Genomic DNA, 288,358 nt, shown 5'->3' with positions numbered 1-288,358 from the left:
AAAGCTAGTATGCTGCATCAGTAAAGTGACAGTGCTAATTAGTTTGCACTACTGTGCCACCTAAGCTAGAAATATGTTAAATTATATTTTCACTAAATATCTCAAATTTCTTAAACTAGCAGCATTCACACTTAAAGCCTTATTTTGACTGCTCAACTGTCTTAAAGCTGCAGAAAACTATACTTTAGCATGAAAAGCAGTAGGGTATAGATTGAAAAATAAAAAAAATATTTTTCTCATCCTATTTTACATTTTCTAGATTTTTTAAATTACTCTGCTAATGCACTGTTTCCTTGGCAAATCTGTTTGGCCTAAATATGAATGGAAATCTCTAAATGCAAACGTAAACAATGTATTTAAAGTTATGCTATTATTTCATGCCATATTTTTGAAAGACTGGCAAATTACTTTATCTACTAATTTTATAAATAACTAGACATTAAGCCTGTTACAATAACGGGCGCTAGAACAGTAGTGCATAAACATTAGTAAAAACAGTCTATATTAAATGGCAAGGGACCTTGTATGTGGCTGTAATATGCATCACTGTATTGTGTGGCTTTAATTTTCTCTCGCAGTAATACTGGTTTGTATTTCCGTAAAATGCCTGTAATCTTCTCTGACAGTAATACAGTGGAACCTCGGTTCACGACCATAATTCGTTCCAAAACTCTGGTCGTAACCTGATTTGGTCGTGAACCGAAGTAATTTCCCCCATAGGATTGTATGTAAATACAATTAATCCATTCCAGATCGTACAAACTGTATGTAAATATATATTTTTTTAAAGTTTTAAGCACAAATATAGCTAATTATACCACTGAATGCACAGCGCAATAGTAAACTAAATGTAAAAACATTGAATAACGCTGAGAAAACCTTGAACAACAGAGAAAGGTAACACTGCAAGAGTTCACGCTATAGTGCTACGAACCGCTCGCTAAAAACACTCTTTTTTAAGCACAGGGAAAAAAATGAACATTTGAAAAATCCGTAATTTAATAAACAACCAAGAAAAGTAACATTGCAGCAATGCACGCGCGCATCTATGTGTATGTGTCTGTCTGTCTCGCTGGCCTGTGTGTGTGTGTGTCTGTGTCTCGCGCGCGCGCCATGTGTGTGTCTGTCTCTCTCTCTCGTGCGCCTGTGTGTGTGTGTCTCTCTCGCGTGTCTGTGTGTCTCTCTCACGCGTGCCTGTGTATGTGTCTGTCTCTCGCATGCCTGTGTGTGTGTGTCTCTCTTTCTCACGCACGCGCCTGTGTGTGTCTCTCTGCACAGGAAATGCACAGGAAGAGACTGGACACGTGCTGTGTGGCCCCACGCATGCGCACTTCACCAGAAGACACACACACGGACACCTGGACGCACACGGGGTTTTATTAAAGAGGATATAAACATCTAAAAGTATAAGTTGTGACATTAAAATATAATTGAAATATTAAAATCAAAGTGCTTCTTAAAGTATGGCTTTGTGAAGCACCCCCAACACACATTCATTCTCCCTTAGGGCCCCTGGTGACTGAAATCCCTGTTTATGTTAAATTTAAGGGAGGATTCCACCTGTTACATAAATGAATTTCAAGGGTGGGTCGATTAAATATACTAGGCTGTTAAATTTTATATTCCATCCACTTATATATCTCTTATCTACCACATTTAGTAGGGATATTAAACTCCAAAACATTTAGAAAACATTTAGTTTAAAGAATCAGAAACATGAGTGTTTCCTCAAAATTCTGAACCTAATTTCCGATTACACTAACTAAGAATTTGCAGATTTACTTTTAAACTTGTTTTTGCATATTATGCAGAGCACTGGAGGTTTCCTCTAGTTTTTTAATGTTCTATTCTTATTTAGCTGACTGATTTTTAAATGTGGAGAGGTGGGTTATCAAATGTACAGTATACATTCTCTTTTCTGCTATTAGGATTCCTTTCTCTATTTCCATTCTCACTCTCTGTCTCACAGTTGCTCGTTTGCTTTTCTCACCATAATGGAAAGCAGTAGCACAACAAATGTGTAGAGGGAGACTTGTGACTCGCTTGTGGATTCTGTTGGTTTCTGTTTGTTTTTAAGCCCTTCAGTCTCATTTCAACCTGTTAAAATGGAATATAGTAGAAATTAATTTGAATGATGGTTTGGGATAATCTTTATTAAATCTAGACATGCAACACCAAATGCACTAGATTTTAGCTTACATATGTGCACTTATCTCCCATTATAGCTGATGCTAAGAGCTGACCCATTGGTGCGAGGGCTACAAACAACAAATATTTATCACTGCAAGGCTAGTCTATAGGAAGAAAAAATACATTGTCCAGAATTGGTCAGTACAGGACCCTGTTGAGTCTGAATATTCAATATATTGTTTCTCTACAAAAATAGAAGATTAGAAAATTTTCTCTGCTTAAAATAAAATATCTTTGGTTAGAGTATTCCTTTAAGTTTTTTTTTTAATTAAATTATTTTCTTTGCCATTCACATTGCATAGACATGTATATTAGACTGATTCGTTAATGGCCCTATGTGAGTATGGGGGGTGTGTGTGTTACTTGTGCCCTGCACTGGACTGGTACCTTATCCAAGAGCATGTTGCTCCCTTACACCCATTGGTGATGCCCATTACATCTATAACCCTGAAATGGATTAAGTGTGTTTGTGTTATGTTTAACCTTATCTATATTTCTCTGTACTATATGTATAGTACATAATGCAATTTTTATTATAGCTGTAAGGTTGTTGCAGTGCTCCGAGTCTGACCCAGTGAAGTGTGCTATACAGATAGATTGATAGATAAATCTTTATTGTCATTGTCACTTTTACAAAAGAACAACAAAATTGAAGGTGCTGTCGACTCAGTGTAGGGCATAATAGTTAAAAAAGAAGAAAAGGAATAGTAATAAAAGTACATTACAAATATATACAAAGTACACTTGTCATATATACATATTGCACTGGTTAAATGTACAAATTGCACTGGTTGACTTAAGGTCTATATTGCACATTTAGAGAATCATATGGAGCAGTCTTTTTCAGGGCCATGATTGCTTTTGGATAAAAACTGTTTTTAAGGTGGTTTGTCCTGGTTTTCATTGCTCGGTATCTTTTGCCTGATGGCAAAAGCTGGAAGAGGCAATAACCGGGATATGATGAATCCTGTGAAATGTCTATTGCTTTTTTGCGGCATCGGGAGTAGATTTGTTCCAGAGTAGGGAGGGTACAACCAGTTGTTCTCTCCGCTGTCCGGACGACCCTGTGGAGCGATTTCCTTTCTGAGAAAGTGCAGCTGCTGTACCACACACACAGTCCGTACGTGAGCACACTCTCGATGGAACAGTGATAAAAGGCAAGGGTGCATACCTATAAATATCTGGGAGTGCAGCTGGATGACAAATTGGACTGGACTGCCAATACTGATGCTCTATGTAAGAAAGCTCAGAGCAGAATATACTTTCTGAGAAGGTTGGCATCCTTCAACATCTGCAGTAAGATGCTGCAGATGTTCTACCAGACGGTTGTGGCGAGTGCCCTCTTCTACGCGGTGGTGTGCTGGGGTGGCAGCATAAAGATGAAAGACGCCTCACGCCTGGACAAACTTGTTAAGAAGGCAGGCTCCATTGTAGGATTAAATTAGGACAGTTTAACATTTGTGGCAGAGCGACGAGCATTAAGCAAACTCCTGTCAATCATGAATAATCTACTGCATCCACTTAACAGTGTCATCTCCAGACAGAGATGTAGCTTCAGTGACAGACTTTTGTCACTGTCCTGTTCCACTGACAGGCTAAAGAGATCGTTCCCCCCCCACACTATGCGACTCTTCAATTCCACCCGGGGGAGTAAATGCGAACATTAATTTTATTTTAATTCTTTTCATTTTTATTACTATTTAATTTAATATTGTTTCTTTGTATCAGTATACTGCTGCTGGATTATGTGAATTTCCCCTTGGGATTAATAAAGTATCTATCTATCTATCTATCTATCTATCTATCTATTTTTGGGGAGATGGTTCTTTCTGAGGATTCTCTGAAAATACAGTCTCTGTTGCGCCTTTTTCAGCAGCTCCTTGGAGTTTCCGCTCTAAGTTAGGTCATCCTCCTGCTTAATGCCTGAAATCTGAACACTGGTACCCTCTCCACACAGGCCCCACCAATGATGAGTGGCTGGATGTCAGTTTTGCTTTTCCTAAAGTCAATAACAAGCTCCTTCATTTTTGTGGTGTTGAGGAGCAGGTTATTGACTCTGCACCACTCTGACAGCTATACAAAATGAAAAGGAAATGAATTATGTAATGCATACACATCAGTTCTAATACAGATTTTAGTAATAGCAATTGTAATCAAAGGGAAAAGGAAAAACCCCAAATGTAATATACCACATCTCTGAGGAATAAAATACAAAATATGTTGTGTAAATGGGTTGATACACTCACTGGCTGTTTTATTAGGCATACTTGTTCAACTGTGTTTCAGAAATTGCTGATCTACTGGTATTTTCAAGCTAAATCCTTTTTAAGGTTTACAGAGAATGGTCTGAAAAAGGAAAATATCCAGTGAGCTGCAGTTGACTGTGTGAAAATGCCTTGTTGATGCCAGAGGTCAGAGGAGAATGGCCGGACTGGTTCAAGCTGATAGAAAGGCAACAGTAACTCCAATAAACCTCTCATTAGAACCGAGGTATGCAGAAGAGCATCTCTGAACACACAACACGTCATACCTTGAAGCAAATGTGCTACAGCATCAGGAGCCCACACCGGTTGCCACTCCTGTGAGCTAACAACAGCCAACTGAGGCTACAAATTTGTACAGGCTCATCAAAATTGGGCAATGGAAAATTTGAAAAATGTTGAATGGTTTGATGAGTCTCAATGGTCTGCTGAGACATTCGGATGGTACAATTAGAATTTGGTGTCAACAACATGAAAGCATTGATTCACCCTGCCTTGCATTAATGATTCAGGCTGGTGGTGGTAGTGGTGTAATAGTGTAGGGGATATTTTCTTGGCACGCTTTTGGGTCCCTTAGTACCAATTCAGCATCATTAAATGCCAGAGCTTACGTGAGCATTGTTGCTGACCGTGTCTATCCCTTTATGAACGCAGTGTACCCATCTTCTGATGGAGACTTCCAGCAGGATAATGTTCTATTTCACAAAGCTGAAATCATCTCAAACTGGTTTCTTGAACATGACAGTGAGTTCACTCAAATGGCCTCCACAGTCACCATATCTCAGTCCAGTAGAGCACCTTTGGGATGTGGTGGAATGGGCAAATCTCCAGCAACTTAGTGATGCTATCATGTCAATATGGACCAAAATCCCTGAGAAATGCTTCCAGCAACTTGCTGACTCTATGCCATGATCAATTATGACAGTTCTGAAGGCAAAAAGGGGGGTCCAATCCAGTATTAGCAAGGTGTACCTAATAAAGTGGCCGGGGAATGTATATATTTTTATTTGTCCCTGGGGTAAATTAAAACTTTACAGAAGCCCAATATAATAAACAACAAGCCCCACCAAACACACATAAAAAAATAATATCAAGGAATATCCAGTTGATAAGTGCAGTGTCGGAGTAAAAAAATGTTTATGCAAATAAGTGCCTATTGTTCTTGAAGTAAAGGACTTTGATTTCGACCCCAGTGTGCTGGGATTTTCTTTATCCCACACTTTCTAGGGTGAACATTCACACGTTGTAAAAGTTCAACTCTTGACAGAATAGTTTGAGTGTTAACTTAGCCACTTTTATAGGATGGACTGGAACAAATGGCACATCAGTGCATGAATACAGAATAAAAAGGAGTGATATAGAAAATACATCTACTGTTTCTTTCATTATTTTGAGAGCTAATGTAACCTGCTTTAGCTGTTCAGTAAGACTATATTATCTACTCCCTCTTTTCATTTAGCTTGATACCACATTGTTTACCTTGCCCCATATAATCTCCTTCCAGTAGTCACATGCACAAAATATTTTGTGTTGGGCCCTTACTGCCCACCATTTGGACTTTTTTGTTTATCTTAAGGAACATACTTGTGAAGATAAGACATAAGGAAATGGGTTGCCCAAATGTATATTACAGTTTATTCGCATACAGCACCAATTTAAGTTACTGAGGTGATGTAGGTGTTGCATGTCCTTGGCAGCCTCCATGTCATGCTTTGTTTTTTGTCCTGTGTCAATTGAGCATATCCTTAATTGGCCAAAAAAATGTAATCCTCCTTATGATCAGGTGTTATGTTTACATGTGTAACTGTTCACATTAATGTTACTGAGCACTAGAAATTATACCTCCTTTGAAAATTCAGCCTTGGCATTTAGAGTACAATGCTAATATTTAGCCTCTCTACCACAATGGTTGTTTGATTAAAACCAAACAAAAAAAAAAGGTATGATAATTGACAAAATTAGCATCTTCTACATTGCTATTTGGTCTATACATAACTTTGTGTGGGCTTATTTTCCTGAACTACTTTGCGTTGTTAGAACTGCAGTAAGATTTACCTGCTATTTTAATCTTACCATTTTACCATCAGTGGTTAATTTCATTTCATTAAAAGCTTTATTGTACAGAATATTTGAAAAGTAACCTGACTTAAAATCTCTGATTTCTCTTGTTCAGGGACATTTCTCAAGTTAAAAAAAACAAGTACAGAATTGTTAATCTTGATGATCTGTTCCTTTATGCAACAAAGGGCTACTTTTTTATTTTATGTATTGAACTCCTTACCACTGTTTGCTTTCCCTATAACCTTAATTATTTATTTTTCATGCGGTAGCTCAGATTTTATTTTTTTTTTCTTATTTTAGAATTGCCAGTGTATTGCATAAACATTTAGATGTGTATAAACCTACAGATGTTGCAAGGATTACTCAAGCTCTCTTGCTACTTCATTGTCAAAATCCAGAACTGTTTACCAAGCTGAAGAGAACTCTACTTAGGTAATTATAAACTATTAAATCCTTTTTTCCCCCACTCTTTTGTTAGATTTATTTATTAATTCCTAATTTATATTCCTAGGAAGATTGTCGGTCTTCAGGATTATGTTGGCATGGAGTCATAGTTCAATTCATTTCTTGCTGTGATTATCCTGCCACTTTATGATGTTGTTATTGCTAAAGGTTTTATTTTTCATAATCCATCCATCTATTATCCAACCCGCTGAATCCGAACACAGGGTCACGGGGGTCTGCTGGAGCCAATCCCAGCCAACACAGGGCAGGAACCAATCCCGGGCAGGACACACACAAACACACCCACGGGCCAATTTAGAATCGCCAATCCACCTAACCTGCATGTTTTTGGACTGTGGGAAGAAACCGGAGCGCCCGGAGGAAAGCCACGCAGACACAGGGAGAACATGCAAACTCCACGCAGGGAGGATCCGGGAAGCGAACCCGGGTCTCCTAACTGCGAGGCAGCAGCGCTAACACTGCGCCACCGTGCCGCCCTATTTTTCATAATCTGAAATTATTCTGTTTTACACTGTTATACACACCCTTTATCTTGGGCAGGATTTCTCTGATTGTTAACTTACTGTACATACTGTATTGTAAATGTAGTACATAACTTAATATATTTTGAGATGTTTGTTAAGTTGCATTCTCATAAAATACAAATGATTTAATATAAATACCACATTGACTCTTTTCTCTTTCATTTTTAATCCACCAACAACAATATACAGTATAACCAAATCAGCATTTTACCAAAAGAGTTCTTTTAAAAGAGCAACAGATAAATCAACATTTAATACAATAATGGCAAAACCCAGCCCTTAGTTTTCAAGCCTGGTAAAACCCATTGTCAGTGAGCAAAATTCTGGGCTTGTAATTGTATAATGCTGTGTTGCTATGAACATGACCCTGCACAGAACATATGCTTTAATTGCAAACCACTAACAAAGTACTAGATGAGTTTTAAATAAGCAAGGCAACCTATTGGCAATGTTTTATACAGGTGTGCCAGGCTTTGTTATTTCACAAAGTCAATGTGAAATATGTCTGGGGTAAAAATGAAACCAATTTCTTTGCCCACTTCCTTTTGAACAACGTTTATAATAAGCGATTAACCTATTTCTGTAGTACTTTTAGCAGCACAGAGCTAACCACAGAAAGAATACTATTGCTGCTATATAAATTGAAGTTGAACCAAGAGAAGGTTTTGGAGCAAAGGTGGAAATTTGAATTTTTGGAGAACATCTGTGCCAGTCTCAAGTAATGATGTGAATAATTAGTGATCTATTTGGTATTATGAATTGGTTGTAAGGATGTGTGTGTGTGATTAAATAAACTTAATTACAATTATTTGGGTGTTTTTTCTTGTCCAGAGAATGGTTATAAATTACATTTTTACCTTGCAATGTTAAACCTTACTTAAGCAAGACGCTGCACAATAAATCCTTTAAAAGGCAGTTCTTCCCTAAAAGTACCCGTCTTCTGTTTTAAGCTTCAATGTATCTGAGCAATAAGTTCTAATAAATAAATAAGGATTACTTTCTGAATTGTGCATCAATGTAAGTTTAGCATTTTCAATCTTTATATTCTCTTTGCTGTTATATTTTGCTAGGGCTTTCTTATATCTGTTGGAGTGACTCAAATTGTCTTTCCGAAGATAAATCATTATGAGGTTATTTGCTTTGCAAAAACAATAATAAATAAATAATAAAATAATTTTCACAAATTTTTAATTTGCCTGCTATATTATACTAACTGTGTAAGCCGGTCCTAGAAACTATTGAAATCGTCAGAAAAAAAATTGAAATGTAGAGATGTCAGATAATTGAAAGGAACTACTCTGGGCATCTCTCTCGTAGGAGGTTTAATTTTGCCGATGTGCTCGCATCATTTGTGCATTAGCGGCTAAGCGACTGTCTTTCTTCAGAGGTTTCATTTTGCCAACGTGCTCGCTTGTGTATCCTCAGAGGTGGAGCCCTTACCCCAACTCCACCTCTCAATTCAGGGATGGACAGTCACACACGCTTCCATGCGTAGATGTTTATATATAAGATTGGTTAGAGGCTTAGATGTTTAACTTTGATTTAAAATGGAAAAAGAAAGGTGTAGTAATACATAAGAAACCACAATTACAAAGTTGGGGGTAAAATGAAAAATCTGGAATGACACAGATGAAACCAATATGTCATTCCTAGATCCTGATGCAAGTATGAAGTCCTTATTAGGTGGTCCAAATATAATCATCCACTAGAGCTTGACTAGTACCAGGATCAAGGTAGTTTGTATTATGGACTGGTTGAAGTTGGGGATAAACAAAATAGCAACATAAAGTTACAATAAAGCTTTTATAGTTTAAATTAACTACATTTTTACTAAATAAATGTACATATAAGGTTTCTTTATTTTTTTTAATTACAGCTACCTGAAAGCCAGCTTTTTGCCCTATGAGGTGACTATATTAACCCGTGTACTGTCGATGTTTCCGTCTCAACGGTTGGATATGGAAGTGATTTCCCGTGTCAGAGCTGTAATGCCTCAGTGTACCCTGAGTGACTTAAATAGCTTTTCAGGAGCCATTGCCAAGTGGGTGAGGCACGATCCTTCATACCAGCATGCTACTTCCAGTGTTTATGTGAATTTACTTCAGTCATTGAACAAGACTGGCATGGAGCGTCTCCAGAAAGCTGACAACTTGGACATGCTTTTAGATGAACTAAAACATTCACTTGGAGAATGGTTTGAAGAAATACTCCTGCAAGAAACGATGGCTACTTTGGAGAGGCTAATAGATGGAGTAAATTGTAATAACACATCTGATCTGGCTCTTTTCCTGACAAGGACTAACCAGCTGTGCCTTCCTCTGTTAGACAAAATTGCTAACATTACTGTTGAACATATTGACAAGGTAGGGCTGAAAAAGTTTTATCAACTAGTGACCTGTATTAGTTGTGACAGATATCTGAATGGAGTATCTTTAAATATACTACTTTTGTTTTAAATATCAAGCGCAAAGCAGTGGTAACTTGCCATTTTATGGAAATTTACTATTTGTGAACAAGCTGAAAGGGGGTGTCAGTCCACCAGTGTGTTCACACTTTCATAAGTATTCTTTTTTGGCAAAATTGTAATTGTTGGACCATATTTGAACATGTTAAGAGTACATTGTCATTTACAACTCTTTCTAGCGTTGGAAATAAGTATGCAGGAATTAAAATTTGTTAGCGTCAATCAAAATGGCTCAGCTGAAAAAATGCAAGTGCACATAAAGCTGTTTTAGTGGGAAATATTTTAAAATTATTTGCTTTTTATGTAAAGAACTAGCTGTGTTGCCCAACTTCGCACAGGAAAATTTATACGACAGTGGCCTCAGTTATTGTGCTGTCGGTATGATTATTTATTTATTTCTTTTTTATGCCACTGGCTAATATTAGTGGCAGGCAGTAGTGGTTAAGAGTTTGGACCTATGACTTTAATCCTTGAGGTTGTGAGTTCAAATCGGGCCACTAACACTGTGTGACCATGAAAAGTCACTTCACCTGCCTGTGCTGCATTTGATAAAACAAAACACATTTAACGAATTGTATCTCAGATGCTATACGATGCCTTGGATAAATGTGTCAGTCAAATAATAAGTACAAAAAAATAATATTAGGTTACTACAGCTGCTCATTCTTGAATATGTTGTACACAATTACCCATTCATGAAACATTTCTGCATTAGATTAATTCCTGCTTCTCTTAGTGACTTAGCTTTTGTTGATGGTCATCGCTAAACACAATTTTACAGCAAAGAGAGTTCACTTGAGTTAAAATGGGTAATCAGTAGGAATAATATAAATATGAGTATATATTATTGGATGGTTTTCATTTGTTTACATTGTTTACTTCAGTATGGCACTTGTGGTTTATACCATGCTTGCTAATCTTTGTATCTTCTTTGAGCTTTGCTGAAATTTCTCCTTCCAGTTCATTCTGTACTATATAGTGTATGTGATCACGTTTCCTTTTTTTCCTCTCCAGGACATTGACTCATCATTAGTTGTCTGTCCACCCTAGTGGTTACTGCTGCTGTTCGGCTTGCCAGTTGCTTATGCTCTGTCCTTAGTTCGCAAAAAGCATGCTCTTAGTGTCGCATCAAGCTTGTAAATTGGCATAATATTAATAAATATCAAGAAATAAAAAAATGTATTGACAAATAAAAATTTGGACGTGAGCATCAGTAGACTTTGTGCCCTAGCAGCCAAGTTACCCAAACTGTTCTGTAACATTTCAGTAATTTTTTACTGCTCTTATCTTTCTGATCAGAAAATAGGTCATTATGATAGCAATAGACAAGAAGAATTCATAATTGCAGAATTACGGTATTTGAGGATTCCTCTAGAGTGCCTCTTTTTCTTGCACAATTTGACTCAAAAACTACTTGGCACATCGGCACATAACAGGCTTAGGTTTCAAGTTTGATATTTTTCCGTCCAACCGTTTTAGCTCTAGACCATCCTCAAGAAACTATGAGACACAGACAGACGCACACCCATCATCAAGGTATTAATGTTTTCGGCATCGGGGGACCCTAAATTTTCCAAATCTGTTGAAAACCAGAGGTCAAAATTTTTGACAAATCTAAAGCTTTTGCTCGTCCTCCATAGGCGATCTTCGATGATCGAGAGGATCTTCTCTGGTGATACTCTGTCAAGCCTCTGATGCAGCCATCTTCAGCTCCTGCTTGTTTTAGGGAGTTTGTCCCATTAATGGATAGATCAAGGAAAAATGTGTCTTTGTCCCAAACATTATTGAGGTCACTGTGTGTGTGTGTGTGTGTATATATTGTGAACATTGCCCCTGATACAGACTGGCAGACACGCTAAAATCACCCAAAACACGTTTATTTTTCATTTCTTTACAAAAGTCCATGCTCACCAGCCCCAATACCCCACAGTCCAGGTCAACACAATGCCTTCTCTTTCTTTGTTTCTTCAGACCGCCTCCTGCCTTCTCCAGACCTTGTCCTATCTTCCGCCCGACTCTTGTCTCTTCTGCAGGGAGGCGACCCCTTTAAATAAGCACCCGGATGTACTCCAGGTGTGTTCCCGGCAATCTCCCACCGACACGCCCCAGTGTGGCGGAAGTTCCGGCTGTCTCTCTGGAAGCACTCCGGGTGTCCCTATTTTCTCTTCCCCCCAGCACTTCCTGGTGTGGCGGAAGTGCTGAGGTCTAGGGTCTTCCTGGTATTGAGGTCCCCTGGTGGTAACCCCGGGTCCCTACAGCGTCGAGTTTCCCAGCTCTTTACCTGAGGCCTCCAGGGCAGTCGCCCCTTCGAGGTCTGGAGGAGGCACAAGCCCTCCTCCTGTCTTCTCAGGCGTCCCGGCTGGGTACCACCTCCATATATATATATATATATATATATATATATATATATATATATATATATATATATATATATATATATATATATATATATATATATATATATATACACAATGAGTACGGAAAGTATTCAGACCCCCTTCAATTTTTCACTCTTTGTTATATTGCAGCCATTTGCTAAAATCATTTAAATTAATTTTTTCCTCATTAATGTACACACAGCACCCCATATTGACAGACAAAAAAAAGATTTTTTGAAATTGTTGCAAATTTATTAAAAAAGAAAAACTGAAATATCACATGGTCCTAAGTATTCAGACCCTTTGCTCATTATTTAGTAGAAGCACCCTTTTGAGCTAATACAGCCATGAGTCTTCTTGGGAAAGATGCAAGTTTTTCACACTTGGATTTGGAATTAAGGCCAAAAAGTTCTATCTTGGAGTTTGCTAAAAGACACCTGAAGGACTCTGAGATGGTGAGAAATAAGATTCTCTGGTTTGATGAGACCAAGATAGAACTTTTTGGCCTTAATTCTAAGCGGTATATGTGGAGACAACCAGGCACTGCTCATCACTTGTCCAATACAGTCCCCACAGTGAAGCATGGCGGTGGGAGCATAATGCTGTGGGGGTGTTTTTCAGCTGCAGGGACAGGACGACTGGTTGCAATCGAGGGAAAGATGAATGCTTAATAATAATAATTTATTAATTTAATAAGAATAATTTAAATGATTTTAGCAAATGGCTGCAATATAACAAAGAGTGAAAAATTGAAGGGGGTCTGAATACTTTCCATACCCACTGTGTGTGTATATATATATATATATATATATATATATATATACAGTATATATATATATATATATATATATATATATATATATATATATATACAGTATACAGTGGTGTGAAAAACTATTTGCCCTATTCATCATTTCGTATTCTTTTGCATGTTTGTCACACAAAATGTTTCTGATCATCAAGCACATTTAACCATTAGTCAAATATAACACAAGTAAACACAAAATGCAGTTTTTAAATGATGGTTTTTATTATTTAGGGAGAAAAAAAAATCCAAACCTACATGGCCCTGTGTGAAAAAGTAATTGCCCCTGTTTGTTTATATATATATATATATATATATATATATATATATATATATATATCCATCCATCCATCCATCCTCTTCCGCTTATCCAGGTCGGGTCGCGGGGTAGCAGCTTAAGCAGAGAGCCCAGACTTCCCTCTCCCGGCCACTTCTTCCAGCTCTTCGGGAGAATCCCAAAGGCGTTCCCAGGCCAGCCGGAGACATAGTCCCTCCAGCGTGTCCTGGGTCTTCCCGGGCCTCCTCCCGGTTGGGCGTGCCGGAACACCTCACCAGGGAGGCGTCCAGGAGGCATCCTGATCAGATGCCGAGCCACCTCATCTGACTCCTCTCGATGCGGAGGAGCAGCGGCTCTACTCTGAGCCCCTCCCGGATGACTGAGCTTCTCACCCTATCTTTAAGGGAAAGCCCAGACACCCTGCGGAGGAAACTCATTTCAGCGCTTGTATTCGCGATCTGTTCTTTCGGTCACTACCCATAGCTCATGACCATAGGTGAGGGTAGGAGCGTAGATCGACTGGTAAATTGAGAGCTTTGCCTTACGGCTCAGCTCCTTTTCACCACGACAGACCATGCAGAGCCGCATCACTGCGGATGCCGCACCGATCCGCCTGTCATCTCACGCTCCATTCTTCCCTCACTCGTGAACAAGACCCGAGATACTTGAACTCCTCCACTTGGGGCAGGATCTCTCCCCAACCCTGAGAGGGCACTCCACCCTTTTCGGCTGAGGACCATGTCTCGGATTTGGAGGTGCTGATTCTCATCCCAGCCGCTTCACACTCAGCTGCGAACCGATCCAGAGAGCTGAAGATCACGGCCTGATGAAGCAAACAGGACAACATCATCTGCAAAAGCAGTGACCCAATCCTGAGTCCACCAAACCGACCCCTTCAACACCCTGGCTGCGCTTAGAAATTCTGTCCATAAAAGTTATGAACAGAATCGGTGACAAAGGGCAGCCCTGGCGAGTCCAACTCTCACTGGAAGCGGGCTCGACTTACTGCGGCAATGCGGACCAAGCTCTGACACGGTTGTACAGAGACCGAACAGCTCTTATCAGGGGTCCGGTACCCCATACTCCCGAGCACCCCCACAGGATTCCCGAGGGACACGGTCGAATGCCTTTTCCAAGTCCACAAAACACATGTAGACTGGTGGGCAAACTCCCATGCACCCTCAGGACTCTGCTAAGGGTGAAGAGCTGGTCCACTGTTCAGCGACCAGGGCCGAAAACCACACTGTTCCTCCTGAATCCGAGGTTCACTATCCGGCGGACCCTCCTCTCCAGAACCCCGAATAGACTTTTCCAGGGAGGCTGAGGAGTGTGATCCCTCTATAGTTGGAACCCACCCTCCGGTCCCCCTTGTTAAAGAGGGGGACCACCACCCCGTCTGCCAATCCAGAGGCACTGTCCCGATGTCCATGCGATGTTGCAGAGGCGTGTCATCCAAGACAGTCCTACAACATCCAGAGCCTTAAGGAACTCCGGGCGTATCTCATCCACCCCGGGGCCCTGCCACCAAGGAGTTTTTGACCACCTCGGTGACTTCAGTCCCAGAGATGGGAGAGCCCACCTCAGAGTCCCCAGGCTCTGCTTCCTCATGGAAGGCATGTTAGTGGGATTGAGGAGGTCTTGAAGTACTCCCCCACCGACCCACAACGCGTCAGTGAGGTCAGCAGCACCATCCCCACCATATACGGTGTTGACACTGCACTGCTTCCCCTCCTGAGGCGCGGACGGTGGACCAGAATCTCCTGAAGCCGTCCGAAAGTCGTTCTCCATGGCCTCTCCAAACTCCTCCCATGCCCGAGTTTTGCCTCAGCAACAACGAAGCCGCTTCGCTTGGCCTGCGGTACCTATCAGCTGCCTCCAGAGACCCACAGGACAAAAAGTCCTATAGGACTCCTTCTTCAGCTTGACGGCATCCCTCACGCGGTGTCCACCAGCGGGTTGGGGATTGCCGCCCGACAGGCACCGACCACCTTGCGGCCACAGCTCCGGTCAGCCGCCTCAACAATAGAGGCACGGAACATGGCCCATTCGGACTCAATGTCCCCCCCTCCCTCGGGGCGTGGTTGAAGTTCTGCGGCGGTGGGAGTTGAAGCTACTTCTGCCAGGGGCCTCTGCCAGCCGTTCCCAGCAGACCCTCACAACACGTTTGGGCCTACCAGGTCTGACCGGCATCTTCCCCACCATCGAAGCCAACTCACCACCAGGTGGTGATCAGTTGACAGCTCGCCCCTCTCTTCACCCGAGTGTCCAAGACATATGGCGCAAGTCCGGCGACACAACCACAAAGTCGATCATCGACCTGAGGCCTAGGGTGTCCTGGTGCCAAGTGCACATATGAACACCCTTATGCTTGAACATGGTGTTCGTTATGGACAATCCGTGGCGAGCACAGAAGTCCAATAACAAAACACCGCTCGGGTTCAGATCGGGGCCATTCCTCCCAATCACGCCCTTCCAGGTCTCACTGTCATTGCCCACGTGAGCATTGAAGTCTCCCAGCAAAGCGAGGGAATCCCAGAAGGTATGCCCTCTAGCACCCCTCAGAGACTCCAAAAGGGTGGATACTCCAAACTGCTGTTCGCGCATGCGCACAAACAACAGTCAGGACCCTTCCCCACCCGAAGGAGGAGGCCACCCTCTCGTCCACGGGGTAAACCCCAATGCACAGGCTCCAAGTGGGGGCAATAAGTATGCCCACACCTGCTCGGCCCTCTCACGGGGCAACTCCAGAGTGGTAGAGAGTCCAGCCCCTCTCAAGGAGATTGGTTCCAGAGTCCAAGCTGTGTGTCAGGTGAGTCCGACTATATCTAGCGGAACCTCTCACCTCGCGCACTAGCTCAGGCTCCTTCCCTTCAGAGGTGACATTCCACGTCCCAAGAGCCAGTTTCTGTAGCCGAGGATCAGACCGCCAAGGTCCCGCCTCCGCCACCACCCAACTCACACTGCACCCAACCTCCTTGGCCCCTCCCATAGGTGGTGAGCCCATGGGAGGAGGACCCACGTTACCTCTTGGGCTGTGCCCGGCCGAGCCCATGGGTGCAGGCCCGGCCACCAGGCGCTCGCCATCGAGCCCCACCTCCAGGCCTGGCTCCAGAGGGGCCCGGTGACCAGCGTCGGGCAAGGGAAAACGTCGTCCAAGTTTTATTCTTCATTGGAGGTTTGGAACCGTCTTTGTCTCATCCCTCACCTAGGACCAGTTTGCCTTGGGTGGCCCTACCAGGGGCATAAAGCCCCGGACAACATAGCTCCTAGGATCATTGGGACACGCAAACCCTCCACCACGATAAGGTGACGGCTCAAGGAGGGCATATATATATATATATATATATATATATATATATATATATATATATATACACACACACACTGTTAGGTCCATAAATATTTGACAACTTTTTTCTAATTTTGGTTCTGTACATTACCACAATGAATTTTAAATGAAACAACTCAGATGCAGTTGAAGTGCAGACTTTCAGCTTTAATTCAGTGGGTTGAACAAAAAGATTGCATAAAAATGTGAGGCAACTAAAGCATTTTTTGAACACAATCCCTGTATTTCAGGTGCTCAAAAGTAATTGGACAAATTAAATAACTGGAAATAAAATGTTCATTTCTAATACTTGGTTGAAAACCCCTTTGCTGGTAATGACAGCCTGAAGTCTTGAACTCAAGGACATCACCAGATGCTGGGTTTCCTTCTTTTTAATGCTCTGCCAGGCCTTTACCGCAGCAGCTTTCAGTTGCTGTTTGTTTGTGGGCCTTTCTGTCCGAAGTTTAGTCTTCAACAAGTGAAATGCATGCTCAATTGGGTTAAGATCAGGTGACTGACTTGGCCATTTAAGAATTTTCCACTTCTTTGCTTTAATAAACTCCTGGGTTGCTTTGGCTGTATGTTTTGGGTCATTGTCCATCTGTATCATGAAATGCCGCCCAATCAATTTGACTGCATTTAGCTGGGTTTGAGCAGACAGTATGTCTTTGAACACCTCAGAATTCATTTGGCTGCTTCTGTCCTGTGTCACATCATCAATAAACACTAGTGTCCCAGTGCCACTGGCAGCCATGCACGCCCAAGCCATCACACTGCCTGACTCCACCTTGTTTTACAGATGATGTGGTATGCTTTGGATAATGAGCTGTTCCACGCATTCTTCATACTTTTTTCTTGCCATCATTCTGTTAGAGGTTGATCTTGGTTTCATCTCTCCAAAGAATGATTTTCCAGAACTGTGCTGGCTTTTTTAGATGTTCTTTAGCAAAGTCCATTCTAGCCTTTCTATTCTTGAGGCTTATGAGTGGCTTGCACCTTGCAGTGCACCCTCTGTATTTACTTTCATGCAGTCTCCTCTTTATGGTAGACTTGGATATCGATACGCCGACCCCTGGAGTGTTGTTCACTTGGTTGGCTGTTGTGAAGGGGTTTCTCTTCACCATGGAAATGATTCTGCGATCTTCCATCACTGTTGTCTTCCGTGGACATCCAGGTCTTTTTGCGTTGCTGAGTTCACCAGTGCTTGCTTTCTTTCTCAGGATGTACCAAACTGTAGATTTTGCCACTCGTAATATTGTAGCAATTTCTCGGATAGGTTTTTTCTGTTTTCGCAGCTTAAGGATGGCTTCTTTCACCTGCATGGAGATCTCCTTTGACCGCATGTTGTCTGTTCACAGCAAAATCTTCCACATGCAAGCACCACACCTCAAATCAATTCCAGGCCTTTTATCTGCTTAATTGATAATGACGTAAAGACAGACTTGGCCACACCTGCCCATGAAATAGCCTTTGAGTCAATTGTCCAATTACTTTGGAGCCCCTGAAATGAAGGGATTGTGTTAAAAAAAATGCTTTAGTTGCCTCACATTTTTATGCAGTCATTTTGTTCAACCCACTGAATTAAAGCTGAAAGTCTGCACTTCAACTGCATCTGAGTTGTTTCATTTAAAATTCATTGTGGTAATGTACAGAACCAAAATTAGAAAAAAGTTGTCTCTGTCCAAATATTTATGGACCTAACTGTATATATATATATATATATATATATATATATATATATATATATATATATATATATATGTATATGTACAGTGGTGTGAAAAACTATTTGCCCCCTTCCTGATTTCTTATTCTTTTGCATGTTTGTCACACAAAATGTTTCTGATCATCAAACACATTTAACCATCAGTCAAATATAACACAAGTAAACACAAAATGCAGTTTTTAAATGATGGTTTTTATTATTTTTGGAGAAAAAAAATCCAAACCTATTGGCCCTGTGTGAAAAAGTAATTGCCCCCTTGTTAAAAAATAACCTAACTGTGGTGTATCACACCTGAGTTCAATTTCCGTAGCCACCCCAGGCCTGATTACTGCCACACCTGTTTCAATCAAGAAATCACTTAAATAGAGCTGCCTGACACAGAGAAGTAGACCAAAAGCACCTCAAAAGCTAGACATCATGCCAAGATCCAAAGAAATTCAGGAACAAATGAGAACAGAAGTAATTGAGATCTATCAGTCTGGTAAAGGTTATAAAGCCATTTCTAAAGCTTTGGGACTCCAGCGAACCACAGTGAGAGCCATTATCCACAAATGGCAAAAACATGGAACAGTGGTGAACCTTCCCAGGATTGGCCGGCCGACCAAAATTACCCCAAGAGCGCAGAGACGACTCATCCGAGAGGTCACAAAAGACCCCAGGACAACGTCTAAAGAACCGCAGGCCTCACTTGCTTCAATTAAGGTCAGTGTTCACGACTCCACCATAAGAAAGAGATTGGGCAAAAACGGCCTGCATGGCAGATTTCCAAGACGCAAACCACTGTTAAGCAAAAGAACATTAGGGCTCATCTCAATTTTGCTAAGAAACATCTCAATGATTGCCAAGACTTTTGGGAAAATACTTTGTGGACTGATGAGACAAAAGTTGAACTTTTTGGAAGGCAAATGTCCTGTTACATCTGGCGTAAAAGGAACACAGCATTTCAGAAAAGAACATCATACCAACAGTAAAATATGGTGGTGGTAGTGTGATGGTCTGGGGTTGTTTTGCTGCTTCAGGACCTGGAAGGCTTGCTGTGATAGATGGAACCATGAATTCTACTGTCTACCAAAAAATCCTGAAGGAGAATGTCTGGCCATCTATTCGTCAACTCAAGCTGAAGCGATCTTGGGTGCTGCAACAGGACAATGACCCAAAACATACCAGCAAATCCACCTCTGAATGGCTGAAGAAAAATAAAATGAAGACTTTGGAGTGGCCTAGTCAAAGTCCTGACCTGAATCCAATTGAGATGCTATGGCATGACCTTAAAAAGGCGGTTCATGCTAGAAAACCCTCAAATAAAACTGAATTACAACAATTCTGCAGAGATGAGTGGGCCAAAATTCCTCCAGAGCTGTAAAGACTCATTGCAAGTTATCGCAAACGCTTGATTGCAGTTATTGCTGCTAAGGGTGGCCCAACCAGTTATTAGGTTCAGGGGCAATTACTTTTCACACAGGGCCATGTAGGTTTGGATTTTTTCTCCCTAAATAATAAAAACCATCATTTAAAAACTGCATTTTGTGTTTACTTGTGTTATATTTGACTAATGGTTAAATGTGTTTGATGATCAGAAACATTTTGTGTGACAAACATGCAAAAGAATAAGAAATCAGGAAGGGGGCAAATAGTTTTTCACACCACTGTGTATATGTATATATATATATATATATATATATATATATATATATATATATATATATATATATATATATATATATATATATATATATATATAAAGTAAAAACAAACAGTGGCAAAAGTTCATGCTCTGTTAGTTCATTTTCTGACATTTCCAATTTCAACAAAAATAATGTAACTTAATTTAAGAATTCTCACACCTGTGTGTCGGTCACTTACTTTGCCTGGAAATAATCTTTGTCAACTTCATTACACAGAACTTCTACGACTGTGTAGCGCTTAAGGCTTTCCTCTATGTATAATTTACTTTTGCCTTTCCTCCAGCATGTCAATTGTTATACATATTGTACACATATTTTCAAACACTCCATGCCATTGTTTTGAGCCATCCAGTTGTAAATTTGCTAAATTGTTTTAATTTATTTTTCTATTCTAAGATCTAAGTTTGATTCAACTGTAGATTTAAACAAGGTATTATCTCATTTTACTTGAGTTTGTCTTAATTACTGAGAATGTAAACTAAGGAAATAACTTAAAACCAATCATTGGTCCAACTGTATTTATATGGAAAATATTAATCTGTTCTTCTGAGTTTTATAGTTGAACTTGGATAAAATTGAAAGCTAAATAAATATTAATCAATTGTTGTGCTGACCAAAACTTGTTAGTTTTACAACACAGTTGAATTGTACAGAATAAAAGTGAAAATTCCTGATAAAGTCGATAAACCAAATCAAGGAAATATACAAGTTAATTGATATTATAACTGTGATAATGTCTACTATTGACAAAAGTAATTTACTACTGAGGATCGTTATTATACAGTTCAAAGTGGATGCTTAGACATTTTTAATAATACATGCTATGGTACTTACTGTATACTATATAGAGTTACTGAACTGCATAATGATGAATTATAATTACATTATCTGCTTCCTTGAACATGTTTATTGCCGTTTCTCTTTCTGCCAACAGTTTCCTATTTAGAGATGATTTTAAAGTTGTATCTTTAATTATTTTTTATTAGGTTCATTATACAGCAACTTATGCAACAATATTACCATTTGCTGTTCTAAACTATGATCCACCTCAGGGTGCAGAATTTTTTGATGCTTGTATCCAGCACTTCAGGCCACATTTAGGTATGTCTTTTTTGTCCTTTTTGGTCAAAGTATAGTATGTGCTAAATTCAGGCATGGTTATGCCCTAAATTGTACACAATCCATGACAGACCTAATTGCTTTTGGTAGATGGGACCACATAATGTGTTTTTTGCTGTATAAGTTTGTATACTATGAGTTATTTTTGTAAATGTGAACGTGTCAGTCTGTTTTCTAAACCAAGACTTGTTTATAGACTTTCTACAGCTCAGAAATGGTGCTGTCCAACTATTGCATTCATTATTTTAATCTGCTTTATTTTATATAGAATGGTACTAAATCACAAGATTTAAAGCACCAATTTACCAAAATTAAAAATTTCTGAACCTTTATCTTGAGAAAGTTCAAAACTTGAATAATATCTACTGTGGAACTTCTTCATCATGCTAGTGGCTACATCCTAAAATGTGTATTTTATTTGGTGTACTTTGAGTGTTGAACAAACCTTGGGGATAAAGTACCAGGATAAGAATTAATTAAAAAAAAATTATAAATTTGAACATTTATTTGCGTAATGTTAATATATTAACCCAGTGTAATGTTAATTTATTAACCTGTACTAATGTGCAAAGGTTTACTGAACGACTTGATTTGCACAGATGAAATTTCACATTTTGGGTGAACTATAATTGAAGATAATTGAATTTGAAAATAATGTTTTCAAAATATTTTTATTATACACTTAACTCTAATTTTGCTTCAGCGCTTTTATACTTCTTGAATATCCTATTTCTGTTCTTTTTTGACTTCTTTAGTCTCCACTCATATTTGAGTTGGATCTTCTAATGTAGACATAGCTTGTGTGTTGTTGCTACAACTAGTGTGTCACAATATGCACATATAATCCTTCTTGCAGTTACTTTAACTAACAAAAATGCATTCATCTTGGTTTTTCTGAATACTGGTATTCTGCTTATATCTGTACAAAAATGCAAATATAGTATTGTACAAGTGTTATACTGTTACTTTCTGTTGTATACTGCATAATGGAAATTATCATTAGAAAGTGAGAAATAATGTGGAAAACCTTACCCTTAGCCTTATAGGAATACTCCACCCAAAAATATTTTTTTTAATGTTATTTACCCCATATAGTCTTCAGTGATGGCTGAGAAAGGTTTTTAGTCAGAATAGAATGAAAAAACTTGTAATAGAGTTAGTTCTGTACAAGGGTAAAGAATGTGAAAAATGTCCATGGGGAAAAAAAATCTCAAGTTCCTTTTGGTGCATAATGCACTTAGTTATCCAGTCATATGCACAGCATGTTTAAAACAAATGCTTTTTTGCTACAGTAAGATTCTATTAAATATTTGCTTCTGCAGTAATCAGCGCACATCATAAACATAAAACTAAAGCCTTATGGAATTTACTTTTTTATGAAGACCTGCCTCTCCCTCTCATTCATTAGTCGAGTACTGTCTTCAGTTAGAAAAGTCAATTCTATGTGGCTTTCATGTTTATGATGTACACTGATCATTCCTTTTTTTATTTAAGTTTTTATTTAATAATATTTTAGCAAAAAGCATGCGTTTTGTATGTTTTGACTATATTAATTGATAACTGACGTGTATTATGCTCCATGAGTAATGTGAACTTTAGTTGTTTTTTTTCATTTTTCCATAGCAGTTTTAAAAATGTTTGCTGTTGTACAGCATTGGTCACTGTTGGGTTGCATTATGTCTTAAACTTGTTTGTCTCCATTCCGCATAAAAACACGAGTAAAAAATTTTCTCAGTCATAACTACAAAGTACTTTGGGTAAGTAACATGTAAATGGATGGTGTGTTTCTTTAATATTATTTTATTTACTTGTGTGACAATTAAACTCTTATATATATAAATCGTATCTAGTTTACAATAAGAATTATTAAATGACTATTTTCATTTTCTCTCTGTCTCATAGGCTCCTTTGATCCTCACTTGTTGGTCCTTTTGGCTTATGCATTGGCTGTTGCAGACATCTTTCCTGAGGATTTAATAAGAGCAATTTTTAATGTGGATTTCTTAGCTAAATTAGATGCACAACTGGATAGTATGTGAAGATATTTTTATATAATAATTCATTTTTTATAGTATGCTTTAATATGTTGTGGCAAACAAGAGTATTTCACATGTTCCCAATAATAAATGAATATGCTATTTTTTTATTTTTATAATATGAAGCAACAATGTTTACATTTTTTAAATTTGGAATATTTTTAAGAAGTATTGGTCAAAAAAACCAATAACTGCAATTTAAATAATCACTAGCAGTGATATGTAATGTATTCTAATATTAGTCACAACACAAGAGTTTAAATCTTTAACATAGAATATATTAATATGCATTTCCAGTCATAGTTAAACCATGGTCCAGTTATGTTTGTTCTGAATACCTTATGAGGTATTTTTTTCTGCTTGACTGACTGCTCAGTTTTAGTCCTGTATGTAGTGTGGGAAGCAGCCCGGACACAGACAGACGGACATCATTTTAAAGTCCAACACACGTTTATTTACAAGTATTTAAAGTGCACAATTTCTCTCTCCTTCCAGACCTCGTCCTCTTCCACCCAACTCCATCCCCGAATGAAGGGAGGCGGCCCCTTTTATGTCCCCCCCGCATGTGCTCCAGGTGTGCTCCGGCAATCTTCCACCGACACGCCCCAGTGTGGCGGAAGTGCCGGCTGTATCCCCGGAAGCACTCCGGGTGTCCCTGCTCCTCTTCCCCCAGCCCTTCCTGGTGTGGCAGAAGTGCTGAGGTCCAGGGCTCTCCAGGCATTGGGGTGCCCCCTGGCGGTGACCATGAGCCCCTACAGGGTTGAGCTTCAAAGCTCTGCACCCGTGGCCCCCAAAGCAACCAGGACGGTCGCCCCTTCACGGTCTGGAGGACCACCCCCAGCCGCGTGCCACAGTAGGCATACAGCACCTGCTGGGTGTTATGATGACCAATCTTTAATCCAAGGTTGGATTGTGTGTTTCCTTGAAATTTGTGTTTTTTCTCATACCAATTTCTGTTTTATTTGTACTGCACACTTCAGCTGTAGTTTAGTTTGAATCTAGGGTTTAGTCACTGTATGTCAGAAGTTTGCATGTTTTTAAAGGAATACTTCATATATATATATATATATATCTATATCTATATATCTCTCTCTCTCTCTCTCTCTCTCTCTCTCTATATATATATATATATATATATATATGTATATATATGTATATATATATATATATATATATATATATATATATATATATATATATATATATATATATATATATATATATATGGTATATTTTATCTGTTACTTACCTTGTGTTGTTTGTAGTGATGGCCTCGAAAAAGATTTTAACGTTTTCATGGATGTCAGGATTAACAAAGTAACTGACAGGGTGAACTTCAGTTGAAACTCACACTGAATAGCAGCAAACCATGTCAGAATATTCATTAATTCATTACATGTGTTGCTTAATCTACAGGTTAGGTATCCAATTGTATATATTCACAATGTTTATAACACATTTGTTTTGTTCAAAATATTGTTAATGAAGCCATTTCTGGAAAATCATCTTGGGCAAAACAATGAAGTATATTTGCATGAGAATGAGCCTTTTATTTGAAGAGTGATGGATCTGTGAAGCAGCAACACTAATCACTGCATTACCATGCTATTGTGGATGCAAAATTACTTACGCAATATGTGCTTTATTTTCTTAAAATGGCTTTGAAAAAGCAGGTCATTTTGTAATGAAAAAGAACAGCTTTGACTGATAATTAACATAGGTGCATGGCAGGACAAAATAGAATTCAAAAGGCTTTGTGAAATGTGCTGCGTTTTAGAAACATTTTTACCAATGTAAGTAAGTTTATTTGTAGATGGGCAAAACATAAATGCAGATAATAGTAAAGTTATTTAAACAAGGAGCTTAAAAAGTAGTCACATTATAGCGTGCTTAAATGGGGAAAAAATAGTCCACATCACTTGAAGTTGTTTTTCCATTCTAAGATCGTTTTCATACCATAAGTAAGTAGAGAGGCAAAAAAAAAAAAGTAAACATTTGTTTCAAATATCATATTGTACAGCACATTTTTGCTAGTGTCTGTTTTTGATAGACAATAATGTTAATGTATGCAACAGGAAGAACAGACAATATTAAATCAAATACTGTACACAGTCCTTCATCTTGAGTCAGAAAGCTGTTACAGGTTGTATATTTTCCTATGCATGTGTCTGTGATTCCACTGTGCTTTCTTTCTCTCTATTGCAGCATTTGTATAAATGCTTACAGCAAATTACTTAATATTGAAGCCATGTACAAAAAAGTGAAAGAAGCACTGTCAAACAAAGTTTGTAGCAACAGGAAGCTAGCTTATCTTCCATGGGGCTAGGAGAGAGTTGTGCAAATAAATAGTAAAGAGAATAAAAGCAGAGAGTGGTAGCCTGGATGTAAGGATGCAATATTCTTTCAGGACACTAGAAAGAAGTAACCTAACAGATGTCACAAGTGCCTTACACTAACCTGGGAGGCAGAAATGTGAAGCCACAGAAGGTTGGAAAGTGGAAGGAATGCCACCCCCAACAGCTGCTAGGGGCACCTTCTTGGCTAAATATACATATTGTTAAATAAACCAGTTCCGTAAAATGCTTTTATGAACTAAAGCAGAAAGAGCCCAAAACGCAAGCATTTGAATGGAAGAATCACATATTTGAGATGTTTCAAAAAGCAAAAGGTCAGTACACCTCTGTGGTTTCACAAACCACTTTTAAATAATTCCAGAATACTGTACTCCAGTTGTAGATGAGACAATACAATATAATAAAGTTTATTTTTGTATAGCCCAAAATCACACAGGAAGTGCCGCAATGGGCTTTAACAGGCCCTGCCTTTTGACAGCCCCCCAGCCTTGACTCTCTGAGAAGACAAGGAAAAACTCCCAATAAAAACCTTGTAGGGAAAAATGGAAGAAACCTCGGGAAAGGCAGTTCAAAGAGAGACCCCTTTCCAGGTAGGTTGGGCGTGCAGTGGGTGTCAAAAGTAGGGGGTCAATACAATACAATACATAGAACAGAACAATTACTTAATACAGCATAATAATAAAAATTTTAGAAGTACGGTTTAACATTAGATGATATGACATAATTAGGTTTGGAAATTTTTAGAGTCCTGGAGACCTCATCAATCTAGCTGCCTCCCCATTTGGCCATGCCACGGCTGAAACGTTGTTCCGATGAAAGGACCCTCTTTCCCATGATTCCTGTGATCCTCCATCAGGGATGACTTTACCATAGGCAGGCAAACAACTTGGCAGGTGGGCCGTAGCACCAATTGCCACATTTGGGTACCGAGAAAAGAAACAGAATAGGTGAGGGTTAGTATTCAAATATAATTATCATGTTACTTATGTTTTAGTGCTAATGACTAACAACAGAGATGCAGTCTGTACAGTTAATCAGCAGCTCTAGTCAGGATATGCTAAACTGAAGTAGTGAGTCTTCAGCCGGGATTTAAAGGCTGAGACTGAAGGGGCATCTCTTATGGAAGCGGGAAGACCACTCCACAGTTTAGGGGCCCGGTAACTAAAAGCTCGACCTCCCACTGTTATTTTATCAATCCTTAGAATCCTAAGCAGACCAGCATCTTGAGATCTTAATGTGCGCTCAGGTTTGTAAGTCATGATAAGTTCAGACAAGTAAGCCAGACCTTGGCCATTTAATGCTTTATATGTTAAAAGGAGGATTTTGAAATCTGCCCTAAACTTAACTGGGAGCCAGTGTAAAGATTTAAGAATTGGAGTTATGTGTTCATATTTTCTTGTTCTTGTAATAATTCTTACAGCCGCATTTTGGATTAACTGGAGGCTGTATAGAGAACAGTTTGAACAGCCAGTGAACACCGCATTGCAGTAGTCAATCCTACTAGAGATAAATGCATGAATTAATTTCTCACAATCCATATAAATGAATATAAATGTATCCATGGGAAGCAGGTCTACAGTTTAATGTTTGTTACCGTTTGAGCATGTTCTATTTTGGTTAACAAATGTGTTTTCTAGAACTGGTTTATTTAACAATATTTTAGTAAAAATACATGCATTTTAGATGCTGTGAGGAGATGCCTGGATGACTTGACATGTAGACTATGTGACACAAATAACATGAGATTTTTTTTCATGGACATTTTTGATATTGTTTCCTGTTGTCCTGGGTTATTCACCATAGATAATGATTCTAATAAATACATTATTTTTCTCGGCCATCACTATAAACTACATGAAGTAATTAACATATAAAAAAAATGTGTGCGCAGGCAGGATGGCAAACCTCTATCAGCAAGTTCAGCCTGCCTCTGCCTCCCCTGCCCCAGGTACTTTAAGTTGTAAGAGGTAAGTTAAATGATATTACTAAATGTAACAGTATAAAATGCAAACAAGGAGAATAAAGGATTATCAGAATATGAATGAAGTACCCTTTTGGCGTGTAAGCTGTTTTATGTTAAACCTTCGGAGGTTTTACAGGTCATGGAATGAGGAAGAACTAATATTTCAAGTAACGCTTTGCTGTAGCAAGTTATATTTGGTATAGTTTTTGACTAATAGTACTGCATATGGCATGTTTTCAGTTCACAGTACATATTTGTTAATTCAGCTCAACAAAGCTTGCCAATCCTATCCTTTCACTTCCTCTAAAATAACATCAAGTTGAATTTTGAATGTACCTAGTGTCCTGTTGTCCACCAAACTACTTGGTAACTTATTCCATGTGTTTATAGTTCTCTGAGTGAAGAGAACTGCATAATATTTATTCAAAATATACCCTTAACATGTTTCCAACTGTATCCCCATGTTCTTGCTGATCTCAATCCACTGTATTAATTCCTTTGCTAACTTTAGACACTTCAATCATGTCACCTCTTAATCTCCATTTGCTTAAATTTCAAAGGTGCAACTCCTCCAATTTTTCTTCATACCTTATACCATGCAGCCCAGGAGCCAACCTAGTCACTCTCCTCTAGACTCTTTCTAGTGCTGCTATGTTTTTTGTAGACTGGAGACCAAAACTAAACACAGTACTCCAGGTGAGGCTTCACCAGTGTGCTGTAAAGCTTAAGTATAACATCCTTTTGTTTGTAGTCTACACAGCATGCCATATAACTGAACTTTCACTTAGCCTTCTTAATGAACACTACCTGGAAGTTGATAGTGATAATAAGTCCACTGTGACTCCTAGGTCCTTCACATAAGGGGCACTTTAAAGATTCAAACCTCCTATTGTGTATTCAGATCTAACATTTTTACTTCCCACGTGTAACAAATCTGCCCAAGACTGTATGCCTATACTATATGCTAAATTATATGGAATTTAATGTTCATGTTGCCAGCAGCTAGGCCTTGATTATGTGATTCACAAATCACCAGCAACAATTTGCATTTCTCTTATTATAGTTCTTCCAGATGCATTGAACATGAGAATCAGATTGAGATTGATGGAATTAAACCGGGCTGTTTGTTTAGAATGCCCAGAGTTTCAGATCCCTTGGTTCCATGATAAATATTGTCAACACCTGCTAAAGAAAGGTGAGTTACTATACACAGTTTTCAGAGGAAAGTGTTTGAACATGATAGGAGAAATCACAGTGTTGAAAGGAAATGTTAAATTTGTATGAGAAAGTCTGACATTTCCAGAAGTTTTTTTTCCATTATTCCATTTACAAATATAATATGCTTTCTTTGAATTGTATTTCGGCTATTCTGAATTATAAAAACTAGTGCACTGTAAGGAGTCCTTTGTATGTATGCCAAGTTAAAACTACACCTACTCCTATAAGTCAATTTTTTGCTTGTACAAAAATGGTTGAGACGTCACTGGTTTAAATGTCCGTCACAACTCTACATGTGTTGTTCTGGTGCGTAATGTGTCACCATTTGAAAGAAATGAGATATTGTGTGTGTGTGTTTGAGTGGATGAGTGTGCACTACATGGTTCATTCAGCACATCATCTGTGGCTAATCTCTGATTTATGTCTGATGCTCTAGGAATGTTCTTTGCTACGCTGTGACTGTAAAAGAATTCAGAAAATCATTTTATTATTGCCTGAATGAACTGCACCACTATCATAGAATCTACCTTCCGATTTTGGATATACAATTTAGTAATTACTTTTTCTATATGATCTCTTCAATGAAGACTCCATCTAAATCTGGCAATGGTGTTTTTTTATGCTGTGGGGGCATTGATTATGAGAAGTATAAAAATAACTTGATATCAGAGTTGGAAAATGACAAAGAGAAAACCAGGGGTCAGGTAGAGATCAGTAATGCACTCAACAGAGAAGGTGAACTTCCTGTTGCAGCTTGCTCAAATTATTCCACTCTTCTTCAAAACTATTTTTTGAATACCTGAGGAAAAATAAAGCAAAATTAAGTCTATCCTGTGAGTGTGCAGGTACCCCAAGGAAAGTTCACCATATGCAGTAAGATATGTGCCAACATCTAGTCTCAGCCTCTCTTTCAGACTTATTTTGGTATTGTACTTTAGTTTTTAATGTTATCAGGCAATATCAGTCTCATATTTTTGTTCTAAAGATTTCAGTTCAACCTCAAATATTATTTTTCAGATGTTTATCTTACCAACTGATTTTTTTTTTTCATTTCTCTATATGGCAGTGAACATAGTTTTACTTGTGTCCAGGTGACATCCCCAAGATTCATTAATCCTTGTTCCCTAACTTAAATTATTCCTATACCTGATCCACCAGGAGCAATTTAATTTATGGGTTATCAAGGCAACAAGAGATGTAGTAAACCTCGGAGTGAATGCTAATTGCAAAATTAAGAGACAAATTACTAATTATTCTTGATTTATTAATTATTTATTGAGCTGTTCGTCTTCATCTGGAAGTCCAATGGAGAATGTTTTGGTTTCTTTCTATGTGTATACTCCAAATGTGTTAACATTTTCTGTTATCTGTGTGTTTTTGTGTCCATTTCCTCTGGCTGCTGAATGCTCTGCTTATGACCGCTTGGTAAATTCTTTGTCAGGTTACCCATATGATTTTTGGTAATGTTTGTCATTTCAGCTTATGATACTTATTGGAATTACTTTTTTTTCAGTAAAATTGTGATTACAAAAAATATGCAGTATTTTACAAATTTCCACATCCACAAGGTTCTAATCATAAAGGTTTATGCTTAACGCATCACTCAGGTATTTTCATGTAGATTTTGAAAATGTGATTCCATGATTTAATTGAGTTGGGTATATTTTGGAAAAGAAAAAAATCTTTACATCTGAAAATGGAAACTAGGTAAACCTTCATTCTGAATGTTGTTTCAGGTCTGAACCCATAAAAGGTCTTTTTCCTTTAGGAACTCTGCTTTCTTGGATTATAAGACGTGTAAGACTTGCCTAGCGTGAATAAGTGCAGCCATTCACAGTAGCATATAGGAGATGAGACAGAGCAGTTGGATATATTGAGAAGCAGAATATCTTTTTCCATGTGACAGCCAGTGATGAAAATTGAAGTTGTCTTTTTCAGGTCCAAGCTGAACAAAAAGAGTTATTTATTAATTATGTCTATTTTCTGAACCTTTTCCTCCAGTTCAAACCAATAACTTACTCAAGGCATGAGAAACCTTGGACAGACTGCAGATTTTATTAGTTATTATTACGTGTATATTTATTGGATGGTTTTATCCAAAGTAAAGTAGCTTGCATAAATTAGGTGCTTAGAAACAACTATGAAGTAATTTATTGAATAAGTTCGACTTGATTGCAATGTTATTTTCTTGAAGAAAAAAATAAAAAAAAAATTAACCCAAGCAAGCTTGCTGAGTGCTAAGTATTGGTCTTGTGTCATTCCTTCAGTGCATGTAAGCTTTTTCAATACATTAAATATTGAAGTATTATTGACACATCAAACGCAGTATTTGGAAATACAATCAAACAGTTTACCGTTTCATTCATGGTTTCTCCTTTGTGGCGTCCCCCATTGTGCATTTCTTTCTTTATTTTATAGTTTGGCTATCTGTATTTCTGCCCAGATTTTTGACATCCCCATATAAGTTGCCGTAGTTGATAGAACTTTTGCTTGTTTGCTGTTTGTAGACCATATATATTCTTTACATTTTTTCAGTTGCATCTTTTTCTCAGTTAAAGTGCCCTTTACTGACAATTATATTAAATTTTGTTTGCCTTTATTAAGAGTGGCATGGCAAATCTTCTTCATGACGGTATTGAAATGTAGCTTGACATATACTGTACAGTATGTAAACAAGTGTTCTCCAGCAGTATGAAAGATTGCTAGTGCCTTCAATCAAAATGTTACGACTTTTTCTTTCACAGGTAACGGATCTATACGTCCGCAACAGCAACATATTCACAAAATGCTTGGAGAGATTTTAGGAGGAATTAACAAATCAAAAGCTGGTGTAATTACACCATATTTTTATCCAATTGGTAAGTTGAAGGAAATTGCATTTTCCTCAAAGGATAACTGCACCACATTCTAGCTCTGTGACTAAGAACAATCTCCATCTCTAGTAGTACTTTGTGGTCTAACATTTGTTTGCTTTTAGTGCATTGTGATTTATAAAAAAAATTTTGTCAGCTTGTGCACTATTATTAAAATTATCTATCCATCCATCCATTGTCCAACCTGCTGAATCCGAATAGGGTCACGGGGGTCTGCTGGAGCCAATCCCAGCCAACACAGGGCACAAGGCAGGAACCAATCCTGGGCAGGGTGCCAACCCACCGCAGGACACACACAAACACACCCACACACCAAGCACACACTAGGGTCAATTTAGAATCACCAATCCACCTAACCTGCATGTCTTTGGATTGTGGGAGGAAACCGGAGCGCCCGGAGTAAACCCACGCAGACACAGGATAACATGCAAACTCCACACAGGGAGGACCCGGGAAGCGAACCCGGGTCTCCTAACTGCGAGGCAGCAGCGCTACCACTGCACCACCGCCCTTATTAAAATTATAGTTTTTTTTTACAGTTGTGGATTTGTCATCCAACTTTGAAATAGTTTTGTTACATATATCGGTTACCTCTTATCTGCCCCAATAACTACACTGAATACCCCCAACTCGTCTAAGATGCCAATCATTAGCTAACAGTGAGCGAGTGACTATGAAGTCAGATAGCCATAATGAAAACAATTTATAAACTACCATAAGAAGAGCAAAGCTAATAGAACTTAAAATGAAAAAAAATAGTTTTCTACTCAGTGATATAGAGGGAAAACAGGATGATCCTTGCAGAATGATCATTTTAACACATAGCACATGAATTTATACTTTTTGCTGTTTCAGTGTTGAATCAGATGAAGAAAAGGCATTGAGTGCTGGTAAAAGCACAGTGGAAAAAAAAATAAAACAATAAATTGGGGTCTAGCATTTTGTACATACTGTGTGTTACTATTAATTAAAGGTAAGTTGATTGACCTCCCAAACATTTTTCTTTGACATTGTGGTGTTTCATGTATGTCATCCCATACTATCATGTCTTCTTTGGCTTTTATTTTCCGCTCAATCTCTACCAGAGTGCAACTTTCATGCATTTTATACTCCTATTGGCACCACCAGCCACTGCTTTCATCAAAACAATTGCAATATTTTTCCACATTTCAGCAAGTAGTTGAAAAGAGACATTCATCTTCAGATGACCCGTTTTTTTCTGTGTAGCCCTGCCAGGGTTGGACTATGCAGAAGGGCTTATAGAAAGATTTAAGTTTGTGTGACACTTGGAATTTGGCTTCAGGCACCATATTATTCCAAAAGGTTTCACCATTATCAGCTACATATTTTTTTTCCAAACAGTAAAACATGTTTTAAAAGTGACTAATATTATTGAAACCTATTTGTCACCCGTTGCATGGCTGCACTCGGGTCCTAATCTGGACCATGAGTTTGTTTGTCATGTGCTGGGTGCGACAATGCACTGTATCAGCGCATGCTCCTAACCTCTATCTCCATGTTTGTAACTGATGGGTTAATGAAACATTTCTAACATCTTTTATTAATCTTCTGGCATTCTGTTTAGCTGAACATTCCTATCTTCATCGGTGAAGTGTAATAAAACCTAAAATGAGGTTTTGAACTTTTTGTTTTTAGTGGATCAATTAATAATTCTACTTATTACAAACAAAGTAAATAGGAATACAAGCTTGTATTATTTATTTTTTGTTTATTTATTTTATAGATTTTGAGTTTATTCTTGACAAAAAGCAAGAGGCAATCCCATATGTAGACCAGAGTAATATGTTACCATCTGAGCTTGGAAAGTTGCTCTGGGGAAAGGAAGCCGAACTTAAAGATAGTATAGAACTTCCGCCAGGAAGTCAGAGGTGAGTTTTGATTCCTTATTTACTGTTGAAAAAGTTTAAGCCATTGATATGCAACAAAAAAATAATTAAAAAAACTAATAGTGTAAGTGTGAGTACTTTAGTTATTTACCATTAGATATGGGTAGGAATTTATAATAGTAATTTAACTGTGCCCTATTAGATAGTGTCCAGTTTCAAACTTATACAATACTGATCACAAGTTTTAGAACACCTCAGTGTTTTCAGTTTTTATGGAAATGCACACAGTTTAATATCTTAATGATTCATGAAATCAAGGCATACAACAAATAAACAATGACAAAGAAAAAATAAACCATGATATCATTAAGTGTACAAAATTTGATTCAGAATTTTCATTTATCAAAGTAGCCACCTTTTGCTGATATGACAGCCAAACTGCGGAAACCCTTTCGATTCAGAATGCCAATCACTCTGTGTAAGTCACCAACTCTGCCTCCAGCAAAAGAACCCCAGGCCATCACACTTCCTCCTCTATGTTTGACAGTTGGTGTCACACACCGAGGAACCATCCTTTCACCACCGTGATGGCGTACAAACGCCCTGCGTGATGAACTGAAGATTTCCAATTTTGATTCATCAGTCCTTAAGACTTTCTTTCAGTCTGCAGTAGTCCACAGCCGGTATTTCAAGGCCCTATTGTGTCCTTTAAAGAATGGCTTTTTTACTGCCACTCCCTCTGTCAAATTTGCAACACAAATTTGCCTCCTCACAGTAGAAACTGAGACTTACTTACTGTGCTTGAAGCTGTTGTGCTGTGAGGTGCCTATTATGCAAGTAGATGACCCTCAGAAACTTGTCTTCTGATTAGGTTGTGACTTTGGGTATTCCAGATCTCTTCCCATCAGAGTTTCTTCCAGTTTCCAGTTGCCTTTGGATTCTATAGGTCACCATACTTCCTGACATTTTGATTTTTTTTTTTGTAATTTCTCTAAATGAAAGGCCTACAAATGTAAGGGTAATTGTGCTCTGTCTCATTTCATTAGTTAATTGTCATTTTCTTGCTGTTATCACTGGAATTTACAACTTTCTACAGTGTAATGTTGTCCAAGTAGTACTTCAGATGGTGTAGTAACACAGTCTATTCCAACTCTGCTTTAAGGCGGACAGAGGGTTTGTAAGTAATCAACAGAAGTTGGTATACCTGTGCAAATTGTTTGCTTCAACTTTCAAGGCTTCATTTACTTTAATTGTCACAGTAAATTTGTAGGTTGTAAACTATTAGTTGCTCCCTGAGGAAGGCCCATTTTTAATATTCTAAAATGTCCTTGTTTTCAGTTTTTGCTAACCTAAACTTTAAATTTAAACCTGTGGCAGTTTACTGCTTACCTTTTCACCATTTTAGGTCATTCATTTCATTTGAACTGCTTACATTTGAAGAAAAACTGGAAGAACTGAGGTATTCTAAAACATTTGACCAGAAGTGTATGTATTTTTGCATACCTGTGATTTGTTTTTGTGTTTTCCTTTTTAGAGTTGCTGTAGAATTTCTTGATTCCAAATCGTTTTGTAAAAATTCTAATCATATTAAGGGAGAAACTGCAATGCGGAAGAGACACTTGGAGATTCTAGGTTATCGTGTTGTTCAGGTATATGCATTTGTGATCTTTATTTATTAGGTTAATAATTGTTAGTAGTTTGCTATTTGCATGTATTTTTGTTTTATATGCTAAAATATGTGTGTCAGTATCAGATGGTGTATTAAAATAAAAATATATGGCATAATTGTGCTACTGGATTGATTTTTAGCTGAATTGTAACAGTGATATGTAAAGTATACAGAATATAGAGGATAAAGAAAAATAACAGGTCCTAACACTAACCATGAAATCTTAGAAGAGTCTATCAGGTGCTTGACTCTCACAGTCAGGGGTACAGCACAAAACTGTGGATCATATACATAAGCAGTCTCTGTGGGCCCCTTCCTCTCAAAAGCTAATTTTTCATTCCAGGCTTCAAAGGCGACCCCGCAGTAAGCCCTGGGTAATCATTACACAACATTTGATGCCGATGCTCACAGTTTACCTTTGTTCAGTCAGTGTTTGTACATACCTACTGTAACTAACCCCAATGAGTACATAAAGGGTGCAATGCTGAAACAAAGCCAGAATAAGCTTGCCAAAAGATAGCAAAAGCAGAATCCAATACAGGTTTTAAATCGAAAGTAGCAAAAAAAAAGAATATTCGAAAAGATGGAGTTTTCAGATTTTCAAAATTATTCAGATTAGTTGGTTATCTGAACCATGTCCCCAGGCCTGTTCTTATAAGGGGGAAAAAACAGCTCAGAGTAGTACACACTGACGCATGTTGAATACCTGTTGAATTGCATGACCATGTTTGCTACCTGGTTTCACAGACTTCTTTGATTGCATGCCAAACTAAACAACCTGAAGAACAAAGTCCTTGATGAGAAGATTCCAAAAAAATAAAAAGTGGACCTCACAATCAACTGTAGAAGAACTTCCAGCCTCCATCTCCTTAATGTTATATTTGAATTTCTTTACACTGTGTTAATCATGGTTTGTACTGTTTACCATCCTTGTGGTGATGTTAGTGAAAGACGCAATATAAAATGTATGTTATAGTTATGCAAAAAAATAAAATAAAATCTCTGTCTCTGTTTTCTACTGCTGACGTAAGTCAGTACAAATGATTTTATTCTTTTAAACATATAATTAGAAATGAATTAAGTGTTTGGTAATCTTTTGTTTTAGATGATATCTGTCAGCTCTATTTGATAAAAATTAATTATGTTTTGGTTTCAATAGATTCCTCATTTTGAATGGAACTCGATGGAACTTTCAACAAGTCATGCTTGGAAAGAATATTTAAGGAAGAAGATTTTTGTGGAATCTGTTTCATGATGTAAATTTTAAAGAAATTTATTTCTCAATAAAACTTTTTTTGAAATACTTGATTTTGTTATTTATTTCACAAGCATGTAGTTCGTTTTCATACTGTATGTTAAGATTGTGTCTCTTTGACCATTTGTATTAGCAGATTCCGGTATCATACATTCATTGTGAATTATGAAATGTAATGTCAGAGTGGGCTGCTCAACCTTGACTTTATTAAACAGTAATTGTTACGTTTTGATTGTCATACTTCAGTATGCTTCTGTATTAGGTGCTACATTGACTGGCTAATGTTACACAGGATAACAACCTGCATTAAAAGATGGCTAATCAAGATGTATGAATGTCTTCCTGCTGCCGTGAATGCAATTTCTTAGTTGCATTTTGTGTTAAATTGTGCCAAAGTAATATATCACTGAAACCTTTTGACTGCTGATCAAAAGGTGTTTAGTCTCCAACAACAAATTAAGTGCACATAAAACCTTATAAAAATATCTCCTTTTAAGATTATGCACATCTTGAGCACCTACTGGTGAACTTGAAATGGACTTTACTTTTCCAGTAAATTGTCTCTGTTTTCTGTTCTTCTTGTGTTTATTATAGAGTGTTTTTTCATTTTTTTAACTACAGCATTTTTATACTTTTTGTGTTTAGATCCATGCAATATGTTTAATTTTTACAGTCTAGTTTTCTTTAAAGCATTGAAATCTTACAAGTTATATTCCCACTAAAAAGCTTTTATGTTTAATGAAGTTGTTTCAACAACATAAAGTTGATGAGAGATTTTTCTATCCTTTTTGTTGATTCAGATACTTACCAACTGCATATTATTAACAGCAAGGAATGGCAAAAATGAAACTGATAAGTTAACTGTAAGCTAATGTTTTAATTAAAAAAGTTTATTTAAAAAGTAATATTAAATCATACAATAGAGTTGACCATTAACACTAAAATATTTTGGTAAGTCTTAATCAGGTTAAGGCTAATTTAGCACTCTGTACTAGTACACTGTGTAAAATGACATTTCCTATGAAAAGTAATTTGTAGATATTAGTGAACCAACAGTCCCAGGTATGAGAAGCTTAAGCTTTTAATGTTTTCCGTGTCATTTTAGAAATAACTTACTAAAAATTTTTTATAGACATTACTAATACATTGTTCATTGTCTGAAATTTCAGTGTTTTGAGGTTCTTTTTTTAATGCAATCAGTATATTTTGTTTTACAGTTTGGTGAGTTTGAAGATGTTGAGTCGTGTTGACAGACAGGAGGCGCCAGCTGCGTAACGGATCTCCCTTAGCATCCCACTCCATTCTTTCTTATCTTCTTCATACCTGGAGGTTGAAAAAATACATTTAGCAGCATCTCTACATTTATCAATTTGCTCTCCCATTCAGAGGCAACTTTAGTTCAACATTGGAATGTGTGAATTTTCCCTAGGTGTTATGGGAGCATTCTAGAAAACAATAACTCCACAGATTAAAAAAAAAGGAGTATAATCACTCAGTTACTCATTCTGTCATTGTTTTATATCTTGCGTACCTTGCTTGATAGAAGAATAGAAAGAAATTGTTAATGTTTAGTAGGCTACCTATAGCAGGACATTAACAGATTAAGAAAACATGGACTTAGTGGGTGTTACTGCAGGCAGTATTGGTATTGGCATTGGTGTTTCATAAATCTGTTGCATCCTTACTAGTAGTTATTTACTCTATGGAGCCTGTTACAGATCTAAATAAATAAAAGTTCTTTCTGGAACCTTCATGTGGGATGGGTCTTTTGGGAAGCAAAAATGGTTTCCCTATGGCATCGCTCTGAAGATCCACTCTGGCACCTCTATTTTCATAAACCGGGACTGGTGCTTAAATAGCAAGGCCAAGTGGGGTAGTAACCCTGTCTCTTTGTTGCCATATGTTCTTTCTTTAATCATTAATTCCTTTTGTGTTTTTTTCCCAGACTTAGCAATTATTTTGATATAACTTAGAATACCTATATATGGTAGTGAATTTAACTGCTCTATTACCAAATTATGTATATACTGTATATATATATGCTGTTTATATTTAAGTAGTGTGACAGAGCTGCTTTAGAAGATTGCAGAAAGAGTTTCAGGAATGGATAACGTTAAAGAAATTGCTAAACAGCTTGTAATTAACAGTATAGTAGATATTCATACTTACTTCCAAACATCATTAACCTCTGATGGTGCAAATTCTTTGTTTTCAAGCTGAATCATCGCAAAACCTCCGATAGCATAGAGGCAGTCAGCATTACTGATGAGGTTAATGGAGCTTCTCTCTTGGGGAAATTCAGTTGCAGCCTCCCACCTGTTGCAAACAATCAAGAAGAGGGATCCATTTTTAAAACGTCAGGTAATACTAAATAATCCCTGCTCAGTAAAATATTCAATTAAACCTTATTTTACCGGTTAAGTTACTCCTCAAATGATTTTCAGAATTTGATATCAGTTCAAAAGCTTGATATTGACAGTGGTTTGTAAGCTAACTTGCATTTAAACCATATACTTGAATATTCATTGCATCTAAATTAATTTTTTCTGGGAAAAGAAAGTCATGTATTAATTTAACGATAAAGGTAAAAATCAAAGTCAGCTTCTTACTTGTTAGTGGCAAAGTTGTATGCTTCAGAAGCAGCTGTCAAGCCATCTTCATTGACACCTCCAATCACAATGATTTTACCCTTGTGCACAGCTGCTCCAAACATGGCCCGGCTCGATTTCATTGGAGCCAGCTCCTTCCACTCAGACTTCTTAGGGTTGTAGACAAACATCTTATTGAGAGTTGTTCTAGGAGAAAGTGCAGTTTTAAGTTTTACTTGAGTGTTACTGGAGCCAATAAGAAATTGCTTTAAAGTTATACAACATTTTAAAATTTTCCTTTCACTTGTATATATAATGTAGACAATATTATATTAATAAATGATGCATTTTGCAGATGATTAGCAGTACAAATGTACTGCTTCAGGGCACTGATTCGAGTCCTAGGTTGGTTGCTGTCCCTGTGGATTTTCCTTGTTCTCCATGTGTCTTTATCAGTCTTTACTGAGTACTTGGTGGTCCTCCCATATCCGGAAGATTTGTTTGAGATTAAATGGCAGCTCTAAATTGCCCCAGTCTGGGTCTTTGGCTCTATGATGGACCTGCATACTCTGTTCTTGCCTTATTGTGCATGTTGCCAAGATAGACTCTGATTCCACAATTTTCATTTGTAGTCATGGCCGTGAAAAAGTTTTAATTGAAGATCCATCTCACCTCTCCTCTCAAGTGACCTGTCTTCAATCGAAAAATTCAATCCTACGCAAATGTGTTACCTCTGCATGACTGATGTCATTTTTAAGAAGTATGTATTTAACAAAACTTTAGCACATTGTGTACATATGATTGGTGGACTTGACATGTGCGTTTTTTTTTTCTTTCATGGACATTTTTACAGCACTTGCTGCGATTCTGGGTTGGTTATCATAAATGCCCTTTCTATTTGAAAATGTATCTCCATTCTACATGAAATCATGAGATTGAAAATTTTTCTTGGCCATAAATGGAAACTACATGGTAAATGGCATCCATCCATCCATTATCCAACCTGCTATATCCTAACTACAGGGTCACGGGGGGTCTGCTGGAGCCAATCCCAGCCAACACAGGGCGCAAGGCAGGAAACAAACCCCGGGCAGGGCACCACCAGGTAAATAACATATAAAGTTTCATTTTTGAGTATAGTATTCCTTTAACTAATTTAACTGTCTGTTGGTGCTAACTGTATTGTTCACAGGATTGTCACCTGTTTCATTTTTTGAGTGAAGTAAGCAGCCTGTGCCTGATAAAGTGTCACAGCTGTGCCCCTCCTTAAGACTGTACTCTTGTTTGCACCTGTGTCTTTGTAGCACCAGGCATGGTTTACTTTTAAGACCATAAAATCAGAGTCAGCCTGAAGAAGCTGCATGTAATCCTGTAAACTGAAATGCTAGGAAGGAGTGATTGGTACTAATATAGGGAACCTTTAAAATGAACAGCTGACAGTGCTAAGTGAAGTTGGGTACAAAGCAAAAATAGTTTAACAAGACAGTTAAACGTCAGCCTAGCACAGCTTTTGATTTACTGTAACCATGAAAATTCTGTCACTCATTCACTCTTATGTAGGAAGACCTTAACAGACATGGCTTTGGGTCTTTATAACACTTACAAAGCATCGGTCAAGTGTTTCTTCATCTCTGCAATGACCTACTTACAGAACTTCACTTTGGAGTGGTCTGAGGGGGCTTAACTGAGACACATTTCTCTTGATATTCCATATTTAGTAGAAGACCTGTGAACCCTTCATATTAACAAGATGTTTTACCAGCATGTCAATACGTAATGCTTCACAGAGATGAATAACCAGTCTACTGATGTTTTATAAGAGTAGTGAAGACCAGAAGAAACCTTCGTTAAGGTCTTGAGTAAATGAGTAATAGATCCATTTTGGCAGTCCCTAAACTAAAGTTTTACCAATCCATGGTCATTGAGTGAAATGCTCTCTCCAGTCGTATACTGTACTGTTTAAAATTATGAAAGGAATTAGTATAATTGACAACATAACGTTATGTATTTTAAAATAAATTCTACAAAAAGAACAGGGGGACACAGTTGTACACTTGACAAGGGCAGATCTTGCAAAAATGTTAGAACTTATAAAGAACCATAAACACAAGAAATCAATTACCAAGCAGTATAGTGGAGAGCAGGACTTTATCTCGACTTGGTTTTTTGGACAATCTAGGTGAGTAGGGCAGACAAACTCATTGGGCTCACTGGCCTGTTCTCGTCACACATGTTCTAATGTTTAATGTATGCCAAAAACTGCACATTTGAATATTTTATCAGAGAAATATATCTATATTACTTTGTTATTCATATACTGTATACAGTACATATACATTCAGATGGTATTACATTTAAAAATGATACATTTATATAATTTTATATAGATGTATACCAATACAGAAATTGTTATGAATATTTAGTTTTATTATTTTTCACAGGTTAAATTCAATTTGCACATTTCCCTAGAAACCTCAGATGGAAAATGGTGAGTACTGATTATTGGTGGAAATATCTTGTGTTTCCATCCATCCATCCATTTTTTTTTTCATTTCTCTTAAGTGCTTGTCCTTGTGAGGTGCATAGTAGAAACATACATATTGTACATACACACCCAGTTTCATTAATTACATATTAAATATGAATTACATATGCAATATAAATCATCCTGGACTCTTCTAACTTACTTACTTGTCATCTGTTTTTCCTCCTATGGAATACACCAAGTTATTGTGCGAGACCACTGCATGGCCGTGCACTTTTAAAGGTAACTTCTTTCCCTCACTCCATTTCATTGCCCTGAAGTGAGAATAGGCAAATGTTAGAGAGTCTAATAGGAGAGAATGTCACAGTCTTGTGATTTTAAATAAAAAACACACATACGGTATATATATATATATATATATATATATACACCGTATGTGTTTTTTATTTATATATATATAATTTTATTATACATGTATACTGTACACTGCCTTCCATAATGTTTAGGACAAAAACACATTTTTCCTTGGTTTACCCCTCTGCCCCACAACTTAAAGTTACAAATCAAATGATTCAGATGTGATTAAAGTACACATTGCAGACTTTCATTTTAGGGTATTTGCAGCAAATATTTTGGTCACACCATACAGTATATAAATGACAGCCCTTTTTTCTACATGGTCTCCTCAATGTTATTATTAAACATTATGGAGGGCTCTGTATATGTTTATAACTGTATTTGAGATGTATGTATAAGTGCTTCATGATAGTGGTGATTATAAAAGGCTGAATATAAAACAGCAGTTGATTAATTACATGGATTAAATGGTATTTATATATGAATCAGGTTTTTGAGTGCTCTATTGTAATATTAGTCAAGAAGAGAAAGAAAAGGTGCCCTTTGTGTTATATCAAAAATACAAAGAAATGAACTACAAAGCAAATAATAAGTCAACATGTAATGTGAGTAGGGTTGGGTATAACATAACAGAATTACGCTTAACAGCATAATAGCATGCAGGTTAAGAGAATTACATACAGTACAAAAATAAACAGGTTTTACTTTAGAGCAAAGTGCCAAAGTTGACTTACTCTGAGTCGAAGCACAATACTGAATCCAGTGATTCTTCAGTCTCCAAGTCTTTTCCACCAATGACAAAAATATTGTTTTCACTCTCAGCCATCCCAAAGAGACATCTTGGGGAGGGCAGTGGGGGCAAGGCAATCCACTCATTAGATACGTTGTCAAGCTGCGGCATTGTAAAGAGCAGAGAGTCAGCCAACAGATGCATGTAGCAGTATGATTTAAAAATCAAGACAACTACACTATACCTTAATAATGGATAAGACAGCCCCACTGTTTCCTATCATTTCATTTTACAACCACCTGATGGATGTTTAAATTACTGATTATGTGTTGTACTGGCAATTCCAAGGGATTAGGAATCTATTTAATGCAAAAGAGACTGTGTAAAATGCTTATGTTTAACTGGCTGAAAAGTGTATTCCAGTTATTCAGATAGATCCTGACTAGAGCCTGCCAGAACTCACACAGAGACAAAGGAACCAACACTGGGAGTCATGAACCATGAAAAGTATTTGCAAAAGGGGGGGTGGGTTGGTCCACTTGTAAGATGTACAATCAAATGTCAAGATGATATTTCACATTTTATGATATATGCATTGTACAGTATGCATCTCAAAATGAATAAAAAAAAAAAAGGTCAAAATTATAATCAGTGCTCAAATTTAGTAGTGTTTCTAAAATTTCCCAAAAATATTTCTCAATACACTCAACAAACTTATTCAGTTGGGAAAGAACTTCTCCGTCCTCAATGTACTGTATATAGGCACACATCTAATCATAAAGCCTTCTCTAAATCAATGTTGATTTGAAAAACTGCTGAATGAAAAGTATTGTGATGACCCAGCTCTATGTATCATTTTTGACTCCTTGAGTGTAATAAACTATCATCTGATTGCTGCAACACTACTGTATGGCCTCTTTTGCACCTAGCATTAACTTGAATTATCCGATCATGATACTTGACAGCATTAAACACCAGATGTAAGCGTACTTGTGGTCAGATCACGTTCAAACATGGTCAGAAAGTAACTGCATTTAGAAGCTGATTTGAATTTTGTCTGGGGAAAGTGACATCATAGACACAATTTGAACACTGCTGCCATATATTAACGTCATTTGTAAATCTAATCAATATTGGTATAATGTTGACATTTTAGATGTTTTACATGGGGGAAAGTGGAGAAGCAATACTATGTTTAAATAAATAAAATAAGGTTATGTATTTTAAAAAATTCTTTTTAAAAGTGGTGGCAGAGACTGGCAACTTTTTGCATATTGGTTAAAAAAACTCAAAAATTAATTTTGCTGTATTCTGTACATGTGACAATACAACTACTACTCCTATTATTGCTACTGATCCAGCTAAATTAGATACAAGGCGCATATTAAAGTCAGGTGTAAAAGGGGCCTAACCTAAACAGTAGACCTCAGCCATGGTATACTCGGGAGTCCTGTTGAGGGATGGAGTAGTGTAGGAGAAGCAGAAGAAGACCACATTGGTGTCCAGAACCCTATTTTGCTCTATTTAGTATAAAATAATTAGTAGGTTTGTGGCACTTTACTTTGTTTTATAGTAACATAGCTCCCTCATATGCTTGTTTTCCTCTTTATTTTCATTTGCTCGGTATTTTTGTTTCTACAAAGGAAATGTGTTGATAATGCAAAGTATCTATATGTACATTATGGAGGAATATTTTGGCATTGTGGTGCAATGGTAGTGCGGCTGCCTTGCAACAAAGAGACCCGGGTTCACGTCCTGGGTCCTTCCTGTGTGGAGTGTGCATGTTCTCCCAGTGTCTGTGTTGGGTTTTCTTCCGGGTGCTCCAGTTATCTCTTATAGTTCATACACATGTAGGTTAGGTGAATTGGCATTGCTAAACTGGCCCATGTGTGTGTGCATATCTATCTATCTATCTATCTATCTATCTATCTATCTATCTATCTATCTATCTATCTATCTATCTATCTATCTATCTATCTATCTATCTATTATATTGTACCTTTCATATGTATCTATCTATCTATCATATAAAGCCCTTCACATATCTATCTATCTATCTATCTATCTATCTATCTGTTATATTGCCTTTCATGTCTGTCTGTCTGTCTGTCTGTCTGTCTGTGTATGTGTGTGTGTTCACTCTTCCCTTGTGACCATTCTTAGTTTGAAGATGGATAAATGTTTTGTGAAGTGTGACTAAAAATAAATACAAACACAATGATAGGCAAGTACAAATAATTAAATGCTTCATGAAATATATTTTTGTTGCTTATTTCTTTACACATTTATTTAATTATTTCTTTTTTAATTTATTTCAGTGATTCTGCATGCAACATGAAATGTAACTTGAAATGAAAACTGCCATTTTTACCCATTGGAGTCGAGCGGGTGGGCTCTAGATAGGGCGAGTCATTGGTAAAGTGACCACCAAGGGCCACATTTACAGCAGATACTTCAGATGCAGACTCCTGATGATGAATTCAGAGCTTCTTGAATTGAACTAGCTGCTTCACTCAGTAATTCTGGGCAACTTTTTTGTGAACTTCAATTCATCATAGACATGCACAGTCACAACTCAGACATATCACCAGTCAAAAAAGAGTAATCACTAGAGCCCTTCTGCTCAACTTTGAAGGATAAAAATGGCAGTTTTCATTTCATTGCATATTTAATATTGAGTGCAGTCTCACTGAAGTAATGAAGAAATGTTTAAACTGATAAATAAGGAAATAAGCAAAAAACATTGCGTGACACATTTAATTAAATTAATTTATGCTCACATGTTATTGTTATTGCGGTGGACTGGCGCCCTGCCCAGGGTTTGTTTCCTGCCTTGTGCTCTGTGTTGGCTGGGATTGGCTCCAGCAGACCCCCGTTACCCTGTGGTTAGGATATAGCGGGTTGGATAATGGATGGATGGATGTTATTGTTATTTTATTTATCTTCTGTCACATTTCACAAAGCATGTACTTACTTGCGTATTTATTCATTTAATTTTGCTAAAAATATTCTTCCGTAGCAGATGACCAATGATGTAGAATCCTCAAAAATCTTAAGGTTTTAATGTAAAGAAAATGTAGTATAGAGTAATTTCTTCTTAGGTAACCTAAAATATAGCAGTATGCGCAATTTATAACAGTAAACAATTTGTAACAATAAAAGGGCAAAGTTGGCCTGGACAAGGGCTCCCCACATTTTTGTGATCCATGGTCAGAGTGCATCTTTGTTTTCCAATGTAATTAAAGTTAACCTGCCAGTGGGCAGTAGAAACTATTAATGATTTTAGTGGTCCAAAAGTAGTTTTTAAAGGAATGCCAGTGGTAAAGTTGAAGTGAATTCAATTTCTCAGTTTTGGTGGCTGACACTGCACAGTCTCTGAATGAAATCATACTTCCCTTTTAAGAAGACATGATAAACAGGTCTATAGCTTGAGAAGAGTTACAGTGAGGTACAGTGGTCTAGGGACACTTCACAGGCACAACTTGATCCTGTAAGTGATTTCAGTGTTAGATTACAGGCCACCATTTAAAAGTAGACCAGTTAGCCTGGAGTTGGTGAGGGAGAGAGAACAGAGGCTACAAAAATTAACAGGGGAGAGGAATCTCATATGGACTGGCTTACAGTTTGCCACAGGGTTTTCACAGCAAGCCGTCTCTTAATAAACGTGTAATTCTGGCCGATCAGGGAAGGCCACATTTCTCTTATGCCGAGTGTGAATTTATTGATTGTTTATAACAGTTTTTGATTTCATCATTTGCTGTTTGTGTTAGTCTGCAGGAAATGACTCTCTGCAAATATTGTGGGGACAGCAACCCCTGATCTGAATGGCTGCAGGTTTGGGAGTTAATAGGTGTCTGTCAATAAACTTTGTACTTGATCATTTATTACATTTCCTTTACTGGCACAAAACTGCAGCTATTGCTTCCATCGTGATTAGGTTCACCCACTCAGAATATGAAAACAGCATTTTATATTGAGTTCACTGTTAGATCAAATTATTAGCTGCTTAGGGCGGTGAGGTGGTTAGTGCCATTGCCTCACAGCTATAAGAAGAATATTCAAATTGGCAGCCTTGTCACTGTCTTTGTTGAGACTGCACATTGTTCTTGTATTTATGTAGTTTGGGTACTCTGGTTTACACCCATATGCCAAAAAGCGTACAGACAGCTCTAAACTGTCTTGGCTTGAGAAAGTATATGAATATTTCCTGCTATTGCTTGATGTCTCATCAAAGGTTGATTCCTGTCTGACACCTGATGTTGCCTGGAATAGGCTTCAGCTGTCTATGACCTCCTTCTGGAAACGCTGAGTCAGAAAATTAAATGAATATGTCTAACTATGAATGAAATAATGAATTAATGACAAAAGTTAAAGCTTTTCCCTCTCAACTCTCTAGAATAAAGAAGTTATTTCCCAGTTTGGCCACTGCCTGTGTGGTGTTTTCATGTTCTCGCTTTGTCCATGTCAGTTTTTATGGACTGTGTCGCTTCCTCTTCCATTATAAATCATATCGGCATGGTTTTTATAAGTGACTCCATGTCGGCCCATTATGAGGAAGCACGGTCTGTAGTGGACTGACCTCATAAGGGTGGTTTATGCCTTTTTTCTTGTAACTCGTACTGTCCACCCTAGTGTACAGAAGTGTGCTCTAATTGCTAGTGTGGATGTTTGTGCCTCTGCAGGAGGAATGTTTTGCTATCTATCTATCTGTCTATCTACTATATAGTGCCTTTTCTATCTATCTATCTATCTATCTATCTATCTATCTATCTATCTATCTATCTATCATATAGTGCTTTTCATCTATCTATCTACTATATAGTGTGTTTTCTATCTATCTATCTGTCTATCTATCTATCTATATCTATTTATCTGCTGTTAAGGAGTATATTTACCTTGAAGATTTATATGACCCTCTGCAAACCAATATAACCCACAGTACCTACAGTTAGTTGTTTTAAGTTACCTTTGATATTCTGCCTTATAACCCAAATAGAATTCAGTTTTTATTTACCTGGAAAAAATAGGATTGCAGTGGATGCTCTGTGTTTTCGTCATCGACAAACAAGCCACCAATTACATAAATCTGTTTCTGTTGGCTGATCATGCTAACGTGGTTCCTAGGAATCTGTTCTGCCGCAGATATAAGGTAACATTCATTCTGATCAGGATCGTAGGCCACAGCTGCTGTGTCGCTAATCATCACCACAAAGTCTTTCACGAACATGCCATGTCTAGGAATGTCATTCAGGTAGCCGGGCAGTAGGTCTTCCTCTCCCACATCGCCATTGACTACATTTTCGCCTGATTCATCTTTCTTACTTCTGGTCTCAGGGAGCTTTCCAGCGAAGGCTTCCTTAATGACTTGGACTTTCTTCCCAAGCTCGGGATTGGCCTTGATGATATCATCTTTCTCCACATACTCTTTGAAGTAATTTTCCGGTAGGAGTCGGAATCGGATACAGTCGAAAATCTCGTCCAGGCTCTTGACCCTGTTCTGCTTGTCCAATCTTGCCCATTTCATTACTGCTTCAAACACCACTTCCTCTTTCTCGACATTCAGGCTGTCGCTGGCAATCACAGCAATAAGTTCATGGGAGGCCAGCTGGAGAAAGTCCTCTTCTTTTGATATCGTTTCAAAGCGGTCTGAAATGTAACTCCGAGCGGCCACAGCCAGCCGTGGACAATTTAATAGTAGTCCTAGTCGGAAAATGGCCAGGCAGTTGTTGACGTCCAATCTTTTCTGCAAGTAACTCACACACACTGTGAAAACGGACGGGATCTGAAAACGACTCGCCACGGCAAAGACATCCTGCACGTTTTCGTCAGTGAGGTCAATTTCAGCTGAATAGAGGTATTTCACAATGGCTTCCATTATTTTGGCATCAACATTGTCGAGAACAACTTCCTTCTTGCTTTCTTTACCTTCCTCAGAGAAGAAGAGCTCCCTGAAGTAAGGGCTGCAGGCAGCCATGATGAGCCGGTGGCAAGGCAAGCTTTTGTCTCCCACCTTCAGTATACAGTCAATAAATTTGTTTTCATTGAGCAGTTCCTTCAGACCATCTTGGAGAAGGGTGCTCTGGTAGAGACGCAGCTCTTCATCCATTTCATTTTTTGGGTCCATTCTGTGAGACAAAGGGAAGCTTATGCTAGTCCGTGAAGGCCGTAGTTGTTCTCGGCACGTAGGTCTGACTGGAAAAAGACAGATCAGCATGCAGTGCCCTGACTGAAGACCTTGCAATTTAATCCCACCACTCTAAATATAGTTACTCGTCCTACCCTGCTGGAATTCAGGTTAGCCAATTTGGAAAGTAGCTTCACATCAGCAGCTGTCATGGAGTGAAAGAAGCAACTGCGGGATGAAGGGAAAGACATGCAGCTAACGACCCAAAAATGTTGTAGCACACAGAGTACAGGAAACTTCCACCATAGCTGATATTCTAATCTTTTTGCTTGACTCATGTGAACAAAACTGTGTGTGACTTGATCTGATCTTCTCAATCAAAATTTACTTTAGATGAACAGAAATGGCAAAACAACTGAATGCCAAACCTGTGATCATTTGACACACCTTGCCAACTCTGTTATACAAAACAGACATCTTGTCCACATCATCATTTTTTTAACTATTGTTAAAAGTTCATGGTCAGTAACATATTTTAGTCGTGATGGAAACCAAAACAGCACGTACCCACATATACAAGAGCACTTGTCCACACTAGGTCAGTTTTCTTAAATTAGCCTAACTTGTAAGTCTTTCGGAAGCTGGTGAGACTGTGCAGACTCCACTTAAGTGAAATTTGATTGGGTTTTCAAGTCTTAGGAAACCAGAATGTTGCTTGTGCTAACATTTATGTGAAATTATTGGGTCCAAAGCTGTTTCTACCACCTGATTAAGTCCTACTTAATTGTCACATAGCCTTTGTCAGTCATTTAAAGGCAGTCAGTCTTAGCATTTGTACGTATCTTAGACTAAAAGAGAGACGTAATTCCTTGCCATTTTCTATTTTCCATTAAGGAATTAATTGTATGTGTAAGTTTTAGGATGGGGAGCAAAATCAAGTTATTTACTTACACTCCACAAGCCACTTTATTAGGTACACCTTGCTGGTACTGGGATGGACCTTTTTGCCTTCAGAACTACCATAATTCTTCATGGCATCGATTCAACAAGGTCCTGGTAACATTCCTCAGGGATTCTGGTCCATAAACATTTCTGGGGGGACACTGAAAAGAGTTTAAACCTCCTTAGCGTTAGACCTGAGCATCACTTGGTTAACTGTTTAGACACATCTTGTGTAAGCGTTAGACCTGAGAATTACTCGTGTTGTAAAAGTTCCAACAGCATTAGTGCCGAGTGTTACTCAGCTAACGACCTAGACATGTCTTGTGTAAGCGACAGACCTGAGTGTTACGCAGACAATGGTGCTGACACGTGTTCTCCTTGCCTCATAATGGCGTCTCGTGTAAGAAATGCTTTTCAGCAGCCCAGGTGTTGACTGTGATAATAGCAGGGATGATGAAGTGAATCTGTCCTCAGGCAGTGAAATCGAAAGTCATTCTGATGAATCCGAAAATGACGCTCGTATTAATCGCACCTGTGTAGTGTGCTGTTCAAAAGCTGATCAGTCTGGAAAGAAAATTGGCAAGGAATCAGGCTACTATTGTCCTGACTGTGACGTTGGATTGTGTATTTCACTGTGCTTCAAGATATACCACACAAACAACACATTTTGACAGTATATACAGTATTAGCATTATTTTTATTATTCATTATTATTGTTATTTGTATCATTATTATATTTTTTACACTTCTGACGTTGTACTTTCAGTGTTTTGCATGTTTTACAGAAGATCAGATTTCATAATTATGTAATTTTTCAAGCAAAAAATACAATGCTTTTTACATGTTTTTTCAAGAAAAAAGGAGGTTAAGTAAGATGGGAGGGTCAATGGTCATTTACAGCATTAGCATACTCTGTTTTTTTCTTGTAATCAAATTGTTTTTAAAACAATCAAATAGAGGAAGTGGAAAGTTACAGTTCATTTCAGATCCAGTAGATAAAAGAGCAACACCCACCTGCTCCACTGCCCTATACCACCTCAGGAGAAATCCAGTAATAATCAAAGGAGGAGCAACAGTGTCAGAGCAGGCATGAGGAAGGACAGCAGCTGGGTGGGCTGTAAACCAGCCAGTAAATTGGATTTTGGGGGGTGGGAGAGTGGGATGGGGTGGGGTGGTAAGTTTTAAAGGGTGAAGAGAACCTCTAGTCATTGATTGCTAGCCACCTGAAAAACTGACAGCCATTTTCACCATAATAAAAGAACAAGTGTCTGTCCGGTTGTTATGTCTCTGCTATCCAACAGATGGTGCATCACAAACATTAGCACTGCTTTTACGAATCCTGTACCAAAAGGTATGTAACAGAGGCATAGCAATCAGACAGACACACTGCACTATTAACATTAAGGTCTACGTTAATGATTAAGATTTTCATCCTGTGTTAGATGGGTAGCACAGCTAGTCCTGGTATAACTGGATGAGGTACTAATCCAAAATGTTTACAGTAGAGGTAAAGGAGGACCAGGTTACGGAAAGATGACTTGCAGAAATTAGGAAAAAAGAGACCTGGGTGGTGGTTTAGGGTGAGAGGCCGCTCATAGTGGCCAAGGAGAAAAGCTTCTGCTCTGTATATTGAGGAAGAGCAGAGGGGATGCAGGAGAAGAATGATATGAAGAGGGAAAGTGATGTCAAGTGAGAATTGGGGAAAAAGTCAGAGATAAAGGACCAAATGGAGGAAAGTGGCAGCAGGAGTGGGTGAACGTTCTGTGCCCTCCATAATGTGTGGGACAGAGACATTTTTTTCTGATTTACCCTTCTGCTCCACAGTTTAAAATCAGACGTAATTAAAGTGCACATTGCAGACTTTCATTTCAGGGTATATGCGTACATTTTGGTCACACAATTCAGGCAGTTCCTTTGCATCTCCACACTTTGCTCTCGCCATCACTCTGGTCAGGTTCATCTTTGTCTGGTCTGTCTACAAGACCTTTTCCCAGAATTCTACAGGCTCTTTTACGTCCTTTTTCACAAACTGTAATCTGGCCATCCTGTTTTTGTGGTTGGCATCTTGCAGTGTGGCCTCTGTCCATGTCGTCTGCTGATAGTCGTCTCTGACACACATACAAAAAGACTGTGTATGATCTGTCAGACGGGCATTGGGGTTTTTTTCTTGGCCATAGTGAGGATTCTTCTGTCATCAGCACTGAAGGTCTTCCTTGGCCTACCAGTCCCTTTGTGATTACTGAGCTCACCAGTGTGTTCTTTCTTCTTCATGATATTCCAGGTAGTTGATTTCAGTCATCGTAACGTTTTACTAATCTCTCAAATCTATTTATTGTTGTTTTTCAGCCTCATAATGGCTTCTTTGACTTTCATTGGCAAAGTGCTTGTCTTTATGTTGAACAATGACAATTAAAGACTCCAAAGGGTAGAAACAACCTTAGGTATCTTATGAAGCAATGAAACCCACCTGAGGAATCACAAACACCTGAAACCCACCTGAGGAATCACAAACACCTGTGACATCAGTTGTCCCAAACATTATGGTGACCTGAAATGAGAGGACCATGTAGAAAAAGTGTTGTCATTTTACAGGGGGTGACTGAAATGTATGTAAGTCCCCTTCAATGAAACTTTAATCACAATGTCTAAATTGTTTGGTTTGAAAAGTTAAACTGTAGAGCAGAGGGGAAAATCAAGGAAAAATGTGCCTTTGTTCCAAACGTTATAGAGGGCACTGCATTAGCGCTTGTTGTGCGTTTTGAAGCTGTCTGCTCTGCAGCGTCCGAGATCCTCCATGTGAACAGACTGTCCTGGATGGTTTGGGTCTTTAAGGATGGCCCTTGATTTATTCCGGCAACTATGGATGAACAAACTCTCTAGAGAAGGTAAATGAGACCCCGTCAGTCAGTCGTTATAATTCTCCCTAAGGCCTTCTACTTCAGTGTGGTATTCCTGAACCACCCCGTGATGCCTCTGGTAAGAAAACTCTACACTAATCCCCAGTAGGAAGGCACTGACATAGTGACACACAAATTTAAATTGTTATATAAAATACCTGCAGTTCATTACTGGTGGATTTTCATACTCCATTTAGTTTAGTTGCTTTATTGCCGTGTGTCACAAGGATAATGTTGTATCAAGCAATCGCAGACAAGGAGCACAAGAGAGACATTTTACATTCTGGATTTATTTACATTCATTGCTCTACCAGTTATATTTAACTCTAGGTAATTTGCAGTTTCTATTAAAGTCATTTGCCTTGAATTGTGGAGCAGTGGCAGCTGCTAAAACAGCAGCTGAAAACATCGAGTCCATTTGTCTGATGCCACAGCTGGCTGTGCCACTGCCTCTTTGCTAACACAAATTACAAATAAATTCATTCTCAAGCCAATTTAATCGCAGTTGAGAGTCGCAGGGGACTGGGGTGGTGGTTTGGGTGCTGAATGGCGGCAGCAGGCACAAGGCAGAAACTCAGTGTGAACAAGGACCCCTCAGTAATATGTACTGTATAACAAATGTCTAATGGGTCTTAAAAAAAATAACACATTATAGACCAGGGGTCCGCAACCTTTCAGCGGTGTCATGCCAAACCTATGTTACAATGTAACTCGACGTGATGTTTTCTTGGAAGAAATAAAAGGATAGGACTGGTGAGCTTTGTTGGGCTGAATGGCCTGTTCTCGTCTAGAGTGTTCTAATGTTATTACGTGTGCCAACATAATTGTGTCATGTATAGTATCAAAATTAGTCCGGTTATAATGCGCCTCAAAAGTATATACTTTTGAAGCCCATTATAACCAGATCTTATATTATTGGTCATTCAATATTTTAAAATACATAGGATCAAATGTGAAAAGAATGTTTTGTCAAATTTTCATTTTCAACACATTTATTAAAAATTGTGTTACAAATTGTAAATTACAATTTTTTTCAATACAAAATACATAGTTTGAATAAGAAAAAATGATCAAGAATTCTAATATGATTAATCATTCTTAATTATTAATCAGAGTTATTAATCAATTAATGCGAAACAATTGTATAACTACATTCAGTGGCTTTATTTTTGGTTCCAAGTGTCTGACTAAAATAAGTAGTTTGATTCTTAAAGCCAGAAACGTCCCTTTTTACAGCTTCACTTTTCTCATCAGAGTTTTTAAACGTGGACTGATGTTTAGTTTGATAATGTCTTTGTACAACTGACGTACTTTCACAGCATAACACACACACAGCACGATTCTTTTGTTGTACAAATCCATATTCATTCGTCCAAGAGTCTTGGAAAAGAGCGAACATCAAGTTTTGGTCTTTTATGAGACATTTTAAGGCATTATATTATTTAATAATAACAGGATTGATTTAACGTACCACAGCCTGCACTGAAAGCACGATTTCCATGTACATGTGAGTCGCATACGTAAAATGTAGGTGAGGGCAAACGCTGTAATTAAAGTATAATTTTTATATTTCACTTCAATCAGAGTGCCATTGAAAATAGTTCCGCATGCCACGCTTGGCACTCGTGCCGTAGGTTGCCAACCTCTGTTATAGACTTAAACTTTAAAAAGCAGTTATATTCAAAACCAGTGACAACTAATCAACTGATCCACAGACAGTTTATTCTTCATATAAAATTCTAATTTTTACAGAAACTATTTCACTATGTACAAGGTAAAATAATGAAATCTCCTTTATATTTCTTACATTCCAGTAAAACAACCTCTGTTTTTTTTTACAGCACCTTTTACTCCTCTCTATTCACAGAGCAATTTAGATTACAAAACTGGTCGGAATCATAATTTAATACAAAATATACTATTATAGTATCCATTTAGACACAATCATTTTATTTCTACACCGGCAGCGAGCCGACAACATTTTTAGCTCACAACTTCCCAAAGTCCCTGAAGCGTAAAGCCATCTTTCAGTTTTTCAATTGCTAGGCCGAGTTCTTCACAGAAGATGGGCTCACGATCTTGTTGCTAAAAAGAAAGAAAGAAAAAAAAAATGAAGGCAGAAGTTTAATTTGCGGACCGTAATAACAGATATGAGAAAAGTACAGGGACACTTGTAGAGGAGGTGCAAACTTCAGTAAATATCTGCAAAGGAGTTAAGAAAGCTAAGCTCTCCTTATTTTACTACTTGTATTGGGAGTATAAAGGAATACTCCACCCATAAAATATATCTTTATATGTTACCATATATACTCGCGGATAAGTCGGGACTTGATTTTACCGTATAATTTCTAGTATTTTATAATGTTGGTCGTATTAGTTGAATGCAGAAAACTCACGCTATTGATCCAAGAGATTATGATATGCTAATGGCCACCTGAGAGAGTAACCACGGAGCACACTGCCTTCTTTTCTACGTATCGTGCCTACGTGACCACACGGTAGTACACAAACTATTCCAAAGCAGCGTTTGCATTGTTTTGTGCATCTCACACCCTCATACACCTTTATCATAAGAGTATCCCTTATCTACGATGGAGCGTTCAATCAGAAGAAAATATGAAGCTGGTTTTAAATTAAACGTTGTTGAAGTAGTGAAAGAAATTGGTAACTGCACTGCTGCAACAAAATTCAATGCGTCTGAGAAACTGGTGTGAGATTGGAGGAGGCAAGAAGATGTAAGAAGAAATAATCTAAGTGTCGTATTTTTGAACAGGCGTATAAGTCAGGGTCTGATTTTATGATCGATTTTTCAGGTTTCAAGAGCCGACTTATACGCGAGTATATACGGTACTTACCCTATGTGGTTTGTAGTGTTGGCCAAGAAAAATCTGAATTGAAGACCAGCTTATCCCCATCATTCACTGGTCAGGAACCCTGTCTTCAATTCAAAAGCTTGCTTTTGTGTGAGCATATTTCCTCTGCCTGCACTGCCCTGACTTTCCAGATATATTTGTTTAACAATATTTTAGCAAAAATCTGTTTTTCCCTTTGTGAGGATGGTTTGACGTGTGGATTACATGTCACTTAGTAATATGAGATTTTCTTGATGTACCTCTTTTTTAATCTTACTTGTTGTGGTCCAGCGTTCATCTCCACAGGCGTCTATTCTTTCAGAATGTTTGTTATCTCTATTCTCCTTGACAACATGAGATTAAAATTTTTTAATAATAATAATGCATTTTATTTAATAGGCATCTTTCTTAGTACTCAAAGTCACCTTACAATGAATTAAACAACAGTAATAAAGATAACACAAGTAGTAATAAACATGTTTGGTATGTCAGTTTGAAGATAAGTTTTGAGGGGAGTTTTAAACTGAGTTATTGAGTCTGGCTGATGGATATGAGAGGGAGGAGAATTCCAGAGTTGAGGAGCACTATGAGGGAACGTTCAAACTTCCAAAGAACAGAGTTTGATGAGTGATACAGAAAGTAAAGCTGCAAATAAGGATCTGAGAGGGAGTGTAAGTCTGTAGGAGATCAGTGAGATAGGGAGGAGCGAGGTTGTGGAGAGCTTTAAATACGTTAATAGCAGTATTTTGTATTGTATTCATATGCAATGGAAAAACCTAGAAACTGCCAATTTGTTCAAAATTGTTTTTTTTGTTGTTGTTGGAGTTACTAGGTTGTTTCTGATGTTATAAGGTAGTGGTGATGACCAAATATGTCTTCATTCCGGTCACAGCACAATAGAAGAAGCTTGTATGTACACAGTATTTTACATAGTGCAAGAGAAATACCTAGTAACTCCACTGACCAATGAGGAAAGACCGCCAACCAATGAAAACGTCGGATTACAATCGCGTGATTTAAATGGCAGGTGTGGTTGATTTGTCAAAAAATCAATATTGTGTACGTGAAGCTCAGGAAAAATTAAATCTACAGATCATTAATTATAGGAACAACATAATTCTCTCAATTTGCCGAAAGCTTGAAAGATGTGACATCCAAGGTTTTTCCATAGTTGGTGGGCAATGAAGTTGGGAGTGAATCAGTGCAAGGTGTAATTATCCAACAGCAGAATTTTGTATAAGTTGTAAGTGATGGATAAGATTTTTGAGGGATGCCAAATAGAATAGCAATACAGTAATCTATACATGAGGTGACTCGGGCATTAACCAATACTTCAGTACTGTGTGTCGTAAGAGCAGGACGAAGTCTAGAAATGTTTTGGAGATGGAAGAAGGCAGTCCGAGAAACATTACTTATACGGGACGAAAAAGAGAGGGTATTGTCTAGAATGACACCCAGGCTCTTAACCAGATGTTTGTGATAGTGTTCTTAATTAAAATGGAAGAACAGTCAACCATAGCGAGTGCAGATTTAGAACCAATGAGTAGCACCTCACCTGTATTGCTATTTAATTGGAGAAATGGATTTATCCATAACTTTATGTCTTAGAGACAGGGCATAAGAGTAATTGGAGGGTAAACAGAAGTGGATTTAGTGGATAGATAAAAGCTGTGTGTCATCAGTATAGCAATGAAATTTAGTATCATGGTGTCAGACATAAATCGTTTGCAACGAGTGCAGAATGCAGCTGCTAGAATCCTAACTAGGAAAAGAAAATCCGAGCACATCTCTCCAGTTTTAATGTCACTACACTGGTTACCTGTGTCATTCAGGATTGACTTTAAAATTCTGCTTATGGTTTATAAAGCCTTAAATAATCTCGCCCCATCGTATATATCGGAATGTCTGACACCTTATATTCCAAATCGTAACCTCAGATCCTCAAATGAGTGTCTCCTTAGAATTCCAAGAACAAAACTTAAAAGAAGTGGTGAGGCAGGCGGCCTTCTGCTGCTATGCACCTAAAATCTGGAATAGCCTGCCAATAGAAATTCGCCAGGCTGATACGGTAGAGCACTTTAAAACACTGCTAAAAACTCATTACTTTAACATGGCCTTTTTATAACTTCAGTTTAACTTAATCCTGATACTCTGTATGTTCAATTTCCTCATAATAACTATTCATGGTGGCTCTAAAATCCGTACTGACCCCTACTCCCCTTGGGATTAATAAAGTATCTATCTATCTATCTACTCTCTCTTCTGTTTCTTTTTCCGGCCTGTGCCACCTTCACCTACTCAAAGCTTCATGATGCTCCAACAATGATGGATGGATCAAAAGCCAGAAGTCTACGTGACCATCATGATCATCATCAAGTCCTTCCGTGAGAACCCTAAATCCAAAGAGGACTGTTTCATTTATGTAAGGGGACTAGGCGGTCTCATGGTCTGGAATCCCTACAGATTTTATTTTATCTCCAGCCGTCTGGAGTTTTTGTTTTTTCTGTCCCCCCTGGCCATTGAACCTTACTCTTATTCGATGTTAATTAATGTTGATTTATTTTGTTTTCTTATTGGGTCTTTTATTTTTCTATTCTTTATTTTGTAAAGCACTTTGAGCTACTGTTTGTATGAAAATGTGCTATATAAATAAATGTTGTTGTTGTCGAAAGATATTACCTGTTGGGAAGATGTAGATGGGAAAAAGAAGCGGCCCCAAAACAGAACCCTGTGGACCTCCATGATTAACAACTGCATTCTCTGACTTAAAGCCCTTTGCTTGAACAAACTGCCTCCTGTCAGGGAGGTAATGAGAAAACCAATGATGGACAAGGCCACAGACTCCAAAACTAGCTAGACGTTTTAAAAGTATGTGATGGATAGGGTGTCAAATACGGAACTAAGATCAAGAAGAACAAGAATTGATAAGAGTCCCATAATGTCAGCTGCCTGGAGAAGAGAACTTGTGATTTTGACCAGGGAAGTTTCTGTGCTGTGTTTAGGATGAAAGACAGATTGAAACTGTTCAAAAAGGTTTTTTCTTGGCCATCACTACAAACTACATGTAGTAAGTAACATATATAAAAAAATATTCCTTTAATAAGATACACATATCAGATTCTTTGAAAGGAGAGAAACCCACATTGAGTATATGAGAAGAAGGAAGAGTACACATCTGCAATTTGTGGTGCATGGCAAATAGACATCCAATATGAGTGCAGCACAATGAGTGTGTGCCAGATATTTCAGTGTGTGACAAGTACACCTCAAGTATGTGTGCAGCAAGTAAAGTGAGTCACATATATAGAACATATGTACAAGTAGGTGTACAGCATGAAGTGTGCATGCCAGGCACTTGCAGTGCATAATAAACACACAGTAAGCATGTGTGGAGCACAAGGAGTGACCCTGGGGACACATGAAACTCATTTCAAAGTCAAATTTAAATATGTCATTATAAATGTGCTCTCACCATTACAGCAATTTTGCCCCAGAGAATTTTGTATTTGTCCCCGTATTCCTGTCACTTTCTGAATCGTTGCTGGAAGTCATGACTAAGATCTCCTTTGACGTTATTCTGGTTGGCCGTAATGTCAAAAAATCAAATTCTTTTCCCCTCAATCCTGACTTTTGCCAAAAGATGATGAAATGAGGATCAGTTTCTGGCCTCTGAACTTCATTTAACAAACTATCTTTGCATAAATTTTGCAAACATAAGATCCATGCAAAGATGTTTATAGGCACAGTTGCTTGACATGACCTCTAAGAGATTTCCAGTTCACCGACGATTTCATGGATGGTTAATCGTCAATCATTTTGACTTTGACCTTATCTTTCACATTCCTGACTATTATTTCCATTACGTGACGTCTTGAATGTAGCTCACCTCTGATTTTTGCCCATCATGGAAATGATTTTCTTTTCCATGAAAAATGAGAGACTTACTCAAGGAATCATCGCCTAAGACAATTCTCAACCTTCGAAGGATTTTTGTTCCATTTTTACAATTTTTCACACATTTTCTGCTTGGGAATCACAAAACTTACGAGCATATATATTGCTCCCTTTTCTAACCCCGTATCTATTTCTCTCTCAGCCTTGGGGTGTATCTTACACCCGCTTAGCTAGCTAACTACTAACTAACTACTTTAAGGATTTAGTTTGGGTTTTTTTGTAGAATTTGCTTATACATATTCCGGTTGATTTTGCGACTTCTCTCATCGCGCCGAGAATCATAGTTCGCTTGCAGGAGCAATATATTTGCGCTAATCCGAGACAGAGGCTGAGGGGAGGGGGAAGTCGGTCTACCTCTGTGTTTTGGAGTGTAACTTGCCTCTGCTTAGCTAGCAATAGCTTTTTAAAGTTTGTCCTGTTGCACTACTACGTGGGCGGAGCCGCGGGGAAGGGCTAGTACTGTATATAACAATAAGAGCAAGAGAAACATCTGCCTTGGAACCTTTCTGAACACTTTTAAAAGGTATGGGGAAGTGGCTTGTTCTTGGAATAGGTCGATAATTTGGCTTTGACACACCTGCTTACAGCGCACTGCCTCTGTATAGCAGCACATAATAAAACAATATTAAACTGTCCTATCTGTGTGGAGCCTGTGGAGTGCACATCAGATACTACAGTCCACATCAAGTGTGACTGGTGCTTGGAGATTTGTTTGGTTATGTAGTATAATAACAAAATTTTACCTTATTGCCATCAGCGAAATAAGCCTGCAAGAAAGAATTTTCAGAATTAAAAAATGGCTACCAGCACAACCCACAAGAACTCATACCAAAACATGTTAAAAGTATTCCACGAAACTGACTTGCATCTGGGATGCAGAGAAAATAAAAAGAAAAACATGCAAATGTTATAAGGACAGTGACCAGGCCTAGGATAGAATAGGGTGCTAACCACTGAACCACCATGTAACCCTTTGTTAACTTCTTCTTCTTTCGGCTTCTCCCATTAGGGGTTCCCACAGCAGATCATCTTCTCCCATATCTTCCTGTCCTTGCCATCTTGTTCTGTTACACCCATCACCTTCATGTCCTCTCTTACCACATCCATTAACCTTCTCTTAGGCCTTCCTCTTTTCCTCTTACCTGACAGCTCCACCCTTACCATTCTTTTCCCAATATACCCAGCATCTCTCCTCTGCACATGTCCAACCCAACGCAATCTCGCCTCTCGGACTTTAACAATCAGTGTTCATTTTTAAATGCACATTAAATATCACACTGCAATGTGAACTGAACTTAACTGAATTGAAGGCAAAGAAACATTTATTGGATTGTCGATTACAGTACCTGTAAAATTTTTCACATTTTATTGTTGTACAACATTGTGTCACAGTCGATTTAATTTAGCTTTTTTGACACTGACCAGCAGAAAAAGACTCTTTAATGTCAAAGTGAACGCTAGTCTCAAACAGGGAGACACGTCTGGGGACAACCTGTTAAAATGTGTGTAGTGATTAGTGGCGAAATCCTGCACTGCAGAGGCTCCACCCACAGGCCTTCTTCCTAAAACACCTGCCTAATCCCAACCCCATTCCTCCAGTCTGTGCATTTTAAACAGCCACCGGGAATACAGGAAGAAAGCTGAAGACACTGGAAAAAAAAGACTTGATACTAAATTTGCTGTTACCCATTGTGGAGCTCAGTAGCACGAGGTAACTGAAGCTTTGCACGTTATAATGAATACTGCGACAGTGGAGACAGACAGACAGACACACACACACACACACACACAAACACAGACCACCGCAGCTACACATGTTTTAGGAGTACCTCTGTCTGCTGTGAATCTTTCTGTCATTTTAACTATTTGATCACTATAGGACATAACAACAGCAAATAGAGTTTACATGGGCTTTGTTGGCTATGGATATACAGTACGTGTTAAAACACTGAGGCTATATTCTGGCAGAGCATGTTTGCGTTTCTAATTAGTCGATAATATTAACTCACTTTAGTTATTCATTTACACTTGCAGATCTCAGAAGGTGGATGCAGCCTTGTCTGTGCTTTCCTGGTGTCATTAGGCAGATTTGTTGATTCAGGTGTTTTGGTCTTTATATGAAAAACATTTATATGTTACTTATATAAAAGCCAGATCGAATGTTATTTACCTTGATTTACTTACTTGTAGACTGCACAGAGCTTCTTCTATTTGATCGACACACGCACGCTGACAAAGTACATGTGTAATGAAGTGACTGCTGCTGCTGTTGTTACGGTTCTGCCTTTGTCCAGACACAGCTCCATAAGCTTTATGACCTTAGTCTCAGAAAGTCTTTCTCCCGTGGGGCGACTGGGATCCTGAATAAGATCAAACACAGCTGTGTAGGGTGCAACAGCAGTCAGTATGGTGGCCTAACCTACACTCCAAGCAACTCCATGAAAAGGAGATTGTAAACCACAAGACAGTTTCCAAGTCACTGACTATCCCTTGGAGTCCAGTTAAATCAGTCTTTAAAAAATGGAAGGAATAGGCCAGAGCTGTAAATCTGCCTGAAGCAGGCTGTCCACAAAAACCTGAGTGATCGTGCAGGAAGAAGGCCGGTGAGGGAGGCCAGCAAGCGACTGCTGAGAACCCTGAACGAGTGACTCTACATACAGACCCAAGGCTGTCAGGGTGTCGTCTATTAAACACTTACGTAAAGGGGGTGAATACTTACGCAATCCATTATTTTTTTCCTTTTATATTTGAAATGAATTTAAAGGCCACTTTGGTTTCACTTTGACATTAAAGAGTTTCAAAAAGGCCAAATTAAAATTTACTGCGATGCAATGCTGTATAAATTAAAAACACACAAACTTCCAAGGGGTTGAAAACTTTTTATAAGCACTGTAAATATGGGAAAAAAAAAAAAACACAACGTGCCCTCATTCTAAATAATTATGACTTAATTAACATTTAATAAATAACTGACTAGACTTTTGCTATACGAATTGGTTGTATCTAAAAATAACCACTTTGTAAATGTCAGTACAGCTTAGAGAAATTAAAAATAGGCTATTTCATTGTAGCATCAGCTCACAAAAACACACGCCATCAATGACTCAGTATGACTTGACAGTGACGTGCGCACATCAAGGCACGGATCACGTCTAATTACAGAAGGTACAGAAAGACTCGCTTCAAATCAGGGTTTATTTCTGGAGCAATTGTTAAACGCTTTGCTTTTTTTTTTTTTTGACACTGAAAAGACTGGCTGCCCTTCAGCAGAGGCAGAGATATTTTGGACGCGCTCGATACTCACCACAAAGGCATCAGTCTGCTCATCCGGCTCAATTTCCACATCGTCCTGAGCTTGCTCCACAGTAAGCTCTTCAAGTGGTTGAGGCTGAGAGGAAAGACAAGACTGTGACACCATTCTGTTCCCTGACTGAACTTGTTTATGTTGTTGGCAAGCAAAACAACAAATGTAGATAAACCTAACACACGGGGGCAGACATAATGACAGAAACAGCATATGATGAAGGAATTCAACTTTCAAGTAGCTACATCACAGATACAAATGTGGCTACCTAGGTGAGTCATACAGAGTGTATTGCCATCTACCAGCTATGTGTCAGCTATAAAAAGAGGTCTGACAATTACCGCTTCGATATTCACGTTTGTGGAACTACATGGAATATAATGAAATAAAAAGGAAAAACATTCTGACAGAAAACTAGCAGAGTACCACAGAGGCCACACAGTCAGTGCCCATACTGCAGGCATGTTGGTCACAAAATTGTATAAATATTTAGTGCGCGAAGGGAAACAAAATAATGACAACATATACCAAAATAAGAATGAGCTACATCAGCAAAGATAAATTGCTGACCCACTGGGGCCAGATGGGTTCTCCACAGATTAGTTGCTAAATGCCACACATAACATTTGTGACACAGTAGCGGAAAAAACTGTATGCCATGAGGTTTACAAAGCTGGAATTTATGGCACAGTTGTCATTAAGAAACCTCTTGTATTCAAGGCAAAGCCAGTATAAGGCATACAAAACCAGGACCCCTGAACAGCATCCCATTTTCTATATTCAGCTGGGTTACATCTGGAGCTGCTAAACATGTAGGGGGAATCGGTAGTGGTTTAGGCAGCCATGATTTATGGGAGTTATTTGGGTCCCATGACTGCCCTGCAGAGTTGTATAATGGACAGGGAATGCAGCGGCATTTATAGAAGCAGGTGAACGCTACGGTACAAATGCTGCTCCCTCATGATGTTCCTCTATCTTGTATTTTAAGAGTATGTTCATGAACTCCAGGATGAGCTCAAACTCCTTCCATTGTCTTCCCAATCACTTGATCTAAATATCACTGAACATGTGGGGGAAGATCTAGAGCGCAGAATACAATGTAGAATTCCACCTCCTTCCCCACCTTAAAGTAATGAGGACATTTTTCTTGAAGAATGGTTCAATATTTAACTATAGATAGCTCTGGATTAGCGTGATGGCCGTCCTAGATAGACTGAAGATACTCTGATGGAAAAAGGGTGGCCCTACTCCGAATTCATTTTTTTCTATTAATACAATATTAGGTGTTCCTGGGCTGGCGTCCTGCCCGGGGGTTTGTTTCCTGCCTTGTGCCTCGTGTTGGCTGGGATTGGCTCCAGCAGATCCCCGTGACCCTGTAGTTAGGATATAGCGGGTTGGAGGATGATGGATAGGTGTTCCTGTTAGTTTACACTTTACCTGTAGGGATACAATATCTAATACTGTGGAACCTTGTGTCATGAACGTCTCGGAACACGTACAAATCGGGTTACGACCAAAAAAAGTTTGCCAAACTTTTGCATCTGTTCATGACCACACACTCGGGTGACGAACAAGCCAGTTTCCCTTCCGGTTCGTACGCACAGATGATTTCTGCACGTGTTCAGTCTCTCCCCGTACAGTACATTGTTCTCAGTCAGACGTGCATCGTGCAGAGGGACTTTACCTCAAAACCGTAATCTCCTCTCCACCCAGCTTCCTGCTCACTTCCTTCATGCCAGAACTCAACTCATGCAAGGTTAGTTTTCTTGGTTGTTTATGGATAGTTTTTGTATAAATTAAGGATTTTTCAAATGTTCAATTTTTTTCCCTGTGCTTATTAAAACTCATTAAAAAAAAGTGTTTACAGCGAGCGGTTCATAAGGCTGTAGCGTGAACTCTTGCAATGTTAGTTTTCTCTAACATTGTTCAAGGTTTTCTCAGTGTTATTCAATGTTTTTACATTTAGTTTACTATTACACTGTGCATTCTATGGTATAATGAACTATTTTTGTGCTTAAAAAAATATTTAAAATAATATATTTACATACAGTTCGTATGGTCTGGAGCGGATTAATTGTATTTATATACAATCCTATGGGGGAAATTACTTTGGGTTACGAACGAGTTTGAGTTTTGGAACGAATTTCGGTTGTGACCCGAGGTTCCACTGTATATGTGTGTACATACAGTGTGTGTGTGTGTGTGTGTATATATATATATATATATATATATATATATATATATGTGTATATATATATATATATATATATATATATATATATATATATATATATATATATTTTTTAAATCATTAACAGTGGTATCACTTTGCTTCATTTTTTACTTTATCAGTGGCAAAATGCTGATTTTAACAGACCAGATCATCCTATCCTCAGCATCTTCTTCCAAAACTTTCTGGAGAATTTATTGATGCTAACAAGTCAGTCAAGAGATACAATCCCATGTAACATTTCATGAATCTGCCCCCTCAGTCTTCTTCTAGTTGGCAGTGCCTGGTACAGTTGCAGTAGGCAGTGCCAACTGAACCGGCTCCTGCCGATACAGAAGAGCATCTGCTGGGCTCTTTACCCTGTCAGAGTGTGAGCCTAGAAACTCAGCAAGGGAATCTCATTTCAGCCACTTGTACTTGAGGGCTCATTCTTTAGGTTTCTACCCAGAGCTCGTGAACAGAAGAGGGGATGGGGACTGGTAGACTGTCTGGTAAATCAAACGCTTTGCCCAAGGATGCAACTACTGCTTAGCACAACAAATCAATTTAGGTGTTACTCATAAACTTAACTTGTACAGAAAACCAAGAGAGAGCCAATTAAGGCACAGGGAGGACATGAAAACTTCACATAGACAGGGCCCAGACTGATAAGGGGTAACCCACTGGTGCAAAGGTTATCACATATCCTAAACAAAAAAAACAGCATATTACCAGTAGGCATACAAATAATATATAACAGAATTTATTTCATAGAGCCGTCTTATTCTGTGCACACTGCACCCACACACACACACACACACACACACACACACACACACACACACACACACACACACACACACACACACACACACACACACACACACACACACACACACAGGCGCTCCAGGCTCACGAAAGAGACACACGCACACACGAAAGAGAGAGAGAGAGAGAGAGCGAGTGAGCAAGCGAGAGAGGGAAGGCTGGATGCAGAAGGTAGAAAAGGCTCGTTTTTGTTTTTAGTTCTGTTTACAGCGATCGTTTCATAGCATGCATTGTGGCAATGTTACTTTTCTTGGTGGTTTATTAAATTACAGATTTTTCAAATGTTCATTTTTTTCCCTGTGCTTAAAACTCATTAAAAAAAAAAAAAAAGTGTGTTTAGCGAGCGGTTCCTAGCACTATAGCGCAAACTATTGCAGTGTTAGTTTTCTCTGTTATTCAAGGTTTTCTTAGTATTATTCAATGTTTTTATATTTAGTTTACTATTACGCTGTGCAATCTAGGGTTTAATTAACTATATTTGTGCTTAAAAACTAAAACAATATATATTTACATACAGTTTGTACGGTCTGGAACAGATTAATTGTATTTACATATGGTGGAAATTGCTTCGGTTCACAACCAAATCGGTTTACGACCAGAGTTTTGGAACGAATTATGGTCGTGAACCGAGGTTCCACTGTATGTAGATGACACCACACTTTTGGCAGAAGGTGACCTACAGCAACTGTTATAGGCTGTACTAAATACAGGAAAGCAGTATGGTATTGGGATTAAACCTGAAGAAAACAGAAGTAATGTTAGTATCAAAAATGGCCTAATATGTGCATCATACTAGATGGAGAAAAGCTGGAAGAAGATCATTAATACAAATATTTAGGGATTTGGATATACAGTAATGGCAGTCAAGGCAAGAATTGGCAGGGCAAAGGATGCTTTCTGGAAACTAAAGTACCTGATGAGAGGAGACCTATATTTGAGCCTCTAAAAGAGAATCCTTAAATGTTACATATTCTCAGTTCTACACTATAACAGTGAAAATTGGACTTTGGACAGGGAAGCAATATGCAGGATGAATGTGTTCGAGCAATAGCTGATGCTGAAAATAAGCTGGGCATAGAAAGTAAACTAATGAAGAAGTCCTAAGGAGAATAAATACAGTGAAGCATCCCCTGAAGGACACAGCAATAGCTGAGAGGAAGTATATAGGACACGTAATGCATGGGTCAGGAGGAAAACTGCTGGTGATGATTTTAGAGGGAAGAACAGATGGAATTAGAGGAAGAGAAAGACCAAGAAGAACCTGAATGGAAGACACAATTAACCTCCTTAGCGTTAGCCCCGAGTGTCACTCGGACTTTAAAAACAGTGCTAAAAGCATTAGTCCCGAGGGTCTCTTGGGCAGTGGTATAGACACGTCTCCCGTAAGCGTTAATGCCCAAGCGTTATTTGGGCCATGGTATAGGTGTGTCTTGAGTAAGACCCAAGGATTAATCAAGCTATTAAAATGTGTAAGCAGATGGCTGGGGATCCTACCCAGCCGGGACGCCAACAGGGACCGGGAGAGGGACAATACCTCTCCTGGACCACGAGAGGGCAGCCGCCCTGCTCTGCATCGGGGCCACGGGATCAGAGCTCAGAAGTTCAACCCAGTTGGGGCCTGTGGCCACCGCCAGGGGACACCCGGAGGACTATGGAGCCCTGGACTGCAGCAATTCCACCACAACCAGAAGTGCTGCCGGAAGAAATTCCAAGTATGCCCGGAGTGCTTCCAAGAACCAGGAAGTGCCACCAGAAGATCATGGCGAAGCACCTGGAGATCATCCGTGGCATTATAAAAGGGGCCGCCTCATTCCATTAGAAGAGCCGGAGTCGGGAGGAAGATGAGAGGAGGAGTGAGGGCGACAGAGAAGAAGAAAGGGAAAGGAGAGGACTTTGTGCTGATTTGTGCAGTGTTTGGAGCTGTGTACAGGAGGCAGCAATAAACGTGTTGCGTTTTGGGACATCTGGTGTATGTTTGTCTGTGTTCGGGGCTGAACCTCCTCAAATGCCAACAGCATTACTGGCGAGCGCTACTCGGGCAATGGTACAAGTGGGTCTTGCACAAGCGTCAGGCCTGAGCATTACCTGAGCAACAGTGTAGACACACCTTCTCTTAACCTCATAATGGCGTCTCGTAAGAAATGCCTTGACGTAAATCTGTTTTCAGGCAGTGAAACTGAAATGGGCTGTGAAACCAAAAGTGATACTCAACATCACTCACACATGAGCAGTGTGCTCTTCATATTATTATTATTATACTTTCTACACTTCTTACTTTGCATTTGTACTTTTAGTGTTTTGCACGTTTTACAGTAGATAGATGAGACCTAATAAAAATGTTGTTGTTTTTCAAGCCATAAAATGCAATGCTTTTTAGATGTTTTTTGAGAATAAAAAAAGTAATGCTTAAGAAGGTTCAGGAATTACGGCCAAATCAAGAGGGCTAGCAGAGAACCGCCGATCTTGGCGAGTCACATCTGTCAACCTTCTGATAGAGGGCGACACTAAATATCAATAAATACTGCGCTGTAGAAATGCTTTCCAGGTACGACAAGTTTGGACAGAATCCAGGCCCTATTCTATATAAGATGAGACCCTACAGACGAGCCTCTTTTCCATTTGCAAGGTCCAAAACGTGTGCTTCCCGTTTCCTGGTGGCTGCTCTGCATGTGTTGTTCCTCCAAGTGAGTGCTTATTGGTTGTCTGTTCTCTTACACACACAGCACAGCCTGACCCTACAGCTTCAAACAGAATCAAACCTGTTGTGGTTTTTTGGGGGGTGGCGAGTCACAGACTGGTCTACCCGAGTTGCTAGGGATATCAAACTACACGACTGGCCGCGGCTGCTTCCAGCTCATTAAGATTGTGTAAATGAAGTTTGCAACCGAAAACTGCTGTCGTGTCACAGGGCCAGTCAAACCGCTTGGAGTAGGAGGTTTGCATGTGTCTTGGATATTGACATGGCTGTTTTCGGCTCTCTGTCATGTGATCAGTTCCCCTGAGACGCTTCCCTAAATTCAGCAGCAAAATTAAAAATAAGAGATGCCTAACCTTTTCTTCCATTTCATAATCCACTCCAAAAATGGGGCTGGCCGAGTAAACTCTGTGCAGGGAGTTAATTTCTTTCACGGCATCCTGTAGCTTTTCAACGGGGTCTATTTTGAAGCCAAGTACATAGCCCCCACTCTGGAAATGAAAAATCAGGAAAGGACATTAGGTGCATTAAAAATAAACGTGTCACCGATAATAAACACTGCACGTGACATCTGGGCTGTGATTTTGTGATTTACCTGTTGTGAACTTTCAATTACTAGAGCGAGGCCAAACTTGGAATCCCGGATTTTGATTGATCGCTTCAAAAAAAAAAATAAATAAAAAAACTGTTAGATTGTTAATTTTAAACTTTTAGTACTTTTCAACAAATTTATTCATGTATTTATTTAATTTTACAGGGTTGCAGGGTTCCATTTTTCTTTTCTTTGTAATTAGAACATTTATTAGATCCTTTACTTGTCATTTGCAAGCATACAGAGATATACCCTGGGCATTTGAATCTTTGTGCAGTTCTCTCCATAAAAAATTAAACACTAATAAACACGACAACATAACAAATAATAAAAAATAACAATAAATGATCGACAATATAAAAAGCAACCTCTGTATATCATCTCCATTTTCTGTTAACATCTACACCAGCATTGATGGTATATTTACAAGGCATATATGTATAAAGCATTAACGTATAATAAGAGAGAAATGCATACCAAAAAAAAGGAAATATGACTTAATTAGAAATTGAGCTTTTAAGTTACTGAAGAAATACGTTAGGGGAGGATATCTGTCCTCAGCCATTAATCTGGAAACGGCTTGCAAAAAGCTACTATATAGCGCCCTCCATAATGTCTGAGACAAAGACACATTTTTCCTTGATTTACCCCATTGCTCCACAATTACAAATCAAGAAATTCAAACGTGATTAAAATGCACACTGCAGACCTTTATTTATTTGTACATTTACGTGCATTTCAGTCATGCCATGTAGAAATGACAACACTTTTTCTACAAGGTGCCCTCTGTCCAGGGCACCATAATGTTTGGGACACAGCAATGGCAGGCTGTTAAAGTCATCATATCTAGGACTTTGTCACCTACCCCATGCATGCAATGACTTCTTGAGGTCTGTGATTCATAGACTTCAGCAGGTGCTGAGGGTCTTCTCTGGTGATGCTCTGCCAAGCCTCTAATGCAGCCATCTTCAGCTCTTTTAAATGCCATCCAGTGAGTCTGGAGGAATTTATTGGAACTCGTATGTTTCTCTGCAACTAAGAATTCATTGTGCCACGGCTGTCAGCAGTTCCCTCATCAATTGAGAGAAGTGTGCCAGGACCTGTGGTAGCCATAAATGCCCAAGCCATAACACCCCCAGCTCCATGTTTAAAGGATTAGGTGGTCTGCTTTGGATCTTAGGCAGTTCCTTTGCATCTCCACACTTTGCTCTTGCCATCACTCTGATCAGGTTCATCTTTGTCTTGTCTGTCCACAAGACCCTTTCCCAGAATTCTGCAGGGTCTTTGAAGTCCTTTTTCACAAACTGTAATCTGGCCATCCTGTTTTTGTGGTTGGCATCTTGCAGTGTGGCCTCTGTTCATGTCGTCTCTGACACACATACAAAAAGACTGTGTATGATCTGTCAGACAGGCATTGGGGTTTTTTTCTTGGCCATAGTGAGGATTCTTCTGTCATCCTGTTTTTATGGTCTGCACCTTGCAGGGTGGCCTCTGTGTTTCTGTTCATGAAGTCTTCAGGTGATAGTCGTCTCTGACACGTCCACATTTCCCCCCTAAAGACTGTTTCTGATCTGTCAGACAGGCGCTGGGGGCTTTTCCTTTCCCATAGTGAGGATTCTTCTGTCATCAGCAGTGGAGATCTTCCTTGGTTTACCAGTCCCTTTGTGATTACTAAGCTCACCAGTGTGTTTTTTCTTCTTCATGATATTCCAGACAGTTGATTTCGGTCATCCTAATGTTTTACTGATGTCCCTGATGGTTTACCTCTTGTTCTGAGCCTCACAATGGATTCTTTGACTTTCATTGGCACAGCTCTTGTCCTCATGTTGATCAATGGCAACTGCAGACTCCAAAGTTTAAAAGCCAAGCCGAGATGTCGTATGAAGACATGAAACCCACCTGAGAAAATCACAAACACCTGTGACACCAATCGTCCCAAACATTATTGTGCCTTCAAATGGGGGCCATGGGTTAAAAGCGTTGTCATTTCTAAATGGTATGACCAAAATGTATGCAAATGTCCTTAAATGTAAGTCTGCGATGTGCACTTTACTCATGTTTGATTTGTCATTTTAAACTGTGGGGCAGAGGGGTAAATCAAGGAAAAATGTGTCTTTGTCCCAAACATTATGAAGGCCCCAGTAAAGTATTTGCTGTGAGCTTTGATGCTGTCTGGTCTGCACCACCTGAGATCCTCCATGTGAACCGACTGTCCTGGCTGGTTTGGGTCTTCAAAGATGGCCCTAGATTTATTCCAGCAACAATGGATGAATAAAGTCTCTAGGAAAGGTACCGTAAGCGAGACCCTGTTATTATCTTAGTACTTCTAATAATCCTCTGTGGGGTCTTCCTCTCCTTCAGTGTGGTATTCCCAAACCTCACTGGGATGCCGCTGGTGAGTACAGGCGCCACTAATCCCCTATAGGCCTGAGTAAGAGTTTGTCAGTTTAGGCCGGTTGTCTTCAGCAACGTGATAAAATAAAGACCCTGCCGGGCCTTCTTGCCCCCCACCCCTCACCTTAACATATTTGAGCGTGTATGTATGTTTTATTTATAGAAACACACAGGATAGAAACACTTACAATCTGAAGATAGGGTATGCTGACATTAAAGCTGTCGTTCATGTTTGCATGCCAGACGATGCGTACATTTGTAATAAAAAATGTACCCAAATTGCCCTGTAAGAAAAAAGTACACATTGCTCTTTGTACAAGTGAATAAAAAAAAAACAAAAAAAAAACTATAATACTGAGCACGTCTGCAAATGGGTAACAAAAGCTTCTGCAGAACAAGTGAAACAGGGAATAGGCAAATAAAACACTCATATTCTTGAAAGATCTCTCTTCTTATTTAGCAGTATGATATTTTACTTTACAGATCTGCAAGTTAGATGGAGAACTGCTGGCTCCTTAATGTTATATGCCACCTGTCACTTTGTTAGTAGAGTATTATTTGCACAATTCCTATTGCACTGCCATTATTGTATTCACCAGCTTGTGACTGCATTATTTGTATAGTATTTGTTATTTGTATAGTGTGTACTTAAATGTTTCTGTATAATTTGGTATAATTCTTGGCTAATGGTGCTTAAATTTCTGTTCTCTCTGGATCAATATCTATCTATCTATTATATAGTGCCTTTCAACTATCCATCTATCTGTATCTAGTGTGGTGGACAGCCAGGGTCCTTGCCCGGCTGGGAGGCCTGTATAATGGAAGGGCCGCAGGCGAGAGTGTCTTTGGGTCTTTATCTCCCCATAGAGGATTGAGGACAGCCCCCCTGGGTTCCTGCAGGATGTGCTGGGAGCTGGAGTTTGCTACAGCCCTGTTGAGTTCTGTGGGTGCCACCAGTGGGTGCTGCAGAGCCTACACAGCCTTATTACATTGGGCTTCTGCCACACACAGAATTGATGCCAGAAGAAGATCACCAGACACCTGGAGCACTTCCGGGTACCCTATAAAAGGTGCCAACCGCCAGAGTCAGGAGGTGGAGGGCAAAGCTTGCTGAGGAGGAGTGAAGGCAAACAGAGAGAAAGAAAAGAAAGAGAAGAAGTAAGGACAGTGCTCATCTGTGCGATTTGGTTCTTGTACTGTGCTGTGCAGTGCAGTGGGGAGCAAAGGAAAAGCGCTTCCCCACGTAAAATAAACGTGTGATGTGTGGCAAGACTGGGCTCTCCGTCAGTTGTGTCCGGGTTTGGGGAGCTGTACACCCCTTGGTGGTCCACACTATCTATCTGCATATTATTGTTAATAAGGAACAGTAAAAAAAAAAACATGGAATGCAGCTGTTCAAGACTAAAATAAGCAATTACAGGTGGGGAACAAGTGAAACAATGAAAATGAAGCATTAAAATGTCACTTGAACAGGAAAGGCTTCAACAGAAATAACTGACCTCTTATTAGGAATTAGGATTGGAAATAAAACCTGCCACCACTGTGTCCCAGACTCGCATTGCTCTCCAAACCAGTCTTATTGAATGCAACTGAGAAAGCAAATTTAACATTTTCTTGTGTAAAAATGACTAAATAAAAACCTTGAACCTATAAATGAATAGATTGGTATATATGGTGGTAGGAGGAGGCCCCTAAGGTAACCTTCCATAACCAGAATAAATGCCAACAAGGCCAAAACTTATAAAAATGGTGTTTTTTGTGTTAATCAACAAATGAACACAAAATAAGAGTGAAAGCAGAGAGGAGGATGAAAACCACCACCCAGTAGGTTTTCTGGACTCTCAACATGGTTGCCGTTTACTAGTAGGGAGGCTTTCCCACCTTTAAAATAAGACAACACTCCACTTATCATCTCTCTCTATTTTATGACCCAGGCCTCTTCTTCCTGCTAGATAAGCCTTCACTCCCAAAACTCAGACTCTCCTTATAAACTTTGGTCATAGCCTACTTGCTTTTAGGGTCACTCGCACAATGTTGAGGACTAATTGCTACTTTTCATAATCCAACTAGTGGCCTTTGGTGGGAGGCCGCTTTTAACTATAATGGGCCACTCAAGTCAATATTTAATTCAATTCCGTTTTCATTTTGTATAGCACTTTACATTGTGTGAACGCACAGAGTGCTACGACAAGTCCTCATAAAATTTAATTATAAACTTTACTAATTGCGTAATGAGTGCATAAAGACATTATCCATTCCCACCTTCTGTAGCCCCATGCAGTTGTCACCATCACTCTGTGCCACAATTGTTACTGATAGTGGCGTTACAAAAACAATGAATTTCTGCATAGACCACCCTGGGTCCCCCCCATAAGCCTCAGGCCCAGGAGGCGTGTTCCAATGACCCCCAAACCCCACCGAACCATTGAACTACTAACCTTATGAGGAAAGTGCAAAGCAAAAAAGCGTCCATCACCTCCTAATTAGCCCTACAGGCCTCTGAAAGCCTAAAAATTAAATTTTTAACCTAAAGTGTGTTATAAATCATTCGTTATTGGGTTTACAAGAAAACACAGTCATTGTATGAATGTTTCCTTCTATTTTAGCCTGATTTACTCCTGAAATAACACGCTTCTAACTAACTAGAGCTGATGTGTTGGTCTGTGGCACAGAAGTGTAAATGGTATTGTACTTCGTTTAACTCTGTTCAAAAATGAAAAAAAAACAGTGTTTCCTGCTTATTAAGTTGGAGTTACACAGAACAACAAAAATGCCACAAAGAAAGAAACTTTGACCGAAAGTGTCACAGTTATTGAAGTGGGCATCAAGAGCACAACAGCGAGTGAATTTGTGACTTCTGCTATCTCACTCAGAAGTGAGAACTCTGGGTGATACTGGGCAGACGTATGAGGTGCTGTGGATTTTGTTTGCCGATTGGGTATCCGTGCATCACGACAGTTCATCTATTTAAGGTATTCCTATCCTAAGTCCGGACTGTCAACACCTTGAGGGCTGTAGTGGTTGCAGGTTTTCATTTTGGTGAACTTCGTAATTATCAGCCAATTACTGCAGCTAATGGAAGAGACCACCACTAGACTCAGAATGTTTATTTGTTTCACTTGTTCTTATAAAACAGCTAAACAGAAATCAGACTGGAATGTGAGAGGCAAACGGGGGACAGACGGACGGACGGACGGACAAACACACTCACCCCAGGCTGGGAACAGAACCCAGACTCCTAAGGCCGCAACACAGCACTGCTGTAAAGTGTACCATCATGTTACCTGCTTTCATATTTTATTATCATGTTTGTAACTTTGCTTTCAATTAAAAATGGCAGGTCTTTAAATGTGTATAATATATATACTTTTTTTTTTGCACAGCTATAAACTTATCGATGGCAACTGCATTATATCAAATTAAACTGAAATGTGTAATCTCTTAAAAGCATACCTGATCACTGGATAAATTCCACACTCCATTAATTTTATCATAAACTTGCTCCTGAGGAAGCAGTCGTAGTTGTTTGTTCTGAATCAGAGCGCCTCTTAATTTTAGGTCTCTGTACATTTTTGATGTTTCATAGGCTCTATAAAAGAATAATAGCAAAGAACACTCAAGAATTATTTTTCTACAGATTGTTCATCCTTCCACCGATACATTTACAAATACAACTTCCCACACACACACAGTATAACCACCATAATAAAAGGACAAATGTCTGTATGCCTCTGTATCTGTGCGTCCGTTTGGTCGCTATGTCCCATTATATGCCACTTGCTATGGGATTTGTAAAAGCACTGTTAATGTTTCTGATGCACCAACTGTTGGAATGACAAATGGAATGCATTTTCTTACTACAATTGCTTGTGATGTACCATCTGTTGGAATGTCAAAGGCAATACATTGATCACAACATGCAATCCAATAGATGGTGCACTACAAACGTTAAAGCTGAGGTCTACAATGATTACTTAGATTTCAGTCTCTTTATGTGAAAACAGCAGTGTCAGATGGGGGGGTGTTAGGGCAGGATCGTAAACGCGACTGAGAGAATGAAACTGAATAATAAAAAAAAAACAAAAACAAACAAAGCTAACCTTTACAAGTATCATACATTTACACCAGCTGTTACAGACTGAAATCAAATGTATGTTTTTATTCTAAAATAGTACGAATAAAAGCAGCTCACTTCTCAAAACGGACTCGTCCGGGATCGAACCCGTGAAGTTTCGATTACCAGTCAACAGTTGATACCGTTGCGCCACCGAAGCAGTCGTAGTAAATGCGCGTCAATGTCGCACCCTAACGCGTGTTGTTTTTCTGCAGTTATATTTTTGAATAAAAGCGCACTTGTTCTGTTATATTTGTACCTTTTGTGAAAGTGTTTCTTTGATATTTGGACTTCAGGCTTTACACATTATAAACTTCATGTCTACATTTTGTCAATTATTACTAAAACATGAAAAATGTTTCTTTTTTAACGATGTGTTTACATAGATCGCTGTAGATACAGAACATACATGAAATGCATGTGTTCCAAATAACGATACAGTATTTATAAAAGGTGTGATTTTGCTTGACTTCTCATGCTATACAACTCCAAGCAACTGACACGCGCCGGTGGGGGATGTAATAGCAGGCTGCTTGCTGCTTATCAACACATTTAAAGGACAAAAGACGCTGATGGAGAGATGAGAAGTGATTTAAGGTGGGACGGATCTACAAGTTTTTTCGTAGGCTCTGGTAATTTTAGTGTTAAACGTTTGAAGCGCTGCACGAGATGCAGATCACGTGTGTGACACACATACATACACACACACACACACATACACACACATACACACACACACACACACACACACACAGTTGTGCTTGAAAGTTTGTGAACCCTTTAGAATTTTCTATATTTCTGCATAAATATGACCTGAAACATCATCAGAGTTTCACTCAAGTCCTAAAAGTAGATAAAGAGAAACCAGTCACATCTGATTGTCATCCCATTGATTGAAAACACCGGACTCTAATTTCACCTTCAAACTAACTGCTAATCCTAGAGGTTCACATACTTTTGCCACTCACAAATATGTAATATTCGATCATTTTCCTTAATAAATAAATGACCAAGTATAATATTTGTGTCTCATTTGTTTAACTGGTTTCTCCTTATCTACTTTTAGGACTTGAGTGAAAATCTGATTATGTTTTAGGTCACATTTATGCAGAAATATAGAAAATTCTAAAGGGTTCACAAACTTTCAAGCACAACTGTACCTGCATAGACACACAAATACACACTATCATTCAAACGTTTTAGAACACCTCAGTTTTTCAAGTTTTTCTTCAAATACAATCAGTTTAAATGCAATGAATGAAATAAAGAAGTGAAAAGGTAAGCAGTGAACTGCCAGAGGTTTAAAGTTAAAGTTTAGGTCTGCAAACTTGAAAAAAGGAAATTTCAGAATATTACAAAGTGGCCTTCTTCATGGCTTTGGACAGCAATTTTTGAAGCATAGTTTAAGGTTAACTCAGAAAACTAAAAGTTTAATTCAAATTTCAATTGTTTTACACTGCACTGTAAAGATCCTTAGGTTCTTTTCAGTTTAAGCAAAAGAAGACCTGACTGAAGTGTTTAAAATTATGAGTAGAATTAGTCCAGTGGATCGAGACTGTTATTTTAAAACTAGCTCATCCAGAACACAGGGACACAGTTGGAAACTTGTTCAGGGTAAATTTGCACCAACATTCTTCACCCCGAGAACTATAAACACATGGAATAAGTGACCAAGTAGTGTGGTAGACAGCAGGAATTTCTAAACTCGACTTGAGGTTATTTTTCAAGAATCAATTAGACAGGACTGGCGAGCTCTGCTGGGCTGAATGGCCTGCTCTCTTCCAGACTGTTCTAATGTTTTAATGTCATGTATACAGAATATGGTGAAATTCTTAAATGCATACACTAATCAACACACAACACCTCTTACGTTACTGCAGTGCAAATATTTTATGCTACTATTTAAAAAGCTTACAAAAACAGAATGAAAACATATGCATGGACACAAATTTCAATTTGTTTGCAGTGTTCTAATTTATAAATGCCTAATAACAGGTAACACTAAACATACAGTACATTTCCATCCATCCATTTTCTAACCGGATGAATCCGAACACAGGGTCACGGGGGTCTGCTGGAGCCAATCCCAGCCAACACAGGGCACAAGGCAGGAACCAATCCTGGGCAGGGTGCCAACCCACCGCAGGACACACACAAACACACCCACACACCAAGCACACACTAGGGCCAATTTAGAATCGCCAATCCACCTAACCTGCATGTCTTTGGATTGTGGGAGGAAACCGAGCCCGGAGGAAACCCACGCAGACACGGGGAGAACATGCAAACTCCACGCAGGGAGGACCCGGGAAGCGAACCCTGGTCTCCTAACTGCGAGGCAGCAGCGCTACCACTGCGCCACCGTGCCGCCCCAGTACATTTCATTTATAAAAATATTATATTGTGGAATATTATATCATGAAGCCTGAATCACAGTATGAAACTGTAGCATGGGCGAAGTGTATTGCCTCATGCATAATAAATATACAGTATTTCCCTTGTATTAATTACCTGTGCACTGCTATAACTGAAGTGAACAGCCGAGGACTTCCAGGAACCACATTGGTGAATATGAACTCAAATCTTGTGTTGTTGCATTTGGTCAGGATATACAGCGCCTCAGTCTGCCCTCGGAGTTTCTGCAACAGAGTAAATACAACATAAAGGATGCAACATTGTCAACCACCAAACTTTTTGAAACAGTAGAATTGATCGGATAGTCAGTCAGTATAGAACCTTATAAGAATGCACCACTTCAAAGTTCAGTGGACTGATATCGCTGGGTTGCAGGGAGGCCCGGTGACTGCACAGTCACTTAGCTACACTGCTTACAGTCACAGATGACATCTCATTATCTTTCTTGGCTTTTTCCAATGTTGTCAATCTGAATTAGTAAAATATAGTTCCCTGTGTAAATCTGTTCACTTACGTGAATACATACAGTCCTTCATTTTGGATCTGCAGTGAGAAAATCAAGGACTTTCAGTAATGCTAGCAATAGCCTGGTCTCACTTGATTTTCATTGATATTTACTTTTTTGTATATTGGTGAAATGAGCTTTGGTTTTTGTTTGTTTATTTATTTATTTATTTTTTCTGTATTGTTTATATATTTATGATAATTAATTTGCAGTTATCTTTATCGTTCATACAGCTTTTCTTTTTGGGGCAATTGATTTATGGATGATTGATGGTTCCTGTTCCTATATCATAGGTATTGTCAATGGGTTGTTGGCGGTTAATTGTCACAGGGTATAATTTACTTATTTAGTAACTACAGGGGGATAAAATTGATGAGCCACAGCATGAAGTTATGGGAAAGGGTAGTGGAAGCTAGGTTAAGAAGTGAGGTGATGATTAGTGAGCAGCAGGATGGTTTCATGCCAAGAAAGAGCTCCACAGATGTGATGCTTGCTCTGAGGGTGTTGATGGAGAAGTAGAGAGAAGGCCAGAAGGAGTTACATTGCGTCTTTGTGGATCTGGAGAAAGCAAATGACAGGGTGAGGAGAGAGGAGCTGTGGTATTGTATGAGGAAGCTGGGAGTGGCAGAGAAGTACGTAAGAGTTGTACAGGATATCTATGAGGGAAGTGTGACAGTGGTGAGGTCTGCGGTGAGAGTGACAGATGCATTCAAGGTGGAGGTGGGATTACATCAGGGTCTGGAGGTTTTTTTCAGGGTCTGGGCTCAGCCAGTTGGTTCCAGTGAAGGGTACAGCACAGAAAGACATTGAAGGTAATTAAAGCTTCCAACTTTATGGCGACAGCTTGTTGAAGGCTCTATTTTTGTCTTGTGGACAAAGACAGGTCCATAAAGAAATTGAGGAACTCATGTGGCCTGCACAGTGCCCTGACCACAACCCTACTGAACGCCTTTGAGATAAATTGTGAGCCAGGTCTACTCATCCAACTTTAGCACCTGACTTTTTTGAATGAACACAAATTTCCACAGGCACAAAAAAATCTTGTGGAAAACCTTCAGAGTGGAGACAAAGCCGAAAAAAGGGGGGTGGGGGGCAATTCCAAATTAATGCCCATGGTTTTGGAATGGGATATCCAAGAAGCTCAACCTGATGGTCAGGTGTCCACAGATATAGTGTAATTTCATTGCATGAACGTGAAACATATATATTGGCTTGGAAGTGCGAGTGATACGTGATTAACTGCTGTACCACCAGAATAATAACGATAAACCCTACACACTTCTTGCAGCGTGATGAACAACTGGCTGATGTTCTTCTCATCTTCCAATAGACTGGAAAAAAGTTTGTGTGAAGAGGAAGGGATAGCATAACCCTCTAGCAACAACTTACACACAGTAGAAATACAAAACAAAGGAAAACTTTAAATCTCCAGAGTTGTCAAAGAAGACGGAGAGTTACTCCATTAAGAGGAAAAACAGCTGAAAATGACGAAGTGGCAGGAAACAGCGCTACTGTCAAGCTCAAGCATTGTGGGTTCAGCAGAGAGGGTGTACAGTTTTTCCTGGCTGGGACACCTCTACAGTGGAATGACCTGGGGAGAGAGCTTAGGTATAGGTAGGTAGGTAGGTAGGTAGGTAGAAGTGCCTCAGACTCCAACAGGGCTTCATGGGAGTTGAGTTTGGCACCGCCAGGGGACAATGCAGTTACTGCTGAGCTCTTTGTTGCAGCACAATAGTAATTTCTATTTTAATTCTATTTTTAATTTATTATTTGTACGTCATGTTGTTACACTGTGGACCCTGAGCTTCGCAATTTCGTCTATCTGTATACTTGTATATGGTTGAGATGACAATAAAGTTCACTTTGACTTTGACACCCAGAATTACTGCCAGAAGGTCACAAGACACCTGCAGCCCCTTCCGGGTGCCCCATAAAAGAAGCCAGCTGCCACGACTCCAGGAGCCAGAGTTGGGAGGGAGGGAGACGAAGCTTGCCAGGAGGAGTGGAGGTGAACTGAGAGAGAGAGAGAGAGGAAAAGGAGTGTTTTGTGCTATGTTTTGGTGCCGAAAACTGGGCTGTGTAGGATGGAAACAGGGCAAGGTGTTTCCCACAAGGAAAAAGAAAAAAAATAAAATAAATGTGTGCTGAACTTGTGTCCTGCGTCTGTCTGTGTCAGGTTTGGGTGGCAGGTGCACCCTCTGCAGGCCACAATAGCAAAGAAGAAAATAAGCAGACAAGTTGTTTGAGAGTGGTGGTCCTCACCTGAAAAGAGATTAATTGGTTAAAGACAAAACTTCCAAGCAACATTTACACTGCAGCCTGATCGTTTCAAGACTATACAGTGGAGCAATTAAAACAGACAACCAAATACGCTCACTGAGAAGTAAAAGTCAAAATTCAATGTTAGTGTTGCTCAGAAGTGGGTGTGTGGGTCTGTGTTTTACCTTGGGAAAAAAGTACAAAGAAAAAAGATTTTTCTTATTGTTAACTGTGTATCTGTTCCTACCATTTCATTAGTAATTTATTTATTTTTTATTATTAGATATTTGGACCATGTTAAACTTTGATGGTTTTGCTCGTATGTGTAACTTGTCAGGAAACCTGAAAATATTAAACTGGGAACAAGGTTCTAAAAGTTGACATGGCTAATACCAGTTGTCACTTCTTCTGCAGTAATCAAGAAATCTGACTGAATTCTTTCATATCATATGAAACATACTGTATGGCCCTGCCAATAAGGCCAAGAGTTTAACCTCATGCTGTAACATTGTGGGGTCAACCCAGCCCAATGTAAGGAGGTCCCTGTGATACAGTGGGTCTGTGGCATGTGCATTTTAGATGAATGAATAAATAAATACATACACTTGTGTATTGTTGGGACTCGGGTCCTCCCTGCATGGAGTTTGCATGTTCTCCCCGTGCCTGTGTGGGTTTCCTCCCACAGTCCAAAGACATGCAGGTTAGGTGCATTGGCAATCCTAAATTGTCCCTAGTGTGTGCTTGGTGTGTCTGTGCCCTGCGGTGGGCTGGCACCCTGCTCGGGGTTTGTTTCCTGCCTTGCACCCTGTGTTGGCTTGGATTGGCTCCAGCAGACCCCCCGTGACCCTTTAGTTAGGATATAGCGGGTTGGATAATGGATGGCTGGATGGATTTTTGGGACTTGGGTGGCATGGCAGAGCAGCTCCAGAGACAGATGTGGGAGCGGGTGATCAGATATTCATGTGCACGTGAGGAATTGATCTGTTTCCGTCATTAGCACTACTGCCGAGTCCCACAGAGGAGAAAAAGAAAAGAACAAGATTAAAGGAGAGCGAAATTAAAGAAGGGCAGGAATGTGAAGGAGCCAGTGCGGTATGAGAGGCGAAGAGGGAGGACGAGAAAGTGAGTCCTGTAAGAGAAGCATATGGCCAGACGCTCAAGGCGGGGTGGCAGAGGGGCCCACAAAGGCCCAACAGACTGTGGCTTGGAAATAAAGAGGAGCAAAGCTTGACAAGGCACCTTACAAATGCTGAGGAGCGATTTAACGGTGGTCTGTGTCCATTGGTGGACGTCCCCTCATGCAGAGTGATCCGGAAAGAGTAAGCTGAGGAGATGTTGGTTTTTAGAGAGGAACACTGAGGCTCGGATTGTGTTTTAAAGGAAGGATATTTTTGCCGTTGATATTTAACCTCCTTTGAAAGGATCATTTATTGTTTGAACTTTTTAACTTCCACTTTTTTCGATTATTAACTGGACTGCACCACACTTTGAACACTGTTTGTTTTTGTAAATAAAAACACTAACACTTTACACCACTTCTTGCAGACTGTGTGTGTCCTCGTCATCAGTTTTGTTATTTCCGGCTCTGGGTTCAAGCTGCCAGGGACCGTGGAGCCAACCCGGACCATCACAGTCTCTCGGTAGAAACAAGACAGTCCAAAGGCATTAGCTTCTTGTGGCCAAGAGTTTTAATTCCAAACCATGGACTCACTCATTAATCCGATTTGCTATGGCATTATGTGCATTAGTTCTGCAAATAAATGATGCATTTACATTACAGTACATACAAATTGCACTTTATCTCGCTCAACTGGAAGCATCCCAGCCCACCACTTTTAAGTCAGTGGGTAACTGATGTCCTATACTATTTGAAATTGGAAAAAAATCTAATTCTCACTCACAGAATCTGTTCAAAACTTTTTAAAAATATGGCAGGATCTAATCAATAACATTTTACAACAAGCTTCTATATCAGGGTAAAGGATGCTCTTCCTTCCTTGCTGTTTTTAAAGAGTAGCTCTGTTGGGTGGCTCCCCCCCTCTTTCTTTTGGGTGGGGGGTTGAAGTTCAGTTTATTAAGTTTGACTTGATTTTATGGCTTGTTATTGCTTTTAATTAAAATCAATTAAAAAAAATACACTTTGACTGTGCCCCCAACTTTTTTTTAACATTCAGTCATTGTCCAACCCGCTATATCCTAACACAGGGTCATGGGGGTCTGCTGGAGCCAATCCCAGCCAGCACAGGGCACAAGGCAGGAGCAAATCCCGGGCAGGGCGCCAGCCCACCGCAGGACACACACACACCCCCCCAAGTAGGAGTAAATGCACCTTACTACTGTGAAAGGAGCTACGTAACAAAAGATTGTAACAACTACTTACTGAATTAGCAGTCCTCGTGGTGATGTTTATTATACAGTTGTAGCCGACAGCTAAAAAAAAAATAAATAAAAAAAATAAATAAATAAATACCTTATTAGTTCAAAATGTTGCCATACTTAGGAAGTTTTCAGACTCCTACATTCACACTTTTATTCTGTTGTAGAATTTATTGTAAACTAGATGTGTAAGATGGTCTGAAGTCTAAGTAATCCTCACCATTACTGTTTGCAGTGCACCATCTCTTGGAATGCATTTTGTAACGCATGTAGTAGTAAAATAAACTGCATGTGTCATTTTAACAGACGGCGCATCACAAACACTTGTAGAAACAACAAATGTGACTAACGACCCAGTAAAATCAGGGAGAAACTGAACATTACTGTGAAAACGATGGCGGCACGGTGGCGTAGTGGTAGCGCAGCTGCCTTGCAGTAGAGACCTGGGTTCACTTCCCGGGTCCTCCCTGCGTGGATTTCCTCCGGGTACTCTGGTTTCCTCCCACAGTCCAAAGACATGCAGGTTAGGTTTCTAAATTGTTCCTAGTGTGGGTGAGTGTGCCCCGTGGTGGGCTGGCGCCCTGCCCGGAGTTTGTTCCTGCCTTGCGCCCTGTGTGTTAGGAATAGCGGGTTGGAAAATGACTGACTGACTGTGTAACTGAAATGCAAATATGCCATGACAAAATGGCTGCAGCGTTTTAACACGTTGTGTATCCATAGGCCACAATGCTCATCTAAACTTGACTTGCTGTTGTTATGTCATATAGTGATGAGAGAAGGATATTGTAGCAGACAGAGGCACTTCTCAAATGTGTCGAGCCCAGTCACTGCGGTGGTCTACGTGTGTGCATCTGTCTCCATTGTCACAGCTACCATTGCAACATGCAAAGTAATTATTAAGCTTTAGTCACCTTGTGTTACTGAGCTCCTGAATAACTGAGCTTTTTATTTTCTCTTAGTGTCAAGTCTTTTCAGTATCTTCTTCCCTCTCTCTGAAACCCCAGTGGTGGTTTAAAATGCATGGACTGAAGGAATTGTGGGAAGGCATTTTAGGAAGAAGCCCTGTGGTTGGAACCATTGTAGTACAGGATTTTGCCGCTAATCAATACACACTTTTTAACGGGTTCTCTCCAGACGTGTCTTCTTGCTGAAGAATCATGTCTGGCCCAGTGGACCTAAGATGTGGCTGATCAGTGGTTCACAGTATAAACCTGTTACACGGTGTCACAGTGGCTCATCCTTCACTGTATTTATCAAAATTTCAGCAAAGATGAGTGAACCTGTTGCAATAGTAGTGGAGTGACAGTACTTTACGCTGCCACACTGAAGATCTATTTTACCTTTCCAGAACACAAGAATACAGACTCGACAAGTTAGATATGCCAGTAGCAGCTCATGGGTGGCAGAACGACCTGTGGTGGCCATGGCATGATACCGCTACAATACTTACAAAGGTTGACTCTTGGCAAAGCCAAAGAATGCCAGATGATTCTCAGATTAGTCACAAGCAGCCTGCCTGCAAATAAAAAGACATTTTATTAACAGCATGTTAAAAATAATTCCAGAACAGGGAATCCAGTAATTTCTGTACCCCTTCAATTCACTGTAAGGTCACAGTGAGCCAAAGACTCTCTTGCTATAACTGGGAGTGTGGGAAGAGTCACAACGGGCACACTTCTGCTCATTCGTCATTAGCCAGGCCACATATCCCTTGGGCTCTTTTTTCATAAATATCCTTCTAGTTACCCAGACAGATATTGAATTATTGGGACACTTTTCTGAATACTCTGGCATTTTAGTTAAAAAGATGACTGTATAGACCAAAGGGCAGAGTGGCGGCAGAACATTTTGCATTACTTCCTCATTGTTTCTGATGATTTGGCTCAGAGTATGTCTGTGATGGACCTGCCCAACCTTCCACATCCCCTACAAGTCTACACGTACTTACAGTCAACCCCTTAATGACCAGAATTGGGCTAAGCGGGTATAAGAAATGAATGTATGTTTTGGATAGACAAAAAAGGGTTTAGTTGTCCCAAATTAGGACTTTACAGAGAGAGAGAGGTTAGGAGCACGTGCTGATAACAGCGCATTGCCGCACTCACCACATGACAAACCAGCTCAGAATCCAGATTAGGACCCGAAGCTCAACAATAATTATATAACATTAATCTGCATTAAGTCACTATGTCCCAATGGAAGACCATCCATCACTTTTCTACTGCTTATTTGTTCCGGGCTGCAGGGGGGGCAGTCTGAGCAAAGATGCCCAGACGTCCCTTTTTCCTGACGCCTTCTCCCGGGCCAACTGAGACATAAAATCTCTCCAGAGTGTCTTGGGTCTGCCTTGGGCTGTCCTCTTGGTTGGACAGGCTTGAAAACATCTTACCAAGGAGATATCCTGATCAGATGCCTGAACCACATCGACTTTCTCCTTTCGCTGTGGAGGAGCTCGGCTTTGTGCTCCTCCCCAAATGTTTGCTCTTCTCACCCTGTCTCTAAGGCTAAGCCCAGGCACCTTGTGAAGGAAGCTCATTTCTGCCTCTTGTATTCGTGATCTAATTCTTCCGGCCATTACCCAAAGCCCATAGGTGAGGGTAGGGATCCAGATTGACCAGTAAATCAAGAGCTTTGCCTTTTCGGCTCAGATCCTCCTTCACCACGATGACTGGTACAACATCTGCATGACTGCGCAATTCCACATCCCAAGACTCAGTTTCAGTATCCTGGGACCAGTCTGCCAAAGCACTTGCCTTCGATTGTCACAGTGTCACCTGAAGACACTGAATATTATACAGACACACAATATTAACAAAATAAGCAAAGAAAAAATAGTAGATGTAAAGATTCCTCTTAAAATATCAGCAGGAAGATCATTTACCTCGGTCACCATTATTTCCTTTAGTATCTTCAATGGAATCTAGACAATCAATTAGGACTTCTCCTGGGCGTGTTTTCATTTGCCTGAAAATATTAAAAAAAGATATGCAAAATTAATTAAATAAAAAAACCAATTCTGTTCATTTCCATAAAGGCAAATCAATCATTTACTTACAAAGGATTTATTAACAATTTAGACTTTCTCATTTTTTTTTCTGATGTTGCTGTCTGATACAAATTACTCAAATGATGACATTGTTTATACAAAAAGAAAAAATGAATGAAATCGACAATTGATGGTAAACACAATCAAACAAGTGCAGTCATCCATCCATCCATTTTCCAACCCGTTGAATCCGAACACAGGGTCACGGGGGTCTGCTGGAGCCAATCCCAGCCAACACAGGGCGCAAGGCAGGAACCAATCCCAGGCAGGGCGCCAAACCACCGCAGGCAAGTGCAGTCAATGAAACAAAATCCACACAACTATTAGAGTGCCCTCCATAATTTTCCTTCATTCACCCCTTTGCTCCACAGTTTAAAATTACAAATCAAAATTAGAAAACAATGAAAACAAAAATAAAAATAGATAAGAAAGAATAAGCAGGTTTAGTTTTTCACAGACCCTGGGCACTTTTGCCAATCTACCCTGTTGATCGGTACATTTCATTGTCAATAAAATAAGTGCAACAGCTTGTCCTAGCTGACCTCAGACCCCATAAGCACTTGGAATTTTTTACTTTCAGCGTGTGGTGCTGAATGAATTTCTATATTTATATGTTGGTCTCAGTCACAATTAAATCTAAAATGCCAACATTTATGAACAGTCTGAAATTCTGTAAAGGAGTATCTGTACCTTCATTATAAAAGTGTCTTACGCCATTGAAAGTACAGCACGACTGTAAAATCGCACACAATTTCAAACGTTGCATTGCAGGTTATCCAATTGTGTAAAGCCGCCACCATCGCATGTTTCACTATCACTAGAACTAAAATCCACAATACTGTCACTAGCAACTTGCAGAAGAACTGGCACCATTAAAGCTGGGCAAATCGCTTTCTGTTCGGCTCTCCTACTGCAGTAAATGCTTTACAAACAGCCGCCCAACCGGCACTCCCTGCAGTTCGGTGCAGACGCGCAAAGTCGGGGATAAGCCAGCGCGATGCGTGCAACTGGCGGAGGATGAGCCGGCGCGATGCGTGCGCAGGGATAACGATAACCGGGTTAAAAAGGACTGGATCAGTCAGTACATCGGGAGGGTTTCTTTGAAAAAACAAATGTCACACATCTTGATTAATTTCGCTATCCCATGCAACCCTGGATAGCTCGTGCAGAAGTCTGGTAGTCGATTCAATTAACGACTTTACAGCATGCTCTCCCTGTATGCAAGTGCGCTTGCTTCTAGAGTCCAAAGACGTGTCTTAAAGTTGACTGGCAGAGGTAAATTCACCATAATATGGGGGGCGGGGTTTGGGACCGCAGCTACCTCGATGGATTCCAGCGACCCACCGCCCTGGCAATAAGACCAGTTGCGCTTAAAATATTACAGTTTAAAATACTTCCATCTTTATATAACACCTTATGAGTGGTAAACAATTATTATTCTTCGGAACGTTAGGCTACAGGGCAAAATAACACAGCACTAAACTTAATTTTTATTCGGTCTAGACCGACATGCTGTTTAGGCGTTATAGTCTTATACATCAATTGTTTAGGCAAACGAGGAAAGGCATTACAAAAAAGTGGAACGTCACTTATTTACTTACTGAGGTGAGATATCAAATCTGACATCCCTATCTTCCCACAGAGCATCCAGCACATTCGCCATTGTCAAAGAATTAGCTGCCTCCTTCTTTCACGGATTACTCGGGCCTTGACTGGTGTCAGCGCGTCACCGTGGCAACAGAAGAACGGCACGCGGCTGAGGTCAAAATGCACAAAAGCGCGCACAGAGCCGCGGCCCCGCACAGTCCCAGCAGTCAGTCCAACGCCAACAGTTTCAAAGACGTATTTACAAGGATCTGATTTCTTTCAGAATAAAAGCTTAAAATCCTCACAGTAACAAATGAAAAAAAAAATCATCATTTTAGGAACTTTATTATTTTTGTAAATCTAGGAAATGACTGGTAACTAAAAGCAAGTTATATAGTAAGGTACGGTGCTTGTGCGGATTTGGAAAATGGATGAAAAAAAGCGTTCCTTTATGGTGTAAAGGGTTAAAAACTGAACCTACTATAGTATTATTATACTTATTGGATGAAGTTTTATAGTAACCTTCTACAACCCACTTGATCCATTTTAAATCCAGTTCCCTCATTTATAAAGTGTGTGTACGCAAAAAAGAGGCCCGAAGTGTGCGTACGCAGCTACCCACGCAAACATTGTGGTTTATAAAAGAAAACTTGTCGGTGGACCTGCGTATATTTAGGCTACAGTAACACTGAGCCAGGTGTACTCAACATTTTGGAGAAGCATGGAAATGGGAAGACACCCTTGATCAAGTATGGGAACGCAGCCAAACCAACAAAAAGATCACGAAGCATGAGGCAGGTACACATACATAAAACATAACATTTTTGGCAACATAAAAAGTACATTTACAGCAGCGTCCTAATGTAATCGGGGCACTTTAATACACTCATTGCAATTAGGGAAACGACCGAGAATGAAGCTATTTTTGTTAACCGTAAGCTGTTCATTCGGTTAATGCACAATTCATCTGTGATACCTAAGAAACGTTGTGACCCCGTGGCCTGGGTCAGCCTTGATTCATTTATTTTGAAGTACTGTAGTTTGGGTTGGCTTGTTGGTAAAGCAACTGGCTGAACCCTCAATTTTTCATATGGCCTATATTACTCACTGTAACAACAATCACGTCATTACACGTGCCAAGTGACACTGGTGCCTTACGCCTTTCCATGACCCCCTCAGCACTGAATGGTGGCGCTATAATGCCACGCATGATCTCGTGCTCTCAGTTGTATAGTTCAGTCTTAAACTCTTGAATTGAGGAGGTGGGGTCTTGACGCATCAGGAGCGAGACTGCTCTACCAGCCAATGAAGTTCTGCAGCACCGTACTTGCATATGTATGAGGATGATTAGCATTCTCCATATATGGATGTTTCAGGGTGGTGTTTTTAGGTGCGGTCACGTATGTGTATTTGCAAGGTGCTGTGATTTATAAAGGGCAAATTGTGTAAAAATATGAGTGCGTCAGGTTTTCTAAATCTTTTTTTATTTATGTCAATTTCCTTTTTTGTGTGCGTATATTTTCACGCTCGAATTCATTCAAAATTGTATAAACGAGGACTTGGAATTAATCCCCTCAACCTCAAGTATAACACAGGAAAAACTCAACGGATTTCCATCGCAATGCCTACTCGCCCACACGCACACGCTAACAATTTTATATCAACAGTTAACCTGACCTATCACTTCATTGGACGTATGAAAAAAAACACACAAAAACAGACAGACACCCGGGCACATCACTGAAAAGTAGTGGCCCCGTTTATCGAGGAGGTCCTCGCTGCTGGTCGCGGGATAAGGGCGGGGACGGAGCGCAGGGTAAGATGACATAAAGACGATTTTAATTAGTTGGAAGGTGCAGATATAGTGGGTGATCTAGTCCCAAATGGCACCAATATGAAATCAGATGAAGGCAAATTATTTCACCCAACGATGATGCTTTATTTGATGATAACAGGAAGCTGATGGAGATTTTATTCAAGAATAAAGGAATAAGTAATAGCTTTACAATAAATGTACGGTACTTGAATATATGAAATAATCAGGTTAACTACACAAAAAGGTCAACTATAATGAAGTTATGTTATGACGAATAAACACTAGATAGATAGATAGATAGATAGATAGATAGATAGATAGATAGATAGATAGATATGAAAGGCACTATATTATAGATAGACAGATAGATATGAAAGGCACTATATTATAAATAGATAGATAGATAGATATGAAAGGCACTATATTATAGATAGACAGATAGATATGAAAGGCACTATATTATAAATAGATAGATAGATAGATATGAAAGGCACTATATTATAGATAAATAGATAGATATGAAAGGCACTATATTATAGATAGATAGATAGATAGATAGACAGATAGATAGATAGATATGAAAGGCACTATATTATAGATAGATAAATATGAAAGGCACTATATTATATATATATTTTTTTTATTTATTTATTAATTTTATTACAATCAATACATAGCAATCAAGTTTTTACAAAAAAAAAGAATTATGCTAAGAACAGATCGATCCCCACCCTTGAGAGAGAGAGCAAGCCAAACGGTGTAAAATTTAAGGCTTTTAAAAATACCTAAATCAACAAATTCTCTGTGCTTTATAAAATCATTTCAAAATATTACTGATTAGATCCTGCCATGTTTTGAAAAAAGTCTGCACAGATCCTCTAACTGAGTATTTGATTTTTCCAATTTTAAATAATATAACACATCAGTTTCCCACTGACTTAAAAGAGGAGAGTTTGGGTTCTTCCAGTTTATCAGAATAAGTCTGCGTGCCAACAGTGTAGTGAATGCAATCACAGTTTGTTTGTCTTTCTCCACTTTAAGACCCTCTGGAAGAACCCCAAACACAGCTGTTAATGGGTTAGGAGGGATTGTGAGTCCAAGACTGTCTGAGAGGTAATTAAAAATTTTTGTCCAGAATAATGTTAATTTGGAGCAGGCCCAGAACATGTGACCTAGTGAGGCTGGGGCTTGGTTGCAACGTTCGCAGGTTGGATCATGCCCTGGAAACATTTTGAGAGTTTTAGTCGAGACAGATGTGCTCGATATATAATTTTGAGTTGTATAATTGTATGCTTTGCGCATATGGAGCTTGAGTGAATTCTCTGCATTGCTACTTTCCACTCCTTTTCTGATATATTAATTGAGAGGTCATTTTCCCAGTGTCCTCTTGGATCTTTGAAAGGAAGGGATTGTAAAAGGATTTTATATATTGTAGAGATGGAGTCTAACTCCTTGAAATTGAGCAATAATTTTTCCAGCGTGGATGAGGGTGCAAGATGAGGAAAATCTGGAAGGTTCTGTTTAACAAAGTTCCTGATTTGAAGATAGTGAAAGAAATTTGTAGCTGGAATGTTAAATTTGGAATGTAATTGTTCATAGGATGCAAAGACGTTGTCTATATAAAGATCTCTAAGCAAGTTAATTCCAAATTTTTCCAGATATTAAAACTGCATATGTTTGTGAGGGTTGAAAGAGGTGGTTCTTTTGCAGGGTGCCACAGAAAGAAGCTTCTCCGTCTTAAAATGCTTTCTACATTGGTTCCAGATTCTAAGTGAGTGGAGCACAATTGGGTTATTAGTGTATTGCCGATAACGTGTGTTTATTGGAGCACAAAGCAAGGAATACAAAGAAGTACTGCAGGATTTTACTTCTATTGCGGTCCATGCCTGTGTATGTTCTTCTATTTGTGTCCAGGTTCTTATCGACTGTATATTTGCCCCAGTAATAAAACTGGAAGTTAGGTAGAGCCATGCCGCCTTCTGCCTTTTGTCTTTGTAGGGTCGCTCTTTTGATGCGTGGATGTTTAGAATTCCAAATAAATGAGGTTATTGTTGAATCTAATTGCTTAAAGAACGATTTATTAATGTATATTGGTATGTTTTGAAATAAAAAAAGGAGCTTAGGAAGAATATTCATCTTAACAGTGTTAATTCTTCCAGCTAGTGTGAGATGAAGGGTTGACCATCTATGCAAGTCTTGTTTAATTTTTTCCATACAGACGACGAAATTTTGTTGATAAAGAGCTTTATGTTTACTTGTGATGTTTACCCCGAGGTATTTAAACTGTTCTGCAATGATAAAAGGAAGGGTGTCTAATCTAATATTATATGCTTGCGAATTCACGGAAAGAGTACACTTTTATTCAGATTAATTCTGAGACCAGAGAGCTTTTGAAATTCTGTGAGTGCTGCTAAGACTGCAGGCACAGAATTTTCTGGGTCCGATATATACAGTACCATGTCATCTGCATATAATGAGATTTTCTGTTCCAGTCCTTCTCTGCTAATCCCCTTTATCTGATCAGTATTTCGACAATGTATTGCCAGTGGTTCAATGGCAATTGCAAACAGCAGTGGTGACAAAGGGCATCCTTGTCTTGTGCCACGTTCTAGTTTAAAGTAGTCTGAGCAAATGTTATTGATGCAAACTGAAGCTTCTGGGTTAGTATACAGTAATTTAATCCATGCACAAATGTTGGGCCAAACCCAAACTTCTCCAAAATAGTAAAAGGTATTTCCATTCAATCATGTCGAATGCTTTTCTGCATCCAATGATAATAATATTTCTGGGGTGTTTGATTTAGTTGGTGAGTATATTACATTAAACAGGCGTCGAAGATTTGAAGATAAGTGTCGGCCCCTAATAAATCCAGTTTGGTCTTGTGATATTATTGAGGGGAGCACTTTCTCCATCCTTCTAGCTATGATTTTAGAGAGTATTTTAACGTCGTTATTCAGAAGTGAAATTGGTCTGTATGATGCACATTGTAATAAGTCCTTATTTTGTTTTGGAAAGACAGTGATTAGTGCTTGGCGAAAGGTTTGTGGAAGAGATTGGTTATCTCTGGCTTCTGTAAATGTTGCTAATAGGAGGGGAGCTAGCTGAGCGGAGAATTTCTTGTAAAACTCTGCAGGGTAGCCATCAGGGCCTGCTGCTTTTCCACCTTGGAGTGACTTTATAGCATCCAGTAATTCTGATAATGACAGAGGTTTATCGAGCTCCTCCACACTAATAGCGTCAATTTGTGGTATCTGTAATTTATCCAGAAATGCATTAGATTGTATATTGTCTTCTTTAAACTCAGTAGTATATAGGGATTTATAGTAGTCTCTAAAAGTGTACATTATATTTTTGTGTTCGATGATTTTATCTCCATTCGTGTTAGTAATTACCGAGATTGCGTTGCGCACTTCTTGCTTGTGAATTTGTTGCGCTAAAAGCTTATTAGCTTTCTCTCCATGTTCATAATAATGATGTCTGGATTTGTAAATTAGTTGTTCGGTTTCTTTAGTTGTCAAGAGGTTTAATTCTGAATGTAGAGCCTGCCTCCTCTTATGTAGAGTCTCGCTTGGTAGTCTGGCATGTTCTTCATCTATTTTAGTAATTTCGCTTTTTATCTCTGCTACTTTCTTCGCTTCGGATTTATTTCTGTGGGAAAGATATGAGATAATCTGTCCTCTTAAGAAGGCCTTAAGAGTTTCCCAGAGTATTCCTGCAGAGATCTCAGGGGATGTATTTGTCTCTAGAAAGAATTCAATTTGTTTGGATATAAATTCAGTACAATTCTCGTCAGCTAATAGAAGCGGATTGAGACGCCATCTGCGGGGTGAGTGTATGGGGCTTAGTAATTTCAGCTCCAAGATCATCGGAGCATGGTCTGAAATAACAATAGCATCGTATTTACAAGATTTAATCTTAGGCAAGAAGTTATTATCTATAAAGAAGTAATCAATCCTTGAGTAGCAATGATGTACTGGTGAGTAGAAAGAATATGTTCTTGAATTTGGGTTTAAAACCTCCAGGGATCTGATAAGTTGTGATCAGTTATAAACTTTGTAATTATCTTTGCGGTGTTAGTTGCGTTCCCCTGTGGAGGAAGTCTTATCTAAAAGTGGATTTAGAACACAATTAAAGTCCCCAGCCATTATAAGTTTATGAGTGTTCAGATTGGGAATGGATGCAAATAAATTTTGTATAAATTCCTTATCATCAACATTAGGTGCATAAACATTTATCAAAATCATTTTACAGTTAGATAAGTCTCCCATGACCATCACATATCTCCCTTCAGGATCCAATACTACATCTGATGCTACAAATGGTACTGTTCTATGTATGAGAATTCCCACCCCTCTAGTTTTCTTTGTAAAACTAGAATGGAACATTTGGCCAGTCCAGTCTTTTGCAGCGGAACTGATCCTTACTTAGTAAGTGGGTTTCCTGTAAAAATACTATTTTAGCATTTAGACCTGTTAGGTGAGAAAGTACTTTCTTTCTCTTTAATTCGTGATTCAGGCCTTTAACATTCCAGCTTACGAAGTTAACTGTCCCATCATGGAGACACTGATTCTGAGTTTTTGGTGTCATATTATAGTCTTAACTGGAAGTGAAATAGTTTAGGTCTTAATTTCCTATTCCCCCAAGAGTTGTTGCCATGCAGCTTATTATTACGTTGATAGTTATAATTATAAAGATTGAGATGATAGATTAGATATAGATCAAGCCTGCTCTCTTTCTCTTCCCCTTAACCCCCACCCTCCCTTTTGCCTCCCCAGGTGAGGCTAAAACCCACTTCATGCAGTCCCAGTCCTCTGACATACCCAGAGACAGAGCACGTCCAAAGCACATCAAGCCCCCATGCAGTGGCGCTTTAAGGTTAAAAGATAGAGATATCTGTTACCAATATAGTCTTTAAAAGAGGAAAAAGAAAGAAAAGAATTTTGCACTTAATATATATATATATATATATATATACACATATACATATATATATATATATACATACATACATACATATAATCTTCATCAATTTTAGTGCATTAAGATGATATCCCCAGATAATAAACCCAGGTGATGGTGTTAAAGATGTGTCCAAAACAAGCATAACAAGTCTTAATGCAGTAATAGCAATAACAGCAAACCAAGGGTATGATATTGAACAGTCTCATTTAGGGTACACATGAAATAATTAGAAAAGAAAAAAAAAAGAGGAGGAAAACGTAATTAAGCACAATAAAACACAAACATTTAGCGCCCTAGTAATACTAAGTAATGATAAGTAATAAGTAAGTAATAATAATATAAGAATATGAGAATATATGCTGATAAAAAAAAAAGGCACTATATTATAGATAGATAGATAGATAGATAGATAGATATGAAAGGCACTATATTATAGATATATATGAAAGGCACTATATTATAGATAGATATGAAAGGCACTATATCTATACTAATAAAAGACAAAGCCCTCACTGACTGACTGACTGACTGACTGACTCATCACTAATTCTCCAACTTCCCGTGTAGGTAGAAGGCTGAAATTTGGCAGGCTCATTCCTTACAGCTTACTTACAAAAGTTGGGCAGGTTTCATTTCGAAATTCTATGTGTAATGGTCATAACTGGAAGCTATTTTTCTACATATACTGTAATGGAGTTGAGCTCGAAAGCCGTGGGGGGCGGAGTTTTGTGTGACATCATCACGCCTCCCACGTAATCACGTGAACTGACAGTCAACGCATTACGTAGAAAACCAGGAAGAGCTCCAAAAAGGGCTGAAGAAAACTTGCATTATATAATTGAGAAGGCAGCGAAACAATAAGAAGCGAGCGAGTGACATATACAACCATATTCATGAGTGCTGTTACTTCGAAACAAAGCACGGTGTAAACCTAAAGTTTAAATTAAGTTCATAGACAGGCTGCGCTGGCGTTTGTCATGCCCACGGGTAATGCGGGATACAAGTTTAATGAGAGGACACAGGATATAAACGAGAGTTTTGATCACTTTGTAACTAAGTTAAAATTGCAGGTGAAGGGCTGTGCTTATGCAAATTCCGAGACTGTCTTTGTGGGGGATTGACAGTTAAGGCGGGTGGGGGAGTCACGTCATCATCTCCCCTCCCATTCACCTCATTTCGCTCTGAGCTGAGCTCTGCAGCTAACGCAGTCTTGCGGAACCAACTTTGTGACGCTGCCACCAAATACTCACAGAAAAATCCACAAGTTAATACACACGCTGTCTCTACAGTTTCTCCACACTGAATCCTCCAGGCACTACTTACAAAAGGTTACATTGACAATCGTGTAATTTTTAAAATGTTTCCTTTTCTTAGCACGAGCACAGCTGAGAAGCTTCGATGCATGTGCTCCATAACGCGTTAAAAAATCACGCATTTAATCACACTTTGCATTACAAACAAAGGGGAGCTTTTGTCAATGCATGATTTCCTGGTACACCGATTACATTGATCAGCGCTTCCTGATTCATTTTACCCTCGCACCACCTTAGTTTGAGAAGAAGTATGACAAAATATTAACACAGAAAAACAGATCACCAATTCAAGCTTTATGAATAATCGATTCGCCATCAATAATTGTTTTGGTAAAGCCATACTCAGTGTAATCCTCCTTCCATTTTATAATTTTTCCGCCACTAGCCATGATTAAATGAACGGTAAAAAAGTAAGAGCGAAGCGAGGGTGACTTATTCAGGCAGGCAGGCGACAGCTCAATAGCTCGAATTTGGATATAAGTAGCTTCTATTTAGTCGGCAGAAATATCTTTGTTAGGAATGGAAGTTGAATTTAGTCTTTAAATTTCTATGGTAAAGAAAAAGTTATGCAATGATGACTAAATTTAACTATATAAAGTCAAAATTTTTATATATAAAGTCATTCCCGAATATATAAAGTCAAAACCTGAGTATATAAAGACGGCGTTGGAATATTTCGGAATATATAAAGTAAGCGCTGGAATATATAAAGTCAAAACTTCAATATATAAAGTCAGCGTCGGAATATATAAAGTCAGCGCTGGAATATCCATCCATTTCCCAACCCGTTGAATCCAACCACAGGGTCACTGGGATCTGCTGGAGCCAATCAAAGCCAACACTGGGCGCAAGGCAGGAACCAATCCTGGGCAGGGCACATGCATCATTTTCAAAACATTAACTGAACAGTGTTTTTTTATTTATTTTTCTGAATACATTTTTGTTAACTTAGTTCAGTTCAGAGTCATTTCAATCAATAGATTTTGACTTTCACTTTATACAGTATATGCAGGAGTGAATTTATACACTCCGATGTTGACCTTATATAATCAGGAATGACTTTATAAATTCCGACGCTGACTTTATATATTCAAGTTTTCACTTTATATATTCTGACGCCGACTTTATATATTCACAAAATCAATTTATTTGCCTGTTTGGCACCCTGTAGTATATGTGTGTTTGTATATATATGCGCTTGGCAGCGGAGAAGTAAAAAGAAAAGGAAACATTTTAATAATAACGTAACATGATTACATTGTCAATCATGTTACATTATTATTAAAATGTTTCCTTTCTTTACTCTCGCTATAGCATATATTGCTATATATATATATATATATATATATATATATATATATATATATATATATATATATATAGATATAGATATAGATATAGATATAGATATAGATATAGATATAGCTATGACAACAACACTCATATCAAAAACAATTACATTAACAATCATGTTACGTTATTATTAAAATTTTTCCTTTTCTTTTTCATAACTTCTTTAACACACTACTTCTCCGCTGCGAAGCGCGGGTATTCTGCTAGTTATAGATAAATATGAAAGGCACTATATTACAGATAGATAGACGATAGATAGATATGAAAGGCACTATATTATATATAGATAGACAGATATGAAAGGCACTATATTATAGATAGATAGATAGATAGATAGATAGATAGATAGATAGATAGATAGATAGATAGATATGAAAGGCACTATACTATAGATAGATAGGTAGATAGATATAAAATGCACTATATTATAGATAGATAGATAGATGTAAAAGGCACTATATGACAGTTAGATAGATCTATCTATCTATCTATCTATCTAAAATACTCATTTGCCTAATTCTTCACCAGCACATTAAGTGACTTGTGTCACTTGGGTAACACAGTGAGTCAGTGTTGGGCAACCTCAGGATTTTATTATATTGAGTGTTGTCCTCCATGGTGATTATTACCTGAAGGTGCTTCACAGGTGTGTGTTGACGTCTGTTCACTGTGAGCGCTGACAGGTTGAATACCTCACAGTCGGGGTCATATAATGAGTCATCCATCCTCCTTTCTATTTTTTTTAACCCACCTTGATTTATAGCCTGCCCTGGCAGTGGTGAGGATTTATCTGGCAAGCTTTTGATTTAACGGTGTGTTCTCACCATAACTGTCATCTCTGCCTTTACAGGTTCACTATCACACTTTTGCAGCCCCCTTTCGTCCAGTCCTCCTCTTTTGAACTGGATTGAGTGTTTTGGAGAGCGTTACGTTATGTAGCGTACAGTAATACAGCAGACTCTGCAATGGAGCTGCAGGCAGACTCAGTGAAATGGTCGTCTCCATATTGTGAATCAGTGGTTGGGACACATCTGAAAACCTTAGGATTACTCTGTCTTGTACTTTAGGCGTGACCCCAAAATGCTTTACAAGTTCAGTGTGCTATACTGTAGTTCTGCTCAGCAGCTCATTTGCGGTCACATAGCAGATGCTTGTATTTCAGAAGCTATGTTTGCATTTCTTGTTTTTGCCACAAGGGGGCCACACTTAACAATGTAACCTACAGATACAGTAGTGAAGATTAACACAGCGTGATATTCTCAAACCAGCTTAACTCACTTTAAGCTCTCGAGGTGGCCTGACCACATGGGGCACACGATATACACCAGTGCTGGGCAGTTCGCTAATCTGTCACCAGGCCCCTTTACACACACGATTCCAGTCTAAACTGGTCAGTAAACCTAAACGTTACATCTTTGTAGATGTAGGAGGACATTTTACACATACATGGGGTAAGAATGCAAACCCCATGTACACAACAACAAGCCATACATAGGATTTGAACTCTGAATTTTAAATTCGTGAGGGAGCATCGCTACCCACCGCACCACCCGAATAAGCACTAATCACTCATTACTGTACTGTTATGGTGGATGCAGAGAAGCTCTAATCACTCTTTACTTTATATGCAGAAAGCATTCTGACCCCTTCACTTTCCACACACTATATTGTGTGGTAGATTTAATTTTAGACGGATAGATTTGATTATTTTTGCCTCTCAATCTACACAACTAATAAAAAAAGAGAAAATGTTTTCTGAAAGGTTTGCATTTTATTCATTTATAAATGAAAATACAGAAATCTCTCATTCATATACTGTAAGTATTCAGACTTTTAATTCAGTACCCAGTAGAAGCCCCTCTGGTAGATATTTACAGCTTGGAGTCTTCTTGGTAAGCCCCTACAAGCTTTGCATACTTGGATTTCAGCAGTTTATTTCATTCTTCCTTTAGATCCTCTGAAGCTCCGTTAGGTGGGATAGAAAGCGTCCGTAAGCTGCCATCTTCAGGTCTCTCCACAGATGCCCAGTGGGGTTTAAGTCCCTCAAGGACACTCAGAGACTTGTCTCCCGAAGCCACTGCGGTGTAGCCTTGGCTGTATGCTTCAGGTCATTGTCCTGCTGGAGGGTGAACTGTCGGCCCAGTCTGAAGTGGTGTACACTCTGGAGCAGGTGTTCCTTAATGTTCTCTCTGCATTTGGCTGTGTTCATTCTTTCCTCAATTTTGACCAGTTCCCCTATCCTGAAGCTCTGTCAGAGTAACCATTGGTTTCTTGATCACCTCCTTGACGAAGGTCCTTCTTGGTTGTTTATTCAGCTGGGCCAGGTGGACAACTCTAGGAAGAGTCCTGCTGGTTCCAAACTTCTTCCATTTCACAATTATTGAGGTCCCAGTGCTCCTAGGAACACTCAAAGCTTTAGAAATGGTTTCATCCTCTTGTCCTGATCTGTGTCTCAGCACAATTTGATCCTGGAGGTCTACAGAGAGTTCCTAGGACTTCATGGTGTGTTTTTTGTCCTGACATGCAGTGTAAATTGTTGGACCTCCTATACACAAGCGTTTGCCTTGCTAAATGGTGTCCAAAAATCAATTTGCCAGTGAGGGACAAATGAAGTTCTGGACAAATCTGAAGGACACCTAAAGAAGACAGAGCACAATTTGGAGAGCCACAGCAAAGGATCTGAATACTTACAGAAATAAGTGAATTCAATTTTTGTTTTTTAATACAGATGTTTTCACTTTGTCATTAGGGTACACTTAATATAGATTAATGGCACATCACAAACATATTTAGTAATAAGATGCACTGCATTTGTCCAACAGATGGTGCATCACAAACCTTTATAGTACTACAACACACTGCATTTGTCAATCCAACAGATGGTGCATCACAAGCATTTATAGTAATACAATGCATCCATCCATCCATTTTCCAACCCATTGAATCTGAACATAGGGTCACGGGGCCTGCTGGAGCCAATCCCAGCCAATACAGGGCGCAAGGCAGGAACCAATCCTGGGCAGGGCGCCAACCCACCGCAGTAATACCATGCACTGCATTTGTCATTCCAACAGATGGTGCATCACAAACATTTGTAGTAATACAATGCATTGCATTTGCCATTCCAACAGATGGTGCATCACAAACATTTGTAGTAATAAAATGCACTGCATTTGTCAATCCAACAGATGGTGCATCACAAGCATTTATAGTAATACAATGCATCCACCCATCCATCCATTCATTTTCCAACCCATTGAATCTGAACATAGGGTCACGGGGCCTGCTGGAGCCAATCCCAGCCAACACAGGGCGCAAGGCAGGAACCAATCCTGGGCAGGGCGCCAAGCCACCGCAGTAATACCATGTACTGCATTTGTCATTCCAACAGATGGTGCATCAGAAACATTTGTAGTAATACAATGCACTGCATTTGTCATTCCAACAGATGGTGCATCACAAACATTTGTAGTAATACAATGCACTGTGTTTGTTATTCCAATAGATGCTGCATCACAAAAACATTAGCACTGCTTTTATGAATCCCAGACCAAATGGCATATAACAGAGGCATAGCAACTGGATGGGCACCCAGACACTTGTCCCTTTATTAAGGAGGATAAGCCAATTTCTTTCCATCCAGCAGTTACTCTCTGTTGACTGTATTCAGTGTTAACGTTTGCAGTGCTTTGTGTCTTTGGGGGTCTCTACTATATGCCATTTGGGATGGGATTATTAAAAGCAGTGCTAATGTATGAGATGTACCATCTGTGGGATAGAAGAGACACAGCAATCAGACACACAGACACTTGTCCCTTTATTAAGGTGGAAGTGTAAAGATAATATTCCAGTGTGGCCCCCTAGTGGCTAAGTCTTTAAAGCATGAACCTTCCTATGCAGATCCCTTCACTGGTCAGTGATCCATTTGTGTAAATAGTTGTGTAAAGAGTCATTATTGTCATGAGTACAGAGTACAATGAAATTGTCATATGGATACTGTTGAGCCAGTTAACGTGTCCACCCGGTGACAGTGATACCTGTATATTGTGGTATCTTTTTATTGAGAGATTAAAATTTGTCCACTATGGAGGTATTTTGTGTCAGTGTTCAGGCAAGGGCCAATGAACATGATTATGGCTAATGTTTCGCAAATTGTAAAGAAAGAAACAAAAGTCAAAATCACTTGGTGGCCCACATTTTGGACACTGCTTTTTGGAATGTGCTAAGGGTCTCCACGAGGGATGACGTCAGTATGCCTTCCACTATAAATATGGCAGTGACGGGCTTGTTGAGTTAAGGTGAGCAACCCAGTTAAAGCTGAAATCTGGTTTCTTAAAAATTTGCTCTTTACATGGGCAAGTAATCTTCTGGAGTTCTCCTTTGGGAAAACATCATTTAACCGAACAAAAAAGAGTTAAATCATCATCATCGGCCACCATGAATCTAAAAATAAGCATGAGGCCTGTGAGAATTTTCTTGTGCTTTATAAATGTTTAATCAAATTGGCTCTTTACTTATAGGTTTCTGCCACTGGATTGCATGCTGCCCACTCTTTTCTGCTTGGCTGTCTGACTGTGCCCTGCAAAGGACTGGCATATGGGTATGCTTCTTACCCTTTTGACCACAAGGGGGGGCATTGATCCCCAAACCCAAGACAGAATAATTCCTGACACACTTTTAGGATAAAATAAAAGATATTTATTCTTCCAAAGTACCTTTCCAATGATTCTCTCCAACAATCAACCCCAAGAAAGATACAAATCAAACCCTAACTCAATAATTCTTCCTCCTTCTGACCTCCATTGAGTGAGGCAGCGGACTCCTTTTAAGTCGGACCCGAGAATGCACTTCTGGGCCACAGAAAATGTAGGGCGGTCCTACCTTACCAGCACCCTCTCTCGATCCCCAGGGACCCTGACAGGTCTGCACTTCTGGACTCCCAAGCTCCACTGTGGGTGCCACGACTAGGTTGCCATACGAGGACCACTGCCACCCTGCATATGGGGGATGGAGCAACTTCCAGTCTCAGTCTGTCTGCTATAGGAAATTTATTTCCTTGTCCCTCCGGCCAGTTTGCTTATGTCATCAAACTGGCATCCCTTCTGGGTAATGGGATCTCCTCCTACACTTTACAACCACTAATAATCTCTCTATTATATAAAAAAATCTTTGGATGAAATGAGACTTTTTAAGAGACGAGATGAGACGTTTTTAAAAGATTTTTTCAAAACCTGTGCGACGAGTCTTTGGCCATGAGAATTTTTTAAAGTCATGCCCTCTTCTCAAACATATTTAACCACCCATACGGGACAATCAGCTCTCATTCGTGTGATTGCTTTTGACAGACACAGTTCCTGCTCTCTTAGCTCTTATAAATTTTAACATTTTCCTCACTTTAAGTTCCCAATTAAAGAAGACGTATTATGTCCAAATCTTATTGAAGAATTTCATCCTGAAGGGTTATCAAGAGAAGAAATGAGTCCACAGGCAATCCTAGCACGAGAAACAATGAAGTCAAAAGAATTAACGTGAAAAATGTCGATCGGTTACACTGCAAATTGGTTAAATGATTATCAATCGACTATGCTGAAACAGTTGGTGGAGATCGTGCGGAAGATGAAAACATCAACTTACAATATCCCTTAGAATAACTGTTAACACCGTCTGGTCTTCCTCCGCACTAATTACTGTAGAAAGAAGGATGCATCCAAGAAAGGTAATGTAGTACATCTTCAGGGGGTAACATTAGAATTCGAAAACGTTATTTTATTTAATAGAGAGAAAAAAAACGTAATTCATTCACGGGCAGCTATATGTGGCGTTTTCATGATGAAAGTCTAAACACAGAATCGAAATTCAATGCGATAATTAATCAATGAAGTTACTTTTTTTTTTTTAAATTGTCTTAACTGAAGTTTTACAGTAAAAGTGTAAGTTTAAAAAGTATTTGCATGTTAATTTCAAAGCCAAACAGAACAAAAACATATAACGCAACAAATACCTCCAACACAACATGAAACCTAATTTTCTCTCAAATGATAAAGTTTTACTATTTTTTAATATGACTAATTACTCGCTGTAATGTAAAATAGTTAGTTCTATTATGCATATGTAACAATTCCCATGAAAATAACAATCTGTTTAAATTGTACATCCGCTTCCCAATACGCGAGTGGCAAAACCGCAAAGAGGCTAGCGCATAGCACAGGCCTGGGGGTTGGCGAGCAAAGCGGGCAGGGGGCAAAGCCCCCTAGTAGTGATAATAATAATAATAATAATCATAATAATGCAGGTATTTTTACTAGAATAAAGTAAGTTTTGTGTCAGGCTACTCATTACAGTAATCCCTCGCTATATCGCGCTTCGACTTTCGTGGCTTCACTCTATCGCGGATTTTAAATGTAAGCACATCTAAATGTATATCACGGATTTTTCAGCTGGTTCGCCGCTTTCTGCGGACAATGGGTCTTTAATTTAGGTTACATGCTTCCTCAGTTTGATTGCCCAGTTGATTTCATACAAGGGACGCTATTGGCGGATGGCTTAGAAGCTACCCAATCAGAGCATGTATTACATATTAACTAAAACTCCTCAATGATATAAGATATGCTTCCCGCGTGGCGCTTGTTTCGTTTGCTTCTCTCTGTCTCTCTCACTCTCTCTGCCTGACGGAGTGGGCGTGAACAGAGGGGGCTGTTTACACAGTGGCTGTTTGCCTAGAAGATAGGACGCTCCTCTACAAAATGCCGCTTTATCGCGGTGCTTCTGTATACTTAAAAGTACGTATTGATTTTTTGATTGTTTGCTTTTCTCTCTGACATTATCTGCTCTTCACGGTGCTCCTTTGAAGATAAGATATGTTTGCATTCTTTTAATTGTGAGAAAGAACCGCCATCTCTGTCTTGTCATGGAGCACAGTTTAAACGTTTGGCTAAAGGGTGTTACTTCATGTCTAGAGGGCTCTAATAATGTTAACAGTGTGGGAGAGTTTATAAGGGCTTAAAATATATAAAAATAACTATACAAACATATGGTTTCTACTTCGCAGGTTTTCACCTATCGAGGGGGGGGGGTCTGGAACGCAACCCCCGCGATCGAGGAGGGATTACTGTACTTTAGAAAGTAATTGGAATACTTTTAACGTGTTACCCCACTGCTCTCAGATTTTGTTATGGTGTTTAGCCCTCTACATTCATCTCATCAACATAAAACGAGAGATTTCTGAAATTCTGAAATACAGAGACATTATTACAGTCAAGAGAAGGAATAATGCGACTGTCTGATAATTTGCCACTGGAAGTGCATTTTATGGACTCCTCAACACGCGGCTGCTGAAAGTGAGTGCAACGCAAATACATGTGCAGGCTGACAAAGTGCAGCGAACACGTGTAGGCCTCAGTAACCTGGTTAAGGGTTTACATGGCCACATCATCCAAGTATTCGTGGGGGAAATCGATCTTTTATATTCGGTTCTCTCTGAGGCCAATAATTCGATTTCTCTAACCAGAATAAGAATTTACATGTCATTTTAGGAATCAGGTTTCTGTGAATAATTGGGTTATTAAAGCGCAGGTAAACACGTTAAGTGAAGACAATCAAAGGTAAACATGAGTCACAGACTGGGAGATGGGTTGGGATGAAAACCTGCAGCCACGAGGGGCCTCAGGGTGAAAACTTGAAAACCGCTGTGGTAGAAGTCAGATCTGACGTAACAGAAAAAAACAAAAAAGAAAATGCACAGAGTCTTAAAAATCAATGTCATTTATTTATCAAAATTGAGGTAGAAAAACTACCATAACAAAGTACACAAAACACAACAATCAACATGTACAAAGGACAGCTTGTATACAAGTTTACAGAATTGGGGGGGCAGGCTGCGGTGGGTTTGGATTCATTTCAGTGATTTGAATGGGGGACGCTGGTCTAGGCATTCATCCATTTTGTACAAATGCACCTTGAGCACTATATAAATAAAATATATTATTATTATAATTATTATAATTATTCCTTTGGATTAACAGCACAAATCCACCAGAATATTACCTTTAAAAATGTGAACCACCTACAGGACTTATTAGAGTGTGATAATCATCAGTGTTAATAATATAATATAATATAATATAATATAATATAATATAATACTTATTTCTCCTCCACAGTAATTGTATTTCTTTAGCGGCACAGAATGAATCCCCTCGAGTTGTCGCTCTTATCCCACCTTTGTTGCTGCTGGTTACATTTCAGACTGATAAATGTAAGGAAAAAAAAAATAAAACGAGTCACCATATAGTGTGGAATTTTTTTTCCTTGTGTAGTTCTTAGAAGTAATAAAAAGGCACTGATTACTTATTAGGATGTGAATTACAAAAAAACAGGGCTTGAACCCAAAATATATTACATTATTACTTTTAAAGTAACCCCTGAGATATTTCTGTCTAGGCAGAGTGCAGTGTGAACGTTAAAAGACCCACAATGCAACTGGAAGGCGTAACACACGCCACACAGCACTAGTGAACTCCACGCAGAATCAACTTTTTTTTTTTTTTAACTAACAGAAAAAAATGGTGGTCTATGAGTCGTTCAGCGTACTTCTGTTCGTATTTTCAGGGCTGATGTTAGTTTCCTGTTGAAAGACAGAAAAAAAAAAAAGATTTAGTTTGTGAAACAGCAGGATAACAAAACTCGGCCTATCTATTTTATGAAACTGCTTGTTCTAAAAGACGGTTGTGGAGATCCAGAGGTCATTCCAGTGTGTGGAAGGGAAGGAATTAACATTGGTTGAGGTGCCAGTCTGCTGCAGGGCATGCTGATCAGGCACAGTTATAGACAAGTTCAGTTTCTTGAAGTCAAGTTATTTTTTCCCAATCATTGTATACAGTTTCCTTTGGAAAAGGGTGCTGTACTCTTAAAATTAAACTCCACTCCATAGTGATATATTTTTATATGTTACTCGCTTCCCTACGCCCCCGGCCTGTGCTACGCGCCAGCCACTTCGTGTCTCTGCCACTCGTGTTGTGAAGAGGGGGGCTGAGCGCACCCCAAGGAGAAACCCCCTCTTAAATGGTGATGCAATGACAAACACATAGAGTTTTTCTTTACCTCCTCTTTGCTCAATCTGCTGCCGGGCTGTGTGGTCTGCATCTTGTGTGGCACTTCGAACATTTAAAAGCCTGTACAGCAGCTGTCCTACTCTTTGTCTTTTATTTCCAGCCCCGGGCCTGATAAAATCTCTTGGCACAAATTCTTGTCTCGCGGAACGTGAGTTCTTGATATTTTTAAGTTTATAATTTAAAAATGGAATAAGAATCTGAAAATCTAACAACATCACATTAAAGTTTGATAAATTCTGAAAAGAATAATACCAAACATGTACATGTAGGTTTTAAAATAAGCCCGATTTAAAGCGTGACAACAAATGTGACATAAAATCGTTTAGGCTTAGGCTTTTATATTTAGAGAGTAGACGTACCCCAAGTACTTTGTGATGGGGGCTGAGAGAAATTTTTAGTCTCGTGTTTTCATGCAGAATGAAGAGAAAGATGTTTATAGCATAAGAGTAGTCAATGGTGACCAATGCTGTACCACGGCAAACAATATGAAAATTAGAAATTTCAAGTCTCATGTTACTTGTGTCACTTAATACACATCGACATTATTATCAGCGCCGGTCAAAGCCCATATTCAGCCCTAGGTGGGCAGTTATGAAAATGGCACCCCTCGATGTCCATAGGGTGGCTGGTAGGGGGACAAAAAGGTCCAGAATGCGCACCACTTGAGTTACATACAGTGAGGTCCAGAAGTATTTGGACAGTCACACAATTTTCATAATTTTGGCTCTCTATGCCACCACAATGGATCTGAATTGAAGGAATCATTACAGGTCTGAAGGTTTTCAGCATTAATTCAAAGGGTTTAACAGAAATATCACATGAGCCGTTGAGGAATGACAGCCATTTTTCTGCATAGCCCCCCCATTCCAGAGGCTCAAAAGTATTTGGACATTTGACTGACACAGTGTAACATAGTCTCATTATTTCATTAACTGTTTAAGCAGGTAGAAGGTCTGCAGTTGATTCAAAGTCTGGAATTTGCATTTGGAAGCTGTCACTGTGAACTCTCAATATGAGGTCCAAAGAACTGTCCATGCAAAGAAAAACAGGCCATCATTAGGCAGACAAAACTAAACAAACCATTTAGAGAGGCAACAGAAACACCTGGGGCCTCATGCATAACGCCGTGCGTAGAATTCGCACTATAACATGACGTGAGCACAAAAGCCGAAATGTGCTTACGTAGAGAAAAATTTAGATGCAGGAATCTGTGCGTACTCCAACTTCCACGTTCGTCCACTACGTAAATCCCGGTCAGCGTGAAAAGTAACGCACGTGCACATGCCTGCTGTCCCGCTCCAACTCCTCCCAGAATTATGCCTCTTTGAATATGCAAATCAATATAAATCGCCCTTAAGCTCAGTCTTCTGTGAAAAGACAATGGCAAAAGCATGGGGGAAAATAGAAGAATTTCAGCGAATACCAAGTGGTGGCAAAGGAAAAACATACTATTTGTTCGTTTAAACATTGGAATAAACAACAAAAGGAAGTTCACAAAGTTGCACAGTGCCGGAAATAAAAAAGAAGTCACATATCAAAGTCGCTGTGAAAAGGCGAGTTGTAGCCCACTGTCTGAGTGTCATATGAAAGCTTATTAGGGTACAGAGAAAAAAAAAATAGGCACAAAGTGGGAAAAAAGCACAAAATGTCAACTTTAATCTCGAAATTTCCACTTTAATCACGTAGTTTATTTTGTCATTAAAGTAGAACATCATAAACTTCATCTTAAAATCATTTAATTTACTAGTTTTTCAAATACCATCGTAACTAAAGTAACACGTTAAATGTTTTGTTTTGTATGTGATCTTCTATGTGCTCTGTGTGTGTGAATCACTATGTGCTTCTGGGCTTTCTTTTCCTCCGACAGGACACAGAATCCATTACATTAGTGATATTACAGCTCTCTGAATAATTAAAATACTGAGATGTATACGTGATATCATTTTCATGATGATTGGAATAAAAGCATGTTATTAAACATGGGAACACGATGGTGCAGTGATTGTTCATGTCTCACACAAGATGCTGCTGCGCCGTGTGCTACCTTCGATGAAATAATTTATTGTAGCAGGACTGTCTCTTTCAAATGTACTAACCTCCAATTCCTATCCTTCCTTTTCTTTCCCCAAATACCCAATCACCACACAATCAGCTCTGTAATAGACGTTAAGCCATCTGTAAGCTTACAACAAAGATTCTTCAAAACTTTTAAGGAACATTGAAATATCTTCATAGTACGTGTTTAATTATTCTATCCGTCTATCCTTCCAGTGTTGTGCCAGCCTCAGCAAATATACAGCATGAGGCAGGAACAATAAGTGAACATGCAAGCGCTGTGGCACCGTGTCCTCACATGTTTAATTATTAACAATACAGATTATTTAAATGAAGTTAAAGTTTTATCTGTATAATATAATCAACATAATTTGCTGCATTTCCTCTTAAAAATGATATCGTCATCATATGTAAATACGCGCTTTATAAAGTGGCGCAGGTAGTGTAATATTATAACTGTAGTGCAGGTTTACAGTAATGTGATCCTACTTATAAGTACAAACAGTTCTACAAGGAGCAATTGATTGAGTGCATTTATAGTTTTTGGGATGAAACTGTTTCTGAACTGCGAGGTCCATACAGGAAGGCTTTAAAACGTTTTGCCGTGGCTGAGACAGCGTGTCCTTGATGCTGTATACTTATAATTCTCTTTCCGATCAGCTGCTGCTGTGATTCCCCACTCAGATAAAGTGATAGAAATACTCCGAGTGGTGCAGTGAGAGTAATATGGAAAAAGATGATCCGCTGTGGCAACTCCTAACGGGAGGAGCTGAAAGAAGAAGAAGAAGTGAGAGTAACAACGCTAAAGCAGTTATGGTATTTAGAATAGTTTGACCATTATATTGTTACAGGTTAATTACAATCAGATGCATTAAGCTAATAAGCAATATGCAGTTAATTTCAGTGTATTTATAAAGCCGTGTCAGTAATGTGAATCTGAAAAAGAAAGATAAACCACACAGGAACAGTAGCACTGCTTTGATGCTGGGTGCTGCCAGTCTGCAAAACCGAGCAGAGAACTTGCGTACGACAGGGTATGAGGTACCGTAGAAATGTGCGTAGCTTTACGCCAAGTTTAAGTTTTATACATCGCGATTTGAACGTGGAAACGTTCTTATGCAACATTTCTGTGCGTACACACCGTTTATACATGAGGCCCCAGGAGTGGCCAAATCAACCATTTGGTCCATTCTTGAAAAAGAAGGAACACACAGGTGAACTTAGTAACACCTGAAGGCCTGGACAACCATGGAATACAATTGCACTGGATGATTGCAGAATTCAGTCCTTAGTGAAGATGATCCCTTTCACAACATTTAGTCAAACCAAGAAGACTCTCTGGGAGGTCGACCTGTCATTGCTAAAGTCTACAATCAAGAGAAGACTTCATGAATTAAACTATAGAGGGTTTACTACAAGGAGCAAACCACTGGTAAACTTCAAACATACAGTAGGAAGGACAGGTTAGGCTTTGCCAGAAAATATTTTAAAAAAATCAGTCCAGTTTTGGAACAGATTTCTTTGGACAAATGAAATTAAGGTCAATATATACCAGAATGATGGATAGAGAAGAATATGGAGAAGAGAAGAAACAGGTCATGATCTGATGAATACCATATCATCTGTAAAACATGTTGGAGGCCGTGTTATGGCCTGATCATGCATGGCTGCCAAAGAAAGAAGAGGGACGCCTCACACCTGGACAAACTGGTGAGGAAGGCAGGCTCTATTGTAGGCACGGAGCTGGACAGTTTGACATCTGTGGCAGAGTGACGGGCGCTGAGCAGTCTCCTGTCAATCATGGAGAATCCACTGCATCCACTGAACAGGATCATCTCCAGACAGAGGAGCAGCTTCAGCGACAGACTGCTGTCACCGTCCTGCTCCACGGACAGTCCAAGAAGATCGTTCCTCCACCACACTATGCGACTCTTCAATTCCATCCAGGGGGGTAAACGTTAATATTATACAAAGTTATTGTCTGTTATACCTGCATTTTTATCACTCTTTAATTTAATATTGTTTTTATGAGTACGCTGCTGCTGGAGTATGTGAATTTCCCCTTGGAATTAATAAAGTATCTATCTATCTATCTATCTATCTATCTATCTATCTATCTATCTATCTATCTATCTATCTATCTATCTATCTATCACATCTTAATTGCTTCATTTCAAATCTATTGTGGTGGCACACAGAGCCAAAATTGTAAAAATTATATCAATGTCCAAATACTTATGGACCTAACTGTAAATGGAGCCCCTTCGAGTCCATAGAGTGGCCGGGTGTTTAGGATTCCAGAGTGTGTGTCTCTTGAGTTACATAAACGGTGCCCCTTGGTGTCCAGAGTGCACAACACTTAATTTTTATAAAGAGGTGCCCCTCGGGTGACAGCGCCCTAGGTGACAAACTATGTTGTCTAATGGGTTGACCAGCTCTGTGTTAACCAGTCTGATGCTCTCAATCTGCCAAATGTATGCTCTTTTGCTAAAATATTATTAAAGAGTTAGTTCTGTAATTATTAGTGCACACATAAACAGGAAACCTAAAGCCTCATAAGAAGGACTTTTTGTATTGAAGACCCACCTCTCCTCTTCATTCATTGGTCAAAAGTCCTGTTCACACTAAAACGACTGGAAACGCATATGACACCTACACTGGGTGTGCACACATCAGTGGAAAGTCCTTGAAGGGATGTTAATGCTGCATACTGCAGGATTTTTTGTAGAACTGTAGCATCTGGTCAGTTATTATACCTTCTGCACTTATAGGCAGATTTCAAATTGTACAAAACACAATTTAGATGCATACAGGTAAGTAAGCCTGTGTTATCTGTCCACCATATTGGAATATGGTTTTCTTCCCTGAAGGGTGACCAATCAGGGAATGAGACGTAGTAGTAAGCAGGACCCAAGCAGGGAAGGGCACCGTAATAAGTGCAAACAAATCAGAGCGCGATTAGAGTCTGTGTTTTCAAAACTCTGCGTGTTCACCCATCCACGCTGTGATGCCGAACTGGTGTTTTCAGAAGTCTACGACACTGGAGAGTGTTTTCAAAGGTGTTCAGGGGTTAAAAAAGCAGGGGTAGTGAGGACAAAAAGTGAAAAAAGGAGACTAATGTCACTGTTTATAAATGAAAACGTAGCAGTGTGGATGCAGCCTACGTGTTTTTGAAAAACAACGATCAGTGTAGCATTTACAAAGCAAAGTACAAGAAACCTTAAGCCTGGGGTGGGAGACAGGCAATGAGGTGAAGAGAACGGCAAGACTTCTTTTGTAAACAGCTGAATGTCACAAAAATTATTTTACTATTCGAAAACTACACGGATGGTCTGTTTTACGATATGTCTCAAAACGTGGATATCAATACTCCAGAACATTCTTGGCTTGAAAATAGATGTATTCTGTAATACTTCGATTAATTTCTGCAGATTTCAGTCCCTCTTCCCAAAGGAAATCTTACTATGGCACATTGTTCAACAATGGTACAATCCTACAGTGGGACCTCCTTGTTCATTAGACCTTTGGCTTCAACTACACTAATGGCAGAGCACTGCGATGTGTGTGTCCGGACTACCCATAAGCCAATGCGAACGTGTTGTATTGTGTCAGTTTCTATCTGTTGTAGCTACAGCTTAATTTTCATATTTCCTTTACTTTTTGATTTACCCTCATTCTCATACATACCAGAATGGAGAAGAGCGTTAAAGTGCAGAGACTACTGCTGAACTCATGGCAGCTGTTAACCCCTCATTAAGTGCTGCTCCTTCAGACAACATGCAATTGGCTGTCAGAAAAAGGGGGCAAACACAACTGTGCTGGAAGATCGGCGCTCAGTTGGTAAATGTGACATGGGTTGCGATTTTTAGCCATTTTAGCTGACCTGGTGCAACAACGAGATCAGCGACTGCGATCGGCAAATCTGACATGTCCTGTGACAAAAAGTCGAGTACTGTGACACTGACTTTAATTGAAAAAATGGCTTTGGTCCTTCCCGGATATGCATCCTATCAGCATGGTGTCACAGTGGTCATTACTCTGTCTCACGTCACTTGTGTATAGTGTAAATAGTAACATCCTTGAGGAGGCCCTGTATTGTAATGACTGACTTTTCATGTGAATTAGAGACTGTGACACGTGTAAGCATGGGAGACAGTTTAAGGGCTCAGGTGATGGCAGTTCTCCACCAATCCAGGGGGTGGCGCTGTGTGATAACACGCTTGTCTTTCTTCCCTCCGCAGACCAGAAAGCTGATGTGTCTCCTGCAATGATGTCACATCCGGTACCTGCCCACCTGTATCCGCCTCTTCCTACCTGGCAACCCTATGACTGGAAGGACCGCCATCTTTGTCGGTCAGAGTAAGATTCCGGTTTAATAAGACTTGTTTTGCATTTTAAATATGCATTTTTTAAATTTCAACTTTATAATAGATGGGGTTGGCCTCGTGGTGCCCCGAAACACTTTCAGTTGTCCTGTGTCTCTATTACAGGATGAAAAATATTAGGTAAAGAGATGTCCGATCAGCACTCATTTTTGGAACCTCTGAAGTAATCACAAGCTTACTGTTCACTTGGCTTTAGTGTAAATTGAAACATTTAATTTAATCCAGACCAGGGTAACGTGAATCAAGGAAGTAAAAATAATTGTTTAGACGCAATTACATTTGTGAGTCATCTAAAATGCTGTTGCAAAAAAAAAAAAACTGGCAATTTTATAAATAACAGTTCTGTACGTCTCAGTAAATGTAGAGATGAGGAGGCTTATTACTTTAATAAACATGGATGCTTCTCAGCTACCGAACTGAAAACAGTTTATTCAAATCTCACCTATCCGTGTCAGGACGCATGTGTTTTTACATTCCTCTTCAGTGTCAAAACGATTGGAATTTCCGCCACAGCCTCCATACCAAAACTGTGCACAAGCGTTGGCCTGTTTGTCGTAGTACCACCTGATAATGTAGTCTCTGCAAGCTCCTTGGTCCAAAATCAAGCCGCATTTGGGATCAGCGGTTAAAAATTCTGTAAAAATAATAGACAAGAGCGAAGCAGCGGTTAATAAAATATAACACAAGGATGGTGTCTGGAATATTTCAAAACGGGATGTTGTTTTTCTAAGCACGGTTTTACGAAGGTAAGGGAGCATGTGGTATGACAGAAGAAAACGCTACATCTGAACAGCTATAAACTTTCCACCAGTTATTTACACACACGTAAGAGCTCACACTTCATTCTGAACACGTATGTGACGATCGCATGCATTTCTTCATCCATCTCATTTTTGCATGCTGCATGTTGCAAGTGACGCATTTGATGATCGCATGCATTTCTCAGTCTTTGTTGTTTGTACGCTCTGTAGCCTGTGCTTGACGCTGGGCAGATGTCTTCCTCTTTTTCCAATTTTAGTGTTCTCAGTCACGCCATTGGCCTCTGCAATTTCCTTGATGCTCAGGAGAGGTCGCTGGTGTTGTTTTCCTTTCTGCCATGCCACTTTGTTCGCTGACTTCTTTGTCAAGCTAAACCAACAAGCTCAGGTCAGTTTCTGAGGTTGCTGCCCCTAAACATTTTGGCATTTCCAGATGATTTTAGTTCAAAAATTTTCAATCAAGACCAATATCAAGGTTCTGGCCCCAGTAGTTCACAGCAAATCACACAACAGATAATAGACCTTCTCAGTTTATATGTTAAGATTATTTACAGTAGTTTGTACAGTTTGTGCTTTCAGATTGCCTTGCATTTTGACTTTTACAGTATAAAGACTCTTTTGTCTTCCATCTCTACACATGCCCGGGGTTTATGGTAATCCGCTCCCTTGTGAGATCATTTTGATTATACAGTATATATATATATATATATATATATATATATATATATATATATATATATATATATATATATATATATATATACATATTTATATACAGTATATATATATATATATATATATATATATATATATATATATATATATATATATAAATAAATAGGAGTGGTGGCTCTGAGGCTAGGGATCTGCGCCTGAAGTGACTCTACACCATTGGGCCCTTGAGCAAGGACCTTAAACTGGAATTACTCTGTCCTGGGTAAGATGTTAATCTGCACCCGGCCCTGCAAAAAGGTCCTCCAACTTACAGGGAAACCCTGGGGGTTGGTGGAAGGATTGACACTGTAAAAAAAACCTCATACTGTTCCAGGGTAGTGCTGAGGTTTCACCCACTGCAATTGGGTCCCAATCCAGGTGGTTTGTCGTGTGGTGGGTACAGTAATGCACTGTCAGCGCATGTTTCCAACATCACTTTGTCTCTCTTTCTCTCTTTCTATAATATATATATATATATATATATATATATATATATATATATATACATAAATATAGTAACAAAGGCGCTATATAGGTGCCGACCTAACAGACTGACACCGGAGGCATTTATTAAAGCCAATGAACTTTTATTTTTCTTCACCTGTGGGACATGTCTTCACCTGTGTCCCACAGACAGTACACAGTCCCAAAAGCACCAACCAAAGCAAAGCACACACTACTCTTCACGCCATCACTCCTCCCAGCAAGTGTTGTCCTTTTCCTCCCAACTCAGGCTCCCAGAGTGGTGGCTGCTGGCCCCTTTTATAGTTCACCCAGAAGTGCTTCAGGTGCTTAGATAGATAGATAGATAGATAGATACTTTATTAATCCCAAGGGGAAATTCACATAATTTTTTATTATTATTTTATTATTATTTTATTATTGGTGCTTGACCACCTGCCTCCGACTGCACCTACGGGTATGGCTGAACTACGGCCTAGACGGGCCCAGGAATCCCTGCAGCGCCTCCTGCTGACCACCTTGGATCTCAACATGGCTGTGGTGAACTCCATCTCCCATGGAGCCCTGCGGGTATCTGAGGCACCACAGTCACCTAGGGGGGCTGCCACCAAGTGGTCTGGGGGAGGTACTGTGCAGCCCATGCTTGCTCCCCTGGAACATACACAGAAGGGGCATCCTGGCCAGTCATGGGCCCCAGCCGTCCGTCAAAATATATATATACAGTATATAAAATCCAACGTCTTTCTGTACGCCTGTGCGCTTTTCATAAGAGATCTACTTAACGGAAGAAACGTCCCTTTTCCAGGACTGTGTATTTCAACAATAATGTTTTAAAAATCCAAATAACTTTACAGATCTTCATTGTAAAGGGTTTAAACAATGTTTTCCATGCATGTTCAATTAACCATAATCAATTAATTAACATGCACCTGTGGAATGGTCATTGAGACCTTAACAGCTTACAGAAGTAGGCATTTAAGGTCACAGTTCTAAAAACGCAGGACACTAAAGAGACTTGTCTACCGACTGTGAAAAACACCCAAAGAAAGATGCCCAGGGTCCCTGCTCATCTGCCTGAACGTGCATTAGGCATGCTGCAGGGAGGCATGAGGACTGCTGATGTGGCTAGGGCAATAAATTGCCATGTCCGCACTGTGAGACGCCTAAGACAGCACTACAGGGAGACAGGAAGGACAGCTGATCATCCTCGCAGTGGAAGACCACGTGTAACAACACCTGCACAGGATCGGTACATCCGAATATCACACCTGCGTGACAGGTACAGGATGGCCACAACAACTGCCCGAGTCACACCAGGAACACACAATCCCTCCATCAGTGCTCAGACTGTCCGCAATAGGCTGAGAGAGGCTGGACTGAGGGCTTGTAGGCCTGTTGTAAGGCAGGTCCTTACCAGACATCACCAGCAACAACGCCGCCTATGGGCACAAACCCACCTTCGCTGGACCAGACAGGAGTGGCAAAAAGTGCTCTTCACTGATGAGTCACGGTTTTGCCTCACCAGGGGTGATGGACGGATTCGTGTTTATCGTCGAAGGAATGAGCGTTACACCAAGGCCTGTACCCTGGAGCGGGATCGATTTGGATCGATGGCTAGGGCCATTCCCCCCAGAAATGTCCAGAAACTTGCAGGTGCCTTGGTGGAAGAGTGGGGTAACATCTCACAGCAAGAACTGACAAATCTGGTCCAGTCCATGAGGAGGAGATGCACTGCAGTACTTCAAGCAGCTGGTGGCCACACCAGATACTGACTGGTACTTCTGATTTTGAGCCTCCCTTCATTCAGGGACACATTGTGAAACATTTTTAGTTTATGTCTTATGGTGTTGACTCTTTTACTGTTCATACAAATACTTACACATTAAGTTTACTGAAAGTAAAAACAGTTGAAAGTCAGAGGACATTTCTTTTTTTGCTGAGTATATATATATATATACCGGTATATATATATCGGCCCAGGGTATGCCAAAGCCACTTTGAGTTTTCTTGTTACACTCAGCTCCCACTTCACCACCCTGAACCATCAGAGTGCCCACAGAATGGCTACCACCACTCAAATTTGTTGATCTCATGTTCCCTTTTTCCATCACTTTTGAACAAGATCCTGAGATACTTGAACTAAAGGAAGCCAAAGGCTACAGTCAGATGATGCAAAGAGAGCCACGTCATCTACATAAAGCAACCCTGCCACCCCTAGCTTTGCCAGCTGGACACACTAGCATCCTAGGCTGTGCCTTGATATCCTGTCCATGAAAACCACAAACTGTAGAGGTGGATGCCAGGAGATGGCTACCTTCTGGATGGCATAGTGGCTACAGTAAAGTTTGGTGGAGAAAAGGATAATGATCTGGGTCTGATTTTCAGAGTTTGGGCTGAGCCCCTTGGCTCTGTTGAAGGGTGCTGTTAATGCTATGGGACACAACGACATTCTAGAGAATTGTGGGCTTCCAACTTTGTGGCAGTAGTTTGGGGAAGGCCCTTTTCTGTTTCTGCATGATTGAGCCCCTCTGCACAAAGTCAAGTACATAAAGACACGGAGGAACTTGAGGGGCATGACGTCAACACTATTGGAGACCTTTGGGATGAACTGAAACGCTGATTGTGAGCCTGGACTTCTTGTGCAACATTGGTACTTGACTTTCCTAAGTCAAAGGGCACAAATTCCCACAGACACACTCTAACTTTTTGTGGAGAGCATACCCAGAAGAGTGGAGGCAGTTAAGTGCGGAGGGTGGGCATCTCCATATCAATGGTTTTGGAAAAAGATGTCCAACGATCTCATGTGGTTCTGATGGTCAGATGTGAACATACTTTTGACCATATAGCGTATGTTAATGAAGTTTGATCAATCCATTAATTACATTTAGGAAGTTACAAATCACTGATCGTTAGAATTGGCCTTTAATACAAAGGTGGACTGAATCACTGCAGTCTGTGAAGAAGCGGGACAAAGGGAGGCCTGAATTTGACATTCACCTTTGCATAATTAAGTCGCTGAAAGGGGTCAGCACCAGGATTGATGTGACATTACAGGCTAATCTGGAGATGGAAAAGACGAAGATCCTGAACAAGGATAAAAGTAAGGTGTAAAGGATTGAGACCTGGCCTGACTTCATATCATGAGAAATGCTCTGTTACTTTCAAATAAGTTATGTGAACTGTTACATCTCGTGGTCAGTTACAGTAAGTTCAGGTACAGTGATGTTTTGGGTACTGCAGAAAACTGACTTAAACCTCTTATTTCAGATGCTAATCACTACGTACGGGTAAGGAAGAATAAATCAGACACCATCTCCTTGAGCACAGGTTCTCCACAGGGGTGCGTTCTGAGTCCCATCCTCTTCACGCTCATGACCCACGAATGTTGTGCCAAGTTCAGCACAAACCACATCATTAAGTATGCGGACGACAAGATGGTGGTGGGTCTCATTCGAGGTGATGGGGAGGGGGATTACAGAGAGGAGGTGAAGTCATTTTTGGAATGGTGTGATAAAAACAATCTGATACTGAATGTCGAAAAAATGAAAGAACTGGCAATCGACTTCAAGAAGAAACAGCTGACACACACCCCGGTCTACATCAACAACACTGCTGTGGAAATTGTGCAGTCTACCAAGTGCCTAGGAGTCAATGTGACAAACAACCTCACCTGGTCCCTGCACACCTCCTCCATCACCAAGAAGGCTCGCCAGCACCTGATCTTCTTGCGGAGGCTAAAGAGGGCGCCATCTCAGCAAGTCAGTCCTCACCACTTTTTACAGAGGGACCACAGAGAGCGTGCTAACCAGCAGCAGCAGGAGAGCTGCAGTGCTTCGGACTAAAAAGCACTGAGGAAGGTGGTGAGGGCTGCTGAGAGGATCATTGGAGCACCGCTGCCTAATGTACAAGACATGGCAAAACACTCCTCACTCATCCTGCCTCTGAACTCTTTTCCCTCATGCCCTCAGGTAGAAGATACCATAGCCTGAAATGCAGAACCACAAGGTTTAAAAACAGTTTTTTTCCTACCCCGTTCGTCTTTTAAATACCATGTGTTTTTATTAATGTCTTGTGCATCGTCTTTTCGTTCTGCAGCACATATTGGATGTTCTGCTGAATGACAAATGAAATTGAATTGAATTGAATCGAATCATTCTGAATGCTGGTGACTTCAAACAAGGAATTAAGTGTCTATTAGACATGTTCTGTTTGTGAGCACTACAAACTCGTAATGACTTTAAATATAAACCAGGGGTACAATTCAAACATATCTGACCTCATCTTACTGCCACCTACAAGCCTGTTGTGGACAACAGCAATTCTCTGTTATCCAAGCCAGAGGTTTCTATCTATCTATCTATCTATCTATCTATCTATCTATCTATCTATCTATCTATCTATCTATCTATCTATCTATCTATCTATCTATCTATCTATCTATCTATCTATCTATCTATCTATCTATCATATAGTGCCTTGTCTATCTATCTATCTATTCATCAAGTAAGAAGGTGTAAAAAATGATTCCTGATCTATCTATTATTTAACGGCTTCCACAGATCTATCTATCTATAATGTACAGAAGGAGAAGATTAAATGAAGCCTGACTGCCAAGATATACTGTAGCAGCAATGCTGGCTCAAGGAATATGCACCACCTGGGGGTATGAGTACCAATCCCATTCCTAGATGTGTGCCAATACCTGTTCTTTGTTCACTGATTTCATATGTGATTGCAAGGGCACCCATTTCTTTTGTTGACTTGAGTTATGGATTGGACTGCACAGATCTTTAAGGGGAGCTCTCTTTTGGACATCTCTTTTTGGGTGTTTGCTACCTGCACTGCATAGGGGCGCGACATACCCCTGAGCAGGCCCTTTGTAAGAAGATGAATGTGGGATCTTTTGAAGAAGATGCTAAACTTACAGTTGAAGGGTTGATCTTTTTGGTAAATGGATTCCAGCTGTAGTTTTTTTTTAATAGCAGAAACAATGTGACTATCAGAATAAACAAAACCGTCAAGCATGACTAGGCTGACTGTCCTTATGTACTGTAATCATATACATAACATTTGTGAGGAAGGAATACAAAAATCAGTAACATGTGGTGTGTATTCATGTTTGGTTTGTATACACAACCTACCTCTTGGCAATGCGGGTTTCACTACAGACACAACCTTCACAGAAGATGAAGAGCCTGAATTTACAACTGTTGATGAAGATGATGATGACTCCCTGGATGAAATCACAGGCTGTACAGCAGTTTCAGGCTGAGGCCTGTTGATAATGGTGATGGTGTTGCTTTTTGAATTCACTGAAGCACTGGAAAGCAGATCTGCTTCATCATCATAGTCATCATAGTCATCCTCTTCTTTTATCTGAGAAAACACACCATAAATGATCAGCTTGTTATAGTACATAAGATCTAAAGAAATATGACAAGCAAGACCACTTAGTCCATCAAGCTAATTTTTTAGCTCATAGCTAAGTTGTCCCAAAATCTCATCCAGAAACGTCTTCGTTTGTGGTCAAGTTTCTGCTTCAACTCCATGTCTCAATAGTTTGTTCCTGATTTCCAAAACTCTTTGTGTAAATAAGTACATCCTGGCTTCAGTCCTAGTTCAGTCCCCTTAATTTTCACTGAAGTCCTCCAGAACGTCACTCACCCTTAAGCTGAAAGAATTGCTGGGTCTACTTTATCAATACCTTTGGGAGTTCTGAAGACCTGGGGCCTCATGTATAACACTGGACATAGAATTCACACTAAAACATGGTGTATAGACAAAAGTGGAAATGTGCGTACACACAAAAAAATTCAGATGCACAAAACCTTGCGTAAGCCAACTTCAACACACTTCTGCTCCATAAATCCGGTCAATGTGAAATGTAACATACATGCACGCGCCTTCTGTCCCACCCCAACTCCTCCCGGAGTTTTGCATATTTCAATATGGAAATCAGTATAAATATCACCTTCCGTTCAGTGTTTGGTTTAAAGACAATGGCAAAAGCACGTGAAAAAAAGAATTTCAGCCATTGTAAAGGGGAGGTGAGGAAAAACATACTATCTGTTGGCTTAAGCAGTGGTATAAACAACAAAAGGAAGCTGATCAAGTGATACAGAGTGAGGAGAAACTCAAAAGTTCAAGTTCAGAAAGTCGCACAGAGCCTGAAATAAAAAAGAAGTGGTCAGATATCAAAGTGGCTGTAAAAAGGTGACTTGTAGCCCATACGAGTGTCATACGGAAGCATAGAGTACAGAGAAAATAAAAAAAATAGGAACACAATGGACAAAAAAAGATCAAAATGTCAACTTTAATCTTGTAGTTGATTTTGTCATTAAAGTAGAAGGTTGTAAACTTAATCTTAAAGTCAATGTTAAATTTGCTAGAGTTTCTCAGATCCCATGGTAATTAAAGTAGCACATTAAATGATTTGTATTCTATGTGTTCATCTATGTGCTCTATGTGTGTGAATAACTATGTGTTTCTTAAATGAGCTTTCCCTTATGTTGACTTGTCACAAAATATATTACATTCAAGATATTACAGCTCTCTGAACAATTTAAATACCAAGATGTGTACTTAATTATCATTTCATAATGATAGGAATTAAAACTTGTATTAAACAAGGGGGCACAGTGGCGCATTGGTAAGCGATGAGCTGGCTCCCCATCTAGAGATTGTTCCTGGCTACCACAAGATGCTTGATAGGACATGCATAACCCTTGATGAAATAATTTAATAGTATTAGTACTGTCTCTTTCAAATGTACAAACTCCCAATTCCTGTCTTTCATTTTCTTTCTTCCAATCGCCACACAATCAGCTCTGTAACAAATGTCAAGCCATCTGTAATCTTAGAACGCTGATTCTTCAAAATTTTTAAGAAACATTGAAATATCTTTGTTGTGCATGTTTAATTATTCCATCCATCTATCCATCCAGGGTTGCGCCAGTCCCAGAAAGCATACAGAGCAAGGCAGGAACAATTCCTAAACAGGGTGGCAGTTCATCACCACCACTGCGCCACTGTGCCCACATGTTTAATTATTAACAGTATACATTATTTAAATAAAGTCAGAAATGTATCTGTATAATGTAATATGCATACTTTAATGCATTTCATCTTAAAAATGATATGAAGAGCTCCAAGAAGATAGCTCTTGGAAATCTAAATCTATTTAGAAGCCATTCATCATCATCTGTAAATACACTCTCTTCTATGGAATTGAATTCCTTTATTGTTATTGTATGGTACAATGAGATTCAATATGCAAATCCTCCATAAACTTATTTTCCTATAAAATGATAAAATTATAATAATAATAATATGATAAAAAACAATGACAAATATACAATATTAAAGTAGTGCAGATATTACAAATGGTTTGTAAAGTGGGTCAGGTTGTGCAATATTACCACTCTAGTGCAAGTTTACAGTGAAGTACTTGTAATTCTAAGCAAAAACAGTTCTACCAGGAGCACTTGATGGACTGATTGAGTGGGATGAAACTGTTTCTGAACCACGAGGTCTGTACAGGAAAGGCTCGGAAGCATTTACCAAATGGGAGAAGTTCAAATAGACTGCGCATAGCTGTATGCCGATAATCCTCTGCGCTCTCTACACACCCCACCATAGAGCTTTCTGATCAGCTGTTGTACAGCTGTGATTCCATACTCAGATCCTCACCTTGTCATACAAGCTTCTCTAAAAAGCTACATTATCTACCTATCTAATATATAGTGCATTTCATTTCTATCTATCTATCTATCTATCTATCTATCTATCTATCTATCTATCTATCTATCTATCATATAGTGCCGTTCATATCTATATATCTATTATATAGCACCTTTCATATCTATCTATCTATCTATCTATCAGACACCTTTATCCAAGGTGACTTACAAAGCAAGTTATAATACATATCTATCAATCTATCATATAGTGCCTTTCATATATATATATATATATATATATATATGTATATCTATTATCTAGTGCCTTTCATATTTATCTATCTAACAAGAATGTGTAAAAAAATGGTTTCTGATACTTGAGTCCATATCCTTCTCCTTTGGTACTGAGATAGTTTGTTACTGGTTGGGTGGATTCTAAGATTCATTAAATACGTCCTTAAATGAGCATTACCTGTATGTTACGTTCAGGCGGCTTTTCGATGTTGACGGTCACAGATGGGCTCACAGGTGCTGGGACCACCTTAACCACAGTCACTTCTCGTTCGACATCCCTTCCACTTGACACATGGGTGTGGCTGTGACTGGATGTCCTCGAGCTACTGTGGATTTCATTGTGATGGGAAGATGAATGTGAAGCGCCTCCATTACTCCCAAATCCATTCATCAGGCGATTGTAGACCAATGCTCCATTCTCATCCTCACAGAACTGGCTGACAAGTTTGGATTCCAGTGCTGTGATTAAGTAGGAATAAAATGTTAAAGTAAATATCATTTTTTAAAGAGTATAATGAATGATCTTTTTTTGGCCAGCAAGTGCACCTCCTGCACCTCAGAACAGGTAATATACCTGAAGCTAATTATATTCTGGTCTAGCCAGTAGTCTGATGAGATTGAGATTTGATGCCACGAAGAGGTGACATCACCAGATGCCATTCATCAGCACACCTGAGTGGGCGAGAAGAAGCATAGGGCCTCAGAAGTGTCTCTATTTATATATACTTTAGGTACTGACCTATTGACTACTTTGCAGGTAAGCATCAAGGATTTGAACTTCATTTACACCTTAATAGGAAGCCAATGTGGTAATCTATAAAATGAGTGACATGTGCCCACCTTGGCTTGTCAAACACCGGATGTGCTGCTGCATTTTGAATCATTTGCAGTGGCATGGTGAGACATGCCCACCAGTAGAGAGCTGCAGTAGTCTAGACATGACACGACCAAAGCCTGGACCAAGAGTTGTGCTGTGTATTCTGTCAGATAGAGTCTGATCTTGTAGATATTGTATACTATATTGTAAATCTGCAAAACCTAGAGACCGCCACAACATGATCATGGAAAGACAACTGGTCATCAAATACCACTCCAAGGTTGCATATAGACTTGGTGAGTGCTAGTAATAATGAGCAGAGCTGAATACAAATGGGGTGCTGAATAGACAGACGACCTAAGATAACAGAAAGGTCAGCCTTTACCAGGCTGAGCTGGAGATGGTGCTCCTTCACCCAGGTTGCATTATCAGTGAAACATGCAGAATTGTTTCACAGCAAATTATTTTTTGGTCCAATCTCAGATACTAGTGACAATTTTGGAATGAACTTTATACCGGTGCGCTGATGATGTCACAAGTGGGGCAGCCTCAGTGCATCATGGGAGATTTCCCATGGAAATGAATGACGTAAAAGCCACAAGAGGGCAGCGCCAATCACCAAAACAAAAGGGCTTTAGAAGAGATGGTAAAAATGAATTGGTTTCTAAAATGAAGTTCTAATTAAAATTCTGATTGCAGAATAGCTTTAGGGAAACCTGAGAAATCAAGCAAAATGACACCTTTTATTGGCTAACTAAAAAGATTGCAATATGCAAGCTTTCAAGGCAACTCAGGCCCCTTTTTCAGGCAAGATGTAATGCCTCGAAAGCTTGCATATTGTAATCTTTTTAGTTAACCAATAAAAATGTAATTTTGCTTCATTTCAAGCTATATTCATAATGGCAAACATGGTACAACACCCTAGTACTACAGAGAAACCTGAGAAAAAGAAACTCCAATCATAACAATGCGGGATGCAGAATGCTAGTGCTAACTCTGGCTGCCAAACTCCCTCTTTAAATTTACTCTGCCGCCTCCTGTCATGTGACTGCTGCGTAATTAACGTTACATGGCAACCGACACTGATAGGAGGGGCCTACAGCAATAAGCAGCAAAGAGGTGTGGCAAGGGGGTGGAGCCCCAGCCACATCCTGACATATGGCTTAGTCGGAACAATCAGCAGCAGCCACAGAGAGGAGGCTGGAAACTCTTGTGACAGGCAATAACAGAACATAAAATGGCAACCAATGAAAAGGTGAGCATTTACTTTATGTCACTTGTCCGAATGCAGTGTCTCCTACCTATTAGTGTAAAAGTACTATTAAGACATTTCCTAAATGAAAACTGGGTTACATCTTCAAGTTTTCTCCCTTGCTGTTCTCAGTGAGGACCACTCAGTTATGGAGGTTCCCATAGTAGTACATACCTGGCAGAGTATTGAAGTCATCAATGAGGTACATGTGTTCGCTGTCTGGGTCTGAAGCAATCAAATTGAGCTCCCGCAAAAACTCTGCCTGGGTTGGGTCGGTGGTGTTCACAATCCCAAGGGCGTACATTTCAATATTAGCAGCGTGGGCCTCTCGAACCGCTATGTCCAGCTTCACAGGTTCTCTTTTGTCAGTTTGTCCGTCTGTGATGACGATCGCCACTTTTCTCACACCAGGCCGGGCACTGTAAAAGCCTTCTTGGGTGGCTTTGCGGATAGCAGTTCCAGTGTAGGTTCCTTCGCCCATGTACAGCATTTTTCGGATGGCTTGCTTGATATCTTGCTTGGTCATGTATCGTGCAAGGTTAAATTCCAAATGGACATCCAGGCTGTAGAGTATGAGACCTATTCTGGTTGCATTTTGGCCAACTGTAACTCGATCAACCAGGGCCGTCACAAAGTCCTTGATTATCTCAAAGTTTTCTGGTCCAACACTTTCAGAGCTGTCAATAACAAATACAAGTTCCATGGGCCTTTCTTTGCATTTGATGCCACAGCCTGTGTTAAAGTGAGACAAAAATATAAAAGAATAAAAGATTAAAAACTAAATTATTTATTGGTATGACCTAATTTATGACTGTCCTGAACTTTACTGTTTACAAATTGTCTCAAATAAAAGAAAAATTGGCTGTTCAGTGGACAATAATTTGTACAACAAAGTGTTACTTAACATGATGCATTTTGTCAGGGCCTTGGAATTAACACTTCCTAACCCTTTACTAATATGGACATATGGTGGTGTAGCAGGTAGTGCTGCTGTCTCAGAGTTCCTGAAACCTGTTTCATCTAAGCTTGGACACTTTCTGTACTGAGTTTGGATGTTCTCCACTATGATCATCAGTTTCTGTATTCCCAGGATTCCCTGGTTTCCTCCCACATTCCCAAGATGAACATGTTAGGCTGACTATTGACTGAAAATCAGACCTATGAGTGTGTGTGTTTGTGCATGTATTATGATGGGACGTTATCTTATCCAGAGCTAGAATAAATGAAGGATAGAATTTAATAAAACTTCCAGGTGCTTATGGGTGAGAAGAAATGCCAACACACACCTAATCCATCCCTTTTGTAAACAAGCTGATTCCATTAAAAGTTGGATGGATGGATTATAACATTCATTTGGAAAGCATAAGATGAAAGTGCCAGTTTGGGAAATCTGACAGCATTCTCCAGTTCAAGAATATGGACATACAATTTGGCATTTTGACATTATTGATGGGCGGCACTGTGGCATAGTGGGTAGTGCTGCTGCCTCGCAGTAAGGAGACCCGGGTTCACTTCCTGGGTCCTTCCTGCGTGGAGTCTGCATGTCCTCCCTGTGTCTGCATGGGTTTCCTCCTACAGTCTAAAGACATGCGGGTTAGGTGCATTGCCGATTCTAAATTGTCCCCAGTGTGTGCTTGGTGTGAGTGTGTGTGTGTGCGCACCCTGAGGTGGGCTGGCGCCCTGCCTGGGGTTTGTTTCCTGCCTTGCGCCCTGTGTTGGCTTGGATTGGCTCCAGCAGACCCTCGTGACCCTGTAGTTAGGATGTAGTGGGTTGGATAATGGATGGATGGATGGATGGACATTATTGATTGCAAATGGACATTCTTATCCACTGTTAGGAAAGAAAACTGTGACAGTGTACGTGTTGGTGTGTGCATGAGAGTGTCCTGACGTGGAGTGAGATCTGTCCAAGAACGGTTCCTGTCTGGTGCCTGATCCAGGGTGGTCTCTGGCTTGGCATAACTCGAATGGAAAAACAAGTTTAGAAAATGGATGAATGGATAAAAACAACTCTGGTTCTGGGGACTTACATACAGTGGATTTCAGACCCCTTCACTTTTTCACAATTTGTACTGCAGCCTTGTGTTAAACGATCTTGAGGTGGTTCGTCGTGTGGTGGGTGCAATGATGTGCTGTATCAGTGCTTGCTCCCGACCTCCTCCTCCTTATACTAAAATCGTTAAAACTCATTTTTCCCTCATCACGCAACACAACATACTCCATTTTAATAAAGTGAAAACAGGACTTTTTACACTGTCACACTTGATATCTGGGTCAGATACCTCCTGTTCTATTGACAACAGTTTAGATGTTTCTACACCTTGTTTGGAGTCCACCTTTGGTCAATGCAGTTGATTGGACCGATTGTGACGGCACACACACCTCTCTATACTGTAGAAGGTCCCACAGCTGAGCAAAGGCCAAGCCGTGAGGTCAAAGGAACTGCCACCAGAGCTTACAGACAGGATTGTGTTGGGGAAGGCTAAAAAAATGCCCGAAGCACTGAAGGTTCACAAGAACACAGCAGCCTAAATCATTTTAAATTATAGATGTTTATATTTTAAAATATTTTTTTCTCAAACAAACAGAACATTTTACAGGGACTATTAACATTATATGGGTTGGAGACCAGAAAACAGGAGACAGAGCTGGAGGTGGCAGAGTTTAAGATGCTAAGATTTGCATTGGGTGTAACCAGGATGGACAGGATCAGAAATGAGGACATTAGAGGGTCAGCTCAAGTTGGACGGTTGGGAGACAAAGTCAGAGAGGCGAGATTGTGTTGGTTTGGACATGTGCAGAGGAGAGATGAGGGGTATATTGGGAGAAGGATGCTGATAGAGCTGCCAGACAAGAGGAAAAGAGGAAGGCCTAAGAGAAGGTTTATGGATGTGGTGATGGGCATAACAGAGCAAGATGCAGAGGACTGAAAGATATGGAACAAGATAATCCGCTGTGGCAACACCTAATGGGAGCAGCTGAAAGAAGAGGAAGATCAACATCAAAGCATCTTCTTTTTCAGTACTGTACCAGTAATCTATCACTTTAAAACATCTGTTTCGACAGTTTACAACCTAATTGAAGAGGGACCGAAGCATCAGATTTTTGTTTTTTTTAACTGAAGATCAGGAAATAGCTATGATGTTCTCAGGCCATGTTGATTATTTTATAATTTGTGAATGGAGATGTGTAAAAAGATCAAAAACTTTGAGTAAAGCCATCCATCATAAGGAGAGCCAGCCAAACACATGTGTGTAATATCACTTGGCCTAAAGCCCTATGTGGAGTTTTAACATAAATGTGGCTTATCCAACAGACCAAAGAACAAAAAAAAAAATAAATAGTGAAGACAAAAAGGACAACAGGAGCGGGTGAAGGCGACGTCTGAAGGGGAGACTGACACACGTGTGACCGTTTCATCTGAACGGCTTTGTTTTAACATTGTATAAACGACAGAAGCCACTTAATTTGAATAAAATGCCGTTGGTAGATTTTGCAATACAGAAAATGAGGATTTCGCATTTTTGCATTCATTGGCCACCAATATGTTGAACACTTCAGATTTTGTACACTTACCGCATATCTCTTTAATAAGCTTAATAATGTCTTCTCTCTGAAACAAAACAATCAAGACCGACATTTGTCAAAAATTCTTTTTTAGTTTAATTACAAGTTGTTTCTTAGATTTCAGTGCATTGCACAAAAGACAATTAGGACATGTAATGCATTACATTTGAAAGTCAGAAGTATATTTAATATCAGGTCAAGAAAAATTTGGTCACAGAACAACTCAAGTGTTTAAAACAAACTTTTAAAATGCTGATTACAGAGATGTGTTCAGAATTTGTCTGTCACCCACAGTTCTTGAGTTATATCTTATTTTTAGTCTGTATACACAACTGCACCAACACAGTTCGTGTTCAAATAAACGATATGTATTTTACAAATCGAGGAGATTCTCGACACCTCTAGGGTCAGGAGTGTCCACCCAAATGCGGGCTCTGCATCGGTCTGTCGTGGTGAAAAGGAGCTGAGCCGTAAGGCAAAGCTCTCAATTTACTGGTTGATCTACGTTCCTACCCTCACCTATGGTCATGAGCTATGGGTAGTGACCGAAACAACGAGATTGCAAATACAAGAGGCTGAAATGAGTTTCCTCCTCATGATGTCTGGGCTTTCCCTTAAAGACAGGGTGAGAAGCTCAGTCATCAGGTAGGGGCTCAGAGTAGAGCCGCTGCTCCCCTGCATCGAGAGGAGTCAGATGAGGTGGCTCGGGCATCTGATCAGGATGCCTCCTGAACGCCTCCCTGGTGAGGTGTTCCGGGCACATCCAACCGGGAGGAGGCCCCGGGGAAGACCCAGGACATGCTGGAGGGACTACATCTCTCGGCTGGCCTGGGAACACCTCGGGATTCCCCCAAGAGAGCTAGAAGAAGTGGCCGGGGAGAAGGAAGTCTGGGCATCTATGCTCAAGCTGCTGCCCCTGCGACCTGATCTCGGATAAGTGGAAGAGGATGGATGGATGGATTTTACAAAATACTTTTTACAGGTTTATTCTTTCAACAATCTACAATTCCATCAATGCAATGTGGCATATCAGACCTGAGCACAAAATTGGAATTGAGCAACGAGGCTCGCAATGTAAATATAACGTAAATGAATGTTCATGGTACATTCTGATTGGGTGTCACTTGAAATCCTTGCATGACAGAAAAAGTCTGCCAATGTATTTGACGTTAGTACAGAAAAAGTTGTACACTGCAAAAAATACATACGCAAAAACTCGACAAAAAAACTTTAAATGAGTGCTGTTTTGCTTTTATTTAGCAAACAAATCTGCCAATGGGGTAAGCAAGTCTTCTTAAAGTAAGCTAAATAATCGTAAATACACATTTTTTGATAAGTCAATAATTCTTACAATAAAGAAGACAAGATTTAATGTCATGAAATAAATATTTTTCCACTTGCTTAGATTTCATTTTTTGCGGTGTATAAGTTTCACCTATATTTTATTCATGTGATAAAACAATACTTACATTTTGTTAGCCAGTGATATTAACTTGCAAAATTATAACCTTTCACTCTGAACACTTAAGCATTATGATGATGGGCATCTCTTCGTGCCACCCTCACCCAAAAGAAAACAAATGATGGCACAGGAAGGGTTTAACTAGGGGACGACGTAAACTGCATCAAATAAATAAGCTGTCCCAGTTCACGAGTGGCCCAAACTCTCCCAGCTCTCCTCATAAGAGATAACGTGGCAACATGGCCACACTGCTCTCAATCCTCCCAGCTCCAAGCTTAAAGTTCCTCTGATCACAGGATTTTATACTCTGTATGTTCTGGAGCTACATCTGGGCAGACCCCAGCATCACCTCTAGGGTCAGGAGTGTCCCCCCAAAGTCCTGTGATAATAATAAAATAAAAATAGCAATTCTTTACATTTATATAGCACTTTTCTCACTACTCAAAGCCACTTCAACCACCACTAATGTGCAGCATCCCCCTGGATGGCAGCCATTTTTGCTCCTGTACACTCAATACATATGAGCTATTTGGTGGTGGAGTGGTGAGAGAGATACTTAGCTAATTAGAGACAGGGGATTACTAGAAGGGCCAGAATGACTAGGCCATGGTGGGCAATTTAGCCAGGACATCGGGATAGACAAAGGATTCCCAGAGATCTTTAAGGTGCACAGAGATTCAGGACCTCAGTTTTACATCTCATTTGAAGGACAGTGCCATTTTTACAGATCAGTGTCCCCATCACTGCACTGGGGGTATTCACACCACATGGTATGTGCCCTCTGCTGGCCTCACCAACACCTCTTCCAGTAGCAACCCAAGCTTTTCCTAGATGGTCTCCAATCCAAGTACTGGCCAGGCGTAGCTTCAAGTGGATGAGCTCTTCCGGAGTGTATGTGGCATTGCTGCTGGTGATCCTTCAGAGCTCCTTAAGACAGGCCAAGGCTTTACTGCGCTGTTGAGCCCTGGTCATTTTTAAAGGGTCAGTATCCAATACTTTAAGATTGGACACAAGTTTCCACCATTAAGGGGTGATGTATTTAATCCCTGAACTGTTTCACTAATAAAGTCTCATTTGGTTAAAAAAAAAATAAATAATGAAAGGAAGAGAGAACTTACAGTGAGTCCAGGTTCACCTTTGGGTCCGGGTCTGCCCTGAAAAGATCAAATATAAATCTGTGTCAGGTTCATGAAAGATCCTTTCCATTTCTTCTCATGCTGCTGGCTTGTATGCATGTCTATTAAAATTGACATTTCTTTCACAACATAAAAAAGTTGATAAGTTGGACGAGGCTGGTGTAGGTGCGTCATTAAGAAACTTCACATCAACTCTTTCTAAACATTTTCTATACATGAAAGAAAACTGCCAAGTATACTGGTAATTTAATTTGAAATGTCCTGGAGGATAATGGTTCATATTCCTTCCAACACCTGCAGTATAAGGTGGATTCTTTAGATCAGAGCTGCGTCAGGAGCCACAGGTGCTTATATTCTGTCAGTCAGGGGGTGTAGCACAGAACTCTGGGCCCTGTACATAAGCAGTCTCTGTGTGCCCCTTCCTCTCGATAACAAACTTCATTCCATACTTCAAGCCCTCCCACCCGAGGTGGGCCCTGGGTAATCATTACACTCTTTCCTTTCACTGTGATGCCAATGTGTCAGGTCAGGTCTGTTGGGCTTGTGAGGACTGGCAGTGTCATTCTAGAAAGGCCTAAATAGAAGCTCTCTTAGAGTGAGTAACACACACAATTTACTGAAAGCCTATTGTGCCGTCACTAGCAGGCCTGAATTGGATCACATGGGTTATGTGATTAGTTTCCCTAATTGTTCACAGTTCTTCTCAGAAGTTGGAGGGCATGAATAAAAAAATGCCACTTCCGGCTAGTGGTAATACAGTAGCTCAAAAGTTGATAAAAATCTCTTTCTTGTACCTAATACTTGCCTGCAAAATTTGGTTGACCAAAGTGAAAGTGTACTCAAGTTATCGTGTTTACACACACACACACACACACACACACACACACAGACATAAATCCAAAAATAGTATTTTCGGACTGAGGGAGGTCTAAAACGTTGAGATTAATGAAGATCTAGAAATCGAAATTTTGGACGATTACAATACTTTCTCTGCAAGAAAGTAAATCAGACTCAGGGAGGTCTAAAATGTCGAGATTCATCAAAATGTTGAAATCGAATTTTTGGATGATTACAATACTTTCCCTACGAGAAAATAAATTGGACTGAGGGAGGTCTAAAACGTCGAGATTCATCAAAATCTCAAGGTTGAGTTTTTGGACGATTACAATACTTAACTTACAAGGGAGTAAATCAGACTCAGGGAGGTCTAATGCGTCAAAATTCATCAAAATTCCAAGGTTGGATTTTTGGATGACTACAATAATTTGAGAAAGTAAATCAGACTCAGGGAGGCTTAAAATGCCGAGATTCATCAAAATCTTGAGGTCGAATTTTTGGATGATTACAATACTTCCCCTACGAGAAAATAAATTGGACTGAGGGAGGTCTAAAACGTCGAGATTCATCAAAATTTCAAGGTTGAGTTTTTGGACGATTACAATGCTTAACTTAGAAGGAAGTAAATCAGACTCAGGGAGGTCTAATGCGTCAAAATTCATCAAAATTCCGAGGTAGAATTTTTGGATGACTACAATACTTTGAGAAAGTAAATCAGAGTCAGGGAGTCTAAAATGTCGAGATTCATCAAAATGTTGAAATCGAATTTTTGGACGATTACAATACTTAACTTACAAGAAAGTAAATCAGACTCAGGGAGGTCTAAAATGTCGAGATTCATCAAAATGTTGAAATCGAATTTTTGGACGATTACAATACTTAACTTACAAGAAAGTAAATCAGACTCAGGGAGGCCTAAAATGCCGAGATTCATCAAAATCTTGAGGTTGAATTTTTGGACAATTACAATACTTTCTGTATAATTCAAATATGAGAAAGTAATGATAACTAAAAAAATGGTAGTGCCAACTTCAATGCAGAAACCCACCCTACCTGGGCAAGAGTCAGCTGCAGGACAGCACACACACCCCATACTTGATTGTTTTTAATGAAAACAACCCTCGTTTATTTAGTGTAGTGTAGTTTAGCGTAGTTTAGTGTAGTCGTACTGTCACGTGAGCGTTCAGCGCAGATCCATCAGTGCCTGCTCCTCTCACACACTATACTTAGCCCTTCTTGGTGCTCACCACAGATATCTGTGTGCCTTGTTACCACACTTGCATTTATTTCCGTGGTTATGTCCACTCATTTTGACAAAACTTACAAGTATGCGAAAGGAGATAAAATCTTTTTTAAGACAAATTTGAGGGGTTTTTACTGGAAAAGGTAGGCTGAAAGAATGGTAGATGATAGATTCCATGTCCTCCATTTCCTAAGTGTGCTTGCCAGGACAATGGTTTAAAGGCTCGCTGGGTTGTAACAGTACAGAATAATGCTATTGACTGTCAAAGGTCACCCGCTGTGAAGCTCTGTAAAGAGAGCCATGTGGTCTGCTGTCCATTATTGATTTCTCCACACTACACTGGGGGGCTCCTGGCTATTCAGTAGCACTATGAAGAGCCACTAAACAGTAAGTAGTCATGCCCTTTATATTTAGCCCTGCTTGGTCTTACTGGCACTTGTGTTTTCTGAACTGTACTAACAATCTGGGTGAGACAAAAGAAATGGAAATTCCTGACCCAGAATTAAGTAATGACTGGATCTTTACGTACAGTGCATCAGTCTGTACATACCGACTCTCCGGGGAATCCAGAATCACCAAGTTCTCCTTTCTCGCCTTTTTTTCCTTTCTCTCCTTGAGAGCCACGGTCACCCTGCAGTTGTGACATTGAACAAAGAAAAAGAAAAGTGTTAAAAAGCTTGTTTAAGTTTGTAAAGTATTACAAGAGCTATTTTACAATGCTCGGTGTGTGACCTGAGGTGGTGTTGGGCTGCTGTGCCGATGTGTGTGATGTTTGTGATATGTGAGTGTGCTGATTAATGTAGTGGTCTGACTGGACTGTCAGGTAACTTAATAAAGAAGAACAAAAGGACCTCCTTTGAATGCCCTGTTGTTGGTTGGGTTACTGAACACAGAGAGTGTAATGGAGAGTGGCATATGAAAAAGTGGCCCACTGGTACAGCAGGGAGCGCCATCCTGGTTAAAGCAGCGGCAAAATTACTCACGTGGCTCTAGCAGGAATTACCAGTAAAAGTTAATTTTGTTAGTTATGTTTTCCTTGTGCTTGCATGAGAGAAGACATTCATTGGAACAGTGTATGTCAATTGTGGAGGAGTATATTTGTGAACACAGCAAGCAACATCCCATTGTGTGAACACACAATTCAGCTGTTGGTGAAAAAAGTGGCTCTCTGAGCAACGAGCTAAAGCCAAGAAACCCTTCTATCCGTACCCTAGAGGGAGCCTCCAAGACTGGCGACTGTATGGAAAAAGTTGGTGATAAGCTGATGTGCCAGTTATCACAAAGGTGGGCTTGAGGTCTGTTTTCATGAGCATGTTACGGCGCACTGCCAGTGGAGATCATTTTCTGCACAGGCGTCAAACTTGTCAGTAACATCTTTAATAACATTCTCTAACAATAATAACATAGCAAAATAACTTTTCAAGTGTAATACAACATTTGTGTTTATCTTTAGAGAGCCATTAAACTCTTAACAATATTGACACTAAGAATAAGATCTGCTACTTTTCATACGTCACTGAGTAGTATCATTATCATTGAAATATTATGTTATTATGTTATGTTGTAAATTAATATTTTTTTCCTAAATCTTCTTATTACTAACTAAATAAATATACTCTGTATACTCTGTAGATAGATAGATAGATAGATAGATAGATAGATATGAAAGGCACTATATTATAGATAGATAGATAGATAGATAGATAGATAGATAGATAGATAGATATGAAAGGCAATACGTAATAGATAGATAGATAGATAGATAGATAGATATGAAAGGCAATATATAATAGATAGATAGATAGATAGATATGAAAGGCACTATATTATAGATAGATAGATAGATAGATAGATATGAAAGGCAATATATAATAGATAGATAGATAGATAGATAGATAGGAAAGGCACTATATTATAGATAGATAGATAGATATGAAAGGCAATATATAATAGATAGATAGATAGATAGATAGATAGGAAAGGCACTATATTATAGATAGATAGATAGATATGAAAGGCAATATATAATAGATAGATAGATAGATAGATAGATAGATGTGAAAGGAACTATATAAGATAGATAGATAGACAGATGAGACAGTATGTTAAATAGTAAAATAGATTTTCATCAGTAACAGAAATGAAAGGCACTATATAAGAGGAACCTATGAAGAGAGGCTCAGACAGGTTATATAGTTTCTTTCCAATATTGTATTATGAATTTTTGTTTTATCTCTGTGTCCTTTGTTTTTTTAATAAAGAGATGGATAGATAGATAGATATGAAAGGCAATATATAATAGATAGATAGATAGATAGATAGATATGAAAGGCAATATATAATAGATAGATAGATAGATAGATAGATAGATAGCTTTGCATCTTCCTTGAGCTTTGCCAGGCTTTTGCCTTCATTTCAAACCTGACTGTTGGTGAGCACACACGTGATCATGTCTGTTGTTTTCCTATCCAAGACACCACCTCTTGTTCATTCAATTGTCCACCCTATTGGTTAGTGCTGCTGTTCGGCCTGTCAATCACTTCTGCTGCGTCCTTCATTTGCATAGAGCATGCTCTCAACACAGCAAGTTAGCATATTAATAAATATCAACAAACAAAACATTTATCGGCAAATAAAAAACATGTTGGCCAATTTTCTTTTTTCTATAACATCACTGAATTTCAATCAGTTCCATCAAAGTAGTTTTGAGATTTTGACGTATTTATTTTGTTCTGTTGTGGAGGGGTTTGATTGACATTTCAAGATGCCCTTTTCTTATCAGATACCTCCTGCCCCAGATGTACTATTCTGGTAAATTTCAGCTTTTTAACTAAACGGGTAATAGTTTTTCTGTTGATGAGTGAGTGAGTGAGTCAGTCAGTCTTTCAGTCAGTCAACTTCACATTATATATATAAAGATTTCAGACAGAGTGTATGAGATGAACATGCATATCTCACATTATCCTCTTAGGATTAAGAGCTGCTATATTTCCAAACGACATACCTTTGCCCCAGACAAGCCTTCCCCTGGGGGTCCTCTTGGCCCAGTGACGCCTTGAGCTCCATGTTCACCCTAAAACATTTACAAACAAAACAGGAGTGAAGCAAAACTATTTGGTTTCTTTGTATTTTTGCAACAATTAACTTCTTACAAAAAAATTGATCACTCTTATCTTATATACTGTACTAACCATTCGTAGCAAGCATGATAAAAATTTACAAAGAAAAAAGTTACAAAAGACAAATTATAAAGTACTTTGTATTAGAAGTTTAGATTTAATTGGCAAAGGCTCAGGCAAAAGAGACTAAAGACTGGACAAGTCATTGGACCAATTTTATTGAAATATGTCACACTTATTCTTCAAGGAAATATGTGTAGACAAATTAATTTCGCTGAAGTATCTTGAAGAGATCGTACCGTGCACAGTTGTAAAATTTCAAAGTCTCCCATTGAAAAGCACTGGCGAATTTGTGAGCTTGTCTTTCTTAAAATGGAGTGCAACCACACAACAGTAACACAACACAAGTTTATAGGATAAAATAAAGAACTTTCATTCCCCTGACAAGCACCTTTCCAAATCACCTCTTCAAACAGTTGCACAAGCCCAATGGAAACAGATAAATTCTTCCTCCTTTCGACCTCCGTTGGGTGTTCCCCGCTGCCTCTCGACTCTGACTCGATTCAAGTATGGCAGCAAGCTTCCATTTTAACAAGATCCGGGAACTGCTTCCAGTCTCCTGTCCAGGTCGTCCAGAGCACTTCTGGGTTGTGCAGAAACAAGGGCAGTCCTCCCCCGGCAGCTCCCTCTGCTGGTCCCCAAAGATACCGACAGGGCTGTATTTCCAGACTCGAACTCCCATGCCATCCTGCGGGTGTCCTGATCGGGTTTAGGTTGGAGGGACACTGCCACCTGTCGTGTGAAGGAATGATCTGCTCACGGTGAGCCTGTTCACCTGCTCCTTCCATTATGACCTTGTGCCTAAATTCCAGCAAAATAAAGGTTTGGTCTTGTCCTTGCGACTTAATGTTGAACACTACATGCCGAGCGAGGGGCACTACTGTCACTAGTGTAAGTTGCTATGACTTGCTGTAGACCAATGTGAAACCTGCTATTCGATCCAAGCGTCGGGGATGTGACATCTCTCTTTGCCATTTCCCATCCATGAAGGAGGCCAATCCATCAATGTATTACATATTGATTATGTCTTTGCCTGAAGATGGGGCCCGAGTTGCTTGCATATTGTAATCTTTTTAGTTAGCCAATAAAATTCGTCATTTTTCTTGATTTCTCACTAGATTAAATTCAGTGTGTACTGTATGATGCTGAATGGCGTTGCTGAAGGCTTCCTGATGGATATCTTTGTATTGGACCAGTTTTTACCCACACTGCACTTAAAAGTACGATAAGGTGAATGAAGTAGCTTGTGACGTGCAAGCCGCTATGCACAGAGCAAATAAACATTTAGTTTGTACTATTTACCTTAACGCTCACAGCTCCATTATCTGCACATCCCTATTTCAATCAGGGCCGTCTTATCAGCATCACAGGCAAAATAGTGCGCAGTGGGTAGCGCTGCTGCCTCGCAGTTAGGAGACCCGGGTTCGCTTCCCGGGTCCACCCTGCGTGGAGTCTGCATGGCCTCCCTGTGTCTGCATGGGTTTCCTCCTACAGTCCAAAGACATGCGGGTTAGGTGCATTGCCGATTCTAAATTGTCCCCAGTGTGTGCTTGGTGTGAGGGTGTGTGTGTGCGCACCCTGAGGTGGGCTGGCGCCCTGCCTGGGGTTTGTTTCCTGCCTTGCGCCCTGTGTTGGCTTGGATTGGCTCCAGCAGACCCTCGTGACGTCTGGATGTAGTGGGTTGGATAATGGATGGATGGATGGACATTCTTATCCACTGTTAGGAAAGAAAACTGTGACAGTGTACGTGTTGGTGTGTGCATGAGAGTGTCCTGACGTGGAGTGAGATCTGTCCAAGAACGGTTCCTGTCTGGTGCCTGATCCAGGGTGGTCTCTGGCTTGGCATAACTCGAATGGAAAAACAAGTTTAGAAAGTGGATGAATGGATAAAAACAACTCTGGTTCTGGGGACTTACTTCACTTTTTCACAATTTGTACTGCAGCCTTGTGTTAAACGATCTTGAGATGGTTCGTCGTGTGGTGAAGCAAATATGAATTCGTTACAAAGGTTTTCTATTTAGGGATGGCACAGTGGTGCAGTGGGTAGCGCTGCTGCCTCGCAGTTAGGAGACCCGGGTTCGCTTCCCGGGTCCACCCTGCGTGGAGTTTGCATGTTCACCCCGTGTCTGCATGGGTTTCCTCCAGGTGCTCTGGTTTCTTCCCAAAGTCCAAAGACGTGCAGGTTAGGTGCATTGGCGATTGTCCCTAGTGTGGGTGTGTGTGCCCTGCGGTGGGCTGGTGCCCCACCGGGGTTTGTTTCCTGCCTTGCATCCTATGTTAGCTGGGATTGGCTCCAGCAGACCCCCATGACCCTGTACTTAGGATACAGCAGTTTGGATAACGGATGGATGGGTTTTCTATTGATTGATTGATTTAGGTTATGTTAATTATCAACTGCAAATTGTCACTGTGCGTGAATATGGTGTGTGTGAAAGTGGTCCTTGAGATTGACTGTTCAAACCTGTTTTCAGCCTTTGGCGCAATTCTAAGGAGACAACCTCTGGACCCCAAAACCCTGAAATATAGCCTGAAGGTTGCCAGTCCTTTGCCTGTGTCTGCACGGCCCTCAAACGCACCTTGATGTTACACCTGTGAAAAAGCGCTTTATAGCGCCCGACCCGGCACAGAACACGCAGAGGCACGTGTTCACACTCAAGAATTTTATTTTTATTTTCTTCAGCCATGGGCACACGTCTTCCCCGTGTCCCACAGGCACAACACAGTCCAAGCACAAAAACCCAAACACAATGCAAACTTTCCTGCTCCACCACTCCTCCCAGGCAACCTCGTCCTCTTCCTCCCGATTCTGGCCTCGATTGCTGGGAGGCAGGCCCTTTTATACCCCACCCGGAAGTGTTCCAGGTGCCTGACCAGCTGGTCTTAATTGCACCTCTGGGTGGGGCTGATAAACCGTCCAGTGTGGTGGCTGGTTCTCTGCAGCACCCCCTAGCGGCCACCCCATCTCCCAACCAGGCTGCTGTGGTGGACTCCATGTCCCATGGAGCCACGGGGGAGATTGAGGAGAGATCCACGGCCAGGGAGACTGCCCCCAAGCGCCCCGGGGGAGGTACTGCCATGTCCATGATGGCTCCCCCGGGACGTATGCAGCAAAGGCGTCCCGGCTGGGCATGGGACCCGGCTGTCCGTCACACACCATACATGCATTTTCTTAACTTGTCAGAAGACGAGAACAGTGAGAAAAATACCTTTGGACCTTGAATGCCTTCTCCTGGTAGACCTGGTGGGCCCAGGGATCCTGTTCGCCCCACATTCCCCTGTGCAATAAAAAGAAGATATGAGAATGCCACATGAGATTATTATTGTAAACTTAAGAACCTTCATCTTGTAAGAATTAAAAGGAAAGTGCGCTCTCTGTTCAGGATTACTGTAAAGAATGCAGACAGGCCAACTCATCTCTTAAATTATCCCTGCGTTTTTCGAATGAAGGCTGTATTTTTTTCTTTAAGTGCACTTGTAACTGACAGGCCTATGATAAAGGGAATTAAAAGTCCTTCAGACAAAATATAAGTGGCTTAACTACGGAGAGTTCTGGGAAGAGGCACCACGAAGTCGAGTAAAATAAAAAAAAAAAATGAAGACATACTGAACTGCCAGATAAGAATGGCAAAACTTGTAAGACCCTGAAGCCATATTGTAGGTTCATAGGGTCACAAGTAGTGCCATTCCAGCTCTTTTCCTTTATTGGAATTCTTTTTCTAACCCGTGTTCAATGTGGTGGGTTTAACGCAGGCACTTATAGCCTTCGAATAAAGGAAGATGGTACAGCCATGTGCCTTGGACGATGGACTTTAAGCCCCAGGGCTCCCATTCAGTTGTTACTTTCCGCAGAAAAGTGTAACCCACTGAGCCTGCCTGAGCTCCAACTGTAGGAAAAATACGCAAATAATGTTAGCGTGTCCTGTGTTTGAATGATGGCTGCCAAGTTAATAATGTGGCAGTGCCATCTGACCTTCTGGACTGCCATGATCTGACTGTTGAGGGCCTGGTGTGGAGCTGCTGCTCAGGCTAACGAGGGATGAAGACGCCGTTAGGGGATATTTGAATGGAGTGCTGTCAGCAAGCGGAAAAATACGGTGGTGGGGGGCATTCATAACCCTTTAAACCTTAAAAAGCCTGAAAATCGAAAGTAACCAGCCTAGCATGGATCCATGAAAGAGACTCACTGAAGGTGTGGATTTGCTTTGTTTGCACATAAGAACTTTAGAAATTTGACAAATGAGAGGAGACCATTCAGTCCATCAAGCTTTCTTATTTAGATAACAGGTAAGCTGTCCCTAAAATCTCATCCAGATTCTTCTTAAAGGTTGTCAAGGTTTCTTTATCAACTCCATGTCTTGGTAGTTTGGTCCAGAGTCCCACAATTCTTTGCATATAGAAATGCTTCCTGGCTTCAGTCCTAAATGCACTTTCCCTTAATTTCTACAGGTGTCCTTGAGTGTGCGATTCATCATTAGGTCTGCTTTATCAATGTCTTTGAGGGTTCTCAAGGCCTGGATCAGGTTGTCATGCAGTCTCCTCCGCTCGAGACTAAACAGGTTTAATTCTCTGAGTCTGTCACAGTACGACGTGTCCTTAAGTCCTGGGAGGCACTCGGTTGCTCTCCTCCGCACAGCTTCATGTGCTGCTGCGTCTTTATTGTAATGTGGTGCTCAGAAATGCACACTGTACTCCACATGCGGACTCACTAGTGTGTTATATAGTCTGAGCGTAGCATTCCTTGATTTATACTCAATGGTTTTTACAATATAACCTAATGTCGTATTTGCTTTTTTTAATAGCTTCTGCACAATGCTTAGATCAGTGTTTCTTAAGCTATGGGTTGAGACCCAATTTGGGTTGTGTGATGTATGAACTTGGATCATGCAGAGTCATGAATAGTCATGATAATAGTTCTGAACAGGACAAGACTACATTGCCCAAGGAGTATAAATGAGAGCTCCACCAAAGAGAAGCCACCACCTAGTGTAGTGGGGGATTAAATAGCCCCCGGAGACAGTCCTTCCCTGTTCCTAAATTTCTTCCTCCTAGGAAAAGTCCTGCAGACAAAATCCAGCCAGGACGCCTATCCACCCACCTGGGACTTCCTGACCGGGTAAGGAACCTGCCCCTCTCCTTCTGGGTTGCCAGTCCATCCATATTGGCATTTACAATGTATACTGTGCCTAAAAATGATGTGACTATATACTGGTATGGCATGATGGACATTTCCAATTAGTAATGCTAACTTGATTTAGTTTAGATGTGCAATCAGAAGGTCAATTCTGTGCAGTTTCATGGTTCTGCTGGTGTGGTGTCAATGTCATTAGGCACATTTCTTTTTTCCGGTGTATTGTATACTGAAATCTGTATCTCCTACGTCTTTTCATTCATCAGCATGCTTAACGGAAGTTCAGTAAACTGGCTGTGGTGGTACACCATTAAGTTTGGATGTATATTATACTGTTCATCTTTTTTGAGAATATAAGCTACCAAAGCTTTGAACCTAACATTGACTCTGACCGTATTGTCATGGTGAGAAACAGAGACCACATATGGCCATCAGCAATGCATCATTCACTTTCACCACTAGCTCAGTGATGCCTACATATGCCAAAGTAGAATCTGGTTTACCCTACACACATGTATATGTTGAACAGGGTTCATTTTAGAAGACTTTTCACCCATAGAAGGTTTATCTATTGTGACCATGGATGTGCTCTCTGTCAGACCAGAATAACAAGAGCACCATTACTCTTTACCATCTAAGAATCACTGCCTCTGCTTTGAGTACCGTCTTCATGAGGCATTAGATTGGTTTAGAAATATTGCATCTGTCTAATGCTTCCCACCCACATTTAACCCAGATTCACGCATAGTTATCTTCTGTTGATATGTACAGTGTTATGTGCCTGCCACTGAAACACTATTAAAATAATAAAACATTTATGTGGTGGGACAGCATCTAACATCTTTCTTCTTCTTCTTCTTTTTTTGGCAATGCCACAGCGGATCATCTTTTTCCATATCTTCTTGTCCTCTGCATCCTGCTCTATTACACCCATCACCTGCATGTCCTCTCTCACCGCATCCATAAACCTTCTCTTAGGCCTTCCTCTTTTCCTCTTCCCTGGTAGCTCTATTCTTAGCATCCTTCTCCCAATATACTCAGCATCTCTCCTCTTCATATGTCCAAACCAACGCAATCTTGCCTCTCTGACTTTGTCTCCCAACTGTCCAACTTGAGCTGACCCTCTAATGTCCTCATTTCTAATCCTGCCCATCCTCGTCATACCCAATGCAAATCTTAGCATCTTTAACTCTGCCACCTGCAGCTCTGTCTCCTCCTTTCTGGTCAGTGCCACCATCTCCAACCAATATAACATAGCTGGTCTCACTACCGTCCTGTAGACCTTCCCTTTCACTCTTGCTGATACCCGTCTGTCACAAATCACTCCTGACACTCTTCTCCACCTATTCCACCCTGCCTGCACTCTCTTCTTCACCTCTCTTCCACAATCCCCATTACTCTGTACTGTTGATCCCAAGTATTTAAACTCATCCACCTTCACCAATTCTCCTCCCTGCATCCTCATCATTTCTCTGACCTCCCTCTCATTCACACACATGTATTCTGTTTTGTTCCTACTGACCTTCATTCCTTTCCTCTCTAGAGCATATCTCCACCTCTCCATGGTCTCCTCAACCTGCTCCCTACTATCGCTACAGATCACAATGTCATCAGCAGACATCACAGTCTTCAGGGACTCCTGTCTATTCTCGTCTGTCAACCTGTCCATCACCATTGCAAATAACAAAGGGCTCAGAGCCGATCCCTGATGTAATCCCACCTCTGGTTTGAATGAATTTCTCACTTCTACTGCAGACATCACCACGGTCACATTTCCCTCGTATATATCCTGTGCAACTCTTATGTACTTCTCTGCCACTTCCAACTTCCTCATACAATACCACAGCTCCTCTCGAGGCACCCTGTCATGTGCTTTCTCCAGGTCCACAATGACACAGTGCAACTCCTTCTGGCCTTCTCTAAATTTCTCCATCAACACCCTCAGAGAAAACATTACATATGTGGAGCTCTTTCCTGACATGAAACCATACTGCTGCTCACTGATCATCACCTCACTTCTTAACCGAGCTTCCACTACTCTTTCCCATAACTTCATGCTGTGGCTCATCAGTTTTATCCCCCTGTAGTTACTGCAGTCCTGCACATCCCCCTTATTCTTAAATATCAGCACCAGTACACTTCTTCTCCACTCCTCAGGCATCCTCTCACTTTACAAGATTCCATTAAACAATCTGGTTAAAAACTCCACTGCCATCTCTCCTAAACACCTCCATGCTTCCACAGGTATGTCATCTGGACCAACAGCCTTCCCATTCTTCATCCTTTTCATAGCTGTCCTTACTTTCTCCTTACTAATCCGTTGCACTTCCTGATTCACTATCTCCACATCATCCAACCTTCTCTCTCTCATTCTCTTCATTCATCAGCCTCTTGAAGTACTTCTTCCATCTTCTCAACACACTCTCCTCGCTTGTGAGTATGTTTCCATCTTTAACAGCATCCAATATCCTGCTATCTTAAAACTCACTCTACCTACATAGAAACAATACAGATAATATCTTCACAAACTAATAGATATATTTTGCAATGAACTGACAATTTTGCTGACTTACCTTTGGTCCTGGAAGTCCTTCACCTGGTGGGCCTGGAAGGCCTGGTAATCCTCTGACACCAATATCACCCTGGAAAGAGAAAAAGACTTTCCCAGTAAACACTAGCGCACTTAAAAGTGCCTCACGTCCAAGTTTATGCTCAGATGGACTGTGAAGACCTGTAAACAAACTCTTTGGGAGTTTCAGTGCTAGAAATCACATGAAGACCAATGCTGTGAGACCCTGTTTTAATTCAGTGTATTTTGTTTGTTTGCTTTTTTATATTACCTAAGTTATAACTCCATGTTATAGAGTGGCATGGCGGCTCTGCTGCCTTACAGTAAGGAGACGATGGCTTACCTGGTGCTTTCTTTGTGGAGTTTGCATATTGTCTCCCTGTCCCATTGGTTTCATCTGGGTTCTCCAGTTTCCTCTAACAGTCTAATGACATTCAGCTTAGACGACTTGGTGTTGCTGATTTGGCCCGTGTGTGTGTGTGTGTGTATGGACCAGTTCACAGTCCAAAGATTGTTTCTGACTTACAGCTGATGATTACTGGGATAGGGTGTAGCTAACCTATTGACCCTGCCCTGGATAAGCATCCATTATAGACTTCAATTAGAATAACTAAACAGTCTATAACTTAAATGTTAGATGGTAATATCTATAGAGAACTGGATACAGCAAGGGATCTATACACTCACCAGCCACTTTATTAGGTACACCTGTTCAACTGCTTGTTAACGCATCAGCCATCAATGTATGTAGACATTGGCAAGACGATGTGCTGAAGTTCAAACCAAGCATCAGAATGGGAAAGAAAGGGGATTCAAGTGACTTTGAATGTGGCATGGTTGTTGGTGCCTGATGGGCTGCTCTGTGTGTTTCAGAAACTGCTGATCTGTTGGTAATTTTCACACACAACCATCTCTTGGGTTTAAAGAGAATGGTCTGAAAAGGGAAAATACCCAGTGAGCGGCAGTTCTCTGAGCAGAAATACATTGTTGATACCAGGGGTCAGAGGTGAATGGCCAGACTGGTTTGAGCTGACAGTAATGGCAACAGTACCACAAATAAACATACGTTACAACTGAGGTATGCAGAAGAGCATCTCTGAATGCACAACATGTCAAACCTCGAAACAGATGGGCTACAGCAGTAGGGGACCACACTGAGTGCCACTCCTGTCAGCCAAGAAAAGGCAACTGAGACTAAAATTCACACAGGGCCACCAAAATTGGACAGAAGAAGGTTGGAAAAACTTGCCTGGTCTGATGAGTCTTGATTTTTGCTGCAACATTCGGGTGGTAGGGTCAGAATGTGGTGTCAGCAACATGAAAGCATGGATCCACCCTGCCTTGTATCAATGGTTCAGCTTGTGGTGGTGGTGTAATGGTGTGGGGGATATTTTCTTGGCACACTCTGGAACCTTTAGTACCAACTGAGCATCGTTTAAATGCCACAGCCTACCTGAATATCGTTGCTGACTGACCATGTCCATCCCTGACTGCAGTGTGCCCATATTCTGATGTCACAAAGCTCAAATCATCTCAAACTGGTCTTCTGAACATGACAATGAGTTCAGTGGACTCAAATGGCCTCCACAGTCACCAGAAATTGGAATGGGAGATTCACATCATGGATGTGTAGCAGACAAATCTGCAGCAAGTGCTTGATGCTATCATGTCAATATGGACCAAAATCTCTGAGGAATGTTACCAGCACCTTGTTGAATCGATGCCACAAATAATTATGGCAGTTCTGCAGACAAAAGGGGGACCAACCCGGCACTAGCAAGGTGTACCTAATAAAGTGGCCAGTGAGTGCATTCATCAATTTTCTAAACCATTTGGCACAAAGACAAGCCTGTCCTGTCTCTGTCCTAGCTTTGAACCCTTGCCTTCACGTTCTTAAGGCCTCAACAGACCATAACAGTATAGGGGTGGTCTCATTATTGCCCCTGCTCTTATTTGCTGTCTGTACCATTTTATCCCAACTCAATTTACCACCTGTGGTGAAAAGGGGGCCATCTTCTGGTACCACATATGTGCAGCTGCTCAATAATCTTAGAGTACATGGCTGAATCTGTTATGTTTAAGACCATAGACTTGTTAAACCACAGGCAAACAATGATTTTCAACCAATTTTTGTTGGGACCAGGGTTATTTTTTCTGATTATGATAGAACTGTTTGAATGTTGCAGTTGTTCTATAAAACTGCCAGTGACTTGACAAGGCGATATCAACAAGATATTATTTTGACCAGATTTAAGTTCAATACACAGGTAAACACTTTGAGAATCAGTGTGTCCTAACCTTGGGTCCTGGAAGCCCAATGCCTTCAGGTCCTGTATCTCCTGGTAGTCCTGTAAGCCCAGGAGGACCCTGTGAAAATAAAAATAAGATAATAAATTTAGCATCCAAGTAAAACAAGGACATTGGTGAAAAGTCAGCCACATATAAATCTTGCACTTACTGGTGGGCCTGGGTATCCATCACCTTTGGGGCCAAAGGGTCCAGGTGGTCCAGGGTTACCACGTTCCCCCTATTAATTAAACAAAGAAGGGCGAGTAATAGGTGGGCTTGTAAATCTGAAGGGTTTCATTAAGGAAATCAATAAAACTAAGAGCGCAGTTCAGTCACTTTCACATACCCCGCCAACACTGACCCTTCTTACTCCTTTGCCAGTTATGTTTTTGTAAATGTCTCACGTAAAAAGGTAATGTCCACTGGTAATTTGGAAATGGAGATGATAATTAGAATAACAATCCTGGGCAGTATGATCTTGATTTTCATTCTTATTTTAATAAAGCTGTTATAGGTATTATTGTCCTGACATCGAACTGGCAGGTATGCTTTTTGAGCAGAACCAGAAGATATGGGTAAAAAAAATGAAATCGGAAAAAATACAAATAAAACTATCAAGGAAATCCTAACGAGAGACAAGAATCGAAGTCGAGAAAACACATGTGAGAAGAATCACATTGAATTAAAGGTCTCTGAAAGAGTTTTGAAATCCACAGATCGGATAAGGAAACGAGTCTCTAGCTGTCCTTTTATCCCGTCCCGTCAATTACAACTAGTCACAGCTTTTGAGATCACACCCCTAGAAATGCAGGGAAGTGGACCTAACGACAGGAAGTCAAAATGGTGGCAACAATGACCAAAAATGGTGTCTAAAACTATACAAAATACAGTACCTAAACCATAAAGAAATCTGAACAATAGATGACAGAAACAGAATCATCAGCCTTGAAAACCTCCAATTCAAGTACAACGTCACACAAAATTGGCAACAAAACCAAATCATGATGGTTATGTTTCAGCTAGGGTTCCTCTGCTGGCTGGGGTTCAAATGTCTGTTTTATGACTGTTGTGTTTTTTTGTTATGTTAATAATTATTGATCCTTAAGTTTCTTTATACTGTATTTATGTATCTATATACAGTAGCATATGTTCTGAAGGTGGTCTCCCAAGTGGTGGGGCCACCTGTGCATTACTATCAAGGGACTGCTCCCTTAACCCTATAAAGGCTGAGGAAAACCCACAGTCCCTTGCGGTTCATTGAATGCGCTTATGTTGGTGAGTGTCGCTTGTGATTATTCTACACATTTGTGAAATTACAGGTTTTTTGACTTCCATGCTCAGTTTTGAGACTGCGCTCCTGGATTTCACACTGGGATTGTGTTGCTTTTGGGATTTCCTATTTTGAAGGCATTGTTTTTTGTGCCTCTGTGCACCTTGAAGTTTATTTTGTACCGTGTAGAATTTTTTGTAAAAACAAATCTTTTTATATATAAAGTTTCTATGTTTGCCCTTTTTGTGACTAGCCATGGTTTGTTGGCCTCCCCCCACCTCTAGTGGGTAATGAGTTGTTATTTGGACTCATTGTGTTTGGGAACCCCTGGTTCATGACAGCAATCTACTCCCTCTCGGCCTGCCATTGTGTTCTAATAGCACTAATGGTCCGTGCTGCAAACATACCCTGAGAGGAGACGTCAGCATTTGGGGTCTTAACGTGAACAAGATATGATATACCAGCCATTTAAAATAATCAGTACTGGCGACTCCAATGCTGTTTCATTGACAGATGTGGGAATGGAGACGTTTTGGAGATTTTTCATTTCAATGTCAATGTTTTAATTTAACTCAAACAATCAGCAATATGACATAAATGCACTTGATTAGGGGAGGGATTTTAGTCCTGATTTATGACACTATAAAGTGTGACTGTAGCCATTTTTTAAAAAGGTTTCCTGTGACCTCTAGTTTAACTATCTGCTGTGTGCAACATGCAGAAGAGACTATGCAGCTGCCAGAACCTTAACTAGGAAAAGAAAATCCGAGCACATCACACCAGTTTGATGTCACTACATTGGTTACCTGTCTCATTTAGAATTGACTTTAAAATACTGCTTATGGTTTACAAAGTCTTAAATCATCTCTCTCCATCCTACATCTCAGAATGTCTTTCACCTTACTCTCCAAATCATAACCTTAGATCTTCAAATGAGTATCTGCTTAGAATTCCAAGAGCTAAACTTTGCAGATTTGATTCTGATTCAGTCCTAATAACATGAAGACAGACTGTGCTAACATCCCCAACAATTCTCCAGAGATGACTCCTAAGTGGAAGACCACTACCATCTCTGCCACTCTCAACAGCGAGTATTGTACTTTTGTTCCCTGGCATTATCAGTCTGATCTGCCGAACAAATTTTAAGTATAAATAGAAATGAAATATGTCAGTATTATAGAGAAAGTATTATTAGTTCATCAGAAGCCGTTGGATCCTTAATATAAAGTTAGAAGTGCTCTTAAGTCTGACTTATACAGGCAGTCCCCGGGTTACGTACAAGATAGGGACTGTAGGTTTGTACTTAAGTTGAATTTGTATGTAAGTCAGAACAGGTACATTATTTTAATAAATGCTATTGTTGACCGACTGTAACCAAGTGCTCTGCCAATGACTGATGGCATTTCACCTCTCTCTGACCTTTTTATTATTTCTACTTTATTTTCAATGGTGATGGTTTTTCTCTTCTTCACTGTATCACCAGCACTTGCATCAGATTTGTGTTTCAGAGACATTGTTGAAGGGTGAAGACAAAAGATTAAGATCAGCTCTTCTGCACAGCACTGTCCACGCTATCACAGCAGGAAGGCACCCGTCGTCAATACGTCTGATGTACTGACAAGAGACAACTTCCTGCTATGTGCGTAACAGTACAAGCAGGCTTGCTATTGAGAATGACTGGGGCTGTCATGGGGGGTCATCACTCACCCACCACACAGTCACCTCCACTACAGCGTCTCTCCACGAAGAACGAACACGGTGCGACCAAAGGCGGGTAGTGAATCGCCCCCATTCAATAGGTAGCCATCCGATGCACACTACAATGCTACCCCCCGCTGCCCCGTTCACTCTCATTGGCCTCCATTCAGCCACAACCGGGTCAGCGCTTGCAGCATTACCAGCCGTGTCTACTGGGCAGGCAGTGAAACGCCCCCCTCCGCTCCATCCAGCCTGCATCCTGTCAGCAGCAGTAGCTGCGGCGGCGTAGTGGCTGGGCAGCGAACCATCGTCTTGCACACGAGCAATAGCTGTGACCCTGGTGACTATGGACCACGGCTCACCGCTTGTCGCCGGGAGCCGCCTGAGGGACACTACACTGCGTGAGCAGCGAAATCGCCCCCCTCCAGCCACCACTTGCAGCATCCCAGGCCGAAGATGATGGAGCGGCAGTTACTGAGGCGCATGTGTCACAGCTGTGGCCTCGTTCGTAAGTCGTAGGTTGGATGTCCATAACCTGGGGACTACCTGTATATTTAAAAAGAACCACTTACATTGTTTGTATTGCTGTTCTTAGCAGAGAGTCCTGCTCAAGAACCTCATGTTGAACAATATATTTGGTTTAATTTCAAACATTTATTAAATTCCAACTCCCAATTATTTTTGAAGATAAGTGACTTTATTTTTTGATTTTTATGTTTCTTACCTTTGGCCCAGGAAGTCCTTGTCCCGTCTCCCCTACTGGTCCTGCTGGTCCTACAGGACCCGGATCTCCCTGGGATTAATAGAAAAAAAAATACACCATTTGTCAGACGTCATTATTTTTTTATTTGATCTGGGATGCTGATAAAGGAAGTCTGCATTATAAATGGGGGACTGGCATACTGCCTTAAAACTCTGCTTAATAATTCACTGAAGACCACCCACCAGCTGTTCATCCTCACTGAGATGGGAGTGGTGGTACTCATGCTGTGGGCCTTTGGATTGCAGAAAAGCTCTTTCAGTCAATTGAGCCATGGAACAAATCCATCAGGCCTAAGGGTCAACTGGACTCCTACCTACAAAGGGGCTACTTAACATTACATGACTTGTAGGGGCTGTCAAACGTGAAGGCTGCAACTGCTGATCTCATCAAATAAAGGATGTCAGATCATACAACTAGATATCGAAGAGCATAGTAAATCCATAACGAGTTTCTAGCTCAGTTTCACATTTCCAAAGTATCGTAAGCTTGGCAGCGGTTTTAGCAGCCAAATAATCCTTAAGGAGCGATATTCCTTGCCTTCTTCTAAAAAAACTCATTTTAGTGAGAGTTGGAGTTTGAAATCAGATGCAAAACGAATTTGAGGGCAATCTTACAAAATGAAACTTAGGTGCTTTAGTCATCACTACTCATCTCCTTCACTACACATTAGGAAGACTCTACCAGGAATGCCTAGGTGCCAAAAAAAAAATCATAATTATTTCTGTGTGTTTTGCCACTCCAAGGTAACTCATTGATATTCATGAGTGGAGCAGAGCCTTCATCTTGATGACATGTGTAAGAAGATGGAGAAGAAGACGGAAGATGTTTCATTACCTGGACAGAAGTGAATTGGCCAGAGGGATGAGGAAATAAATTTGTATTTGGTTTAATGGACAGACTGATGAGAGCAGATGATTGGGAGTTGTTCCATCCCCCATATGCTAGGTCCTCAAATGATAACCCAGTTGGGATAACTGCAGGGGTGCTTGGGACCTGACCTGTCGGGGTCGCTGGTGACCAATAGAGGGCGCTGTGGAGGGAGGACCTCCCTACATTTTCTATGGCTTGGAAGTGCTTCCAGGGAGACATGGCATAGCACTGGAAGTATTCCCGGGTCCAGCTTACAAGGGAGCCCACTGCCTTCCATCTTAAAGTCAGAGTCGGGAGGAAACAGGCAACACTCAGTGGAGGACGTAAGGAGGAATAATTATGGTGTATTTTGTTTATAAGTGTGGCTAAGCACTCTTCACAATGCAGCAACTGTCACTGCTCATGTCAGAGGAAATGTGGAAGCCACTAAGCCTTGCGCTGTGGTAGCCTACAGTAACACGAGGGGCAACCTCACTCATAAGAATCAGGCACTGATGGTCTACCCCTTCATGCACAAACAACAGAAAACATATTATACATGTAAGAGACAATCTTAGAATGTTAATGCTTTAATTTAAACTCATAAAAGTGTTTAATTTGAATAGAATATCATTTTCTTTCATAGCTATACATTATGGTAGAGCCTTTTACCCCCTGTAAATTAACATGAAATAGAACCTTCTTAGCTACTGTATATCTGTTATACAGTGTGATGATCAAGTCAGTTGTTTGGAATTAATCCCATTGCCAACATGGACTGAAAGACCCATTTGTAGTTTGTCTGATCATTTAGAAATAGTTCAACTATATGAGAAAACTTAAAGAATCAAACAAGATATATAAGCTTTAAACAGAACATTTTTTAAACAAGAAATTTTCTTGTTTTTCTCTATTTTGTGTGAACTGTTTTACCTTGGGGCGGCACGGTGGCGCAGCGGGTAGCGCTGCTGCCTCGCAGTTAGGAGACCCCCTAGCTTCCCGGGTCCTCTCTGCATGGAGTTTGCATGTTCTCCCCATGTCTGCGTGGGTTTCTTCTGGGTACTCCGGTTTCCCTCCACAGTCCAAAGACATGCAGGTTAGATGCATTGGCGATTCTAAACTGAACATGCAAACTCCATGCAGGGAGGACCCGGGAAGCGAACCCAGGTCCCCTAACAGCAAGGCAGCAGCGCTACCCACTGAGCCACCATGTCGCCCATGGTAGGTCTCCTTTTTCAATTAATATGTTAATTTCTACCACAATACGCACTGTGGACCTGTTGAGAATTTTGATTAGGGATCAATGAGCTTCATTAATAGTTTTCGTCTCTTAGCTATGAAAGGTTTAGGCCTGAAACAACTTTAAAAGGACACCATTAGTTTTGTTCGAGAGGCCTCTTGCCTGCCTGTCCTTCTTACTTGCTTTGTTTTTGAGTTTCTGCAAGGCAAGCTGTGAGACGAGGTCAACATGCTCTCTTAAGGAAGCAAGCAGGCAAACTTTGCTTTGAAAATTGCATGAACAGAGCGTTATTTTAAGACTAAACATACTGCATGTAAGGCCTTTGCCTGTGTGAGTAGAGGGTAAGCTCTTAAGCTAGCGTATAAAATATATAAGCAATTAAACTGCATTTACAAGAGAAGCATTAGAGTTCATTAATAGCTTAGGCAATAAAATTAAACACACTGTATTAGGATATTAGTTAGTTTTGAACACTTTAGGGAATTAAGAGTTGATTATTGAAAGCTAGAGGACTTGTTCCTGAATATGTGCTGTGACGTAAGCAGCAGGTTGGCCTCTGTCAGACCACTGGGCAGCTGTGTGCCATGACTTAACAGGGCTGCTGTCTGCATTCTTGGGCTTTTTATATTAGTACGCACATATATATTTTACAGTAGCATTTGCAATATTTCTTTATATAGCTTAGTGATAATAGATAATAATTATAAGATATAGTAGCACATACAGTATAAGTGAGCTTAAAGAAGCAATTTTTAAAAGCTTGTCTTTTTTCTTTTCTCTCAAGCGTGAAGCGCTGTGTCATGTCAAGGTTGTTTTGCAGCTTGGCTCTTATCAGTCCAGATGTGCGCTGCCGCTCACTGGCACAGCCGCTTATTATGTTACCCTTAGCCTTACTGGACGCTAGTGCAACAAGTAATCATTTATTAAATTATTAATTAGGCAGTCCAGTCCGGTTACTTTTTACCTATGGGTCCCCCTCATCTCAATTTAATTGTTCCTCAACGTAATTGTTAAGTTGGGAGTTGATTAACAACTGAAAGGCCATTGACCTTAACAGCCCAGGATTAGGCCTTAAGAATAAAGGAAGAGGTGATCAGGTGATGCTTATCGGCGGATGACAAATATGTCCTGCCAGCAAAAATATTGTTATGGAAAGAAGACTGTTATGAGGATGTCTTCAGGGGCAAGAATATTGTTTTGAGAGGGTCTGGACTGGAACACTGGTGATTGTTATGGGTAAAGGTGCTGAGTGGGGAAAACATCATGGGAACCTCTATACAGTAGATCAGATGTGCCCAAACTTTTTCAGCTTGCAAGGTACTATTAAAATGACCAGGTTGAAATGATCTACCTACTTTAAAAATGCTATATATATATATACTGAGTATACTTTATACATAAAATGTATGTTGTCGTACCTTGCATAACTGAATAACCTTTATGGCACAATAACAATTCAATACATTTATGGTCACTACAGTATTTGGATTTAATAATCTTCATGTGGGAAAAGGCTGACTCTCATAAATAAGTAGAGCCGAATAATGCAGTCAAGGAGGTAGCCCATTTCCTCATGCTTGGATGCTTGGGTACTTTTCCTCCGTGAGTAAGTTCCAAAACTGTCCGTGAGCCCCAGACTTCAGCTGAATCTACTGTGGAGGACTTTTAGGTGAAACAGTGTTGCAATTTCTGATGCGAGTGAATCGCCCTCAACATCCTCTCTAAATGCATAGCACTTACGTAAATGTAGCGATTGGCTCAAGTAAAGCTGAGTCTTGAAACCGTCTGTCAAAGTCTGACCGACAAATTTCAATCTGCTCTGTGTAGCGGATGCTGTCTTGTTGCGCACACGCCTTCCATTGCGTCTCCAGCTCTGACGCGAGGTTTTGGTTGTTCCCCAAATCAAGGCGCTGCAGCTTTAAGGACAGATGTTGCATTTTTCGTTGGAAAGCATTAACTGAGCTAATCATATTGACCATATTGGTTTTCTCTTTTCCTTGCAGCTGTAAATTAAGCTCATTCAACATGTTGGACAGATCGGAAAAAAAATGCCAAGTCTAGTGGCCATTGATTGTTATTAAGTTGCTTGTATTCTGCATGTTTAATGACAAGGAGAAACTCTTTTTCTCCGGCCAGGGGTCTTGAAATCTCAGCAGGAATTTCTCCCTAGCCATCTGCCTTAACGAAGGCCTCTTTTTATCATCTCTCCATCTTGGAAGGACTTCTTATGCTTAATGATCGAGTGACTCACCTGGAATGATGCTTCGGTGTGTCTGCCTTTGCTTTTGAATTCAGCCGAGTGAAAAATGACGGCTGTCTGATTAACTGCGATTTTAGTTCCCTCTCCTTTCTCTTTCTCAGATCGTTTTTCGGAAGGAAGTCAGTTTTTTCGCAGTTTTTATGAACAATTTGAAAGTGCCTTTCCACATTAACCTTCTTTGGAATAGCAATGATAGATTAACAGATCAGACAAACGTACTTCGATTGTGACATTGTGAGAGAAAAAAATCCTTTTCCAATTCCACATCCAGCCCATAACCAACAATTTTTTTTTTAAATCTCTTCTTTAGTCGATATAAATTGGAAGGCTAACTAGATCACAGCCGGAGTTTTGTAGTAGCTCATGCGTTTGATCGTGTGTGTGGGATGACCAGTGTGTTAGAAGAAAAGAGATCTCAGACTGGCCGCCTTGTATGTCAATCAAGTGGCAAATGCCATAGGGAGGACATATGATAGACTAATGTTAAAAAAATTTTTTTTTGAATGCAATGTGATCTACCTGCACTACCTTTGCGATCTACCAGTCGATAGCGATTGACGCTTTGGGCACCCCTGCAGTAGATGTTGGGAAACTAGTCTGGAAGGGGGACATTTTGAGATAAGAACTGTAATATATTCGGGGCGCTCTCGACACTTGGGGCTAACTTCATGAACTGAGACAGGCTTTATGTGCTCCGCAATTGTTTTCTATGCTGTGCAATAGTCTTGAATTCTGACTGCCTTTCTGTAGACTCTGCTTGCTTTTTTCTGAAATTTCTCCACAACAGACTTCTGACTCCTTTTGGTTATTAAGCTTGTATGGATTCACTACAGAACACCATCTGTCCCCTGTATGATCCAAGTCACAACAATTATATCAACATCTAAGTGGCTTTAAAGTGATAGTAATTATGTTCTCATTTGGCCCATTTCTGGGTCAGTACATTCCTTTGATATGTTTTTATAATCCTTGTTTAACAAAGGGTCCTTCGGGGTGCAACTATTTTTGGCCAGAGGGTGTATGGTATAGTACAGTACAGCAGGTACTTCACAGAAACTTGGTTTAGAATTTGTATTGAATGTTCAGGGCCATCTCCTGCCCAGCCCTGTCTGTGTGGATTTGGCACATTGTGGGGTTTTCTCCAAGTACTTTGACACATTGGTAGAAAATGGCGACTCTATGACTTATGGTGCTCCACGTAGTATAAGTCCAGATAATTTGTTATGGACACTATTACCCCATGGCAGCTCTGAATTTTATGTTCAGGACTTACCTTTGGTCCTGTTATGGCACGACCCGCTGGACCTGGCAAGCCAAGACGTCCTGGTACTCCTGGTTCTCCCTGGAAGAAGATTTAATATTTCAGTAGTTTAATAATTATAACACTTCATTGAAAAATGAGACATGAACAACCTGGATAAGATAATTTATATGTTGTGGCAGATGGCTGGGACCCAACTCCTGGAGAACGGAAGGACCGGGAGAAGCAATATCTCCCCCGGGATGTAAGAGGGTAACACCCCAGGATTACATCGGGGTCACAGGATTGGAGCTTGGAGGTCGTGGTCACCACTAGGGGCTGCCTGGACAATTCCGTAGCCCTGGACTGCAGCAATTCCACCACACCAGGAAGTGCTGCAGGAAGATCGTCAGGGTGCACCTGGAGCACATCCAGGTGAACTATAAAAGGGGCCGCCTCACTCCATTCTGGGAGGCAGAGGACAGAGCTTGTGAGGAGGAGAGTGGAGGCGGCAGAAGAATAAGGAGAAGAGAGGAAAGGATTGTGAGCAATAGTGCTGGTGGGTTGTGCACTGTGTTTGACAAAATAAAAGCATGTGTTTGGACTTTCAAGTGTCCTGGTGTCTGTCTGTAGTTGGGGGTAAATGTTCATAAAGTTAAAAGGGACAGGAGATGATATATTAACCTGACATCTTTCAGGCTCCCAATGCTATGTAAAAACGGTTAACCCAGAGTGTCTCTTGGGTTAAGCTGTTATGATCCAAAGTACAGTGATAAGCCTGAATAACTCTCAAGACAGTATTCTGCTGCCAGATAGTGGATAAAATGACTTCATGCTGCAAAAAAAAAATCAAAATTATTTCTATGTGTGTTGCCACTCATTTTCATGAGTGAGCGGAGCCTTCAACCTAAACACAAGCGGACGTGTAAATGAGAAGCTGTAAAGCCAGTTTTAGAACAAACTGAAAATGAACCATTAGTTGAGTCAAGTGATCGTGATGACAATGTGACTTGGCCATCACACGTCAACACAGACAGTGAAACTGATGAACATGGCACTATATCGACCAAATTGCAATTATGTGAATGTTGGTTGTGTGAAGGTTCAGTGTGGCAAAAAGACAAAATGATTGCAATCAAGTGGAAGAACACGAAATATCTTATCTCCCTAAGCACTGTTCAGAATGCAGCAACTCAATGTTCATGTCAGGGGACATGTGGAAGTCACTAAGTGTTGCGCTATGGTAGCCTGCAATAACACAAGGGGTGGCCTCGCTCATAAGAATCAGTCACTGACGTTCTACCCTTCTGTAGGTGGGGTCACCCTGATGACTTGACTTATGAGCCCTCCCTTTAGTTATATAAGTCTGACAGGCAGACTCAGGAGCAGGAGATCATTCATTTATAGTCTGCTGTTCTAATTGCCACACATGAAGGACATGTACTAAATTTGCATCAGTGCAGCAGTGGTTGGACATACCTTTCCTAATGTATTTATGTTGATGTTTTGGTATTTATAAATATGTTACATATAATAACATTTTTACTTGTTGAAAAAAATTAAATGCTTTTGCCTCAGTTTCCTGGGGGTAAACATAATGCTGAGGAGGCTACAAAAAAACATTAAGACCTCTCCCTGGGAATCAAGAGCCAAGGGGGCACAACGATGTTGTGGTTAGCACTGCTGCTTCACTGCTCCGGGGTCTGAATCCCAGTCTGTGTGAAGTCTGCATGTTTGCCCCCAGGCGCTCCAGGATTCTTTCTACAGCACAAAGACGTGCATGTTAGGTACATGGGGGCCTTAAATGTAAGGCATTACACACAGAAAGTAGAAGTTATATATGAATTCAGAATGGCTGACTCCTTGTCGTGGATTAGACTATGTTTCTGTATTTTTTTTATTTGTGCTGTGATTGTATTACTATTTTTCATATTTATGTTATTTTGCTTATTGGTGATTTATTCTGTACTGTCTCTTTAAATGTGCTTCTGTTCTTGGTTCCTTGTGGGTGGAGCTCCAGTAGGCGGGGCCACCCTGATGTCATGACTTCTGAGCTCTCCCTTTGGCTATACAAGTCTGTGGGGGAAGACTCAGGAGCAGGAGATCATTCATTTATAGCGGAGTGTTGTGAAAAAGAAAACCACAGAATTCACTGAAAAAGGAATTCATTTAAGTATGTTAGTTAAGGCTTTTGGACTCTGAGGTTGTGGTTTTAGATTTCATTGCTGACATTGTATGAACGTGAGCAAGTCACTTCAACTGCTTGTGCTCCAATTGGGAAAACAAAAGAATTGGGACCAATTGTATCTCAAATGTTGCAAGTCACCCTGGATAAAGGTTTAAGCTAAATAACAAAATAATAATTTACAAACATAGTTCGGCTTCTGAATATCGCTGCTATCACTCTGTTAGTTGGACTTTGCAGCACATCTTGACCAAAACTTTTTTTGCCACTGTCCCCACAAATTTTAAAATGACTGTCAAATGCAATGTTGATCTTTTAGTTGCTTATGAACAAATCAGGTAAATAATTAAAATTCTCACCTTCGCTCCCACTGGTCCGGCAACTCCTGGGGGTCCAGGCAGCCCACGAATTCCCCTCTGTCCTTGATCGCCCTTCATTGAAATGTCCAACATGAGGTTAATTCTCTCAAAAAAGCCTCTCATTTTACAATGCAAAGATCCTATTTTAAGATGGTTACCTTTTCTCCTTGAAGACCAACTCCAGGAGTCCCCTCGGGTCCTCTGATGCCCACAACTCCGGGTTCACCCTGCATGACGGAATTCATATGAATGTTAGCAGGGCCTGATTAAGGCCAACTGACACCCTAAACACAACACAACAATGGTGCCCCTTGGCCTTTCTATTGTTTAACAGAGAAGATATCAAGATTCAATAAGTGATCACCGATCTATCTATTATATAGTGCCTTTCTATCTATCTATCTATCTATCTATCTATCTATCTATCTATCTATCTATCTATCTATCTATCTATCATATAGTGCCTTATCTATCTATCTATCTATCTATCTATCTATCTATCTATCTATCTATTATATAGTGCCTTATCTATCTATTATATAGTGCCTTATCTATCTATCTATCTATCTATCTATCTATCTATCTATCTATCTATCTATCTATCTATTATATAGTGCCTTTCTATCTATCTATCTATCTATCTATCTATCTATCTATCTATCTATCTATCTATCTATCTATCTATCTATCTATCTATCTATCTATCTATCTATCTATCTATCTATCTATCTATTATATAGTGCTTTAAAAAGTCTTAAAAGAAACAGTAAGAAAAAAAATTGAAAATGAACCCAAATTATAACATTTCTTACTCCACTGGGAGAATGCTAAGCCTCCCTTCCAAATTCAATGGGAAATTGACGTCTTATATTATGTAAAACTTGACATTTTCTCTCCGAGCACTGGTCCAAAACACCTTCTGAACTCTAAAATAATCCTGCTGGACCTCTGCTTTACTTTATCTCTTGATGTTTTAATAAATGTGAGATATGGGGATTGGGTCCAAAAATAAAATATTTGACTACGAATGACTTTCTGACTGCAGTGGATGTTGTAATTCACATTTCCATTTACTTTTTCTTGAGGTGTTCAGGGCTTTTCTGACCCAGCAAATTTATTTCTGATGTGTTTTTCATTTAAAAATCTGTAATGTTTTTAACATTATTTTTGTTGTCATGTTAGTTTTTCAACAGGTGGCACCATTTTGAAAGTTTTGCTTCACTTCTTGCCATGTCAATGCATCCCACAATGCAGAGGGACAGTATGATTATGTCTTCATTAGCTTGACTATAAGAAGGCCACCTCTCTCAGCTCAACTTCATCCAAAATTGAATTTAGTTACAAACTACACACATTCTTTTGTGTATTTTTAGGACAAGATCTTTGCTGTTGTTGTCGGTTGAGGGTAAGACAGGAATTAAGATGAAGTTTTTGTTGCGGTAAGTAAACAAAAGCAAGTTGCACAGTAGTCATAGGCTGTAGTTTAAAGGCACTGAAGAGTCTCAGTTCCATGGCACGGATGGCTCATCTCTTGAATGAGATGCCACTTTCTGTGAATGCCCTGCTTTTATAACTCATGGAATGGAGGGGGTGAGGTTATTTGCCCTCAGTGGGTGTCTTCCCTGAGCTGTGGGTTGTTAAAGAGACAGAAGAGTCAGCGATCGCGCCCCCTGGTATCCTGGGATGGTAGTTCTCACCTCTGACGATCTCAGAAGGTGGCCCTTTGACAGACATGCGTCACACTCTGTACTTTGAGTTTGGGGTTCAGGTTTTCTTGGTTCTCTCTTTGATTTCTGGTTTTGACCTTTGCTATAATATTCTTGGCTCATTTTTTTCCTGGTCAGGTCAGGTCAGATTGGGGAGCATGCACTGGTACAGTGCGTTGCCTCACCCACCACACAACAAAACAGTTTAGGATCCCAGCTGGCAACCCCCCCAGGGCAGACACATGGTTCAGTCCCACCCTCCGGAAATGGCCTTCTATCTACCGCAGCCAGGTGTTACATGGGTGTCCCTTGACCTGGCCAGTCCGGCCACATGGGACCTCAACAATGAGGATCCTCCGAGCTGGATCACCCTCGGAGAATTGCACCACATGGCCATAGTGCTGTAACTGACACTCCCTCACAGGTCATGTGCCTCATTTGGGACTCCATGAGCAACCGCTCATCTGACACAAAGTCAAACCAGTGGTACCCAAGGATTATCTAAAGAGTCACAGTGCTGAAGGAGTCCAGTCTTCATCTCAGGTCACTGGATAGCGTTGATGTCTCGCAACCACATAGCAAGACAGGAAGCACCAGGACTCTAAAGACTTGGACCTTCGTCCTTTTGCAGAGATATCGGGAGCCCCATACACCCCTTTCTAGTGACCCCCCATGCTCTCCTAATCCAACTACTGACTTCATTGGAAGAGTCACCAGATGAGGTCGATACTCTCTCCGCAGACAGACACACTGCTGATGGCCGTGCCCAAGAGGACATTAAAGGCCTGGTCCACCCACAAAAATTGTTTATGACTTTCATTTTGAAATCATTACAATGGATGCTTTTCTGTCGGGGTGACTTTCATGCGATTAACTTTGTGCATTAACGAAAACAGATTTATTCTGACAATAAATCACTTCTTTGCTCTTTGCTGGTGCTTTTGGTGTACCTTTTGTCCTGGAGCTCCATCTTCTCCTGGTAGACCTGGTAATCCAGCTAGCCCTGGTGATCCGGGTTCCCCCTGAAACAATACATAACATTTAGAAATCCACTTAACCAAATTCAGAGTCATCAGAGACAGAACCCATCCTAGACACAGGGCTGGAACCTCCCTGGATGGGATGACAACGCCCCCTCATGCACACTTGCCAACCTTTGAGATGTAGGAAGCTAACCAGTGAAAAACCTGCACAGACATGGAGAGAACATGCAAACATCACACAGACAGCGACCTCCATAATGTTAGATACTTGAGGCCTTGTACTCTTATGAACTACAGCACTAATGACACAATATGGTTATGTTAGTTAAGATACAATAAAACAAACTAGAGTAATGAATTCTTTTGTAAAATGTGTTGCAGACAGCCACAGGTCCTTCCTGCCATGTGTGATGCTTTTGCTTATATTAGAACATTAGAACACTCTAGACGAGAACAGGCCATTCAGCCCAACAAAGCTCACCAGTCCTATCCACTTATTTCTTCTAAAATAACATCAAGTCGAGTTTTGAAAGTCCCTAACGTCTTACTGTCTACCACACTACTTGGTAGCTTATTCCAAGTGTCCATCGTTCTTTGTGTAAAGAAAAACTTCCTAATGTTTGTGTGAAGTTTACCCTTAACAAGTTTCTAACTGTGTCCCCGTGTTCTTGATGAACTCATTTTAAGGTGTGACTTGTACTCCACACATCAAGGCGCTATATAACCTGATATTCTGTTAGCCTTCTTAATGGCTTCTGAATACTGTTGGGAAGTCGATAGCTTAGAGTCCACTATGACTCCTAAATCCTTCTCATAAGGTGTACTCTTGATTTTCCGACCTCCCGTTGTGTATTCAAACCTTACATTTTTACTTCCTATGTGTAATTCTTTACATTTACTGACATTCAATTTCATCTGCCACAAATCTGCCCAAGCCTGTCTGCTATCCAAGTCCTTCTGTGATGATATAACAGATTCCAAATTATCTGCTAATCCACCTATCTTGGTATCATCTGCAAACTTAACCAGCTTGTTACTTATATTCCTATCTAAATCATTTATATATATTAAAAATAGCAGCGGCCCTAGCAATGACCCCTGCTGGTCACCACTCTTAACATCGGCCAGTTCTGATGAGGTTCCTCGTACCATCACCCTCTGCTTCCTGTGTCTGAGCCAATTCTGCATCCATCTAAAAACATCACCCTGAACTCCCACTTCTTTTAATTTGATGCCCAACCTCTCATGTGGCATTTTACCAAATGTTTTCTGAATGTCAGTATAAATAATATCATGTGCTCCACTTTGATCGTATCCTTTTATTGCTTCCTCATAGAATTCCAGCATGTTAGTGAAACACGACCTCCCTCTTCTGAACCCATGCTGACTGCTCAGTAAAACTCCTGTCCTTGCCATGTGTTGCTCAATCTTATCCTTAATAATTCCTTCCATTAATTTTCCTGAGATGCATGTTAAACTTACTGGCCTATAGTTGCTTGGATCTGCCCTGGCACCCTTTTTATATACTAGGATAATATTTGCCATTTTCCAGTCCTGCGGAATCCCTCTAGTGTGCAGTGATGTCCTAAAAATATGTGTCAAGGGTTTATATCTGTACTCACTAGCCTCCTTAAGAAGTCAAGGGTAAATATTATTTGGTCCTGGCGATTTGTTTGATTTCAGCCTATTTAATCTGAGCAGCACGTCTCCCTCTACAATTTCCAAATCCCTCAGTACCTCCTTAGTAGTCCCTGTTACTTCTGTGAGGTTATCCACTTGTAAACACCTCAGCAAAATGTAAGTTTAGGGCATCCGCTATTTCACTGTCTGTATCTTTTAATTCCCCTTTACTATTCCTGATGAACTTGACCTCCTCCTTGACTGTTCTTTTACTATTAAAATATTGAAAGAATCTCTTGGGGTCTTCTTTCGCCTTATCTGCTATATTCCTCTCCAACTGTCTTTTAGCCTCCCTGATATCCTTCTTAATGGTTGCCCTCATGTTCTCATACGCTCTACGATTCACTTTGTAGTTATTAGTCTTATATGCCTTAGTCGTTTGTTTTTTCCTTTGCATCTTCTTTTTTAAATCTTTATTAATCCATCGTGGAGTTTTTTTTAGTTTCCTATTAATTCTAAATTTAGGTATGTATCTGTCCTGCATTACATGTAAAACATTTTTAAACCTGTTCCACTGCTCCTCGACTGTCTCCACACTTAAAAGCTTATCTCAGTCTATCCTCTTTAGACTTTGTCGCATCTGGTCAAAATTCGCCCTACCAAAGTTCAACTTAACAATTTTAGTCTTCATTCCCAAACATTTCTCATTTTACTCAATGCACTAAACCTATTTAGTAAATGTTGTCCACACCATTCAGAATGTCTGCAATTTCTACAAGGTGTATTTATACCTTTGTTCCTGGTTCGCCTACACCCCTCTCTCCTGGAGCTCCGTGTTCTCCCGGCAAACCCTGGTCTCCCTGAAAATGAAAAGACACAATATTTAAATGTATTTATTTGACTTGACATATTATCCAGCCTAAAAATGATATAGCCCCTTTTATTGTTGCCATGCTCATAATTTAGACAGATTTAGGTGTGGGCAACGTAGACAGCTGCCCAATTTGGAATGGTGATTACAGCCTGAGGCAGTCAATCCATTAGGGGCACGCACTCTGGACCCCACCTGGCAGTTCTCAAAGTCTAATACTGACTACCCACTATGGACACAGAGGGGCACCGTATCCTAGGACTTTGATCGGCACTGTCATAAACCGTCAAGAAAAACATCAATTATTTTAAATACCAATTTTAAATATGGCATAATAATAATAATAATAATAATAATAATAATAATAATAATAATAATAATGAGGTTGGGTGCATGCGCTGATAGTGTGTTGCAGCCCCCACCACAAAACGAACCACCTGGATTGGGACCCGAGTGCAGTGAGTGATACCTCAGTTCCACACTGGAAGAGTGTGAGGTTTTTTTTTGTTATGGGGGCTAATGTGCCAGTCCTGCCACCACTCCCCAGGTTTTCCCTGTAAGCTGGAGGACCTGCTTGCTTGGCTGGATGCAGATTAATGTCATACCCAGGACGGAGCAATTGCAGGTTAAGGGCCTTTCCTCTGAGCCACCACTTCACCCACAATAATAATAATAATATATTTTATTTATGCAGTGCCTTTCCCATGCTATAGGAACTTAGTATTAAATAATAACTAAATAAATAACAACTTAAAGAGAGTTTAACAGTAGGGCATAATGGAGTTCTAGACACTTTCCTTATTAATCATATACATGGATGTGGACAGATGTTCCTCCTCAGTCTCTCTGAACTGGCCTTCATGCAGTCATAGTGGTTTCCAGACCACAGAACAGAGAGGAGGCTGTTGTTGGGATGACTGATATCATTGATAATTTCCTTCACTCTGGTCCAGCATCTCTTGGTGTAGATGTCCATGAGGTTAGGGAGTGCACACGCTGTGATGTGTTCGGCTGGCCACGCCACTCTCTGCAGAACCTTGTGGTGCTGCTTGCTGCTCTTGCCAAGCCAGGCAGTAATGCCCCTCATCAGATAACTTTCGATGGTGGATATGTAGAAGATCTTTAGTATATGGGAGGGTTGACTGAAATCCCTAAGGCATCTGAGGTGGTAAAGACATTGCAGTGCCTTCTTCACCGAGGTGTTGGTGTACTTGGACCAGGTCAGGTCCTCTGTGATATGGACACCAAGGTATCTGAAACTGTCCACCCTCTCCACCAGAGTGCTGTCAATACTGAGATGGTCGTAAGCTCCCTGTCATTTACTCCCAAAGTCCACAACCAACTCCTTTGTCATGCTGAGTAGACTGTTGTCCTGGCACCAGTGTGACAGACTCTGCACTTCATCCATGTTGGTAGATATCAAAACTATTACACCTGTATCACCAATGATGTTAAGAGTCATGTCCAGCCATGCAGTCACATGTGTAAAGGGTGTATAGTAGAGGACTCGGAACACAGCCCTGTGGAACCCCCATGTTGAGATTGAGGGATGATGAAGGGTGGCCACCCACTGGAACCACCTGGGGTCTGCATGTGAGGAATTCAAAAATCCAGATACCATGGCTAATATATTAAAACAAAGATTACACATTCTTAGTGTTCGAAGATGAGCAGGTAAAATGAATTGCTGATGATGCCAGCATTTGTAGGGTTTGACATCCATGTTGTTTTGAAGAAGGTGCTACATTTATTAGGAAACGCTGTCTACATAATTACAGTACATTTGCTCTGTTTCCATTGTCAATATTTAAATTCCTGGCTTGAGGTGAACAGTTTTCTGAACTTCATTAAATGTATAGTCACATGTTTACTTTGTTTGAAGAAGTTAACCAGCTATGGCAGTTACCTTTGGTCCAGGGAATCCTTCTCCTTGTGTTCCTCTTGGGCCAGGTGGGCCCCTTGGTCCTTCTATACCCTGCAAGTGAAGTTTAAAAAGTAATTTATTAAAAAGAAAAAAAAAAGCCCCTGGTGGATATTAAGCTGTTCTGTTTATAAGGTTAAGAAGGACAAAGTTACCTTTTCACCTTGAATCCCAATGCCTGGCAGGCCAAGAGGTCCTGGTAAACCTGGAGGTCCAAACTCACCCTAGAATGTTCAACAGATGGAAAAGAAGAATCATTTTGAGATGATTGACACTGTACATCAACTAAGGACAACCATACCAAGCCCTACCAAAAATGTTAATTTACAGAGAGGTGATGTGTGGCACAGTGGTTAGCATGACCGCCATACAGCTTTAGAGTCATGGGTTTGAATCTCTGCTTGTCTATGGGGTTTGTGTCTTCTCCCCGTGTCTGTGTGGATATTCTTTGGACAATTTTCTCCAGCCTCTCATAGATGGCCCATTATGAGTGCAATGTGGATTAGTATTCCATATTTTCATAATTGTTTGTAAATTGTCATTTAATACAGTATATCCATCCATCCATTATCCAACCCACTATACCCTGACTACAGGGTCACGGGGGTCTGCTGGAGCCAATCCCAGCCAACACAGGGCACAAGTCAGGAAACAAACCCTGGGCAGGGTATCAGCCCACCGCAGGGCGAGCACACACACACCAAACACACATTAGGGACAATTTAGAATCGCCAATCCACCTAACCTGCATGTCTTTGGACTGTGGGAGGAAACCCACGCAGACACGGGGAGAACATGCAAACTCCACGCAGGGAGGACCTGGGAAGTGAACCCAGGTCTCCTTACTGCGAGGCAGCAGTGCTACCACTGTGCTACCGTGCCGCCCCACCATCAAACCCCAGCTAGTAATAAGGGCAAGTTCTGAATGTTTATAAAATAAAAGATTTATTCTTCACAAAAAGGATATTAATGACAATGAAGGTGAAGTAGAATTGCCTGTAACAGGGATTCAATCCAAATCAAACAAATCCTGATACAGATGACCAAAGCAAGATCAGTAATGTCGGAGATCCAATAATGAACAGAATTCACAATAAACAGATATAAACTCACAACTCCCAGGCACATTTGAAATGAACTGCCAGGAACTGTGGGAGACCCTCTGAATTTATAGGGCAGAGGGAAGTGATTGGCAGTTAGCCCCGCCTCTTTGGGGAACCACCCACAAAACACATTTAGAATAACACGGGCAGCTTACATATATAAAAAAGCAGAATGAAAGAATAATGCACATAATGAACAAAAGGAACATTAACATAATCAACAAAAATGAAAAAAACGAGACATAAAACGAGAATTGGAACCCCAACCAGGGGAGAATCCCTGGCTGAGACACGACAACCTATTGTCCTGAGAGACTTGTATACATTTAATGTTTCATTGTGATGCCATTTTGTTTGTTTACAGGTGCAGCTATTTTTGTAGAGGTGGTGTTAGCCGTTGCCACGGCAATCAATCCCATAACCATGGAACAAAGGCTGGCATGTGCCATCCTGACTCATCTGAAGCTGGTTTAAAAATAGCGTCTAGTGTGCAATCCTTTGAGATAAACCTGGTTAACAAATAATTTTTTGCCATTTTGCTTTTTGATTTTTGTATGACGTCCTTAGCTGGACGGCAGATCGGTTTGATTTTTTTCGTACTGACTACTACTTGTTTTTCCGTCCACGTTTCATCTCCTGATCCTTTTAATAGAAGCTTTTCACTGTCTCTTGCTGAGACAGAACATTAAATAGAGAATGTGCCTAATGAAATATAAAAAACTTTGTCTGGCACAACATCGCAATGGTGAAACTACTGCAGAGGGAGCGTGGGATGGCGCCTGCACAAATTCTCAACGTTTTCTTAATTTATACCCTCTGTTAGTCGCTCTCTCTCTCTCTGTCTCTCTTTCTGCAGGTCTGCATTTTCCCACACTGCGTCGGAATTCCCAGCTGCCATGGCAGATGCTTGCCAGCAGAATGGCCGGCTTGTAGACAAGTGTTTCTAAGTAGTCATTCAGCCTGTAAGTACATTGATTGTTTGCCCATTCCTGTCCCCTTTTTTAATTTGTGGTGAAGACAAAAAACTATTATTGTTCCGAACTCTGCTTCTTTTCAGCCAGTGATGTATTTACAACATACCTTTTCACCTTTGATTCCAACTCCTGGTGGTCCTCGGGGGCCTCTGGGTCCTTCGAATCCACGGTCTCCCTGCAATACAAAGAGAAGCGTCACTGTTCCCGTGGGCTTGTGAGATCACACTGATTTATGGAGAGGAATTTCGATCTGCCACCTGTGATGATCTGCTTTACAAGCGTAAATCAGAGTTTGGTCATGGGATAGCAGAATACAGTGTGCCAGAGCCAGGCCGACTTCAGGCCTGAAGAAACATAGCAGGGGTCCCATGGATATTTTAATTACAGTAGCTTGCGTATTCAACAAGCCTGTCAGTTCAGTTTCCACCAATGACCCGGCGTGTGACCCCCCTGAGTTAGTATGACATGTGAAATTGTATGTAGACAATTCTATACTGATCCCATAACTAACACTGACAAAGGCATCAGCTACATATACAATAATAATAAAAATAAAGCAGAGTAGTAATAAGAACTGAGGAGAAGGCTAATATACACTGTGCGCACAGTTATTAGGCAAGTTGTATTTCTGAGGATTCATTTTAATATGGAACAAATACAGTGCTATCTGACAATGCAAAATGTTAAAAAAACCTGAAAACTGAATATTTTACAAAGGAAATGTGAGTGTGAACATTCTCAGGGGGATACATATGTGTGCACAATTATTAGCATTAGAATGATGTAGACAAGAACAGGCCATTCAGCCCAACAAAGCTCGCCATGCCTATCCTCTTTACTTTTCTAAAATAACATCAAGTCGAGTTTAGAAGGCCCCTAAACTCCTACTGTCTACCACGCTACTCGGCATCTTATTCCTATGGTTCTTTGTGTAGCCCTGGAATCGGCCTAGTTGCTCTTCTCTGGATGTTTTCATATACTTCGATATCTTTTTTTGTAGAAAGGCAAGTATTAGTGTGCAGAATTATTACGCAACTTAAGGAAAAACGAAAATGTTCCCATCTCAATTGTTTATTTTCATCTGTTAAAGTGAGAATAATAAGCAGCTCAAAATTTACAAAGAAACATTTCTGACATTTCCAAAAAACCAAAAAAAAACAGTGACCCTTCTTTTCAATAACAATCACAAGCCTTCCATTCATAGAGTCTGTCAGTTTCTTGATCAACTTTTTGTGCCGCAGCAATCACAGCCTCCCAGACACTGTTCAGAGAAGTGTACTATTTACCTTTCACCTTAAATCTCCCATTTAAGAAGAGCCCACAAGTTCTCAATAGAGTTGAGGTCAGGTGAGGAAGGGAGCCATGTCATCATTCTTTGAACTTCAAGGCCTTCACTGGCTAGCCACGCAGTTGAGTACTTCGATCCATGTGATGGAGCATTGTCCTGCATAAAAATCATGGTCTTCTTGAAAGATGCAGACTTTTTCCTGTACCACTGCTTGAAGAAAGTGTGTTCTCAGAAAATGGCAGTTGATTTTGAGTCCATCTTCAACCCAAAAAGGACCAACTAGTTCATCATTTATAATACCAGCCCATACCAGTACCTCACCTCCACCTTGCTGGCGTCTGAGTCGAAGTGGAGCTCTGTGCCCGTTACTGTGACCGTTACTGAGCCCATCCATCTGGTCTGTCAAGAGTCATTCTCATCTCATCAGTCCATAAAACCTTTGAAAAATCTGTCTTCAGATATTTCTTGGCCCAGTCTTGACATTTCAACTTATATGTCTTGTTCAGGGGTGGTCGGGTTTCAGCCCTCCTTACCTTGGCCATGTCTCTGAGCACTGGACACCTTGTACTTTTGGGCACTGTAAGTTGCAGTTCTGGAATATGACAGTACTGGAGGATAATGGGTTCCTGGTAACTTCACGTTTGATCCTTCTAAAATCTTTAGCAGTTAATATGCGTCTTTTTTTTCTCAACACATTTCTTGTGACTCTGTTGACTATTTGTAATAAAACGTTTGATGGTCCCGTGATCACGCCATAATATCTTAGCAATTTCAAGAGTGCTGCATCCCTCTGAAAGACTTTTTACAATTTTTGACTTTTCAGAGTCAGTTAAATCTCGTTTTGGCCCATTTTGCCCGAGGAAAACAAGCTGCCTAATAATCATGCACACCTTGATATAGGGTGTTGATCTCCTTAGGCCACACCCTCTCTAACTACACAAATACACATCACCTGACGTGCTTAAATCCAATAAACATTCAAGTTAATGCAGCTTGGAGTGTATGCATATAAATGATAATATGGTCAAAATAATCACTTGCCTAATAATTTTGCACACAGTGTATACAGCATGTGAAGAGATCACCAAAGCAATAACGTGACTAGAAATTTAAAAGACTAACTTGAGAAATCTCTCATGGGTAGTCAGTGGTCATTGAGCTGGATAAAATGGAAATCTATCGCACTGCTACTTTAAACCAGTATGTCCAGGGTCACTGCGTTGGGCTATCACTTGACCAACTAGTACCGGCCTGTTCACATGCGGCCCAGAAGCAACCTCTGAGTGGCCCACTGGCCCAGCCCATGAACCCATCAGAAATGCAGAGAGAAAGCAAGAAAAACACATTTCGTAAGCCTCCAGAAATTCCTACATAAATTCCTACATAAATTCCTATGGTAGTACAGACTATGAACGTAACACTCTGCTTAGCCTAGCAACATTCAACCCACAATGCAGTGCACTGTTGTGTGTCTGGAAGTGGTGGTAGTATGTCTTTGATACATCACTTTGTGACGGTTCCTCGGTCACAACAGTTAGTTGTGGCATCGACTACATATTAAATGATTCTATAATCAACTGTGTGCTGAGTCTTAGTTATATTCCAGTGTCATCAAGTGTGTGCGAAGGTAGGTTTTCACAGATTAATTGTTACTCCAATTAGAGCCTCGTTACTGACAAGCATGGTCTCCGCATTTTTTTTCCTACGACTAATTGGCCCTTCACTCGTACGTTTCGTTCCTGCAGATTCGTGGCTGTTACGAGAATGACAATCAGCTATTGACACTCAAAGCAAAGAATGAATTAGAAAGATTGCATTCGATGCAAACATGCAACCAGTTCTGAAATTTTCTTTAAAACTCAATCAAATTAAGCACTGTTTGCTTTGTGGGACTACATAACTTTTTTGTAGAATATAGAGCTTGTTATTATCCTGCAGTTAATATTTTTCGACTACAGAAATTCTAGGTTTGTAATTTTAAACTATCAAGCACAATATTATGCAGCATGATACACCTATGCTAGTGATGGGAAGTTCGGATCATTTTACTGACTCGGATCTTTGAGTCTCGTTCAGCAAAATGAACGAATCATTCTTCGAGTCATTTCGTTCAATTGTCTTTCCGGCTCAGACTGAGTTGGTTAAGCTTATGTGGCTGTCACGTGATGAACGAACGACTCGGAAAAACCCGAAGACTCGAAACAAGTGAATCAATTCCAATACAGAAACTATAGGAAGTTGCACAAATGCGCATGTGCGACTGAACGAATCACTCCCACGAGATGACTCGTTCTTCCCGAGTCACATTAAAGATTCGTTCAAAATGAACGAATCGTTCAAGAACGACCCATCACTAACCTATGCAGGTGGCCACTGCCTTGTACTCCGGAGATGTTGGGTTCACATCCCAGGTCCTTCCCGTGAGAATTCACAAAGCTTTTTGAGTAGAGTGCTTTATAAATGTGAAGACTTTTTATTATTATACTTGACGAGTTCTCAATTTCAAATTTTAAACGTTGTTACTTTCTCGTATACGAAATACAGGGAAAGTATTAGAATCCTCCAAAAATTCTGTTTCAAGATTTTGATGAATCTCCACGTTTTAGACCTCCCTGAGTCCGAAAATATCATTTATGGAATTATGTCTGTGTGTCTGTCTGTGTGTGTTTATGTGTATTGTCACAATACATAGAACTGTTAAAATCCCAAACTGCATCTCTTTCTATTTCATTGTCTTTTCATTCCTCCAGGCCCCCAATGAAGCATTCTCACAATTGTTGAGTCAGAGGTAACCTCATTGATTATATCTCCACCTTTCTAGATGAAAACACAAGCAATGACTTGTTCACCCCGTCTACTCCATCCATTTACAGAATCTCCAGTTTCACAGGCGATTCTCACTCGTCTTCACTGCTATACCGCAGATCAGTAATGCTTACGCCATTCACCCCTGAAATCGGCCGTGCTTCCAGCTATGCCATTGCCATTGCTAGTTGGTGCCCACAGGAAGCTCTGTCTGCCCCTTCAAGTCGGTACCCGCAGAGTTTTTACTGACGTACCTTCTCCCCTTGTCAAGACAATCCCATTGTCATCAAATGCTTGAGTCAGTACTTTGAGTGCTAAATAACTTTAATTACACATTTTTTCACAATTTGTTGACTGATTGCTGTACTTTTGCAAGTGATTATTCATTTCACAATTGCCTTTTTATTTAGTTTATTTTCCTCCAAATGGTATTCCAAACTACTGGGTCGGCTTTGGCTTTGTTTATTAGCCGTGAAAGATGTAATGGAGCTGTATGTGGTGGCTGGCTTGTTGGTAAGGTGTCTCACGGACCCCTCTGTCTTTTATATGGCCTGTAATATTCAATGTAACAGCAATGACACCATTGCATATCATTGGTAATGGCGGCTACCCACCCATAAGCCGATGTCTTACACATTTCCATGACCCCCAGAACGTAGAGGATTATTCTATAATGCTGCATATGCTCTTGCACGCACAGTTGTGGGACTTCTCAAAATGCAGGTGATGGGGTCTGGAGGCATGAGATGAGGTGGGAGACTCCTCTACCACTCAATGTAGGGCTGCAGCATTGTGGTTACATATGTATGAGGTTGATTAGCATAGTCCATATATGGTTGTATCAGGGAGAAGACTGGGCGGGGTTTGAGGCACATTCATGTATGCACATTTATAAGATGATTGTACTTTATAAAGGTTAATTTTAAACTGATGTGTTATGCCAGGTTATATAAATCGGTTTTTTTTTTGGTGCACGCATTTTCTTGTTTTTTGCTATATGCACACTTCCATGCTCAAATCCAAGTTTTATGAACAAGATCTCAGGTCTGACTTGCTGAGACCCTAAATTGAATTAAGCCAGTCTAATAATATTATATTAAGTAATGTTAAAATAGGCTGTGATTTCAGAAAATAAAATGCCAATGGCCTTTGACATTTTCTGAAAGATTTACTTTAAACCATGTTCTTATACAATTATGACAGAACCCACACATTTTCAAAATGTTCCCACCATGCTTTGAGTGCCCTTGGCATTGTTTCAAGTCTGCGTCTATAAGAAAGTAAAACGTTTATTCCAAGTCATCCACTTTATTTGTAGAAAATGACTTTCAGGTCACAGGGGAGCATCCAAAATTGGAGGCAGCAGAATGCGGGCATTGCCAGCTTCCCAGGCTGTAACCCCAGTGATGGGAACATTCGCAGATATGTGACAGAGAGATTGCTTTTATGAACCCAGTCATAAAATAAGAAAGACCATCACTATGGAATTTAATGAAACTACAAAACATTATCAACATTTATCAGTCCTTCCATTGGTCCCCCTAATCCAAATCAGGGTCACAGGGAGTCAGAGCCTGTCCCAGCAGCATTAACCAGATGGCAGGAACCAAATGTGAACAGGGCAGCAGTATCCTGATAACATTCCAAGGATGGATTTTTGGACCTCAGATAAGATGAACCTCTATTGGTGGTGTCATGCATGCGCATAGAAGGATTGCCTTCCAAGCTAATCAGAGGTATGTAATATCACTTTGGGACATAATGGGGCACTGTCACTAACAGTATCATCTCCTTCTTCCTCCACAGTGCCTAGAAGATGCCCAGTGCAGGCAACTAACCCCGTCCCTTCTGGTGTGAGCCCCTATAAAGCCTGGACATTCCTGTAAAGAAGCGTCTCATTCGATTTTGAGTCATCCGGAAGATGGAGCTCCTTCCAAACCAAACTCGCTCATCCGAGCTAATCAGTGACCACCAGGAAGGATCTAAATCAGCTATTCAGTTTTTTTCTGCACACCATCATGTGCTTGTTTTGTTTTTCTTTTCCGTTTGAATTAAATGAGGCGACCTGGCTGCTGACTCAACATTTCTTTGGACCTGGTCCTTACTCGTACTACATGACCACAGCGAATAATATAGGGGACCTTAACTCTGTAGAATACAAAGCTCAGCCTCTGGCCTAAGGATTAAGAAGCAACCCGGCAATAAAACTACTCTCAGTGGTTTATGGGCACCAAAAATGGATTCAGATGAAGCTTTAAGGTCAGACTGGTTTATTACTAATAGTGTGGTAAAGATCATTACCAATCACAAGAACAAACCGTCCAGGCTCTGATCCCACACACATATAAACACACAAACACACAATGACCAGATGGGAGTGGCCCACTATGGCAGACATTTGCAGAAATTGGTTAAGGATAGATATGAAAGGCACTATATACTGTCAAGCACAAACGCTTAGAAGGACACCTTCAGGGCTCTGATGCAACCCCTGAGTCAAAAAGTGGCACTGTTGTTAACAGCATCTTCTTGATCACCCTGAGTTCAGAGGGACGATTCACCTGACCTCTGCATCCTCCAACGAGGCTCTACACCTTCTGAAAAGCTGCCTTAAAGACCAAGAGATCCCTGGAAGTGGACATTCTTTTTGGGACTCGCATTTGAGAGGCTGGAACCAAAACAGCTATGACCCCTGGTTTCAGAACATCTGTATCCTCTGCAGTTTGTCTATCAGACACACACAGATGTGGAGGTTGCTCTGATCTACGTGCTCCATACAGCCTACTCCCACTTGGACAAAAGATATTTTCAGTGTCTTTAACACCATTCTGTATCATCAACTGGAAAAAAAGCTCAAGGCTTGGAATCTTGATGCCCCCATAATCTTCTAGATCATGGACTACTAGACTAAGAAACAGCAGGTTGTGACTGAGGAACTGTGTGTCAGATATGGTGGTGTGCCATACTGAAGTGCCTTAGGAAACTGTTCTGCCTCCCTCCCTGTTTACCCTCCACACAACAGACTTCCAGTACAATACCAACACAGTTGTGGACTTTGAGAGTGTTTAGGAGCCTTCTAGACCTTTCACCAATAAGGGAGAGGATGTGGAAGTGGTGCAGAGTTACCTGGGGGTTCACATGAACAACAAACTGGACTGGTCTGACAACACAGTGGCGCCAGACAAGAAGGGCCAGAGCAGACTTTACTGCCTAAGGAGACTCAGGTCTTTTAATGTGTGCAGTAAGATGTTGGAAACGTTCTACCAGTCCATAGTGGCCTGTTTGGTATTCTATGCGGTGGTCTCCTGAGGAAGTAACTTGAGCTCAAAAAAAGCACAATGCCTGAACAAACTGATCAGGAAAGCCTGCTCCATCACAGGGCGGACACTAGAGACACTGGAAGCTATTATGGAAAAGAAGATGAGGGCAACACTAGATGCCTTTATGACCAATTCCCTCCATGAGGTGTTCTCTCTTTCTACAGGCTCATTCTACCACTGTGTGCTGAGAAGTACCTCTGGGGGTCTTTTCTGTCCACTGCTATTAAGACATTCAATGCTTCCTCCTGATGTACTCATTAAGTTCATTTTGAAATATCTGCACAATACACATTTATTTATTTATTTATTTATTTATTTATTTATTTATTTATGTATTTCCCAATTGATTAAATGATTGGCTGTATTATTTGTCCTGTTTTTGTCTGTACATTTACATACATTTGGCTGTATTGTTTTTTTATGTTTCTACTGCTGTATGCATCTTAATTTTCCCCATGTGATTAATAACGTTTATCTAATCTAACCTCCAGAGAGCACAGTTCTGAGAGGACAGAAGACCATTTGGTTTTTTATAATTGGCCTAATCCATTATTTTGCACCCTCAATTGCTATTTATTTTGAACCTTTTGCCATTTATTTAAAGGGATTGCCCTGCTGGAACCCCAACTCTTGGGGATGACTATTTTGCTTTTTTTTTTACAATACATTAGATAGATAGATAGATGAAAGGGACTATATGATATATAGATAGATAGATAGATAGATAGATAGATAGATAGATAGATAGATGGATAGATAGATAGATATGTGAAAGGCGCTATATAATACATAGATAGATATGTGAAAGGCACTATATAATAGATGGATAGATAGATATGTAAAAGGCACTATATGATAGATAGATAGATAGATATGTCCATCCATCCATCCATTTTCTAACCCACTGAATCCGAACACAGGGTCACGGGGGTCTGCGGGAGCCAATCCCAGCCAACACAGGGCACAAGGCAGGAACCAATCCTGGGCAGGGTGCCAACCCACCGCAGGACACACACAAACACACCCACACACCAAGCACACACTAGGGCCAATTTAGAATCACCAATCCACCTAACCTGCATGTCTTTGGATTGTGGGAGGAAACCGGAGCGCCGGGAGGAAACCCACGCAGACACGGGGAGAACATGCAAACTCCACGCAGGGAGGACCCGGGAAGTGAACCCAGGTCTCCTAACTGCGAGGCAGCAGCACTACCACTGCGCCACCATGCCGCCCTAGATAGATATGTGAAAGGCACTATATAATAGATAGATAGATAGATATGTGAAATGCACTATATGATAGATAGATAGATAGACATGTGAAAGGCACTATATAATAGAATTTTGAAAACAAGGCCAGCACAATGTGAGCCCTTTATAGATACTGTGTAAATGACGACCAAATATTGATATGTCTTCTGTTGGAGATGGCTGGAGTGGCGACCCGGCCAGGACGCCAAGGAAGACCAGAGGAGGGTTTACGCCTTCCCCAGACAATGTGGGGGCGACTGCCCTGGTTGCTTTGGGGGCCACGGGTGCAGGGCTTTGAAGCTCAACCCTGTAGGGGCCTGAGGTCACCGCCAGGGGGCACCCCAATGCCTGGAGAGACCTGGACCTCAGCACTTCTGCCACACCAGGAAGTGCTGGGGGGGCAAGAAGACTGGGGACACCGGAGTGCTGCCGGGTACGCAGCCAGCACTTCTGCCACACTGGGGCGTGTCGGTGGGAGATTGCCGGGAAGTACCTGGAGCACATCCGGGTGTGTATAAAAGGGGCTGCCTCCCTTCATTGAATGGCAAGAGTCGGGAGTGGAGTAGGACGGAGCTCTGGATGAGAGAAAGAGGCGGCCTGAAGAGAGTAAGGCATTGCTGTGGCCAGGACTTTTTTGGGACATTTGGGGTTGTGTGGTGCACTAAACTTGTAAATAATGGATGTAAATAAATGTGTTGTGGGTGACATTGACGTGTTCGCCAGTCTGTGTCCGGGTCATGTTCCACACTTCATATCTCATGTTAAAAAAGGAAAACCCAATTTCATGGGGTGCACTTACTTTTGCACATGGCTTTACCTTTGGCTAGTGTTCAATGTGGAAACACAGAATAAAAAGGTTGTAGTTTTCAAGAGGCCGTGTTGCTTAATTGTGATTTGGATTGTGAATTTCAAGGATATTGGTTCAGTCTTTCCATTTACTGCTCGTGTAACCAACGAGCACCATACCACTGAAGACATTATGAAGATATGGAGAAAACTATAGCATTGAGATATTGCACTATATGGTCAAAAGTATGTGGACGCCCCTCCAAATGATTGTATTTAGGTGTTTCATTGTTAAAAGGTGCATCAAATCGAGCACAGCGCTGTGCAGTCTCCTTTGACAAACATCAGCTTGTACTGAAGAGCTCAGTGACTTGAAACGTGCCACAGTCATAGAATGCCACCTTTGCCACACGTCAGGATGTAAAGTTTCTACTCTGCTAGATCTGCCAGGGTATTTGTAAGTGTTATTATTGTGAAGTGCAAATATCAAGGAGCTACAACAGCTCCGCCATGAAGTGGAAGTCCACGCAAACTCACAGTTGCTGAGTGCTGAAGAGCATAGTGTGTAAAAATCGCCTCTCCTCTGTCACATCACTCACAACAGAGTTCCAGACTGCCTCTATAAGTAACAACACCACAAGAACTGTGGGTCAAGAATTTCATAAAATGGGTTTCCATGGCCGAGGGGCTGCACACAAGCCTAAGCATTGTCTGGAGTGGTGTAAAGCACACCATCATTGGACTCCTGGAGCAGTGGAAATGTGTTCTCTAGAGTGATAAACCACACTTCACTCTCTGGCAGTCTGATGGATGAATGTGAGTTTGGTGGATTTCAGGAGAACACCACCTTCTGGACTGTAAGATTTGGTGGAGGGATAATGGTCTGGGGCTGTTTTGCAGGGTTTAGGCTCGGCCCCTTGGCTCCAGTGAACGGTACTGTTAATGCCACAGCACACAAAGAAATGTACACAATTGTGCGTTTCCATTATTGTGGCCAAACTTTGTTGAAGGTCCTTTTTACTTCCTGCATGACTGCAACCAAATACAAAAAGCCAAGACCATAAAGACGTGAAGGAACTCAAGTGGCCTGCATAGAGCCCTAACCTCAGCCCTACTGGATGAATTGGGACGCTAATTGTGAGTCAGATCTCCTCGTCCAATCAGTACCTGACCTCACAAATGCTCCTTGACCTACCCGAATGGACACAAACTCCCACAGATACTCTGCAAAATCTTGTAGAAAGGAGAGTTGAGGTTATTATAGGAGGGCCACCTTCATATTAATGCCCAAGGTTTGGGAAAGGGATGTCCAAGAAGCTCATAGAGGTGTCCACAAACCTTTGGCCAAATAGTGTAATATCCTTTGGGTAAAATGTCAACCAAAACCAACCCCCCGACCTGTAATTACATAAAGACCACCTTGTCCTCTAATAAGGAAAATGACAAGCCTTTGGCTGTTAAAAAAGCACAAGTGCAACAGCTGTTTTTTTCCCCCTGGAATTAAAGCCATAAAGGTCTGTGTCGCGCTCAGGGTGTCATTAATGTTTTTTTCAACAGCAGTGTGCCAATTAAAGCCTCCTTTGGGAAGAGAAAGATCAGCCTCAGCCGACGGTTTGTGCAATTATTTCACATAGAAAGAGGGGCCGCCGGCCTCAAGCATGAATGTGTGTGGTTAGCACTTTGAAACAGGATGATGTATAGTCCTACATTTCAGGTCAAATCGTTTTTTTTAAACTGTATGGTATGTTGCTTCTTATGTTTTAAAACCCTGCAATCAGTCATTTTTGAAATCCATCTGTTAGAAGCTTTTTATTATGTCAGTTAGCATGTTAAATGCTTATGGCCCACACAAAAGTAAAATAACATTCTCCAGCCTGGGGGGCAAAGGGGCAAAGCTTATCCAGGAACTGACCTGGGATGGGCCAACACAGGGTCCATTCGCATGGCGCTAATTTAAAATCACTCATCAATCGGAAAGCAGTGGCACAGTCTCTCCATTGTCAGCAGCGGACCGTTCTTTTGTCTCCATAGTGTAGTTTGGACCACCATACTGACTCACCACAAGCCAAACCCAGACAGGTGACCTCCATTAGAATAATTCTGGGACTTTGAAAATCAGTGGGCTACAGCAATGAGGATTTAGGAATGAGTACTTATGAGGAGGAGGACGCACTGATAAAGTGTCTTGCCGCACCCACCACATGACAAACCAACTCAGGACCCGAGTGCAGCCATCCAACGGGTGACACCTCAGCACCACACCAGTTCAGATGGAATGGAGCCGTGTGAGGTTTTTATGGTGGCTGGAGTGCCAATTCTGCCACCAACCCCCACGTGCTTCCCTGCAGGCTGGAGGGCCTACATGCAGGGCTGGATGCAGATTAATGTCATACCCAGGATGGAGCAATTGCAGGTTAGGAGCCTTGCTCAAGGGCCCAACGGAGTGCAGTCACTTTATGGGCTTCAAACCGGCAACTTTCCAATTGCCAGTGCAGATCCTAAACCTCAGAGCCACCACTCCACTATGTGATTACAAGGGGGGAGCCAAAAATATTGAGAATTTTGTTCTGGAGGCCTAGTTAGTTGCTAGGTGTGTGTACTAGACTGCCCTCTGCATCATTTGGCAAAGCGGCATCCTTGAAGTGCCCTAACGATTGCGTGATGCAGTGTGGAGAAAACGACCCAAATTGTGGAGATCAGGCGAGTGGCTTCGGCATCAGGACGACGCTCCCCATCACACATCATTGAGAATGCGGTAGTTTCTCACGAAAAACAAGATGACAACAGTCCCTCCTACTCCCTGGACCTTGCAGCCTGCGATTTCTTATGTATTTCCAAGAATGAAGAGCGACCTTAAAGGAAAGCGTTTTCAGGATGTAGAGGAAGTCAAGAAGCAAATGACGGAGGCACTGAAAGCTATCACTTCTTTGCAAGACTTTCAGAACAGTTTTGAACAATGGGAAAAAACGGAGGGACAAGTGTATTGCGTCTCTGGGAGAGTATTTGGAGGCAGGGCTGCCTTACAACATGGGCACGATGGGCAGTTGCCCAGGGGCCCCGTGCTAATCTATGTTTGCTGAGTGCTTGTGTAGGTAGGGGTCCCAGTGCATTGCTTTGTCTGGGGGCCTATAATGCTGTTAAGATGGCCCTGTTTTGAGGGTGATTACATTTTGGAAATGTTCTGAGAAATAAATATATGATTAAAAAAAAAGTCTCCCCTTGTATGTGATCAGTTATTTTGTGTTTTGTATTTGTAATTAATTGAGACCACTTTGCAGAGATCTGTTTTTATTTTGACATTAAAGACTGTTGATCAGTTTTAAAAAAGCAAATGAATCCACTATGACACAATGCTGTATAATAAGAAGATGCAAAAACTTCCAAGGATATGAAAATAATTTCTTTTTTTTTCATATTATATTCCGAGTCAGTCAATCCATGAGGTGACATAGATGGCTGTCTATGGCACCATAAACCTAAGCGTGAAATTTGTCTAACTGGGGACTGACAAATACTTAAAACTCTTGGAAATTACTCTGTAATCTCTTCCAGCTTTATGCAAAACATCAATTCTTGAGTGTAGTTCTTCTGAGATTGCTTTTTGAGCGAGACATGCTTCAGTTCAGCAGATGCTTCTTGTGAATAGCAAACTCAAAATGTCTGAGCCTTTTTTATTGGTCAAAGTATCTCTAAACCACGCCCCCTATCTCATTTCATTAGCCGGACTCCAGCCTTTGCTAACTCCTGACTCCAGTTAGCTTTAGAAGTGTGTTGAGAAAGGGGGCTCCTTTACACCAACAGCAATACGCCTGCATAATACCTCACTGGGACTGGCACAGCCAAGTCAACAGTTTTCTTTCTTTTCAATTTTCTTGAATTACAGTCATTCTGGTGTGTGTTCTGACCATAATGTGAGCATATCTTTCTTTCTTTCTTTCTTTCTTTCTTTCTTTCTTTCTTTCTTTCTTTCTTTCTAAAGCAAATCTATTTATCTATTATATAGTGCCTTACATCTATCTATCTATCTATCTATCTATCTATCTATCTATCTATCTATCTATCTATCTATCTATTATATAGTGCCTTTCCTATCTATCTATCTATCTATCTATCTATCTATCTATCTATCTATCTATCTATCATAAAGTGCCTTTCAAATCTATTCATCTATCTATCTATCTATTATTTAGTGCCTTATCTATCTATCTATCTATCTATAATATAGTGCCTTTTCATCTATCTATCTATCTATCTATCTATCTATCTATCTATCTATCTATCTATCTATCTATCTATCTAGTGTTTGGGACTTGTGTTTCCTCCCTCGGTCACAGGGTTCACATACTTTTTCTTATCACTGTATAAATGAGCTCACTTTGCTGAATGGTCTCACTATAAGCTCCTTGTGCTTTTATGTAAGTCTAATAATGTAAATCCATCTTTCTTTCATGTTGTGCTTTTCACAGACCACATCATCTCAAAGCACGCCTTTAAGAAAATACTCCTTCAAAATGAAGGCATTCACAGGCTGTTTTGTAGTAAATCATTATAACTTTAGAATATGGGTATTTTTTTACCAAAATGGGAAAGACGCCAAAGAAAGCTTCTTTTAATCAAGCCGGTTGCCCAAGTGATGCTACAATTATTTCCATTTTTGTCAGGTTTTGACTTGATTGTGATTAAAAAGTTTGACTTAATGTGTTTGAAAAACCGTCCCTAGTTTAAGGAGTCAATTCAATTCATGTCTATCATAAGGATTTAATATCAAAAGAATGAATTTCAATTATGTTTATGTATCTGCACATACTTGTAAACTTGTAAAACTTATGCCTACAACTGATTTATACCTTTTAATATTTACCTCAAATAACTTTACATTTATGCCCCTGGAATCTTTCTCTAGCCCATAAATTAGAAATTCAGACCTCACTGCTCTCCACTTGCCACAGCTTGCTACAAATATACAAAACTGTTAACGTCTGTTTGACAGCAGATTTTATTATGAAGAGAATGAAAGGTCTGGAGAAATGTATACCTGCTAAAGGACACATTGGCAAGGACTCAGCGGATATGGTGCAGTAAAAAAAGGAGGCTGGCGAAATATTTACAACAGGATAGCTTGTGGGCATTCCAGGGCTATGTTTCCTTTAATAAAGACAAAAACCTCCTGTCAGTTTAGAAAGATTAATGAGGCGGCTTACCAAACATTAGGGTCGTTCCTTGTTGCTCATAAACATAAAAATGTATGTTGTCCATGAATACTGACAGCGATTTGTTCCTGTTTATTCCAAATTCTACCTCTACTAAACTTCCTCACCTTCTTGAAAATGTGACAATTTACAGAACACAACTGGAGAAAGTAGTGTAAGGAAATTACATCTGCATCAGCAATAAAGGGCTGTTTATCTCCAGGAAATAAAAAGTTTGACTTCAGGAGAGGATGGTCTCCTATCAATTCACCAAGTGGACATTCACCCGGCCTTATGTCTTATTGGAATTAAAGAATTAATGAAACATATATTATTATTATCATGTTGTGGTGAATTTTCTGGCTATTTTCAGAAGAGTATGTTTCTGTAGTTATGTCTTTGTAAAATCCTTCTATGTAACATCAGAACAATCAAGACAAGAGCAGGCCATTCAGCCCAGTCAATAATTATCCACAGTTTTGTGATCATTATGTTAACATTGGCTGTTGGTGTGTCTGTGGTCATGGTGGTAAAGTTCTGACCTTGATCTGTCAGCTTCTCTTGTTGTTTCTCAGGAGTAAACATGGCCAGTCCAAACCCCAAAGAGTGTCAAAGAACAGAAATGAGCAGTGGTCCACTTTTTATGGGTTCAGGATCTACCAGGGGCCAAAATTTTCATTGGTTCATCGGAAACACTTGTTCAGTGTAAACTAGGGCTGAAACGATTCCTCAAAAAACTCAAGTAATTTGATTACTAAAAATTATTTGTATCAAAGCCTCATTTGATCCATATAACTACACCTCAGCAAGTGCAGAATAGTGATTATTAGTGTCGCACAACGTTCATATTCTGTGTGGACACGTGACGTGAAGATGTGATTTGATGGCACGGCTTGCAAAACAGAGAAAAAGAGGGAAAATAGTGAGGGGCGAAGTGAAGAGACAGTCCAGAGAGAAATGGCAGAAAGTGTCAAATGTTTGGGATCATTTCAAGCTGAAAAGAATAACAAACACTCTGTACAGTGTGTCTGCTGTAAAAATGAACTAACCTACAACAATAACACAATGTCAATGCTTCAGCATTCAGTCTACACATCCAGTCCACAGAGTGGAACTGACACAAGGTAATGTTAACACTAGTATTTAATTAAAAACAATATCATTGTGAGTTGAGATGAAGGCTAGTAAAGAATGTGAGTTAACTGTGGCTATAGGTAATGGCTAGTTAAGCACATAAATCAATATGATTGGCAGTTATTATGTCTCTAAGTTAGCAAAGTTTTGTTCAAGAAAATAACCACAGAAAATAAAATGCAGCAAATCTGAAAAAGCTGGAGCTTCTTTCATATTATTATGTTAGTTACACACACACACACCTATGTCACAGTGATTCATAAAATACTACAGAGAGCAAAATATTAGGTGATGTAAATAGTAATTGGAGCTAAAAATGCACCAATCCAATAAAGCAGGGACATTCAGTTCCGCTTGTTTGCAGTGAGTAGAGACAATGTTTTCTTTAAAACCCAGAACGCACTTAACGCACTAAATGGGTTTAGTTTTGACTAATAATTTTATTGTATGCAATTTGAGCCATAAAAATGTTAATTTTTCTAAAAAGGAAATCAATTAGCTTTAAGAGAGACATCTTATTTTCATTTTTGTATATTTGTTATTGGTCTTAAATAAAGCAAAAGTATATTTCATATATGATTTCTCGGTTAATTGATGGACTAATCGGTACACTACTCGATTACTTAAATGGAGTCCCGCTCCGTCTTCAAAGTAAAATACTACTTCTGTATTAGACAGAAACCCTTTTATGGATGTCAGCCATCACCTTGGGTTCTCCTTGAACGTGAATGGCTTTACTCTGCACTCTGAATCCAGTAGCCTGTGTTTGTATCCAACAGCTCCAAATGTGAGTACGGTCAAACTGTGAGGACCACTGCCCAAGTGAATTTCATGGCGGTGACAAAAACAAACCAATGCATCCTTATGTGTTTTGTTAGTCAGCTTTGATAGAGCTGAAGGAAAGCTTTCAAGGTATATGATGGATTTATAGATTCTCCAAAGGTGTAGAGGCAGTCCGCCAAGATAAGACACCAAATGCACTGAGTCACAGCCCTCGTGGGAACACCTTTAGAGCAGGGACGTGTGGTCAGGAGAGGCAGGTGAGGCTGAGCCTCACTTGTCATCATGAAAAGTAAAAAAACTAATAATGATAACATAAAATATATTTGTCCACTGGTCCGTGCTATAAATTTGTTTTCTATATAATTCCAATAATTTTGGTCATTTTTATAGTCAAAATTGCTGATTTGGCACATTTCCTGGTCATATACAGGCGAGAAACATGAGGTGCAGCAGCAACTAGCCTCACCTCACCTCAAACTGCGCTCTCCCTCACACATGGGGTTGATGTGTGTGATTGGCGCGTGCCTGTTGATGTCTCTCTGTATGTCGCCACTATGTTTGCAGACACGTTTATTATAAACCCTGACTTTCCACAGTCTGGCTAATATCTTCAATAAATGTGTGTGACATATGTAGTCTTGCTGATCAGACATAAAACCGCAATGAAAAGGCACGAGTTGAGGCAGACAGTACTGTGCCACACTGAAGGGGGTGCAGGTGAGCCCAACAGGGTCTTGTTGCTGGCTGTTTTTCTTGGTGATAATCGCCACAGAGGCGGAGAGACTTTTAAAACTAAAGGAAAATAAGGATACAAGATAGACATGGAGATTTTTGTGGAAAAGGACAGGCGCATGGACTTCATTTACAAATAAAGGTAAGACAATAAATGGTTTTCAATTTTGTAAAAAAAAATGGGATCAGACTAAGAAAAAAAAATTCCAATATTTAAAAACTTGATTTTCACCTTAAATAAAATATTCTTTTGTTTTTCTTGTTATCCTTTTGTTGAACAGTCTGTATTACAATTGATTAAAGAATCACAATTAAAAGCTTTTAAAAAGAACTAAATATTTCAATTAAGGTCAAAATTGAAATCTGTTTTTTTTGTACACCACTCTGTACTATACTGTATTGAATGAATATGAATTGTGGAATTGCAACGGCAAATTTAGAACACATGGCGGGTGCAGAGCAAATGCGCTCTCTCCGATCTCTCTTTCCTGCTGCTAGTAATGTAACGTTCTTTCTTAGCCCAATATGTACCTTACCTATGTGTGTGTAAAGAATGCTGATGAGAACTGAAACAAAACCAGAAGTCAATATGCATGCTGCCAATTGAATAGTGAATAAGCGACTCTTTTGGGTTCATATATTTGTAAATCTGACTCTGAAGGAGCCAGTGCCTCACCAGCCATGAACCTCACCGCACGTCACTGCTTTAAAGTGGGTGGACTAGTCTGTTCAGCCCAACATGCTTATGTTGTGACTCTCACCAAGTCAAGCAGGTGAAAGGTAAGTCAATGAGTGACGTCTCTCTATTATTAAAGAAAATCTTGAAACGAGATGAGACAATTGCCAAGAGATTTTTTCACGTCCCTCCTTCCTCGTAATCATTTTCATCCACACTCACGGTCCTCTCACCTCTCATTGGTGTGAATGCTTTTGTCACACACAGTTCCTCTGCTCTCAGTACTTATAAATTTTCATGTTTTCCTCACTTTAAGTTCCCAATAAAAGCAGACTTATTATGTCCAAATCTTATTGAAGAATTTTATCCTGAAAGGGTTATCAACAGAAGAAATGAGTACATGGGCAATCCTAGCACTAAGAAACGATGAAGTTAAATGATTTAATGCAAAAAATGTCGATTGGTTACATGGCAAATTGGTTGCCTGTGTCTTTCAGGATTGACTTTAAAATACTGCTTATGGTTTATAAAGTCTTAAATAATCTCGCTCCATCTTATATATCGGAATGCCTGACACGTTATATTCCAAATCGTAGCCTTAGATCTTCAAATGAGTGTCTCCTTATAATTCCAAAAGCTAAACTTAAAAGAAGTGGTGAGGCAGGCGGCCTTCTGCTGTTATGCACCTAAAATCTGGAATAGCCTGCCAATAGGAATTCATCAGGCAAATACAGTGGAGCACTTTAAAACACTGCTGAAAACACATTACTTTAACATGGCCTTTTTATAACTTCACTTTAACTTAATCCTGATACTCTGTATGTTCAATTCTTCATAATAATTATTCACAGTGGCTCCAAAATCCATACTGACCCCTACTCTCTCTTCTGTTTCTTTTTCCGTTTTCTTTGTGGTGGCGGCCTGCGCCACAACCACCTACTCAAAGCATCATGATGCACCAACATTGATGGACTGAAAGCCAGAAGTCTACGTGACCATCATCATCAGGTCCTTCCATGAAAACCCTAAATACAAAGAGGACTGTTTGTTAGGTAGATTGCCCAGAGGGGACTGGGTGGTCTCGTGGTCTGGAACCCCTACAGATTTTATTTTTTCTCCAGCCTTTGGAGTTTTTTTGTTTTTCTGTCCACCCTGGCCATCGGACCTTACTCTTATTCTATGTTAATTAATGCTGACTTATGTTTATTTTTTATTGTGTCTTCTATTTTTCTATTCATTTTGTAAAGCACTTTGAGCTACATTTTTTTTGTATGAATATGTGCTATATAAATAAATGTTGATTGATTGATTGATTGATTGAATGCATATCAATAGACATTGCTGAAACAGATGGTGGTGATGGAGCGTAAGATGAAAACATCAACTTACAATATCCTGAAGAATATCTAGAAACCATTAACACCATACGGTCTTCCACCAGCTGAATTACTGTTGAAAGAAGGATGTATCGTAATGGTATTGTGTAATTTATGTCTGAGTGATAGGCTATGCAATGGGACAAGATTAGTTGTATTCAAAATTGGTCAAACAATTCTAATGTAAAATTTTAACAGGTGACAAGAAAGGTAATGTAGTACATCTTCTGCAGATGACATTAGACACCACATCTTGATATGCCATTCGTATTAAAAGGTTTACAGTTTCCCGTCAGAATAGCTTTTGTAAAAACAATGAACAAATCACAGGGTCAAATATTCGAAAAAGTCAGTTTATTCATTAAAGAGAAAGAAACGCTATTCACTCACGGACAGTTATACGTTACATTGTCACGATGTAACTCCAAACACAAAATCAAAATTCAGTGTGATATTGATGAAAAGTTAATTCCAAATATTGTTTCTACTGAAGTTTTAAAGTAAAAGTGTAAGTTTAGAAAATATTTGTGTGTTAATTTCAAAGCCAAACAGAATGAAAATGTATAACGCAACGGATACCTTTAACGCAACATGAAACAATTTTTTACGTTTTACTATTTTTTACTATGGTTAATTACTCACTGTAGTGTAGAATAATTATGTAACAATTCCCATGAAAATAACAATCTGTTTAAATTGTACATCCACTTCCGGGGGTTGGCGAGTGAAGCAAGCAGGTGCAGATCTCCCTAGTTTACATAAAAATACTTAGAAAGTCCTGCAGAATAAGAAGACTACAACCGGACCACCAATAATGTGTTGAAATACGATTCCAGATTCTTTCATTAAAGAGGCACTTCGATATGTGCATTTGTTTCGCTGACACTTTTATCCAACATGATGTACAATGCAGATGATACTGTAAATGCACTGCGTACTCACTTCCAAATTTACAATTTTCTGCTATTAGAAAAGTGGGAGGTTGAGGTCACATGCTGAGTCAGTAGTGGAATGTGAAACAGCAACATAATGCTTTACTGTATAATCTACCATTTTAGACATTTGGGGACTGCTTTATTACTTCTCACAAGTTTCTGAACCCCAAAGGACAAGTCAGCTCTTAACAGGTCAAACATACCATAGAAAGAATATCCTTAGCGCATGAACGTTTGTTTCAAAGTACACGCCATTCACCACTTGTGAACTGTTCATTTCAAAATGATAGTTAAGCAAAAACAGTTTCTTACCTTGGGCCCTGGAAGTCCTTCCCCCTGTTGTCCCCTCTCTCCTGGGATACCCTGTGGCCCCTGAGGTCCCTGAAATGAGTTAAACAAATAACAAAAATAAGAAATTTATGATGTATGTTAGCATTCATTTTTCAGTGACCTGCTAATCTTCTCTGACTCCAAAGGTTGAATAAGAAGTCCATCCATCCATTTTCCAACCTGCTTGATCCGAACACAGGGTCACGGAGGTCTGCTAGAGCCAATCCCAGTCAACACAGGGCACAAGGGAGGAACCAATCCCGGGTAGGGTGTGAATAAGAAGTTTATGGTCAAATTGAGCCTTCACTGTGAACGACGTGTCTGTTTCTCAACAAGGGCGTTTACAGAGGTGGACAAATTTATTGCTAAGGAAAATCCACAATTGCCTCTGAAATAACCTGAAACTGAAAAAGGTAATTGGTACCCGTCGTCGTTTATTTCATATTTAACTAAAAATCAGACTTTGCTTTTGATTCAACAGAATATTTCAAACAAAACCCAATTGAAAATGACATGGACAAAAATGATGGGATCCTTCGCCTAATATTTTGTTGCACAGTCTTTAGAGGTTGCAGTCACTGCACACATAAGCGATTCCTGGAGCTCTCTGCGAGTCTTCTGCACTTGTCCACAGGTCGTTTGGCCCACTCTTCCTGAGCAAACCGCTCCAGCTGTGTCCGATCTGCAGGGGGTCCTCTCCAGATGGCAAGTTTCAGTTCTTTCCTTAGATGTTAGACAGGATTCAAATCAGGGCTCATAGAAGGCCACTTCAGAACAGTCCAATATTTTGTTCTTGCCATTCTTGAGCGCTTTTAGCTGTGAATTTTGGCTCATCATACTCCTGGCCGCCGACTGAGACAGAGCTTCCTGACATTTGGCAGTACGTTTTGCTCCAGAATGTCTTGATAGTCCTTGAGATTTCATTGTTCCCTGCACAGATTCATGGCAACCCATGCCAGATACAGAAAAGCAGCCCCAAAACATATTCACAGTACGAATGGTTCTCTTTTCTTTGAAAACCAATTTTTTTTTTGTCGGGGGACATGGAGCGGATGTGACTTGCCAGACAGCTCCAGTTGTATCTCCTCTGTCCAAAGGACATTCTACTAGAACCATTGTGCCTTGTCATTATGCACTTTAGCAAATTCCAGTCTGGCCTTTTTATGTGAAGTCCTCCTGAGTCTTCTTCCATTGAGCCCACTGTCATTCAAAAAGTGACGGATGGTGTGATCAGACACTGATGGATCCTGACCTTGAAGTTCAGCTTGTATCTCTTTGGAAGTCATCCTTGACTTTTTGTCTAACATTCTCACTGTCCATCTGCCCATTCTGGGGTTGACTTTCTTTTTGTGGACGAGCAGAGGGAGACTGGGCACAGTCCCATGGACCTTACACTTTTTAATAACATTTGCAAGTGTTGTTACAGGAGCATCAAACTGCTTGAAGATGGTCTTCTAGCCTTTGCCTTTTACATGCTTGTCTGTCATTTTCTTAGTGATCTCCTCAGACGACTCTCTCCTTTGCTTTCTCTGGTCCACGTTCAGTGTGGGTCACACAATAACACCAAAGAGCAGACTCACAATGTTTCTCCATTTAAATTGGCTGAATGATTGATTGTGGGGAGGCACGGTGGCGTAGTGGGTAGCGATGCTGCCTCGCAGTTAGGAGACCCGGGTTTGCATGTTCTCCCCATGTCTGTGTGGGTTTCCTCCAGGTACTCCGGTTTCCTCCCACAGTCCAAAGACATGCAGGTTAGGTGCATTGGCGATTCTAAATTGTCCCTAGTGTGAACTTGGTGTGTGGGAGTGTGTGTGTGTGTGCCCTGCGGTGGGCTGGCGCCCTGCTCGGGGTTTGTTGTTGGCTGGGATTGGGTCCAGCAGACCCCCGTGACCCCATAGTTAGGATATAGCGAGTTGGATAATGGATGGATGGATGGATGAATGATTGATTGCACGATTGGATAGATGAGTGTGACACAAATTCAAGGAAACAGCTAGTTTGAAAAATTGCTCAGCTCCTGTTATTTAGGGTCTTTTCTAGGGGTTCCAACAAATATGTCCAGGTCATTTTAGGGTATCTATGTTGAATAGGCAACACCTGATCTCTTGTCACACTTGCTTTGCTTTACTCGATGACATATCAAAGGCATGCAGGTATACAGGTGGCAATTGCTTTACATTTAATCACTTCTCAGGGGGTATAAGGAACTTTTTCAATGAGCTGTAAGGAGACCACCAAATTTATCCACATCTGTAAATGTCTGGATAAGCTACAAATGGAAGGATAGGGAAAAATAAAAAAGTTTCAACCAAAAGGTGATTAGGGTGGCATGGTCGCACAGTGGTAGCACTGCCGCCTCACATTAAAGAGACTAGGGTTCCCTCCCTGAGTTTGCATGTTCTCCCCTTGCCTGAGTGGGTTTCCTCCGGGTGCTCCACTATCCTCCTACAGTCCAAAGACATGCAGGTGAGGTGTGTTGGTGATGCTTAAATGCCTTATTGTGTGGGTGGTGTGTGTGTTTGCTATGTGATGGACTGGCGCCCTGTCAGGGTTTGCTCCTGCCTTGTGCCCTATGCTAGCTGGGATAGGCTCCAGCACCCCCCAGTAACCCTGTTCAGGACTAAGTTGTTTAGAAAGTGCCTGACTGAAAAAGGTGATTAATGTGAAACTTGGAATTGTAAAGGTGAGCCTACATAACACTTGTCCTGAAGTGCTGATCAGTGTGGCCAAAGGTGGCGCTATTGGGCTGTCCAGGAACCAAAAGACTTCAAAAGGTTACACAGAAGATGGTGGAGGGTCAAACAATATGAAGAAAACATAACGTGCAACAGAAAGTACAAAACAAATTAGCTTCAGTGGATTCAGAAAGTATTCAGACCCCTTCACTTTCTGCACGCTGTACTGTGTTGAAGATTTAATCGTACTGTAAATGGATAATTTTGCCATTTTAGAAAATTAACCTACAATCAATAACGCATGATGAAAAAGTGAAGTTTTCAGAAAGATTTGATACTTTATTAGAACCAAAAAACTGAAATCTTTTATTTTTGTAAGTATTCCGATCCCTTTGCTGTGGCACTCCAAACTGTGCTCAGGTCCTTCCTGTTTGCTTTAATTCTCCTTGAGGTGCGTCTAGAACTTGACTGGAGTGCACCCGCGGTAAACTGAACTGTTCAGAAAGGCACCCACTTGTAACTCTCCCCAATCAGACTATGGTGATTTAAAGATCAGGGCCAAAGGGATAAAACCATTTCTAAAGCTTTGAGCGTTCCCAGAAGCACGGTGGCCTCAACAATTGTGAAATGGAAGAGGTTTGGAACCACCAGGACTCTTCCCAGAGTTGGCTGTCCAGCCAAACTTAGTAACTGGGCAAGAAGAACCTCAGTCAGGGAAGTGATGAGGAACCGAATGGTTGCTCTAGCATCCTTAGCGTTACATTTTTTCTCAAAAAAAAAAAACGTATAAAGGGTTTCATTATTTGGCTTGAAAGGTTACATGTTTATTAAATCTGATCTTTCTACTGTGAAATGTGCAAAACACTAAAGGCACAAAGTGTAGAAAGTATAATAATTATACAAATAGATAGATAGATAGATGTGAAAGGCACTATATAAAAGATATACATATATATATAAAAGGCACTATATGATAAATTGATAGATATGAAAGGTGCTATATAATAGATATATAGATATGAACAGCACTATATGTTAGATAGATAGATAGATAGATAGATAGATAGATAGATAGATAGATAGATAGATAGATAGATAGATAGATAGATAGATAGATAATGCTAATACCGTATATAATGTCAAAATGTGTCATTTGTGTGGCATATCTCGAAGCACGCTGACATACACAATCCAATGTAGCCATCGAGACAATAAGTAATGCAATTCCTTACAGATTTTCTTTCCAGATTGATCAACTTTTGAACAGCACACTGCACATGTACGACTGACATGAGCATCACTTTCGGATTCATCAGAATCCCTTTCAAGAACGGTGAACACCCGAGTTGCTGAAAAACATTTCTTACGAGGCGCCATTAGGCTAGGAGAAGACTAGTGTTCGCCATGGCCTGGGTAACACTCGAGCCTCCTACTTACACAAGACATGCCTATATCGTTTCCAAAGCAATGCTTGGCACTAATGCTGTTGACACTTTTACAGCCTGAGTAATCCTCGGGTCTAATGCTTATGTGAGCCGTGTCTATACAGTTGCCCGAGTGTCGCTCAGGACTATTGCTTTAGTACTGTTTTAACAGCCTGAGTGACGCTTGGGTCTAACGCTAAGGAGTTTAGCAGAGAATCCTCTGCTGAGATGGGAGAACCTCTGAGAAAGATGACCATCTCAGTGACACTCCATCAGGCAGGTGTTTATGGTAGAGTGGATAGACTAAACAAACCCACAACAAAAGTCATCTGATGGCATTTAAAGACCTCAGAGAGCATGAGGAACACACTCTCTAGACTGACGAGACAAAAATCAAACTCTTTGGTTGGAACTCCAAGCACTATGTCTGATGAAGACTAGACACTCCTCATCACCGGCCTAATACCATCTCTACAGTGAAGCATGGTGGTGATGGCATCATGCTATGGAGATGCTTCTCAGTGGCAAGGGCAGTGAGACTGTCTAGAATTGAGGAAAGGATGAAGGAAGCCAAATACAGAGAGGTCCTTGGAAAAAAAAACCTGTATGCAAACTCAGACTAGGCGATAATGACCCGAAGTATAGCCATGATAAAGCTGGCTCTAGGAGAAGTCTGGCTGTCCTTAAGGTGGCCCAGAAAAAGCTTAGACTTCAACCCTGTGGAGAGACCTGAAGATGGCCGTTTATAGATACTTTCCATCCAATCTAATGGAGTTTGAGAGGATCTGTCAGGAAGGATGAGATATGTTTACCCAAGAAGACTCAATGTTGGAATTGCTGCCAAGGAGGCTATGACAAAGATCTGAATTAAGGTCTGAATACTTAAATGATTTTTAATAAATCTGCAAACTTTTCAAAAAGCATGTTTTCACTTTGTCATTATGGGTTATCGAGTGTAGACTGAGTGGCACAAATGGTAGATTTATTCACTTTAAATGAAATCTACAACACAAGAAAGTGTGGAGAAAGTGAAGGGGTCTGAAAAATTTCTGAAGCCACCGTATGCCTCAATGACGCATCCTGGACCAATTATTGCCCTTAGCTAATCTATTTGGTGCCCACTGCCCACTACTCTAAACCTACACTCCCGGTATTCTTTTACTCCTTCTCACCTTCCTTTCTCCCATCGCTTGCCAATACTCTTCCACCTGACTCCAAGCTCTCTGGCCTTACAGTCAGCAGCATTATTTACGCCTCACTCCATATGCCTTTCTAAAGTCACTTCTGGAGCAGAGACTACTCTTTGTCTTGACCCAACACATCAGCTCAGAGCTTCATGATGTCTACTGGAGCTTGACTAGGGTGTAAATCGCAGTCATATGCATAAAATGAAGTTCCCAAGTAGGCTGAGCCTCACTTCGTTATGAACTTGCAGTAACTTAAGCTAAAAAAGGCTCAATTCTGACTTCAGAGTGAAAGAACCTATGGCACCATCTGAGTAGTAAAGAGGTCAAAAGGGACCTTGTTGAAAATCATTTAGTGGACAGTCCAATATGCCCTCTTAAAATATTATTTCAAATGGACATTTCATACAGCACCCTGGATTAAAAGGTACCAGAGAGGACAAGGCCGGGTGTATACTTCATGAGTTTGTAGGTGGAGACAACTGACTGCAAAAGAAATATCACAAATCAAGGTCAGGGACATCTAGGGTCTCCGGCAGCAGGCACCATCTTATATATAAATGTCTACACGTGGAAGTGTGTGTGTGTGTCTGTCTGTCCGGCTTGGAAGTGCGTTCGGGTAGTGACAAGCTCGAAGAGCCAGCAAGGCAGCCCCAAGTTAACGAGTTGGAAGAAGAAAGAAGTACAAGGCTACAGCCTGATGCTGAAAGAAAGCGACTCTGTCACCAAAGTGAAGCCGTCTGATAGACAAGGGGGGCGAGTGCAACCGCAAAAGAAAACCGCCGACTTTGCATTTCAATTTTTTTTTCAATAGTTTCTAGGAACTTTTTACAGCACGGCTTACACAGCAAGTACACTATAATCAGTCCAGAACTGCATTCACAATAACTCCTGAACAATGACACAAAGAATGAATACCCACCTGTACTCCCGGCTCTCCGATTCCAGGTGGTCCTGGTGGACCAGGTCTTCCTTGTGAGCCAACATCACCCTTTAAGGAGAAAGATTAGAGAATAGATTGATAAAGTTGGAGATGCATTTAATTAGACATCAAACAAAACTGAAACAACACATTTAAGATTGCTGCAGATGTGCTGCTGACATTGACATTTTAAACAACTAGGAATTCAAACATTTTCCAGCACAACTTTTATTTCTTCAAGTGCTTTATTATGGCATCAAATAATCAGACATTGCTTAGTATTTTATATAAGTGTAAAATATATACTGTATATTCACCTTTTAGGCAAAGAGATTTATAACTAAAATTGAATGCTGAGTGGAGCAGAAGTCACCTTAAAGTCAAGTGTCTTCACCATTTATAGTCCCTCCAATACACCTGCTAATCTATAGAAATGTGCCCTTCACTTGGGGTTGTTCAGCACTGAAATGTTCCATAAAGAACTTACAGAACTAAAATAAGATTCCATTACCTCAAAAAAGGTACCAAGTCTGTTCTTGGTGTATTTTAATAGTTTTCAAAATGTACAAAGGAGTCAACAATGCGATTCTAGCAGATTTGTTTCAGTGAGGTTATTAGGGGTTGGGACATTTTAGATCAAAACAAGAACCATTCTTTACTTGGGGTGCACCCGGAAGTGCAGCCGGATGTCAGCAATCAAGCACCTGGAGCACTTCCGGGTTCCCAATAAAAGGAGCCAACAACCACCACTCATTGGCCAGAGTCGGGAGGAGGAGGACAAAGTTTGGAGGAGGAGTGGCGGTGGAAGAGAAAAATGGAAAGGAAAGTGTGGGGTGTTTTTTCTGTTGTGCTTATTTCACACTTGGGACTGTGTTGAGTCTGTGTGGATTACAGGGAAGATGTGCCCCACAGGTGAAGAAAAATAAAGGTTTTTTTATTTTATACGTGCCTCCAGTGTGAATCTGTGTCGGGTCTGGCGCTTATATAGCACCTTGTTACACTATCTATCTATCTATTGGACCGGGAAGGACCGGGAGAGGGACTATGCCTCCCCCAGACCACGAAGGGCAGCCGCCCTCGTTTGTCTGGGGGCTACGGGAATTGAGCATGGAAGCTTAGCCCTATAGGGGCCTGTGGCCACTGCCAGGGGGTGCCCTGAAGACTCTGAAGCCCTGGACGTGAGCACTTCCACCACACCCGGAGGTGCTGGCAGAAGTATTACCAGGGACACCTGGAGTGCCGCCTGAACACCCGGAAGTGCCACAGGAAGCTCATCAGGGGGCACCTGGAGCCGGTCCGGGTAGACATAAAAAGGGTCGCCTCCCTCCATTCGGCAGCTGGAGTCGGGTGGAAAAGGACGAAGCTTGGAGGAGAGGAGAGGAGTGGAGGCGGCAGCGAAGAGAGGACTTTGGAGAAGCCCGGACTTGAAGGTGTGTAGTGCGTGGTCACTGGTTTGTGTGCGGGATTGATTATTGTAAATATTAGAAATAAATGTGTGGTGGTGTTTGAACCATTGGTGTCTGCCTGTCTGTGTCGTGGCTGATTCTCCACACTATCTATCTATCTATCTATCTATCTATCTATCTATCTATCTATCTATCTATCTATCTATCTATCTATCTATCTATCTATCTATCTATCTAGTGCCTTTTATATATCTATCTATCTATCTATCTGGAATGTTTCTGCCATAAGTTAATTTTTAGTGCCCTGTGACCAGTTAGGGACCCTACACACACAGAAAATGGTGTTTCTGCACTTCATCCTTAAAGCTGGTATACTGCTATAACTTCTAGAATGATTACAAATCCCATTGAAAACACTTACATACTAAAATTAAAGCCATTCTAGATTATGTGGCTAAAGAATGATCATTTTCCTGGTTATACCATAGAAGCTTATTCTTTATAGATGCCCCATGTTACTTTGTCTTTCACACACACACACAAACAAATAATAACTGCAACTTTTACTGTACCTTGGGACCAAGAAGTCCAATTCCTGTCTCTCCTTGAATTCCGGGTGGACCAGAAGGACCCCTTTCACCCTAGAACAGAAAGGAATGATTCACCGTTACTGAATGTTCTGGATTGATCTTATACAGCAGGCTTGTGGGTGAAATACATACATGGGCACCTCTTCAGAATTAGTGTGACTAATGTATACTTTACTTCAGACACAGAATCTGAATTAGGCAGGAAATGTGTCAAAATCACAGATGACACCAAAATTGGAAAGATTATTAGCACAACTAAAATAAATACCTTGGGAAACAGTTGGAAATGCCGATAGTACAGACAAGTGCAAAGTGCTACATGCAGGCAAAAGGCACATTGATTATACTGAAAATACAAGGTGAGTGACTCAGCAGCTACATTTGCACCCTTTTAAAAGAGCAGTCCACCCAACAGCAATTTTTTTTTGTTACATACTCCATGCTGTTTGTAGAGATAGCCCAGAAAGACTTTCAATCTCATTTTTTTCATGCAAAATGGAGAGAAAAAAGTTTAATAATGTAATTGAAGCCAAAACTGACCAATAAAGTACAACGGTAAAGAATGTGAAAAACGTCCAAGAAAAAAAAAAATTAATGTGCTGCATAATCCACATGTCACGCTCAAAACGTTCAACACACCTCGCTTACTTATGTGCTAAAATATACAGTACTTATTTCTTCAGGAATTATTAGTGCACATTGTCAACAGAAAACCCCAAACCTCATGGAAATGACTTTTTGATTTGAAGACCCTCCTCTCCCCTACATTAGCTTCATTTCAAAATGTTCTTCCCATGAGTCTTTAGGTTTCCTGTTTATGCAGTGCACTGATAATCCTGGAAGTGTTTATTTAATAATATTTTAGCAAAAAAAGTTTGCGTGTTTCACGTTTTCAGCCTGTGAATGGATAGCTCACTTGTGGATTATACAACATCAATGGATGTTCTTTACATTGTTTGCCAGTGTAGAACATTGGTCACCTTAGGCTCCTATTCTATCATAAACTTTTTCCTCTTGTCACACATGTGAGCATAGGAGTCAGCTAAAGGGCTCAAAGGAGGATAATTCCATGCTGGACCAGGGGGTGGCAGAGGGCACTGATCCTTTCTCTTTTTTCTCTGCAGACCAACCATGGGAAATTCCACCTGGGCCCTTTGACGCCACTTCCAGTTCTGGGCCTGATGACACCACTTTCGGTTCTGGGCCTTATAATGCCACTTCCAGTTCCGGAGCCAAAGACGTCACTTCCGGTTCGGGGCCCGATGACGTAATTTCTGGCTCCAGATGACATCATTTCCCCTGTCCTGCTTTAAAACCACCACGTTTTGTCTGTCACCTCAGTTCTGTTTTGGACTAATGTCTGTAAAGACCATTGCTCAAACCTTTGCCTTTTTTTACAGTCAATTCTCAAATATATGGGGTGGCTGCTTCAAACCTTTTTACAGTGTCGTGTACATCATTTCACTCTCTCCATTCTGAATGAAAACATCAGATTTAAAAAATGTTTTTCTACCATTACTACAAACTACATGGAGTAAGTATCCATCCATCCATTTTCTAACCCGCTGAATCCGAATACTGGGTCACGGGGGTCTGCCGGAGCCAATCCCAGCCAACACAGGGCACAAGGCAGGAACCAATCCTGGGCAGGGTGCCAACCCACCGCAGGACACACACAAACACACCCACATACCAAGCACACACTAGGGCCAATGTAGAATCACCAATCCACCTAACCTGCATGTCTTTGGATTGTGGGAGGAAACCGGAGGAAACCCACGCAGACATGGGGAGAACATGCAAACTCCACGCAGGGAGGACACGGGAAGCGAACCCGGGTCTCCTAACTATGAGGCAGCAGCGCTACCACTGCGCCACCGTGCTGCCCCATGGAGTAGGTAACATATAAAAAATATCATATTTGGATGGACTATTCCTTTAAAGGTTGTAAGTGTCTATGCTGATACAACATTGTCTATGCAATGAGCTTAAAACAACTTAAAACTCAAAGAAAATATAACAGTCATATTACAAAATCTCTAAACAAAAATGACCCTATTAAGAGGAACACCAAAGCTTTAAGTATTTAAGGGGGTGTTAATAACTTTCTCCTCAGTGTCATTCATTTGGCTCTCAATCAAGCTGCACAATCTCCACCCAACCCAAGGCCTACACGTACGCTGTAAAGTCGGGCCCGGTGGGGCAGCTGGGATTTATTTGAGCATTTGTTAACTTTTAGTTTTGTGTTTCTTCTTATAATCATACCTTGATTTTCATTTGTTAATGAAAACCATTATTTTCTATATACAGTATACCAAGGTGTGGCAGAAAAGTAATGAGACTGATTTTTTATTTACCAAAGTTTTTATTTTTTTCAAACATCAATGTTATCCCCTTCAAAGTAATTCCCTTGGGCAGCTACACACCGATGGAGCGTTGTTCCCACAGTTGGTAGCAGCGCTGGAAGTCTTCAACCGGTATGGTCTTCAGCATGTCCGTTACACTCTTTTGGATGTTTTCTAAAGTCCCAAAATGACGTCCTTTGAGGACATTTTTCAGTTTAGGAAAAAGGAAAAAGTCACACGGACTGAGGTCAGGTGAATAAGGGGGCTGGGGAACCACAGGAATGCGTTTTTTCGATTGTCCTTCTGCTCAATTGTGAGGTTTTTCGGCACCATTTTGGCACAGACCTTTCGAATGTGCAAATGTTCAGTCAAAATTTGATGAATGGTAAATCTGTTCAAATTTAATTGTTCACTCAACATTCTTAATGTTAAACGACGGTCTGATCTCACAAGAGTGTTCACACGTTCAATGTTTTCATTGGTTTTCGAAGTTGAAGGCCTCTCTGAAAAACTTGAGCTCGGGATAAAGAATGTTCCCCATAGGCCTGTTTTAACTTTTCAAACGTCACACTTGCCGATTCTCCAAGCTTAACACAAAATTTAATGGCACAACGTTGCTCCAAATTCCGCTGTTCCATTTTGCGTGACGCACAACCAAAACACAACTTCGCTAATAGCAGTCACAAAAATCACGTAGTTAACGGAAGGAGTTGAAACTCGCACTGAGCTACGGGAGGGTACTGATACACGTGCTCTATCAAGGACAACAGCGCAGCGTTGCCAGATCGCTTGCAGTGTTGCCAGTCTCATTACTTTTCTGCCACACCTCGTATACATAAGCTCTTTTGGCAACATGTAACATTGCTTGGGAAGCAAGTGCAAATAAAGGCAGCATCAACTTTAGCAACATGTCACCGTTTTCATACCTTAAACAGCACTATATGAAGTTTTAGTAAGTTTATGCGGTTTTCACATTACACTTCAAGAAATCAAAGTTAAAGGCATGATTTTGTTCAACATACCTTCTTTCCCTGTTGTCCTTCGGGACCAGCATCTCCAACTGGACCTGGGGGTCCCTGCAGAAAAAGAAAAAAAAATGATTCTATTATACTGTAACAATAAGGCACAGTCATCAGCAAAACGATGGACAAGGAGCGGAGCTAATCAATCAGGAAATGAACAGGCTAATAGGGCAAAAAAAAAGTGATGTCATCATAGGATTAAAACCTGACAAAGCGAAAATTCTAATAACAAAATCAAAACAAAATCCAAAAGTCAGTGTCCTGAAAAACGTGCAAAGGTTCTGATCGCTAACTGGCTATCCATCTGCTAGTCTGATTCATCCGGAGAGAGCCATGAGCAAATCTGGATAAAAGAATTAGACGATTCGCTGAGTGTCACATTTCTTATCCAATCCAACGCCTCCTGAGGGTTGTACTCAGAGTAGGGGCGGGATTTAAAGGGTAATGGTGCCCTTGTTGACATCATTCGACTGACACTGATCCTGTAGTGTACTTATTACAATGGCTGAAACATTTCCTGAAAAGACCTTTGTTAAATATATAAATGTGTATTGTGTGTGTAGAGAATATTTTAAATGAAAAAATAAACATAACCTGTTGCAAGGGAAAACCCACTTGGCAAAATCAGATTATACTTTTGGCAGACAAAGACATCACTGGGCTAGTCATAAGAGGAGAGAATGCTTTTTCAGTCGACTACACGTGGTGTCTGTCACTCAGTTACGACTATACTGCCACAGTCAATGTGGGGTTGAAAGAAATGGCATCTACATCCATGAAAAGATAAACTGGAAAATATGCAGTAATTGTATGTAATTTTTTCTATTATTATATGTTTTTCTCCATGAGTTTCTCAGATATTACAGTTCTAAGATTTTCTGGGGTCTCTAAATATGAATCTGACATTAAATTTTTAAAATATCCGTCATGTTAAGAGTTCTAGGATTTTTTTCACCATTTTGTTTTCCATTTTCTATTTTCATAGTTGCTGCCATTTTGGGTTCCTGTTGTTAGGGGCAACCTTCAGATAATAATGTCACGGGATAAAGGGTCATCCAGGATTTCACTTCCTAATCTGAGTTGCGGATACAAAACTCCTTTTCAAATCGCTGCTTTTCAAGAAACCACAACAGAAATTTTGACCACAACTTAATGCAACTTAATGCAAAGAAGATGCAAGAGGTCTGTGGTGAAAAGTACTGCGGCCTGATTTGGGTGTGAATACATCAGACACAAATGGCCCAGACAGCTACGTTGTTTGCCATTTTTTGGTCTGCATTTGGGATTCTTACCAATGTCAAAAGGTAGCACTAGACATAGAAGGTTAGACTTTATGATTGGTGTACATTGTGGCCAGTAGAAGGAGCCACTGAATCTCAACCCCCTGATAGACGGGTTCAAATCAAGTAATTTTTATTTACAGACAGTACCTTCTCAGGTGTCGTCTTTTCAATAGATACCCAAAATTCCTCACAATTACAATCTGCTTCCACACCTCCTAGGCAACCCTTGTCTTCCTCCTCCCAAACTCTGTTCCCCCTTGATGGTGCGGTGGCTTCTTTTACATTTTATCTGGGAGCACTTCTAGTGCAATAACATTGGATTGGGAAGCACTACTGGGTCATGGGGAATCCTCAAAAATAGGGAAGTCTTCTACCGGTGGCACCCGCTGGCAGCACCCAAGGATACACACAGGAATGTTCTTCTGGACTGCAAATCCCATATATATCTGTGTGGGTGCCAATACTGAGACCTTGCCAGAGGAGCACTGCCATCGATTGTACTGTGGAAGGAACTGCTCTGGACAAACAGCCTCCCTTAATCCATCAATTAATATTTTATCTAAACTGGGATCGTAATCGAGAACCACCCGGCTGGGTTATCCCCCCCATTTATAATGTCTGTCCATTATGACCTCCCAGCAGGGACTGGTCTCATCCCTTATCCCAGTCGGGGAGCCAGTCCATCAAAGCATTTATTAATGTATATTAGTTTGGATGAGTTTGCGATTGAACCCTCACATTATTAGGCTGCATCAAGTAAACAGCAAATACTTAGAAAGGAATAGTTGTTTAGGTTACCTGCAGACCTCTTACTCCTCTTCCACCAGATGGCCCTTCAGGACCCTAAAAGAAGCAGTAGACATAAAATCCAATGTGAGACCAAAAAATAAAATAAACCATCTTTACAGTATAAATAACACAATATTTGATGAGGGAAGCCCGTGAGTTGCCTGTTTAGACTTCTTTATACATCCTTTGTCAGGCCGTTTTCTGCATTGTGCCCAGTGCTGTCAAGACAAGCTTGCTGGGATCCTTAATTGGCTTATGGAGGTCTCTGAATGTACACACACGTACGGCATGTATTAAAAAATATGGTTACAATAGCTGGTCTACTCTCTGGTTGAAAGAAGAGTCAGTACTCAAAATGTTTCTGCTTGTAAGCCAGATGGAGATGGATGGATACTTGTCATTAGTGTTGATTGGCAAAATTCACCAAAATGCTTTTTTGAGGAGAATATGCTGCATTCTCCAGTGATCTTGTTTGACAAACATTTTTCTGGAAATTTGCCCTATGGCTGGCTTAGGCAAACAATTTTTTTTCCCAGAGCCTCATGATGCTTTGTGAGGTCAATGTGATATAACAGAGTTGTAGCAGCCATATGCAGAACTTTCATGCATATGTATTGTAGGATTCTTGTGGAGCTGCTTCAGGTGTGCGATGATGGATTCCCGATTAGTACTCCAGCCTTCCACCCTGTATGCGTTTAAAAAAAAAAAAAAACTTGCAGGAAACTTGCAGGAATTTTTACTTGAGAGGTAAATTATTTGACTATAGTGAAAATATCATGAGTACTGCAACTGGATACATAACACTGATCCCTGTGTGCAGGCATAGCTAATTCACATGCATAATTAGCCATGTGTTCAGCTACAATCTCAGAACAAGCCTTTTAGTTTAGTTTAGTTAAGTCATTGCTAGTTTGTGGCCATTTGTTGTATACAGGGTGGATACCCATAACCTTTTCCTTGTGTTTTTGTTTCTCTCACACATTATAAAGCAAAAGAAATGATTCCTGTTGAAAACAGCTGAAACAAAAATGATAAAATAATACGTACCCTGTCACCTTTAATTCCAGGAGTGCCACATTCTCCCCTTTCACCCTAGAAAGAGTAAAACATAATGAAGGTGACGCAGTTTGTATAAACACTATATGTTATGTTTACTATACAGGGTAGACTACATTGTGTGCTGTTGCTCTTTGTTTAATTTAACAGCTAATGATGAACTTTCTAATATACGGTACATCTCCTAATTATCATTTACAATTGATAACTGAAAGAACAGAAATATACAACAGGTTGTGTACCAATTCATACTGCATATGCTGTGCATTTTCTTGTGTTAGATGCAATTAAAAATGTTGGGTTACGTAACGTCTCCACTCCACTGAGCGCAAATCAAGGAGATGTCTTACATTCTGATGAAGAATGATGAAAGAATGACGCTGTTAATAGAAGTGTACAGCAGAAACATACAACTCACCTTTTCTCCTTTGTAACCTGGCTTTCCCTGTAATTAAGTAAAAATAACAATCAATTATCACTTTTTTAATTTTAATGAAAAAGAGCAATCTTTACATAGCATATTTGCATCTTTTTATTAGAATGACATTTGCAATGATAGCAACACGATAAACTCCCACAAATGTCTATACTTAATTCAATGAAAATACTGTATTCATTGTTTTTACTCATCCTTCAACAAGAAAGCTCAATAAAATAAAAAATGTCCATTTGCCACAGATGGATTGAAGATGTACTTTCTTTGCTTTTTCTGTTAAACCCAAGACCGTCTAGATGCTGGAACTAAGATGACCGACTATTTGGATTTTATTCATTTTTCAATTTCTTATGGGGCTCCAAGTTACACATCTTTTGTTGCTGAACTTTAATACGAGACCGGTCCTAAAATCCAACTTTGTGAAGCTCATGACATACAGTTTTTGCTGGGACTGTGTCGCAAATTGGGGGAGTGGTGGTTCTGAGGTTAGGGATGTGTGCCGGCGATCAGAAGGTTGCTGGTTTGAATCCCGTAAATGCCAAAAGTTATCCCATCTTTTGGGACCCTTGAGCAAGGCCCTTAACCTGTAATTGCTCCATACAGGGTATGCCATTAATCTGCACCCAGCCCTGCAAGCAATTCCCCCAACTTGCAGGGAGAACTTGGGGGTTGGTGGCAGGACTGGCACTCCAGCCACCATAAAAAACCTCAGACGTTTCCATCCCATTCATGACAGTGTGGTGCTGAGGTGTCACCCATTGCTTGGCTACTGGGCTCCAGATGTGGTTTGTCATGTGGTGTGTGTGGTAACTCGCTGTATCAGTGCTTGAATCCCAACCTCTCTCGCTGTTTGTCACAAATGCCCTAATTCAATTCAGTTCTGTGGTCACACTCTGTGGGCTATAAGGTACTCTGGCATTTAGTAACTTTACTGAGAAGTTGATAAGCCTTGACTACACGCGGCCGCTCTTTCTCTTTTGCTGATGCACATTGGTCATATTTGGCATGTGCTCTTAATGTTTTTGAGAATGTTGGCCTCAGGGCCGGATTAAGACCCTTAGATGCCCTAAGCACTAAGACATTTTGGTGCCCCCTTACACTAGTAATTCAAAATATTAAAACAATAACAAACTAGAAAATAAAATTTTATTATTATCGAAAATTTGAAAATAAAAAAACAAAACATTTTGACATGAAAACCGTAGATTTATCATTTTGATTATTTCATTTATTTATGGCTTTTGTGTCAATTTAGCAAATATATTTACACATATTTTGTGAAAATTTTGTTAATAACTCTTTATTAGTAAAAAAAGTTATAAACAATTTTATCCAAGAGTAATCAGCTGAACGATTTTCACTTTTACATAATGGAAATGAATTTTAGAATTAAATAGACTTACCAGAATATTTTTTTCCTCAAACTGGGATGATTTTTTGTTTTTGCTTTAAACAGAAAATAACTCTTTCTATGCACTAGAAATGTATTTTAAGTTAAATAACAGATAATTCACGAAAACACAACAATTACATGATAATTTTTAATCAACTATTAACTATTATTTAAAAATATAAAAACATATTGATTTGAATCAAATTATTTTCATAATATTTTGACATAACATGGCATTTAAAGGAATCACCATGAAACAGGAATTCCCCATCGTAGATGGCACCAGTATGCAGAACGCACTGTGTAAGGTGCCATCTACGAACGGTGTCGGCACAGGCAGGTACAGGGTGGCATTATTCATTTTTCATTAAATTTTGAAAATATAAATTTAATTAATTTAATAATTTATGTGATAAATTCGGCCATGAAAAATTTTTGTGGTGCCCCCTTTACCCTTGATGCCCTAAGCATGTGCTTACTTTGCTTATATGGGTAATCCAGCACTGCATTAAAACAAGAAATCCTATTTGTGTTTTTTCTGACTGCTGCAGATTTGTGGCCTCTTTAGGACTCTCTAATTGTCTCAGGTTGCTTTGAAAAATCATAAATTAAAAGCGCTTTTGATTTATTTTAACCTAAACTATAAATTGCTTTATTTAGATCTGGTGAAAGGAACTAATTATTGATTATATTCTTTTATACAGTTGCATTCTTTTAGCTTACATTTCTTGCTGTGTTTGTTGTTAAGATAAACTGTGACAGGCGCCTGGCGTCCATGCCCAGTCGGGACGCCCCTGCACACTGTATTCACGGGGAGCAGCCCTGGACAGTGCAGTACCTCCCCCTGGACGCTAGATGGCCGCCCCCCTGGCCTGGTGAAGTGCCTCGGTTTCCCACAGGGCTCCCTGGGAATTGGAGTTGGGGGCAGCCCTGTTGGGTCCCGCACGTACCGCCAGGGGGTGCTGTGTTTGGGACTCCTGAGCCCATATGGACAGCAGCTTCATCACACCTGGAAGTGCCGCCAGATCTTGGTGATCAAACACCTGGAGCACTTCCAGGTGACCTATAAAAGGAGCCAGTGACCACCACTCATCGGCCAGAGTTGGGTGGAGGAAGACAAGGTTGTGAGGGAGGAGTGGTGGTGCCAAGGAGGAGTGTTTGTGCTGCACTGGTGGTTACTGGTGCTTGGGACTGTGTTGTGGCTGGGGGGATTACGGGGAAGACGTACCCTCCAGCTGAAGAAGAATAAAAAAGCATTTTATTTTACACGTGCCTCCAGTGTCCAATCTGTGTCGGGTCAGGCGCTATATAGTGCCGTTTACAAAACATTATGCCCATTTCTCTTTATGCGTTTTTTGGGATGTTGCAGTAAATTAATATATATACTGTATTAAACAAAACACCATTTTTTTTATACTTCACAGGTCCTCCAACTTGCAGGGAAATCTTGGGAGTTGGTGGCAAGATTGGCACTCCAGCCACCGTAAAAAACCTCACACTGTTCAGTGTGATGCTGAGGTGTCACCTGTTGCACGGCTAAAAATACCGATGTTTGAAAAACGTTTTCATAAGTACAGACATAAGAGTGTCTGAAATCATATTATTCCTGATATTTTATTACTTGTGAGTTGAATTGCATGCACAATGAAGCAGGTGTTGGTCTCTATAAGTTAGTGTAAGTTATTTCTCCTGGTCTTTTTAATAGGCTCTCACATCATGCATGACGGACTCGGCCTCAGGCCTTTGTCATAATTCATGTTAATCACTTACTCCAGCCGGCACTTTAAAACCAGCGTATAATGCAATACATTTGCCCACAGAAGTGTTATCGATGGATGTGGAGCAAGAAGGTGAGTATAACCCCTCCATCACATTCACAAAACGGGGTGGTGGAGATCCAATTCTTCATTTCATCTCCAAAGCTGGTTTTGCTATTTACATTTGTGGACAAATTCATGAAACGTGGGGTGGATGTCTTAATGAACATTTTACTAGTGAAGGGGATCTGACATGCAGTCTTAGGACGTGTGTCATGGGTATGAATTTGATTCAAATTACAGGGAAAAATGTGACTGTAACACCAACACTAACACAACTGCTGTTTACTTTAGAATGGACGAGAACCATCCGGAGGGCCAATGATGTCACTACTGCCTGGGATAACAGTCGCCCCACCTCTTCTGCATATAAATCACCTGACTCAGGGAATCCATGCCAGTCTTGGCCACACTCACAGAGTGGACAGATGTTTCTGGAGAGCAACCTTTAACCAAGGAAAACGTCGCGCCTGATGTATCATTACGTTGCTATTTTCTCTCATTGCACTACACGTTACACCTTTACACGGAAATCACCTGCTGTTGCCCCAACCCTTCTTTTCTTTCTTTGTGTCTTTTTACAGGAGTCTGGGCATCTGTGGAGGTCATGGCTTTCCACTTTCCCTCCTTCCATTGCTTCAGTTAATCCTCTGTCTATAACAGCTGAGGATGACCACAACCTTGTAGTAAATGCATGGCAGAGACTGGACAAATATCGATTTCTTTCTAAAGTACCTTCAAGCAGAAATGCTCAAGAAACTAATATTGTTTGTAGTGTAGGTCATCTAAATACATTTCACAATCATATTACAATATTCATATTCAATTCCATTTTAAAACCAAACATTTTTCATTGCATTACATAAACAGGCTGTTTAAACAATATTAAATTATGAAACTTTGCCTGTAATGCACAAATATGAGATTCTGGTTACTCCACCCCATCCAACACATTAAAACCAATTTTTTTGTTTTATTTTTTAAGGAGTGATGCTAACGTGCAATGCTATTTACCTCAGATCCTTCTCTTCCTGGAAGACCACTCAGTCCTGATTCACCCTACAATCAAAAATGCAGAACATTCATCAGGAGGCTTTTAAGATCTTCTGGCAATCAGGCTGTTCAGTGATTCGGTTCACCCAGAGGTGCTCACAGTATGGACTTTCATTTTGGAGCTCTGATGCTTAAACTGTTAAGGAAGTCCCTTTGCATCCAGCAACAAGGTCTGGATAACCACTGTAATCTTCTTCAATGGTGTTGCTCCATGACAAATATTTTGAAAATTTAACAACTACATCTCCGATTTTGATCAAAATTGCCGTAGTGAATTACACTATAGTATATTATTAATTTTATTAGTTTTTTTTTTTAAAAAACCCTTCTCATAAGGTAGACCAGTGTTTCCCAAACTCGGTCCTGGGGACCCCCTGTGGATGCAGGTTTTTGTTCCAACCAGCTTCTGTTTTTAATTGGACTCCTGGTCTAATTAAGTGATGTGTTATTTTCCAAGTTCTGTGTTTTGGGAACAATATAGAAATTTAAAAAGTAAGTCTGGTAAAAAAAAAAAAATGTAAATGTACATTAGGGACAAAATGTGGGGCCTACCACTCTTTGTAGGTACACAGGCAGGTTGTAGAACATTAAAACATTAGCAAAACTGTAACAAGAACGAACCTCTGAGCCCAACAAGCTTGACCATCCTATACACAGAGATTGTCTAAAATAACAAGAAGTCGAGATCTGAACACCCCTGAGGTTCTGCTGTTAAGTCCTGTGTGTCTGGTTCTTTGCATTAAGAAAAGAATTCTAACATTTGTACAAAATCTGCCCTTATAAGGCTTCCATGTTCTTGATGAACTCATTTCAAAGTGTCAACTGGTATTCTCTGTACTAAGTGCTTTAAAAGCTTCAATCGTGCCACCTCTTAACATTCATTTGCCCAAACTGAAAAGGTTCAGCTCCTTCAGTATCTCTTTCTAACTCAGACTTCTCAGTCCTGGAATCAGCCTAGTTGCTCTTCTCTGGACATTCTCTGGGGCTGCTTTGTTGGTTTTGTAGCCCAGAGAATAAAATTGCACAGAGAACTCCAGGTGTGGCCTCACCAGTGTGTTATAAAGCTTGAGCAGAAGCTCCTGTGACTTTACACATCAGGTGCTACATAACCTAATGTTCTGTTAGCCTTCATGATCACTTCTGTCAACCGTTTGTGGATAGTGATGAGCCCGCTATGACTTCCAGGTCCTTCTCATAAGGTGTACTTTTAAGTTTCAGGCTTTCCATTGTGTATTCAAATATAACATTTCTACCTCCTATGTGTAACTCTTTATTATTTACTTACATTAAATTTCATCTGCCACAAATCTGCCCAAGCCTGTTTGCTGTCCAAGTCCCTCTGTAACAGTTTAGCTGATTCTACATTTTCTGCCCTTCCATCACCAGCTGGGTATCGGCAAACTTAACCAGGTATAGATTACATTCTTGTCCTGATTATTTATATGTATTAAAAACTGCAGTGGCCCCAGCATGTCCCCGGAGGAGCACCACTATTAACATTATCTGATTCTGAAAAAAAATCCCCTCACCATTACCCTTTGCTTCTTTTGTACACACAACATAATGATGCACATAATGAGCTTGTTTTTAACAATATCCTGGAGCCTATCATGGCAGTAAACAGACAGAAAATATCACTGGAGAAGAGGTCCACCCAGGAGGGGGCCCAATGTCACACTGTCACTCACACCAACCCAGTTTGGAGTCACCTAACCTATTTACTATATATAACTGGAGGACACATGGGAATAATTCTTAGTGATTCTTAGTGATCTCTTATACGAGCTAATATATATTTCCTTTCATATCTATCTATCTATCTATCTATCTATCTATCTATCTATCTATCTATCTATCTATCTATCTATCTATCTATCTATCTATCTATCTATCTATCATATAGTGTGTCCTATCTATCTATCTATCTATCTATCTATCTATCTATCTATCTATCTATCTATCTATCTATCTATCTATCTATCTATCTATCATATAGTGTGTCCTATCTATCTATCTATCTATCTATCTATCTATCTATCTATCTATCTATCTATCATATAGTGCCTTTCACATTATCTATCTATCTATCTATCTATCTATCTATCTATCTATCTATCTATCTATCTATCTATCTATCTATCTATCTATCTATCTATCTATTATATAGTGCCTTTCATATCTATATGTTGTACATATATCACAAGAACAGTGTTGAAATATTTGCTAAAAGCAATAAAATAATACCTTCTGGCCTTTTTGTCCTGGGGAGCCATCATCACCTGGTCGACCTTTTTTGCCCTTTAAGAAACAAAAAAGCAAATAACAATGAACATAACATAACATACCATTCTTAGACGTGTTTAATGCAGTTCAGCATCACTTGCCACCTTTAAAGGGTCTGAACCCTTCTGTTTATGTGTGAGTGGGCTTTGTACTGGATTGGCCCCTAGTTTAATTGCTGGTTTCCCCACCTCTGAAATGGATAGGAAGGTCAGATGGATGGGTATGGCAATCAGGTCAGAATGGCATTAATCAGGAATGATGCTATATAATATTTGACTGTGAACTGATAAGCCAGTTTAAAGATGACTAGATAGGTGCTACATTTTGTGATTAAGGAGACCCAAAGCACATAAATCTGAGTAAGTTCCAAAAGTACTTCCAAGAACACCCACAAGAGGGGGCTATCTCCAGCAAACCCCTTCACAAAAAGTATTTCAATTACCAAATCTCTATGAAGTACAAAGGCAGCAATGGAATTGCCTGAAACAACACGATTCAAGCAAACAAATTTTCAATACAGAATCCAAAGATGTAATCCAAAGGAGCAGCGCAGAAAATCAAATAATCCATAAATCAGACATACTGTAAGTACACTAAACTCATCACTTCCAGGCATGTTTGAAGTGAACCAGCAGGAACTGTGGAAGACCATCCAGATTTATATGGCAGAGGGCAGTTCCTGGCTGTATCCCCTGCCTGTTGGGCGGACCACCCACTAAACACTTAGAACATAACCCAGGCGGCTTATAGATGAGATCGAAAATAAAGAATAATGCACATAATGAACAAAGGCAACTTGAACATAAATAAATTAATAAAATACACATGAAAAGAAACATCGAACCCCAGCCAGGGGAAGAGCCCTGTCTGAAACAATACACTGGAATCAATGCAGATTCTGCTTAGGATCCTTGGCTTCCAAAATCATTTATTACTTATGTAGCTCAACAATGTGCCATGAAAATCACACATGAATTATTATTTATGAAGGCATCACTCAAAAGCTTATCAAAAAGACAATCTTAAACAGCTTGCCAGTTTGGCAGCTCCCTCTAATACAGATCTACAGGAATTGAAATTTTGTAATACATCACCCATTTGAAACAAGCAGCAATTTAAAACCTTTTGTGGTAGCTACGATTATTATAAAAAATAATATTATTAATATTTTACTATTACACAAATACATCTCATATTTTGATTTAATTGAATGTCTGGTGTATGTGTAGAACTGGACAGTGCTCATTAATGTCAGATATTGTCTTAAAAGTAATAAGGTGTAGTGGCTAGTAAAATAGATAGATAGATAGATAGATAGATAGATAGATAGATAGATAGATAGATAGATAGATAGATAGATAGATAGATAGATAGATAGATAGATAGATAGATAGATAGATAGATAGAACTTTATTTGTCCCCAGTGGGGAGTATGGCTTTTTACATACTGTAAGCTCTTTAAATAAATAAATACATAAAATGATTTGCCCACAAACTTCTCACTTGGCAGTGCATGCCCCAGTAAGGCATTATACAGGCATATTGCTGTTGTTATAAAGGAGCCCCATAGTGTTTCTTGACCCACTACTGTTGAATAATTCATGGGGCTGAAAAGGCCTCTGTGTTGGTGTGTCACATGAAGAGGATGTGTAGCATTGTTCATAATTGCACTCAATTTTCTTTTAATTTTCTCCTTTTCTACGACATCCCGGGGATCCAGATTGTGTTCCATAACTGATCCTGTCCTTTTCATTAGCTTGTTAATTCGGTGGACCTCTCTTACCAGTCATCTTACCAGCCCATCACACCACAGTGTAGAAAATCACACGGGCCATCACAGAATTGTAGAAGATGTGAAGGATGTCACTTCCCAAATTAAAGAAATGTAGTCTCCTAATGAAAACGAGCCTGCTCTTCCATTTCTTATATAGTTCCTCTGTGGACTCCCAAGTACTTATAGCAGAATAAGCAGTTCTTTGGTTTTGCTGATGTTATGTTGCAGACATTTCTCTTTGCACGAAGGAACAAAATTCTTCATCTGTCTCGTCCCCTTTATCAATACGCCTCATAAGTACAGAGTCATCTGAGAATTTCTGCAGGTTGCATGGCCTGGTGTTATATTTACAGTGTACTGAGTGAAGACAAAAGCAGGCAGGCCTGTTCCTTCTGGTGCCACAGTTTTGCTCACATCCATATCAAACACACAGTCCTTGAGTCTCACAAACTGCAGTCTGCATGACAGGACATTATCCAGCATACCAAAGGCTCATCCACCTGCATATCTCTGAGTTTACCTCTTAACAGAGATGGCTGGATGGTATCAAAAGCACTGGAGAAATGAATAACATAATCATCACAGTGCTACCAGCTTTGTCCCAGTGAGAAAAAGCCTTGTGGAGCAGATAGATGATAATTGCATCCAGCACTTCAATCTTTGTCTGATAGGCAAACTGTAGTGGGTCCAGGTAGTCTACCACAAGAGGACTTGTGTAGTCCAAGACCAGTCACTCAAAGGTCTTCATGATGTGAGGTGTAAGTGCCACTGGTTTGTAGTCAATAGGTAAACTGAATAGACTGAACTCCCAACCAGTCTTCATTAATGACTCACCGTATGATGCTGAGAAAGTCACTTAGCATATATGTACTGTATGTTGTAATTGTAAGACAAAATATACACAAAACAGTTATTCTGTGGATAAAGACTTGTAAAATGCCTTGGGATGATGTTTAGTGTAGGAAGGAGCTATTAAAAGAAAAGCTTATCGGATCATTTGCAGATTTATTGCACATACCATGGGATTCTTAGTTCAACTGAAATGCTGAACAGTGAAGTGCGGTGGAGACACAAACCTGAAGCATCTGAAATCTCCCACTGAATCCTAATAGGCTCCTACACAGAACGGAGGCTTAAATCTTGGATAATTAAAACTGTCAGTCATTTTTAGGGTGATGAAGGAATGGAATGTGGGAGCGTTGGCAGACATCAGTGGAAAAAATCCAGCAGACTAAACTCATCAAGAAAGTACTTACAGTATAATAGCACACACATACACACACACACATATATATATATATATAGTATGTGTGTACAGTAAGTATGTACATATATTGCTATGCACTGGACTCAGAAAGTATTCAAACCTTCAAACCTTTCCACTTTGTTATGTTGCAAAGGGAACAGTCCTGTCTGTTGTTCTCTTCTCTTTGTACATCTCTGACTATAAATATATCAGCAGGTCATGTCACCAGCAAAAAGTCTCAAATGATTCTGCACTTATGGGGTGTATTGATGAAGAGGATGAGACAGGGGAGAGAACTCTCTGCAACTTAACATCAGCAAAACCAAGGAAATATTTGTGGAATTGTGTTGCACCAAAGAGCCTCAATGTCCAGTCACTATTCAGGGAGTGCCCATGTTGTTGTGAGCAGCTACAGATACTTGAGGGTTCACATCAATGACTAGTTGGACTAGTTGGACTCAGAACACAGAGGAACTATGAGAGAAATGGCAGAGCAGGCTCTTTTTCATTTAATGTGGGAAGTGGCACCCTTCACATCTTCTGTGACTCTATCATGCCTAGAGCAATGTTCTACAGTGCGGTGTGCTGGGCTGGTAATATCATTTCAAGAGAAGCCCACTGAATCAACAAACTGATTAAGAGGGAAAGCTCAGTTATGGGACACATTCTGGACCCCCTGGAGGTATTTGAGAATGAGAGAATTAAACCAAAACTGAGTGCCATTATGAACAAAGCTGCACATCCTCTCTTTGACACACCAACACTGAAGACCTCCAGCCAATGAATTATTCAGTAGGAGTGTGTAATGACACGCTATGGGGACATATTTATACCAACAGCAATATACCTGTATAATGCCTCACTTTCAATGGGACTGCCGACTAGGAAGTTTTCTTATATTTTAAATGTTCTTGATTTTCAGTCATTCTGTTGTGAGTTCAGACCTATCTATCTATGCAGGTATAGATATTTATGTATCTAATGAGTAAAAAGGCAAATTCCCCACTGGGGGTAAAAGGTTCTATCTATTCTGTCTGTTTGTATGTTGCAGCCTTATGTTGTTTAAATGATTTTGTTTTTGCTTATCAGCATCATTCTATACCCCAGAACTGATTACTTCTTTCCTGAAGAAAGAAATATATACATACAGTGGAACCTCTAGATATCTAGATATGATCACCTCTGTATACGTGAAATTCAAGATAAGAGGAAAGTATGAGCGAAAAATTTGGATCTAAATACGAGCATTGGCTCGCGTAACGAGCCATGAGCCAGGCAGTGGTTATGCATGATGCGTTTCCCGATCCGCCTCGACTCGGGGATTCACCCAAGGTGACGCTGCCAGCCCGTCAGCTCACTCAGTGTTCCTTGTTCTCCCGTAGCGTGAGGATCTACGCGTTTGTGTGCTTGTGATTTCATTGTTTCGCTGTAGCAGTTCGCTGTATAAGCGTATCCAAAAATATCGCAGACATACAGACGGAGAATAGAAGACGATTGCCCTCAAGAGGAGAGAGAGAGAGAGAGAGAGAGGGAGGCACGAGCGAGCGAGAGAGATAAGGAGAGAGAAATGCGCACGATTATGCTCACATGACGCTCAGCAAAGTATATCCATACTACTTGTATTGCAAGACATCGCTCGTTTTATCAAGTCAAAATTAATTAAAAATTTAGCTCGTCTTGCAAAACACTCGTAAACCAAGTTACTTGCAAACCGAGGTTCCACTTGTATATATTATTTATCAGTGTTATTTGTTAGGAAAATTGATTTTTATGTTGATATTTTTGGGGGTGCGGAACGGAATAACTGGATTTCCATTATTTTCAATGGGGAAGTTTGTTCTAAATACGAGAAATTCGCTATACAAGCCAAGCTCAGTGCTGGAATGAATTAAACTCGTATCTTGAGGTTCCACAGTATATATATATATATATATATATATATATATATATACTGTATATATATATATATATATGTATATCTTGTCACACACATGCGCATGGGAGGCAGCTAAAGGGCTTGAGTAAGGGCGATTGGACATGACAGAGTGCACTGATTTTTTTTCTCGCTTCTTGTAGACCAGTCACGGGAAATTCCACCTAGCCCTCTTGAAGTCACTTCCGGGTACAAACCTATAGATGAAGACCTTTTCAGTTCTGGCCACCTTGATGTCACGTCTGGGCTCGAGCCTATGGATGAAGACCCTTCCAGTTCCGGCCCCTTTGACATCACTTCCTGTCCTGACCTTTTAAAGCCCCCACCTTTCCCCTTTTCCCTCAATTCTGTTTTGGACTCCTGTTTGTGCACATCAGTGCTATCGTTTATTTGCAATTTAGCAGCCAGGAAAAAAATATACGGGTGGCTGCCCCAAACCTTGCTATGGCTTCTGTGCAGTTTGTCACAGTATATATACTCTGTATAATATCTATACACTACTGGTCAAAAGTTTTGGAACATTTCAGTTTTTTTCAGTGTTTCTTCACATTTAATCAGCTGATATGCAACGATTGACCAAAAATGGTGGAAAGGTAAGCAGTCAACTGCCAGAGGTTTAAATTTAAAGTGTGGGTTAGCAAAAACTGAAGAAAAAGGAAATTTCAGAATATTACAAATGGGCCTTCTTCAGGGAACAAATAATAGGTGACAACTTGCGGATGTTCTATAGCATTTGAAGTAAAGTAAGCCTTGCAAGTTGAAGCAAACAATTTGTACATGTGTCCCAGCTCCTGTTGATTACTTAAAAACCCTCTGTCTGTCTTGAAGCAGTTGGAGTTGGAGCAGACTGTGTTACTACACCCTCTGAAGTATGGAGTGAAGCAGACTGGCATTAAACTTTAACAGTTCTCTGGCTGTGGGCCTCTCTCAGGAATGTGTGTCTTTACGTTTGGTGTGCTGAGGGTTAATTTAGAACTGAAGTGGTTGCACCTGGAAAGATCTCTAAGTGACCCCTCAAGCCATCAGTGACCACTTTCTTTTCCTGGTCATTAAACAAATGACAGAGATAATTATTCCTTCCCTGACTTTTCGAGCCTAAAGAATTTGTGGAATCTTTGTGCTGGGAAAACACCTGGCTTGTGGCTGCTTTGCCTCACAGATAACTTGATTCATTTTTAAGACACACATGAAACACACCTTGCAATTGTAACTTATTTACGACAGATCTCTATAAGTATATTGTGTGTGGTATACATGAGTGGAATTCTTGAGTGTATCGTTATTTAGTAAAACTGAAAGAGCTAATGATGACAAGAAGAGAAATAATAAAAACAAATAATCAATAAATTATGTATAGTATATATTTTTAAAGCTTGGCTTCTTGTATTTTCCTGATGAAATATCTACTTTTATTTATTCATGTCTTTATTATCCCTGAATGAATACGAGCAAAAGCAGCTTATGTGATTTCTGTCATTTCTTGTTTTTATGAAGACATAAAAAAACATATCAAGCTTAAATGCATTCTAGGTCTTTTTTATAATAATAAATAATAACTGATTACATTTATATTGCTCTTTTCTCGCTACTCAAAGCGCTTAGACAGAGGGGAACCACCACCAATGTGCAACACTCACCTGGATGATGAGAAGGAAGCCATTATTGTGCCAGTATTCTCACCACACATTAGTTATTAGGTGGTGAAGGAGTGAAAGTGACAGTAAATTCGACACAGGGGATGATTAGGGGGTCATAATGACCAGGCCATGGAGGGCAATTTAGTCAGGACATCAGCATACGCCTTATTGTTTTCAAAAAATGCCTGGGGATTCTTAATGACCACAAAGAGTGAGGATCTCGGTTTTACGTCTCATCCAAATTTTTACAGTGCAGTGTCCCTGTCCCTGCACTGGGGCATTGGGATCTACATTCAGACCACAGGGTAAGCGCCCCCTTCTGCCCTCACCAACACCTCTTCCAGCAACAACCCAAGCTTTTCCTAGATGGTCTCCCATTCAAGTACTTGCAGGGCCTGAACTTGCTGGTTAACAACAACACTCAGGTAGGCTGTGGCATTTAAATGATGCTCAGTTGGTACTAAGGGACCCAATGTATGGCAAGAAAAGATTCCCCACATTATTACATCACCACCGGCCTGAACCGTTAATATTAAGCAGGTTGGACCCATGCTCTCTTGTTTTTGATGACAAATTCGGATCTTACCTTACAAATGTCTCAACAAAACTATGCATGAGTATCTAATATACTGTAGTTCAAAATGTGCACATTCAGTCTGTCAAACTAACTGAATAAATACATGTATGTATCAATTTACCTAAGCGTTCACCAAAATCTGTTGAGTTAACTAAAATGAATGATTTGAATTAATGTAACTACTGGAAATGAATCAAGCTTTATGAACATATCAGCACAATATGACAGCTTGAGCCCAACCAGAAAGTGTTTAAGCTGGAATATCAGGAGAGACCTAAAATCTCTAGGTTTATGATTTTAAAATATTTAAAATGTAATCTGTCTCTCATCCTTTTATATAGTGCCTTACCAATCAAATAATCTATCTATCTATTATAAAGTGCCTTTCATATCTATCTATCTATCTATCTATCTATCTATCTATCTATCTATCTATCTATCTATCTATCTATCATATAGTGCCTTTCAGATATCTATCTGTCTATCTGTTGTGGCCCATAGATGGTGGTGAAGCGCCCCAAACTCCAGACAAAACCTCACAAGCACATGTCCCTGGTGCAAATACATCTTTTACTAAGCAAAATACCTTACAACAGCCTTCTTTGTAATAGCATCAAAACACAATTCTCTTTCTTCATCGTCACTCCTCCTTTGTCCTCTTCCACCCGACTCCAACTCCCCAGGTGAAGCGAGGCAGCCTCCTTTATGCCGGACCCGGGAGCATTTCCATTGCTGTCACATTGCACCCAGGAAGCTCTTGCAGGTCAGGGTGAAGCTCCCTGTGACAGGAGAGCCTGCCTTCCTGCAGCTCCCCCTAGCAGCACCTGACATTGCTGCCCACCAAAACTACAAGTCCCATGTAGCCCTACAGGTATCTTAGAGGATGCCGTCAGATGGAAGACACCACCCAGTTTACTGGAGATGCACATGGCCCCTGGAAGCTGTCTCCTCCTGTCCATCCATTATAACGGTACCACTAACTAACCTTTTCAGAGTGCTTGTCTACCCACATCCTTCCATTAAAAAGGCCTCCTGGCCAGGTAAGAGACCAACCATGCAAGCCAAACCACGACAGAAGCTGGCTATGAAGGAATATTTCGGACAAAATTAATTAAATAAATAAATAAATAAATGCGTAAATAAATAAAAGTACAGTGAAATGTGAGCATAAATAAATAAATGTGTCATGAAATGAGAGCCTAAATAAATAAATATGTCATGAAACGAGAGCATAAATAAATGAATGTGTTACGGAATATGTTTTTCGTTGCTTATTTATTTATTTATTTCATTTTGTCCGTAACATTCCTGCAAACCGTCATGAAATACGACTTGAAATGAAACTGTCACTTTCACTCGTCAAAGTTGAGAGGGTGGGCTCTAACACGCCCTCTAGTTACTGATTGGTGAATCGATAGCACAAGAATTAATTAGAAAAATGCTTACTACTGCCGATGAAATGGATTCTGCCGAAGATATTACGTATTTCAGAGAGAGAATTGAAGATTTATCGGAAGAAATTACAATGTTGGCGGCCTTTTAGAGTCCGATATAGATGAAACTATTTTGAAATTATCGAAGAACTAGTGGAACGGACTCTACTACACTCCAGTTCAGGTGGCGCAGCTCCCTCATAACCAGAGGGGACTGGGCGGTCTCATGGTCTGGAATCCCTACAGATTTTATTTTTTCTCCAGCCGTCTGGAGTTTTTGTTTTTCTGTCCCCTGGCCATTGAACCTTACTCTTATTCGATGTTAATGTTGATTTATTTTTTATAATTATGTCTTTCATTTTTCTATTCTTTAATATGTAAAGCACTTTGAGCTACTGTTTGTATGAAAATGTGCTATATAAATAAATGTTGTTGTTGTTGTTGTTGTCTATCCTTTGACATTCCAGTTGAGTCAATAGAACACCTTCTGTTATGCGGTTTTAAAGTACGACAGATTTCAGATCTATATGGTGCATCGGAGAAGACGATCACAAGGCGAATGAGCCAGTTTGATACACGGTAAGCTGCAACGTCTGTATTAGTTTAGGTACTTTGACTTGGAATGCCCAAAGCAGCTCCAACTAATATTTTGAACTGAGTGTTTGACCCTTGTTTTACGAGTATAAAGTCAGGTGCATGTTTGCAGCTACTTTTTCAAACAGCTCTACAGCTCTGATCAGTGCCAAATATTCGCCAGAATCCATTTCATCGGCAGTAGTAAGCATTTTTCTAATTAATTCTTGTTCTATGGATTCACCAATCAGTAACTAGAGGGCGTGTTAGAGCCCACCCTCTCAATTTTGACGAGTGAAAGTGACAGTTTTATTTCAAGTCGTATTTCATGACGGTTTCCAGGAATGTTACGGACAAAATGAAATAAATTAATAAGCAACGAAAAACATATTCCGTGACACATTTATTTATTTATGCTCTCATTTCATGATACATTTATTTACTAAGGCTTCATTTCATGATGCATTTATTTATTTATGTTCTCATTTCATGACAAATGTATTTATTAAGGCCTCATTTCATGATACATTTATTTATTTATGCTCACATTTCACAATACTTTTATTTATTTGCACATTTATTTATTTAATTTTGTCCGAAATAGTCCTCCATAGCTGGCAACCCATAATATGTCTATAGCGGATCTCAAAGAGTCACAGATATAGTTCTGAAACTAAGTTTATGTTGCTCATAAGAGAGACCAAATTATCTTAATATTAACATTGTAGACAGATGGCACATTCATTAATATTACTTCTGCATCTTTAACATTATACTTTTTGATCTGAAGGAAAAAAGTTCAAGTAATACTCACAGGTGAGCCGGGAAGTCCTCTCTCCCCCTTATCGCAAGCACATTTCTGATCCAGCGGGCACTTGAATAAAACAAAGTTTGGGTTAACTGTGAAAGGTTTCAGTTTAATGAAATCACAATACTTGAGATACAAATTTTATAATTAGTTTAGCCTGGAAAAAATAAAAAGAGGGCAAGGCCATGGCTGAATGCACCACAGCTATTAACCCTTCGTACAGCAGTGGCTCCGCCAGGCATCACAGCGGCAGTGGACCCCACGAACAGATGAGAAACTCGTCTGTCTGCTGTCTCGTATTTTATGTACCATAACAGAATAGAAAAAGAATAAACAGGGCAGGGATTGCTGCTGAACTTGTCACAGCTGTTAACCTTTCAAACAGTGGCATCTCCGTCAGGCAGCATGCTATCGGCTGTCAGAAAAGGGGCGAACAAAACTGTGCTGGAAGATCGGCGTTGAGTCGAATTAATGTAACATAGGCTGTGTAATTTAACATGGTGCAGCAGTAAGATCAGCCACAGTGGTCTGCAAATCACGACATACCTCCACCATAAAAGGTCCCATAATGTGACATCCACTTTAGAAGGAGACCTCATTCAAAACAATAGACAAAGTGTGAGTATTCAGAAGATGATTAAGGCAGCAATAGCAAAGGGACAGAATACCAAACTGGAAAACAAGGAGCTGAAGGCGCAAGACAAAAATGAACATCAAATGCAGAAAAGAGATTGAAACCAATTCATAAATCCTACTGCTAAGGCCCACTTGTTTGAAAGCTAGACATCACTAAGAATAACACAGAATTTTAAATCCACTGAGGGATGAGGCATTATCTAATTGGTGCCACATTAATATTGTCACTTCCTGTAATGCAACAGCACAACGATTACGGTTACACCATCAACTAACTAGGCATTGTGTTAAAATATAAAAAACATAAAGTAAAAAAACTTTTCCTTTCAAGATCAATCAGAAAACTTCAGAAATATTTTCTTCACATGTCAAAACCTCAAAATAGACCAAATAAAATAAACACATCAGACTAAATAATACGCAAATGAGTTCAAACACACGAAAAGCCTGCCCTCATTTTAGGTCTAGACACACTGGATTGGCCTCACCCCATGCAGCCTGGTCTCAAACTCAAAAGACAAAAATGGAACTTTCAAATGACAAAAGTTAAAAATTATCAGGACAGAGAAACCATGAACCACTGTTGCCAAGAAACAACAACAATAAAAAAATAAAATTCCTTTCATATTTTTACATTTTTTTTCCAGAAAATGGAATAAGAAAAAAGTCAAGGCAGGAAAAAACAAAAAAAGAAAAAAGCTAATGAATCCAAATTCAAAACAAATAAACATCAAAGTCAGTAAGTCCAAACAAAGCCAGAAATCACAAACAGGAATTCAGAAATCAAACACAATTGCTGAAGATCCAAAGCAACTGGAGCTTTGACTTACGTTAAGTTCTAGCTGTGGACCAACACCCCAGGCACTTAAACAGGTGGCCCCGCCTCCTTTGGCGCAGCACACGGGAGGCAGGGCAGATAAACCAAAGTGAAATATAGAAACGCAACAGAGCAGAAAATTGAAAAAGAATAAACAACACCACATTTAAAAATTAAAACAAATCACAAAATAACATAACATGAAAATAACAACAAAAAGTAAGAGTAAGCAAGGATCATACTTGAGCCAGGGATGTAAGCCTGGCTGAAATGTAACATCAAAGACAAGTTTAATTGCTGATAATTAAATATAGTTTATCAAATAGCATTACATTATTTTTCAGTAATGGAAACAAAAATAATGACACTCACCCCTTCCTCTGCAATTTCTGTCTGTAAAAATGAAAAGGAGAATGATTAATAAAATAATTTAAAAACACAATTCACATTTTAAGAATCAAAACAGACTGATACTGCTTAGTGTTAAAGTGCATTCCATGAGAAGTTTAATTACAGTAACTGAGAAGCAGATAGTTTTATGTAAAAATAGTTTTGTATTAGGTCACTAGAAAGGTGCACAGATCAAATAATTGTACTATTTAATAAAATACTGTAACTGAGAACAGGCAGGCTCAGCAAACAAATAAGACTTAGGATATATGGGGTCAAACACGAGTCCTAAGGGGACATCTGCAATACCACCCCAAGTTGAGAGATGGCGCTGTTGTTAATACCATCTCTCTTTTCACCCACAGCTCATTCGGATGCCTATTGGATGACAAGTGACCTCCAGCGAAGCTCCACTTCCTCTGGGAGAGCACTATAAAAACCAAGAAGCCACCAGAATTGGGGGTTCATTGTGGACCCGTGACTGACTCTGATTCAGAAGTGCTACTTTCTTTCAGCATATTTAGCACCCGTATGCGCATTTTCTTTTACAACCTTTTTGATTATCATCATTAGATAGATAGATAGACAGATAGATAGATAGATAGATAGATAGATAGATAGATAGATAGATAGATAGATAGATAGATAGATAGATAGATAGATAGATATGTGAAGGGCTTTATATGATAGATAGATAGATAGATAGATAGATAGATAGATAGATAGATAGATAGATAGATAGATAGATAGATAGACAGGAAAGGCACTATAAGATATATAGGTAGAACTTTATTCATCCCCAGAGTGACATTTGGCTTTTTACAGAAGCTTTTTAAATATGTGGTGGTACCTCAACTCTTTGTTTGACTCATCTTCTTTTGTTGTTACAATAGCTTTGTTCTTAGGCCTTCACTTTTACAAAGATATTTTAAAGTAATCTTGATGATTTTTTCACGATTGGAGGGCAGGTGAACTAAAGGTCCCACAGTAAGTCAGAAGTGATTGATAAACTGGTAACTGGTAGCAGTTTAAATCTAGCACTGGTACACCATTGCCTTGTGCCATAGCTGCAGACCTGCAGACTGCAGTGGTGTTTTTCACATGAAAAGTGTGGTGGGGCTGAGCAGAACTGGGAGAGAGATGTTGTCAAAAAAGACAGAGCCATGTAGACTGTGTGTGTATGGAAGAGAGAGCGGAAGTGACCGTGAGATAGCGAGATGAGCAAGTACTTAAAGAACAGAACTTAGGGGTCTGCTCCTCTGCTTAACTACATTGGTATGGCTATGTGATCATCTACAATCTCCTGCCTTGGTCAGGATAGTCTTTGATCACAAGCGAATGGTGTGAGGCACGTCCACACAGTCTTAACTGCAATGAACTGAGCACTTTGTGATCGACATTTGGCCAATATCACTCTGTTATAAAGAAAATGTATCTCAGCCAACACAGGGTGCAAGGCAGGAAACCAGGGTGCCAACCCACCACAGGACACACACACACACCCACACACCAAGGCCAATTGAGAATCGCCAGCCAACCTAACCTGCATGTCTTTGGACTGAGGGAGGAAACTGGAGCACCAGGAGGAAACTCACGCAGAGAACATGTTCCACCGTGCCGCCCTATATATATATATATATATATATATATATATATATAAATATATATTTAAAGTCACACACATGCGCATAGGAGACAATCAATGGGCTTAACTAAAGGTGGAACGATTTGTCACGGTGTTTGACGAAGTGCACTAATGTCTTTTTTTCCCCCATCTGCAGATCATCTGATAGGAAAACCATCTCAAGCCAACCAGCTTCCACCTCTGCCTCCAGACCACACCTTCTTACTGACCTCATTTCCGCCTGTTCCTGCTGGACCCTCTTCTTTCTTCTCACTGTCTGAAAAACTAGCCATCTGCCTTTCCCTATCAGTCCCGTTGTGGACCCATTCAATTGAGATTACTCTATATATAACCTTATATATACGGTGGCACAGTGGGTAGCGCTGCTGCCTCGCAGTTAGGAGAACCGGGTTTGCTTCCAAGGTCCTCCCTGCATGGAGTTTGCATGTTCTTCCCATGTCTGTGTAGGTTTCCTCTGGGTACTCCTGTTTCCTCCCACAGTCCAAAGACATGCAGGTTAAGTGCATTGGTGATTGTAAATTGTCCCTAGGGTGTGTGTGTGTGTGCCCTGCGGTGGGCTGGCGCCCTGCCCGGGGTTTGTTTCCTGTCTTGCACCCTCTGTTGGCTAGGATTGGCTCCTGTGACCCTGTTGTTAGGATATAGCGGGCTGGATAATGGATGGATGGAAGGATATATCATATTCTGTATGTTTATGTGATATGGGTCAGTGTGGCACACAGAGGCACCCTTTCTAGCTGTCCATAAAGGAAGTCTTATTTTCTGAACATCTGAATAATATAAATGACATCAGCTGTCATTCTTATCCAAGAATGACTTCTGGATTCCTACATGAAGATGTACAGTGGAATTTTATCAGCAAGAACCTCAATGTTTACAAGTGTAAGCATGGCTGAACATGTGCTTCTTTCGTTTTAAGTGCAACAAATGAAATATATTGAGTTCCAAAGCAATCCGAGACTGCTGTACTTTTTATCATGTCAGGATTCCTTTACGATGAATGCAATGTGAACTTAAATTTAAAGCTCACAAGGGGAACATTTCAAAGGAATGAGTACTGAACGCATGACTACAAAATGTTATTCCGATGAAGAATGTAGTGTTAAATTTCGATACTTTTGCAGAAGTCTGTATCTTTGTATAAAAATAATAAAAAACAAATCGCCTCATGGGCTCTGTCAAGGTATGTAGGACTGCAGGACTGACAAGGTAATGTAATCCCTGCAGTGCTGAGAAACCGCCCAGTGAGGGCATCTAGCTCGCCCCTTCTGGTCCCACCGCCACCAGACTCCCAGAAGGAGGTGTCATTTTCCAGTGAATTGTGCCACCAGTTGGACCTCCCAAAAGTGACTGTCAGAAGATAAGCTCTGATGCCTTTGTTTTTGTTTGTCTTTAGCATAATTTTCATTTATCTTGCTTTCTCATTAAACAGGACAACCCGGTTGGCACCCCAAATTATCAAATGCACTTCTGTCATTTTCTGTGCCTGGCCACAGTGTTTATAACATTGAATACCATAAGATATTCAGACTCACTTAATATAATTCAGTGTCACAGGTGAGGGGGAGCCCATACTGGCAACTGTGGCCGCAAAGCAAGAGTATGCATATTTAAGAAATACATTTAAATATTACTTAATCATCTTTAAATTTTTATTTTAAGGTAATGCATCATGATTAATAAATGACATTTCACATGAAAATGTATTAGAAGTAAAACAAATTAGCTTCATGAAAGCTACTCTCACTAAGTTGGCAATGGTAAAAATGTCTTAGATCTTGTCAGCTATATGGATGTAAATAAAAAAACCCAGCATTTTATATTGCCTTTTCAAAATAATACTGAGAAATGTGTACATATTTGGTTGCTATTTCTTCTGTATATATGCCCTCCCTGACTGCTGCACTCTAGGCCATGGCCTAGGTTGGCCTTAAGGGAAATCCGACCCTGTCTGTGGTACTGTCTTAAATTGGTTTCAGCCTGATTTAACAGGTGGAAAATTCTTTGTTAGCTGAGGAGATTGCAGCTCCTTGATATTGTGTACGGTGTGCCACAAGGATCAGTTCTTGGCCTGCTGTTATCTTTAATATCCAGGCTCCCATTTGGCCAGATTATAGCAAAACACGAGGTGAGCTACCACAGCTACTTAGATGACATGTAGCTCTATAGTACCTGCCGACCCTGACACTCTGGACTCTCTGATCCAACGTCTGAATTGTATTTTGGAATGGATGAACAGTAATTTCATCGAGCTAAAAATCTTAATTGTTGACAAAAATGGAAATAATGAAGGTCTGAGTAACAAACTCGATCCCTTAGAATTAAAAGTGAAGTCAGAAGTAAAGAATTTAGGCAGTAATCATGGACTCTGATCTACACTTTAAATGGCACATTAACCAGATTACTTGGACTGCATTTTTCATTTAAGAAACATTGTATAATGTAGACCCCTTTTAACATTCAACTAAACTGCTGTACTGCACTCCTAACTGGACTACCAAAGAATTGGTTGCAATTAGTTCAAAATGCAACAGCAAGAAATAGAAAATGTGAGCACATCACGTCAGTCTTAGCATAGTTACACTGGCTACCCTTGTCTTTTAAAATAGGGTTTGAAATACTAATTGACATCTATAAAAGGATAAGTGTCAGTGTGTTTGTCTGTGTGTTCATCCAGTTGTTATGTCTCTGGTTTTCCAAAAGATGGTGAATCATAAATATTTTTAGTTATAAAATGTATTGCATTTGTCTTTCCAACAGATGGTGCCTTACAAACATTTGTAGTAATGAAATGCATTGCATTTGCCCTTACAACATATGGCGTTTCACAAACATTAATTTTGCTTTTTTTGAATCCCATACCAACTGGCATATAACAGAGACACAATCATTGTATGTTGCACTGCAATACCCTGAAGTCTACCTTGATTATTTAATTTCCAACCTGTCTTCGATGGGTAACATAACTAGTAGTATATAAAGCCTTAAATAATCTGGAAGTGCAATCTCACAACAGTGACTTCCCGAGTGACTCTGAGCAAGTTATTTAACCTGTCAGAGTGGGGATATTGAAATACAGTCAAATGAAAAAGTTTTAGAAGTCCTCTTAATTCTTTGGATTTTTGTTTCTCATTGGCTGGACTTTCAAAGCAGCAACTTCCTTTTAATATCTGACATGCCTTATGGAAACAGTAGTATGTCAGCAGTGACATTAAGTTTATTGTATTAACAGAAAATGTGCAATATGCATCATAAAATTAGACGGATGCATAAATTTGGGCACCCCAACCGAGATATGACATCAATACTTAGTTGAGCCTCCTTTTGCAAATCTAACAGACACCTTTAGACGCTGTCCTCCTATAGCCTTTGATGAGTGTCTGGATTCTGGATGGAGGTATTTCTGACTATTCTTCCATACAAAATCTCTCCAGTTCAGTTCAATTTGATGGGTGCCGAGCATGGACAGCCTGCTTCAAATCATCCCATAGATTTTCGATGATATTCAAGTCAGGGGACTGTGACGGCCATTCCAGAACATTGTACTTCTCCCTCTGCATGAATGCCTTTGTAGATTTTGAACTGTGTTTTTAGTCATTGTCTTATTGGAATATCCAACCCCTGCGTAACTTCCACTTTGTGACTGATGCTTGAACATTATCCTGAAGAATTTGTTGATATTGGGTTGAAGTCATCTGACCCTCGACTTTAACAAGGGCCCCAGTCCCTGAACTGGCCACACAGCCCCACAGCATGATGGAACCTCCACCAAATTTGACAGGAGGTAGCAGGTGTTTTTCTTGGAATGTGGTGTTCTTCTTCCGCTATGCAAAGCACTTTTTGTTATGACCAAATAACTCAATTTTTGTCTCATCAGTCCAAAGCACTTTGTTCCAAAATGAATCTGGCTTGTCTAAATGAGCATTTGCATACAACAAGCGACTCTGTTTGTGGTGTGAGTGCAGAAAGGGCTTCTTTCTCATCACCCTGCCATACAGATGTTCTTTGTGCAAATTGCGCTGAATTGTAGAACGATGTACAGATACACCATCTGCAGCGAGATGTTCTTGCAGGTCTTTGGAGGTGATCTGTGGGTTGTCTGTAACCATTCTCACAATCCTGCATATGCCGCTCCTGTATTTTTCTTGGCCTGCCAGACCTGCTGGGTTTAACAGCAACTGTGCCTGTGGCCTTCCATTTCCTGATTCCAGTTGAATTGACAGTTTAAACCTCTGAGATTGTTTTTTGTGGCCTTCCCCTAAACCAGGAGACTTTGTTTTCAGATCTTTTGAGAGTTGCTTTGTGGATCCCATGCTGTCTGTCGCTCTTCAGAGGCGAGTCAAAGGGAAGCACAACTTGCAATTGACCACTTTAAATACCTTTTCTCATGATTGGACACACCGGTCTATGAAGTTCAAATTTTAACAAGCTCATCCAACCAATTTGGTGTTGCAAGTAATCAGCACTGAGCAGTGACAGCCATTCAAATCAGCACAATGACAAGGGGACCCACATTTTTGCACAGCCAGTTTTTCACATTTGATTTAATTTCATACAACTAAATACTGCTTCACTAAAACAATTTGTTCGGAAAACACTCCAGTACTCAGATGGTCCTAGGAAATGAAAGACATACCATTGTTATCTTTTTTGTTGAAAGGAGAGTCAATTATTATGCAGGGTGTGAGGGGTTCCCAAACTTTTTCATATGATTGTAGCTGTACTCTGTTTTGTCTGTGAAGCTCCTTTGAATGAGACTCACTCTAAAACTATATAAAAGTGTTTCTTCCTTTGAATATCCATCAAGTTATATACATATCTACTTTATTCAAATGCAAAAATAATTTTTTCAGTGTGTATCAGTTATCCCGGAACCTCCCTGCGTGGAGTTTGTATGTCCTCTATGTGTCTGTGTGGGTTTCCTCCGGGTGCTCCCACAGTCCAAAGACATGCAGGTTAGGTGAATTAGTGATTCTAAATTGGCTCTGGTGTGTGTATGTGTGATTGGAGCGTGCATGTGTGTGTGTGTTTGCCCTGCGATGGACTGGCACCTTGTCCAGGGTTTGTTCCTGCCTTGTGCCCTTTGCTAGCTGGGATAGGCTCCAGCATATGGAGGAATATTTCGGACAAAATGAAATAAATAAATAAATGCGTAAATAAATAAAAGTACTGTGAAATGTGAGCATAAATAAATAAATGTGTCATGAAATGACAGCCTTAATGAATAAATATGTCATGAAATGAGAGCATAAATAAATAAATGTGTCACGAAATATGTTTTTCGTTGCTTATTTATTTATTTCATTTTGTCCGTAACATTCCTGCAAACCGTCATGAAATACGGCTTGAAATAAAACTGTCACTTTCACTCGTCAAAGTTGAGAGGGTGGGCTCTAACACGCCCTCTAGTTACTGATTGGTGAATCGATAGCACAAGAATTAATTAGAAAAATGCTTACTACTGCCGATTAAATGGATTCTGCCGAAGATATTACGTATTTCAGAGAGAGAATTGAAGATTTATCGGAAGAAATTACTATGTTGGCGGCCCTTTTAGAACTGAGTATTTGACCCTTGTTTTACGAGAGAAAGTCAGTTGCATATTCGCAGCTACTTTTTCAAACAACTGTACAGCTCTGATCAGTGGTAAAGTTGTTCAGTTCAAAATATTAGGTGGAGCTGCTTTGGGCATTCCATGTCAAAGTACCTAAACTAATACAGCCGTTGCAGCTTACCGTATATCAAACTGGCTCATTCGTCTTGTGATCGTCTTCTCTGATACATCATACAGATCTGCAATCTGTTGTACTTTTAAACCGCATAACAGAAGGTGTTCTATTGACTCAGCTGGAATGTCAAAGGATGGACGTCCAGAGCAGGGAGCTGCGTCACCTGAACTGGAGTGTAGTAGAGTCCGTTCCACAAGTTCTTCGATAATTTCAAAAACAGTTTCATCTATATCGGAGTCTAAAAGGGCCGCCAACATTGTAATTTCTTCCGATAAATCTTCAGTTCTCTCTCTGAAATACGTAATATCTTCGGCAGAATCCATTTCATCGGCAGTAGTAAGCATTTTTCTAATTAATTCTTGTGCTATCGATTCACCAATCAGTAACTAGAGGGCGTGTTAGAGCCCACCCTCTCAACTTTGACGAGTGAAAGTGACAGTTTTATTTCAAGCCGTATTTCATGACGGTTTGCAGGAATGTTACGGACAAAATGAAATAAATAAATAAGCAACGAAAAACATATTTCGTGACACATTTATTTATTTATGCTCTCATTTCATGACATATTTATTTATTAAGGCTGTCATTTCATGACACATTTATTTATTTATGCTCACATTTCACAGTACTTTTATTTATTTATGCATTTATTTATTTATTTCATTTTGTCCGAAATATTCCTCCATACCAGCAGACCCCTGTGATTTATAGGAACTGACTGACTGAGTGTCTGTTTCAGATAATGAGTTGTGTATTCAGACTTCTCACAGTTCACATCAGTCGCAAGGAAGGACTGGGGAATATGGTTAAGTGGGTGCCGTGAATATTTTTATTTATTGTTTTAAATTTATAGTGATCATGAGTATTAACTTCAGCCTGTTTTAGACAGTTCAATATTTGATCAATTAGTCGTGATGACTTTAGCCTTTTGGTAATTAGGGTATTGATATTTCAATCTGAAAAACGGGATGACATTGGATAATAAGGCAGTGCGGGTTGTGCATTCTGTGATTGCGTTTTAATCTTAATTTTAGGTATTTTAAGAGGACAAAGAGGGGTGGAAGGGGCACAATTTTGGGGAGAGCCGTTGTGAACCAGACAAGCAAGTTTCCTTCTGTGTAAATCTGAAGCAGGGTGGATGAGTTGGTCCTCGAGAAGCAAGGAAAGCGGGTCTTTCTTTGAGAGCAGATGACGTCAGCATAAGCCGCAGCGCGATGACTCTACCGCCATGCAAGCTGAAAAGATGGGGCTTCATGTGCATGGAGCGGGGTTGCCAGGTCTGCAGTTTTCTCACCAATTGGGCTGTTCTACGGGGAAAAAAATGGGGTTTTGCGGGTGGAGGTTTTGTTGGCCACTTTTTTTAAAAAACAACATTATAATTTAATCTATTTTTCATCCATCTGGTACCCCGTCCCCTGCTATTTGAACTTGTATATATTCTTTACTGTTGTAAAATCCCAGAGGGGGACCCCTCCCCTGTTATATGATAATACATATCCATATCCATATCTCAAAGGCGACCCGTCCCCATTGGTCTTTGATGGTACATACCTAACCTTCTCACTCTGACGCTGCCATCCCATTGCTTTCTGGGGTGTCATTTGGTCTACCGTAAGTATTGGGCTGTTTTTTGGAAAAATGTACTAAATTTAAGCTGTCCTAGGTCTATACAATTTTTAAGAACCTGGCAACTCTGGCGTGGTGGCTCAAAGGCGAATCAGGGGGAATAAACGGGCACTTCTGCTGCGTCAAGTTTGATTTTTTTTTCTTTTATGGTTGTAGTGTATTGGATTGATGTTGGGAGTTCTAAACTCCTAATTAAACCAACAAACACCGACTCTCTCGATTAGTGATATAATTGAAGAAAGCTAAAACCTTTGTAGATCTGTCTCCATTACTCTGAGATGGACGCATGTTTGGTTTGTTGTGTGTATTTTTGTTTTATGAATTGATTTTTGTGGCACGTCTTTTTATTTTGGCAGCAGTGAATAGTTGAGTGGGAGACGCTTGAATGGGTTTAACTTTATAGAAATCACTAACCTGGTCTGTCTGGTTTAATGTTCTAATTCATGCATTTATCTCTAGTTGGATTGACTACTGCAATGCGGTGTTCACTGGATGTTCAAACTGTTCTTTATACAGCCTCTAATTAATTCAAACTGCTGCTACTGCAAGAATTATTACAAGAACAAGAAAGTACAAACACATCACTCCAGTTTTTAAATCCTTACACTGGTTCCCAGTTACAGTATGTTTACGTTTAAGTTTCAAAATCCTCCTTTTAACATATAAAGCCTTAAATGGCCAAGGTCTGGCTTACTTGTCTGAACTTACAGACCAGAGGGTACATTCAAATCTCAAGATGCCGGTCTGCTTATGATTCCAACGATTAATAAAGTAACAGTGGGAGGTCGAGCTTTTAGTTACAGGGCCCCTAAACTGTGGAATGGTCTTCCTGCCAGTATAAGAGATGCCCCTTCGGTCTCAGCCTTTAAATCCCGGCTGAAGACTCACAACTTCAGTTTAGCACACCCTGACTAGAGCTGCTGATTACCTGTACAGACTGATCTTCTGTTGTTAGTCATTAACACTAAAACATAAGTAACATGATAGTTAGAATTTGTTACTAAGCCTCACCTATTCTGTTTCTCTTGTTGGTACTCAAATGTGGCACTTGGTGCCACTGCCCACCTGCCAAGTTGTTTTGCCTGCCTAAGATAAAGTCATCTCTGACTGAGGATCACAGGAATCGTCGGGTAGAGGGGTTCTGTCATCAGATTGGCTGGCCCAGTACTATCTCAGCTGTGGAATGGCCAATAGGGGAGGCAGCTTCATGGCCGAGGTCTGCAGGACTCTGAACAAATCCAAATTGTTTTATGTGATATCATCTACTGTTGAATTCTATTGTATTGAGGATTACTTGTGTTCTGTTCTGTGTATTGCATTGTATTGACCCTCTTCTTTTTGACGCCCACTGCATACCCAACCTACCTGGACAGGGGCCTCTCCTTGAACTGCCTTTCCCGAGGTTTCTTCAATTTTTTCCCTACAAGGTATTTTTTTTTTGTTTTTCCTCGTCTTCTTAGTGTGAAGTCAAGCAAAATGACACCTTTTATTGGAAGGGGCCTGAGTTGCCCCGAAAGCTTGCATATTGTAATCTTTTTAGTCAGCCAATAAAAGGTGTCTGTCATTTTGCTTGACTTCCCACTACATTCATAATGGCTAACACCCTAGTACTACAGACATACTTAGAGAGTCAAGGCTGAGGGGCTGTCAAAAGGCAAGACCTGTTAAAGCCCATTGCGGCACTTCTTAGGTGATTTTGGGCTATACAAAAATAAATTGTATTGTATTGTATTTTACTGGGCATGTATTTATCTGTTTATTTTGAGATATATTTGATATATTTTGAGATATATACGAGGGACGTTCAAAAGGTTTCCACACTTTTTTTTTAACTCTATTTATTAAGAATTTCAAAAACAAGTGACATCACTTTTCTACATAGTCACCTTCCTTTGCGATGCAATTTTCCCAGCGTCATACCAACTTTTTAATCCCATCAGCAAAAAATGTTTTTGGTAGAGCGAGTAGCCACTGATGCACCACTGCTTTCACATCATCCTCAAATATAGCTGGACGTCCGAAGCACTCTGCATCCGTCACACTAGTACAGCCATTTTTGAACATATCAATCCACTCCTAGACGACTGCACGAGAGAGAATGTTATCCCCATACTGAACACACATGTGTTCCTGGTACAACTTCTGCCCACAAAAAGCGCATGACAGAACGCTATTCCTCTTTGGTGCAGTTTATAAGTTTGGCAGCCATCTTCACCACAGGGTGAAAACTCTTATACTAAACTACACGGGCAGCCGGCTTGCCAGACAGAATGAGTCACATGACACTCTCAGACTCGACCAATCACTACTCCTCCTGCCTTCACCGCTTCCAACAAAAAGATAAAAATGCGGAAACTTTTTGAAAGTCCCTTGTATTTTGATGTATTTAATTTTATTACTGTATTTATTCTGGTTTTATTGTTTTATTTTATTAATTTTATATTGTGATTGTTATTATTAATACATTCTGTAAGGTGTCCTTGTATGCCTTCAAAGGCACCTATAAACAAAACAAATTATTATTATTTGTAAGTCCAAATGTCCACATATGCACTGGCAGCACAAGGTGCCTGGTAGAAGTGCCTGGTGCTCCATGGCCATCTTTATTTGAGGACTTGTATTTTTTTCCCTGGTGTCATCTTTTTTCTAATACATTCGTATCTGATGCCTAATAAAGCGAATGAGTGTGTATTTTTAAATGTGTCTCATGTCTTTGGGACTTCACCACACCAGCACAGTCAGGTAGAACTTGGCCTTGAGTAGAGTCTCATCCTGGTGCCATTTTAATACCAGGTGGTGTAGTCGGGTATCCCCGGGGGTTAAGCGTATTGTTTTATGTTTGTCCTGTATTACATCATTTAACACATCCATTCCTTTGAGTTTTAATATTTTCAAGCACTTTTGTGCTATTTGTTTTAAACTCTAACACCTGCATACATCTTTTTTTTATTTAAAATAGCACACTTTCAAAAAGAATATTTGGTTTAGATGCTGCCTTTAAAGAAAAAGAAAGCAATCAGTCAGCACTCGCCTACAGGTATTTTCTTTGAGAGCAGGTTTAGGTGGAGCCTGGCTGCGTAACCCTGGTTTAAGGTTTAGATATGTGGGAAGAGTGCCAGAGACGCAAAAACAAGCATTTCTAGAGCGTGCTTTTTCATTTAAACCTTTTGTCAGGTATAATTATACTTACAATAAGGATATGCATGATATAATTTGAACAATTAAAACTGAATAACAGTAATCTAATTATGTTTACTGTATATTCAATTAGAAAGTCTAGTTCTACAAAACAGCTGTGCCTGTTAAGAATGTTACGTTTTATAATAAAACATTCGTCTCAGCTCCGCTGCTTTCCTCTTTACAGATGAGTTTGATCCTGTTGACAAGTAGAGAGGGGCTGCACAAAACGTCTGGGCAAAAAATCAATCAGAATCAGCGCTCTGTTATGTCTCTCCTGGTATATCAACATGCCGAGCAGAAGAAAACCTTAGAAATAGTTCATTTAGTTTATTTAATGTTTATTTAGTAAAGCCATACGCTTGGGCCATATAGGCCACACCGCCAAGACTGTCACCCCCTGCATCCCAGGATAAGTGACGGAGAATAAATGAAAAAGAGAATGGCTGAGCCATCCCAGCCTGATATATTGGGGTCACTGGCCATGTTGGAGAGTGCAGAGAGGCTGTGCAATAATCACTTTGGTCTACTAGGCTGCACTTTTTTCTGTCCTTTTTTTGTTAATAAAGGATTCAGTTACTGTTGACGTTTGCCATATTTTGCACTATTCTGTGCGTAAAGAGCTGCCACCTATTACACTCATTATTATCACATCAGATTGTCAGAATCAAGGTCTATTTAATTTAAAATATAGTTACAACTGTACAGGGAAAATTTCTAGAAATAATGGACTAAATGTATTTGATTAGTATGCTGTCATTTGTTTACTTACTTACTTATAAGCCTGATTATTTATTTATTTATTTAAAGATCAATCTGCTTATTATATAGTGCTTTTCATTGTTGTCTATCTATCTATCTATCTATCTATCTATCTTTCTATCTATCTATCTATCTATCTATCTATCTATCTATCTATCTATCTATCTATCTATCTATCTATCTATCTATCTATCTATCTATCTAGTAAATTGAATTGAACTGAATGACATCCTGACCCCTGAGGTTTTAGAAAGCAGATGGATGGATAAACACATGATGTTGAGGGTGACACCATAAGCAACAGCTCCAATTCATTTTGAAGGAATCATTTCAAGTTACACAGTACATTCGACATTTTAGGATAGATTTATAAAACACTGAAGAGTCCACCTCTTAACATGCCACTGGCATGTAACTGACAGCATCAGTATAAAACTACACTGAATTGTCTCTGAGGAGAACACCATGTCTTATGTCGAGGTGCCTGGTGCAAGAGAATACAGTCATTTAACAGGCCTTTGTAAATCTCAACAAGATCACAGACTGTGATATAAATTAGGTTGCGATTTAGAAAATCAGTATACTAATAACTTGGATACATTTTGAAAATTTATGTTCAGTAATCCATAATGACAAAGTGGTTCAGAAAGTTTTGCAGATTTATTAAAAACCAAAAGCTGAAATTTCTCATTTGTCTAAGCATTCAGACTCTTAATTTACTACTTTGTTGAAGCCCCTTTAGTAGCAATTCCAGCTTCAAGTCCTCTTGGCTAAGCCTTGGGCCTAGGCCTGGACCTCTCTGGATTTGGCTGCATTCCTCCTTCTCGCAAATCTGGCCAGTCTCTCTGCCCCTGCCGCCAAGAAGCACCCCAAGAGCATGATGCTGGCACCAAGATGCTTCAGAGATGGTATTAGGCAGGTGAGCAGTGCCTGGCCAGCACCAGGGTGTGGATTTCTACCCAAAGAGTTAAGTTTTTGTCTCATCAGACCAGAGAATCCTCTTCCTCATGTTCTCAGAGTCCTTTCAGTATAGTTGGCAAAGTCCATGCAGCCTCTCAGATGTCTTTAACTTAAGAAAAGGCATCCGTCTCTCTGCTCTGCCATAAACACCTGATTGATGGAGTGCTGCTGAAATGGTTGTTCTTCAGACAGGTTCAGCCATCTTAGGAGAAGACTTCTGAAACTCTGTTAGAGTGACCATTTAGTTCTTGTTCATCTCCCTGTACCAAGGCCATCCCTGCTCAGTTACTCAGTTTGGCCTGATGGCAAACTCTAGAAGGAGTCCTGGAGGTTCCAGACTTCTTCCATTTCACAAATATTGCGGCCAATGTGCTCCTGGGAACACACAAAGATTCAGAAATGGTTTGATCCCCTTGCCCTGATCGGTGCCTCACCACAGTTTGATTGTGGAGATATTCACAGAGAGTCCCTTGGACTTCATGGCTTGGTTTTTGTCCTGACATGCAGTGTGAATCGTGGACCTTCTATACACAGGTATGTGTGTGCCTTCCTAAATGATGTCCAGTCAATTCAGTTTTCCTCAGGTGTATTATATTCAAGTTTCATGCTGCATCTCAAGGACAATTTAAGCAAACAGGGCACACCTGACCAGAATTTGGAGTGCCACGGCAAAGAGTCTGAATGCTTCTACGAAAGAGAGCTTTCAGGTTTTGATTTTTAACATTTCTATTGTACTGGAAAACTACCTTTCAAAATGTTAAAAATTGTTAAAAAAAATCCTAATCACCAACACACACAATTTACATTTGTTCACGGACTATACCCTACTCCTCCTGAGATGACATCTAATCGGACTAGAATGAGATCCCCTATGTCACCTCTGTCCTCTTAAAGTCTCTGGCACTTTCCTTCACATGTTCTGGGAATGCCCTCTATCTTGCAGAATCACTCTCTACAATTCTTTCTTTCTCCATTCCTTTGTCCCCTCAGGTTCTTCTCCTTCTACACCTTTCTTCTCTTCCCTTGCTCTCTCTTTCTCTCTCTCCCAGCAGAGGCTGTTGATGACTGTGGCCATTGCAGGTAAACTGCTTTTAGCCTCTTGCTAGAAATCTCCTGCCCTTGTCTTTCCTACTATCTGGAAGAATTCCTTTCACAATCTTGTTCTCCTTGAACTTTTTGCGCCTCAGATCAACAGCTCTTCTGGCTTTACTATCTGCAACTGGCTTCATGCTATTCAGTTAGTAAAGAGCTGGTTGGGGGTTACTCTGTGATGCAGATTTTGATGAATCTTGATGTTTTAGACCTCCCTGAGTCTGATTTACTTTCTCATAAGGAAAGTATTGTAATCATCCAAAAATTCAACCGAGATTTTATTGAATCTCGACATTTTATAGATGTCCCTGAGTCCGATTTACTTTCTTGTAGGGAAAGTATTGTAATTGTCCAAAAATTCGACCTCCAGATTTTGATTAATCTCGATGTTTTAGACCTCCTTGATTAATTTTCTTTTAGGTAAAGTATTGTAATTGTCTAAAAATTCGACCTCCAGATTTTGATTAATCTCGATGTTTTAGACCTCCTTGATTAATTTTCTTGTAGGGAAAGTATTGTAATCGTTCAAAAATTAGATTCCAAGATTTCGATGAATCTCGACGTTTTAGACCTCCTTGAGTCCAGTTTACTTTCTCGTAGGGAAAGTATTGTAATGTCTGTGTGTCTCTGTGTGTGTGTATGTAAACACAATAACTTACATTAACCACATTTTGCATACAAGTATTAGGTACATAATATAGATTTCTATCAACTTTTGAGCTATTTCCGCTAACTGGAAGTGGTATTTTTTATTCATGCAGCTGCAGAGTCCGATTTATTCTACATTACTTTTATAATAATTGTTCAATATATTATTAATTTGATTTGATTTGTTGTTGATAGTTATTTAATGTAAATTATATAAAAATATAATCATTGTCTTGCGGTTTGCTCCTCAAATATCCATCCCCATATCTGAGTATACGAGAAAGTCTAGGGGAGACCACTCCCAATTTTTTGTTGTTGTTGTTGTTTACTTTGTCCTGCACTCCTGTGTCGTGTGTGTGCCTGTTTACTCGCCATCTCTTTTTTTTTTTCCCTTTTTTGTATTTTAGTTTAAATAGCAGTCTTAGATGGGGTGTTCACCGGTGAGTGGGGTGTTGTTGTGTCTGTTCTTATATAGCTTAAAAATCAGATATTTTTGTTGGTTTTCTTTGGCCGTATTTCCCTTTTCTTGTAAAAATTTGATCACAAAAAAATAAAAATTTGTGAACCTTTCTGAAAACATGTTTTCACTTGGGTCATTATGGGGTCATTGAGTGATGATTAATGGGCAAAAATAGCAAATGTATTAATTTAAAATGAAATCTACAATATGATAAAGTGGGCAGAAAGTGAAGGGGTCTTAACACCTTCAGAGTGCACTGTCAGGTCTGGTCTGGTCAGGTCAGGTTTGGTGCAGGCACTGGTACGGCACATTGTCGCACCCACCACATGACAAAACAGCTCGAGATCCTGGTTGGAAACCCCCCAGGCAGACATGCGGTCCAGTCACACCCTCCAGAAATGACCCTCTATCTGCCGCAGCCAGGCATTACGTGGGTGTCCCCTTGGCTTAGTCAAGCTACTCGGGTCCTCAACAATGAGGAGCCTGCAAAGTGGATCGCCCTCGGGGAATCACGTCACATGTCTGTAGTGTCTTAACTGATGCTCCCTTACAATGCAGGTAATGTTCCTCATTTGGGACTCTGTGAGCAACCACTAGTTTGACACAAAGTCAAACCAGCTGTACCCAAGGATTCTCCAAAGAGACAAAGTAGAGAGTACTGTCTTCATCTCAGGTCACTGGATAGCGTCCATGTCTCACAACCATATAGCAAGACAGGAAGCACCAGGACTCTAAAGATTTGGACCTTCATCCTTTTGCACACAGATATCAGAAGCACCATAGCCTCCTTTCTAGTGACCTGCCCATGTTCTCCCAATCCATCTACTGACTTCATAGGAAGAGTCGCCAGAGACATGAATGTCACTGCCGAGGTAAGTAAACTGTACATCCCAGTTTATATAGACAACACCAAGTTGAAAGGTTAGCTTTGCAACTCAACTCACCATCTCTCGGACAATTTTGTCAACGATCCCAGCATCTTGCAGGTTGAGGAGGAACCGAGATGCAGGTGAGCTGGCCAGCAAACGCAGTTTTGCAATGTTGGGTGGTTCATTTGCAACTCTTGTGATGCCAACAATGAAGAATCTAACACCTTGGTTCTTTGCATTTGCTATCGCTGAGAAGATGTCTGGATTCCTTGGGTGGAAGACACCATCGCTCAAAAGCACGGCAATCTTGACACTTCTCTCATGGGCCTCGTTTAAGTAGATCTGGGTGAGGTTGGTGATGGCGTAGGTGGTGTACGTGCCATGTCCAATGTAGGAGATGGGAGCAATACGAGCCTTGAAGTTCTCGACTCCTCTCCATTCTCTGAAAGTCTGCTCGATGATCACATGGCTGCTGTACTGGAGCAAACCGACTTTCCAACTCAGTCCCCGGCCTGATTTTAAACGAAGCCTTGGAAGTCGTTCTGCGACCTGCATGGCAAAGGATTTTTCCTGTTCATAGTTGTCTTTTGCATTTTCTGAGCTGTCTAGCAGAAAGGAAAGTTCCAGGCCACAGTCTTCATCTAATATAGCTTAAATGGAAATGAAGAAAAAAAAGTTTTTATTTAGACATAACTCATGTAGGAGGTGAGTTGTGATCCAAAGACACAAAGAGAAGAATAATGTTTACACAGTAATATGAACATGTTAGTATCGCATTGGCTTGAGAATAAATCTCTTCATTATATCTAAATTACACTCGGCACATGTGATCAGTTTTAACATTTTAACAACACGGTGGCAATGCTGAGTCACATTACCAATAATAATAATAATAATAATAATTCATTACATTTATACAGCACTTTTCAAGGTACTCAAGGCACTTTACACAGTGAGTGGGGAGCCACTACAACCACCACCAATGTGTAGCAGCGTCTTGCATGATGCCATTTTTTGTGCCAGCATGCTCATCACACATGAGCTGTTAGGTGATGAAGTAGTGAGAAAGAGACAATTAGAGACCAGGGATGACTAGGGGGCCAGAATGACTAAGCCATGAAGGACAATGTTTTCTGGACATTGGAATACAGCCTACTCTTTATGAAGGATGCCCAGGGAGTGTCAGGAGAAGAGAGTTGGGGTCATCAGGCGCTATTGATAAATACAGTTGTATGTCATCACCATAACTGTGGTAGCCACGTTATGCCTTGAGATCATCAGACCTAATGGAAGCAAGGAGATCGAAAAGAGCAGCAGACCCAGGAGAGATCCTTGTAGAACACCATATAGAATATCATGTGTCTTTGAAGTAGAATTACCACAACTAACAAAGAAATGACAGAAATTCACCAAACAAAGGAGTCTTCAAACTCTTCTTATATACACTGAGGGAGTCATGGAGGTGGGCAGCTCTTTCTACCAACTAGGAGCTACACATGAAAAGAGGCTGGATTGAGATTTTATACCATGCCTAGGTGGCATCACCAGAAGCTGTTCAACAGCAGACATAAGTGGTTGAGAAGGAGCATAGGACCTCACAATACACAGGTGATGACCCATTGACTATTCTGTAGGTAAGCATCAAGCATTTGAACTCAATATGTGCTGCTAGAGGGAGCCAAAGTAGTGATCTGAAGAGAGGGGTGCCATGGCTGGTTCACCACCAGACGTGCTGCTGCATTTTGAATTATCTTTAGTCGGCTGGTGGCACAAGGTGGTTGTCCTGCCATCAGAGATGTGTAGTAGTCTTGACTAGGTAGCCATGAGTTGTGCTGCACATTCTATTAGATATGACCTGATCTTGCGGATACTGGCACTGAAACAAAAATTTGCAAAATGCGAAACTCAACAAAAACACCTTTGGGAGGTTTTAAAGGTTTTTTGAGATGTATCACAAGAAATACTGCTCCATAAAGACTCATTTTTACTTCCAGGCTTATTTGAGTGCCTTAATGCAGCTGGGCAATGCATGTAAACTGTCAGACACCTGTCATATCAGTTCTATTTATTCACATTTTTACACCAGTGAGAGTTGTGTCCGCATACTCTGGAAGACATTGGCATCATTCTCAGTGGGTGTGGGACACCGCCAGTGCTGTGCTTTGTCTCCTATCCTGTTTGTGATTTTTATGGACAGGATATCAAGGATGTCCAGTTTGATGGCCTTAGAATTGTGTCAGTACTTTTTGCAGTTGATGTGGTCCTGTTGACTTCATTGGGCAGCGAACACCAGCATGCATTGGGACAGTTTGTGGCTGAGTGTGAAGCAGCAGGGATGAGGATCAGCACCTTCAAATCTGAGGCCATGGTCCCCAGTAGGAAAAAGGTGCACTTCCTCTCTGAATTGGAAGGTGAGTTACTGCCTCAAGTGGAGGAGCTTAAGTATCTTGGTATCTTGTTCACGAGTGAAGGGAAAGGGATGGTGAGATTGACAGATGCATATGGGTGGTGAGACCAGTTAGGCGGTCACTATACTAATCTGTAACGCTTAAGGAGGAGCTGAGCCAGTAGGCTCTCACATGTGGTCATGAGCTTTGGGTAATGGCCAAAAGAATGAGATTGCAGGCATGAGCAGTTGAAATGAGCTTTCTCCACAGGGTGTTTGGGCTCTTCCTTAGAGATTGGGTGAGTAGCACAGATATCTAGGAGTGGCCCGGAGCAGAGTTGCTGACCCTCCACATCAAGAGGAGCCAACTGAGGTGCTTCGGGCATCTGATATGAATGTCTCCCGGATGACTCCCTGTGGTGGATTTATGGGCACAATCATCTGTGAGGAGACCCTGGGGAAGATTTTGTTAGGAGATTTGTATCAATGGCCTGGGAACACTTTGGAATCCCACAACATGAGTTGGCAAGTGTGGCTAAGGAAAGGGATGTATGGGCCTCCTGTGACCCAGTCTCAGATAAGCAGTGGAAAATGAAGGAAAGAATAAATCAATGAACGAGTGAATTCACGTTTTACGCTATTGAGACTAGCTGGAAGGTATTTTTGAAACAGATCAGAGAGAAGAAGTCAAAACCTTGGGATTGGAAACACCTGGTATCAGAACCAATAGTGAAAAACAAGAATCTTAAGTGGAAAAATCAAGCAAAGGTCTGAGACAAAAACTACTTGAATAGAAAGTGATTTTTAGCAAACATTACATGTAAAGGTCATCATATATTCACAAAGTCAAATGAGGTAGTGAGGTCAGCACCTCCATATCTGAGGCCGTGGTACTCAGTAGGATAAAGGTGGAATGTTGTCTTCGAATGGGAGGTTAGTTACTGCCTCAGGTGGAGGAGCATAAAAATAAGATTGATATAACCCACCACTAAGTTAGTGCCAGGGTCACCACCTCCATAATTCTGCCCTGAGAAACCATGGCAGGATTATGACTGTGGTTGACGATCATATCATAATTAAAGCAGTCCTTAAAACAGCCCAAATACAATTTTAAAACCTCAAAATATGGGTTGTAGCAAAGAATATATCTGAAAAGCACAATCCTATTATTACAGAGCATTTTGTATAATACATTTTTTATTAATAAAGAATCAATGTTGCCTCTTTTTGTGACTAGCTGGGGTATGGTGTTTTCACACTGTAGTGGGCATTTGGAGCTATTTTGAGACTTTTTAAGCTTTGGATATCTGAAGTTCATAACACAGGAGTTGGGAATCATCCATTTCTAGGAGTTTCTGTGACTATTGTTTTCTTATGTGTAGGATGTTTTGGTTTTCCTGATTTAAGGATTCCAACTTTTGGCCTCCAGTTTGGGACTAGTATTGTTAGTCTCTTTTTCCTCCTTTGAATCTATCTTTCTGTTTTTATAACATTTGCAAAATAAATCCTTCACTTATAAGAAATTATTTCTTTGCAATTTAATACAAGCCAAGGATTTATGGTTATCCCTCCTCTTTTTAGAGAGGAGTAGTGGCTCTGAGGCTGGGGATCTGTGCTGGCAATCGGAAGGTTGCCGGTTCGATTCCTGTAAATACCGGAAGTGATTCCATTCTTTTGGGCCTTTGAGCAAGGCCCTGGGTATGATGTTAACCTACATCCCGGCTTGCAGGGAAAACTTGTGGAGTTGATGTCAGGATTGGCACTTCAGCCACTGTAAAAAAAAAACTTCATACTGTTCAAGTTCATTTTAAACTACTGTAGTGTGGTGCTGAGGTGTCACGAATTGCACGACTGCACTCCTAATTTGGGATCCTGATGGGGATTGTCATGTGGTGGCTGTGTCAGTGTGCCGTATCTCCGTGCAATGGAAATTTTTCAAAATTGAGTTTTTTTTAGTTTTTGGAGTTACTAGGTCTTTCCTGATTTTATAAAATAGTGGTGATGGCCAAATATGTCTTCATTCCAGTCATAGCATGATGAAAGAAGCTTGTATGTACACAGTGTTTTACATACTGCAAGACAAAAACCTAGCAAGTCCACCGACCAATGAGGAAAGACCGCCTACCAATGAAAACGTCGGATTATGATCATGTGATTTAAATGCGGTGACTGTGTGATTTAAATGGCAGGTGTTGTTCATTCATGAAAAAACCAATAGTGTGTATATATTGTGTATTGTGCTCAGGAAAAATGAAATCTAGAACTCATTAATTATAGGGGGGACATCATTTTCTCAATTAGAGCACTCCAACCAACTGCCTTCCTTTTAGGGTTTTTGTTTTTTGTCAGCTGGCCATAGTTCAACAGTTAATTAATGGACAGATATTTTAGATTTTCACTTTTCTACTTTGTTTTCTGTGCATTTTAACAGCTCTCAATCTGTATGTGTGCTAATTCTGTATGTAGTAATTAGTAAAAAGTATTACTTACACTTCACTTGAGAATGTTTTAACTTAATCCTGATACTCTATATGTTCAATTTCCTCAAAATAACTATTCATGGTGGCTCTAAAATCGGTACTGACCCCTACTCTCTTTTCTGTTTCTTTTTCTGGTTTCTTCTCATCTGCGCCACCACCACCTACTCAAAGCTTCATGATGCTCCAACAATGATGGACGGATTAAAAGGCAGAAGTCTACATGACCATCATCATCAAGCCCTTCCGTGAGAACCCTAAATCCAAAGAGGACTGTTTGATTTATGTTAGGCAGAATGACCAGAGGGGACTGGGTGGTCTCATGGTCTGGAATCCCTACAGATTTTATTTTTTCTCCAGCCGTCTGGAGTTTTTTTGTTTTTCTGTCCCCCCTGGCCATTGAACCTTTCTCTTATTCGATGTTAATTAATGTTGACTTATTTTGTTTTATAATTGTGTCTTTCATTTTTCTATTCTTTAATATGTAAAGCACTTTGAGCTACTGTTTGTATGAAAATGTGCTATAGAAATAAATGTTGTTGTTGTTGTTGTTGAATGTATCACAGCGCTTTGGGCCTACACAAAGTAAAGAGTGCTATAGAAAAATACACTGAATTGAATTGGATTAAAGATTGTTCTACTTTTGGAATATTTATGGCTGTTTCGCCAGTTCCCTGTTTTTGGGCCCACACTCCTAATAATTTGTTTCTGGTTCTCTCCTGGGTTGAATGGTTCCTTGTATAACCAATGCATGGCAAAGCACTATTACATTCTGAAATAGGTTCTTTGCATATGATTTTGGCTCTTTATGCTTTGAAAAACTTCCTAATATGTAGGAGAAGAAAAAAATCTGGAATCTTCCACATATGGCAGACTACTTAGCAGGACACAAACAGATTAAGGAAACCTGGAGTTAGTCTATGTGATTGTATGCGGCAGGAGTCCTTTCAAAAGCAGGAGCCATTGGTATTTCCCTAATCTGTGACCATATGTTCATGATTATTTATTGTAAGGAGCCTGTTACAGATTTAAGTAAATAAAGGTTTTTCCTGGAACCATCATGTAGACGAGTCTTTTGGGAACTAAAAATAGTTCCCTTATGGCATCACTCTGGCACCTTGATTTAAGAGTGTGCTTTAGCTGGTGCCAGCAGGTAGCCCTAGGGCCCTGGCTGAAGTCAGGCGAGCCTCTGACGTGCAGATCATTGCTCCTCATCTGCTCCTTGGCTTGTTTAACTCTTTTAAGGCAGATGTCGACTTTTGTCGACACAAGAAGTTGAGGGCGGATGTCTACTAAACTCCACATTCAGATACAGAGGGCGATAAAAGCGTTGATAAATCTGACCAGTACATTACAGTTAGACCCTCGTTGCTTGGAGGTCTGTTAGACTCGTTGGCTTGACATCAATTCCCTGAGTGTGTGTGTGAGTAGTGCTGAGTAAACATTGTCTAGAAGGGCAGCCATATCAGACAAGAGAACAAAGCGAATGCGTAAAACAAAATACTCTGCATATATTTATGTTTTTGTGCATTATTATTGCTGAATCAGACTCTGACTTATCGAACTCTGATTTTAATGCAAACAATCTGGAAATCGAAAATGAAAGACAGGTAATTGCATCAGCTGACCGGCACCCAGCTGGTTGTAGTGCTGAACGGGAAGACCACACAGACGTAGATCCGTGGCTACTGGACTTCATCAAACGACACGATGTGTTGGCAGACACTGCGGATTACCAGACACTGCGGATTACCAGCCACTCGACTGCTTCAAGCTGTTTTTTAAAATTTTTTTCAGAAAGTGCCTTTCAGCTTATGAGTGAGGAGACAAACAGTATGTGAATTTACACACTGTATGGGCTCATGGAACATAAAGCAGAGTGACATTTGTCATAAATAAGTATTTTATGTTAATGAATGTGTGTAACCAATGCTTTTTAGAAAATAGTTCTTTGGAAAAATATCCAGGCTTGGGGCAAAAGGAAAAAAAAAACAAATAATTGGCCCTAGAAGAGTTAAAGAGGCCTCAACCTACTTTGCCTCAGAAGAAACTGCAAATCATAACACCACCATGATGTGTGTTTTTTAAATGGCTCTGGCTATGCCCGTTACAGGTCAAATAACATTATTATGTTATATTATATTATTATGTTGTGACTATCACTCACCACCTACTTGTATATACTGTAAGATTAGCTGTCCCCTGAGGCTCCACCTGCGTAGTAGTGAAACAGGACAAACTTTAAAAATCAATAAAAAAGTAAAAAGAAAAAAAAGTGACAATTTGTATCTCTTTCTCATAAACGTCAAACGTTACTCTTTAACAATCTCTAGATGATAATTTCTGCTGAACGAACAGGTATTGCTAGCTAAGTGGAGGCAAGGTATGCTACAACATGTTGCGAGAGGTAGACCAACTCGAACGGAGGCTGACATGTGCGTGAGTGAGTGAGGGGGTCCCACGGTCCTGCTAAACCCCCTACCCTCGGACTAAAGCCAGTCTCTCAGATTCATGTTAATTAATCGCTGCTGCAACCAAACTCTAATACTTAACGCAATGAGAGAAGTTGCAAAATCAAATGGAATGCTGAAGCAAATTCTAGAAAAAAAATCTGTTAAGTAGTTCTCTCGTTTGCTAACCTAAGCGGAGGTAAGGTGCACGGCCGAGCCTGGAGCGTGAGTGAGGAGGGTCCCGCCTGCCTCCGCACTCCTGCCATCACGCTTCCCCCTCCCCTCGGATTCATGTGTATTAATCGGTGCTGCAACCAAACTCTAATACAGTGGTTCTCAAACTGTGGGGCGGGCCCCCCTAGGGAACCACGAAGTAACAAAAAGAGGGGATGTGAAAAAAAGAAAACAAGAATCAAAAATATGAAACCAAAACAAATTAACTTAAACTACATTCTGATACTAGAAAAATAAATATAGAGTTAGAAAAATGTCGAAAAAAGTTAAGTAGGTATAATAAAATATGCATCTATGATATGTTTTTCCTTCAAAAAAACGTTAGAAGGGCGCCATTAAAACTGTTATGAAAACTCAGGTCGCAAATACTTAAAGGTTGAGGAACGCTACTCTAATACGAGCTTGGAGCGTGAGTGAGGAGGGTCCCATCCACCTCCCCAGTCCTGTGGTCCTGCTTCCTTCCCCCTACCCTTTGACCACAGCCAGTCTCTCAGATTCATGTTAATTAATTGCTGCTGCAACCAAACTCTAATACTTAACGCAATGAGAGAAGTTGCAAAATCAACCGGAATGCTCAAGCAAATTCTAGAAAAAAAATCCGTTAAGTAGTTCTCTCGTTTGCTAACCTAAGCGGAGGTAAGGTGCACGGCCGAGCCTGGAGCGTGAGTGAGGAGGGTCCCGCCTGCCTCCGCACTCCTGCCATCACGCTTCCCCCTTCCTTCGGATTCATGTGTATTAATCGGTGCTGCAACCAAACTCTAATACAGTGGTTCTCAAACTGTGAGGTGGGCCCCCCTAGGGAGGCAAGAAGTAACAAAAAGGGGGGATGTGAAAAAAAGAAAACAAGAATCAAAAATATGAAACCAAAACAAATTAACTTAAAGTACATTCTGATACTAGAAAAATAAATATAGAGTTAGAAAAATGTCGAAAAAAGTTAAGTAGGTATAATAAAATATGCATCTATGATATGTTTTTCCTTCAAAAAAACGTTAGGAGGGCGCCATTAAAACTGTTATGAAAACTCAGGTCGCAAATACTTAAAGGTTGAGGAACGCTACTCTAATACGAGCCTGGAGGATGAGTGAGGAGGACCCCGCCTGCCTCCCCACTCCTGCCATCATTCTTCCCCCTCCACTCAGCCCACAGCCACTCTTTCGGATTCGTGGGAATTAATCGGTGCTGCAACCAAACTCTAATACTTAACGCAATGCGAGAAGTCTCAAAATCAATTGGAATGTTCAAGCAAATTCTATAAAAATTCTAGATCTAAAGTAAGGTAAGGTGCACACCCCGAGCTTGGAGCGTGATTGAGGAGGGTCCCCCTTCCCTCAGCCTCGGATTCGCATGAATAAATCTGTACTGCAAGAGAACTATGATACTTAGTGCGATGAGAGAAGTCACAATATCAACCAGAATGTTCAAGCAAATTATAGAAATAAATTTGTGAAGTTGTTCTCTCGTTCACTAGCTAAGCAGAGGTAAGGAATGCCCCTCGGCCCCACCCCTTCCCCATGGCCCCTCCCCATCGGCCCCGCCCCATCCCCTCGGTCCGTTGCATGTCTCACTGATTCGTGCAACTAAATCGATACAGCAAGCGAACTATGTTACATAGTGCAATGAGAGTTGTCTCAAAATCAACTGGAAATTTCAAGCAAATTATCGAAGAAAACCCGATCTAAATCCGTTAAGTAGTTCTCTCATGAAAAGTGGACAGACAGACAGACAGACAGACGTTGGATTTTATATGTATAGAGATGGTGGTGCTCTCCTTTTAGTGTCCAAGTTTCTGCATATGGTGGTAGATTCCTTGCTTAATAGGAGATCAGAACCTTTTGTGCACACCATGACGTTGGCTGACTTTGGTGTTCTTTGTATTAGTCGGTCTGGTTTGCTGGTGACCTCTAGCTGTATCCATTGATGACCGTCTGTCCTGCTCTTTCTGGATGAGCTGCTGTCACCTGCTCATAACAGCTTCAAAAGTGGCAAGCAGCAGGGTGGAGAGCCTCAGTCACTAAAACACAACTATTGATGCTCAACTTTGCTTTGGAGCTCTAAATATAGAATTACAATTTTAATTTTGCACTGAAGTAAGCACTGCCTAAAGGCAGGATTGTTCATTCAATGTGCTTCTCCCAGTCAGCAAAAGAAAAGTCCTGAGGGTGAAGAATGAGACAGCCAGCTGAGGCGGTTGATTCAGGTGGGCAAGTGGGGAAAATTCTTAAAGAGGTATGCTAAACAAAGCAGACATCATATGAGTTACATTATCAGTTGGCAGAGTTGTGGTTAAAAGCATCAGACAGAACATTTTACACAGGTGAGCAGGCAAAAACGCAAAAAAAAATTATTCAGAAAAATAATCATAGTGGCCGTAAAGCTCCACAGGTCTGTCACTACATTTGTGATGTCTCCACGTTCTTCTTTTAACTCTGTGGACTTGTCAGATGTTCTCTTTCTCATTCAACATCAAAATAATGGGAACTTATATTGACTAGAGCAGTGTGTGTGACTGTGCCCTGCAATGGACTGGCACCCCATCCAAGACTGGTTCCTGCAAAACACCTGAGGGTTCTGAGATAAACTCTGACTTCAGATAACCCTGAACTAGATGAGCAATTTAGGAAAAGGATGGAAGAATGAACTGGTATCTAGTCACAAAACAAACACAAAAATCTTAATAGGCAGAAATCTGAAAGGGCAAAAGTATGAAAGAGGAATAACAAAATCGTGGAGCAAATAAATGCAATTAGAGATCTCTCTTTCTATAACCAACTCCTCCTGTGTGTTTGCTGCAAAAAAACTAGCTAGATGGGACAAGAAGAACATAAAGATAGATAGATGGACAGATAGATAGAAAGATAGATAGAAAAGGCACTATATGATAGATAGATAGATAGATAGATAGATAGATAGATAGATAGATAGATAGATAGATAGATAGATATAAAAGGCACTATATGATAGACAGATAGACAGACAGATAGATAGAAAAGGCACTATATGATAGATAGATAGATAGATAGATAGACAGGAAAGGCACTATATTATAAATAGATAGATAGATAGATAGATAGATAGATAGATAGATAGATAGATAGATAGATAGATAGGAAAGGCACTATATGATAGATATATATGTATGGTAGATAGATAGATAGATAGATAGATAGATAGATAGATAGATAGATAGATAGATAGATAGATAGATAGATAGATAGGAAAGGCACTATATAATAGATAGATAGATAGGAAAGGCACTATATGATAGATAGATAGATAGATAGATAGATAGATAGATAGATAGATAGATAGATAGATAGATAGATAGATAGACAGGAAAGGCACTATATGATAGATAGATAGATAGATAGATAGATAGATAGATAGATAGATAGATAGATAGATGGGGAACCTGTGTGTGTGGAGTTTCCATAGTTTTCCTGTGCCTGTGAGTTCTCCTATCATTACCCAAAGTCATGCAGATTAGGATGATTGGAGACCCCAAAGTGTACGTCCCCTGTGATTGGCTGGTGCTCGTGAGATCATTAAAACTGACATAGCCCATCATTTCATAGGCTATTCCCTGACAGGAGTGCCGAAATATATCTCTGAATGCGATTGAATGGTTTTGAGAATGTATGATGTCTGTTCATAGAGAAATAACAAATGTTTGCTTTACAGAGTATGTCACTTTGATTAATTTTCAAACAATTTCCAATTGCAGTCTTCATTTATATAATCGCAGTGAGTCGGGGGCTATAAGGTGGCACCCTCACATAAAGGCTGGTTGTGTAATGTGACATACCCAGCAACTCATGCCAATTAGTCTGCAGCTCACTCTTTGACTTCAGTCACAGGGATGGCTCATTGTGTTTCAGTACTGACAAGCTATGAATGCTCATGCGGATGTACAACGGCATAGAATGCAGCACCACAGAATAAGGTACGTGGGTGTTTTGGACCTTGGAAAGAAAAGAAGGTGTCGTCTCCCCAATATTTTGTGTTTCACATACCAAGACGGACTGGATAAAAAGAGAAAGGGTCTGTGATTGTGGCTGAACTCACTGTACCTGTTAACCCCTTTTACCGGTGGGTCTGTTACGCAATGTGCTACTGGCTGTCAAAAAAAGGGGCGAGCACGACATATGTGCTGGTGAACTTTTTTCCTTCAGTAAATCAAATATTCATTCAAAATCTGTGCATTGTGATTACTCAGTATGTCTTTTGTATTATATTACATTTGCCTGGAGTCTATAAACAAATTTTTTGAACAACCAAAATTAGAGGAAATCATTTTTTTCTTTTCATATCAATTTCTAACCAGCTTTATCCAGATTAGGGTCAAAATGCTGGAGGGGGTGAAGGGGAGTGGGTGGCTTTGGGTGTAAGTTACAGGCTGAGGCCTATTCCAGCTAGCATAGAGTACAATGCAAGCACACACACCAACTTAGCATCGCCAGTAAATGTAACCTGTAAGTCTTTGGACAGTGGGAGGAAACCAGACCACCCAGAGGAAACCCTAACAGACACAGGGAGTATCTTGGTCTTCTTACTGCAAAGCAACAGTATTACCACTGTGCCACCATACTGCCCCTACACTAGAGTCAAACTAGCTTTTGCCAATTACACCTAATGTAAATGTCTTTAGACAGTGGGAAGATTCCCATGCAGACAGGGGAGAACATGTAAACTCCACACAGGGAGGACCTGGAAGGCGAACGCTGGTCTGCTTACTGCATGGCAGCAGTGCTAGCTACCACTGTGCCAACATGCTGCCACTAGAGGAAATCAGTAAGGGGAAAATACTTTTTCACGACACAGCTTATGAACCTGCGCCACCTTGGAGAACGCCAACATGTTCAGCCTGGTCAGTGAAGTCTGTGCCCGCTGTCACTAAATCGGCTCTGTATGACTGACTATGGGAGTGCTTGAGTAGGCCCTGCCTGCCACTGTGGAACAATATCAGATGCATTCAGAATCCCGACAGACATTCCTTTAAGAAAGTTATTTACTTCATGTAATTTATATCTCTGATTACCATATGCTTGGTTTTGGTAGCTTGTTCTGACACATGCAGAATTTTATTTGATTTTTCCAGCATCGCTGCCAAAAAATGTCTTTTATAAGATTGTATGTAGAAGGCATATATTAAAAATCAAAACGTGAAAGATGCAGAGCCATCAGGATTGAGCAGAGGCTTATGGGTGATACACTGTAACTGTTTTACCTTCTCTGTGCCCCTCTTTTACTGTGCTAACCAAACATACATTTATAGTGACCCCTGAAGCTACCTTAGCACATGCAAACTGTAAATCAGCTTTATACAGCAAGGCTATGGGGTCAGCTCCTCCTGATATCTTGCCATTTCACCAGCCTGTGTTCTGGATACTGTAACAATATAAAAGCTGTATCTCTTATTGACATTACAGAGTAATAGCTTTTGAATTGTCTAGCTGTGCTGCCTATCTAAGACGGGCTGAAATCTAAATAATCAATGTAGACCTCAGCATTAATGTTTGCAGTGCATCATGAAACACACATATCTCTGTTATATGCCATTTACATTATTTGTAAAAGCAGTGCTAATGTTTGTGATGCACCATCTGTTGGAATGAAATAACTATCATATTTTGACATATTTAAGTTTTGCCATTTATTTATAATCCACTTGTGATACCAGAAAATATCTAAGTTATTTTAGGGGCCCAACTGCAATTAACGTAAATTGGGAGAAATAAAACTCCTGCCATTAAAATGCTGTTTTAAATATGACATGTGGGGGACTTCAACAAAAGTAAATACACAATGAAATAAATAGACCAACAGATAGAAGTGAATCTGGATTAAGTGAATTCAACAAACAAATTACTTTATATTGAATACCAGCTATGTGCGCCCAACTACGTTGCATGTGTTAAAGCTGTCTGTGAAGGACTCCCAGTTTAAACGTGGCTGCCAGTCGAGAACTGGGCCCTTCGTCGCACAGTATTATGATTTTTTTATAAGGGAAACAAAACTACAAAAGAAAACCCTTGGACATTGATTCAATAGGAACGGCCTACTCAGAATCACTGTCTGAATCGTATTTATGTGGTGGTGTAGGAGCATTTCTGCTTCTGTCCGTTCACAGTCCGTCTCGTTTTCACAACGCTGTCGTTTCCTCTCACGATGTCTTCTCAACCTTTCTCCAGTCTCGCAGGTTGCTTTGTGGCAATCCAAAGAGTAAGGCAATATACACGGAGCAATGGTTATAAAAGGGGGACACATAGGTATCCAGGCTCTTTAAAGCACAAATAGGGATCACTTCACTGACATGTGAGCAAGCCACGGTACAACTGTGAGACGTGCAGCACTCAGTACAACGTAACAATAATAATTTCCGGAACGTGCTGTCACGTTGTCATTCATTTTACCCACTGTCTTTCTTTCATTCATATGTTACGTAGGCACGTACTTTATCTTCGGCAATCTCATTCTCTAACCAGGCCTCAGGAGCTAACCAGCGTAACACTGTCCACCATCCCTTTCGTTATTCCGGCACATTGTTGACATCCGTGAGTAACAACAACGTACTAAACTGGAAGGTGGTCTATGCATGTGTGGAATTCGCGGACAAACAAAGATCAAGATCTAAATGAAGATCTCTTTAGTTAATTTAAAGCACAACAATTTGTTTAGTTTAAATGTCTGTGTTTTGAGGTGTGACTGGCGTACTACAGTCTTCAGTAGTAGAAGCCTGGAGGAGATTCTTAATGCAATGCCTATGTTTTAGCTGTCTCTCTACTGCCATCTAGTGCTTCTTCTTCTAATTCATTCGCGGACAAACAAAGATCAAGATCCAAATGAAGATAGAGATAATATAATATAATATAATATAATATAATATAATATAATATAATATAATATAATATAATATAATATAATATAATATACAGTTACAAAACCCAGGTCACAAGGGAGCCAGAGCCTGTCCACACAACAATGGCTATGAGGCAGGAAACAACTCTGGACAGGATGTCAGTCTACCACAGATAGATCAATAAACTGACAGAGAAATATGAAATGCACTAGATAGATAGATAGATAGATAGATAGATAGATAGATAGATAGATAGATGTGAAAGACACTATATAATAGATAAACAGATAGATAGATAGATAGATAGATAGATAGATGTGAAAAACACTATATAATAGATAAACAGATAGATAGATAGATAGATAGATAGATAGATAGATAGATAGATAGATAGATAGATAGATGTGAAAGACACTATATAATAGATAAACAGATAGATACATAGATAGATAGATAGATAGATAGATGTGAAAGACACTATATAATAGATCGATAAATGACAGATAGATGTGAAAGGTACTATTTAATAGATAGATAGGTAGATGTGAAAGGCACTATATAATAGATAGGCAAATACAAGATTAATAGGTATGAAGCACACTACAAAATATAACAATCGACTTTTGTAGCTTTCTCTGACAAACTAACAGAACATTATGTGTATATTATATTTTTTATAAGATATTTCGTATAAGGTAACGGTGCTCCAAGTGTTTAGCTTAGTAATTATTGAAACTTTTAAAATTTTGCAAAAACATGAACACAGGAAAATACTCTACATGTGCAAAATCTAAATCACCAGTGGGCCAGAGCCTGTCCATGTAACAGTGGTTGCAAGGCAGGAAACACCTCTGGACACCTCAGTCTACCACAGATACTGTAGATCAATGAACTGGCAATAGATATGAAAGGCACATATGACAAAATGTGAAAATATATGAATGAAAGACATGGTATATTAGATAGATAGATAGATAGATAGATAGATAGATAGATAGATAGATAGATAGATAGATAGATAGATAGATAGATAGATAGATGTGAAAGGCACTATATGATAGGCAGATAGAATGACTCCAGTGCCATCCTGTTAAGCTGACTTTGACTGCTTTGAGCAGACTCTGACATCTCTTAAGACAATGAGAAAGATCAGGAATATTCTCCTTACCCTGGCCATTATGTTTCTGGGCTGAATTAGATGCAAAGAGTTTGCTCTTGGGTTTTATCGATGGCTCTCTGTCTTCATTATATTCCTGGGAGAGGCCGACCTGCAGTCCTGTCACTAACAGGAGCCAAGTGGCCAGGGTTAACATGGTGAACTTTCCCTGTAGAAAAGATCAATTAATAAATGAACAGAATAAACAAAATGTCTTACATTCTTAAACTACTAGAGACAATTTACTAATCCACATGTCATTTTTATCATATTCAACTTTAATACAATTTTGTAAGATAAACTCTGAAGTATAGATTTGACTAGTATACATTTTCTCAGGCTCTTACAATATGTCAGTTATTTCATTCTAAATTAAGATGTCAGTGCAATCCAAGCCATAAAACAGACTTTCAGTCTTTATTAATGGGAAAAGTATATTCAGAAAAATACTTTTGTGAAAAAACTAGCATAACACTAAAAAGGACTCATAAAAATATTTAACAGAAATATAATATAAAATTGTTTAAGAACACTTTTTATATTATCTGAAACAAAAAAGTAGTTTTTGCACTCACCATGAAACCTTTCAGTTCCAGTCAATCCAAGATGCTGCTTTGCTCACGTTAAAGAATAACAATAATATATTGACAGTCTATTGCTACGGGATGTAATATTTCTGGGCTCCTGTTGCACCCATTCTATAACAGAAAAGTGAAGCTGATTGTTCAAAACTTGCTTTATAAAGGTAGGCGGGTCGGTGGAGCGGCTCATGTCCTCACGCCCTGGGGGTGGGGGGATGCACAGAATTAACCAGCCAAGCTGAAAGCTGAATAATGAAATTGCCAAAAAGAGTGAAAGACGAGTGCAGACAAAGAAGGACAACAAAGTCCTTCAGTGCAGACTGGGAAAAGTACACACCCCTGAGACACTTTCACTGCTCACTCACTTCTTTAGCTCACAGTACAGGACTGGGACACGCTTATAATGAGGGGCACATTAATCTAATTAAAGAAAAGAAGAGAAAGGCCTAGCTGACACTTGAGTTTGTATCTGTTACAAATGTAATAGCTAACCAAGGTACACATAGAAATTAGAAAATAATCCAAAAATAAAATTTTATTTATAAAGGGAATTTAATAGCACCTTAAATAACAAGTAACGACAAACTAAACAGAGGATTGGAGGGGCTGAGTAAATGTGGTGTTTGGGATTTAGTTGTCAAAACATATTTACACTACTGATATCAGTGTCTGAGATAAACTGTCAATGATTTAGTCCCTTGCATTTTTAATATTAGAGTCTCATATAAGTTAATCAAAAATTAAACTAATCTAATGCATTTTATGTGTAACATATATAAGCTCTGCAAAAGTAGGGTAGGCAAGTCTGCAAACTGTAAATTCATTTAAGTTTCTGAGAAATTTAAAATGTTTTAATAATTACTAAGCTTAACACGTGTATTATTGCTTTAAAAAATATCAGTTTTATGTTAGTTTGTCAGAGAAAGATACAAGAGTATTTGCATATCTATCTATCTATCTATCTATCTATCTATCTATCTATCTATCTATCTATCTATCTATCTATCTATCTATCTATCTATAGTGTTTTTCCTTTCTATCTATCTATCTATCTATCTATCTATCTATCTATCTATCTATCTATCTATCTATTATATAGTGCCTTTCACATCTATCTATCTATCTATCTATCTATCTATCTATCTATCTATCTATCTATCTATCTATCTATTATATAGCACATTCACATCTATCTATCTATCATATAGTCAATTTTCTATCTATCTATCTATCTATCTGTTGTGGTCAAATATGGCACTGCAGGTTTCCATAGGAAAATGTTGGAGTGCCAGCCCTGTTGTCCCCATTTAATACAGTCAAATAAATATGTGTGCCTCTATAATAAGCAACAATAAAACAAGGCAAATATGTCTGTATTTTCAGGTAGCCTTGTTCAGGTTTTCAGGAGTTCATGTTGTATTCAATTCAATCTGGTTCCATTAAATCAGAGCTGTTTGCCTCTTTCGGGCTTCAGTGGGGTTTAAAAGCAGGAGATCAGAAGGAGTGTAGTCAATTGCCCTCACTTAAGAGCTTCTTGCTGATGCAGAGGGAAAACAAGAGGAGCAGGTTAGCACAAGTGCCCCCACTTGGCCCAGGGTGGTAATACCTGCTTCAGATAAGCCCAGTGGGAGATCCAGAGACATGCATGTATGATGCTATCTATTTTACATAGTGCCTTATCTATCTATCTATCTATCTATCTATCTATCTATCTATCTATCTATCTATCTATCTATCTATCTATCTATCTATCTATCTATCTAAGAGTTGGACTGGTAGCCCTACTGGGATGAGGGGTGCGCCCATCCAGGATGGTGCTAGATTAATATCCCAGTCGGGGTAGAAGATTAATGGATTTTAATGAAGTAGCAGTGATTGTAAAGAGATGTTCCTTCCCCAGTACAATAGATGGCAGTGCTCCTCTGGCATGGCCCAAGAATGGGCACCTGCAAGGATCTATGGAATTAATGGTTCTGAATGACAACCTTGTCAGAGTCCTTGGGTGCTGCCAGTGGGTGCTACAGGGAGAATTCCCTATTTTGTGTGGCTTCTGCACAACCCAGAAATGCTTTCACCATTCAGTGCTATGTCACCGGAAAGGTACTTATAATGTGGTGCAACAAAAATACACTTCATTTGTACCCAAGGCAGTGTTTGTGTACTCTGGGGCACTCCCTTTTTGGTCTATCTATCTATCTATCTATCTATCTATCTATCTATCTATCTATCTATCTATCTATCTATCTATCTATCTATCTATCTATCTATCTATCTATTTTGATAACTCCCATTGTTCAATGCATAACTGTGAGGCATTGAGCATATCCTAACACCACTGAGCATAAAGCAAAAGTCAACCCAAGATGGAGTGCTAGTCAAGGAAAACTCCATGGCAATGGGCTTTTATAGTGCCTTTCATAGCTCTCTGTCAGCTTATTGATCTATCTGTGATAGACTGGTGTCCTGTCCAGAGCTGTTTCCTGCTTTGCATCCATTGTTACTTGAACAGGCTACGGCTCCGATGCTGACTCAGGTTTTGCAAATGTTTTTTACATTATATTATCCATCCATTTTCCAAACCTGCAATATCCTGAGTAAAGTCGCAGGAAAGTTGGAGCCCATCCCAGCAAGTATAGGTCACAAGGTAGGAACAAGCACCAGCCCAATACAGTGAGAACACACACACACACAGGGCCCATATTAGCAATGCAAACCCACCTAACCTGCATGTGCTTGAACTGCGGAAGGAAACCCATGTGGACATGGGGAGAACCTGCCAAACCATTCAGTGAGGATCCAGACTGAAAACCTAGGCCTTCTTGTTGTAAGGCAGCAGCACTAGCACTGCACCACCATATATCTCATATATAAATGTCTTTGCATGGAAGTGTGTGTGTCTATCTGTCCGGCCCGGAAATCTGAGGCAGCCCAAAAGTACAAGGCAACAGCGTGAAGCTCAAAGAGCCGGCATGGTGGACCCAAGTTAACGAGTCAGAAGAAGAACGAAGTACGAGGCTACAGCATGAAGCTGAAAGAAAGCGACTCCATTGCCAAAGTGAAGCCGCCGAGGAAAGACAAATGAGAGAGAAACTCGCTTAGTGGCTGATGGACAAGGGGGGCGAGTGCATCCGCAAAATGAAACCGTCAACTCCTCATTACATTTTTCTGACGATTTCAGTAGTTTTTAGGCTTTTTTCAGCATGGGTTTGCACAGCTAGTTATATTATATTGTATTATATTATATTATACAGTATTATATTACTAACAGTGTTACCTGGCTTTGCCTGTGAAATTTTGTAAGACAATGGGCCTCGGTTATAAGCCAATTGGATTTCTGTGACATCCTCATTCGATATTCAAGTGCCATGATATGAAGCCAGCAGTGGGGCATTGCACGATTTAAACACAGCGATCAATGCATAGTGGGGTTGGAAGTGTTGAGGAGCCCCCTTGGAGTTCCCAGCACATAGACAGAGTGGAATGGATAACCATGATGTACACAAGAAAACACTGCGGGTACTCATCTAAGAGTGCCATTAATCATTGTAATCTTCTACGAATGCCAGTAATCAAAAGCAGAAATCTGAGACGTACTGGCCCACTTCAGGCACTCGTGCAAAAAATTTGAAAGAGTGAAGAAGTGGGGTGTCTCTGACAGGCCCAGCCTTAGGCATAGGCGAAGTAGGTGACCGCCTAGGCCCCCGGCCCGCCCCCTCACATGTTTAAATCACGTGGGCCAGCGGGGGCGCGTCCACGTGGGCGGCTGTCTATAAAAGCGGAGCGGTTTGAGTCAAAATCTCTATGGGTCGAATGTTCGCATCAGTGAATCAGCCCTCATCATCATTCATCGAAGAAGAAAGAAGAAGTCAAGATCTCATAAATCCTTCCGCCTCGTCAGTGGCAGCAGGTGGCACGGGAGCGGGAAGGCAGAACCGCAATCTGAAATAATAATAAAAAAGGACAAAAAAACTAAAAAAAGAAAAAATACAAAAAAACTAAGCTGGGCTTAGCTACATACCGCCACGTGGTGCCCAATGGAAACAGTTCAAACTGGCTAAATTGTAGCAGCTAACTACTCCGGGCGAAAAAGGGACGCAGGGTGATGACCTCGTAACGTTACAAGAAAACATCTCCTTGGTCTAATTTTCACACATTTCGCAGAGCTTCCAGGGGGGCTCCGCCACCCTTAGGGGCCCCTGGACCCCCCTTTCGCCTAGGGCCCCATAATACCTAAGACCGGGCCTGTCTCTGACCACAGTAAGCAGGCACACATGTGAATGTACACAATTTCGGATAGCCGGGTGGAGGACCCCTTTCAAAGTCTGTACATCTGAATGTATTACAATGGAGCCGCCGTTTCTAGAATTTGCTGGTATCACAGTCTTAGCCCCCTCTGTGATTGTTGTGCATGGTCTTAAATGTGTAAAAAGTCAAAGAATGGATGTCCCTTTGAGGAGAAACATTGATCAGAGGATATTTTGAATATTGTAGAGAAATGGATCAGGGGCTTTCCACTATTGCCATGTATATAATCAAGAAAAAAACCAGGGGCTGGGTGCAGTAGATCGGGGGCCACTGGGTCGTTCCTGGCTGGTCTTGGGTTGTAGGATGCCACTTCCACCTCTGCCTCTCTCCCACTCCCTGCTTGCATCTAGCGAAACAACCCCCCAGATTCACCGCTACAGCACCTGCACTGGCATTCAAAATTTATAGAACCTGCTTACCACTGAGCTTGGCAAACTCCTTCAATTTTATACCTAACTATCGGAACCAAATGTGATCAGGTCTCTTTTTTCCTGTTCAGGACACTGTCCCTTCTTCTGTTTAGTTTGTCCATTCTATTGGTTAGCGTTGCTGTTTTGCCTGTGAGTCACTTCTGTCCTGCCCTTCTTTTGCATGAAGCACACTGTCAGCCAAGTGCCGAACTGTAGGTTAGCAAAATGTTAATACGAGTATAAACATTTATCAACAAATAAAAATCATGGGTCAGAAAATTTTCCATTTTCTTTAAAGTCACCAAATTTCAATTAAATATGTCAAAGTATTTATGAGATTGTGAGGTATTTCATTTATCCAATGTAGTGGGTGCTTTTAACCCCAAAATATTAATGAATCAAAAAGTCCTAACTTAATGGATACTTCCTGGCTTAGAGGTACCATTCTGCCAAATTTCAGCTTTTTACCTAAATGGAAATAGTGTGTTTTTGATGAATGAGTGAGTCAGCTTTGAATTATCTACTATATACTAAAAAATTAAGACCAGTGTTTGTGTGTGTGTGTGTCCTGTACCTTACAGCAATATGATTGGTCAGCCTGGCTTTGGTGACATGATTGAAAGAAAGAAAAAGTGTAAATGTGAGACACACAAGGAGGGGAAACGACTTAGGAGGCATGCTGAGAGAGTCTCCTTTCAAGATGAGAAGTATAAAAGGGGATAGAAGGTGAGAAAGAAACCTAATAAAGTAAAGACAAAGTCTGAGATACTGATATTACGGGAACAAGGCTCAGACAGAGGGAGTGGCGGTGAAGAGAGGGTCAAACACACGACAGTACCGAGGAAAGGCGCTGAAGGTACACATGGGGCAAGAGACAACAAATATCTCTAAATTATTCCATTACCTGCACCCATTATATATATATATAATTTGCAGGTGGAGATCCACAAAGAGAGAAAATGAATCACATATTAAAAGTAGGTTTTTATTCCTGAGCTTTCAACCCCTGCCAGGGGTCTTCATCAGAGGATGATGCTTAGACTTACAAGAATCAAAGGCAATATATGACAAGTTTGGGGGGTCGGGTATTAGGTGTAAAGTCTTGTTTATTATGAATATGTTCTTCTTAAGTTTGCATATGCTGGATTTATGTCCAAATGTCACTGACTTAACTCTCCATGTAATTTTTTGCTATATATTGCATTTGATTCTTGTAAGTCTAAGCATTAACCTCTGATGAAGACCCCTGGCAGGGGTTGAAAGTTCAGGAATAAAAACCTACTTTTAATATGTGATTCATTTTCTCCCTTTGTGAATCTCCAGCTGCAAATTTGCAAACCGTATCACAGACATTCTCATCCATCCATCCATTATCCAACCCGCTGTATCCCAACTACAGGGTCACGGGGGTCTGCTGGAGCCAATCCCAGCCAACACAGGGCACAAGGCAAGAAACAAACCCCGGGTAGGGAGCCAGCCCATCGCAGGACACACACACACACACACACACACACACCAAGCACACACTAGGGACAATTTAGGATGGCCAATGCACCTAACCTGCATGTCTTTGGACTGTGGGAGGAAACCGGAGCTAGGACCCTGAAATGCTTCCAGTAATGTGGTGCACCCTATTGGAAGCACTTCCTGGTCACGTGGGAACATGGTGGTCCTACTCCCAATAGCGCCCTCTAAAGGCACCCAGGGAGCCTAAAAGGGCTGAACTTTCTGACTCTAACTGCAATGTACCCCTGCGGGTGTCCAAACTGGGATGCCTTGTGAGAACCACTGTCACCTATCTCTTGTGGGATGGAACTGTTCCTGGCCTCCAGCTTTTGCCGGTCCATCTCCCATGGCACTTACAACAAAAATAAATAAATATGTATATAATAAATCTACCTCTATCTATCTGTCATTCATATTTCTCTGTCAGTTTATTGATCTATCTGTGGTAGACTGACATCCTGTCCAGAGTTGTTTCCTGCCTCATATCCATTGATGTCTTTACAGGCTCTGGCTCCCTTGTGATCTGTAGTGTAGTATAGTATAGTGTTGCCTTAAGGAGATCTGGGTTCAAATCTTGGCCCAGTCACTGCGGGTGTGAAATGGACATATTCTCTGCAACTCCATGTGTGATTTTTCTTCAGATACTTTGGTTTTCCTCCCACATTACAGTGATGTATTGGTTAGGCTAACTGGGAACTTTGAACTGAACTGGTATGGGTGTTTGTATGAAAGTGCCTTCTGATGGACTGGTGCCCCATGTCCAGGGTTTGTTGTTGCCTTGCACCAAATGATGCCCGGGCAGGCTATGATGCTGAATTGGGTGGTTCAAGTTAGAAAATATTTGGGTGGAGGAAAGGATGCTAAGAAGATTTGTTCTAATGTGAAACATGTAAAGTCTTTCTTTCTTTCTTTCTTTCTTTCTTTCTTTCTTTCTTTCTTTCTTTCTTTCTTTTCAGCTGTCAGTGGCAGGCCTGACAATTGTTGACAGCTTGTTAGAAACTGTCTCTGGGCCAAAAACTTGTACAAGACCACAGTCTGTCATTGACCTGAGGGGCATAATAATTACAGGCAATTCCCTGTGCAAAAATAAAGGATTAAAGCAAAGTCTACAATACATTGGCATGGCACCTCGCTATGCACCAAAGCCACTGCAAGTGAATTGCCGTCTCTGCTCGTATGCCGACCAAACTCAAAGTGCTGCAGCAGAAGATGTCTGTTCTTGTCGGTTCTTGTCTGGCTCCATTAGGTGCATTGTAGACTGAAAGGATCTTTCTGACACTTTCCTCAAGACATTTAAATTCTTCATTTTAAAGCAACACTACTGAATAATTTTGGAATAAAAGGCTTTCAGCAGCTCACACATAAATGAAAGAGAGACTCCAACATTTTCAAAGCTCAGTTTAGGAAATCTGTCCACTATAAACATATCATTAACACTGATCACTTCAGTCTGTTTTTTTAAAATTTGTTAAGTATGGCAGTCACGTCACCCACCCACAAATCACGAGACTGGCTTATTATAGTGTGGCAATGCAGGGATCAGAGCATATCTTGTAAAGTTGGGACTGAATTTATCTATTATATAGCACCTTATCTAGGGATCAAGGATTCTATAAATGAATGGATGGATAGATGACTGGGTGGTCATGGTGTTCACTGGACGTTAGTCACCTGGTGATCTATCTATCCACCACAGGGCACACTCACTTGTTAGAGGACCATGTAGAATTGCCATACTGTTGGGATGTTGCAGAAATACAGGATTATTACATAGATAGGGAGATCATGTGGACCCCACAAAGATAGTGACCTGGCTAATATTTTAACTCAAGTCCAGTCAAGTCAAGTCAAGTCAACTGGCTTTATTGTCAAACCATCCATACACTGCATTGCAGCATACGGTGACATTAAATTACGTTACCCAGGACTGTGGTGCAACATACATGTAAACACAAGCTAAGTGTAATACAGGTGATGAACTATACTATACTAAACTATACTATACTAAACTATACTATACTAAACTATACTATACTATACTTCTTCTTTCAGCTGCTCACATTTAGGGGTTGCCACAGTGAATCATCCGTCTCCATCTATCCCTGTCTTTAACATAATTTCCTGCCACAGTGACTGCCCTCCCTCACCACATCCATAAACCTCATTAGTATAGTATAGTATAGTATAGTATAGTATATTATAGTATAGTATAGTATAGGCCGTACAATACTATACTATGCTATGCTATACTATGCTATGCTATACTATGCTATACTATACTATACTATACTATACTATACTATACTATACTATACTATACTATACTATACTACAATAGATAACACATAAATTAATAATAGGTAAAAAAGTGAAATAGGCAGTAATAACTATGTACATCCTAACAACAGCCAATAATAAAGACAGATGTGCTGCATATATATAAGCTACTAGCTGTCCCCTGTGGCTTCACCTGTGTAGAAATGAAACAGGACTGTGAGGAGGGCCCTGTCCAGCTCCCTACTCCTGATGTGACGCTTTCCCCTCCCCTCAGCCCGCAGCCGCTCTATCGGATTAGCGTGAATATATCGCTCCTGCAAGCAAACTATGATTCTTAGTGTGATGAGAGAAGTCGCAAAATCAGTCAGAATGTTCAAGCAAATTATAGAAAAAAAACACTGATCTAAATCCGTTAAGTGATTCTCTTGTGAAAGTGGACAGACATACAGACAGACAAAGATTTTATATATAGAGAGATTAGAAGCAGGTCTGAGGACAGGGGGGCAGCATGGAGTTCAGGGTCCTTAAGGCCAGGGTGTTGAAGCTATTGCAGAACCAGGCAGATTGGTTTGGATGCTACTGTACCTTCTGCCAGATGGAAGTGGGACAAAGAAACCATGGGAGTGCTGGGAGCAGTCCTTCACAGTGCTGCAGAGTTTGCACATGTAATGTTTCATAAAGACGTCTTGAATGGATGGCAGAGGGGTCCCAATGATCATTTCTGTTCACAGACACTGCAGTTCCAAAACCAGAACGTGATGTAGCTGCTTAGATCGCTCTCAATGGTGCCCATGTAGAATGTGGTGAGAACTGGGGTGGGATGGTAGTCTTGTCTTCCTCATTCTCCAAAGGAAGTGGAGACCCTGGTGCATCTTCTTGGCTATGGAGATGGTGTTAATTGACCAAGTAAGGTGAGCTGCCAGGTGCACACCAAGGAATTTGGTGTTTTTGACCATTTCCACTTCAGAGCCCTCGATGTGCAATGTGGTGTGGACAGCATGGACCTTTATGAAATCAAAAATCTGCTGATAAGACCCACCACCGTGCTGTCGTCAGGAAACTCAATGGCAAGTTAGAGCTGCACATAACTGTACAGTCGTGGTTAGAAGAGTGAACAGAAGTGGGCTGAGTACACAGCTCTGGGACGCACCAGTGCTCAGCATGATGTGGTTTCCTGAAGAGACCTTTCTGGTGTGTCTCTGTCAGGATGTCCAACATTCAGTTTTGGAGCTTAAGTCGATGTCACATGATGCATTTTGCCGACTACAGTTGCTGATCTCATTTTTGCCTCAGGTCTGATTAGACAACTGAAAATCACAGCCCTTGTCACATTTACCAACTGAACACCAATCTTAATGTGCAGTCACGGTTGCCACTTTTTCTAACTTCTAATAACTTGTTGCCTGATGGAGTGGCACTTTATAAAGTATTAACAGCTGCAGGGAGTTCAGCAGCAGTCTCTGCCCTTAAATTCTTTTTTCCATTCCATTATGGTATGTAAGATACGGGGCATCAGATGGATAATCTTTCTCTTTTAATTTATGAAGTTCAAACCATTTGTGCTCCTTGTTCCTCGTTGCTACATTGTATGCAGTCAATCCGTGTACTTTTTGGTATTTGAAATTTCATTTTAGAAGCAAACACGAAAAAACAAAAATGAAAGGAATTTTCAGATTTTGATTTTTGATTAAAGAATAAAATGAGAGAAAATAAGGTATTTTGTAATTCTGTGGCAACAGCAGTCAAAAAACTTAAGATTATACATTTTCTGGATATATATATATATATATTTTCTGGATTATAAATATTTCTGGATTTATTTGTGATACAAATAATGAAAGTGTAATAGCTCAAAATCAACAAAACAGACGCATTTTCTTTGTCTGAAATCGGAAGTACTTCTTCTGCGCGATTTTTGATAAAAAGTGTGAACCTCCCAACATCTTCCTCACAACACATCGATCAACGGCCTTGAAGTTACACTGCATGGCATCAGCAGAGGATATAACTTCAAGGCCGTCGGTCTTTCACACAAAGAAAATGCGTCTGTTTTGTTGTTTTTGAGCTATTACACTTTGATTATTTAATCACAAATAAATCCCGAAAAGTATGTATAATTTTAACTTTATGACTGCTATTTGTTACCACAGAATTACAAAATACCTTATTTTCTCTCATTTTATTCTTTAATCAAAAATCAAAATCTGAAAATTCCTTTCATTTTCTTATTTTCGTTTTTGCTTCTAAAATGAAATTTCAAATACCAAAAAGTACATGGACCATTTAGCAGTTCTTTTATGAATGTTATTGTTGCTACTTACTGCGAAAAAAAGGGTTTTTTTTTCTCGTTCTTGTTTCTTGCATTTTTCTTTTCTGATGTCTGAAAGAACAAAAGGAAAAAAGTAATTGTTTTGCGTTTTTCCCTTTTAAGTTGAAAATCAAATAAGTGTATCTTTTTCTTTTTTAAATTATATCCATCCATCCATCCATCCATCCTCTTCCGCTTATCCGGGGTCGGGTCGCAGGGGCAGCAGCTTAAGCAGAGAGGCCCAGACTTCCCTCTCCCGGCCACTTCTTCCAGCTCTTCCGGGAGAATCCCATGCTTCCCAGGCCAGCCAGGAGACATAGTCCCTCCAGCGTGTCCTGGGTCTTCTCCGGGCCTCCTCCCGGTTGGATGTGCCCGGAACACCTCACCAGGGAGGCGTCCAGGAGGCATCCTGATCAGATGCCCGAGCCACCTCATCTGACTCCTCTCGATGCGGTGGAGTAGCGGCTCTACTCTGAGCCCCTCCCAGATGGCTGAGCTTCTCACCCTATCTTTAAGGGAAAGCCCAGACATCCTGCGGAGGAAACTCATTTCAGCCGCTTGTATTCACGATCTCGTTCTTTCGGTCACTACCCATAGCTCATGACCATAGGTGAGGGTAGGAACGTAGATCGACTGGTAAATTGAGAGCTTTGCCTTACGGCTCAGCTCCTTTTTCACCATGACAGACCGATGCAGAGCCTGCATCACTGCGGACGCCGCACCGATCCGCCTGTCGATCTCACGCTCCATTCTTCCCTCACTCGTGAACAAGACCCCGAGATACTTGAACTCCTCCACTTGGGGCAGGATCTCTCCCCCAACCCTGAGAGGGCACTCCACCCATTTCCGGCTGAGGACCATGGTCTCGGATTTGGAGGTGCTAATTCTCCTCCCAGCCGCTTCACACTCAGCTGCGAACCGATCAAGAGAGAGTTGAAGATCACAGCCTGATGAAGCAAACAGGACAACATCATCTGCAAAAAGCAGTGACCCAATCCTGAGTCCACCAAACCGGACCCCTTCAACACCCTGGCTGCGCCTAGAAATTCTGTCCATAAAAGTTATGAACAGAATCGGTGATAAAGGGCAGCCCTGGCGGAGTCCAACTCTCACTGGAAACGGAAATTTTATATTATATTTTCTTTTTTTTTTGCACTTTCTTGCTAACTTTATTGCTGGTTAATAACGTCAAACATACATTAAAATATTGAACATACATTTACAATGTTACATCATCATATTAGTTTAGTTCTCCAATAATGAAAGTGATAACAAACAAAACTCTTATCTGACTTTTTCTAGAAACAATGTAAATTTAAAAAATATTAGTCAGTGTCACACACGTGCGCATGGGAGGCAGCTAAAGGGCTTGAGTGAAGGCAGTTCGGAGGCATGCCGGGTGTGGCAGAGTGCACTGACTCTTTTTCTCCCTTGCCTGTAGACCATTCCCGGGGGATTTCTCCTGACATCACTTCCGGGACTGAGCCAATGGAAGTCGGCCACACCAGCTCCAGTCCCTCTGATGTCACGTCCGGCTATGAACCAATGGTGGAAGACCACGTGCCGGATCCATATGACCTCACTTCCTGTCTCCCCCTTTAAAACCTGCCCCTCTTCCTTTGTTTCGTCAGTCTTGTTTTGGACTCAATTGAATGCACTTCAGTGCTGATTATTTGTTAAAAAGACTTTTGCAGCCAGGACACCACATTATACGGGTGGCTGCCCCAAACCTTTATCTGTCCATGTCTCGTTCTTGTGACATCAGATATTAAATGATATTTTCTGAAAATTTCAAATACCAAAAAATACACGGACCATATGCATTGGGCTTCTGGATGAGTGCTCATTGGTCCATTTGGTTGTCAGCTGCACTGTGTACACAGACTGCCACTTCGACCAATGAGAGAACTGAACAGGGTTGATAGTATCATAGCAAGTCACAGTCTAGTTGGTGTCAGACATTGGGTACGTTTGATTGTCTTCATGGTCGACAATGGCGACTTCTTCCAACTGGCTAAGATTATGGAAATGAATGCTAAGGCTGAAAACATCACCTAATATGACATGGGTTTTAGCAGACTCACCTTCTCTATGAAGTTCAGAGGGATGACGGCACTGCACACTGAAATGAGGTCCACAGAGCCAGCATTGAGTCTCTTGAGTTGTGACGCAGCAGCACTAACGACTGGACCACTATGGCGGGACTATTAGTTAAAAGGGAAATAACAGCAGGACTCATTTGTTTGCTTTCTTAAAACAACAAACATTTTATGGACAGTTTAATACTCTGTGCTTTTTAAATTAAGAAGAGTAATACATCTGTTTTCTACGTTTTGGGCAAATCTGACATTGAATTTACAGACGTTGTTTAATTTGTCAGTTACTTCATTTGACTTCTCTGTTTTTACACTGCTGGCACAGGAACAAAAAATTATAAAAGGCGAGCCAAGTGATTTTACATTGAAAAGGCTTAGCAAAACAAAACAGGACAAAAACAGGCAGGAACAGCCTGAAATGGTTTGAAAGTCCAACCTTTGTTCTTCTCTATCAAGCTTTCTCAGTCAAAGGAGTCGTCAGAGAAGGGGGGATTGCTGTGTCACAAGGAGAGGTGACACTAGTGAATCGAGAGCAGCTCAAGAGAAAGATTTCATGGGAGCTCATTCTCCGTCAGCTTGGCTGCACTTCGCCTAGCAGCTTGAACGCGTCTCTTTGTGATGCTGCGCGTGTAATCGCTTTCAGCAACCCCTGCGTCAGGAGCGCTGCAACAATGCCGGCTTGGTGAAAAGTCATGGATGGGGTCTCGGTAAGCTGATGAAATGCCTACACAAGATATGGGAGGTGTTAACTGTGCGTTATGATTATTCACCAAACATTTGTACAAGATGACATGTAAACAGCGGTGTTAGTGACGGGCAGTGCTGAAAGTGAGCAGTCGTCACCAGGCGCCTTCGGACCCATGCTGACAGTAGCCTCAGAGCGATGCCAATGTGTGGTGCTAAAAACGAGTAGTCATCTTCAGACATCCAACCACAATACTGCACCGCACGTGTCAGTGGCGTGCCTAGCTTACTGAAGACCCTTGTGCAGCGACCAAAGGTGGGCCCCTCCTGTCTAGCATAACTGTTAGTAATTTATTCACAACTAGATCCCAGGGGCTGGCTGGGCAGTGGTGTCACTATCAGATCATGCGCTGGTGACAAACAAAGCAGCTCTATAAATGGAATTTAAAATACGTTTTTAAATCAGTTTATTACAGCCGCTGTAAATTAGCAAAAATAAAATAAATTGTGAGTAAGGGATGTGGGTAGCAGTAGTAGTACATAAATATATGTAAGATGTGGACCCACTTACTTTTCCAGGACAACTTTGTGAAGGAAGATGATGATTAAAATCTAAGCTAGAAACTGTTCTGTGCTATAAAGTGAAGCAATTTCAATTTGTAACAAAGATACAACTAGACAAGTTCTGAGAAAATGGACATCATAAAATGGTCACGCTCACAAATCGTGACACTAGTGTATAGTAAGCCATACTAAGGTACACAATAAAACAGATTACAGATATGTAAAAATGGAACTGACTGACGAGTCACGAATCCTGTTACTTAGAATATCACTAGTACCTTAAAATACTCGCTGGTGTGCCATCTGTTGCGCAAAAGTCTCAACAATGTTTGACATGTCAAGTTGTCTGGCACGCTCGTTTCTCGATTGATAGTCCAGCCAAGCCACTACGTCTGTCTTGTGATGTGGTGCTTCTGAGGTAATTTTTAATGAGTTTTAACTTGGAGAACGATCGTTCACACACAGCGACAGTCACTGCTATACTCAGCAGTAACACATAAGCCATACAAACGTCACTGGAAGTAGGCAACAGTGGACAGAGGTCTATCAGCAACAGTTCAACTACTTGGTTGACAGGATCAATTTAAAACATGCATGAAATGACAAAAATTGAGTGGAAAACACCGATGAAATGTCAATGCTATAGCGTTCAACGACAAGAATGGCAGCAGCACACAATTCGTTGTCAGCCATCGAGGTCAGAATTGATGGTAACAAGACATTGAACGTTGAAGCCACAACATCGAGACTGTGAAACCGCTGTTTTGGTTAAGTTATTAAAAATAAAAAAAAATTAAAAAATCTATACAGCCCCCAAGCTCGTAGGCCCTTGTGCTTTGCACAATCTGCACAATCCATTGCTACGCCATAGGCACGTGTTCTCAATGCCAGCATTTGTAAATTGTGGTTTTGAAAAGGATTACCTTCATCAGGCACTCTGTATCCTGCAAAGACTATCCATATGACAGGGGTTTGTGATACTGGCACTGAGTAGATGACAGCAGGCATCCACAATTCAGTTTCATCATCAGGTGACTACTGTCCAGTGTACACCATGACCATCCATTTATGTACAGAATCCATGCTCCTTCAAAACTATAAATTAGTAGTCAGTGGGTGCCTGTAATGTAGTGGCATTATAGACAGATAGATAGATAGATAGATAGATAGATAGATAGATAGATAGATAGATAGATAGATAGACATGAACGGCACTATATGATAGATAGATAGATAGATAGATAGATAGACATGAACGGCACTATATGATAGATAGATAGATAGATAGATAGATAGATAGATAGATAGATAGATAGATAGATAGATAGATAGATAGATAGATAGATAGAGGGTGGGCCAGATCTAATTATGCAGATCCAGATCGTCTAGATGACTTTGATTTATGCGGAGACGATTCCAGTTCAGCGTGAAGACGATTCTTCATGTCGTCAGTTCACACTCTTCTCGATGGTCCAGGATTTTCCTGGTGATTTTCTATGTAATAAACTTAATAAGTTATAGCATAATTAAAATTGCATAATTAGATCTGGACCACCCTATAGATAGATAGATAGATAGATAGATAGATAGATAGATAGATAGATAGATAGATAGATAGATAGATAGATAGATAGATAGGAAAGGAAAAAAATTACAAACCTAAATCTGAAAAAGTTGTGATGGTTTGAAAAATTTAAATAGAAAAATGCAGTGATTCTTAAATGTGCTTTGACTTATTTAATTGCTGACCATATGAACCCAAGATATTTCTTGTTTGGTCTGGTCTGCTTCTATTTATTTTATAATATACGTCCATTCCTGCATTTAAGACCTGCATCACATTCCAAAAATGGACGGGGAAAAAGTAGGGCCAGCAAAATAGTTAAATAACGATGTGATTTCAAACAGTTGATGTCAACAGGTGATTGTAATCATGATTTGGTACAAAAGCAGTAACCACAAGAGGCCAAGTCTTTAAGGACCCAGAGAGTAATGGAAGTAGCAGTGGCTATGGCTATGGCTGTGGTTGTGGTTGTGGTTGTGGCTGTAGGTGCGCATGATCATGAGTCACAGATTTAAAGAGTTCCTCCCAAATATGGCGAGTAGAATAAACCACTAAAAGACGCACTAGGTGATTGGAAAGGGTTGGTTGATGTGTTGGTCAGAATTGGAGGAAGAGATCACATGGACATATAAAATAGGAAAATAGACATCAGTAGTGGTCTTCCATTTCAATTGTTAGCATGAGTCCGTAGTTATTGGAGTCGGCACCACAGTACTCCTGAGCTGCCTGAATAAAGAATAGATAAATAGCTAGTTAAATAGCTAGATAGACAGACAGACAGATAGATAGATAGGAAAAGCACTATATAATGGATAGATAGATGTAGATGAATGTATTTTAGAATTAAACTGAAGTGAAGAACCTAAGGTGTGCTTGGGCTCAGAATGTCACAGTGGAATTGTGGGGCAGCATTTCTAATGCACGGGGCGGCACAGTGGCGCAGTGGGTAGCGCTGCTGCCTCGCAGTTAGGAGACCCGGGTTCACCTCCTGGGTCCTCCTGCATGGAGTTTGCATGTTCTCCCCGTGTCTGCGTGGGTTTCCTTCAGGTGCTCCAGTTTCCTTTCACAGTCCAAAGACATGAAGGTTAGGTACACTGGCGATCCTAAATTGTGCTGTGTGTGTGTGTGTGCCCTGCGGTGGGCTGGCACCCTGCCCAGGGTTAGTTTTCTGCCTTGTGCCCTGTGTTGGCTGGATTGGCTCCAGCAGACCCCCGTGACCCTGTAGTTAGGATATAGCGGGTTGAATAATGGATGGATGGATGGATTTCTAATGCACCACCATACCCACTTTATTACTTTAAAGTAATAATAATTTAAAGTAATAATTTAATTATTATTAAATTGTGGTAACATTTGAAGTGTGGGCAACTGGCAACAAAGGAAAATGTGCTGCTTGAGAAAATAAATCTGTGGAGTTTAAAACAGGCAAAATCAGTTATTTGAAATAAATGAAAAAATACCAATTTGGATTCTATGTATTTGTTGTGTTTCTGTTGATCTATTGTTTGTATTTATATAAAGATCTGATAACATCCATACATCTACAACAAATATGGAAGGTAAGGAGATGGTGTTTATCCCATCAGTACTGAACACGCAGCAGGAAGCAATTCTGGATGTTGTGCTGAACCACTGAGGTTTACACTTGATAACATGTCTTAAATATAAATCTCTTTTAAAAAAATTTGATTTTTTTTCTACAGAAGTGTAATTAAATTAAAGGCTCCACTTCATTATGCAGTGATATAGTAGAATGGTATCATCAATTTCTGTTTTAGATGAATGCCAAAAAAGAACCTTCAGAGATGATAAATACACATCTCCTGCAGTTCTTAATGCCTGAGAAAATATATCGCTATCCCAAAATTTCAGAGATTATTTGAAAAAGATGTTTCTGATCTCTTATTATCATTCTGATAGTGAGCAATGGAATGCAATAAAATCTTCCTCATGTTCTCCATGGAGGAGGCAATTGTAACATGAACTGCAGACTATAAGTGTAATTTATTGGTGGTCATGATAAACCCAAAATATTGATGATTCTGTCTTTCTTATACTCTTTAGCGTCCTTCGAGCCACTAGTGTGATATCCCCTACTTGAGGTTCATTGACCAGAGTGTGTGACATAGTGAGGGGGACAGGGGACTTTAACAGTCAAGGCTGCCAGCTTACAATTCACTGTTTAATCCTTTTAATATGCATATCGATATCGCACAATTGTAAATGAACCTAGCCAGAAGGTCACACAACTTTCATTAGAATGAGCTTGGGTAAAGTGCTATATGAATAAAATGTATTATTATTATTATTATTATTATTATTATTATTATTACATTAGAACACTCTAGACAAGAAAAGGCTGTTCAAGCCAACAAAGCTCGCCAGTCCTGTCCACTTAGTGAGAGGAAGTCCCTCAAGTCCTCCTGTCTACCACATTTCTTGGTCACTTATTCCATATGTTTGTGGTTCTCTATGTGAAGAAAAGATTCCTAATACTTGTTTAAAATTTTCCAAGTTTCCAACTGTGTGCCCGTGTTCTTGGTGAACTCATTTTAAAGTCACAGTCTTGACTCACTGGACTAATTCCCTTCATAATTTTAAACACTTCAGTCATGTCTCCTCCTAATCTTCCTTTGCTTAAACTAAACTTCACTGTACTCTTATGAACTCGAGCAGTGGAGACTGTGTGGGCACCTAAATCAGGTCTTAAAAATCTTCAAAGGCATTGATAAAGCAGATCCAGCAACATAATGTCAGCTTAAGGGTGAATCAGTGGAAATTAAGTGGAAGTGCTTTTTAAGACTGAAGCCAGGATGCTCTTCTTTACGCAAAGAGTTGTGGGACTCTGGAACAAACTACTGAGACATGGAGTTCAAGCTTAGTGGTTAGCTAAACAAGTGAGCCTAGTGGACAGAATGGTCTCTTCTCATATGTCAAATGTTCAAATAGGCTTGATCTCGTCTTTGCCCCGCACTAGCTCTACTAAGACAATATAACAAACTATCTATAAGCAAAGTTTCCTTGTTGGGCAAGTCTGTTTAGTTATGGCAAGCCATACTTTGCAATTCTCCACACGTTTCTGTAGTGACAGTCCAGTATGCTTTTCCTGACCACTCTCTTCACTATTTTTTACTTAGTGATGATTATTCCAAACAAATTGAACCGTACACCTGTCAAGGAGGAAACATTTTTGGAGTGTTCTTTAAAATATTAATTCTAAATGACCAAATAATAATTTCATGAACAGGAGCATTCCAAGAATTTTTGACATTCTGCAATTTTTTTGTGAAACCATCTTAGGAAAACCCGCTGCCACCTTATTAGTAACACTTGCCGCCCACACTTTTTTCCAACCCATAAAGAATTTTGCTGAGATTCACATGAATAAGCATTAGAGACCAAATTATAGCACAGAATAAGAAACCAGTGCACCCCCATCCACCAACCTCCCAAACTTCCAAGGGCTTCACTTCTCACTTCGTCTAATAAGTAACTCAGGGGCAAAAAAAAAAAAAGACAAGAAAATGAGCAGAACGTAACTGCTTATTCCTGTGCTGACTAGTTGAAGAACGTGCAGACTTACCTGCAATTGCTTAGCCAGCTGTGCCCTGGGTGACAAAGATTTTTATTTGAAACCTGCAGGCCAAAAAGCCTTTAGATGGATGGGGCTGTCAGAGAAGAATGCAACACTAAGAGTGTCCCAGTGCAAATCACGGCCTGAGGTTCGCCTTCATTCTTTCGGAGAGTTTGGTGAACACTTTGAAACCCTTGTGCAGATGCCCTCCACACAGAAAAGTCCACTAAGGTTAACAAAAGTTCTGTCATATGGGGGGTTTAAGCCCTGCTTAAAGGATGGTTTGCCAGTTTAGAAAAAATAGACACAGGGGACAATCTTAAAATCCATCCTACTATATCTTAACTACAGGGTCATGGGGGTCTGGTGGAGCCAATCCCAGCAGGAAACAAACCCCAGGCAGGGCGCCATGCCACTGCAGGGCGCACATACACGGGACAATTTAGAATCGCCAATGAACCTAAACTGCATGTTTTTGGACTGTGGGAGGAAACCCACACAGACACGGGGAGAACATGCAAACTCCACTCAGGGAGGAACTGGGAAGCGAACCCGAGTCTCCTAACGGCGAGGCAGCAGCACGACCACTTCACCACCATGCCTCCCCTCTCAAAATCTCTCTCTATATTATTATATACTGTATATACATTTATACATGCCCCCTACACACCCAGACCGACATATTATATAAAAGTAGAGAAATAATGGGTTGCTTGATATCAGACTTCCTGCCATGTTCAATACTGAAAGTGCAATTACATACACCACAGTTTGCTTCAAAACAGCTTCTGCCTTGTTTGATAAACGTCCATTCACTGGAATATTCATCATAAAATTTACACTCACGTTTTGGCATCTTGGGATGGATGGATGGATTCGTTTTTAAGTTAGAAAAAAAGTGGACCATGGCAAGTAGTGACAACACATTTTGTTGACGCTGAATGTTGCAGTGCTGATCCAGAACTACACGGCAACGTGGCTGGAGAGCAAAATGGTAAGAGTGTCGCTGTCCTCGGCCAACCGTGGCAACTGAACAAGTTGCAAACAGGCAGCAAACACGAGTTTCTTCATTACATTTGGGTTATTTTCATCAAGAGAATCTGAGAATAGAAAGTATAATTACTTATAACGTTACAACTAAGTACCATAAGAGGGTAGTAAAAATATAGTTTAGTTACGAAATTTGAAAATGAACTAAATACGGGACATTTGGGTGTCCCTGAAAGGTCAGTATGGGACAAGGGACAAAATTATCAAATATGGGACATGTCCCGTATATAAGAGATGTCTGGCAACCCTACTTAAAGGCCAACTTTTCAGTCCTATTTATACAAAAGGTTTATAGAATAGCAAACTGAAATCAAAGAGCTGATGAAGATAAACCACACATCTTGGTGCTGATTTTGGCAAAACAACTAATGGCTTCAAAGCAGGAATGTGATAAGGAAAGCCTGGTCTGACTCCACGCAATGAGAAATGTTTGATTGCTTTTATAAGTTACTTTCTTTCTTCTTCTCCGTTAGGAGTGGGGTTCGCCAACTCCGGTCCTGGATGGCCGCCGTGGCTGCAGGTTTTCATTCTAACCTTTTTCTTAATGAGTGACCTGTTTTTGCTGCTAATGAACTTCTTTTGAATTCATTTTACTTGACTTGTTTTTTTTAAGATTTGTTCCTCTGAATTGCTTGATTTCTTTCCTTAAATGGAACCCAAACAGAAATGAAATGTGAAGTGCAAAGTGGCCAACAGAAGGTCAACTAAGTCAGGGCCTCAAACCACAACCAATTTCACTCCAACCAGTTGCTTAATTAGGCACCAAGTCTTGTTGTTAATTAAACCCCCTATTCTTTAATTCCATGGCTTGTTGCTGCTCTCATTGTGGAATAGCAGACATTTCCGAAATTGCTGATTTTCTCTTTCCTAAGAGCTCTGTTAAATGTTTTGGGGACCTGAGCAGAATAACTTTCCTGAGACCTTCACCTTTCTTAATTTTCAGATCTTGTATGATGTACGCAGTTTGTTTGTCATGTTTTGACTCATTTTGTATCTCAGTATTTTGTTTGGCTACTAATTATGTAAAAAGAAATAATTAAGGGGTCTGAGTCTTCAAGAACAAGACAATTAAAATGAATTCAAAAGAAGTTAATTAGCAGCAAAAACAGGTCACTCATTAAGAAAAGGATTAGAATGAAAACCTGCAGCCACTGCAGCCATCCAGGACCAGAGTTGGGGACCCCTGCATTAGGGGTTGCCACAGCAGATCATCTTTTTCAATATCTTCCTGTCCTCGTCATCTCACTCTGTCACACCCGTCACCTCCATGTCCTCTCTCAGCACATCCATAAACCTTCTCTTAGGCCTTCCTCTTTTCCTCTTGCCTGTCAGCTCTATCCTTAACATCCTTTTCCCAATATACCCCTCATCTCTCCTCTGCACATGTCCAAACCAACACAATCTCGTCTCTCTGACTTTGTTTCCAAACCGTCAAACCTGAGCTGACCCTCTAATGTCCTCATTTCTAATCCTGTCCATCCTCGTCACCCCCAATGCAAATCTTAGCATCTTTAACTCTGCCACCTCCAGCTCTGTCTCCTACTTTCTGGTCAGTGCCACCGTCTCCAACCCACATAACATAGCTGGTCTCACTACCGTCCTGTAGACCTTCCCTTTCACTCTTGCTGATACCCGTCTGTCACAAATCACTCCTGACACTCTTCTCCATCCATTCCACCCTGCCTGCACTCTCTTCTTCACCTCTCTTTCACAGTCCCCATTACTCTGTACTGTTGATCCCAAGTATTTAAACTCCTCCACCTTTGCCAACTCTACTCCCTGCATCCTCACCATTCTGCTGACCTTCCTCTCATTCACACACATATTCGTCTTACTCTGACTGCAGCATATGGTGTTGATATACAATTAATACTTGGATTTATTCTTTTTTCCACAGTAGACCTTGATGTAGAAGTGAACGCTCATAAGCTCTGACTCTCTGAGATTAGGAGTATTGGGTTCATTCATTTGGATATTAATGTAAATTCATGAAAGAGCATATTTATGACAAAGATAAATGATGAATCGAACTCCTGAGTTTTAATATTGTTGAGTTGTGGTTCTGATATTGGTCTATGGGTGCTGGTTTTGTATTGACGTTGTTTCATTTTGATGATTCTCGTCTGTTCTAATCAAGTCTCATTAGATGTATTTTATGAATACAGGTTACATTTCTCCTTTACAGTTACAGTTCCCCTCTGAGCTGGTGTATATTTTGATATTCTTGATAGTTTGAATAGTTTATAAGATGAACTGGTGTTCTAGTTAGCATTATGTTCTAGTTAGGATTATGATGTCTCTTAATGAAAATACTGCATAGCTTACAGCACCCTTGCATAAGAGCATTGTTTATAGAAGTTTTCATTTTAAAGCTATTTTGATATTTTTATATCGACTGTGCCAACTGTGATCTGGCAGCCTTCCTATTCCAATTAGTAATACCTGTTAGGTGATTCTGAACATTTTGTGTAATGGCATCCAGTATGCTTCCTATTTCTCATCTACCTGAAATTGCCTGGGGAAAGCAAAATTAGGCAACGGCAAATAATAGAATAAAATAGTGAAACATCAAATTAAGGTCACAAAACAAGTTCACATTCGACTGGGCTGGACCTGCTATCTTAATATCCAGTGCAGCTTGTTGACTTAATTTGACTCAATGGCTTTTGTTTCAATAAATACTATTGAAGTTGTTTATTTCATTCAGTTTTCTGTTCATTTAGCTCAACATTAATTTGTTATATAATAAATATTATATAAGTTAACAATAATGTCTTAAGTTGTGTGATGCTCACTGACTGACAGACAAACAAACAAATAGACTTGGCTATTACAATAGGTGCTTCCAGAATTATATGCCGTCACACACACACGTGTCTAGGAGACAACAGGGCTTGTTGACTTGTAATTCCACCCCAAGCCACAGGTTGGTGCTGCCTTATAAGACTTCCCCTGTCCTTCCCTCTGTGGATCTGGAAACCAACAAACTGAGAACATGTGACATCACTTCCAGTTATGGGACTCCTGGACCTGTCCCTTCCACCTCACCCCTTCCTAACCGCAACCTTTCTCCAGTCTGATTGGAGACTCGTGTCTGGAAAGACGTTACACTCACAACACGTTAAAAGTCAAGTTTATTATTCTGACATCACAATATGCAGGGTTTGCCTTAAGGTGTCCCGACTCTTTATCTGTGTTTCTGTGTTTTATTTACAATGCAAATGCATCTAAAAGACATTGTAACCATTTGTGAATTATCAGAAATATGATCTTCTAAATATGATTATGATGTTCTTTAGCATTATTTATTGAAAACTCATTTTGGCTTTCAGCTTCTTATTTTTCTTATTCTCTGTGACAATTAGAGCTTGACTTTGTCACCTGACAACTCTTAGCATGTCCCTTATTTGCCTTTGTTCTTCATTGCCAGCTCCTTTTTTACTTTCTTGTATACGAACTATAGGGAAAGAATTGGAATCAATCAAAAATTCGAGCCCCCCCTAACCGAGTCCTCGTATACGAAATATAAGGAAAGTATTGGAATCGTCCAAAAATTCGATTTTGAGATTTCGATGAATCTCAACATTTTAAGCCTCCCTGAGTCCGAAAATACAATTTTTAGAATTATGTCTGTGTGTGTGTATGTAAACACGATAACTTGAGTACGCTTTAACTTAGGTCAACCAAATTTGCATACAAATATTAGGTACAAAATGTAGATTTCTATCAACTTTTGAGCTATTTACACTAACTGGAAGTGATATTTTACATGAAACGTTTCCCCAAAAATATTAAACATTTGATAATTTCACATCATATTATGGCAAAGCAAAACATTTTTTATCTGTCCTTGCGTTTTTTCGGAAAATGACTGGTTTTCAAGATAATTGTAATTTTCCATTTGATGTTCAAATGGTAATATGTACATATTTGAGAACGTTTTTGCCTTACATAAATTAAATTTTGTGTGCAAATATTACATCACACACATTACGAAAGTTTCATACAACTTTTGACCCACTTCCTTTTACTGAAAGTGGTATTTTACCTGAATTGTTCGGCAAAATAAAATTATCATGGCAAATTTTTAATTCATGCAGCTGCAGAGTCTGATTTATTCAACTTTACTTTTATAATAATTGTTCAATATATTATTAATTTGATTTGATTTGTTCTTGATGATTGTTTAATGTACATAATATAAAAAAATAATCATTGTCTTGTGGTTTACTCCTCCAATATCCATCTCCCTATCTGAGTATATGAGAAAGTTGAGGGGAGACCACTCCCGATTTTTTTGTTTCATGTGTTATCTTTAGCCAATTTTCCAACTGGCCAATATACCAAGATAGGTTCTGGCCCACCATGACCCTTAATTGGATTACTTGGGTTTGAGATTGTTATGATAAGTTATCATCAGAACACACCGGCAACTGGCTGCCATGTTTATTCTTGAAACATTAGAACAATTGTGATGAGAACAGCTTGTCCTTCCTATTCACGGGGATTGTCCAAAAAAACATCAAGTCGAGATTTGAAATTTCCAAAAATCCTGTTCTCCACCACACAACCTGGTCATTTCTTCCTTGCATCTGTGGTTCTTTGTGTGAAGAATAACTCTTTACATTTGTGTGAAATCTGTCCTTAAGAAATTTCCAACCGTAGCCCTGTTGTTCTAGATGCAGAATTTATTTAAAAGTAACAACTGGGATGCACTGTACTAACTCATTTTAATAATTTTAAGTACTTCAGTCATGTCACCTCTTCAATTTTGTTTGCTTAAACTGAAAAGGTTCAACACCTTTAATCTCTTCTGACACTGAATCAGCCTAGTCACACTTCCGTGGAAAGCTGCCACTTCTTTTTTGTAACATGAAGACCAAAACTGCACACAGAATTCCAGATGAGTCCTCACCAGTGTGTTATAAAGCTTGAGCAGAACCTCCTTGGACTTGAACTCTATGCGTCAGGGTGCTATACAATCGAACATCCTATTAGCCATTTTGCTCACTTCTGTCCACTGTCTGGAAGTTGATAGTGTCGAGTCCACTACGACTCCTAAATCCTTTCAAGTTTCAGACCTCCCATTGTGTTTTCAGATCTAACATTTCAACTTCCTACGTGTGATACTGCACATTTCCATACGTGAAACTTCATCTGACATAAATCTGGCCAAGCCTGTATGCTATCCATTTTAGCTGATTCTACATCATCTGCCCTTCTGCCTAATTTGGCATAATCTATCTTAACCAGTTTATAAATCATATTCTTGTTCAGATCATTTATGTGTATAACAAATAATAGAATCCCCAGCACAGACATCACATAATTCTGAAAATTTTCCCCTAATCATATCCCTTGGCTTCCTGTGTTTAAATTTTGCACTTGCATACAGACCACAGCTTGAATTCCCACTTCATTTAGTTTGATCTTCCATGTGGAATCTTATCAGAAGGATTCTGAATCTCAAATAATATCATGTATAACTCTCATATTGTATGCTTTGCTTGCTTCCTCCTAGAATTCCAATATACCGTATGAGTGAAATGCTGGCGTAGTCCTCTAAATGCTTGAAGGCACGGAATTTTAAAGCCAAAGCCTGATTGATGGTTGTCAAGTGGAGAGTATGGGCTTCACTTATACGGTAACCCTGGGTAAAGAGGTCTCCTCTTATCCATAATTCTTTACATTCCAACAGTGTAGTCATGTTGGTCGTTATAGTTCAAGAGACCTAAGTTTATTCCCAGCCTGGTCAACATCTGTATATAAAATGCATGTCCTCTCTGTGTCTTTTCTCTACATTATCCCACCCCGGAAGTGTGCAGAGCAGGTTGATAGGGGGCTCTAAATTGACAGGTTTGGATTGTGCCTTGTAATTGTTTAACCACAACTGGATGCACACACACACATATATATAGTATATATAGTATATATATAGCAGTGGTAGTGCTGCTGCCTCACAGTTAGGAGACCTAGGTTCGCTTCCCGGGTCCTCCCTGCGTGTAGTTTGCATGTTCTCCCCATGTCTGCGTGGGTTTCCTCCGGGCGCTCTGGTTTCCTCCCACGGTCCAAAGACATGCAGGTTAGGTGGATTGGCGATTCTAAATTGGCCCTAGTGGGTGCTTGGTGTGTGGGTGTGTTTGTGTGTGTCCTGCGGTGGGTTGGAACCCTGCCTGGGATTGGTTGCTGCCCTGTGTTGACCCCCGTGACCCTGTGTTCAGATTCAGCAGGTTGGAAAATGGATGGATGTATATCCTTCTATATTAAAGTGCTACTCAGGCGCGGAGTTTCACACATGCCCCGTCCATTTTGCAATGCACGATGGGATTTGTAGCTCCGTTTTCCCAGGTAAAAGATGATTTTCTACTCCAGACTGTGCGATATCTTCTTCTTCTTTCTTACTATATAAAAGTGTTCGGGACTGTCCTTCCGTCCCGTGAGTGGAAAGCGTAGTGGTATTCTGCTTATCACAGACTTACTACTTGCAGCTTGAGGTACGAAGCGACATGATTTGAGCAGAGTTCTGGTGCTCCCATCGTTCCCTTGCTTTTGTGCGCGATGCACTGGAAAAATAGACAAAATTGTGTCTCTGGAAATAATTAATGTTGATGGAGTACAAATGCCTCACCGTGTAGTAAATATCAGGGGGGTTTAAAAGGGCGACCTCAATATAGAAAAAAAGTTTAAATTTCATCACAAAAATAACAGAAACTATGAGTATTAAAGTAATACCGCTCAAATGCAATATAATCAAATTAATGAGTTTGTATAAAATATCAAATTGATCTACATATTGAATTGCCTTTAGAAGTGGTCAACTTAAAAGTCAGTCGCCTTTAAAGTCGGGTCAGCCTAGTATATATATATATTGTGATGGACACCCAAGTGACAGCCTGCCCAAACCCCGACACGATCACAAAAGCAAAGTCCTTTATCCAAATAAATGAAGGTTTTATTTTAAATACAGTAATCCCTCCTCGATCGCGGGGGTTGCGTTCCACAACCCCCCGTGATAGATGAAAATCCGCGAAGTAGAAACCATATGTTTGTGTAGTTATTTTTATATATTTTAAGCCCTTATAAACTCTCCCACACCGTTAACATTATTAGAGCCCTCTAGACATGAAATAACACCCTTTAGTCAAAAGTTTAAAATGTGCTCCATGACAAGACAGAGATGACAGTTCTTTCTCACAATTAAAAGAATGCAAACATATCTACTCTTCAAAGGAATACGTGTCAGGAGCAGAGAATGTCAGAGAGAGAGAGCGTGAGAGAAAGGCAAACAATCAAAAAATCAATACGTGCTTTTGGGCTTTTAAGTATGCCGAAGCACCGTGATAAAGTGGCATTTTTTAGAGGAGCGTCCGTATCTTCTAAGCAAACAGCCTCTGTGCAAACAGCCCCTCTGCTCACCCACCCCCCCCCAGTCAGGCGCAGAGAACGTCAGAGAGAGTGAGAGAGACAAAGAAAAGCAAACAATCAAGCTCTGCGCGGGAAGCATATCGTATATCATTGAGGAGTTTTATTTAATATGTAATACATGCTCTGATTGGGGAACTTCTAAGCCATCTGCCAATAGTGTCCCTTGTATGAAATCAACAGGGCAAACTAACTGAGGAAGCATGTACCATAAATTTAAAGACCCATTGTCCGCAGAAATCCGCGAACCAGCGTAAAAATCCGTGATATATATTTAGATATGCTTACATTTAAAATCCGCGATGGAGTGAAGCCGCGAAAGTCGAAGCGCAATATACCTCCAAAAAGTATTACACAAAGCACAAAACACTGGTCTTTCTCTCTCCACAATATACTCTCTCACCACCGCACTGCCATCCTCTAGTCGAGTGATGTCTCTCTACCAACCAGCTCCAACTCGCCTGAATAAGGGAGTGAGGTCCCTTTTATTACGTCTTCAGAGGCACCAGAACCAGAAGTGATGTCATCAGAGGTGCCAGAACCTGGCGGGATTTCCCGAAAATAGCCTGCAAGGAACTGAGAGAGACAGTCAGCGGACTCCTCCGCCCCCTGGTCTGGTGTAGAATTACAATTACTTAAGCCCTATTGCTGCCTCCTAATCACAAGTGTGTGGCACTATCTATCATATAGTGCCTTATCTATCTATGTATCTATCTATGTATCTATGTATCTATCTATCTATCTATCTATCTATCTATCTATCTATCTATCTATCTATCTATCTATCTATTGTCACACACGTGTGACTAAGAGTGGACCAAATGTAGGTAATTACCGCCCTGGCCAGGGGATGGCGGGGTGCTCTAAACCTATTTCTATTATCTCTGCAGACCAAATACAGGAAAACCTGCCTGATTTAATGTCACTTCCGGTTCTGACGCCCAGACTGACATCACTTCCTTTTCCAGTCAAATGACATCACTTCCAGTTCACAGCATATAAAATCTCGATCTTTCCAAACCAGTTCAGTTCAATCCTGGAACTCAACCTATCAACAACTTCTTGTTTTTCTTTAAACCTTTTGTAGCCAGGAACAATATATATAGGTGGCTGCCCCAAACCTTTATAGTGCGTTGGGATTCATTCTTTCACACTATGTGTCTATCTATTACATAGTGCCTTATCTATCTATCTATCTATCTATCTATCTATCTATCTATCTATCTATCTATCTATCTATCTACCATTTTAGTCATTTACTGTCCAAATTCTGCTTACTCCAAAATAGGGTCATGGTGGGCTAGAGTTTAAGAAGGCCAGCTAGAGGTCAAGGCTCACTGACACATAGACAGCTTAGAGTCAAGAAAACAAAAAAAAAAAACCAATGTGGATGCAGGGAGAATCTGCAGATTTTGCACAGACAGTTGTAGCCACATTTTAGACCAACTCGCCCCTACGCCTTCTGAAAAACAGGAATGAAATGCAGGATATCAGACAAGTGTCTTTCCAAAATGTCCAATGCCAGTCACGGTTTTTAAAAGAAAGGCAGAGTGTGCGTTGTCTGAGTCACCTCCACATCCATTTATACTTGACACCGTTTATTTTCAGTCATTTTCCCGAAAGACGTAAGTGCATGGTTCAATTATTATGTTCCTGTGAGAGTTGCTAAAGCTGTAATTTAAAACTTCTTAGATATTCTTGTCAAGTTCAATTCTGACGTGTAACTTTAACCCCTTCTTCTGTCTTTAGTTCTCAGCACAAGGAAGTTTAGCCTCTTTTCTAGTGGTTTGCAAGTTCAAACTTAAAACAAACAGTTTAGGTTTACATTCTTCTGGGGAATAAAGGCCATAGTTCATGTTCAAGTTCTAGGATGAAACATGAATTAAATGTTTCTGTTCATGGACTTGAACAATACAGTTATATTCTGAAATGGTCAGTTTTTGCAGTTATTGTTTAGAGTTTTCTTATCTCTTATCTTGGATGGACTACCATTCCAGCTTGGGTGGACACCATTCCCATAATTGGTTGGAAGGCTAGCATAATGGGTGATCTGAACAAGATGCAGGGTGTTCTCTGTTTCAGTCAGGAAATACTAGCATGGAATGAGAAACGGCTGGATTGGCTTCTCTTTTGGGTTATGGCCAGAAGACCCTTACTGGGTAAATAGGTCAATATAATGGATGGACTACATGAGACAGCCTTCCAAAAAAGGTATTCTCCCCAACACATTATTTGGCAGTACCTGTTGTCACACACATACCGGAAAAATAGTAGTTCCATGTCAGACCAGGGGGTGGCGAGTTGAACTAACTCTCTCTCTCAATCCTCTGCAGATCATTCACGGGAATTCCCACATGGCTCCGGCCCCATGGATGACATCACTTCTAGTCCTGGGGCCATGGATGATGGCACTTCCGGTTCTGGGCCCATGGATAACGTAACTTCCTTTCTCTGCCTTTAAAGCCACCATATTTCTCATCTTGAGTCAGTTCTGCTTTGGATTTAAACCTGTTAAGAATTCCATACAAATTACCCATTTGCAGCCAGGGCAATTAACATATGGGTACTACCCCAAACCTTTTTTTGATGGCTTTTGGACTCTTTTGTGACACTGTATTTGGTGTACCCAAACACACACCCACAGGGCATACTGGGAACTGTAGTTTTGTTGTTTAGCCATTCTGAGTTCAGTGGGTGCCGCCAGAGGAACTGTAGGGTTTGGCTGTCTCTACTTAGAGGGGCTTCTCCCTGACCCAGAAGTGCTTCCTCCATGCAATATCCTGGCAGCTCATCCCACTCAGGGAGTTGGAGTTAGGAGAGGAGGGAAAGGAGTGTGGGAGAAGAACAAAGCTCACCTGGAAGTAGTGGAGGAAAAAACAGAGCAGAGGAATTGCGTTGTTTCGAGGAAGAAGCCTGTGTAAGGCATTCTGTAAAATAAACAATCATTTGAACCCGGAAGTGTGGTTGTGTGATTGTGTCTGTGGTTGTGTGATGTCTATGATTCACCCGAGTGGCTACACTAAATTCAACTTCTTTAAATAAATAAACATAATTGATATTTTCCAATGATTAATGTTAAGGATAAAGAATGGAACCTGAGAATAGAAATGAACAACATTATGCAATAAAACACAAAATTAAAGAACTCAAACTGATGAAACTGTACACATGTGATGCTGTTTATTAATAGTGAACCATCTCTTGATCCCCAGTTCTACTTCAGCACTCTCTTAATAAAATGTCTCCAGCAATATAGTAGTACTTTATAAGACATTTATTTAAGAAAGGCGTCTTTGGAGCACACTTTGCACTTATTCAGTGATCAGACATATTCTGGCAAATCCTTTATTAGACAAAGCCTTTAGAGTGTATGACTGTACTAAATTACACTTAGCATTTAGCTGATAACATGTTAATCTAACCTAATTTAGTCCATAAATGGGACATTAGATCACCCTGCATTAGATTACATAGACTACATAGATACCAGATGCCACCATCTGAAGGTCAGGGCTATCTAAGGGTCCGCATATGAGAATAATTTCATCACACAAGAGCACTTAGACAAAAGGAGATAGAACTAAAAATCTTAATAGGCTAAAAATGTTACATAAAGGTTTTTCACTTCAGTATCTGTGTGGCATCAGATCTTGATCCAGACCCTTTTCATGCATAGCCCCTAGCTGGTGGGACGAGCTGCCCACTTCCATCTAAACTGCTGAATCCCTCAATGTGTTCAAAAAGCATTTGAAGACTCGGTGCTGAGTCTCTGTCTTAAGTGGCATTGATAGGTTCTTGTAACTAAGAAAGTGTACCGACCTGAGCTCTTCACTTGTCAATTTTGTTCACCTTTCTTGTCACACTTGTTCCCAAACAGTCCCCCAAACTGATGTTTACTCAGGCTTGTTGACCTCTTTTGTAAGTCGCTTTGTTTAAAAGCATTTGCTAAGCAAACAAATGTGAATATGTAACTTCCCACATGGTTTGATGCTGCTCCAGTTAGCTCCTCACAAAGCTCATCAAGAAGGGAAATTGTGCTCAAAAACCTGATAGTCCAGCCCATCACTCCACCTTCTCTTTGAGACCTCCATCCTCAACAAGTAGGACTCTTTGCATTCTACAGGTAAGTAAAGTTGCTTCATAACTGGTATTAATTATGTGCCATGTATTTTTAAATATGCTGCATGTTAATGTATTTGGCATTGGATTACCTTTGATTTTTAGGTTAGCTTTAGGTTTGTGAAAAATAGAAGGGTGGCGAATTCGAACACCATCATGAAAAATCCCCTCCATCCCCTTCAGGAGGTGCTCTCTTGGAGCATTTTCAGGCATAGGCTCATTCCAACACGATGTGCTAAGAAACACCACTAGGGGTCTTTTCTGCCCCCTCCTAACAGGCAATTCTATTATTCTTCTTATTGCCTCAGGCTAAAACACGCGTTAAATATGGTATTTTTGCACAAATATGAAGCATTTATTTATTTATTCATCTATTTATTTATGTACTCGTTAAGTTATTTTGAAATATCTGCACATTATACATTTATTTATTTGTGGATTAATGTTCAGTGAGTCTATATCCTTGTTTTTTTAAGTTATTGTTGCTATATGCATCTGAATTTCCCCATGGGATTATTGGAATTAATCTAATCTAATCTAATCTAATCTAATCTAATCTAATCTAATCTAATCTTTCAGAGTTGTATTACAGGTTTATAGGAATGTCTGCATATATAAGATTCAGTTTCAGCATTTAAATCAGGCTGAAGACTCACTACTTTACTCTGGCATACCCTGATTAGAGCTGCCAATTAGCTGTTGTCATTGCCAAATGGGAATCCTAGCTGGACAAGAAAATTACTTCTTGTCTGGCCGGATTTCTTCTTATCGTATTTTCTAGCTTTGACCCTTGCTCCTAGATTTTTGACCTTGATTTTTAATACGTGTCTTAGTATATTTTTTAATCATTTAAGTATCTTCTCCCGATTTGTCTCAAATTCTTTCCAAAATCTATAGTGACTGACCATTACGCATACCAGGTAAATGTGGCACTCTAATTGCAAATTATAGTGTCAGTGGAATAGTAAATCATTAAAGTCTGCAGGTAAAGGAGCTGTGACGTTTGATTAGTTGTATGTAAATAGTACGCAAATATAAATTTTCTCTATGAATAGGGTGCTTCATTCATATTTAGATAACTGTTAGTCTTTCTTGCCTGTATTGTATACTGCAGTAGCCAGCGTATCTCCCTAAAGATGGACGTGGCTAGAGGGGGGATTGACAGCAAAATGTTCACAGGTGTTGTGAGCGCCGCATTCCAGGAACTTCTAGAACTTTATTGTTTCACCTTACAATCCTAGATTTCATGAGAAGGCAGGTGGAGACTCTCAAGGCATTATAAATAAAGCCTTGCAGATAGTAATGAGGGGATGGAGGAGGACACTGGACGAAAACCAGGGACACTAAACGAGTGGAATACCCAGTCTAGTTTAAGTGACTGTCATTTTTACAGGGTTATTCCCACAGCTTTAACAGTTGAAGGTGATTCTGCTAGAAGCACAACCATGAGTCAGTTATTGTTAATGCCCCCATTATCTGGCTTAACTTCCATTTAGTGTGTGTGTTTTGGTATTTCCATCTCAGTGCTTGTTGCAATACTTTTATGATTAGGAAGATGATTTGATTTATCTGTTATCACTTAAAGTATCAAGAGAAGTGAGATGCTAATACACTGGTCCTCTCACCTTTGCACTCAAGAATCAGGTAAGATTTCATAAAGCAGAAATAACTTGCTAAAGCCAAGGTTTCCATGTGTGCCCAGTACGTGACATCAAGTAACATCCTACTCACGTACACTGTTAAGGTGTACTGAGGATCTGTTTGTCGCCAGTAGTGGGTATCAGAGGTGAAAAAGAGGAGAATATACGAAATATACAAATTTAAGTAGCTGCTCTCAAGGTAAAATTGAAACAGTAAACTAATTCATTGTTGAAGTCGCACAGAATGTTTCTCTGTTTTTAGACAGATAAGTCTGCAAATTCGCCAATGCTTTTTAATGGGAAATTTCAAAACTTTGTACAGTGTCATCTGTTTGAATTATGTCAATGAAAATGGAACTGTATTAACCAATTCCCTTGAAGAATAAGTGTGCCAACTTTTTAACTAAATTGGTCCACTGGGGAAGAGTTACTTTATATGGATGGATGTA

At 40.1% G+C, this 288,358-nt stretch overlaps 4 protein-coding genes across 6 annotated transcripts in view; 1 reads left to right on the top strand and 3 right to left on the bottom strand.

The window, feature by feature from the left end:
• fastkd1 (FAST kinase domains 1) overlaps positions 1 to 36,548 on the top strand; it is a 57,535-nt gene extending 20,987 nt beyond the window's left edge. The window contains exons 7-15 of the mRNA XM_039757577.1: positions 6,813 to 6,944; positions 9,378 to 9,864; positions 21,151 to 21,265; positions 23,186 to 23,314; positions 28,700 to 28,831; positions 31,599 to 31,712; positions 33,472 to 33,616; positions 35,109 to 35,223; positions 36,403 to 36,548. Coding sequence (XP_039613511.1) covers positions 6,813 to 6,944; positions 9,378 to 9,864; positions 21,151 to 21,265; positions 23,186 to 23,314; positions 28,700 to 28,831; positions 31,599 to 31,712; positions 33,472 to 33,616; positions 35,109 to 35,223; positions 36,403 to 36,498 — 1,465 coding nt within the window. The 3' untranslated portion in view covers positions 36,499 to 36,548. The remainder of the gene's footprint in view (positions 1 to 6,812; positions 6,945 to 9,377; positions 9,865 to 21,150; positions 21,266 to 23,185; positions 23,315 to 28,699; positions 28,832 to 31,598; positions 31,713 to 33,471; positions 33,617 to 35,108; positions 35,224 to 36,402) is intronic.
• An 824-nt stretch (positions 36,549 to 37,372) lies between these two features.
• Positions 37,373 to 48,866, bottom strand: klhl41a (kelch-like family member 41a). The gene is made up of 6 exons (XM_039757572.1): positions 47,673 to 48,866; positions 42,663 to 42,820; positions 41,778 to 41,885; positions 39,108 to 39,293; positions 38,668 to 38,814; positions 37,373 to 37,821 (listed from the first exon to the last, which is right to left on the bottom strand). Exons 1-6 carry the CDS (start codon positions 48,780 to 48,782, stop codon positions 37,710 to 37,712), a joined length of 1,821 nt encoding a protein of 606 aa, XP_039613506.1. The 5' UTR covers positions 48,783 to 48,866; the 3' UTR covers positions 37,373 to 37,709.
• A 5,455-nt stretch (positions 48,867 to 54,321) lies between these two features.
• Positions 54,322 to 87,902, bottom strand: bbs5 (Bardet-Biedl syndrome 5). Of its 3 annotated transcripts, none has more exons than XM_039757573.1 (12): positions 87,766 to 87,902; positions 86,000 to 86,082; positions 84,569 to 84,634; positions 83,123 to 83,172; positions 78,075 to 78,202; positions 74,903 to 75,038; positions 71,638 to 71,733; positions 69,059 to 69,121; positions 68,820 to 68,954; positions 62,732 to 62,815; positions 60,171 to 60,194; positions 54,322 to 54,706 (listed from the first exon to the last, which is right to left on the bottom strand). In XM_039757573.1, the coding sequence occupies exons 1-12, from the start codon at positions 87,825 to 87,827 to the stop codon at positions 54,605 to 54,607; spliced, it is 1,029 nt and encodes a 342-aa protein (XP_039613507.1). In that variant the 5' UTR covers positions 87,828 to 87,902; the 3' UTR covers positions 54,322 to 54,604. The 3 variants fall into 3 exon arrangements, with proteins under 3 accessions (XP_039613507.1, XP_039613508.1, XP_039613510.1); XM_039757574.1 differs by lacking the exon at positions 87,766 to 87,902 and adding an exon at positions 86,855 to 86,935; XM_039757576.1 differs by lacking the exon at positions 62,732 to 62,815.
• Positions 87,903 to 104,940: 17,038 nt separating this feature from the next.
• Positions 104,941 to 254,526, bottom strand: col28a2a (collagen, type XXVIII, alpha 2a). Its single transcript, XM_039757571.1, has 36 exons — positions 254,385 to 254,526; positions 253,822 to 253,978; positions 238,323 to 238,897; positions 221,265 to 221,285; positions 219,446 to 219,505; positions 209,420 to 209,473; positions 207,137 to 207,181; positions 202,895 to 202,921; positions 202,468 to 202,512; positions 201,430 to 201,474; positions 199,349 to 199,402; positions 195,964 to 196,032; positions 193,986 to 194,054; positions 187,763 to 187,831; positions 167,280 to 167,348; positions 165,252 to 165,320; positions 165,082 to 165,150; positions 163,096 to 163,164; positions 160,652 to 160,723; positions 158,154 to 158,222; positions 157,996 to 158,067; positions 155,485 to 155,553; positions 149,824 to 149,892; positions 146,301 to 146,369; positions 146,141 to 146,209; positions 143,847 to 143,915; positions 139,352 to 139,420; positions 135,971 to 136,039; positions 133,517 to 133,597; positions 130,869 to 130,904; positions 128,298 to 128,334; positions 124,896 to 125,453; positions 122,831 to 123,111; positions 119,821 to 120,055; positions 113,188 to 113,379; positions 104,941 to 105,818 (listed from the first exon to the last, which is right to left on the bottom strand). The coding sequence occupies exons 1-36, from the start codon at positions 254,385 to 254,387 to the stop codon at positions 105,811 to 105,813; spliced, it is 3,693 nt and encodes a 1,230-aa protein (XP_039613505.1). The 5' UTR covers positions 254,388 to 254,526; the 3' UTR covers positions 104,941 to 105,810.
• Between the last annotated feature and the right edge of the window lie 33,832 nt (positions 254,527 to 288,358).

Source organism: Polypterus senegalus, chromosome 6 (genome assembly GCF_016835505.1).
Source record: "Polypterus senegalus isolate Bchr_013 chromosome 6, ASM1683550v1, whole genome shotgun sequence".
Classification (NCBI taxonomy): Eukaryota; Metazoa; Chordata; class Cladistia; order Polypteriformes; family Polypteridae; genus Polypterus; species Polypterus senegalus.
Note: the sequence above shows the minus strand (reverse complement) of the source record. Positions and strands in the feature narration are given on the sequence as shown.

Bases quoted from the DNA above. Each gene is read 5' to 3' on its own strand.
- klhl41a (XM_039757572.1), bottom strand. From the start codon at position 48,782: ATGGACCCAAAAAATGAAATGGATGAAGAGCTGCGTCTCTACCAGAGC. The intron at 41,886-42,662 runs GTAAGTCAACTT...TTCTCACTTCAG, and splicing joins GTATTGTGCTTCGACTCAGA to GGCAATGAAATGGAGTGAGG. The intron at 37,822-38,667 runs GTAAGTATGAAT...TTCAACCTCCAG, and splicing joins GAGGTTAATGATGTTTGGAA to GTATGAAGAAGATAAGAAAG.
- bbs5 (XM_039757573.1), bottom strand. From the start codon at position 87,827: ATGGCGAATGTGCTGGATGCTCTGTGGGAAGATAGGGATGTCAGATTT. The intron at 84,635-85,999 runs GTAAATGATCTT...TTTTATTTGCAG, and splicing joins AGGAAATAATGGTGACCGAG to GCAGGCTGCTTGTGACTAAT. The intron at 54,707-60,170 runs GTAAAATTTTGT...CTTTCTTTTTAG, and splicing joins ATTTCGCTGATGGCAATAAG to CAACAAGATCGTGAGCCCAT.
- col28a2a (XM_039757571.1), bottom strand. The intron at 149,893-155,484 runs GTAAGTCCTGAA...TATTAATCCCAG, and splicing joins GTGCCATAACAGGACCAAAG to GGAGATCCGGGTCCTGTAGG. The intron at 125,454-128,297 runs GTAAGTGTACAA...ACTTTAACACAG, and splicing joins GCTTATTAAAGAGATATGCG to GCTGTGGCATCAAATGCAAA.